The sequence below is a fragment of the Pan troglodytes genome, chromosome 13, assembly GCF_028858775.2.
Source record: "Pan troglodytes isolate AG18354 chromosome 13, NHGRI_mPanTro3-v2.0_pri, whole genome shotgun sequence".
Classification (NCBI taxonomy): Eukaryota; Metazoa; Chordata; class Mammalia; order Primates; family Hominidae; genus Pan; species Pan troglodytes.
The window spans coordinates 87,247,296-87,535,653 of NC_072411.2; positions in this window are offsets into that span (position 1 = coordinate 87,247,296).

The following is a 288,358-nucleotide window of genomic DNA, read 5'->3' on the forward strand; positions in this document are numbered from 1 at the left end:
AACAATAATTATTAGTCATTATTTTTATTATTGTAACACTTATAATTTATAATTACTAAAAGCTGAGACAACAGGATACTTCTGCTGAAAAAAAAATGCTATTTATCTGAACCTCAAGTTTAACTAGGTATTCTGTATTTTAATTAATACTGGCAACCCATATATTTTACCTACCAGGGAGATAGTACCACAGAATATCATTTTAACAATTTATCTGTTCTGCAGCAGTTGAAGTAGTTAAGACTGAACTGTGTATTAAAATCAATACAGAATTAGTCTCCATGTCTAGGATGGCATATATAGCATTTGAGAAGTGCGATAAAATGAAATGAATATTTTTAAAAATAGTCTAAGGAGAAGTAATTTGGGGGTACGCTTCTGAAGAACTGAAAAGACACCAACTTTATCTCCCAGTCTGCAAGAAAATGGTAGCTGAAGGATTTAGCATCCTCCATTCTTCTGATAAAGAAATTCAAGATTCATTTGTTGTCAGATTTCCTTTGACTGGTTTGATATTCTACATGACTATTGAACCAAGGAATACAGTTTACAGAGAACCCAGTGAAAAAATATTGAAGGAAGCTAGTGGGGAAATTTGATGAGCAAAATAGTCTCAGAATAACATGCATATGACAGTAGAAATCAATGGGGCTTTTATTTATTTGGGCTGTTACAAAAAAAATGACAGGAACATTAAACAAGAGATGTTGTATGGACTTAAATTCCAAACAGAACCTGATAGAGTATCCCTGTTGGTGATGATGTAAACTGAGATCAGAACAGTTAGTATCTGCAATCTGGTGAAACTAGAAATTTTTGTTCTGTTCTCCTGTTACTATAAATTAGTCACAGAACCACATGATTGCAGACTTTGTCTGAAGGTGCTGAGGTAAGTGCATGGAAAGTTTCCAAATTTGCAGAAGCCATATCTGCATGTACTGTAATCTAGCCAGACTCCAACTTCATTACTCTGTTGGCAAAATCAGTGTGCCACGTACTAAAATATTTACTGAATTATTTCCAGCATTCTCTTAATGAATCATTAAAACTATTATTCTGTTTGTATATAACCTTCTTTGACACTCATTTTCTCTTGTTTAGTGAATAGACAAATCTGTGTATTTTGGTGACCCACTATATAAACCATTCCCTGATCCTATAGTGTCCCGATATCCTAGAATCATAAAAATGGAAAAATCTGAGAAACTTAGAGAATATCTAAGTTTAATATATTTAAACCTATATCTGAGTTTAAATATATTTAAAGAATATGCAATATCCTTTAAATTTCCAGATTAAAAAAAAAACAGAAACCCAAAACGTTAAGTAATTTGTTCAAAGTCCAACAAAGCTCCTAGATAATCTGATCTCCTAAATGCTAGTTCACTGAATCTCCAAAATATGCTTCCTTTTCTACCTATTGAATTCTATTCCTCCATCCCTACTTAGTAGTAAGTGGCAGACAGATATGTGACTAAAACACACACTCTGGTGCAAGACTCTTGGGCTCTAATCCCAACCACACTTCATAGACTAAGAACCTTAGATGAATTACTTCAGTCTTCTGAGGGGAAAAAGCATTGCCACACAAATTAATCTCAATAAAGTACCTTGTAGGTGTTCATGAATTCTGAAGTACAGGAAGAAGAATAATAAATCTAATAGAAAAGTTAGAGAAGATTTACACAGTAACAATTTAAGTGATGATTAGAAAATTGCTTAAGTCAGGAGTTAGCAAACTACTTTTTTAATGGCTCACAAGCTAAGAGTACCTTTTACATATTTAAATGGTTGGGGAAAAATCAAAACAGTATTTTGTGACACGTGATCATTTATGATATTGAAATGCTAGTATTCATCAATAAAGTTTTAGTAGAACATAGTCATGTACATCCACTTACATAGGTGTTTTCATGCTAAATAGCAAACTATTGCAAAGAGAATCTACAATATTTAATATCTGGTCCTTTAAAGAAAATGTTTGCAGAACCCTGGTTTAGAGGAATGCTACTCAAAGTGCCAATGTGCAATGAGTTAATGAGCTTGTATCAGTATGTTAATTGATGTAAAACTTCTTACATCAAAAAGTCTTGCTATAAAAAGAAGTAGGGAGTTAGGGGAGCAAATTAACCCATGTGCTTTGTCATATGGTAGATGTACATTCTCTCTAAAGCTCCTTATCTTTTCACAGAGAGCTAACAGTTTGAGTGCCTCTTAGCAGTCCACAGGTGACTTATTGAATACCACTGTTTCAAAGCTTACCAATATAACAGCAGTGGATATCTGCCCCAGACAGATAGGATTGTATATAATAAAGATGTACATCTTAACCTTAGTTGAGAAATGATGATAATTTTGTTCTTTGGTTTTACATGTAAATGGTTTTGGGTTTAAAATGTAGGAACAAACTAGAATATTTGAAAAATATCATATGGAAATGTTAAGGTTTATAAGAAGCAGACTTATATAGAGGAAAATTTGGTAATATAATAAGTAAAAAAATCACCAAATGTCTATACACAATTTCCTACAGGGTGTCAGTTGAAGAAAAAGCTAACTTTGGAGGGAGAAAAAGCAAACACACTATGGGTTTCAAAATTAGCATAAAGGACTTGGTATAATCAATTATCTTCAGAGATTTAGCAGTTATGACCAGTAGCTTCAGCTTATTTTAACATGTCTTTTTAAATCATCTTTACAAGCTTTTGAAAATCAAAGATTGGCCCAGTTTGAAATAAGATACTGAATCTGTAAAATTTTGAATCTTTTGGCTTCAAAATTTCAGCAGCATTAATTCTATAAACACAATGATCTCTTTTTCTTTTGTTGATAGTACTTCTATTAACTCCTTATTTATTGAAAAGAGAAATAGAGTCAGCAAACATTTAATTTTAGCTAGATATATTGCTAGGAACAGTTTGATGAAATTGGAAAGCAATTTCTTCAAAAATTACCCTTACTGTCTATAGGGTTCTCTAATTTTGAACCCCAAAGTCAGCAACATTAAATACCAATTTTTATATACTTAATTATGATTCTCCAACCTTGCTATTTTTTGAAAAGTCTTCATTAATTTTAATAAGTCTTTAAATTAAATTATCGTGTTTCTCCTTTAAATATTAAAAAAGCCTTTTTCATTGTTGTTATTTTATTCTATCCTCTTGTAGACAAAATATGCAAAATGAATTCATTCATTTTCATGGTTTTTAATTGCCTGTCATTTTGGGGGGAATAAGATCCATATTATTTGCATCTTTTAAAGTAAAACATTCCCTGAAATGCACATTTTGAAATAATATTAGATACATTTCCATTATATTTTTGCCTGCTATTTCAGTATATCTGCTACTATTTTTTAAACAAAATACTTTAATCTTCTGTAGCAATAAGATGTCCTTAGAGCACAGAGGTCGTGTCGTGAGTAAGACAAATAGTCTGGGGTCAGGTTAACAAATGTATGTATAAATATAGGATAGATATCAAAGATGATAAGGTATTGCTCTTCTGTAAGATACTGCTGTTCTGTCTGAAAGACTGTTGTAGACCTAATTCAAAGGTGAAAGAGGGGGAGTGAGTCAGTAGAAGCACTGTCTGCCTCAGGAGATACTTCTATAATGTAACTCCTGAAAGATAGTTAAAAAACATGACCTTTCACTAATATATTTTTGCATATATTTTGTTAATAATGCAACTTTTAAAATTGCATGTTAAAATACATGTCTGAGTGACAGAATACAGATACAGAAGAACACATACAGCATGATTCCACTTATCTGTGGTTCTAGAACAGAAAAAAATGAATCTACCATGAAATATATATATAGATTTTTAATGGTTGCCTCTTGGGGGAATTGACTAGGGAACATGAGGAGATTTCTAAGGAGATAGAAATGGTCTATATATTAATGATTGTGTGGGTAAAAGGATGTATACATTTGTCAAAACACAACAAATTTGATTTTTAAGATCTGTTCATTTCACCACATGCACATTTTAGTTCAAAAATCAAACTGGAAATCAATATTGAACTCTAGTTAGAAGCTTTGCTTTCTTTGTTGTGATGTAATTTCATAACTCTTAAATTAGTATGTGCACATTGTAGACTTGAACAAATGAATCAATATATTAAGGAGAGTAAGAAACTGATTTCTCACTATGGTATAAGGTAGTTGCAAATATGGAAAGTGAAAAGTATAGGCTGTAGCACATGGTATTGGATCAGAATTGGATTAGAAGCAGTGACATACTGGTAGCAATGAGCACAAATAACACCAAGCTATTGGTTTCTAAGTACCATTCTCTAACAGAGACATTAGCTTTTGTGGTCAGGAAAAGACTCATTCCAGAGCTACAACAGAGTATATTCTTAAATTGAGTACCAAAGAGCTCAGTTAGGAGGGGACATTTAATCTGAGAAATTAAAGATGAAAAAGAATTAGTCATATAAATATATAATAAGAATAACATGTGCCAAGGCCACAGGCAGTCGCATTCAAGGAATTTTTTCCTGGATACTTACTTCCTATGAAATGAAGACTTCTGCTCTGGGATCCAGCTCTACTGAGTTAGAAGAGTGAGGTGGCGACCACTTTGTATCTAGAATACACTAAGATCAGAGTCTGATCCTTCTATCTTTTGAGTGGGTCATTTTATCATGTCTGTCTGAAGAAAAGTTTCAGCTGTTTACAGGTGTGTATTTTAATAAAACAAATATAATATTATTTATATTTATATAGTATTAACAATATACGAAGCACTGTTCTTAGCACGTTTTTTCTGTTAATGAATACTTGATTTTTACAATAACCCATAACTTAGGTACTATTATCCCCAATTTATTAATGAAAATTAGAGCACAGATAAATTAAATAGCTTATTCATAGTCACACAGTAAATGCTTTATTTAGGATTTGGATCCAGATGTTTAACAGAGAGGCTGTATTCTTAACCAATTCACTATATACTGCATCTATGTGCCATGTGAATTTACTCCACAGTATGGTCTTTGTTGCTATTGATTGGCAATTATAGAAAGATGTTGGTAGGTCATTAGTCCTCCTTTCTACTCTTATCTGCATTTCTCTACATATTCTGTACCTCCCAACTAGTTGAAACCCTCAATCAGCAGTGGTATCAACCAGTACCCCTGTTGTGATTGCTGCCACTAGAAAAAAAGTAAAAAGTGTGAGATTACATGGCACAACTTCTTTTCTCATCACAAAACTCTGTCTTTGTAGTACTATGAATGTGTAATTACTATTTTTGAAATATCAATAGACAAAAAATCCCAAATGTAAATATTTATCAATTTTTTTTCTTGTAAAAATGGAGCCACTTCCTGAATTATCTTTCTCTCCCTCTGCATGGCTCTTAATGATAAGTAAGATGCTACACATTTTCTTAATCTCTCTAGCACTGGTTTTAGAAATTGTTTTAAAAATAAGGTCCAAAAAATACTCATTCCAAAGATATATAATTGTTATTTTTCCTTTATATGAATTATATGTACATATATATCAAAGATTGGCCCAGTTTGAAATAAGATACTCAGTCTATAAAATTTTGGCTTCAAAATTTCAGCAGCATTAATTCTATAAATGCAATGATCTCTTTTTCTTTTGTTGATAGTACTTCTATTAACTCCTTTTTTATATACATATATGTGTGTGTGTTCATATATATATGTGTGTACATATATATGTGTGTGTGTTTGTGTATATGTATATACATATATATACATACTGTTTATTTTGAGAAGAATGTTTTTAGGTCTTTCCGTGAATGTAATACTGCAGCAACATGTCAATGTTAAGAAACTAATTTTTCAGCCTATTTCCCATATGCGGTTTTTTGAGGGTGGTTAACTGATCACTTCTCAGCTGTAATTTTGAGCTCCACTGAACTGTTATGATGTTCCATTTTAAAACAGAACATATGTGAACAAAACTGTTCCCATTATGCTTGACTGATGCTCCTGATTGTGTTCTAAATTCACAACTATGCCTCTAGTTATGAACTAATAACTTTGATTATTTAGATAAAGTCCAATCTCCAAAACCAGTTCTGTTTGTTTGTAGAAATGCAAGCAAAAATGCATTTGCCACGATACAATGTAGTTTCCTTCCCCCTTCAGTTTAAAGAGATGCTATAGTTGAAGTTGAATGAAGTTTTTTACATTAACTCAAACTGCATTATACCCAGCTTTCTTATGAACACAAACACATTTAACTAATTCTGTCATATTTTAATGTATTTCATTGCTCCTGTTAAAGTAATGATTTGTATATACTATACAGAGGGATAATAAAGTGTACATAATAAATACCTTAAATTCACCTTTTATCTTTATCAAAATATATATCCTGGCACAAACTAAAACTTTTTTCTTTAAATAAAAAATGTTTCCTCAATGAACAGAAACATATTTATGATACTGCATAAACATCCTTGTATTATTACACACATGGTTTTACTTTTTATTTTTTTTGCAAGGGAACACTGGTGTTAATGTAAGGTAAAGGTATTTATACATCCTTCTTTAAACGTTTAACTGATGCCTACTCTATAATTTAAATCAGCAGAGAGATATTAAAATTATGTTGTCCAGATATATAAATATTAACTTATCAACAAATTTGAATAATACTTTAAAAATTGTTAAGCTACTCAAAGATCTGAAAATGACAGTTTAAAGCTGACCTGTTACCTCTTTATGATTTGTAAGGTAGAAAGAATTTCAAAAGATTAAACTCCTGTAAAACATTTCCACTATTATAAATGTATTTGACTAAACATAATTTTACGTTTTTATATGTCTAAGCAATTTGTGTAATCAGTTACAACTTACCTACTCCTAAACTAATGTAAGAAATTTAGAAAGTTGATTGACAAAAAAACAAACCTTAGCAAACTAAGATATTATACTGCTATTATTTTTAGGCTCTGGTAAAATCGAGGAAGAGATATAAATGTTTCCTAAAAGCTAACTAAGACACTATAAGATGTACAAATATTCATTTTGACAGATATTTTACATTTGCAAGCCTCTATAATTAAAATCAAATTTTAAAGCATCTTTAAATAATATTTCAAAACTCTTGAGTGCCTTGCTTTCCCCCTAACCATGTAATATAGGAAACAAGATCAATGACATAGCAGCTTATTAATTTTTATTTTATAGAACTGTCTTCTTACAAAAACCAACAAATATAAGAATAAAAATCTATGTTTTTTTTCTGTTGGAATTTCTTGATATCTCTAATTTCAAATACATGTGAACCTTTAACATATAAAATTGTTTGTTAAAAAAAAACCTATTGAAGCAGTGGCTTATACTTAGGTCATAGGAAATGTTATTCTATAGTTTGTCCCCCTTTTGTGTTAGATCTATTTGTCTACAGTCAATAATCTTAGAATGTGTACATTTTTATGATGGACTGTTTACCAAAATGAAGGGAAAGAGAGAGGGAGAGGAAGAAAAGAAGTAGAAATTTGAGTGAGCCAGTTAGAGACAGACATGAAGATAATTAAAGTTCAATATTTGAGATTGATTTTTTCTTTCTTTGCATGATGACAAGAAGGCACATGTAAAGCAAAATTAATTTTGATGAGAGAGAAACAGAGAGAGAAGGAGAGAGAGACTCTGTAGCTGATTTAAACAATAATTTGGATCCTTCACAATTATGCAAAGATTTCATGTTAAAAGTTGGTGCTTATTCATCTTCCCAGTAAAGAAAAAGAAAGAGGGAGGTCTTCCCTATTAAATCAAGTAATTTTTCTTTTATGTTAACCAGACACATATGTCCCTATGGGTTTATTTTCTTCACATTTTGTTTTAAAGTATGTTTCAAATAAACAATTTTGGTTGTATCAAAAAGTTCCAAGAAGTGGCTACTGCAAATTTAAATGTTCTTGGTGCAGTCATGCTGATTAGAAAGAAAAGTTCAAGAATAATAACACAAAAGCAAGTGCTGGAAGGTAACACAAATTTATTAGCAGGTTATCCATTAGAGACTGGCTGACGACCAGTCAAAAGCAAAAGTATCTCTTGTGCCTATCTTTGATTCTCAATGTAAGGTCAAGCTGCCCCTGTCTGCTGACCTGAGAAATCAATGGTTCCCATGGCAAGTAGAATTTGTGGACAGAAAATATCTTTAAAAGCCAATCTCGTATACATAAACCAAACCAAGATAAGTGTTGATAACATGTTGATGAATAATACAACAAAATTTATCCTGAAAAGACAATGTGTAAGGAGAGCTTTCATTCTTCAGGCTCAGCTGGAAAGACATTTATTATAACTACATTTGTCTTGAACTTCCTCTAGTAAACAGGTCAGTACCAAAAAACAGAAACAAAAACAAAATACAGAGAGGATATTTAATGGCCAATCAATGACTTGTCAGTCAGGGAAAATTAATATAAACATATCATGTGGCTGAAGAGTCTTGGGTCCTCTATTCATAAGGCAGAAATAGAAGAATTTTGAAGGGCTCAATAAGATATTTCGAGCACAGATTTGTATTAACTTGCCTTATTATCATTGTCGAGTTTGCCTCTAGTATGTGTACACACAAGTGAAAGTATTACTTCTGTATTAAGAATATTAGTCTGTGGCAGCAAAAAAATGTCTCAACAGTATCTCAGTGGAAGCTCCAGGATTGTTAAAGTCCACCAGCAGAGACCAAGAACACACTTATATTTAGATAAAGAAAAAAGTTTGCATTTATTTAGCTTGCTGAACTAAGAAAGCACCCAAGGGGAACATCAGTGGCAGACGAGTCTGAGAGGTCTTCTCAAAAGTTTTGGGTGTGTACTAGAAGAATCTGAAACGGGATTAGGAAAGTAGGGGCAAGTTCTGGATTGATTGCTATCAAGAAGTGGTGGGAAATTTGGTGACTGAATATATCAATAATGTGATAGAGCTCCAATGCCCCTGGTATATCCCCATGTTTACCCTGTGTTTCATTATATCAGCATACCCCCCATGTTTTTATTTCAGTAACCTCCATAATATAAAGAAGCATCATATTACTTCTTTTTATTAACAAAGTAAATGAGCCTAACACTGAAATCAAATCATATAATTTGGTATTCACTTTCAAAATAAATGACTGAAAATAGAATTAAAAGTTCTTTATATTGTTGTTGCTTTTTTACAAGTTGCTTTTAATATGGACACAGCCACATCTTTGGGCCAAACCTTGCAGTTAGCAAGCCAGTGGTGGCCAACAAGTTGGGAAGTTTTCTCCCTGCAGGAATGGGGTTTGCTTCTGGAAAGTATTGCCCTCCATCAATGTATCACATGAAGTCAAAGACCCATCTGAAGCAGGCATAGAGGGGTAGAGAAAGGCCAGAAAAGTAACACAGTGGAGAAACACTTATAGAAGTCATTCTAAATTAGAAGGAAAAGCAAAAAGCATGGAGTGTTTTTCCCTCACCAATATCAAAGTGAGTTTCTTGAAAAATATGGCTGTAAAGAATAACATATATATATTTATATATATATATGACTTCTATAACTGAAGATGAAAATTCATCTACATGTCAACACAATATATTCCATCCTTTGAAAATCAGATTTTATATGATATAGCAATGTGGTATGTTTGTAACACATGAAATTTATATTAGACTGTTATGACTTCTAAAAAACTTCAGTAAATGTATACTGTGTAGATATGTTTGAAATATCTTATTTGAAGTTTATGTATTTAGGAACAGTCAAAATGTAAAATGGAGAAAAATAATCTGTTGAATTATGCTATTACAACCTTCTAATGTGGTTCCAGTGCTGATGTGAGAGAAAAAATAAAATTACCTACTGCATATGCTCAGCAATAAATTTTGATGTTTAAAAATATGAACAGATTTTAGAGGCACTTTTGCTTCAATATACCAACATTAAAAACTAAATACATACAAAATTGTGTTTTCCACAAACCAGTTCTTACCAAGAGGATACTAAAAAATCAACTAAAACCGTAAGATTTCACTTTACTGATCTTTAAATCAAAGTCAGATGTGTGAATTTAAATAATTTATAAATAAAATATGCATAAAAACTTAAGCCCTTGAGCCAAGTTTTACTCCGAAGCCATCTGAAACAAGCAAGATTACAGCCTCAAGGTTTCCTGTAAACAAAGTGTGGAAGAATATGTTACTTTAAACCCAAGATAACAATAGTGTACTATTGGTCTTAATAAAGATTTCCAAGTGATTTTGCATTAGCAGTTAATGGAATATATACACAATAAGAAATATTTACCTATCAGGAATATAACAGTTTTGAAATAAAATAATAAGATAATCTAATTTTCCCTTTATTTACTATCTTGGTCCAAAAGGTTTAAACACATTTTCTCTACATTAAGATGGTTATTTTCCATCACTTTGCTATGTGATGTTAAATAGAAAATATTAGAAATAAGTATATAATGATTTATATGTAATCTCTCCCATATAGATAATGTCACCTCCATATTACAAGAGTATATATGGTCAACCTAAATATGTAATGTGTCAATTGCTAAATCGAAAATAACCCTTATATTTAGGTTTATAATGCAATGCAACATGTGTTTACATCACAGTATTCGACATTACTGGATATATAAACAGTTGTAAATATATGTTGTTTTATCACAGACAAATAAATATGTGTACATATTAACATATGTGTTAATATGTACATATGCATGTTAATTTGTACATATAATATAAGTACATATTACAAATAAATGTATGTACATATTAACACATACATGTTATGTATAATATATACATATGATATGTACATATAATATATAATATGTGTGCATGTACATACTAGCATATATATTTGCATATCTATTTGGTGATATATGTACTATATATGTAGATATTAACATATATATATTTGTATACCTATATGAAGACAAACATATTTTATACAATCTAAAACACATAAAGAGATTCCCAAAGCATGTGTGATCAAACTTTTTGTTAGAGACAAAAAGGTGGAATATAGAAAGCATGTAGTATACTCTGAGGGACCATTAGAGGCAGATCTCAGCAAAGGCAGCAGGAGTTTAAAAACAATACAAATACCTTTTGCTCCCAAAAAGGGGTTTGGAAGTGATCTTAGAAGGGGTGGCAGGTATGCTTTCCCTAGATCTTGCCTAATTCAAAAAAGATGAACTATATTTGCATATTTGCATGAAGAAGTATACCTTTAAGTCAGTGGAGAGAAAGCTATTGGATGGTGAAATCAGGTGGTCTGGAAAACTATGACATCCCTCATGACTACCAGAAATTTTCTTTAAACATTAGGTCCTGAAAAATCCAGTTTATTTAAAAATAAATAAAAAGAAAAATGGGCATGGATCAAAAAAATAAGAAAAAATGTTGCCACAGAATAAGGAAGAATGGGTTCAAGCATTTTGTCATGAATTGAAATACTTAAAAAGATGATTGCCATCTTAATAGAAAACACACACACAGAAACTGTAAGAATTCAGAAGAAACACATAAAAACTAAACATGAGACGATATCGTAAATAAATACAAGAAAAAAAGAAAACAAAATTTAAAATCTGGGATTTCTATGGAGAACTAATTCTGTAGCATGTTATATATATATATATATAACATAATATATAAATATATATATGCATATATATAAACCTAAATTAATTTATTTTATATCACAAAATGCTATTTTCAAAAGTTAGCTACCCAAATAACATACTTCTAAATAAGCCTGGGATCAAAAAAGAAATCGAAAAGAAAATTAGGCCAGGAGTGATGGATCATGCTTGTAATCTCAGCACTTTGAGTTGCCCAAGTAGCAGGATTGCTTGAGGTCAGGAGTTTGAGACCAGCCTGGGTAACACAGCAAGACCATGTCTCTACAAAAACTCTGTAAAAGTTAGCTGGATGTGGTTGCATGCACTTGCATTCCTAGCCAATTGGGAGGCTTAGGCCTGAGGATAGCTTTTGCCCAGGAGGTCAAGACAGCAGTGAGCTATGGCAGAGCCATTGCACTCCAACCTGGGTGACACACTGAGACCCTGTCTCTAAAAAAAATAAGTAAATATAGCTGGGCATGGTGGCTCATGTGTGTACTCCTAAAAATTTGGGAGGCCAAGGTAGAAGAATTGCTTGAGGCCATGAGTTTGAGACCAGCATGGGCAACATAGTGAGACCTTGTCTCTACAATTTTTTTTTAATTAGTAGAGTATGGTGGTATGTGCCTGTAGTGCCAGCTACTCAGAAGGCAGAGGCAAGAGAATGACTTGAGCCTAGAAGTTCCAGGCTGCAGTGAGTTATGATCACACCACTGCACCACTACGGCAAGGGCGACAGAGAGAGACCATGTCTCTAGAAAACAAACAGCAAATGAAACCTAAACTAAGTATAAGTAAAAAAAAAAAAAAAAAGTTCAGTATAGAAACAAATGATGTATAAAACAGAAAACCTACAAAAAAAAAATCAGTGAAACAAAAGATGTCTTCACAAAGAATAATAAAATTGATAAACCACTAGTTAGCATTCAGAAAAAAAATTAGAGAATGTAAATTACATATGTCAGGTAAAAGGTGACATCTCTGAAGATTCTATGGATATTAAAATAATAATATAGAAATATCATGAACAACCTCCTACCTATTTATTGGACAACTTAGATGAAATGAACATATTTCTTTAATTACCAAACTATCAATGTTCACTCAAGAAATAGATTACCTGATTAAAACTGTATCTATTAAAGAATTTGTATTTGTACTGAAAAACCTGCCCACAAAGAAGATTCCAGGACTAGACTGGTAGGCTACCAAACGTTTGAAAAAGAAATAATACTAATAATCAAACCTTCAGTAAATGGAAAACGAGGGAATGGTTCCCAACTCATTGATGGAGCCAACATGATCTTGATAACAAAACAAAATACTGCTTATAGTGATGTCAGAACGATGGCAGAATAGGAGTTTTCATCATGGACACCCTCCTCAGCCAATGACTTCTCCCATGTGAGAGCTTATTAAGCACCAGCTTCCCCAAGCACGCAAAGTGCTGCCCAAGAACCACTTTTCTTTGCACCGCACTCAGAAGACTGAGGAAATCTGCAAGGCTGAATAGTCTGGGGACAATTAAGAAAAGGTAAAATGGGTTCATAACATGGAATTCAACAAAGAGCAATTGTTTCTAATAACTGCCTTTCAAATTCAACCAACAGGCCAGGCGCGGTGGCTCATGCCTGTAATCTCAGCACTTTGGGAGGCCGAGTTGGGTGGATCACCTGAGGTTAAGAGTTAGAGAACAGCCTGGCCAGCATAGTGAAACTCCGTCTCTACTGAAAATACAAAAACAACAACAACACCACCAACAAAAATTAGCCGACCCTGTAGTCCCAGCTACTCGAGAGGCTGAGGCAGGATAATAGCTTGAACCTGGGATGCAGAGGTTACAGTGAGCCTAGATCACACCACTGTACTCCAGCTGGGGCAACAGAGCAAGACTGTGTTTCAAAAAAGTAAATAAATAAAATAAAATAAAAAACAAATTCTACCAATAAAGCTGCACATGAACCTCATAGACCACATCACCTGCTGACCCGTCTTCACCCAATTTGCCCATGAGTGTCCCTAGCCCTCTGGCTACCATTCCTATGCACCATGAAAATAGGAGAACTTCTGAAAAATACAAAAATAAGTAGGAATTAAACAAAACATTTCTAAACAAACAATGGATCAAAATATAAATCAAAAGTAAAATAAAAAATACTTTGAGACAAATAAAAATGGAAACACATCATAACAAATCTTACGGGAGGCAGAAAAAGCCACTGTAAAAGGAAATTTATAGTGATAAGCATCTGCATTAAAATGAAAGAGTCCAAATAAACTTTCTGACTTTACACTTCAAGGAACTAGGCGAAAAAATTAACTAAACCTGAATTTAGCAGAAAAAGGAAATAATAAATATTAGAGCATAAATAAATAAAATAGAGATGATAACAATAAATAAGATAATCAAAATTGAGTGAGGTTTTTTGAAAGGATGATCAAAATTGACAGATCTTTAGAGAAGACTCAAATAAATAAAATTATAGATGAAAGATTATTACAACTAATACTACAGAAATACAAAGTATCATAAGAGACTACTATAAACAGCTATGCATCAACAAACTGGATAACCCAGAAGAAATAATTAAATTCCTTGAAATGGAAACTACCAAGATTGAATCATAAAAAATAGAAAATATGACATATCAATAATGATATGTCAGAGATGATTGAATCATTTATCCAAAACTTCCCAATTAACAGGACTTGACAGCTTCGCTAGAGAATTCTGCCAAACACTTTAAGAAGAATCAATGCCAATCCTCAAAGTCTTCTGAAAAATTGAAAAGGAAGGAACACTTTGAAACTAATTTTGAAGGGCAGTATTACTCTGATAACAAAGGCAGACAGGGAAACTACAAGAAAAGTAAATGCAGGACAATATCCCTGGTGAACATAGATGCAAAACTTCTCAGTAAAATACAAGCAAATTGAATTTAATAGCACATTAAAAAGACCATATGCCATGATTTATTCCTAGGATGCAAGCATAGAACAACATAAGCAAATTAATAAATGTGACACACCACCTTAACAGAATGAAACATAAAATTTATGTGATTATCTCAATAGATGCAGAAAAAGCATTTGACACAATTCAACATTCTTTCATGTTTAAAAGCTCTCAAAAATTAGGTGTATAAAGAATGTATCTTAACATAATAAAAGCCATATATGACAAGCCCACATCATTAAAAGCCTATATATGACAAGCTAACATCATACTCAATCATGAAAAGCTGAAGCCCTATGATCAGAGACGAGACCAAGATGGCCACTCTGACTACTTCTATTCAAATGATATTGAAAGTAGTAGCCATAGCAATTAGGCAAGAAAAAAAAAAGGCATACAAATTATAAAGAAAGAAGTAAAATTGTTGTTTTAAGATGACATAATTTTATATATAGAAAGTTCTAAAAACTCAACAAAAAACTATTAGAACTAATAAACAAATGTAGTAAAGTTGCAAGATACAAAACCAATATACAAAAAGTCAGTTACACATCTATATACTAATAACAAACTATGGAAAAAATTAGGAAAACAATTCCATTTACAATAGCATGAAAAAGAATAAAATATTTAAGAGTAAATTTAACCAAGGAAGTGAAAAATCACTACACTGAAAACTGCAAAACATTGCTGAAAGAAAATGAAAAATAAATGAAAAGATATCCTGTTCTCATGGGTTGGAAGAATTAATATTGTTAAAATATCCATGTTTCCTAAAGCAATCTACAAACTCAATGCAATTTCTATCAATATTCCAGTGGTACTTTTCACAGAGATAGAAAAAAACAATCCTAACGTTTATGTGGAACTATAAAAGACTCTTAATTGTGAAAGCATCTTGATCAAGAGAACAAAGCTGGAGACATACATCTGTTGATTTCAAAAAACATTACAAAGCCACAGTAATAAAAACAGTATGGTACTTAAAAAACAGACTAGTAGACAAATGGAACAGAATAGAGACCCTTGAAATAAACCCATGCATTTAAGGGCAGTTGGTTTTAATCGGGGTACCAGGAACATACAGCAGGGAAAGAGTCTCTTCAATAAATGGTGTTGGTAAAACTCAGTATCCATATACCAAAGAGTCCAATTAGACTTTATCTCACACAATATAGAAAAGTCAACACAAATGGATTAAAGACCTAAATGTAACACCTGAAACTATTAAATTCCTAAAAAGAAGAATAAAAACCTTATTGACATTGGTATGGGAAATTATTATTTTGCTTATAATCCCAAAAGTACAGTCAAAAAAAGCAAAAATAGACAAGTAGGGGTATGTCAAATGAAAGGGCTCCTGCACTGCAAAGAAAATAATCAACAGAATAAAAAGACAACCTACAAAATGGGAAAAAACATTTTCAAACCATTTGTCTGATAAGGGGTTAATATCCAAGATACATGAAGAACTCAAAAACTTAAGAGCAAAAAACCAAATTACCCAATTAAAAAATGGGCAGTGGACCTAAACAGACATTTCTACAAAGCAGAAATACAGATGGTCAATAGGTGTATGAAAAGGTGCTCAGCATTACTAATTATCACAGAAATGCAAATCAAAACAATGACATATCACTTCATGCCTTTTATATTGTCTATTATCATAAAAGACAAGATAATATGTTGATGAAGATGTGGAAAAAAGAGAGCCCTTGTACACTGTTAGTGGAAATGTAAATTAGTATAGCCATTATGGAAAACAGTATGAAGATTTTCAAACAATTAAAAATATCATATAACTCAGCAATCCTATCTCTAGGTACATAATCAAAGGAAACAAAATCAGTATCTCAAAACGGCATCTCTACTATGTTAATTTCAACATATGGAAACAAATGTCCATCAATACATGAATGTATGAAGAAAATCTGGTATATAAATACAATGGAATATTATTCAGCCTTAAGAAAGGAGAAAAATTCTTTCATTTGAACACGTGGGTGTACTTAAAGTTCATTTTTCTAAGTGAAATAAGCCAAAGAAAGACAAATACTGCAAGATCTCACTTATACGTAGAATCTAAAAAATTCAAACTCATAAAAACAAAGAATAGAACGGTAGTTTCTAGGGCTTAGGAGGTCAGGGAAATGGAGAGAGATGTTGATCAAAAGGTACAGAGTTTTAGTTATACAAGATTAGTAAGTTCTGGAGATTTAGTGTATAGCATGATTACTATAGCTAACAATACCGAATTGTATATAAAATTTTGCTAAGGGGGTAGAGCTTAAGTGTTTTACACACATACACACACACACACAGATGCACACACACAGAAATGGTAACTATGTGAGGTGATGGATATGTATATTAACTTGATCATAATAATAATTTTACAATGTACATGCATATCAAAAAATCATTTTGTACACCATAAGTAAATCCCTTATTTATTTGTCAAGTATACTTCAATGAAGTTAGAGAATTTCTTTTTTAAGTGGGTATTTTCAGAAGTGCTGGAAATGGTCTGTATCTGGGGTCCACAAGTTGCAGCTCATGATACAAATTAGAAACACCACCCACTGTTTTATTGGAACACAGAAATCCCATTCATTTACATATTGCCCATGGATACTTTTACACTACAACAGTGTTGAGTAGTTGCAACACAGATTGGTTGAACTAAAGAACAAACATATTTGGCCTTTGATAGAAAAAGTTTGTCAGTGCTTCATCAACATTTTTATCTGTGTTGTGAATATATGCATATGTGTATAGGGGTAAAAATTTATTGAGCTATACACATTTCTGCACCATATTGTGTGTAAGTTATAACCTGAAAAGGAGCAAATTAAAAAAATTCAAAAAGTAGGTAAATAAAACCAAATACTTCACAAGAAAATTAAACTATTGACCAATATCCTGCTTGAAGAGAGAAGCAAAATTTTTTTAAATATTGGCAAACTGAATCCCAAAATATATCCAAATGATCGTATATTGTGACCAATGATATTTCTACCAAGAGTGCAATTTGGTTTTATATTTGAAAATAAAGTAATGTAATTTACATTAACCAATAAAAAGAAAAACATAATTATCACAATAGATTTTTTAAAAAACCTTTTGTCAAACTTTAGCATACATCCTAGGGAAAAAAAAGAAAAAAGTGCTCAGCAAACCGCAGTTACTTTTGCGCCAATCTAATAGTGAAAAAGGAGCATCTTCAGCTTAATTATGATCATTTATGGAAAATCTACAGCTAAAATTATACTTAATTGTGAAAGACTGAATAATTTTTCCTAAATTCAAGAATAGACAAAGGCTTTGTGCTCTTTCCACTTAAATTTGACAATATGGTGAAGGTTCTAGAAAGTTCAATGAAAAAGGCAAACAAAACAAAACAAAAATGCCTAGTGTTTAAAAGGGAAAACTGTTCACTGATGACATCATTATGTACAAAATCAATACAATTTACTAAAAAGCTACTAGAATGATACAAGATCAATGTACAAAAACAATTTTATTAGTATTTACAGGCAAAGAACAAATGTAACATGAATTTTACAAAATAATGTTGTATTATTATCAATATATTTTTTTAATTAGAGGTAAATCTGGCTAAGTATGCAAAAGACCTGTGCATTGAAAATGATGAAACATTACTGAGTGTAATTAAATAAGACCTAATAAAGTGATGAGCTATATCATGCTCATGGGTTGAGATATTCAATATTGTTAAAATGCCAATTCTTCCCAATATATTTATAGTTTTAACATGATCTCTATCAAAATCCCATCAGGCTTCATTATAGAAGTAGAAAAATTGATTGTAAAACTCACATGGAAATGCAAAGGATCTAGACCAGCCAAAACAACTTTGAAAAATAGCAGACTTGGAGGAGTATCACTGGTTTCTAGAACCACTCTCAAGCTACAATAATCAAGAAAAAGAGATGGTAGCATAACGATATACACTTTGATCAATCAATACAGCAGAGAATCCAGGAATAGGTCAACAAAGAAATGAAAAAATGCATGTTTTAGCACCTTTGTTGAAGAAGATCCTCTCTTCCCAGATCCTTCGCATCTTTAGAAAGGTTATTCTACAACAAAGGATGATAAAACAATTGGATACCCATATGTGAAAAAAAATTTGTTGTATACCTTACAACATTAAACAATCTTCTGAAACTGGCTTGTGGACCAAAATGTAAGATATAACACTATTTAACTTCTAAAAGAAAACACAGGAGAAAAGCTTTGTGACCTTGGTCAGGTAGATATCTTAAATATTGTGCAAATATGCACCAAAAATATAGTCCATAAAAGACTAAGTTGTTAAATTAAATGTTAGCAGAATTAAAACCTTCTGCTCTTCAAAAGACACTCCTAAAAGAACAAAAAGATCAGCCACAGACTTGGAGAAAACACTTCAAAATAACATATCTGATAAAAGTCTTTTGTCCAGAACATATAAAAATATAATTTTCAAACTGAATAATTAAAAAAAAAGAAGTGGGAAAGGTTTTGAGCACTCACTTTACCAAAAAAGATATAAAGATGACAAATAGACATGATAATTCATTAGAAATACAAATTAAAACCACAATGCTATACTGCAACACATTTTAAGAATGGCTGAAATGAAAAAGACTAACTGTACCAAATGTTATAAGGATACGGAGGAAATGGATTTTTCAAATATTGTTGGTATGAATATAACATGGTATGACTAGAAGTGTTTGGCAGTTATTACAAAGTTAAACATGCACTTACCATATGGCCCAGCAATCCCATTTCTAGCAAAGTGTTAATTTATATTCACACAAAGGCCTATATATGAATGCTAGATAGCAGTTTTGTTGATGATCACCAAAGTACGTAAATAAGCAAGATGAATATAATTGTGACATATCTATTTAATGGAATACTTGTCAGTAACAATAAAAAATGACATTTTGATACATACTACCACATGAATGAATCATTAAAAATTATGCTGAATAAAAGAAGCCAGACAAAAGTGAATATTTACTTTGTGATTTCATTTATATAAAATGTGATAAATTCCAAACCAATCTGTACTGGCATAATGCTGATCAGTGGTTGTGTAGGTTAGGAGGTGAGTGGGCAGGGGTGAAAGGAAGGATTTACAAAGAAACATGAAATCACTTTTGAGGGGGATTGATATGGCCGTTACGTTGATTGTACATGGGTTTCACAGATTGTATGTATATCAACATGTTTCATACTGTATACTTTAAATATATGTGATCTAGAATATATAAATTATACCCCATTAAAGTTTTTAAGCTTTTAGAAAAGATTTACAAAATGCTATTGCTTCAGTGACAAAATATAACTTTTGATTTAATTGTTCAGATGATTTTAAAAGTGTCTACAGCCAGGATACATACAGAGATTATTGAATTTTTTTTTTTAACCAAAACTGTCTGATGCAGTCCTTGAATATATTCTCTTAAAAGACAATTGCGGCCGGGCGCCGTGGCTCACGCCTGTCATCCTAGCAATTTGGGAGGCCGAGACGAGCGGATCACAAGTTCAAGAGATCGAGACTATCCTAGCCAGCAGGGTGAAACCCTGTCTCTACTAAAATACAAAAAATTAGCTGAGCGTGGTGGCGAGCACCTGTAGTCCCAGCTACTTGGGAGACTGAGGCAGGGGTATAGCTTGAACCCGGGATGGGGAATGGGAGGCGGAGCTTGCAGTGAGCCAAGATTGCGCCACTGCACTCCAGCCTGGCAACAGAGTGAGAATCCATCACAAAAAAAAAAAAAAAAAAAAAAAAAAAAAGACAATTGCTAGGTTCTTACTGTATGTTAGTGGAGACTGACTACAGACATATGTCAGGTAAGCTCAGCCTAGAAATGACTATCATGTATTTGGTAACGCTAGAGAAACATTCACATATAAAAGGGGCTGCTAGGTAGCTAACTAAATAAACATAAATGATATAAACTGGAGGGAGCAGTGTGAGACGTTCAGATGAGTTCAGGGAGTTCAACCCATACATATGCAGTATATTTCTCTGCCTGTAGGTTTGGTGATAGATCCCTCCAATGGTCTTCCATGGCCATTGCCATATGCTTTGAATTACATAATTCTCTCCAAGCCAAAGAAAAACAAGAAGCATTTTTAAAAATTTTTGTTTCTTTGTTGTTGTTATTGTTTAAATTGAGGGTAGCTCTGTTGTTCGGAAATAGGATATAGAATACCCTTCAGATTATAAAACCCTAGGGAAAGAAGGCATGTTTCCTGATGGGAGAGGATGATGGTAAATCTATGCCATCAAAAGAGCTGAGACCACCACTAAGTGGTACAGTAGAAATTAGGCTTGTGATCTCAGAGGAAAGTTTGGATAATTGCAGATTCTTGTGCCATCACCAAGATGGTGATATGGTCATGTGAATGAGCCCTAGATGATTGTGCAATAAATGCATCCCCATGTGTGTATGCTCAATTCTGGACATAGTTGTGGGAATTCAGAGTGAAAATTAAGGTTAATGGTGAAGATTCACATGAGCAAAACTGGGTAGCTAGCTTGGAAATAGAATGGAATAACCGTTGCCTAAGTCAGATCCCCAGAATACGTTACCCAGGTTCTTGAAACAAGAGAATTTAAGCAATGCAAAAATGGGTCACATTATCACATATTTGCTTCTACATGTTGAAGTAACAAATGTAATAAGTGACTGTACTTCTTTGCTAGTAGGAAAGAAGTTGCCTGAAAATGGTATAAGGTATAATTCCCAGAGGAAATGTTTGTTAATAGTTGGCAGGTAAATTATATTGGATCTGTCAGTAGCCAGGGGGTGGCGGCAGGAGTAGGCACAAATGGGTATTGAATAAAATTGACAATTATTCCATTCTAGGCTTTTTATATTTTGTAGCGGAACCAGACATAATGAACATAAATAAAGGATTGAAGGTAGAAAAATAACTTTTCAATTTGCTCACATGGATTTATTTCCTGTGATCAAAGTATTCACTAGTGCACAAAGACAAGTAGTGTGCACAGGAAAGGTAACATACTATTACATAAACATATCACAGACCTTATCACCCTTGGAACATTGGTCCCATTGTTTTTGTTGAATATAAAATTGACAATTAAACGTTTTGATTTAAAATATGAGGTATGAAAAGGCTTGAAGGAATACTTAAATTGACTAAATATTTTCACAAAAGAAATTCAGTATAGGAGGGATTTAACTGTAAATATTTTTAAAATAAGAATTTGGAAATGAGGGGGTGGGGAATGTGAGATATGACATAACTACATAACTTTATAACTTTTCCACCTCCCACAATTTTTCTTTTATTTCACATATCAGGAGAGAGAGAGAGAGAGAGAGAGAGAGAGAGAGATATGCACAAGATATGGTATCCATACTAGAGAATTTGACTGAATGCATGTATTTCTGGAGTATCATCAGGGTGGATTATAACTTCCTCATAGTAGTTAAATTAGGACTAAATGTGAATATCTTCTTGTTACCAAGTGACAGGATCAGACCTGTAGTTATTTTCCAATCACATGCTGTAACATTTTCCTGAAGTCAGGCTGAGGAAGAAACCCTGATGAAACAGATGCAGCTGTCAGTTCTCTGGAAAATCAGTATAATACTTCCAACAGCCAATACTACCAGGGCAGAACAGGTACGAGTTGTAAAAAGTAATAAGTAGTCATAAGAAAATATTGTGGTGAGTGAGAAGAGGGCACAAAAAGTGAGTAAGGACCACCAGGCACATGGAAAGGATGTTTAAGTTATTACAGTGAGAGTATTTTAGGACATGAAAAAAATAGTCTTGGCTATTTCTCCCAGTCTGCTGCTATGGCCAGCTGATGCAGGTAGAAGGGAAATAGGGCTCCTGAAGATTGATGGGCTCTGCCTAAAGACTGTATCTGTTTAATTTGGACAAAAGGCTTGCAGAATCCCCTGAACACTGAACTAACAGGTAACAACTTTAACCTACTATTTGGTTCATAATTTCTGGGGTATATTTACTAATTTATTTCTTTTTCTGGTAACCAGAGAGAGAGAAAAAAATGATCACCTTTTATTTGCAAGGGTGGAAATTCCTAAACAGCCAGGCATCTACAGTTTGTGTGACTATGAATCAAGATGACACATTGCTAAGACAGGTGTCTGAGTGTGATGGGAAGTGGATTTCCACCACATATCTGAAATATAATTTGTTTTACCCTTTCATCTACACTGAATATAAATCAGATAAAATGTTTTTATGGCAAGTGGCAATGAAATCTGAATAGCTGAGGAGAGTAAACATAGTAGTGATATGGTTACCTCATTCTTGCAATGTCTGTCCTTTGACACATCAGAGAAAACACTTTGAGAGGACTTACGGCACACTTAAACTGAGCTGAATTTAGAATAGAAAATGCCCAATCAATAGTCTCATAGAGCACACAATTTTTGGTGCCTATTGGATACCTAACCTGTACACATGTGACAAATGCCCAATGGCAACAATATATAAAGTGGTTTGAATAGCACTGACACCACCATCTCAGATGTAAATTGGGAATTTTCTGAGCCAGTCTACAATTGCTCAGTTAAAAGAAATTACCATTTATATGGTTTCGATGTTTGTCCCTCTAAATCTCATGTTGAAATGTAATCCCGTGTTTGGAGGTGGGTCCTGCTGGGAGGTGTTTGGATCATGGTGGTGGGGAGCCTCATGGATGGCTTAGCACCATCCCCTTGGTGATTAGTGAATTCTCATTCCGGTATTAGTTGTTTAAAAGAGTCTGAGCCCTCCCATTTTTCTCTCTCTTGCTCCTTCTCTCACCACGTGATGTCACTGCACCTGCTTCAACTTCTGCCAAGAGTAAAAGCTCCCTGAGGCCTCACCAGAAGCCAAACAGATGCCAGCACCACACTTCCTGTACAGCCTGCAGGACTGTGAGCCAATAAAACCTCTCTTCTTTATAAATTACTCAGCCTCAGTTATCCCTTTATAGTAATGCAAGAATGGCCTTATACAACTATCATGATTTAAAAAAGATACTTGCTAACACTTATTTATGATACCATGTGAGAGACAATACCCTGAAAGATTAGCGTGCCAATTTAGCGTGCAGGCCATGGTGACTCATGCCTGTAATCCCAGCACTTTGAGAGGCTGGGGCAAGAGGATTGCCTGAGGCCTGGATTTCAAGACCGGCCTGACCAACATGGCATGACCCCTTCTCTAAAAAAAATAAACCTTTTACAATTAGCTGGGTGTGAAAAGATAAACAAATAAATTAGCCGAGCATGTTGGCTCCTCAGGAGGTTGAAGCAGGAGGATTGCTTGAGCCCAGGAGTTTGAGGCTGCAGTGAGCTATGCTTTTGCAATTGCACTCCCACCTGTGCAACAGAGCAAGACCCCATTTCTTTAAAAAACTTATAAATAAATAAATAATGTCCTATGCTTTGAACCAGTGGCTACTATATATGGGCCTCGTTTTCCTATAGTCATTGTAAATGGGCCTAGGAATCAAGGCATGGAAATGGTCCTTCTAGCTAATACACCTAAAGATCACTGAAATACATGTTTTATTTCTCTTCCAGAAACTTTGGGTCTGACTGAGAAGAAAGTTTCCATCAAAGGACAGAATATTCACATTGAATTGGAAAGTGAAATTTACCTCTTGGCTATTTTGAGTGTCTCGTACTAGTGAAACAGGAAAGAGAAAGGGGTTATGGTAATAGCTGTGGTGATTGATTCCAAGCACCAAGTGGAAATTGGCTTGCTGCCTGCCACACAATGGGAACAGGGAATGCTATGCCTGGAACTCAGAGGATTTACTGGATGGTTTCAAATATCTAGCTCCCAGTTATCTCCAGTTTGGATAGAGGTGAGCTACTGATAAAAGGAGACAGAGAATCTTGCAACAGTGGATGTTGGCATGGTAAATAAAAAGAAAAAAGAAACATTTTACTTCTATTTTTATCCCAAGGATAAGGATGGTTAAATGGGAGAAAACACATTCCTCATACTTAAATTTAAATTCTGAAGCACAATATGTCTTTAGAACAGAAGTAATGATTTCAGTACAGGGTAGTGTTTAAAGTCCTCGTCTTGAAATCAAACACAGATCTTTCAGATCTTGTACTTTTTATCTTATTGAACTCATTTCTTACATTTTCTTTCCAAAATTATCCAATTTGTATAATAGCTGATATAGTTGTTAAAAAGGTTGCATAGAATAATACAAAGTGTCTGGCAACTAAGTACTTAGTAAATAATAGCTTTTATGTATATTACTATAAAATATGATCAGGTGAGCATTAATTCAAATATGGAATCTGGAATGATAGATATAAAAGCTGACTTACTGACAATTCATTTCTACTCCTCAATTTTATAGGAGAGGAAATTGAGCAAGAAAAAGAAAAATAAAGAACTTTGTCTAAGATCACAGTATTGAATAGAGATACAAAAGTATGTAAAATCAATTACTGTATAAAAGAATAAATATCAGCTTTATAAAATTTGTAATGTGGAAACTAGTAGTCAGAAACTTTTAGGCCAAAAACAAATATGCTAAGACCACAGTAATAATTTTAATTCCTAGTCACAAGTTTAAAAATTTGGTAAATGCACATACTACAGTACATCATAAACCAGCTTAGTATGCAAAAATTAAGAATGAGATTATCTCTTGAACTAGAATCTATGAGTCTGAAGAATAGTCATTGGCTTGTTAGTTTGCATTATTATCATACTTTCCGTTAATGGGATCCTTAGGCAATAGTTGTTATGTGTACAGAAGTTTTGATACAGTATTTATCAAGAATTATTTATTTTAAATTGTGTTTTTATAAGCTTTTAAAGGTTTATAAATAACAGTGTGTGTGTGTGCTGGAGGGGGTGAAGGGTTTGTATTCTTCCTGAAAATGAGATGGAAAACTGCTTAGATATTTTTAAAGAATACAAGCATATAATCCTGAAATGTAAATCAGAAAAAGGGATTGTATTTCTTTCTTGAAACAGCTTGAATCACTGACATTTTATTGATTTCCATTGAGCCCCTATATCCTACACAATCCTATGGTAATCCCTAGCTGATTAGAATGTTTTATCATTTTATTTAGAAATTAATGTAAGATTTGGGGAGAAATATAATTGGAACTGAACAAGAGAAACAGTCCCTGGCTTTAGATCTAAAAAAGAAATTTCAGACTCAGAAAATACTGAAACAACATAATATTCTGTGAGAATAATATTAGAATAAATTAATTAAAATTAACATAAAAATAAGGTAGCACTTATAGGTATAGGATTCAGTGCTTATAGTTAAAATAATTCCAAATACAGTACGAAATTCACATAATCTTGATCCAGGTTAAGAAATAAAACTTAGAAGATTGAGACTTATTAAAGCTCAAGATAGATTTTTGTTTGATTTTTCTTGCCTCAAGGACTGTTTTATCCAGGAAGTTATTCAAGCTTTTTGGCGTATGAGTATTGTCTGTTATTCCTTTTAAAGGAAAATTGACTTCCTTCTCTTCTTCCTCTGGAAACATCTTCATAATAGGCTGTAAGACCCACATTTTAATTGAGTCTTTGTAATAGGACTATTATTATCACATGGGGAAAGTCACAGGGTGATTTACTAAAGACTGTGGACTCTCTCTTTTCTCTCAAAAATTCTTTAGCCCTTCAGTTTGAGTTTGAAAGTTTAAATATAATAGAACTGCTAATCTATGATTTTTGGTATTGGACTTCTGGAAATAGACTCTACTTCTCATTACCAGTTGAGTTATTGATCCATTAAAGGGCATGTCTACAAGCCCTCTCTACTGAATTCAAAAGCCCGGTGCTGTTGCTTCTCTTTTGAAGTCAGACAAATCTTTGTTCAAGGAAGAGTCAATAAGGAGTCTTATACTTGTTTTGACTTGAATAAAATTTCTTTTACATTCACACTGAGAGCTCTTTCCTACAGAATGGTGACATACATTTATTTTTGAAAGCTTCTTTTCTCCAACTTCCATATGTAGATTTTTGTTGCCTCTATTGCACACAGATAAAGTCCTGATTTAGCTCTAGGTAGAAGTAATTTCATGTGATAAAATGTCTAGAATTCTTCTGTGAAGGCTTAAATTTTAAAATGTTAATCTCTGATCTTTTCTACTGGCTCTAAATGTGATGCCCTTCCTATTGCCTGTAGAAAGAGGCAAAACAAAAGTCTTAATACTAAATTCACTGAAAACTTAATAAATTCTACAGTTAAAAACAGTAGTAAAAAATCAAATGTCATTGATAAGTGACATAGTAACAATAATCAATGCTTATTAAATGTAAAGATTTCACATTGAATTGTATATTTCTGAAGGCCACTGCAGTAAGGCAAGAGAGAAATGAATAAATCTTGATCAAACATCAAAGTAATGGACAATGAGTATAGAGTTGTGAGAAATATTTAGAAGGTGGTAAAGACAGCAGGACTTGCCCAGCATTTTGGAAGTCCAAGGTGGTGCATCTCTTGAGTCCAGGAGTTTGAGATCAGCCTGGGCAACATGACAAAACCCCATCTCTACAAAAAAAAAAAAAAAAAAAAAGAAAAGAAAAGAAAAGAGAGACAAAAAATTGAGCCAGGAATGGTGGTGTGCATCTGTGGTGTCAGCTACTCAGGAGGCTGAGGTGGGAGGATAATCTGAGCCTGGGGAGGTAGAGGTTACAGGGAGCCATGATCACACCACTGCACTCCAGCCTGGGTGACAGAGTGAGACCCTATCTCAAATAAATAAATAAATAATACAATAAAATAAAATGATGCCGTGCAAAGAGGTCACAGAGACACAGTCAGCACTAAGAAATGCTGATATAAAGTAGAGGTTATTAGAAAAACTTGCAATCAGATAACAGTAGAACATATGCAACCCTATAAACACTAATTATCCTACAGCATAGGTGGGTAGTTTGCATATAACATGGCCTAATTTTTTTTCTCTGTTTCTGAAATTGCTAAGATTTGGTATTGGACACCTGAAGTGTTTTTAAAATTTAATTATATTATCTGTTTTATTTCCTGTATTTGTCTTCCCTTAATCAGGAATATTTTCAACTTCACAAAAAATTATTAAGTAAAAATATCTACTCTTATATGTCTAATTTAAACAACTTCTGTTTTGTTCTCTGAGTGGTTTTTCATAGCACTATATCTTTTCTCATGTCTCTGAGGAAATTGTCTTTGGTCATCCAAGTTTGTTTTTCCTGCAGGCTTGTGTCAATATATGCCTTTCTTTTTCAGGGCTTTCTTCAAATATTTGGTAATCAATGCTTATGCACTCTTGTTTAAGAAGGCACCAAAAAATTGAGCAGAAGCTCAGAAGGCTTAACAGGTGAAGTTTTCACATGGATAATCTGAAAACATCTTTAGGGATTTAGTTTAGGCTGCTTATACTACTAAGATAAAAAATCTTTTTATTTTCTGCCCAGAGGACATCAGCCTGGCTGCCAATAATAAGCGATGAGGGCAGGAAGGGGCCTGGGTATTTTGTCGGTCACCATGTGGATTTTCAAGCCATCCTCTTGTTTTTAGTATTGCACTCCTACAGCTAGATGTTCCTGTTGGGCTCCATATATATGTCTCTGGAACACCTTTTAGGGAGACCAATTTTTAATTTTCTAATAGTATTAAAGTAGGACTCTAAATAATCTACCCATTTGGAAAAAAGGATTCAACAAATCCTTCTGTCTTCAAGCCAACTATGCCACAGAATTTAGAGTCATCAATTTTTTAAGGATTTTATGGTTTCTGCAGAGGAATCATGTTACTTTTGTGTTTCTCCTGCTGTATAGCTCAAATATGTTTCTCAAATTTGCTGAAGTGGTTTCCACTAATCCATAAGCTTCTAAACTTCCAAAATTGTGTTGCCATATATTTTTCAAGATTGTATCACTTATGTCAATATTTTACTGTCATTTTAGTAAAATTTTAGAAGAAAGTTGGAGAAAATGCATGTGCTTAACTTGCCATTTTTAACAGAAAGTCAATCCAATCATTTACTGGATTTTCAACCTCAACTTCAAAAAGTGACATTTGTACAAAATGAATATCTTCATGTCACCAAAACTTTGTCATGTTGCTTTTCTTTACCTGGTGAAATCCAGTGAATCATCTCTCAGAAGACATCTTAATAAATTACAGAAGTTATATGTTTGATGTTAGGCAGAATTTAATTTCAACTTTTATTATTAGTACATGATAGCTGTATGACATTGGAGGGAATGGTTTCCTATCTGATAACATTATTTCACATCTCTATAAAACAGGTATATTCTTAGAAACTTAATTATTCTTATATTTATTCTATATTCTTAGAAACTTAATTAGAGGTTTAAAAAATAACCCTTTAAACTGCACAGTTTCTTGGTGAGCTTCAGATGAGAAAATTTGTTTATGTAAATCAACTATTTAAAGCCATAATCTTTAATCTTATGTTACAGTGATATATCTCACCATGAGATATTCTTACCAATCAGCAAAATGCCTTACAAGCTACTGAGAGCAATTCTTTGAATATATGTCTATACTTACAGATATCTTTCTTTATCAGTGAAGCTAGAAATAATTGAAACATTTTGACTAAGGCTCTCTTTTTCTTCAAGAGTTTTAAGAAAATTGTCAAATTTGATTCTTCATATTTATCCAAGACAGGTTGAAAGTTACTCTATTAATATTTGATATCAGATTTGAATACAAATGTATTTAAATTTTAATCCTCTGTTCTTTCCAAAATAAAATGTTTTCTCTTATTTTTAGTTTATTTTGAAAAATTCAGTATCATCCTTTTCCTTTTGGAAATAATTCCTGAATATTCTTGTTACCATGTAATTTTTTTCTACGTAATTTTTTCTATATAGTTTTTTTCTATATAATTAAGAGTATATTTAAGTTATATATTAAAATGAACTCCATACACACTGATGTACTACCAAATAACTGTTTAGCTTAAGCATAGTAACTGGAATAATTTTGTGTAGCTATGTTTAGAAAAAATAGCACTCTTCACATCTACAAATAATGTTAGACAGATAAGTAATTCACTTAGGGTATGAAAGACTATTTTCAAATTCCAAGTATATAAAAATCAGTGAAGAAGAAATTGTTACATTTAGTTAACTATTACTTATTTGCAAAGATCTTTAAACTTATTAATAATAACAGTATAACTTTAAACATATAATTATTATAGATTCCAAAATGCAAATTAGACAGTGCAGGCACACAAGAAAAATAAGACTAAAAAGTGATACATAAAAATATTAAGAATGTTTATTTATATTAATTATTATTTGAAATCCCTGCTCAAATAAGTGCTATCAAACTGAACTCTGCTAATTCTCCTTTTACTTTCCTGAAATATTTTCTCTTTTTCTTTTATGAGAACCTCTTATTCTATCTACCTCGTAAATACAGAAAATTCACCAAAGTCTGTTATTAATGAGAACACATGATCTGATTTCTCATGCTTAAATTGAGTAAGTACTCAAGTTATTAATAACTTGTGATTGAAAAATATTATATGCAAACAGTTTGATAAACAAGTTATTATCCAATAGAAACTTTTTTTAATGTTTACCAAGTTTTTTTGGTAACCAATGCCTGTATGTAGTGCTTAATGTGTAGTATTTTATTCACATTTCCTTAGAATATGACCCACATACTAGATAATAAGTACCCAAACTAACTTATTTAAACTTGTAATCTGCCCTCACTACAATGATCAATACTCTCAATAGCTCCAGCCCTATGGGGCCATTTTTCCTACTCTCCACAATTCTCTGACCTGCCTTGTGCTCTGGAAGGCTAATCTTCATAGCGTCTTCTTCAGGCTCCCTGGCTCTGTGGCTTTAATTTGAAGTTTGTCGTCTCATGACACTCTCAGGAAATTAGAATATACAAGAGACAGGTCAGAATTTTTATTCCCATGGTTTATTCTTTGTTAAGCACTTAGTTTGGCCATGATGGATTTCTTTATTTAAGACTACAGCTTCTGTAGGCCAACTGTATTCCCATGGGTACAGTGCCCACCATGTGCTGCCTTACAGCTCCCTTCCCTTGGCACTTCACATCTAGATGCAGTAACAGCTTTCTAGTGTTGCTAGTCCTTACATGCTTCCATAGCCATGTCCACCTCTTTCAGTAGCAGTCCATTTACTAATTTGTATTTAGTCATTTTTTTCTGAGTGTGCCATTTTTTTTCCTTTTTAGGGGGGGCTGGAACCCTGGTAATATATCCTCCTCTGTGTTTTTTTAATATTTTTTTAATTTCCATTACTAGCTTCTTAGATTTACACATTTATTGTGTACAGCATTTATTGTTTATTTTTCCCCACTACAGTATGAGTGGTACATAAACAGTACCCCTACCACCCATAACAGTGTCTAGCATATAGACATCTAGACACCTAGACACCTAAAATATTTGTTAAATGGATAATTGGAAAATTGCATTCAGAATTCCAACTTGGTATGCTAAGAACACATCCTATTTCATAGCTGATTTGACAAAAAGACCAGTAAGTCTTGTACTCTGCTGTTAGACTGCTGAAGCAGATATTATTTTGTATTCAAAACAATACTACCTACTTTTTGGTCAACAGAAGCAGCTCCAGCAGAGCAGATTGTGTTCACTAAAGCTCTGAAAGAATCTACTGGAGTTGTGTTGAAGGGGACAATAGAGGTTTAGGATCCTCAGCTAGGGTAAATTCCCAGGTTGTCTTAACAATACTTTGAAAAGGGAAAGGATTTACATTTTTAATTGCCATACCTTCAGTTTTTAACTGTAACAACTTCAGTTTTAACCTAGCCCTTCATGTTTTACATCATAAGTATACCTCTTGTTTCTATCCCCACTACCACATACTTAATAAAGAAAAGAAAACTAAATTAATTCATCAATAAAACCTGTATTCCACTTAGAAAAGAAGTGATTTATTTGGAACAAATACTTTGATCAATTTATTAAGTTAGCAATATTCATCATATAATGTATTGATTGTAAAAGGGGGCACAGCTTTAATCCCAAACTCCACGGGGCAAAGAAAGACATGTGTTGTCATAGTAAGAAGGAACTTAGTTGCCAAGTGCCAACTGGGACACAGCAAAGAAAGAAAACACAATTGAAAGGAAGATAGAGAAGGAAACAAAAAAGACAACCTAATCGGTAAGTTTTTCTTTATGATCTTCATTGGGCACATCTTTTATAAACGTATGTCAAAACCCTTTTAGTAATGACAGCTTGCTTTAACTAACATGAGGCTATTTAATCATCAAATTTAGTTTAAATATTTATAAATTTCCATGCTTAAATGTGTTTAAAATGTAATAAAAGATGCAATCTATATATGCAACTTACTATGTCATGAACCACTCCTCAGAGTGAATGCTTAAACCTGTATGTCTGAAGGATTTAAGATTTGATATTACCATGTTATAGTTGCTATTTTTCATTACAAATTGTGATGGTTAATTTTATGTGTCAACTTGTCTAGGCTATGTTGCCGAGATGTTTAGCCAAACACCAGTCTAGAACTTGCTGTGAAGTAGTTTTTAGACATGATTTACAATTAAATCAGTAAAGCAGGTTGTCCTCCATAATGGCAGTGGGTTCCATTTAACCAGTTGAAAGCTTTAAGAGAAAAAGACTGGTGTCAACCAAGGAAGAAGAAATTATGGTCCAGACTGCGTGTAGCCTTAGGGCTGCAATACCTGCTCTTCCCTGCGTCTCTAGACTACCAGCCTACTCTGCAAAATTCAGAATTCCCAGCCCCCTAAATCGTATGAACCAAGACCTTAAAATCTCTCTCTCTGTGTATCTCTTCCTGTATCTCTCTCTCTCTCTCCCTCTCTCTCTGTTTTCTCTGGAGAACTGTGACAAATATGCTAACTTTTAAAACATAACTTACAAGTTTCTTTTAAAACCGGTTTCTCTGTATTTCCTGCAATTTCTTCTATTGTGCCTCTTGTTTTACATGCTGCAGCCAAGTTGTTTTTTTTTTTTTCCTTTCTATTTTCTAAAATGCATTGTACTTAATTCTACCTACAGGCTTTCTTAAAGCTCCTTTCTCTCTCAGGAGCATGCTTCACCTTACTGAACCCTGTTCCTGCTATATTCAATGTACCACATATTTTAGCCTAATGAAAATATTCTCAGTGAAGTCTCCCAATCCTCCATGAAGAAGACTCCTTCCTCTGTCATAGAGTTCCATGGATTCTTCATATTTTCTTTATTGTACATATCACAGATTGTAATTTTAACAGGTTCTTACCAAATTTGAAAAACTTACTTTAAAGAGTTCACTTACTGTGAAACCTTTAATTCAGAAACAAAATATTATAGTGTTGGGACTCAGAAAGTGACACCCCAAAGACTGGCACTTTGATATGCTGAGAGGCATTTGAAGATGCCTCAGAATCAAGGTTCCTCTAAATTTGTCTTGTCTCCCTCTCCCCAAGCACAAGAAGGGACTCTCTCTGGAATTTCCTTATCTGAGAAGCCTTTCCAAAAGAAATGCAATTGTCTTAAGAATCTCATCAAATAACCAGGAAGAATCAATTACCTGAGAAGAGAAGACACTAGGAGTTATTACCACATCCATATCGACTTTTCACCTGTTCTTCTGAGGGCGAGTCCAATAAATTACCTGGAGGTAATTATCTGCAGAATAAGGCAAGTTTTGCTTCTCTGCACTTCTGCACCTCAGCTTCCCAAGGATAATCATTTATTTGCTACTAGCCCTATCCGTACCCCAGTTTCCCTTTTCCCTATGAAGAGGGTATTTAAGCCTTGATAATCAATCCCTCTCTGAGTTGTCTCTGAGTTCTTATTTTGTGTGACTCCAATGCACACGTGTGCTTGTAACAAATTTATTATGCTTTTTCCTTGTTTACCTCTTTGTTTTTATTTAATGGTGTCAGATGTGACCCTTTACAATGGGGAGGAACAGAATCATCCCCTTTTTGCCGGTACAGTTCTGTGGGTGAAGATGGAAAGATTGAGACACCTATTCATTCTGGAGCGTACAGATGAGGTACTGGGACCACTGACAAAAAGCCAACAAAGAAAGATAGAAATTTTTACCAAGGTCTCTTCTCCTAGATCTCTGCATCTAGAACCTTGTAGAAAGTGAAAGATAAACATTTCTCCCTATCTCTTTCTTTCCAAATTCACGTTAGCAGGAGAAAATAATTTGTTTGGATTGTGACTCTGGTGTAAATTTGGTTTTAGGATGTCCATTTATTTTTGAAATGCTCCCTTCCATAAACAGCTATTATTTTTCTGTGTGTCTTGTTTTGTAACCAGAGAACATAGCTTAGCTTGCCACCTGTTGAGGGTGCAGAAGGCCAACTGAAAAAGTTGGGGATTCCCATAAAACAATATAGTATTCTGACTGTTGCTAGCTCTTAAGCTGTTGTCTAAATCTTTCTTTCTTTTAGCTATTTCTGAGTGCAGCTCTGGATCTTGTGAGTAGCGCTTGTTTGCACCTTTTTGGAGATGACTCATGCATTCTTGGTTAATCAATAAACAGCATATGGATTCTGAGTCACTTAGTAGCTGCCTTTGGTTTTTTTAAAAAAAAAAGGAGGAAAAAAGTTCAAAAGCCAGAAGTATTGGCTGCTTGTCTCTGTTGACATTTGATAATAAGAGGTTTGAAAATGTCTTTTAATTTTAAGAGCTCTGTGGTCAAAAGTCAGTTTAATATAGGCTGATATTCAGACTATATATATATATATATATATATATATATATATATATATATATGTTTTTCTGTTCTATTTTGGATCATATTCCTCCAACGAGAACTTTTCATTTGCTGAATCTCTTTTTCTTGAACCCCTGCTAACCAGAACTTCATCGATCTTTTTGGGAAACTTAAGATCTTCCCAAAATGGCTCCTCTAAATTTGTCCTTCCATTTATTTCTACCCCTCCTTGTGCCACATTCAATCTTCTACTCAGTTCCCTTCCGTCTTTGATCTCTTCCCCTTCGAGTCTCTACCTCCTCCATTTTGTGATCAGTGGATAAAAATTTACTGAGAGAAAAACATCAGAGTTCTGGTTATACATAAAGGGATCTAAAAGACACTTTATGCGACTTTCTGAGGAACACAGCTAAGAGACCACTGACCCCCTTTTGGGTTCCCTGTCTTCCTTAAAGAGCCCCAGGAGTTCTAAGTGAATTTAACCTATTTCTTGAGGGTCTTTGGTCTGAACTCAGTAATTCAGTTAAGAAATAGAAACAAAGTTAAAAAGCCACCTATCAAACTAAATTGGTTTCCAAAGTATAACTTTCTGATATTTAGCTGGCTATTTTTAAAGTCCTTGTAAAAGAAATTTACATCTATAAAGGAAATCTCCATTTGTAAGGACATATGTATGCACATATGTGTGCATATACATATTTTTATTTTGTATATATGTGTGCATATATATATACACACACACAGTCGTGTGCTGTATAATGATGTTCCAGTCAATGATGAACCACATATACAACAGTAGTCCCATAAGATTATAATACTATATTTTACTGTACCTTTTTAATGTTTAAGTGTTTAAATACACAAATACCATTGTGTTACAATTGCCTACAGTATTTAGTATGGCAAGATGTTGTACAGATTTGTAGTCTTTAACTTATGTTTAGATGTGTAGTAGGCTATACCATCTATATTTGTGTAAATACCCTCTATGTTGTTCACACAATGATGAAATCACCTGATACATTTCTCAGAATGTATGCCCATCTTTAAGCAAGGCATGAGTATATATTTGATTGCACACACCTATATCCTAAGAGTGAATTATGACAAAGGCATTGTAATAAAAAAATTATTTTCAGTAAGTAGAAAAGTGTCCTGATTCAACATATTTGTCTGGAACCTAATTTTCTAGTTTGAATACTGGGAAAATTTGAATGCAGTAAACCTGCTTCTAAATACGGCGATTGGCCAGGTGCAGTGGCTCACACCTGTAATCCCAGCACTTCGGGAGGCCGAGGTGGGTGGATCACCTGAGGTCAGGAGTTTGAGACCAGCCTGGCCAACATGGTGAAACCCCGTATCTATCAAACATACAAAAAATTAGCTTGGCATGGTTGCAGGCGCCTGCAATCCAAGCTACTCGGAGCTGAGGCAGGAGAATTGCTTGATCCCGGGAGGCGGAGGTTGCAGTTAGCCGAGATTGTGCCATTGCACTCCAGCTTGGAAAACAAGAGCAAAACTTCATGTTAAAATAAATAAATAAAGCGATTAACAATGAAACTTTTTAAAGTTTTACATTTATTGTTGAGGACAATAATTTTTAAGGAATAAAATAATTTTAATAGAAGAACTGAAAGAAAGACATAAATTATGTTACTCTGAAGGTAGATTTGTATAGTAATTTCTATTTCAGAGTTGTGGGAATATATGAATTAGAAGCCAATAACACTTGCTCTGGTTTGAATGTGTCATCTCAAAAGCACGTGTTGGAAATTTAATCCGCAATGCGATAGTATTGGAAAATGAGGTCTAATGGAACGTGTTTAGCCCATGAGAGTTCCACTTTTATGAACGGATAGATGCTGATATCAAAAGGCTTGAGGCTGCCCGTCAATCCCTCATGTTTTCTCTCACCCTCTCACATTTCACTGTAGGATGACACAGTGAGAAGCCAGCACCTCAATATTGGACTTACCAGCCTCCAGAACTGTGAGAAATACATCTCTTTATAAATTATCCAGTCTGTGTTATTTTATATAGTAACATAAAATGGACTAAGACAACACTATTCACTTGTTGATCTTTGCATCAGGCCCTCATTATATCCCTTTCAGGGGAAAAGAGTTAACAATTGAGAATGAATTGATTCACACGATTCAAAGATTAAAAACAGAAAGAGAAAGAACAACAGTTTTGAAGAGAGGAGATTATGAAAAATATAAACTTGATTACCAAGCTTAATAGGTACACACCTATCTTAAAAAATATCCTCATAATAATGCAAGTGATTTTAACAAAATTTTTTACACAATATTTTTTAAATAGGAAGAGCCCGGTGTATCTGTTTATCCGTTGTCCCTTCTTATATTTAAACATCTTTACATTCTGTATTCTTTAAGAGAATATTCTGACACTAGTAAAGGAAAAATAAAAGTAAATTTCTACTTTTGAGTATCAAATGGCTACATCTGAAGTGACATTTCAGGCTATTATCCTGAATCTGAACAATGACTGGAAGCAAGTACCTGATGAGAGAAAACAATGCTTCCTTCGCTGCCCATCCTAAACCCAAAATTAAATAATACTGCTTCTTTGGTGGGCTGGTGTAGGAAGACATTTTATGAGAGTTCAAATGTAAATACTTTCATGTTTTTTTTTTTTTTTTTAGAAAACAGCAAATCCCCTGTTTCCGGAATATTAAGCTCTGAGGTGTTTAGAAATGATAAAGAATTTGGAATTCTGAATGCATGGAAAATGTGTGTCTTATTACCTAGGCAGAATCCAGCAAGTTGGTATAGCTATAGTTTAGAAAAAAATAACACTATATTGGCCGGGCACGGTGGCTCACGCCTATAATCCCAGCACTTTGAAAGGCCAAGGCAGGCAGATCACAAGGTTAGGAGTTCAAGACCAGACTGGCCAAGATGGTGAAACCCCGTCTCTGCTAAAAATATAAAAAAATTAGCCCGGCGTGGTGGCAGGCACCTGTAGTCCTAGCCACTCGGGAGGCTGAGGCAGAGAATTGCTTGAACCCGGGAGGCAGAGGTTGCAGTGAGCAGTGAGCTGAGATGGCACCACAGCATTCCAGCCTGGATGACAGTGTGAGACTCCGTCTCAAAAAAAAAAAAAAAAAAAAAGAAGAAGAAAACTATGTCTATAAAGATTAGAGAATGATATAAATCCATGAGAAGAAAAACAATTAGAAAGGTAATGTATTGTTTCCTATTGCTGTTTTATAATCACCACCACAAATAACACAAACTTAGTGGCTTAAAATAATGCATTTATTATCTTATAATTCTCCAGATAAGAATCTAAAGTGGGTCTCACAGGGCTGAAATAAAGATGTTAACAAGGCTACATTGCTTTCTGGAGCCTGTAGTGGAAAACCCATCTTCTTGCCTCTTCCAGCATCTAGAGGCTCCCTTTATTCATTGGCTTTATAGCTCCTTTCCATTTTCAAAGCCAGCAGTGGCCAGACAAGTATTTGTTAGATTCCATCACTCTGATTCTGACTCTTGTTTCCTCTTTCACATATAAGGAAAGAGTGACTAAATTGGCCACACACAGATAATGCATGAGAATCTTCCCACCTGGAGACTTCTAACTTGATCACAGTTGTAAAGTCTCTTTTACCATGTAAGGTAGCATATTTACAGGTTCCAGGGATTCGTATGTGGACACCTTGTGTGTTTGAGGGAGAGGGGGCATTTTCCTGTGAACCACATGCAAAGATGAAATTTTGATTATCTTCACATATAATAATTTGAATTTTAGAAAAAAAATTTAAAAACTCCATCTATGTCTCCAGCAACATTTCCAGTGGAAAAAAAAGCATTATAAAATAAATAGCATTGCTCTTCTCTGAAAGTTAATAAACAGATGATCAGAAGGCACTTCACCATTTTTTCACACAAGAAAAAAAGTCAAAATAGAGAGATTGCTTATCATGCACAGAATCTCATTAAAGCATGTCAGGAGAAGGAAAACCACCTCAGATGGATGAGTGATCTGAAATGCAGATGAGCAAAGAAATTTATAAATATATGTGCAAATGTATTCGAACACTGTGGAACTACATGTGTAGAATGATTAAATAAATCTATAAAAAGAGACTTAAAATACTAAGGATAATATGTAATTGGGAAATAAAGGTAAATTGTATTTTAAAATTTCTTGTATTATCTGACAGGAAGATCAAAGATAATCAAATTTAAAACTTAGATGAGTTAATTTGATACATTTTGTAATTTCTAAGGTAACCATTAGGAATTTTAAAAGCGTATAATTTATAATATGGTAGAGAGAAATATAATTATAAAAATAGTCAATTTAAAAATAACAAAAAGGAAAAAGACAGAGATCTGATTGGACAAATAGTTTAAAATAAAATGTTTAAATAAAAAATAACTATTCATTAATAATTATATTAACTGCGAAATGATTAAAGTAAGAGAGTATCTTTTTCTGCATAAAAATAGAAAATCCAATCTTTGCTATTTTTAAGGGACATATTTTAAATACAAAACACATAATGTTTGACTTAACAGAGCAGAAAATAATATTCTAATAGACAATTAGAGAAAACTGAAGTTGCTCTCAGATTTAACAAATGAGAATAGAATGCACTACTACAGATAAAGAGGATTCAACATATTGATAATAGGTTCAATTAATTTTGATACTTGAATTTGACAGTACTATTAGGAGAATATTGACAAATACACAGCCAAGAGAGATCTGAACATGCATCTCTTGGTTATGTAGAGAGAACTTGAACAAAAGGTGAGAAAAGTTGAAAAAAAAGGTATAGTTAAAATATTTGAATGTGATTAACAAATATGATCCCTAGACATGCACAAAATATTGTTCTTAAAAGTTGCATAGTACAAATTATTTTAGCACTCAAAATATTTTCAAAAAGTGGTTGATATATTGGGTTATAACCAAAATCTACACATTTCAAAATATTTAAGTAACATTAGAATATTCCGTTTCCTTAATGTAAATAAGAATCGTTGATAAAAGCTAATTATAAAATTCTCACATAATTTAGAATTTAAAAGCACCCTTTTAAATATCTCATGTTGAAAATCTTAAGGAAAATTACGTAGCATTTTGGACATATATGGGGATTTTGAGACAATTGTGATAAAATTAATTGTTTAAAGTTATAGCTCACATGAAAACATTAGAAAAAAAGATTAAAAGTTAGTCAATTCAGTACTCTTTTCAAAAATGCAACCTATTCAGGTTTGCAGAGTAGGATATTAACCAAGATATAGCAACATAGATTATAAATAAACAGACAATTTCTGGAGCAAAATAACATACTAAAACATATAAGAAGAAAAAAATCTCAATTGCTCTGAAATGACTAAAGAAATTAAGAGAATTTTCATATAAAAAACTAAGAATATTATGAATAAATAAACAATTCATGGAAAGGTATAATTTTACAAAACTTGCATAGGAAGAAACAAATCATAATTTTAGATGTGGCTGTAGGACATGTTGCCAGTCCTAAAGATTTTGATGTACCAGCCTGTCTTCATCTCAAAATCCCTTTAAGTCTGTCTCTTTCACACACTGCATTGTCTATGAAGTAGTTATGAATGTCAAAGAGTGTGTGAAGTCTTACATTCCTCGAGAACCCCACACTCCAAAGGGAAATATGAAAACATTGAGAAGCAGTAAGGACCTAGGTGTTGCTACTTAGAAAAGTAGATTACCTGCCACAGTCCCCAACAGGAGGGACTTAACCTGGAATTTCTCCCCTCCTTTAATGCAGTCCCAATATCTTCAAGAAAATCTTCTTATTATTCTGTACTTCATTTTTCACTTTTTGAAAAATATCCTAGAGGATCTGCTGCACTACTTACATTTCCACATTTTTTTTAACCTCCTTTACTCATATCCTAAATGTCTTAACTTCATCTGTTAGTGCTCCCTGGCTGAAGACACTGCAGCTTATGTTCAACAGTGCTTTTTCCTCATAAATCAAAGGCAAAATACACAAAGAATAACAATTTCTTTTGATTATAATTGGACAAACACTTAATATTCATCTCTTTGCTTTTACCTAATACTTTTGTCACAACTGTCAGCGTTATTCTTTAACAAAATACTCAAAGAGAATTGGGATACTTCAAATTCTTATTAATTTTTAAATAAATTAATATAATGTTAATTTTTATTATTAGTTATAGAACTTATAAAATTTGCATAACAAAATTAATACTAAATTAATAATGAAAATAATAAAATTTACTAGTAATTGTGTTATTCTAATTTTATGCTCTAAATCTTCAAAGAACATATCAAATTCTATAGAACTGACAAAAAAGTGAATTTCTATTGATGTGTCAACTACTTTATGAAATATGCAAACGCTGTAAACAGCACTGAAGAGTATATATTTATTTATTTGAATGTTAATACATTGTGTGAAGGCAAAAAAGAAAGTTGTGTTTCAATAATGATTAGGTGAACTGATGATACATGTTAAAATGTAAGTTAAAATGAACTCTTAACTATATAATCTTTTACTTGGGGAACTCACCATTGACTATCATATGCTTAATTTTAGCACTTTGTTTAAAAGAGCTTGTTATCAAAATTTGCATGCCAATGGGTTCACAATATCCAAAGTATTTTATTACAGAATGAGTTTATTAATATGTTTTATTCTAAAATATTTATTATTTTAGCTTTAATCTTCAGGTTTATAAAACACTTTTCATTAATTTGGGGTGTATTCTGGTAGGACTCAAGGTTAATTCTTCCTTATACTTAATCAGTTGTTTCAGAACAAATTGTAGACTTTGTTCTTAATGTTGAAATTTCTGTGAGGGGTCTTTGTAAAAAATCAATTTGCTCTATGAGGGTAGATATATTTCTGAATTATCTACTGAGCTCTATTTATCAGTTTGCTGCTCCTCATGACAATTTTATAGTCAGTTTTGAAAAAGTTTAGTGTGAATCTTGAATATTTTATTTCTTAACAATAATATTTTGTCTCATAGGTCTTCTGCATTTCCATATAAAATTTAAAATTTTGATTTATTTTAACAAAAGATCTATTAGAATTTTGACTGGGATTTTTCTGACTCAAAATTGGAGAAAATATTGAATCTCACTTTTGTTTAATATGTTCTTCTAAAATCATTTCTTATATTGCACTATATTCATAACCCATTGTTAATATAAACACTTCCTTGTATGCAATGCATCATTTTTTTTTTGGCTAAGGTTTTCCCTTTATCTTGTCTTTTGCATTGTTCTTTGCAATTAAGCCTCCTTGTAATTTACTAGGATCTTGTAAGTTGATATCTTTTATAGATTTGAAAAATTCTCAAGCATTATTTCTTCAAATATTTTTCTGCCCCGTTATTTCTCTCCTATCCTTCTGAGGAACTCTAATCTTATGTGTATTAGGCCACTTGCTGTCTGTCTCACAGCCACTGAGACTCGTTTTATTATTTCCAATATCTTTTACCCTCTGTTGCTCAGTTAGGGTAATTTTTATTCAACTACCTTGAAGTTCACTGACTGTTCTGACATTTTTCCATCTTCTCTGAAGTGTATCGATCAAAGATGGTGTTTTTGTTGTTGGTTTGTTTTTATTTTTTCAACTTGGTCAAGGTATAATAAACTGTATCTATTTAACATTACAATGTGATAAGTTTTTACATAAGCGTAAAATTGTGTAATCATCACCAAAATGAAGATAAGCAACATTTCCATCTTCCTCAGAAGTTTTCTTATGTCATTGTATTAGTCTGTTCTCATACTGCTATGAAGGAATACCTGAGTGTGAGTAATTTATAAAGAAAAGAGGTTTAAGTGACTTGCAGGTCCAGATGGCTGGGGAGGCCTCAGAAAATTACAATCATGGCAAAAGGCACCTCTTCACAGAGTGGCAGAGGAGAGAATAAGAGTAAGTAGAGGAAATGCCAGATTCTTATAAAACCATCAGATTTTGTGAGACTGACTCATTATTACCAGAACAGCGTATGAGAAACTGCAGCTACGATTCAATTACCTCCACTTGGTCCCACCCTTGACACTTGGGGATTATGGGGATTACAATACAGGGTGAGATTTGGGTGGAGACACAGAATCAAATCATATCATTCTGCCCCTAGCCCCTCTAAAATCTCATGTCCTCAAATTTTAAAACATAATCATGCCCTTCCAACAGTTCCCCAAGTCTTGTATCATTCTAGCATTAACCCAAAAGTCCAAGTCCAAAGTCTTATCTGAGACAAGGCAAATCCCTTCCATCTATGAGCCTGTAAAATCAAAAGTAAGTTAATTACTTCCTAGATACAATGGGGTATGGGCATTGGGTAAATACACCCATTCCAAGTGGAAGAAATTGGCTAAAACAAAGGGACTACAGGCCCCATGCAAGTCCAAAATCCAATAGGGCAGTCATTAAACCTTAAAGTTTCAAAATGATCTCCTTTGATTCCATGTCTCACATCCATATCACACTGATGCAAGAGGTGGGTTCCCACAGACTTATGCACCTCCACCCCTGTGGCTTTGCAGGACAAAGACTCACTTCCAGCTACTTTCACAGGATGGAAATGAGTCTCTGCAGCTTTTCCAGAACACATGGTGCAAGCTGTCAGAGGATCTACAATTCTGGGGTCTGGAGAGTGGTGCCCCTCTTCACACAGCTCCACTAGGCAGTGCCCAGTGGGGACTCTTTGTTGAGGCTCCAACACCACATTTCCCTTCCACACTGCCCTAGCAGATGTTCTCCATAAGGGCTCCTCCCCTCTGCCTGGACATCCAGGCATTTCCATACATCCTCTGAAATCTAGGCGGATGTTCCCCAACCACAATTTTTGAATTATCTGTACCTGCAGGCCCAACACCACATAGAAGCTTCCAAGGCTTGGGACTGGAGTTGCACCCTCTGAAGCAATGGCCTGAGCTGTACCTTGGCCCAATTTAGCTTCAGCTGGGATGCAGGACACCAAGCCCTGATACTGCACAAAGCAGCAAGGCCCAGGGGCCCACCCACAAAACCATTTTTTCCTCCTAGGCCTCTGTGCCTGTGATGGGAGGAGCTCCTGTGAAGACTTCTGACCTGCCCTGGAGACATTTTCCCCATATTCTTGGTGATCAGCATTTGGCTCCTTGTTGCTTATGCAAATTTCTGCAGCCAGATTGAATTTCTCCTCAGAAAACTTTTTTCTATAGCATCATTAGACTGCAAATTTTCCAAACTTTTATGCTCTGCTTCCTTTTTAAACATAAGTTTCAATTCCGAATCATCTATTTGTGAATGAATAAAACTGAACACTTTTAAGAGCACCCAGGTAACCTCTTGAAAGCTTTACTGCTTAGAAATTTCTTCCGCCAGATATGCTAAATCATCTCTCTCAAGTTCAAAGTTCCACAGATCGCTAGAGCAGGTGCAAAATGCCACCAGTCTCTTTGTGAAAGCATAGCAAGAGTCACTTTTATTCCAGCTTCCAACAAGTTTCTCATCTCCATCTGCAACCACATCAGTCTGGACTTCATTGTTCATATCACTAGTAGCATTTGGGGCAAAGACATTCAAGTCTCTAGGAAATTCCAAACTTTCCCACATCTTTCTGTCTTTTTCTGAGCCCTTCAAACTGTTCCAGCCTCTGCCTCTTACCCAGTTCTAAAGTTGCTTGCACATTTTGGGGTACCTTTATGGTAGCACCCCACTCCTGGCACCAATTTACTGTATTAATCTGTTCTCACACGGCTATGAATAAATAGCCAATACTGGGTAATTTATAAAGAAAAGATGTTTAATTGAATCAAAGTTTCATATGGTTGGGGAAGCCTCAGGAAACTTACAATCATAGTGGAAGGCACCTTGTCACAGGATGTTAGGAGAGAGAATTAGCATAACCACGGGAAGTGCCAGACACTTATAAAACCATCAGATCTCCTGAGACTCACTCATTACCATGAGAACAGCATGGAGGAAACTACTCCCATGATTCAATTACCTCCACCTGGTCCTGCCCTTGACACATGGGGATTATGGGGATGACAAATCAAGGTGGGATTTCAATGGGGACATAGAGCCAAAACATTTCAGTCATGTTGTAACCCATTCTTCTCTCCACTCTTATTCAGGAAACCACTGATGTGATTTTGGTCACTCTAAATTAGTTTTCATTTGCAGGAGTTTTATATGAATGGAATCATGCAGTATGTATTTTTTGGGGGGAGGTCTGATTTATTTTACTCAACACAGTGATTTTTGAGAATCATACATTCTGTTGTCTGTATCAACAGATAATTTCTTTTAATTGCTGAAAATATTGCATCTTAATGATATAGCACAATTTGCTTATTCACTCACCTGCTAACGGATTTTAAATTTTTTCCGATTTAGGACTCTTTCAGATAAAGCATCTCTGAAGATTTGTTTACAAATCTGTATGTAAATGAACTTTAATTTCTCTTTATTATATATCTAGGAGTGGAAATGCTGAGTTGTATTTAACTTTTCAAAGAAAAACCTGACAAATTATTTTCTAAAAGTTGTACCAATTATTAACTTCTTATGAATATTAAATAAGAGTTTTAATTATTTCAAAACCTTGCGAACACTTAGCAGGATTAGTCTCTTTAATTTTCATTTCCGCTTTACAGTTTTTTTGTTTCAGGATTTGTATTTTATTTCTTTTCATAATTTTCATTTCTTTGCAAATATTACCATTTGTTCCACTCATTGTGTCAATATTTTTAAGTTCTTGAGCACATTTGAAATAGTTGTTTTAAAGTATTTATCTGCTAATCCCATCTAGTTCATTGTTAGTAACTTTTATTGTATAATCGATATTGTGAATGATTGCAAGGTGTCTGATACTGAGTTTTCTTCTGACAAACAGTCACATCGCTACTTTAACTTCTTGATCCCCCCCACCAAGAAGCTTGAATTCTTTGTTAAAGCTTTTGCCCTTTGTTGTAGATAATGGCAAAGTTTAGGAAGCACCTCAAATCGTGATCTGAGATATTAATTGAATGACTAAGTTGCTTAGTGAGAGATCTGTCCACTCTGACTGGACTACAATTCCAATGTCTTTCAACCTTGCACAACCTATGGAATCTCTGCTCAACTACTAGCCTCAAAGAAAACACTCTTTCCTAGGATTCTTGGAGCTTTTCTATGTGCATTTTCATCCCAGGCCTTGGCCCAGGATATGCAGGACCCAACATGAAGACTTCTGGAAACTTTTTGCTTTACATCTATCTCCTTTCTAGTATCCTGAGCAGCCGCTTCAACCTGAAGTTCTGGTTTGTGCTCGCCCATATCAGTGAGTCTGCCAAACACTGCTTGGGCTCCAACTCCCTGCTCTGTTTTCTGGAAAGTGCCCAGAAACCTGAGGTGAATATGGAGCTCATTTTTCTCTTTCTTTTTCTCAAGTATCACCTTCTTAACCTGCCTGAATATAAATGCTTAAAAATACTTGCTTCATATATGTTGTCCTGTGTTAAACTTGGTTATTTTGAGAGAACACATCCAATTACAGTTATTAATTACAGTTATTTCATTATGGCAGGACACAGAAATCCCTGAGCCATTGTCTTTCAAAGATTTCTCTACTGAATTATTTATATTTTCTCTCTGTGGAACTCCCATTACATATGTGATAGATGTTTACACTCTATCCTCTATGTCGCAAAGGCCTGCATATGTACACATACACATATATAAAAATTCAGGTATATATTCACATATGTATTCAATATTTGATGCCTCTGTTGCATTCCGCATAATTTCATCAAATCTATTTTCAAATCTTTGATACTATTTTTATCTACTCCTTAATTTATTAGAATTTTACTCCTTATATTTCCATGAGTATATCTTCTGTTTCTAAAATTACTATTTGACTCTTGTTTAAATAGGTTATAATTCTGTTCACTCACCTTAAAATACTGTTTCCTTTTATATTTTTGAGAATTTAAAATTATTTGTTGTTTATACCTTTCAAATTTCTCAGTTATCTATAGTTCCATGTTGCAAAAATTGAAATAGGTGTTTACATTTTTTGTCATATGATGCTGCACAACATCCACTTACAGATTTCCAGTAAAAAATAAGATAACAGTCTTTACTCTTAGTAATTCATGGACTATAGTTGTGTATTTGGAAATCATTACCCCATAAATAATAATTTAAATTATCAATTAGATGAGTTTGTCAGGAGTGACTTTAAAAATGTTTAGCTTTCATTTTATTCTTTCTTACTGTGAAGCAAAAATGGGGCTAAAATCAAACCCTAAAAGATATGATCATTCCAGGGATAGACTAATAATAAACAGCTTACAAAGAAGTTGAACAAAAAACGTTCAGAAGGAAAGAATAGATTTAAGTTAAATGAAATATGAAGGGCAATAAATTCAGATATTTCATTAAAGAAATTTGGCTACGAAATAGAGATATTGAGTTGTGGTATCAGGATAATAAAAATAACCCTGAAAAAATTAAATTAAGATTATAATTTTAATGCATATTTTTCAGTTATATTATCACAAAACTACATGAATAGCTACATTTGTATTCCCTTTTCAGCAAAAGTATCAGAGTCATGAAAATATTTGTGTTGTTCTTGAGTTGACACTCTCTAAAAAAAAACAGTTTTCTTTCTTCAAACCACATTATATTTCTTGTTCTAGGTTTCTTTCTTTGGTTTTTTCTTTCCATCCTTCCTCACTTCCTCCTACAGCTCCTGTTTTTCTCTCACCTTCCTTCTTCCCTTACTTCCTTCTTTCCTTCCTTCTTTCTTTCTTTCCTTCTTTCTCTTTTTTCTTCGTTCCTTCTTCCTTCCTTTTCTTTTTTCTTTCTCCTCTCTCCCTCCTTCCCTCCCTCCCTCCTTCCTTCCTTCTTTCTTCCTTCCTTCCTTGCTTCCTTCCTTCCTTCTCTCTCTCTTTCTTTTGACGTCTTCATTACTTCACATAGTTACCTTTACTTGTGTGTGCGATGAGAATATGTAAGATTTACTTTAAGTCTTTTTTTGAAAAAAAAAAAAGCCTATGGAAGTCCTTTGCTCATTTATTAATCAAGTTGTTTTCTTACTATTGAGTTGAATTCCCTGTACATTTTGAATTTTAACTCTATCGGACATATGGTTTACAATATTCTATTCTATTTTTGTAGGTTGCCTCTTTATTCAGTTGTTTCCTTATTGTGTAGAAGTTTTGTGTCTTTTTTTTTTAAGTGTAATTCAATTTGTCTATTTTTGCTTTTGTTGCTTATGCTTTTTGGACTATACCCCAAAACAATGATGAGACCAATGTCACAGAGATATTGCCTATATATTTCTAGTCATTTTATAATTTCAGATATTATGTCTTACATTTAAGGCATTAATCTACTTTCAGTTGATCTTCGTAAATTATATGATGTATTTGTCCAATGTTATTCTTCTGCATGTGCATATCCAGTTTGCCCAACATTATTTATTAAAGAAACTATTCTTTTCCTATTATGTACAAGTAAATATTGTATTCTATCAGAGAATGAGAATTTAACAACTTAAAAACTTAATACAGTAGATGCATTGAACTTTCAGAATTTGATTTAAACTTACTGAATTTGATTTAAAAGGAGAGTTGATAGTCCATTTCTCTTATCTGTTGGAATTATATTTTAAAGTTGATAAAGCATGGGTTTATAAAATACTCCACATGATCTTTTTAACTTGATAGTAAAATGTTAAAATTTTCTCAGATAGGGCAAATACTGCAAATTAAGCACAAGAAATGTGTTTAAAAGTGGCTAGATGAGTATATTTTCTACTCCAGAGAATAAATAAATTCATATAGAGCTATATTATTTCTGTAAATATATGTTACCATAACATTTAATTATTTTACATAAATTAAGAAGGAAATGTAATAAGCCTAATGTGCAAAATTTGCATTATGTTTCATTTTTCAAAATCAATTTTTGGTTTTGATTTCCTATGTTAATCATACATTGTCTGAGTTAAGATTTCTTCTTTTATTATTTTGATGAATTACCTTGGTTAGATTATCCATTCAAAGTTATATAGGATATTATTTGACAATGAAATTTATTGATTGGTAAAGTACTGAATGGCCTTTCAAAAATTATATTTTCTATTGTTTAACTGAATTATAAAAATATGAATGAATGTATAATAATAAAAATGTATATATGTATACCATTTGGAGGACAAATAATATTTTGTGAAATCATATTCTATATCTTTATTATAAGTAATAAAGAAGTGAAATTTTAATTCACAATTTTATTTCTCTCCTATGGCTGATAGGCATTTTATTTTACTTTCTTATTTATTAAATTTTATTCCCCAGTATGTGATTTTTAATATGAATTATACAGTGCAATATCACTTTTTGTTTTCCTTTTCCTTTTTTTTTTTTTTTTAAGATAGAATCTCACTGTGTCACCCAGGCTGTAGGGCAGTGGCATGATCTCAGCTGACCTGAGTTTATACCAAAACAAAGCAAAAGAAAATTAAAAAGTACTATTTGCTAAGTGAATAAAAGGTAAGTTTATCACCTTAGAGAACTAGAACAACATAACAATAAAATGTTTTAAGGAACCTTACTATATTTCATATTTATTTGCCAGAACTTTATTAAAGTATATCATATAACAGGTATGATAGAGTGTAGATCTATGAACAAATTAACACATTGGATTTAAAATCTAGTAAAGATTACTTCTGTGCAGTCTGATCCTGCTGTGTTCAACAGGATATTGATTTCTTATTTCTATCACAAGTTCAGTTGGGGCTGTTCACTGGCGAAATTTATAAAGAAACAACTGAAGAACGTTTAACAGGTCTTTTATCAGAAATATAATTGCTGTACAGAAGCGCTTTAGTTTAATTAGATCCCAATTAACAATTTTGGCTTTTGTTGCAGTTGCTTTTGGCAATTTCATCATGAAGTCTTTGCCCAGGCTTATGTCCTGAATGGTGTGTGATGGTTAATACTGAGTATTGATTGGATTGAGGGATACAAAGTATTAATCCTGGGTGTGTCTGTGTGAGTGTTGCCAAAAGAGATTAACATTTGAGTCAGTGGGCAGGGAAAGGCAGATCCACCCTCAGTCTGGTGGGCACAATCTAATCAGCTTCCTGTGACTATAAAGCAGGCAGAAAAACATGAAAATGGGAGGCGGACCTAGCCTCCCAGCCTACATCTTTCTCCCATGCTGGATGCTTCCTGCCCTCAACATCAGACTCCAAGTTCTTCAATTTTGCAACTCGTGTTGGCTCCCCTTGCTCCTCAGCTTGCAGACAGCATATTGTGAGACCTTGAGATCGTGTAAGTTAATACTTAATAAACTAATAGGATATATATATATATAACCTAATAGGTCTGTCCTTCTAAGAGAACCCTGACTAATACACCTATGTTTCCTTCTAGTTTTTTATGGTTTTGGATTTTACATTTAGGTCTTTAATCCATATTGAGTTAATTTTTGTATAAGGTGTAAGGAAGGGGTCCAGTTTCAGTTTTCTGCATATGACTAGCCAGTTTTTCCAGCACCATTTATTGAATAGGAGATCCTTTCCCCATTGCTTGTTTTGTCAGGTTTGTTGATCAGAAACTATCATCAGAGTGAGCAGGCAACCTACAGAATGGGAGAAAATTTTTGCAATCTACCCATCTGACAAAGGTCTAATATGCAGAATTTACGAGGACCTTAAACAAATTTACAAGAAAAAAACAAACAGCCCCATCAAAAAACGGGCAAATGATATAAACAGACACTTCTCTAAAGAAGACATTTACATGGCCAACAAACATATGAAAAAAACTCCACATCATTAATCATTAGAGAAATGCAAATCAAAACCATCTCATTCCAGTCAGGATGATGATTATTAAAAAGTCAAGAAACAACATATGCTGGCAAGGCTGTGGAAAAATAGGAAGGCTTTTACACTGTTGGTAGGAATGTAAATTAGTTCAACCATTGTGGAAGACAGTGTGGCAATTCCTCATGGATCTAGAACCAGAACTACCATTTGACCGAGCAATCCCATTACTGGGTATATACCCAAAGGAATATTTATCATTCCACTATAAAGACACATGCCCACATATGTTTATTGCAGCACTATTTACAATAACAAAGTCATGGAACCAACCTAAATGCCTATCAATGATAGACTGGATAAAGAAAAATGTAGTACATATACACCATGGAATACTATCAACCATAAAAATGAATGAGATCATGCCCTTTACAGAGACATGGATGAAGCTGGAAGCTGTCATCCTCAGCAAACTAACACAGGAGCAGAAAACCAAACACTACATGTTCTCACTTATAAGTAGGAGTTGACAATGAGAACACATGAGCACAGGGAGAGGAACAACACAGACCAGGGCCTGTTGTGGGGTGGAGGAGAGGAGAGAGAACTTAGAGGATGGATCAATAGGTGCAACCAACCACCATGGCACACGTATACCTATGTAACAAATGTGCATGTTCTGCATATGTATCCCAGAATTTAAGGAAAATTAAGAAAAATAAAAAGAAGCGTAATTGAAAGCAAGCATGGTCTCAGGAAGGAAGTGGTATACTGTGGAATTAGGGAATAGAGGACAACATGTAAAGAAAAAAGTAGATAATCATGAAAATCATGACAATAATCTGAAATATTTGGAGCCATTAGAGACTGGAAAGCTGAATTAAAAAAAAAATAAGGAAAGATAGAAATGGCAAGGAAAGAAAGTAGGTAGCAAGCTGTGGCTAGGCTAAAAATTGAGCCAAATATTGTATGTAATTCCTCTATTTTTTTCTTGCCATTGTTCATTTTTATTTTAGATTTACCATATATCATGGGTGGGTAAAAACAAATTTAACTCTGTCAAATTTCTATGTAACTGGGTAGCTATGACAATCAGTAGTGCTCACCAAATATTTTTTTTTTGGTGGGGGGGGGATTTGGATTTCTCAGACCACCACTTGATCAGGCAGAGACACTTGACTAGTTCTGACTAGTGTCCTGGAGTCTAAACCCTTCCAAATTGATGCAGAAAAAGCATCAAGTATGGTTTTTCAGCCACCTTTTTCTGCTGCAAATACTAAGGAAGTTGTATGTTCCAGTGTTCTAATGCAAAAATGTAATGTATATTGCAGTAATAAAATGGGTAAAGCCTATGTCACTCTGATCCCTGAGTAACTGTGGGTAGCAGAAGCCATGCAAACCATAAGAAGGAATTTTGTTTTTTGGTAACAAGTCATAGAAAGTTTTTGTAAAAAAATAACCGGCATCATTTAGCATATCATGACTAAACATCACACCTATCCTAATCATACTATCTCTTTAGGATAGTTTTATAACTATTCATCTTTTCATTTATTCTAATATAATTTCTCTCCTGTCCTTTAATTTAAACCTCTCTATCAAAGGTCATTGATTACTTCTTAATAGTCTTCTCTGTTTTATTTGAATTGTTGACTCCTCTTCTGGAAATTTTTTTCTGTTTACATTCATAATGTTTTAATTCCTAGTTCTTTCTTACTTGTTAAAAATCTATTGAGTACTCAAACCCTTGAAAGCCTTTCTGGGACATTATCGGCTAGTGAGAGAAATAGACATGTATGAAAATACAATTGTTTTTCAACTGTGAAACATCATCCCTTTTGGTTATATTACAGTGAAAGAGAAAAATATCAACATTGGATTTGAATATGATAATGAACCTGATAAATTTACATACATGTTTCTTCCCTCAACCTCACATAGGCAAATAAAAAGAATACACTCTAAATTTTTATTGGTCATTCGTTCTCTACACTTTCCAAATCATTCTTTTTGTATCAAAATGCTCATGGCTTGTTTTGGAAAATAGCAATTGCCTTTAATATGTCACCTTGTGCTGAAGCATTCATAATGTAAGCCTTATTTAAAATTAATAAGGACTTTTCCTTATTCTGTAAACATAGACATTCTAATCACTTTACAATGAAAAAGGCAAAGGAATTACACACAGCATTTGTGTCTGCACATAGACATGTGCATTCCACAGAGAAAGTAGGCCCAGATAAGAGGTTTAGTGCTCGGGTTAGTGTTAAGCATGTTGAGTGTATAGTCTATAGTGCCAATTGACTTACATGTGGAATTAAATAGGGCAAGCTTGGAGGTGCCACTTCAGCTCAATGCAATCCATAGGGCTTTCCATTGTTGGGAACTAAAATTTGCACAATGTAATGTAGCTGGGAAAATAGAGATATAACCTGTGGTTAATTAAACACATGTGGCAACAATACTTTTTTCTTTAGCCGTATACAGTCATATTAACATATGAAGAAACAGTTGTGAGTGAAACTATCCTGGTATCATTCTTCAGTTAAGTATGAGATACAACTCTTGCAGAATTCCAAGAAATACTAACACAAATAAAAGAAAGAAATAAAAACAATAAAATTGTGATACAAAATTTTATCAAAGAGGTTGAAAGAATACCTGAAGTTCCTAGGAAAGGGACAAATAAAGGAGAAAGTGATTAACATAATCACTTCTTTACAAGAAGTAAAGCAGAAGCACTGTAGTTTGTCCACTATAGTTATTATAAGGAGCCATTGATTGGCAACCTTACCAAAGAGATCAAGAAGAGAGAGAGCTAAGGCCAAATAGTATGAGTTAAAAAAATAAAAATAAACAAAGACACTGAATAATATGTAATCTTTCAAGAAAAGTGGCTATGAAACAGTAGGTAGAGATAGGCCTACACATGTCTGGCAGGGGTAGATACGAGGCATCATTTATTTCTGTATTTAAGATGGCAGATCCTTAATAATCTTAAAAGTTGTTAGAAATGAATCATAATAGGAGTGATTGAATACACAGGCGAGAGTGGGACAAATGAGAGAAAGTCCCCTGAAGTCACTTTATAGCTTTCCTTTCTTTCACTCTTATATATGCTTATTGTGAATTATAGTCTTCAGTCTTAACCCTCCCAAGAGAGTTCATAGAGCGTAGTGCTTAACAATCACCTCTCTGAGACTGATCCTAAAATCCCATCTCTAGCTGTAATCTCTCTACTTTAAATTTCAATCCTGGATCTCTAATTGCCTGCTGGGCATTTCCATTTTAAATTCAACATATCTAAAAACTAACTCTTCATTCTTCTGAAAAATCAACTTTGCCTCTTGACTCCTTTGTAATTTGTGGTCTGACAGCTTTTCTCTGACTATTCCCACTTCCTTATTCGTATATATTCAAATACTGTGTCTACCCTTAACCATGCAGTGTTTGATTAATCACAAACCTCACAGAATGTTTCCTTATCTGTTTGGACTACATGACCTTTAAGTTCTCTCCCAAAACTAATTTTGCTTCATTCTAGAAGCTGCCATAAATATGAAGCTCACTTGCACTGCAGTAAAGATTGTCTAACTTCATAGACCTACTTTATGAATGGAAAAAGGTAATTAAACTGACAATTGCTTTCTCCCCAAGAGAACTTAAAAAACAATTTTCATTTTTTAAAAAAATTTAGGTCTTCTACCTTCATCATGTATGGTAGTATACGTATATATTACATTTTATATAACTAAAATATCTATTTAAGAATTTGTTTTTTCAAAAAAAAAAATCACCAATAATTTAGCCAGGTTAGGTCAGAGAATATTCAGCAAATCATGAATGAGTTCCCTCAAGGATGATTTTCTGGTGGGAATAATTCATTTGATAAAATACTCAAAAGAGCAATTAAGTATCTGTAAGGAGACCCCCTGAAACTATTGCTATGGAATAAAAGATGAAAGGCTCCTGATTATTGTAAATACAAAATTGCATGCAGGATTGTGTAAAGACAATGCCAGGTTGGGCTGCCAGAATGAGCCAACAGCATGTGATGTGCTTCCCTCTGCAGAGAACCTATGAATGGACATGAAGTCAGGGAGGTTTCACATCACCAAGATTCCTATCCCAGAAAAGCAGATGGTCATAGCTCCGGGAATGGAATGTGACCCTTGTGGAGAACCTATAAAAGGATGCATGAGGGGCGCCTGTCCATATGGACAAGATAGGGCTATAAATGCCCTTATCTTGCCACGGCTCTTCTAGGCCTCTTTAGGGTTAAGGCATACTCCCTTCTGAGAATTTCTGGTCTAACCGGTTGTCCAGCTTCATGTCCTGTTTCTATTGATTGTTTGCAACCAAACAATCTATTGATTGTTTGCTGCAACTGTTACTGCTGATTAATATCTTACTAATCATAGGTTATGGAAAGACTGTGTTTCTGTTTTAAGGCTCTGTTAGAAATTGCTGATGCACACACTATATTGTAAATTCTTATCTCTGTATACTGTACTTCTGCATACCGATGTTATGTTAAAGAATTACTTCATCCCCATGTGACCATCTCACCTCATAATCAAATGACCCTAAATCCCTCACTAACCTACCCCCGCCCTCACTAAACTTAATAATAAATGCTGGTATATCCAGTGCATTGGCGGCATCGCAGGACCAGAAGGAGGTGACTCCCCTGGACCCAGCTTTCACTATCTTGTGTGTGTCTATTATTTCTCCACCTGCCAATCTGCCTGGAAACAAAGAAAGAGCCCCGTTGCATTGTGGGCTGCTGGCCAGATCCCGCAATAAATATCAATATATTGAAATTAAAAAGTTAGTTGAGATTATGACTAAAAATACTTCAAAGCTATTTTCATTTAATTAAAGAAAGACAGTATGTCTCATTATTGTGGTGATTGGGTAAGATGTACCTTGGCCTTCTCAGTTCATTCTAAAGATCTGTCAGTTACCTAAGACCCAGTGCTAAATATTCAGTTGCCAGCAATTTGAAAAAATGTATAACATACATGCTTTTCATGAACTCGTAATTAATTCTTTTTGGGAACGTCAGTCAAAAATTACTAATTTTTATTTATTCTTGCATTTATTCATCCATCTATTTACTGACCTAACTATACAGCAGATATTCTTATTCATAAAATATATTTAGGTAGAATGTTTGATATAATAAGCTATCAATATATTTTCTAAGTTTTCTTTGAGGAGCAAAATAATATACACAATGTTTTCTCAGAAGTTCTAAAAATAGTATACATTTACATAATTTTATGCATATATACTTTTTAATGAAATAAGGAAGCTTTTAATGAGTTTTTTATACTGCATCACACATTTCTCTAAGCAAGAGGGACCAAATTATAAAGAACTATTTTCTTGCCCTCATTGAGCTTATGTTTTGGTAACATGAGACAGAGCTATAAATATGTGAAATAATTCATATATAAATAAATAACATTCTGTAATATGTGAAGTGCATTTTACGTATGAACACACCATATATAATAATTGCATATAATAGTCTGTCCATACACAATACTATTTTTTACAGTATAGAGAGCAATAAAGAGACTTTGTTCTTTCCTCCAAAAGCCATTAAGTATTTGGAAGTATTAAATTATCTGGCTGAAAAACCACAAATAACAGTTTGTCTCACATAACAAGAACCATAGTTAGGTTGCTGCTTTTCTTGTATCAGTGGCCCAATAAAGTCAGGACCAGGATACTGAAAGTTTCTAGCTATAAAAGTGAGGAAAATGAGTATTTAGCTTTTATGAATTAAAAAAATAAAAGAGAGAGACAGAAGGAATTCGGAATTGAGCATTGTTTTAGATTGGGTTCCACAGAACCAGATCCTGAGATTTATTTTGAAAGTGACACGTTTTTAGGAAAATCTAGTAGAAATAGGGGGAAAATACAAAAAAAAAAAAAGAAGGTAGAAAACTAAGAAAAGGTGCATCATCAAGTCTGGTACCAGGTGACAGTTTTGATTCAATCTCACAATGGAGCTTTAGAGTCAGGGGCAAGGTCACACCATTGCCTTGTTTGGGGCAGAACAGAAATACACCCATGGTCATTGGATCAAGGCAGCTTCCTGGAGGGAGTAGTTCCTTAATCAATTCTGTTACTCCATATGTGAGCTCTGGAAAATGGGGGGAAGCCCTTGGAAATGCAACATGCATGTGCTGGCTATCGGGAATCAAAGTGCACCATGAAAATGGTAAATGGATCCAAGGACACATTGTCAGGGCACTTACATCATCTTCTACCTGTGTTGAGTGAGCTAACCTACATTCTGCTACAGAGGGTCAAAGTACAAAGATATAAAATGTCAAATAATAGTGAAAAGTAATAATGCTAGAGATAATATAACATTACTAAAATTGGGTCAATATATTACTCAGTCACACATATAGTGCAAAATTTCTGATAGGTTCATTAGGACAATTTTGATTATATATATATATATATATTTGCCCTATCACTTTTAAAAATACATAAGGAAGAATGCAGTAAAAATTCTGTACAATCATTCTGAGAAATGGTAATTTACCCAGAACTCTGAGATAGAATCATCTTAGCAGAATGAAAAGAAGGTCTTTTCCTAGTGAACAACTAAAACCAATGTTTGGACTTAAGAGCATTCATTAATTATTTTTAAATAGGCACAAGTCTTTACAAGTGCTTTGATTATGTTTTAGTGACTTTAGAAATTCCACCTGAGAAAATGAAAAATACATTTTTAGTTTAAAATGTCCCTTTATCACATATGTTTCTGCTTACGGAACTACAATGGAAGCAAAGCTGAAAATATATCAACAAGGAGATTATTAATAACAATTTTTCCTATACAAGTTTAAGTTTAATAAATGATTTATTCTAATCTACTTATAAAGATAATCCTCAAATATATGCCTGATAATTCAATAGACACCACTTAAGAGAAGAGAGTGGTTCTTATGATGGCAGAAATTAGCTGCTTTATATAATCAGTTAATTTGTTCTCACTATTGACTTTTAAAGCCCTTTGAACAATTTTTAGTGCTGTCTTTCATCGTGTTAATCATGTTCACTTGAGATGAAAGAAGCAGTCTAAAATAATCTATTCAAGCAGAAAATTGCTGTAGCTATCTGCTGCACTGTGATGTTGTATTACCCAGTCAACACTGGCTACCATTTTACTCCAAAGAAATGTTTGCCAATGAAGGTCTCTATTTGGAGGAGAAAATTCTACCGGTAATTCAGCTTTCCCTTTTGCATCATTGCCTTTCATCCTGAACTTAATATGAGCAAATCATAATAATTAGATTTGATAACTCCTTGGGTTTTTTTAAATGAGAAGGTTGTGTGTTTGGCATTGCTTCGAATATTGCTTTTTAAATGAAGTAAATAAGACTCAGTCTAAATCCTCATATGAAGAAGCTAACACATGGTAGACCCTTTGCTTCACTTGAAATAAATTCCCATTACTTTCCAAGAAGCATTAATCAACTTTATAAATCAGATTGGTATTTATATGTGGATTGAAGTAAATTTTTTTGGTTTTCTTTATTATACTGTTTATTAACATGCTTAGTACATTTTATGTTGATAATAGATTGAAATCTAATGAAAGGATTTTATCCTTAATCCTCTGTTAATAAGAATCTTATTTCTCACCATTCTCTTAACAAATATTATTGACCATAATGCATGGAGGCAGACATTGTGGGCAAACAAAATTAGATTTTCCCCAGTATCCTGGTTTCCAAATAATTCACAATCTATTAAAATATATTTTCAAAATAATTTCTCAGGAACTTTCACTAGAGAAAAAGTTGTTTTGTCTTTTTACTTCTTACTATTCAACAAGTATCATAGTTCCTTTTTAACTTTGCAGGAGCACCTAGCCTAAAGGCAGTTTCTTCAGTCAGTTATTTCCTTGACCATTATAAGTATGGCAATGCCCATGAAACAGAACTACTTTAAAAAATTCCATTTTGAAATATTTTATAAGTAAAATGTGAAATTGCAATTAAATTTCCATGATAATCGTTTACTAAACTTACTTAAGTGTATGCATTAGCATTATTTTACCTTATTCCTTGAATCAATTGTAAGACATATTCAGAAATCATGACAAAATGATTAGTGATTACAAGTTCCAATTTAAGCACTTTGTGTTTGAAATAATTTATACTTAAGAATTCAGCTATAATTCATGAAAACTAAATGCTTTGTATTGGCACTACAGTTATAATCAAATGCCATTTAATTAACTTTTGACCATTTTTTTCTGACTTGTAGTTGTCATTGAAGTAAATGTTAAAGTCTGATTAATTGCACTTTGAAAAATCTGTATTAGAAAATGGAGACACCTAGTGTGTCTCTGAAACATTGCAATAACAATTACCATGGGCTTGTTGAGTTTCTACTGTTTTAAATACTTTGTATATATTAGGTAAAATAATCTCACACCAACTCTCTAAATAGCCAGAGAAGTTAACTTTTATTTTCGGATGAGGAAATTGGATACACAGAGACACACAAAGATGGCAAAGTCATGGCTAGGTACTGAACACCTCTCTGGAACCTAGCAATTAAGTTGTTTTACATATATGCTTCATATTTTAAAAAGCAGAAACATCTCTCAATTGCTTCAGTGGCAGAAAGTAAGAGACTGGTCAACTCTGTTTCAGAGATGCTTAGGCCTTGAAAGATACATTGGTATTCATCAGTAGCAAGTGGATTGCAGTCATTCCAAGCAGGTGTAGTGATAGGAAATATCTCACAAAATGAAAATAATATGATATTTTTAGGGAATTCTGAAGAGTCCGATATAAAAGAAGTATGCCATATTATTTGAAATTAAGAATAAAAATAAGGCTCAAATATCTTCGGAAAGCTGACACACACAGGATTATCAATTATTTAGCTCACATAAATCTTCAATCAGATATCTTCTGAAAGCAAACAGTATCTAAAATATTTCATCTTCAATGGTGCTCAGAATCACTGGACGGTTTCTTTCAAAATTGTAGAAGAACCAATAATATTATGCTCCAACATATTACTTTCATAGAAATTACTCAAGATGGCAGACAACAAAACAAAGAAAAATTATCAATATTCAAAGGAGTAGTATTAAACTTAATTGAACTCAGTATCATTATTATTAACATGTTAAAAAGTATAAGATGTTTATTAATTTTTATTGCTTTTAAAATCAAGAAGTGGCTACCATAATTTTCTCACAAGCAATGCTAAGATACCTAGAAGTAATATGTATCATACTAATAGTATAATGTTACACTATTGCATGAGGATGCAAAAACGTGCTTACTAAAGAAAAAGTTAAATCACTTCAGTGTGTTGCACTAATGACTTATAAAGTTTTCCAGAATGAACATATTTAATTATCATTCTATTGATAATTGAAAAATACTATACTTACAAAATGTAACTGTTCTTCAATAGCTAATAATAACTAAAGATTATGGTTGGCCAATACTGAGGATCACAGTAAAAAATAAAATTATATTATTGAGATAGGTAACAAAATATTTTAGGAAACAGCTTCAATATTACTAAGCCAAGCACAGTGCTACAGGTACTAGAAGTTTTATTCATGGAAATTAATATGAAAACACTAAAAAGAAATATAGTATTCGCTGTTCATATGGCCAACTTTAGGCATTATTTTCTTTTTACCAGTCTAAACTTTTTTGTAAAACCTTAAACCTTGACAGATTATTGGAAGAAAGTTTTTTCAGAATTTGAAAAGTGAGCAGTGCAGGATTTTGATGCTTAAGAGAAGAACACAGTGGAATAGCATACTTAAAGTACTGAAATAAAAATATATCAAATTACGATTTATTATGAGGCGAAAGGAATTTGCTGGAAATAAAGACAAAGTAAAAGCCTTTAAAAATAAATAAAAACTTAGAGAATTTCACACTAGTATTTCTGGACTATAAAAATTTCTGAAGAATATTTTTCAAGCTAAATTAAGATGACACCAAAAGGAAATCAAAACTAGAGAGAACTAAAATACCCTGGAAATGCTAAGTATGTGAATAAATATTAAAAAAATATTTTATTATTTTTCTGATTTCTTTAAAAGATAACTAAAACTTTAAAACAAAAAATAGGCACAGTGTATTTAAGAATGTGTAATGTAAGCAAAAGTATAAGCAGCAAAAGTACAAAAAAGGTCAAAATAAATAGACATTCTATAATATTACTCTAAGTTAAATTGTGCAATAATAATTTGAGGAAAATTGTGTGAAATTAATAATATAAATTGCAATCCCTAAAGAAATCACTAAAGAAAGATACATATGTAAAAAGCCAATAAATGAGATAAAACTAGATATTTTAAAACTACTAAATTAACCAAAATGTGAAAGAGGAAAGGGGAAAAAAAGGAACAAAAATTACATGAGGTACATAGGAAGCAACTCTCAAATGGTAGACTTGAATTTGACTGCAATTAGATTACATATAAATGGAATTAACACACTTATGAAACAATTAGATACTGTCAAATTAGATAAAAAAGCAGGCACAGCTACTTATTGTTTATAGAAGATGCACTATAAATATAAAACAGGTAAATATTTTATAGTAGAATTCAGAGATAACCACATTTTATCAAAATTTCAAATCCTGATAATAAAGATACCATTAAGAAAATGAAAAGGGAAGTGGAAGTATAAATTGTGTAGTAAGTATTCATAGTTCATATATTTAATACAAACTTGTATCTGTCATATACAAAGAACTTCTACAACTCAATAATAAGTTTAAAATAGACATCCAATTAAAAATGGGCAAGGTCTTTGAAGAGATACTTTGCAAAGGAAGAAATGATCAGTGAAGACATGAAAACATACTCACTATCATTAGTCATGAGAGAAATGCAAATTAATACGGCAGTAAGCTATTACAGGAGGAGTCCAGCCCTTGATTGAAAACCTATCTGATTTTTCAGGTCTAAACATAGGCAATTACAAAGGCTTTATATGGCAAGCCTCATACCAGAAAATGCCTTTCTGACACCAGACTTAGTGCACGGCCAGTGCATTGCAATCTCTGAAGGGAGTCACAGTCAAGGACTCAGGAGGCCCTGGTCAGTCATGTTCTTCACATATTCGCATTCTTAGGCCAAGCACCTTCTTTCCTAGGGTCTCTTTATTGGAGATCTTGGGCAGAGGAATGTCTGCAGATACACTCTTTTGGTGGTGGCAGGAGGTTGAGGGAGAGAGGAAAGCTTGAAGATATTTTTCCCCTAACCCAGTACCCAGTATACTTTTCCACTCTTAGCCTTTCCTCCTCATTCTCCCATCAACACCTTCCCATTCTTAAAACTTCTGAAGAAGGGCAAAAAAGCAAAAGACCAACAACAGCAAAACCTGATGCGGATCTGTAGCAACAAGAACTCTTACAGGTTTTTGATGAATTGCAAAATGGTATCGCCAGTTTAGAAAATTGTTTAAAAAAATTTTTGGCAATGTTAAAGTTTTATTTTTAACAATTCTAATTTTTTATTATAGTAACAGACAAATTGCAGCTGGCAGCAATTGCTTTTGAAAGGGATTCAAGAACACATTATTTCAAATATGAATATACATAGTTGAGCAATGATTAAACAGCTACACCAGTCCATCCATTATAAAGATATTTACTGTAACCATCAAGCAAATAGAAATATACATATGCTAAATTTCTTAGGCTTACCTCTACTATTTATTAGGTTTTCCAGTGATTGATTCAGATCTTTATTAAAGTTAAAATTCATTAAAATTCAAACTCTCAAAATACTGCGCAGGCTTTTTTATGCAGAAATTGACAGTTGAATCTAAAACTTATCTCAAAAGGTCAAGAATATAGAGTAGCCAGAACAATTTTTAAAAAGAAGAAGAAAACTTAAGAATTCACACTAGTTTATTCCAAGATTACTCTAAAGCTACACTAATCAAGACAGGCTGATATTGCTGAAGGCATAGTTATGCAAATCAATGAAACAATATATAGAATCCAAAAATACTCCTACATTGATACATTTTTTAAATTAATTAATTTTATTTTAGAATTATTTAGATGTATAGAAAAATTAAGCAGATGGTGTACAGTTCAGATATGCCTTTTATCCCCCACCAGTTTCCCTATTATTTTGCATATGTATGCAATATCTTGCACACGTGTGTTATATTTGCTACCACCAGTTAATCAATAATGATACCTTAGTATTAAATAAAGTCCATGGTTTACATAAAGGCTACCCTTTGTATTGTACAGTTCTGTGGATTTTGACAAATATATAGTGTCTTGTGTCCACCATACAGTGCCATGCAGAACAGTTTCCCTGTTCTAAAAATCCCATATGCTTCACCTATTGCAGCCCTACTCTCCTTCAACCAACTCTTGGTATCCACTGATTATTGTACTATCTCCATAGCATTGCCTTTACCAGAATATCATATATTTGGAAACACAGTATGTAGCCCCTTCAGAAAGAAGTGTGTAACTTCTTTCACACAGCAATATGCCTTTATGTTTCCTACATGTCTTTCAAGGCTTGATGGCTTATTTCTTTTTATTACTATATAATATTCCACTGTATGATAAACAAGTTTGTTCCTCCATTGACTCTTAAAAGCACATCCTGGTTGCTTCCAGCTTTTGGCACTTATGAATAAAGCTGCTATAAATATTTATGTGCAGGTTTATGTAGATATACATTTTCAATTCAATCTGGCATATACCTATTTACATGATTGATGAATGTAATGGTAAGATTTATTTTCAGCTTTGTAAGAAATTACCAACTGTATTCAAAAGTAGCCATATCATTTTACATTATCACACCAGCAGTGGTTGAGAGTTCCTATTGTTCCACATCTCCACCAGCATTTGGTGTTGTCAGGATTTTAGATATTATCTATTGTAATATGTGTGTAGTGATATCTCACTTGTTTTAATTTGCAATTCCCGAGTGACATATGATCTTTAGCATATTTCCATGTGCATATTTGGCATCTGTATATCTTTTTGTGGTGAGGTGTTTTTTTAATATCCTTATCTATTGTTTTCACTGGGTTGCTTTCTTATTGTGGAATTTTAAGCACTCTTCCTATATTTTGGATACAACTCCCTTATCATATTGCCTTAACACTAAAATGAGATAAAAGCATTGCAAGAATGAAAAACTAGGATAACATTTACACATTCTTCTCAAATGCACATGGAATATTAACCAGAATTGACTATATATTAGGCCTTAAGACAAGTCTCAATGAAGTTAAAAAGTGAAATAATACGAAGTATACTCTTCAACCACAATTGTGTGAAATTAGAAATCATTAATAGTTGGAAATTTTGGGACTTAATAAATATGTGAAAAGTAAAACATACTATAAATCCCACTAAAAAATACACGCTGCTTTGACCATATGTCAAAGAAGAATTCAAAAGGGAAACTAGCAAATACTTGGAAATAAATGAAACTGAAAAATAGCTATTCACCAACTATTCACCAAAACTTGTGGAATTCACCAAAACAGCGTTGAGAGAAAATTTTGGGCCTTAAATGGCTATCTTTACAATGAAGGGAGATCCGCTAGGCACGGTGGCTCACACCTGTAATACTAGCACTTTGGGCAGCTGAAGCAGGCTGATAACTCGAGGTCAGGAATTAGAAACCAGTCTGGCCAACATGGTGAAATGCTGTCTCTACTAAAAATACAAAAGAATTAGCTGGGCATGGTGGCAGGTGCCTGTAATCCCAGCTACTTGGGAGGCCGAGGCAGGAGAATTGCTTGAACCCGGGAGGCAGGGTTGCATTGAGCCAAGATTGCGCCACTGCACTCCAGCCTGGGTGACAGAGTGAGACTCTGTCTCAAAAAATAAAATAAAGGGAGATATCAAATTAATAATCTAACCATCCACCTAATGATATTAAAAAGAAGCAAAATAAAGATAAAGCAAGCCGAACAAAGGAAATCATAAAGATTTAATCATAAATTAATAAATGTATAACAGAAAAACAATAGAGAAAAATCAACAAGGCCAAAACGTAGTTCTTTGTAAAGATCAACAAACTTGACAAAACTTTGGCTCGGCAAACAAAGAAAGAAGAAAACTCTTATTACTAAAGCCAGAAACAGAATATATTACTCGTGACTTTAGATATAAAACAAAAAGATTGTAAGGAATATGGAAACAATTTTAGGTCAACAAAACAGATTCCTAGATGAAACAGATACATATCTTGAAAGACACAAATAACTGAAACTAACTCAAGAAAATTAGATATATAAATAGATTTTTGACAAATAAGAAGATTGAATTAGTAATCAAAAACCTTCTCAGAAAGAAAAGCCTAGGTGCAGATAGCCTCATTATTGAATTATCTCAGATATTATAAAAAGCATTAACACCAATCGCTAAGACTCTTCAATAAAATAGCAGAAGGAACACCACAAAAATCTGACTATGAGGCCAGTGTTACCCTAATAACAAAAGCATACAAAGACATTAGCAACAACAAAAACTAAAACCAATATTTTTGTAAATATATACATAACAAACAAACATAAAACACAAAAAATCAATGAAATATTACCAAATCAAATTCAGCAATGTGTACAATGTGTAAAAGAATCATATAACGTGACTAAGTGAGATGTGGAGTATGGAATTCAAGGAGGCACAACCTGAGAAGATCAATTAATGTAATATTATAACAATGTAATATACAATAATAAAATAAAGGGAAAACAATGATCTCAATTGATGCAGAAAAAAAGCATTTCAGAAAATTCAAGAATCTTTTGTGATAAAAACACTAAAGCTAAAGAAACTAGAAATAGAAGGGAACTTCTTAAACCTGGCAAAAAACATTTCTGAAACATTTACAGCTAACATCATATTTAATGGTGAAAGCCTGAAAGATTTCTCACTAAAATCGAAACAAGACATCTATATTCACTCTTGCTCCTCCTATTCAACATTGCAGTGAAAGCTCTAGCCAGGGAAATTAGGTAATGACAACAAAAAAGGCATTTGATTAGATAGAAAAAAGTAAGTCTATATTTACAGATGATATCTTGTATATATTAATTTCTAAGGAACCCATCAGGAAAAAAAATTGAGATAATAAATACATTAAATAAGATTGAGAGATATAAGGTGAATATACCAAAATCAACTGTATTTCTCACACTAGCAATAAACAATCCAAAAATGAAATTCAGAAAATAGATCCATTTATAACAGCATCAAAAGCAGGACAATTCTTGTGTATAAACTGAGCAATAGAAATGCAAGATTTGTACACTGAAAGCTATACAAAATTATTGAAAGAAATTAATGACAAATAAATGGAAAGAAATATTGTCGTTGTAAACTGAAAGACTTATTAGTGTTAAGATGGCAATATACCCCATATTTTTCCACAGATTCACAAATGATATCAAAACCCCAGCTTCCTTTTCTGCTGAAATTGACAAGCTGTTCTTAAAATTCATGCAGAATTGCTGGGGCCAGTGTAAAGCCAAAACAATTTTTTTTCTTTCTTTGCTTTTTTTTTTTTTTTTTTTTTTTATGTGGTGGTGTCTCACAAAAAGAGACAGTGGCACGATCTTGGCTCACTGCAACTTCTACCTCCTGGGTTCAAGCGATTCTCCTGCTTTAGCCTGTCGAGTAGCTGGGATTACAGGCAACTGCCACCATGCCCAAATATTTTTTTATTTTTAGTAGAGATGGAGTTTCACCTTGTTGGCCAGGCTGGTCTCGAACTCCTGACTTCAAGTGATCCACTTGCCTCAGCCTCCCAAAGTGCTGGGATTACAGGCACGAGCCACCATGCCTGGTAAAACAATCTTGAAAAAGAACAAAATTGAAGGCGTCATACATCCTGCTTTTAAACCTTAATACAAATCTACCATAAACAAAAGTTTGTGTTGTTGTCATATGGATAGGCATATAAATCAACAGAATGCAGTTGATATTTCATAAATACACCCTTATATTTACCATCAATTGACTTTAACTATGATGGGAAAACTATTCAAGGGGAAGTACAGACTTCTCAGTAAAAGGTACTGTGCCAACTAGATAGTCACATGCAAAATAATCAATCTAGACCCATACTTCACAACATACGTTAAGAGAAAAAAATCTCAAAACAAATTAAAGACATAAAGGTAAGATATAAATCTATAAAATTTGTATAAGAAAAAATAGGTCTAAGTATTTGTGACCTTAATTAGGCAATGATTTCATGGATATAAAACCAAAAGCAGAACAACAAAAAAATAAATAAATTGGACTTAATAAAATTTGTCCTTTAAGGTATACTATCAAGAAAGCAAAATGTTAACCCATAGAATGAAAAAAATTCCAATCACATATCTGATAAAGGACTTTTATTAAGAATGTATAAATACTTCTCCTCAATAATAAAATGATAAATATTTCAATCAGAATACACAAAGGGTTTGAATGAACATTACTCTAGAGATATTAATAGAAATAGCCAATAAGCATATGAAAAGATGTTCAGTACCATTAGTCATAAGGACATTGAAAGTTAAAGTCACAAGGTACCACTATATACCTGGATGGTTCTAATTTTGAAAAGTCAGAAGATAATAAATATTTGCAGAAGATATGGAAAAATCAGGGCTCTCAAACATCCTTATAGAAACTTCAGATGGTACAGCCACTTTAGAACACAGTTTGTTCCTCAAGAATTTGTACTTAGAGTTGCCATACAAACTGACAATCGTACTCCTATGTATACACCAAAGATAACTGAAAATATACATCAGTATAAAAATATGCATGATATTCATAACAGCATTATTGATAATAACCAAAAAGTGGAAACTATTAAAATGTCTCTCAATTGATGAATGTATTGTATAAAGACATGTAGTATATCTAGACAATGGGAAATTATCTAGCCATTAAAAGGAATCAGGTACTAATCATGCTACAAAGTAGGTGAACCTTGAAAAAAAAATGCTAAGTAAAACAAGTCACACAAAAAAGACCACATATTGTATGTTTCTTCTTATATGAAATGTCCAGAGTAGACAAATCCATAAAGATACAAGTATACTAGTTTTTGACTGGGGCTTAAGGGAGGAGGGGACAATGAGTGATCATTAATTAGTTTGGGGTTTTATTTGAGTGATAAAAAATATTCTGAAATCAGATATTGGTGATGGTTGCACAATTTTGTGAATATACTAAAAACCACTGAGTTTGTACACTTTAAAAGAATGAATGTTATTGAATGTTATAGTACGTGAATTGTCTCCCAATTAACACATATATGCCTACACACTCACACAGTTCCATTGAAATATGGCTACACACCTATTAAAATGACTAACATTTTTAAAATATAAAAATGGACAATAAATATGACAGCAAAGAAGAAGAACAATGGAAATATTCATTTGTTGCTAGTTGGAAAATAACAAGATACGGCCATTCTTTAAATGCAGATTGGTGTTTCTTTTAAATCTAAATACAATCCCACTCCTAGGTATTTTCTCAAAAGAAATAAAAACTATGTTCATACAGAAAACTGTAAACAAATATGTATATAATCTTTATTCATAATCACCCCAGTTTGAAAGCAATCAAAATGCTGTTCAATTGGTGAATTGATAATCAAACAGTAATACAGCTATTTAATATTACTCAGCAATAAAAAAATGTGTTACTGACACACACCACAATGCAGCTAAATCTAAATGCAGTATGCTAAGGGAAAGAAATCAGACTCAAAAAACTGCTCTGTGATATTATTGAAATGATATTCTGGAATAGATCAGTGGGGATATGGTTTGACTAAAAGGACAAAAGATTTAAGGGGACATTGGAATTAGTCTATATCTTGACCTTGGTGATATTTAGACAAAAGTGTTTTTAACAACTCATAGAACTGACAAGGAGTTTGCATTTTACTGTGTATAAAATATTGGTTAAGGTTTCAGTCGCTTCCAAGATGGCCGAATAGGAACAGCTCCGGTCTGCAGCTCCCAGTGAGATTGATGCAGAAGACAGGTGATTTCTGCATTTCCAACTAAGGTACCTAGCTCATCTCACTGGGACTGGTTGGACAGTGGATGCAGCCCACAGAGGGTGAGCCGAAGCAGGACGTGGTGTCGCCTCACCTGGGAAGCACAAGGAGTTGGGGGATTTCCCTTTCCTAGCCAAGGGAAGCTGTGACAAACTGTACCTGGAGAAATGATACACTCTCACCCAAATACTGTGCTTTTCGACTGTCTTAGCAACTAGCAGACCAGGATATTCCCTCCCGTGCCTGGCTTGGTGGGTCCCACACCCACAAAGCCTTGCTCACTGCTAGTGCAGCAGTCTGAGATTGACCTGCAATGCTGCAGCCTGGCTGGGGGAGGGGCATCTGCCATTGCTGAAGCTTGAATAAGTAAACAAAGAGGAAGCTCAAACTGGGTGGAGCCCACCGCAACTCAGCAAGGCCTACTGCCTCTATAGACTCCACCTCTGTGAGCAGGGCATAGCTGAACAAAAGGCAGAAGACAACTTCTGCAGACTTAAACATCCCTGTCTGACAGCTCTGAAGACAGCAGTGGTTCTCTCAGCACAGTTTTTGAGCTCTGAGAATGGACAGACTGACTCCTCAACTGGGTCCCTGACCCACGTGTAGCCTGACTGGGAGACACCTCCCAGTAGAGGTCAACAGACACCTCATACAGATGGGTTCCCCACTGGGACAAAACTTGCAGAAGAAGGACCAGGTAGCAATATTTACTGTTCTGCAGTATTGGCTGTTTTGTAGCCTTCTCTGGTGATAGCCAGGCAAATAGGTTCTGGAGTGGACCTCCAGCACACTCCAACAGACTTGCAGCTGAGGGGCCTGACTGTTAGAAGGAAAACTAACAAACAAAAAGGAATAGCATCAACATCAACAAAAAGGACATCCACACCAAAACCCCATCTGTAGGTCACCAGCATCAAAGACTGATGTGGGCAGGAAGCCACCTAGGTGCCAAGGCAAGAGACTAAATTCACAAGCTGTTCCAGTATAATAAAGAGACTGAAGGCACAAGCTGTTCCAGTATAATAAAGTGACTGAAGACACAAGCTGTTCCAGTATAATAAAGAAAATACTTAAAATAAGAATAGTTATATTAGACATAGAATATAGAGATGATTATATATGAATATTATCAATCATTAATTTGTAGCATTACTCTTTATTCCAATGTTATAATAATCTCTGTTCTACAATTATAACCTAGGAAAATCCAGGCCATACACAGATAGGAGCTGAAGGGACATGGTGAGAAGTGACCAGAAGACAAGAGCGTAAGCCCTCTATCATGCCCGGACAGGGCCACTAGAGGTCTCCTTGGTCTAGCGGTAATGCCAGTGCCTGGGAAGGCACCCCTTACTTGGCAGACGTCGGTCTAGCAGTAGCACCAGTGTCTGGGAAGGTACCGGTTACTTAGCAGACCAGGAAAGGGAATCTCCCTTTCCCCAGGGGGAGTTGGAGAAGACTCTGCTCCATCACCTCTTGTGGAAGGCCTGATATCAGTCAAGCCCACCTGCAGCCATCCAGAGACCTAAACGTCTCCCTGTGATGCTGTGCTTCAGCGGTCACACTCCTGGTCCACTTTCACGTTCCGCCCTGTACACCTGGCTCTACCTTCTAGATAGTAGTAGCAGAATTAGCGAAAGCATTAAAGTCTTTGATCTCTCCAAGAAATGAATAGAAGAAATAATGACATAAGCTGTCCCCTCTCTCTCTCCACCTCAGCTACCAAACAGGGAAGGGACTCTGTCTGGTGGACACGTGACTCGTGTGACCTTACCTATCATTGGAGATGACTCACAATACTTACCCTGCCCCCTTGTCTTGTAACCAATAAATAACAACACAGCCAGGCATTCAGGGCCACTACTGGTCTCCGCATCTTGGTGGTAGTGGTCCCCCAGGCCCAGCTATCTTTTCTTCTATTTCTTTGTCTTGTGTCTTTATTTCTATGATCTCTCGTTGCCGCACATGAGGAGAAAAACCCACAGGCCCTGTAGGGCTGGTCCCTACAGATCAAAGGTAGATAAACACAAAGATAGGGAGAAATCAGAGCAGAAAAGCTGAAAATTCTAAAAACCAGAGCGCCTCTTCTCCTCCAAAGGATCGCAGCTCCTCGCCAGCAATGGAACAAAGCTGGACGGAGAAGGACTTTGATGAGTTGACAGAAATAGGCTTCAGAAGGTTGGTACTAACAAACTTCTCTGAGCTAAAACAGCATGTTCTAACCCATCACGAGGAAGCTAAAAACCTTAAAAAAAGGTTAGACAAATGGCTAAAACTAGAATAAACAGTGTAGAGAAGACCTTAAATGGCCTGATGGAGCTGAAAACCACAGCACAAGACCTTTGTGATGCATGGAAAGCTTCAATAGCCTATTCGATCAAGTGGAAGAAAGGGTATCTGTAATTGAAGATAAAATTAATGAAATAAAGCGAGAAGACAAGATTAGAGAAAAAAGAGTAAACAGAAATGACCAAAGCCTCCAGGAAATATGAGACTATGTGAAAAGATCAAATCTACGTCTGATTGGTGTATCTGAAAGTGATAGGGAGAATGGAACCAAGTTAGAAAACACTCTTCAGGATACTATCCAGGAGAACTTCCCCAACCTAGCAAGGCAGGCCAACATTCAAATTCAGGAAATACAGAAAACACCACAAAGATACTCCTCGAGAAGAACAACTCGAGGACACACAATTGTCAGATTCACCAAGGTTGAAAGGAAGGAAAAAATGTTAAGGGCAGCCAGAGAGAAAGGTTGAGCTACCCACACAGGGAAGCCCATCAGACTAACAGTGGATCTCTTGGCAGAAACCCTACAAGCCAGAAGAGAGTAGGGGCCAATATTCAACATTCTTAAAAAAAAGAATTTTCAACCCAGAATTTCATATCCGGCCAAACTAAACTTCATAAGTGAAAGAGAAATAAAATCCTTTACAGACAAGCAAATGCTGAGAGATTTTGTCACCGTGAAGCCTGCTTTACAAGAGCTCCTGAAGGAAGCGCTAAACATGCAAAGGAACAACCAGTACCAGCTACTACAAAAACATGCCAAATTGTAAAGACCATTGATGCTAGGAAGAAACTGCATCAATTAACGGACAAAATAACCAGCTGTCATCATAATGAAAGGATCAAAATCACACATAACAATATTAACCTTAAATGTAAATGGGCTAAATGCCTCAATTAAAAGACACAGACTGGCAAATTGGATAAAGAGTCAAGACCAATCAGTGTGCTGTATTCAGGAGACACATCTCACGTGCAGAGACACACATAGGCTCAAAATAAAGGGATGGAGGAAGATCTACCAAGCAAATGGAAAGCAAAGAAAAGCAGGGTTTGCAATCCTAGTCTCTGATAAAACAGGCTTTAAACCAACAAAGATCAAAAGAGACAAAGAAGGTCGTTACATAATGATAAAGGGACTGATTCAACCAGAAGAGCTAACTATCCTAAATATATATGACCAATATAGGAGCAACCAGATTCATAAAGCAAGTCCTTAGAGATCTACAAAGAGACTTAGACTCCCACACAATAATTATGGGAGACTTTAACACCCCACTGCCAATATTATACAGATCAAAGAGACAGAAAGTTAACAAGGATATCCAGGACTTGAACTCAGCTCTGGACCAAGTGGACCTAATAGACATCTGCAGCACTCTCCACCCCAAATCAACAGAATATACGTTCTTCTCAGCACCACATCACACTTATTATAAAATTGCCCACCTAATTGGAAGTAAAACACTCCTCAGCAAATGTAAAAGAACAGAAATCACAACAAACTGTCTCTCAGATCACAGTGGAATCAAATTAGAACTCAGGATTAAGAAGCTCACTCAAAACCACACAAGTACATGGAAACAGAACAATCTGCTCCTGAATGACTATTGGGTAAATAATGAAATTAAGGCAGATATAAAGATGTTCTTTGAAACCAATGAGAACAAAGACACAATGTACCAGAGTCTCTGGGACGCACTTAGAGCACTGTGTAGAGGGAAATTTATAGCACTAAATGCCCACAAGAGAAAGCAAGAAAGATCTAAAATTGACACTCTAACATCACAATTAAAAGAACTAGAGAAGCAAGAGCAAATAAATTCAAAAACTAGCAGAAGGCAAGAAATAACTAAGATGAGAGCAGAACTGAAGGAGATAGAGACACAAAAACCCTTCAAAAAAATCAATGAATCCAAGAGCTGGTTTTGTGAAAAGATGAACAAAATAGACTGCCAGCAAGACTAATAAAGAAGAAAAGAGAGAAGAATCAAATAGATGTAATAAAAATGATAAAGGGGATATCACCACCGATCCCACAAAAATACAAACTACCATCAGAGAATACTATAAACACCTCTACGCAAATAAACTAGAAAATCTAGAAGAAATGGATAAATTCCTGGACACATACACTCTCCCAAGACTAAACCAGGAAGAAGTTGAATCTCTGAATATACCAATAACAGGCTCTGACATTGCATCAATAATTAATGGCCTACCAACCAAAAAAAGTCCAGGATCAGAGGGATTCACAGCCGAATTCTACCAGTGATACAAAGAGGAGCTGGTACCATTCCTTCTGAAATGATTCCAATCAATAGAAAGAGAGTGAATCCTCTGCAACTCATTTTATGATCCCAGCTTCATCCTGATACCAAAGCCTGGCAGAGACACAACAAAAAAAAGAGAATTTTAGACCAATATCCCTGATGAACATCTATGTGATAATCCTCAGTAAAATACTGGCAAACCGAATCCAGCAACACATCAAAAAGCTTATCCACCACGATCAAGTTGGCTTCATCCCTGGGATGGCAGGCTGGTTTAACATACGCAAATCAATAAATGTAATCCATCACATAAAGAGAACCAATGACAAAAACAACATGATTATCTCAGTAGATGCAGAAAAGGCCTTTGACAAAATTCAACAGCCTGTCATGCAAAAAACTCTCAGTAAACTAGGTATTGATGGAACATATCTAAAAATAGTAAGAGCTATTTATGACAGACCCACAGCCAATATCATACTGAATGGGCAAAAACTGGAAGCATTCCCTTTGAAAACCGGCACAAGACAAGGATGCCCTCTCTCACCACTCCTATTCAACATAGTATTGGAAGTTCTGGCCAGGGCCATCAGGCAAGAGAAAGACATAAAATGTACTCAGTTAGGAAAAGAGGAAGTCAAATTGTCCTTGTTTGCAGATGACATGATTATATGTTTAGAAAACCCTGTTGTCTCAGCCCATAATGTCCTTAAGCTGATAAGCAACTTCAGCAAAGTCTCAGGATACAAAATCAATGTGCAAAAATCATATGCATTCCTATACACCAATAACAGACAAACAGACAGCCAAATCATGAGTGAACTCCCATTCACAATCACTACAAAGAGAATAAAATACCTAGGAATCCAACTTACATGGGCTGTGAAGGACTTCTTCAAGGAGAAATACAAACCACTGCTCAACGAAATAAAAGAGGACACAAACAAATGGAAGAACATTCCATGTTCATGCATAGGAAGAATCAATATCATGAAAATTGCCATAGTGCCCAAGGTAATTTATGGATTCAATGCCATCCCCATCAAGCTACCAAGGACTTTCTTCACAGAATTGGAAAAAACTACTCTAAAGTTCATATGGAAGAAAAAAGGAGCCAAAACAATCCTAAGCATAAAGAACAAAGCTGGAGGCATCATGCTACCTGACTTCAAACTACACTACAAGGCTACAGTAACCACAATAGCATGGTACTGGTACCAAAACAGATATATAAACCAACGGAACAGAACAGAGACCTCAGAAATAACATCACACATCTACAACCATCTGATTTTGACAAACCTGACAAAAACAAGAAATGGGGAAAGGATTCCCTATTTAATAAATTGTGCTGGGAAAACTGGCTAGCCATATGTAGAAAGCTGAAACTGGATCCCTTCCTTCTCAAAATGGATTAAAGACTTAAATGTAATACCTAAAACCATAAAAACTCTAGAAGAAAACATAGGAAATACCATTCAGGACATAGGCATGGGCAAAGACTTCATGATTAAAACACAAAAAGCAACGGCAAGAAAAGCCAAAATAGACAAATGGGCTCTAATTAAACTAATGAGCTTCTACACAGCAAAAGAAACTACCATCAGAGTGAACAGGCAACCTACAGAATGGGAGAAAATTTTTGCAATCTACCCATCTGACAAAGGGCTAATATGCAGAATATACAAAGAACTTAAACAAATTTACAAGAAAAAATCAAACAACCTCATCAAAAAGTGGGCAAAGGATATGAACAGACACTTCTCAAAAGAAGACATTTGTGCAGCCAACAGACATATGAGAAAAGGCTCATCATCACTGGTCATTAGAGAAATGCAAATCAAAACCACATTGAGATACCATCTCACACCTGTTATAATGGCAATCATTAAAAAGTCAGGAAACAACAGATGCTGGAAAGGATGTGGAGAAATAGGAACATTTTTACACTGTTGGGAGTGTAAATTAGTTCAACCATTGTGAAAGACAGTGTGGCAATTCCTCAAGGATCTAGAACATATTAAATATGTCCTCAATATTGTCCATGTCTTTTACATATGTCTTTTACATAAGTAAAAATGAAACACATTTTATAAGTTAATGACTGCATTGTAACAGGCTTGAAAGATAGAATAATATATGTCAAAACAGCTAACCTGAAAGATTTAGATTTACTCTCTTTGGTTAGAAAATATTACACTAAACAGACTTAATTAGGATTTGTTTCTATATTAATCCTTAAGAATATATGTTTTACTATAATTCTTTGGATTTTATTAGAATAAACTCTAATCATTCAGAATCTAAACTTAGAATTAATAATCTGAGTCATTTTTATTGTTTAAGATATTCTTCACACTCTGATACTTAAAACTTTTTCCTAAAATGTAAATTTATAGCCATATATGAGAAATAATAGATGAACAATAGACTTCTAAGTCATAAAATACTGTTCAAAATTGAATGATAATTTCTATTTTCAGTCAGATTTTTCCCTTTTAATATTGAGATTCTTAGGATTAAAGGGAGAAATATTAGTTTTCCTCAGTTTAGAAAATTTGCTGCATATTAGGCAGTAGGGAAATTATTAGTATACACATATTTTCTACCCATTGAACTGTAGCTTGAGGTCAGAAATATTTTATGAATAGTGTTAACACTGATAAAATAAATTTATATAATTAATTTATATGTTTACATATTCTCTCTAATATTTCTCCAGGTTTTAAGTTTTTCCAGCTCATGTAATATTTTGAAATATTCATTATCTTCAAAATTTTTTCTTTTCTATAAATTTAATTTACTTAACAACTGTACCATAATATCTAAGATTTATCCACATTGTCTACATCATTTTATAATATCCTTTTTGAATATACCTTGTGTTTTTAATTGATTTTATTTTAAAATCACAATAAAATTTGGAGGAAGGTACAGAAATTTCCTGTATACCCACTGCCCTCATACATAAATAGCCTCTCAATTATCAATATTCCCCACATTGTTATGTGGTACATTTGTTATGATACGTAAATTTACACAGACACATCATTATCACCAAGAGACTGCAGCTTACATTAGGATTCACTCTTGATGCTGAGTATTTTATGATTTGGGACAAATGTATGGCATCCATCCACCATTATGGTTTCACATAAAATAGTTTCACTGCTCTAAATATCATCTGTGCTCCACCTGTTCATTAATCTCTCCTCCTTAGCCCTGGATGGCACTGGCCTTTTTACTGTCTCAATAGTTTGCTTTTTTTCAGATTGTCATATAGTTGGAATGATATAGCATGTAGTCTTTTCAGATTGGCTCCTTTCTTGTAGTAATGCATTTAGGCTTTTCTCCTTTTCTTTTTATGGCTTGATAGCTCATTTCTTTTTAGCACTGTATATACCATTGGATGTATCATAGTTCATCCATTCACCTACTGAAGGATATCTTGGTTGCCTCCGAGTTTTGGCAATTATGAATTATAAGCATTCATGTGCAGGTGTTTGTGTAGACATATTTTCAACTCTTTTGGTAAATACCAAATAGTGTGATTTGTATAGTATTGGAATAATAATAAGTTAAGAAGTTGTGTAAGAAACTGCCAAACTGCCTTCCAAAGTGACTGTACCATTTTGAATCCCTACCACCAATGAATGAGAGTTTTTCTTGCTCCAAACCCTCATCAGCACTTAAAGTTGTCAGTGTTGTGCCAAGCTAATAAGTGTGTAGTCATATCTAATTGTTTTAATTTGCATTTCTTTGATGAGATACGGTGTGGAGCAACTTTTCATATGCTTATTTGCCATCTGCATGTCTTCTTTGGCAGGTGTTTTTTAAGGTCTTTGGCTCTTTTATTTTCCATTGGATTGTTTCCTAGTTGTTGTGTTTTAAGAATTCTTTGTGATTTTGAACAACAGTTATTTATTAAAGAATACAATATATTGTGATTATAATAGCCATTCAATCCATTTTGAGTTCAATTTTGAGAAGTGTGTAAAGTTTGTGTCTAGATTAATTTTTTTTTTTGGATGTGGATGTCCAGTTGTTTCAGTAGCATTATTTCATACATTGTATTGTCTTTGCCCTTTTGTTAGAGATCAGTTGACTGTATTTATGTGGAACTATTTTGGGATTCTCTATACTGTTCAACTGATCTATTTGTCCATTCTTTCACCAATATTACCTTGTCTTTATTACTGTAGTTTTATAGTCATTTTTGAAGTTGAGTGGCATGAGTCCCTAAACACTGTTCTTCTTCAATATTGTGTTGGCAACTGTGGGTCTCTTGTCTCTGTATAAACTCAGAATCAGTTTGTTGACATTTACAAAATAATTTGCTGAAATTTTTGACTGGGATTGCATTGAATCTATACATTAAGTTGAGAGGAAGGTCTTGGCAATATTAAGTCTGCCTATCCCTGAAAGTGGAATACCTCTTCATTTATTTCTAGCAAGATTGGAGAAACTTTTGTGGGTTATATATCCTCAGTTATGTTTTCCAAATTGTTTACTCTCTCTCCTCTCTCAGGAATGCCAATGAGTTGTAGGTTTCGTTTTTTACATAATTTCATATTTCTCAGAGCTTTTGTACATTTTTAAAATTCTTTTTGTCTTTTTTTATGGCTGTCTGAATTGATTTGAAGTACCAGCCTTCAAGCTCTAAGATTCTTTCCATCAGCTATTCTGATGTCAATACTTCCAGCTATATTTTAAAATTCCTGTAGCGAATGTTTTTCCAGAATTTCAATTGAGTTCTCTCTTAAAATGGCTATATTTTCTTTCAGCTCTTGGAGAGTTTTTCTAACTTCCTTGGATTGGGTTTTAACTTTCTTCTGAGTCTCGTTAAGTTTTCTTGACATCCCATTTCTGAATTCTATATCTGTTATTTTAGCAATTTCAATCTGATTAGGAACAATTGCTGGGTAGTTAGTGTAATTGTTTGGGGATATGGGGACCCTCTAACTTTTTGATTGCCAGAGATCTTGTTCTGATTTTTTCTCACCTGAGAAGGATGGTTTTCCTTTATATTTTTGAAGTTTCTATCAATAAGGTGGGACATTTTATTTTTATATTTTTTATTTCCCTTGAGAGTTTGACCGTGGTATAAGGTTAAGTATAATCTAATGGCTTTGTTTCTGAGTGTTTTCAGAGGGTCATATCTCTGTGTGGAATTTTTATTTGTGACCAGATTTCTGCATTAGGTTTCACCAGCAATCTATCCTGGAAGAATTTTTATTTGGTAGTGTCATTCAGGCTGTCATCCAGTAGACGATGCTTAAGAGTAAGGTCTGGCAGATATGCTCTTGCTCAGCTGTACTCATAACTCTTGTCTATTTTAGTGAGTTTGCAACTGTGTTCTGGGGTGGGTGATATGGACGGGTATAGCGACACTCCCCTCACCAAGTTTATTCCTGGGCCTTGGGCAGCCCCCTCCAATCACTGGTGCTATGCCTGTGTCACCTTAACCCTGAGGGAAGCCCTGACAGCCTGCGCCACTCCTTCCCTTAGAGGCTGCCTGAGCTGAAGGTGAGGTTGCCAGGTGCCCCACAGCTTCCCAGGGACCCGCGTGTCCTCATTGCTTGGCAGAGTCAGAGTGGGTTGTAGTGTATCTCTGCAGGTGGTTTGTTTATGCAATGGGTCAAGGGTGAGGGATCCTTGGACAGGGTGGTGTTGCTGTGGGTGAGCAGCTGGTGCAGTGCCTGTTGCCCAGGGCTTTTTGCTCAGCAGATGGCTGTGGGAACTTCCCAGCTCACACTCCTCTAACTGGGTCTCCTTCTGGGGTCTGTTCCAGTAGCTTTCCTGTCCAGCTAGTTTTGTTTCAAGTTCACAGCACTCATCACTGGCCTGTTAGTTTTTCCAGGCTGTGGGGCTCCCTCAGCAGAGGATGTAATTGGTACATAGGCTACACCCTTTTCAAACCCGTCTTGCCAAGTGAGGCACACCCACATCCTGCGTTGGTCCAAGAACTCACACCGTACTTTCTCAGTATTCTGAGAGTGGGGTCTTGTCAGCTTCTCAAGCTCCAGCCACAGGATATTTCAGCTCAATATTCTTGAGCTGTGTGCTCAAACCCTGGGAGGTTGGGTCCCAGCCCACGTCTTTGTCTTCTGGACCCTTGGGGTTGAACACTGGCTATGCCAGTGGGGCTGAGGTGCTCCTAGGCCACTGGCAACATTTTCAGGTGGGGCAGTGGAGGCTGTGGTGTGTGAATGCTTTTACAGGAGTGACCAGGCAGGGATCTTTGGAGGGTATGGCAGACGGGCTGGGAGGGTGCAGAGATGCAGATCAGATGTGCGCTGGTCCTGTGGGATAGGCAGCCCTCAGAGCAAGATGGAAAGCTTTGGGGAATTGTTGCCTATGATTGCATTTTGCTGCAGCTGCCCTCCATGCAAAATCTTGGGCTCCAAGCAAGGCTCAAGTTGTGTCTCTGCTTATTCTCTGGTCATTTCCCCTGCCAATTCAAAGTTTATGGGGTCATGGGACCCCATAGAGTTAGAGTTGGGATCCCAGAAGTTCACAGCAAAGCTGTGTTGCCCCAGTCTCTTCACTCACCCCTTTCTTAGGTCCTATTCATGGCCAGGAGCTGGTTCTGGCACTTGGCAACTCTTTGTAGGGTTCTCATCTTCTTCCCTCTTCCTTTTTGGTGTCTCCATTGCCTCTGTATTGACTTTCAGTGTTTTCTCTCAAAAGACCTGTTCAAAAGTTTGATGGCTTACTGAATATTTTGGTTTCTCATGGCAGGAGATGTGCTTCCGGAGCATCAATTTGGTCATCTTATCCCCCTTTATCCTGACTTTCTTTTGACTAAGGTTAACATCATATATTTTACTCCATTCATTTACTTTTAATCCATATATATATTTTTAATTTATAGTGGGTTTCCTGTAGGCAACAGGTAGCTGAATCTTATTTTTGATCCACTCACTCTTCATCTTTTAATGGGTGCATTTAGACTGTTGACATTGAAAATGATTATGATATATTTGGATTAAAACTATATTTGTTACTGTTTCTTATTTGCCATCCTTATTTTTATTTTTCTATTTTGTCTTGTACTCTTTTGCCTTTTGTGGTGTTAATTGAGCATTTTATGTGATTTCTCTTTCCCTGCTGCCATCTATCTGCATACATTTTTCATTTGTGTTTTCATGCTGTCTACTTTATCAGTTAACACCCTTAGTATATTAACCATAGTTGTTTTAAATTCCCAGTCTGATAATCCCAACAATTCTACCTATTTGAGTCTGTCTCTGATGCCCTTTCTTCCAATGGTATGTTTTGCTTTTTAGTATGCCTTGTAATTTTGTCTTGATAACCAGACATGACATACTGGGTGACAGGAACTGCTGCAAGTAAGAATTTAGTAGTGAGTGGTAAGGTGTGTGGAGAGAGAGATACCTTTTATAGTCTTATGATTGGTTCTTAGACTTTTAGTACTCTTCTGGACTGTGAACTTCACAAGTGCTTCTAAGTTTCTTCTCAACCTGTCTTGGCTAGAAGGCTGGAATTGGTTATTTCCCTTCTATGTTAAAGCTTCCTATGTGTAAGGTCTGAGGAGGCCAGAGTGGGTTATTTCTTTCCCTTCAAGTCAGTTAAGCTCCGATAAAACCAAACAGATTAGGCTCTGGTTAAATAGTTCCTCCTGAGGGCATACCTTGTTAAGAAAAATAAAATGATCTGTTGTATTTCAAAATGGTTTGTCTTTTCCTCCCCTTGCTAGAAGCACAAGGAGATTTTTCTCTGATATTCACTTTGAGGACCACGTCAAGATCCTGGAGGTACAACTCACAAAAGTGTGGGAGCCCTTCTATAACTGGGTAACCTTGGATTTTAAAATTTTGGTGTTGTCCCTTGAACCCGGGAGGCGAAGTTTACAATGAGCTTAGATTGCACCACTGCACTCCAGTCTGGGCGACAGAGTATGACTCCATCTCAACAACAACAACAACAACAAAAATTCAGTGTTGTCCACAGTGAGCCTCCAGGAATTCATCAATTAAAGTTCAGGTTTTCTGACCTTGTCCCTGATTCTTCTGAAAGTTCCTGCTTGTAGTTTTCTGATCTGTTAGTTATGATTCTCTATATTTGCCTGCCTAGCTCTCCAATTTTGGGGGCAGTGGTTTTTCCTGTGAAATCACTTTTCTTATGAATATGAGAAGAGTTGGTTTCTTCAGTTTGTTCAGTTTTATACTTGTTAGGATGGAGTGGTGGCTTCCAAACTTCTTACATGCCATATAGGAAACCAAACCTTGTTTTTAATTCCCTCTAGTGCTTGCTAATGATTTTACTTGGCACAGGTACTTGAAGAACTACCAACTGTTCTAACTGCAGAGATGTTTGTTGTTTTTATTTTTAAATGTGCAAGAAATTTCTCTCTTCAAAACAGCATGTGCACGCAAATTTCATACCATGAAAAACGTTAAATTTACGAAAGTCCACTATAGAAACAATGTTGTACAGTCCTCTGAAAATTCGGAAGCTGATATTACAATCTCACTATCTAAGCAAATATCATAAAAATAGCACCATGTGAGATCACCAGGTCATTACTCCCAAAAAATGATAAATCAGAACACAGTTTTAATAGTTTCCTTGCATAAAGAAAAATAGTCATATTGTGCCAGAAATAATTTTTTATTTGACTAGAAATACCTGTGGTTGTGTATATATGTACATGTATATAAGTATATGTATTTGTATATGTGTGTGCATATCTATGCCCACATACCCACGTGGTACATTTTGCATCTGTGGATTTTACTGTATGCCAATAATAACTCAATAAATATGTTTTTAAATCATTATAGGAAATTACTAAAGAACTAAGTGAAATTTAAAATAATGGCAAATAATTTTTTTAAAAAATACAGCATATGTAAACTTAGGAAGACCAGTGTCAGGTAGACATATTCAGAAAAGAAGTTATAAGACAGAGGAGCTTTGAACAAGACCTTAAAGCAAATGAAAGATAGGATTTTATCTATGTGTGGATGGGGAGTACACAATTTACAAAGGATAATGGAAATGCTTAGTTACATTTATATATTACCTAAAAAGGAGAAGTAAACCCATGTGTTTACTAGGTGCACATTATTATCAGTTGATGGCAGAAAAAAATAACAGTAACCTTGTAATTTCTGAAGGACCTTGATCAACTCACTCTACATAATGCAATGATTAAAAGCAAGGTGTCTGAAGTCTAGTGACTTGGTTTTAATTCATTGTCCCCAATTCCTTAGCTCTGTTATTTTGGAGAATATATTTAATATCTCAAAGCCTCAGTTTCTTATTTATAAAGTAGGAAAGACAGAAACATGTACTTTTGAAATCTGTGGTAAAGATTCAGTGACATAAAATGTAGAAGCTCCTTAGCACTGTGTTTGCTGCAGAATAAGTCCTCACATTTTTAATGTAAATTAGACACTATTATAATGAGAAAAATGTTTTCTGGGATAGTCTTTGTGGTACTAAGATGAAGCTGTATTTTTTAACAATTACTTCATAATACTTTGCCATGCTAACAAATGACAAATTTAGCACTGGGAGAGAAAAGGTAAATAATTTCCTCATTAAGTAAAGTTCACATCAATGAAGAAAAAAATTTTTAAATAGAAACTCTGATAATGTTTCTATGATATCTCAAATCTGTGTATGTGCTCAGTGGTGTGAAAGATTATTACTTGATTAATGATATCTAGGCCATGTTCATCAAAGTCCCTCTATTCATTAGCCCAGTCTTACAGTAATAAAAATAATTTCAACCTGTTATGAAAACTAAGAGTGATATGGTTTGACTCTGTGTCCCCACTCAAATCTCATGTTGAATTATGATCTTCACTTTTGGAGGAGAGGCCTCGTGGGATGTGACTGGATCACGGGGGCATATTTCCCCCTTGCTGTTCTCGTGACAGTGAGTGAGTTTTCATGAGACTTAGTTGTTTAAAAGTGTGTAACACTTCCTTCACTCTGTCTCCCCTGTCGCCATGTGAAAACTGGCTTGCTTCCCACTCACCCTTCTGCCATGATTGTAAGTTTCCTGAGACCTTTCCAGACATGCCGCCTATACAGCCTGTGGAAATGTGAGTCAATTAAAATGCTTCTCTTCATAAATTATCCAGTGTCAGATAGTTCTTTATAGCAGTGTGAGAATGAACTAAAACAGAGGGTGATCAAGAAAATCTGAATATTAGGTGCTCTAGGTTTTACTAAAAGGGCATATAGAAAATAATTTGACATTGACCTTTATATGTGGAAAACCAAAAGAGCCACATTATTAGCAGAAAATTCAGAGACAGGGCTATTAGATTTAAACAACATTTTGCTTAAGAAATAATAGCACCAAAAGGAGGTTAAATCAAAGCCGAAACTGGTTATTTTTAGAAAGGACAACAAATAGTACAAATAAAGCCCATGGCAGATTGATGCTTCCTATACAGTAATGCTATTTAGATGTACAGAGTATCAACATCTTTGACATTAAGTAAGAAAGATAATCATTGCTTTAACTAAATAAATCTTCAGTGAAATCTAGGGCAATTTAGAGCTATTTCTTGTCACAAATTATTTAGAGGCATAGTTTGTCCAAATGGAACTTGTGTTTCTTCCAACTATTTTCATGTGGCTTCTCAAAAACAGATTGTTGAATGGATTCACTCATTAACAGAAGTCTCAATAGGCCAACTCCAGAAAATAACAAATAGAGAGAGAAAAAATGGAAGAGTAAATTGAGTTTGAATTTTTAATGCTATGCATATCAAACTTAGGAGTAGTTAACCATATGCCAAAAAATCTGTGGTTTCTTGATAACATTAATAAAGTCACACTCAAATAACATTATCTCATCGAAATTATCACTTAAGCCTTTTTTTCTTTGCATCATTATATTTCAGTGCCCACTAGGGACAACCTGAATGCCCTCATTACCAGCCACATAGCACATTTTATAGTGATGGTGAACAGGTTATATAACCAGTAGAAGACAATGTACTGCATAACAGCATCCCTTTCCCTGCTTTATTAATAGATTGGACACTAGGCTATTTCTGATGTACTAGCAGGACCTCAGAAAAATCTAGGTTACTACACAAACTTCAGATCTAGAGACTCATAAAAATCCAGAGCTTCTTTTTATAGGCTTATTTATCCAAGTTCTTTCTCATAATCTATTTACGAAGCTCAACAGAAACGTTGATAAAAAATATAATGGTTGGGTTAGCTCTTTGACAGTATGAAAGTTAGGACGTGTGTGTGTGTATGTGTGTGTGTGCATGTGTGTGTAAAAATGCTCTGTCATATACATTTCCCTAAATACTTTCACAAGTTTCACTACTCTACCCACACTACAGATTTTATGATATAAGTACTGCTCCTCCTGCCTGAGGCAGAGATTCTACCACTAGCACCCCTACTAAATCACTCCATAAATATGTCATCCCTGAGAAGGCCTAAGACCCTCACCATTAAATTCCAGGTTATTTGGAAGGCACCACAGGATCCACATTATTTCTTGAGGATACACATCTTTTAAATAGTATGAGCAATGAATACCTTGTCTGAGTAAATGAGTGCCATTTGTGTCCATTGACATTAGACATTTAGGGGCAGGTATAGGTAAAGAAGAGTTCATCTTTGATATGAGAGCAACAAATGGCACATACATCTGTAGTAGACCACTATTCCATAGTCTTCCAATAAATCCTCATATTGGTTTTCTTTCTTAGCTTGTTATTTTCTTCCTGTGAGTTACTTTTATTTCAGTAGACAAAATTTATGTACTCTATCTCTGTGCTTCTTCTTGCTCTGTTGGTTAAGTGGCCTAGGTCACCGGATATCTCAATTCACCAAACTCAACTTATGACTATCTTATTTGCTTACTAGCAACTCTGACACATCAGTTTCATCCAATTTACTTAGCATCTATCTTCTACAAATGTGGCTCAGTGTATTAGTCTGTTCTCAAGCTGCTATGAAGAAATACCAGAGACTGGGTAATTTATAAAGAAAAAGGGTTTAATTGACTCACAGTTCTGCATTGCTGGGGAGACCTCAGGAAACTTACAGTCATGGCAGAAGGAGGAGAAGCAGGAACCTTCTTCACAGGGTGGCAGGATGAAGTAAGTGCCAGAAGGGGAAATGCCAGATGTTCATAAAACCATCAGATCTTGTGACAACTCACTCACTATCACAAGAACGCATGGGGGAAACTGCCCTCAAGATTCAATTACCTCCCCCTGGGTCCCACCCATAACACATAAAGATTATGGGGATTACAATTCAAGATGAGATGAGGGTGGGGATACAGCCAAACCATATCACTCAGTTTATCCATATTGTATCAGAAAGGTAGCAGATTATAATTCATGGGGGAAATATATGTGTAAAAGACTGTTCTCCTTCTAGCCCACTCAGGGATATTTGGAGTCTAAAAAGACTATGCTTCTGATCACACATTATTTATTTTCAACAAATGCCATGAAGCATACACTGGAGAAATTAAAAAATTTATGTTTATTCTTTCTCTGTGCAAGGATGCCTTGGAGGAACCAAAATTGTGCTTACTCTAGGTCTTAATTTTAAACAAAGTCAGAGTTTCATTAAGAGAGTCACTAAGTTTCATTAAGAGTGTCACTAATGCTTTTTACAAAGAGGTACAAAACAGGTATTACAGGCTGTCAGTTTTCCACCTCTCTATCCTTGGCTATGCCTGAGGTAATTTGCAAAGATATCTTATACATGCTGACAACTTCCTGCATCTCCACTCTAGGGATTTCTCTGGCCATGGGAGTCTGCTGGGCACAAGGCAAGTGCCAGTGCAATCAAGCCATTGCCCCTAGAGCCTCTAGGAATTGTAGATGAATTCTTCAATTCCCTGCTACTCACTGGAAAAATTCTGTGGCATGTTTTGTACAATGTTTCAGTGGATTCTGATGATATTAAGCCTAAGTTACCCATGGTGAGAACTTATTTATTAATATTCTTTATTGTCTTTACTTCTTTTCTTTTCTCAATTCTCAACTGTCTCAGAGTGCTTCCAGTGCTCAATTCACAAATAAATGTATTGTATCCAAATTCCTGTCATGGTATCTATTTACATCAGAACCCAAATTAAAGCAAAACGAATAGATTTGTTTCCAGATTTGATCATATGTCCAGTACACATAGCGCATTTGTTGCCTATTTACTTTATTATTTTGATCTCTGCTTCAGGACGTGGTTAGAAAAGTAGTCCAAATGTTTTTATTGTTAAGTTACCATGGATATTATATCCATTATTTATACACATTTTGTTCAAAGACATTTGGTATTTCTTCTTAGCAGCTTAAAAATTAAATTAGGATGGTGTCACATTTTATAAATCCTTGAATTTTAATTAGACACAAAGGATATGATTGTCAAGTAATCCCTACACAAATCAGATATCTGTTGTTAGGGGTTCAATTGTGTAACCCCAGAAAATATATCCAAGTCATAACCTCTAGTTCTTTAGAATGTGAACTTATTTGGAAATAGGGTCATTGCTCATGTAATTTGTTAATGTGAGGTCATACAGAAGTGTGGTGGACTGGTGTTTTCACGACAAAGTGGCCATATGAAGATAGACACTCACACAGGGAGAAGCCATATGACAAAGAAGGAAGAGACTGGCGTTATGCAGCTGCAAGCCAAGGAACACCCAAAATTGTCCACAAACCACTAGAAACTATGAAGAGGAAAGGAAAGAGTCTCATATGGTATTGCCTATGCCTTTATTTCAGACTTCAAGCCTCCAGAACTGTGAGACAATAAATTTCTTTTTTTCTAAGTCACCCAATTTGTAGCACTTTGTTATGGCAGACCCATAACTAATCCACTTGGTATCAAGCTTTATTAAAAATACATGGATACAAGTATTCAGAAGGAACAGGCAAACAGGGATAAATCCAGATCAGGAGTTGCAGCACCTCAGATCCTTCCTTCTTACATGAAATACACTTTGACCACATTAATATAAAAATATCTAAAAAATGTCAGTACCTACATTAATAATAGAGAAGGCAGCCACTCAGTCATCCCCATTTTATACTTAAATATTTAAGTAGTTAATAGTATATTTACCAGGGCCCCATGCCATACAAATTTGTAAATCCCAGGTGTCTTTACTACAATCATCTAGACAAATTAAGGTAAATCCTGCTAAAGCATTTCATAGATAAGAATTCTCCTACTGGCAACACTATTAAATACTTGACTTGGAGTTCTGTCATTAGCATGTTTTCAAGATTTGATAGGCTCTTTTTCCCAGGAAAGGGAGGGAATAGATTAAAGACCTAATGCTTAACCATTTTCTTCTTACCTAATAAAAGTATATTTATGACATCTCAAATGTATTGCCTAACTCTCCATAGATTTTAGGGATAAATCTTAATTGATTGAAGATAATTATGAGTTAGGTAATATCTGTTGTATTCACACTTTTTGTTATTGTTTTATTTTAAATGCTTTGTTTTTAGTCTTAGAAACACATATGTTAGAGATTTGCTGCTTCCTGGTTATGTTACCATGAGTGGGTCACTTAATCTTTCTCAAATCAAGTTACTCATTTTTTTTTTTTTTTTTTGAGATGAAGTCTCGCTCTGTTGCCCAGGCTGGAGTACAGTGGCGTGATCTGCGCTCACCAGAATCTCTGCCTCCCAGGTTCAAGTGATTCTCCTGCCTCAGCCTCGCAAGTAGCTAGGACTACAAGTGCGTGCCACCATTCCTGGCTAATTTTTGTATTTTTAGTAGAGACGGGGTTTCAATATGTTGGCCAGGCTGGTCTCGAACTCCTGACCTCGTGATCTGCCTGCCTCAGCCTCCCAAAGTGCTGGGATTACAGGCGTGAGCCACCACGCCTGGCCTCAAGTTACTCTTTTATAAAACTTAAATGAGAATACCTAGTTCAAAATTAAATTTTAATTATTGAGTGCTATGACTCTTATTGTATATGCTCCATATGTTAGTTTCTTTTTTCTCACCTTGGTCTCATCTTTTTGATAATTTCTAGCGTGTCCATTCCACTTTTTAACTTTTTTTATCTTCACGCTGTTGTCTCAAGGTATAATTGTCAGGTTATACACAGTATTCTCAGAGTAGATGCTTCAAATTTTGGTAAAAGCATGTTGTTTCATTTGCAAGAATTAAGTTTCATAGTGCTTTAGATTTCAACAGGTGATTTTCAATGTATTGTTTTATATTAGGTTAAAAAAGTGAGAAATGCTTGGGCAAATCTAGGTTTAAAATGATGTTTAATTCATGTTTAACTGTATATTACAAATATGCAAAACAATACATCTCTTTCTTAATCTTAAGGAATGACTAATGCCTATATGGTAGACATTTAATCCTGGGAAGAAGAAAGAAGGGCTTTCATTGTTAATATAAAAGCTATAATATATAGATATGTTGAAAAGTATCATGTACACTTAAAGTCTACAGTTTATAGTTCTATGTCAGAAGAGGGACATCAGTTCTTAACAAATGTTAACTCTTAGGAAAGAGTCTAAAATGTGAAAAATACATCTATGTCATATGATTAATATAACTTTTAAACTTTAAGTTACTGTCTACATATCATAGCATATGTATAAATATAATTTGTTTATATAATAACTATGTGATTCACAGAATTTTCACAAGCATATTATACCTGGACAGATCCCCCAGAAACCTTCCTTGGTCCCTTAGACCCCAGAAGCCTTTCTTTTACCATTACCCATCTCCACCCCTAAAAGTCCCCTTGGAGGCATGGAGGTCATCACTCTCCTGGCGTCTAACAGTGAAGATTAATATGTCTTCTTTGTACCTTACAAATAAAGAATCGTTCATCATTAGTCTTAGTACTTGGCTTTTTAAATCAAGGTTATATTTGTGAGGTCCTATCCATATTTTGGCAAATAGTCAATATTCTCAAGGTTCGAAATGCTTTTCAACAATCTTTTTATACCTGATTTTTTCTTATCATTCAAGTTTCTCATTTTAAAAAATGCCATTTCCACAAAGGAAATTTTTTTATGTTCCTTCTCCTTTTATTTAACTACTTTGATGTATCAGGTATACATATCAGGTATACTTACTTTCTATAAACAATTTGTTGGGGGTAAAATTGACATAAAATACACTTCATAGGTTTTAAGGTATAAGTTTTAACATAAATATATACCAAAATGACTCCATCCTCTTTGAGAGGAGCTAGGGACAGGAAGAGAACATGAGGGGAATTTCCACAATATGGGTAATCTATTTCTTCATCTGGATTCTGATCACACAGTTCAGTTGAACAATTTTGTTGAGCTATATACTGATGATTTGTGCAAATTATCAAACGTACGTTATATTCAATAATTTAAAAATCCTCCATTCTGATGAGCATCAAATCCCCTCTGATTTTCTGTACTTGAAATTTAATGCCTCCATTGTACAGTTCCTTTTCTCTACAAAAAACATTTTCTCAAATACATAAATAAAGACACAGATCTCTCAGGCATTATAACAGTCTATTGGCAATATATGTTCAACTAACTCAAGGCCCAGATTTTAATATTTGCATAACCATATTTGAGAGTATCAAGACATTTGAAAGATTTAAGCCTGACATAATCTGTAGATGCAATGTAAATAAAATTCACATAAAATTATCTAAATCTTAAAGAGTTTTTCTTTAAAGGACATACTAATTAGATCTCTAAAAAGAAGGAAAATACTGCTTATATTTTTCTCATAAAATTCCTTATGTCTTGTGAAAATTAGCTTATGTTTCAGAATCCACTGAGTTCATAAACACTCCCTGAATGTTTTCACACTATGTAATTGTGTTGTGTGAGGAAAAACAGTTTCTTTTTACCCTTAATTGTCTTCTAATGTATATTTCCCATATGGCAAGCTGCTGAGTGTAACAAAACAGTGATGCTAATGCTCTTTATGCTCTTTTATTTTATAGAAATTGCTTTGAAAGTAAAACAATAATCTAAAAAATTTTTAAAGTAATGGGGATGTCTACTACCATTTCTTCGGTAAGACTACCAAAATAACTCATTGATTAAATAAAGACAGGTTTATTGCTTACTGCAGTAAATTAGTGAACTACATTGACAGAGTCTTAGTGGTTTCTTGAAACAGGAAGATCAAGAATAAGATATTCACAAGATCTTGAGGGTTTGATTTCAGGTGATCCATTCAGTAAGAAGGCCAGTGTGAAACTGGGTCAAATTTGCCACTGGAGGATTCACTGAAGTGGGGTTTTTGCAATGAGATTTGGCAAGCCTGGTTGAGTAGTCTATGGTTGTGAGAAGTGGTAATTCTCCAGGAGAGATAGTTGAATATTCTATTCTTTGGATAACCGGGTTTTCATGAAGCTCCTGAAACAAAGTTATTTGTAACTTTATCTTCCTTGGTAAGCATTTTCTTGTAGAATAAGATGTTAGCACAGAATGTTGAACAGTAGAGTTATGTTAAAGCAGACATTAAGATTTCCGTTAGCAATAATTTTAAAGAACTTTACTATGAGAAATAACCTGATCAGTTATTATAAACACTTAAACTTATTATTAGTGATACATGAGTCTTTTCTGGAAATGCCATGTTTGCAATACTGAGGACTATATAAAATAGTAAGTTAGACAGTAATGTGGAAAAAATTCAATAACGTAATAGTTAAAAGTATAAAAGCAGTACAAAGTGAACGTAATTTTAAAAACCACGAAATGTTTTCACCAAAATGTTTCCTGTAATGATTTTTACAATTTTTTTCCAACATTTCAGAAATTTTGTTATATTTATTAATGTTTAAATCTAGATCAAGTCTACAGAAAGTCATTTCCCAAACCTACTTCTGATTACATATTATTCATGTTTATCACTTGTTGACACATAGTTTTTTCTCATTTATTTTCCCTAAAATAGCACCATTGCTATTTTACAAGTGATGGAAATATTAAAATTACCATAAACTCAGTGGCATGTATGAAACCTTCTATGTCCATCCAAGGTCATACCACCCTGAGGGTACCCAATCTCATCTGAAAATCTTTTATTCCAGCATCAGAGTCAATGATGTTAAATTTGTTAAAATATCAGTATAAAGGTATTTTCAATACTCAATAATTCAATAATCAACATTTTAGGTAAAATTTAAGATGATCAGTCAGGGAATATGAGACAAGTACTTTCAAATACAAGTTGGTAGTTATAATTTAAGTAGCATAAAATACATTTTATTAAAATAAAATAAAAATTTAAAGGGGGTGATATTTTATTTGGGTATGAATGATTAGCTTTTTTCGAGCAGAATATTTAGATCATAATCCCAAATGCCATAATCTCAAATATTGAAATCCAAAAAGGTCAATATCCCTAAAGTCTAAAATCTCTAAAATCTAAAACCCATAATGTCTAAAATCCTAAATCACAGTTCTGAAAGATTACAATCCTGAATGCTGAAATCCTGAAGGCCAAATTCTGGGGAAGACATTAGTGCACTGTCAGTTATACACAGGATAGTTGCATCATGTTAGGTGGATTTACTACCTTCTTAATGTCTTCATTTGGAAGTGAAGTATGGCTTAAAGAGATGTGTATGGCTACAAAGTTGACAAGAGGTAGATTTGTGGACTTAATATTAGGTGTCAATGTGACTGGATTAAGAAATACCTAGAAACTTGGTAAAGCATTATTTTGGGTGTGTCTCTGAGGATGTTTCCAGAGGAGATTAGTGTGTGAATATGAGTGGACTATGCGTTAAAGATCTGCCCTAAATGTTGGGGGATAGCATGGAATAGGCCAAGAGCCCAGTGAGAACAAATACGGAAGGCAAACTGGTCTCTCTCTGAGAGCTGGGACCAAGTTCTGTTGCCTGGGACATCAGAACTCCATGCTCATCAGCCTTTAGAATCCAGAATTTACACCAATAATTTTTTTTTTATTTTTTTCCTCAGAATTACAATTTGGGGATATTGATCTTTTGGGATTGTGATTTTCAGAATTTTAAATCTCAGGAATTTTGATCTTTTGGTATTTCAACATTTATTATATGATTATGTCTTTAAGAATTATGGCCCAGTATCCTTTAAAAAAAAATCTTATCTCTTGTGGCCAGATCTAGATTTCTGAAAAGCGAACCTAAATTGTAATCCTGTAGGTGGCTGAATTGCAACACAAATGAATTCCCAATTTCACAAGGCCTCTTTTAATCAAAATTAGCATATTGATTGGGAAGGAATGAAATCCTAAGAGTTGGATTGGGCATAAGGTTGATTCTAATGAAGGTGTGTCATTTAATCCCTAAATTCTTTCTTTGCCATTGGAAGCAGCTCTTTAGCCCTGCTTGAGCAGTTTAGTCTCCTTTTCAATAAAGACCTTAGTGGCCTCGCCTGAGGTAGCTGCCTTACAAAGGACCACTGATCCACCTCAGGACCTACCTCTGTCACCTCCCCTTCTTTCTTGGACCTATAACTAGAATCCAGACCTAGCGGATTTCAGGGGGTGAGATACAAAGTTCAATTCATGAGGAGGTGCTGTATATATATATATCAAAATGACTGTATGATTTTGCCAATTTACACATAGAAACTTTGGAAATATGGGTGACAGTGGATCACTTAATCACCAAAGACAAAGTGGACAGGGTTATTGTTATGGACAATAGAGCTTAAAGAGGAGTCAGGATGGTCTATCTCACAGTCATCTTCAGGGCTGGCTAGTTAATCATGGCATCTCTAGAGATGAAATAGTTGGATAGCTTAATAAAGTTTTCCCTGATCTGTATAATTGAAAAAGCTGTAGGTTTCATGAACAGAAATTTGACTTGAATCACAGAGAGTAAAAGTACATCAATCAATTTCCAGACTTGAATCAGTTCACTGACCCAGAGCTTTGCAAATGAAGGAGTGGCCAGGTTCCACTACACTGCAAAAATGTACACTATTAATCTTCCATCTAGCCTCCCCAAAGGGACCTACAACCATTTACTATTAAGATGCCAGCTATTAAAATATGCTATTGGTGACTATATTATTTCTTAAAGCTGATCTTAAGTTGCTTCACAAATTATGTATATTACTAATTTTACCAACCTAATTTGATATGCATAAAGATGATATCTTATAATTATTTATATTTCTTCATTATATATACTGTACTATTGAGAATGGCAGTAGAAAAATATCCTACTTATTAAGTAACTGAGAATTTACTTTTATATATGTTCACTATGCAATAATTATGAGGTAGATTGATAATATTTTATGATTTGGTACTTAATTTGTGGTATAAACACAGAAGCAGAAAATGAATTGGATTTGTTTTATGGAATAATTATACAAAAATACAACATATTTATACATATGCAATACATATGTTTGTATATAATGCATACTATGAAGTGTAACTTACAAACAAAATGTGCATTTCCTAAAATTTTCTAATCTCACCAATTGTGTCTTTCTTTTCTCTGGTGTTTGCATAAGAATGTACTGGGAGTGAGAGAGATGGAGACTTGTAAGTAAGAATCAGTGTCTCTTGTTTTTAGTTCTCCTTTTTCTGTTTGTTTTATTTTTTAAGTTAATTCCTACCTGCTATTCGAAAGCAGGTCAGATACCTAAATTATTGCTTTGTTATATGATTATCTGTAAAGTCCTAGTTTTTCTTCATAATATTCACATTAAATCTAACGGTAAGGAATGAGGTGGGTTTTCTCAATAGGTAAAAAACTCTCCAATAGTGAATTTACCTAAGACATAGCGAATTATTTTATTATTGCAATAATCATTTTTGTCAACTGTGAATAAATAATGTCTTTCCATTTTCCCATCATTTTCACTGCCCTGACAGAAATAGGCTAAAATCAAAAATAGAGAAAATTACATATAGAAGTATTAAGTAAATATTAGTATACACACTTCATTATATTTTGATAAACTATTTTAAAACAGCATTAAATCATTGAAGTATTGGCTTTTCAAAAATAAGAAGATAAAATATTGGAGTAGGGGACTGCAATGGTGCATACATAATCCAACTTACATATTCAAAATGACAATGAGCTGACTAGATTTTTTTTGTAGAAAAAAAATAACAATGAGCCAAACAGAACTGCTGTGAACAGATTGCCCTGCTGAAATTTCACTCTTCCATTATTTGAAGCCTTAGTATTTTAGTATTTTTTAGATATATATAATGTCTCTCATTGTCTATACTTGGGAAAGAAATCCACTTTCTAACTATTAATTGAATAAATACTATATAAAAATAGTTAAGTAGTCACATACGTCTTCCAAAGAAACACTATTTTCCCTAAAATCTACAAAGGAAACTAAATTGTATTAGATGTTCACTCTCAGTTGCAAAGTATTTATTTTTATAGATATAAAGGTAGTTATACTTTTCTCAATATTGACCTCTGAAATATTTTGTCTGTAGCTGGTAATCTCAGTTGGTTATCAAGTATTGTACTAATTGTATTAACACAACAGATACATTTTCACTTTCTGAGCATGGTGAAAATACCATTAATATTAACCAACTAACCATCAAAAACAACTAATAATGTGTCAAAAACTAACAACCTTGAGGTGGGTATTGGAGATATTGGTATGACCACAATGTGAGCACAAACTGAAGATACATCTATGTAATATAAAAAGTGATGAAAATATGCAGCCCTTCTAGAACATCTTGAAATATCTAGAAAACTTCTCTCTGTACCTTGCCAATGGCACTGGATTAAAGGAAGGCATCAGAGGTGTATTAGTCCATTTTCATGCTGCTGATAAAGACATACCCAAGGCTGGGCAATTTACAAAAGAAAGAGTTTTATTGTACTTATGGCTCCACATGGCTGAAGAGACTTCACAATCATGGCAGACAGCAAGGAGCAGCAAGTCACATCTTATATGGATGGCAGCTGGCAAAGAGAGAGCTTGTGCAGGAAAACTCCCCCTTATAATAACCATCACATCTTGTGAGACTTACTTTCTTGAGAACAGCACAGGAAAGAACTTCCCCTATGATTCAATTACCTCCCACAGGGTCCCTCCCACAACATGTGAGAATTCAAGATGAGATATGGGTGGGGACACAGCCAAACCACATCAAAGGGCTGGACCTTCTCTTCTACAGAAAGAGCAGGTTCATTGATAAGTGATAAGGATGAACCTAAAAAAGTACTCACAGTTTGGAGTAACAAGGTCCAACACTGTCATCAATTTCTTTGTGGTGAATTCACAGCATAATAAAGCAGTAAATTATTAATAGCCACTTGTGGGTAACAAGCATAAAATCTTTTCAGAGATTGAAAATTGTTTTTGAGGAACAGGACACTGGCCTAGCAAAGAAGGTAGAAATTTATGCAACTTGTAACTATCCTGAATGTTGCAAGAAAAACATAAGATTAGTTTACTTTAAAGTGGCTCAGAAAAAGCTCATTTCTCCTCTGTAGGTATTGCACATTCAATTGGCACTGTACCCCTCAGGTTATTCAGTGGCTGAGCTGGTAATGTTAATAACATTACCTACCTCCCATTTATTATCTGATGAGTCCAATAGAGGTGTAATTGATAATTAGGGTCACTTGAAACCACAATAGTCAAAACTTAATTTATTTCGTTAAGTAAAGGTTTTTTAATTTTAAATAATTTTGTGTGTGAGACATTAAAAGTCTTTGTAAAATGCCCTGTAGCTTTGCCTAGTGCAGCCTCTCTTTCAGTAGACAGTTCTGAATGGATATGATGCACTCACCTCTTTCAGCTCTTCGTGTGGTCTGAGTTATAAAATTCCTGTGAATATATGTCTGAAAATTAATACAGATGCAGATGCACATACCCATCCTTTTACATAATATGCACTAACATTCAGGCACTTGTACTCATCCTAAAATATTTTTATGCATGTTACTTTACAATCTAGGACTACAACAATGAGTACCTCTGCCTTTTGCATTTGCATCACTAAAAAGCCACTGTGATGGTTGTCTTGGTTGAAAGGCACAGCTCGGATAAATTCTGGTAGTCAGCTCAAATCCTGCAAATTGCTAAATGACATAAAGTTTTGAAATTATTGTTTTTTTAGACCTCAAATATAAATTGGTGATTTTCAAACCTGACTATTTTAGGGAGCTAGTGACCATCTGTGTGTTTGTATTTGTATGAGTGTGTTTGCGACTATTTCATGAGCATATATAATTTCCACCCCTCATTTTCTAGGCATGTACACACCAAAATATGTCCACTGTTTGAATAACATTCACAATATGAGGTGAAATTGGAACATCTCCCTACAAATATCACTTTTGTTGTCTTATGCCAGGAGTATATTTTGGAAGAGAATGTGGATTTTTGCCACTCAGAGCAAGATGTGTGTAGTTGGATTGAACAATATTGATCTCAAATGTGATTACAGCGTTCTTGTATAATGCAATTTCTCTTGATTCAAAATGCTAATTCTAAAAACATCTGTCTTCCTCTTAAAAGTTATCACAATATTATACTATTAAAGTAAATAATACAAAGTCTAATTAACTTTTCATTATGGTCTACAAAATATGTTTTCCAACTTTGAAACCTCTTATTAAATAAAGTTATACCTTCAAACCTTAAATACCTCAATGATTCATTGTAGAAAGAAAACTGAACCAGAGAGAACTAGAATAGCTGGAACAGAACAAATATTTTAAAATGTAATTTGACCAAGACTACTTCAGCTTTCACCTCAGCTTACTTTAGACAGCGCAGACTGCCTCTAGGCTCCTGAACCAGAACATTTACTTAGAGCATTTACTTTAGAAACCTTGTAATTGCACATTCTTTCTTTGCCTCTTTGAGATGTAAATGCTTTAGAAAGACTTTGTAACAGTTTTACAACCCAGGAATATACTTCTCTAAGACCTGGGAGTCATCCCTTTGGAATGTAATCATCATTGAGGATGGTACCCCTATCTCCCAGTTTCTCAGGGAAGGTAAAAGGCTAACTCCTGCCCGACACTTGCTGCAAGTTATAACATTACCTCCTGTCATGAAGATATGAGAAAGTTTACTTTTTCTTTGGGAAAAGCCAATTAGCAAACACAGATGACCTTCAATCATCAGATGCTAGCTCTTCAGAACTCTCCAATCCTTTTGTTTTAGTTGAATTGTGTTCCGATTGAGTTCTGACCTCTCTCCCCTATTGCAACTACCTTGAACAAAGTCTTCCTTATCTGTTTGCTTTTGACTGCTACAATGTTTGCTTTGATAAATTCAAGAACATTTTCCTGAAATCTCATAAATTATCTATGGAATATAAGAGTAAGTACTCCAGGGAAAGTTGACCCAGGTGGTCAATAAAATGACATATATTAATATAATTTTGCATTCTAAGGACAGAGAAATAATACTTTGATCAGAACACCTAAGATTGAGTGACTTCATCAGAAAAACAAAAACATGTTTTCATTGGACTTATTTACTCCACTGTTGTATATTTCAATATTGGCCCAATTCTTCCCCTTTTCTGGTATCCATAAACCATGTCATGCTGCTTTGTAGTGTCAATTGAAGAAAATGATGAGACAAGTCTCAATCATTTCAGAAAATTTATTTGCCAAAGTTAAGGCAAATTAACTTTTGCCCAGGAGGCAGATCTATGCCTTTCTTCAAATGTGATTTTGAAAGCTCCAAATTTAAAGTGGAAAGGGAAGGGATATTGAGAAGCACACAATTTTCACATAAACAAAAGGGGGCAGAGGAAAAATGTGGGGAATCTGCATTTTATATTAGACAACAGAGACAAGATGGGGTAGGGGAACAATGAGATATGCATTTGTGTCTGGCGGGCCATGTCTGGTGTTATCTTCTAGATAAACCACTTAATCATTGTATTAGTCAGTTTGAATGCCATAACAGAATATTATAGACTGAGTAGCTTAAACTGCAAAACTTTATTTTCTTAGAGTTCTAGAGTCTGGAAGTCCAAGGTTAAGGTGCCAGCAGGGTTGGTTTTTGTGAGATCTCTCTCCTTTTAGATGGCCAGCTCCTTGCTGTATCCTCACATGGCCTTTCCTCTGTGTGTGCACTGAAAGATCTCTTATGTCTCTTTCTCTTCTTATAAAGACACTGGTCCTATCAAATTAGGGCCCCACCTATATGATCTCGTTTAACCTTAATTACCATGTTAAAGGACCTATCTCCAAGTAAAATCACATTGAGGGTTAGGACTTTAAGATATAAATTTTGAGAAACATAATTTAGTCCATATTAACATATATACTCTGTAAACCTTATGTGCAAATTGAAGATGGTTTAGCCTTTTTCAAAATGTCATGAAGATCAAATGAAAGTAGGTGTTTAATAGGGTGTTATTATTTATGAAAGATATTTCATGTAAGTGCACTGAGATAAGGGTAGAAGAGAATTATTTTACTGGTGAGATGAGAAATCTTCACATGAAGCAAATGAGGACGGAATTTGTAGTAACTGAACAAGAAAGATGTGAATATATAACTCAGATTATAGACCAAGACCATGCTTCTGCCCTTCCTGCATTCAGAATCTCTCTCTCTCTCTCTCTTTATATCTCTCTCAGGAATTAGTACAATATTCAACGTAATAAATATCAAAATGTGTTTGTTACTGAGAGATGGTTAAATGTGGCTTAGGAGTGTTAACCAAGAGGGCTTAATTATATGAGCCCCACACATTGGAAAGACTTATATACCCAGTTACAGTCAAGTTCAGACAAAGAAAACTCTCCCAACTTCCCCAAGAAAGATTTAAAGTAGCCTAGAAAATGTCCCTGCTGGAAATAGATACCTTTCCCCCAAATAATGGGAGAAACTCAGTTCAGGCTAAGTTCTCTGACTATTTATCAATCAGAACAGTTGCTTTTTATCTCCTAAAAGTGATTCCATGAATAGAGCACTCTTCACATGGAAGGAAAATGCAGAAGTGGAGAATAAGTACATCGTCTATTAAAAGATAAAAATTTTCCTGTCACTTCACATCTGTAAGAGTCAATTTGGCATTACAAAAGGAAATAATACATACTGATACATATTAGATAGCAGAGTGAAACAGTAAACGAGACTGAAGAAAAAGGATTGGTAGGTCGCATGTGTCATAAGCCAAAATCAACACAAAGCACAAGGTCATTATGTCAATCCAGTCATAGAAGAAGAAGATAGGAAGATAGAAATTAAACTAAAGAAAGAGGTAAATTGTACAGATGGAGGATATGTGAACTCTTGGTATGATGGTGAGTTCCTTAATAAAAACATAAATATAACACAATAAAATAAAATAAAACATAAAATAGCTATGGAAATAGTGATATCATTGTAATCCCAGTTGGTCATTGATTTTAGAATGCAAGAGGAGTTAGAAAATTATTAGAAACCAAATGTAGAATCTGGGAAAGGCATATAGTGGATTAGGAATCCAGACATTAGACACAAATGTCACAAATCCAGCCTCTGTGAGTTTAAAATGAACAAGTCAGATGAGATGAGCCAAAAATCTGCGTGAATTCAGTCAGAAAAGTATGAAGAAAGTCTCTTTTTAATTCTATTTCAGGAGATAGAGTTTGAGCCAGATATTTGTGGAGCTGGGGTTTTGTGTAAGGGTTAAATTGCTATACTTTTAAAGATAGGTTGAATAGAAGAAAACAGGCAGCTCTGATACTCAGTAACACTACATATATATTTGAAAATCAAAGAGCTTCAGGGTTGGAAGTGTCTTTAAAGGGCATATTCAATTCCTGCATTATGCAGGATTGACTCCAAGTTAAAAGAAGATCATTGTGAATTGAAGTCCAGAAGGAAGGCAAGAAATGACTTTTTAAAAATGAAAACCTTTAGCCACATTAAATAGCTTTTGAGTTATTTTTATATTTTGCCTTAGCCAAAGAGTTTCTGAAGTCAATAAATGTGAAAGACTCAGGTTACCATCTAACTTTTTTTTAACAAATTGAATATGCTATGATACATTTTCTTTGGATAAAAAGTTAATTTCTTAGATGTACTCCATTTTTAATGAAGTATAATCTTACTGTTTACCTAAGTAGTACAACATTCTCATCAATCCATGCCATTTAAAAAATGAGTTATCTCAACTGCTCTCTGATAAAGGGACTTTAATTAAATTTGTATTTGTATTTATTTTTATTTTTTGAGACAGTCTCCGTCATGCAGTGGCATGATCATGGCTCATTGCAGCCTCAACCTCCTAGGCTCAAGCAATCCTGCCACCTGAGCCTCCTAAGTAACTGGGACTATAGGCATGCGAAACCATGCCTGGCTAATTTTTGTACTTTTTGTAGAGATGGGGTTTTTTCATGTTGCCCAGGCTGTAAATTGGTATTTTCACAAACAGGCAAAGTAAAATGAACAATCTTTAAATATAACATAATAAAATAAAATAAAACATTCAGATGAGTCTTGTGCATCTGAAAAATGTGTATATACAATTTAAAATAAGGTTTATTATAAAAACTTGTATTCAAAGTTATTTTTCTTGAACTTTTGGTTTATTTAATAATTATCTTTTTTATCTACTATTTTAGAGAGAAGATTGATGAAGTACAATTCTTAGTTTTTGTAGAATATGCATTTTTACTCTAGAACAGTTCTTTTTAAGTTAGAATTTTTAAGAATTATCAACATCACACACGGGGGACTGTTGTGGGGTGGGGGGAGGGGGGAGGGATAGCATTAGGAGATATACCTAATGCAAAATGACGAGTTAATGGGTGCAGCACACCAACATGGCACATGTATACACATGTAACAAACCTGCACGTTGTGCACATGTACAGGCTCATGCCTGTAATCCCATAACTTTGGGAGGCTGAGGCAGGAGGATCACTTGAGCCCAGGAGTTCAAGACCAGCCTGGGCAATATGGAGAAATGCCATCTCTACTAAATAGACAAAAATTAGCCAGGCCTGGTGGCACACGCCTGTAATTCCAGCTACTCGGGAGACTGAGGTGGAAGGATGGTTTGAGCCCAGGAGTCAGAGGTTGTAGTGAGTCGAGATCATGCCATTGGATTCCAACCTGGGTGACAGAGATAGACCCTGTCTCAAAAAAATAAATAAATAAATAAAAAGGATCTGAAAAGATAAATAGATAGTAATACAATAATAGTAGGATATGTCAAAAACCTCCTGTCCACAATGGATAGTTCATCCAGTCAGAAAAGTGAACAAGAAAACATTAGATTTGAACTGTCATGTAGAACATATGGACCTAACAGGCATATACAAAAACTTCTTTTCACAGCAGCAGAATACACATTCTTTTTAAGCACTCAGAGAAAATCCTCCAGGATAGATCATATGTTAGGCCAGAAAACAAGTCTTAACAAATTTAAGAAGATTAACATCATACCAAGTACCTTTTCCAACAATGGTATAAAACTAGAAATCAATAATAAGGACAACATAGGAAAATTCACAAATATGTGGAAATTAAACAACATATTTCTAAACAGCCAAGGTCAAAGAAGAAATCAAAAAGGAAATTTAAAAATATATTGAGACCAATGAAAATGGAAACATACCATGCAAAAACTTATGCGATACAGCATAAAGAGTACTAAAAATGACATTTCTAACAAAAAATGATTAATTACAGAAGAAAAACATTTCAAACACCTTAATTTTATACCTCAAAAACTAGAAAAAGAAAAACAAACACCAAAGTTAGCAAAAGAAAGAAAATAACAGAAATCAGAGCAGACGTGAATTAGAGACTAGAAAAATAGTAGAAAAAAACTGAAGAGTTTTTTGAAGACTTCAATAATGACAAAATTTAAACTAGAATAACTAAGGAAAAGAAGACTCAAATAAGTAAACTCAGAAACGAAAGAGGAGACATAAGAACGACTATTTCAGAAATACAAAGGATCGTAGGAGACTACTATGATCCATTATATGCCAACAAATTGGATATCCTAGAAGAAATAAATAAATTCCTAGAAACACACAACTTCCCAAGCCTGAATAAGGAAGAAATAAATATCTGAATAGGACAATAACAAACAAGAATATTGAATCAATAATCACAAATCTCCCAATAAATAAAAGTTCAGCACCTGATAGCTTTACTAGTAAATTCTATAAGTATATTTTTATTTTCACATTTTGGAAAAAAAATAGGCAAACATTGCTGTTGTTTTTATAGTTCTGCTAGGAGTTTCTAGTTGGTACTAATAATGTTCCTGTTTTATTGTCCATCAGGGCTATCCCTGAGCATAGCTATGGCATTGTCACACTTCCACATCTCTTCATATCTGAAGTATGCCATCATATTTACACAACTCTCTTCGAGCTAGGCTTCAATTTTTTTTTTCATCCAACAGATATTCATAGTGGGAATATTCCATGTGACTAGGGATAAATGTTGAAAAATTGGTAGTCATGTAACAGACTTGCCAATAGCTTATCGAAATGTTTGTATACCTTCTCTTGGCTTGGTCCTTTGTGCTGACATAATCTGCTTGTATAACTTACTTTGTAGCTTGGTATTAAGAATGCATTAGTTTATAACGAAAAGCTTGAAATGTGGTTACCTGAGGTTCCATAATCACATCTTTGTTGATCAAGTGGAGCCAGAAGCAAGAACTATCCCTCAGATGAGGAGCAGTAAATTGGTAAAGAGGGCATTATTTTGCCCCCAAACATAGGAGCTTCCGTTGGGATTATTTGGTGTTTGACACAGGCTGTATACAGTAGTCAGATCAACCACAACTAATTTCAACTTGCTTTCTGGCAATGTGACAGAAATATTTACAGTGCAGCCTGGAAACTAGGTAGCCTTCTCTTGTAACAAGCATCAGATAAAGCTGTTATCCTTTTGCGTTAACAACTGGGAAAGAAAAGCCCTCTCCATGTATGATGCCTACAAAAGCAGGAGAGACTACATAAAGCTGAGACAGGTGATACAGTAGAATCACTGGATTAGCTAGTTTCAATAACTATTTCTCACATTCTCAGATTTCAAAATACAAAAAAAGTGCATTGGCTAGATTGAACACCACTGAAAGACCAACTGAACATTAGCTATAATCACTGATAATATACTGTCATTCTCTAAGACTGATCTAATTTTTCTGCACTGGTAAAACTGGATTTTAAATAAGAAAGCTCTAGGAATCGTTACCCTTGAGGATTTGACATCTTTAACACTGATGGTAGTATTTGTGATTTGCCTCTGTCCCTCCCTGAGTCTCACTCCTAGAATATGATAAACTTTTGACTTAAATTTTGGTGAAGAGGAAGCTTCAGATTCTTCTACTTGGCTCTTCACATAATAGTCTCTAAGGGTGATCTTGAGAGTTAGTATATTTACTCTAACTTTCTTAATCCCGCCACTCTTTACATACAGCTTTCTTTTTTTCTGCTCTTTTGTGTAACAAAAACATTGGAAAATAATTTATTGATGCATAACAAATGTACATATTTTCACAGTATATGTGATAATGTAGCACACATTTATATAATATTTAAAGATCAAATCAGTGTTGTTGGGATTCCATCACTTTAATATTTGTCTTTTTTTTAAAGGCTAGGAACATTCTAATTATTATCTTCTAGCTATTTTGAAATATACAATAAATTATTGTAAACTATAGTCACCCTACTCATCTATCAAACACTCAGTCTTATTTTTTCTATCAAACTGTATTTTTTTTTTTTGAGACAGAGTCTCACTCTGTCACCCAGGCTGGAGCGTGGTGGCCCGATCCTGGCTCCCTACAACCTCCACCTTCCGGGTTCAAACAATTCTCCCGCTTCAGCCTCCCAAGTAGCTGGAACTACAGGTGCGTGCCACCACGCCCTGCTAATTTTTTGTATTTTTAGTAGAGATGGGGTTTCACCGTGTTCGCCAGAATGGTCTTGATCTCCTGACCTCTTGATCTGCCCGCCTTGGCCTCCCAAAGTGCTAGGATTAAAGGTGTGAGCCACCACGCCTGGCCTTATCAAACTGTATTTTTATACCCATTAATCAACTTCTCTTTATCCTCTCCTCTACCCTTTCCTGCCACTGGTAACCACCAATCTACTCTCTCCGTTCATAAGATCTACTTTTTTAGCTCTCACGTGAGTGAAAACATGTGGTATTTGTCTTTCCTGTAACAAAACTTGAAGGATTTGTTTATGTTCACTGTTCCTAGTACATCTTCTTCCATGTTTTTTTGTAAATTCATTCTAATTTTTAAAAAGTAAACGTTAGGATTAAGAAATAATTACCCACACCCATTTCAAAAATTTTAATCACTTAAATGTTAAAATACTGCAATGACCCCCATTAATTTAGGATTAAAACCAGACTTTTAAAAATGACTTTTCAGTGCCCTTGAAGTTTACTTTCAAAATATGTATCAAAATAAATTTTTGATCATTCTTTAATTGTTGTATGAATTTGCTGTAAACACCTGCCATGCTATCACCACTTAAAACTGAAATTTATTACATTATGTTCCAGAATCATTACATGCTTTCTTACCTCCATTCTTTATCTCTGTAACTCTTACATAAAGTTATAATTTGTATATTAAACTTATGGCATATGGATTCATAGAAGCCTATAGTAGCCCTAACAGGAAGCTTGTAATTCTGCATTAATTATAAATTCTTATTACCATTTTATCTTCCTCCATAGCAACAACAATAGCAACTACAATAATACATAGAATCTGTAAGGAATACATGTGAGGAGAATTTGACTAATTGACTCTTCTTTTGCAAATCTTTTCATACTGGTTTCTGGTAGCAGGCTATACAATATATACTAAAATAATAATTTATTAATACTGTAAAAATGAAATCTGTGTATATTTTGAAATGCCACCTTCTGGTGTGATATATGCATGTTTCTATGTATGCACATGTATATAATAATATAGAATGTGGTGACCCTCAAGGCAATGAAAGGCATTTTAAATCTGAATGAGAAATAGATGGTTTCTTCTTAATTCTGTTGCATCCTGTTTCTTGTTCTGGAGAATTGTTGTTGTCAAAACTGATTAAGAATCCAATAGCATGGACATCTTATATTCAATAGATTTATCATTTGCAAAGTTCCATTCATGCATGCTGGTAGATAGGCACCACTGTCTCTCATGCTTCTCCCATAGATGAGTTTTCTCTTAATATTTTTGTTGTGGTCAGCTTTGCTTTTAGTAGGGCAAATCAATAAGACCTAAAAAAACAAACTTACAAACTAAACAAGAAAAATGATAACTCTTAACAGCTATTACTAGTAGCCAGGCTCTGTGCTAAGCACTGAATATTAATGTTATGGTGAAAATAAAAGAGATAGTAAATGTGTTGTTTATATTTAGGTTTTAAAGGTAAGTAAATTGAGGCTTTAGAGAGGTTGAGAAATTTTCCACAGATTACCATTTTAGGAAGTAGTAGAGAAAAACTTTTTTAAGCCAACCATTCTACCTTCTAAGTCTGCAAACAATATTAGATTGCCTGCTGTAAGGAAAGACAGAGCATAGTTTAAGATGCTGGGAAGAAGCCTGGGCATCCTTAATGAACAGTGAGCATCTAACAGCATGAAAGTGGAGGCATTTTCAATGGTGTTTCCAATTGAATGAATGCCATACAACAATTTTCATGGCTCATTTGATAAGACATCCTAGCTAATTCAATTATCTCCTCCTTGATCATTTTTTCTTCAGTCAAGTTTTAACCAGAAGAGAATGTATTTGATATGGGGTGAATTAACTATTTTATCAGTAGGATGCACAAAAGATGTAGGTTTAGTTGATCTAGAAATAGTGCATTTATTAGAGTGTTCACTTTTATCCAAGCTTATCTTCATTCAAAAACATGCTGAATGGGATTCCCAGATACTCTACAATCATTTCATTTGTGAGTTAATCTATCCAAAACGCTTGTACATGCAATGTTTCTTCTTTCAATTATCATATTTTACCCAATTTTCTAGGATATACTAGTGGAAACAGGACAGCATCTTCTTCCACTCCATTTAAAGGAATTAGAAATATTAATACGTAATTATAATATAGTGTACTGAGAACCATAACAGAATAAACACAAACGAATGAAGAACTAAACACACCTGATGAAAAATAGAATTTGGGTCATTAGTCTATTTCACTCAATTGGTATACAATTTTTTTCCTTTAATTTTTAGTTTACACACAATAATCTTCCATATTCTGGGAGCATGGAGTAAAATTTCAATACATGTATACAATGTATAATAATAAAATAAGGATAATTACCATATCTAACACTTCAAATGTGTCATTTCTTTGTGCTGTGAACATTCAAAATCCTCTCTTCTAGCTTTTTAACAATATGAAATAATTTACTGTTAACCATATTTACTCTACAGTACTGCAGAACACCAGAAATCACTTCTGCTATTTGGCTGTAATTTTGTATCTCTCTCTCTCTCTCTTTTTAAAATTTTTATTATTTTTTAATTTTTGAGACAGAATCTTGCTCTGTCACCCAGGCTGGAGTGCAGTGGCACAGTCTCAGCTCACTACAACCTCTTCGTCTTGGGTTCAAGTGATTCTTATACCTCAGCCTCCCAAGTAGCTGGGACTACAGGCACATGCCACCATGCCCAGCTAAGTTTTGTATTTTTAGTAGAGATGGGGTTTCACCATATTGGCCAGGCTGGTCTCGAACTCCTGACCTTGTGATCCACCCATCTCGGCCTCCCAAAGTGCTGGTATTACAGGTGAGAGCTACCACGCCCAGCCAATTTTGTATCTCTTAACTAACCTCTCCCCATCTTCCTTCCACTCCACCCCTCCCAGCCTCTAATTTCCACAATTTTACTCTCTACTTCCATGAGATCAGAATTTTTTAAATACATAAAAATAAGAACATGCAGTATTTATCATTCAGTGCCTGTCTTATTGCACTTAATATAATGTCCTCCAGGCTCATCCATGTTGCCATGAATGACAGAATTGCGTTTTTTAATGGTTGAGTAGTATTCTATTGTGTATATTTGCCACATTTTCTTTATCCATTTATCTGTTGATGGTCATTTGGGTTGATTTGATATCTTAGCCATTGTGAATGGTAATGAAATAAACATGGGGTGCAGGTATCCCTTTGATATACTGATTTCCTTTCCTTTGGATAAATACCTATTAGTAGCATTGCTGGATCATATGGTAATTCTATTTTTTGGCTTTTAAGAAACTTCCACACTGTTTTCCACAGTGATTATACTAATTTACATTCCCATCAACAGTGTATAAGAGTTCTCTTTTATCCATATCTTTGCCAGCATTTGTTATTTTTGGTCTTTTATATAATAACTATCCCAACTGGGGTAAGATGATATGTCATTGTGGCTTTAATTTGAATTTTCCTGATGATTAGAAATGCTGAACATTTCTTCAAAGGTTTTTTGGCCATTTGTATGTCTTCATTCGAAAAATGTCTGTCTTTTGCCCATGTTTTACTGGGATTATTTGTCTTATTTTTCCTTTTACCATTAGACGCATGAATTCATGTATTTTCAGGTTAATAGTCCCTTCTCAGATGAATAGTTTGCAAATACTTTTTCTCATTCAACAGGCTGCTTTTCACTCTGCTAATTGTTTCTTCAACGTGCAGAAGCTTTTTAGTTTAATATAGTACCATTTGTCTATACATGCTTCACCTGTGCTTTTAAAGTCCTAGCTATACAATCTTTATCTAGACCAATGTCCTGAAGAATTTCTCCATTTTTTTCTAGCAGCTTTAGAGTTTCTAGTCTTATGTTTACGCCTTTAATCCTTTTTGAGTTGATTTTTGTAAATGGTGAAAAATAGTGGTCTACTTTTATACTTCTGCATATAAATATCCAATTTTCCCAGCACCATTTATTAAAGAGACTATTCCCTTTTGCAATATATGTTCTTGATGCCATTTAAAAAAATCAGTTGGATGTAAACTGTTGCTTTGTTTCTGGGTTCTCTCTTCTATTTTATTAGTCTGTGTGTCTTTACTTATACCAATACCATGCTGTTTTGTTTTGCAATATATTTTTTGTCAGGTAGTCTGCCTCCAGTTTTCTTCTTTTTGCTCAGAATTGCTTTGACTATCCAGGGTCTTTTCTGGTTTTACACACATTTTAGGATACTTTTTAAAAATTTATGCAAGGATTGTCATTGGGATGTTGATAGAGATTGCAAGGAATCTGTAGATTGCTTTGAGTAGTATAGTCATTTAAAAATATTAATTTCTCCAATCTATGAGCATGGGGTGTCTTTTAATTAGTTTGTGTCTTCTATTTCTTTCATCAATGTATTTTTAGTTTTCACTGTAGAAGTCTTTAGCCACTCTGGTTGAATTTATTTCTCATCATCTTATTTTATTCTTAGTAGAGATATTAAATGGGATTACTTTCTTGATTTCCCATTTTTTAATTTTAATGTTTAAAATTATTATGGATGTAAAATAATTTTACATATTTTTGGGGTCAAATAAAATTAAAGTAATTGAGGTATTCATCATCTCAAGCATTTATCATTTCTTTGTGTTAGGAACATTCCCATTCTTCTCTTTTATTATTTTAAGGTATACAATAAATTATTATTAATTATAGTAAACCTACTGTCCTACCAAATAGTAGATTTTATTCATTCTAATTTTTTGTACTCATTAACTATATCCACTTTAATCTCACCCTCCATCCTGCTACCCTACCTCACCTCTGATAACTATCATTCTACTCTATACTTCCATGAGTTCAATTTAAAAATTAACTCCCAATTATGAGGGAGAAAATGCAAAATTGTTTTTTGTGCCTGGCTTATATTATTTAATGTCTTCAAGTTCCATTCATGTTGTTGCAAATGACATGATTTTATTTTATTTTATGGCTGAATAACATTCCATTGTGATTTCTTTTTTCAGCTAGTTCATTATTAGTGTATATAACTTTTTGTGTTAATTTTGCATCCTGCAATTCCGTTAAATTTATTTATCAATTCCAAGTGTTTTTTTTGGTGGAATCTTTACATTTTTCTACATAAAACACAATGTTATCTTCAAAGAATGACAACTTCACTGCTTCTCTTCCAATTTGGATGCTTTTTATATTTTTCTCGTGTCTAATTGCTCTGTGTAGGACTTCCATTACTATATTGAATAAGAGTGCTGAGTGGGAGCATCCTTGTTTTTTCTATTTTTTAGAGCTTTCAGCTTTTCTCCATTAACTACGTTAGCTGTAGGTTTGTCATATGTGGCCTGTTTTATGCTGAGGTATTTTCCTTCTGTGTCTAATTTGTTGATAGTTCTTATCGTGAAGAGATATTAAATTGTGTTAAATGCTTTTTCAGCATCTATTGAGAAAATTATATGGTTTTTGTCCTCATTCTGTTTATGCGATGTGTCACATTTATTGAATATATATGTTGAAACATCCTTGCATCCTTGGGATTAATTTCACTTGATCATGGTGTATTATCTTTTTCATGTGTTCTTGTATTTCCTTTGTTAATATTTTGTTAGAGATTTTTGCTTCTATGTTCATCAGGAATATTTCCTCGTAGTTTTCTTTTCTCATTGTATCCTTGTCTGATTTTGATATCAGGGTAATTCTGGCCTCATTGAATTGGCTAGAAAACTTCCTTCCTCTTCAATTTTTTAGGGACTAGTTTGAGAAAAAGTGATACTAGTTCTTCTTTAAAAGTTTGGTAGAATTCAGCAGTAAGACTGTCAGGTCCTGGGTTTTTATTTGTTGGGAGACTTTATCACTGATTCACTCTGGTACTTAATATTGATCTGTTTAGATTTTTTATTTCTTCTTTAAATCTTGGTATGTGTGTTAGTCAGTTTTCATTGCTATAAAGGAGTATCAGGCACTGGGTAATTTATAAATAAGAGAGTTTTAATTGGCTCATGGTTCTGCAGGTTGTATAAGCATGACACTGGCATCTGCTTCTGATGAGGGCCTCAGGAATCTTCTGATCATGGTTGAAGGTGAAAAGGGAGCAGGTGCATCACATGGTGAGAGTAGGAGCAAGAGAGAGAGAAGGAGGACGTCCTACTTGCCTCCTCCCTCCATTCCTTTTTGTACTTTATTTATTAATTTTCTGGCTGGGTTCTTTCAAAAACTTTATCTTTGCATTCACAAATTTTTTCTTCTGCTTCATCTTATCTATTGTTGAAGTCTTTGAATATATTTTTATTTCATTTCATTGAGTTATTTACTTCCAGAATTTCCATTTGGTTATTTTTTAAGATATCTAACTCTTTGTTAAATTTCTCATTCAGGTTATGGATTTTTTTTCCCGCCGACACCTTTGTTTGTTTATTTGTGTTCTCTTGAATCTCAGTGTTTTCCTAAGATAATTATTTTGAATTTCTTCAGAAATTTAATAGATTTTCCTTTCCTTGGGAACTGTTATTGGAGAATTATTATTCCTTTGGAAGTGTCATGTTTTCTTGTTTTTAAATGTTTCTTGTGTCCTTATGTTCCTATCTGTGCAGCTGGTATAACAGTCACTTCTTACAATTTTTTGGATTAGTTTTCCTAGGAAAATATTTTTTTCTCTAGATGTACGTATAATGTTGGTGGTGTAAATTGCTTTGCCTTTGATTCTGGGTGGGTGCGTTAATGTAGTCTCCACATAATTTCTGTGGCTGTATTCAATGCTGGTGGTGTCTCTGAGTTCCTTAGTGGCCTAGGCTATGGCAGTGCTTCGCTTGGCATAAGGATAGCAGCCAGACCAGTCTTTGGACAACAGTGATGTCTACAGAGAGTGCTGTGTGCTGATTCTCAGGACTCAGGGTGTCATACAGTTGCACTAGCTGTGACTGTGGGAAACCAGAATGTGTCGTTTGGGCCTCCAGGTTGCATGGCAGTGGCAGCAGTGAACTGGTGAGACAGTTCTTAGGCTGCTGGATGGTATGCATAGCACTGCAAGTTGCAATAGCAGCAGCAGGCTGGACCTCAGGCCTCTGGATGTTAGGCATGTGCACAAGCAGTGGTAGCAGTAGGCTTTGCAGGCTGGAAAAAACAAATTCACAAATATGGTACACACCTATCAATATCCCAACTAACTCCCATTTGACCACAAATTCCTTGATAAAAATAAAATATCTGATAAATATAGAAATTATTCAAGAACATTTGAATAGGTAATATAGATTTATAAAGACTGCATTTGCTATCAACCCCGATTCATTTTCCCAAACTATTTATAAGACAGTGTTAGAAAACAATAAGTTAGTTAAATTTAAACCTTCTATTCATTAAATACAAGTGGAAAAGTAGACTGAAGAAGGAAGTATTCATTTTGAGTATTTTGAAGACCTAATTAGAATAATTTTTTTGTTTGATGTATGACTTAGAAAAATATGTGAATGTATAAGTTCAAAGAAAAATGGCGTTTTAAGAGGACTGGCAATTGTCATTTATCTATACAATGAGATGATCAGTGTACTGTTGTTGAAGTTAAAATAATGATTTGGCAGAAGCCAAGGGAAGTGAGTTACATAAGCTCTCTAATAAAATACTGAGTTTTTTGTGAAAGGAAATCCTTGACTTATATTTGAAAGCACTTGACTGAAAATAATGGACTATGCAATTTATCACTTATTACAGGGTCAGCATATATCAAATATAGAGGTTACTCCTGATTAATTTGCATTATAAATACAACTTTTGAATTGTATAGACTTTAAAAGGCCTTATAAGTCACTTTCTATTAAACACTCTGATATATACATGTTGCAGTTAAAATTACTTTGATGAGGTTTATGATATAATAACTAATAACATTAATATGACTATTACTAAATAATGACTGAATAATACTTCTTTGGAAGTCTAAGTTTACTAACACCACAACACACTTACTATTAAAATAGTGTTTTAATACAACAAACTAATAGTTTGAAGAATAAATCAATATTGGTTTATTTTATAATTTTGATCAGTAGCTTTTTTTTACTTTTATTGATCATTTGTTGTTCTTTTAAGACATGTCTGTTAATATATTTTGTATATGATTTTATTAAAATATTAAAAGGTATTTAAATATTCTTCTTTAGTATTCATTATAAATATTTCCATGCATTTAATTATTTTGCCACTTTACTATTTACCATTTCAACAATCTACATATGATGATTAATTCAGAAATGTTCTTACTTAATGTACTTAATCTATCATCATTTATTTGGTAGTATTTTTAAATCCTTAACAAGTAATTTCTCTTTCTATATTTATTTCTATTTTCACTGACATTATTTTCTTTCACAATTCTCAGTTTTAATTTTTATGGACACATAGTAGGTGTATATATTTGTGGGATACAGGATATATTTTGTTGCAGGAATACAATCAGTAATGATCACAGTAGAGTATATGGGTTATCTATCACTTCAAGCATTTATCTTATCACTGTTTTTAAGATCAAGTTGTTTTAAAATGTGTAATAAATTATTGTTGACTGTAGTCACCTGTTTTGTTACCAAATACTAGATCATATTCATTCTACCTAACTATATTTTTGTACCCACTAACAATCCCAATTCTACTCCCCTGACACACAGACACCACCCTTCCTAGCCTTGGTAACCATCATTTTATTATCTATCTCCATGAGTTCAAATATTTTAATTTTTTTTCTCCCACAGATGAGTGAGAACATGCGAAGTTTGTCTTTATATGCCTGCCTTATTTTACATAACATAAGGTCCCCCAGTTTCATCTCTGTTGTTGCAAATGATAAGATCTCATTCCTTTTTATGGCTGAGTAGTACTCCATTTTGTGTATATGTACTACATTTTCTTTGTTCATTCATCTGTTGATAGACATTTAGGCTGCTTCCAAATCTTGGCTATTTTAAATAGTGCTGCAACAAATGTGGAAATGCATAAACCTCCATACTGTTCTCCATAGCACCTTTACTAATTTACATTCTCACCAATAAGGTACCAGGGTTCCCTTTTCTTCACAGCTTCATGCACATTTGTTATGGCCTGTCTTTTGATAAAAGTCGTTTTTACTGGAGTGAGATGACACCTCATTGTAGTTTTGATTTGTATTTTCTGATGATCAATGATTTTTGAGCACCTTTTCATATACTACTTGCAATTTGTATGTCTTCTTTTGATAAATGTTTACTCAGATATTTGGCCTATTTTTTAATTGGTTTACTAGATTTTTTATATATAGTTGTTTGAGCTCCTTATATATTCAAGGGTTATTAATCCCTTGTCTGATGGTTAGTTAGCAAATATTTTCTCCCATTCTGAGTCGTCTCTTTATCTTGTTGATTGTATCCCTTGCTGTGCAGAAGCTTTTTAACTTGACATGATCCCATCTGTCCATTTTTGCTTTGGTACCTGTGCTCTTGGAGTATTGCTCAAGAAATCTTTACCCAGACCAATGTTCTGGAGACTTCCAGTGTTTTGTCTTAGTAACTTTATAGTTTGAAATTTTAGATTTAAGCATTTAATTCACATAGATTTGATTTTTGTATATGGTGAAAATCTTCTAGTTTCATTCTTCTGCATATGGATATCCAGTTTTCCCAACACTGTTCATTGCATGCCAGTACCATGCTGTTTTGGTTACTATAACTCTATAGTATAATTTGAAGTCAGGTAATATGATTCCTCTAGTTTTGTTCCTTTTGCTTAGGGTAACTGAGTATTCTGGTTCTTTTGTGGTTCCATATAATTTGAGGATTCTTTTTTCTATTTCTGTAATTGTCATTGATATTGTGATAGGGATTGCATTGAATCTGTAGATTGCTTTGGGTAGTAGGACATTTTAATAATATTGATTCTTTCAATCCATGAACGTGGAATATCTATCCGTTTCCCCTCCAATTTCTTGCATCAATGTTTCATAGTGTTTATTGTAGAGATCTTTCACTTTTTTGGTTAAGTTAGTTCTTGTGTATTTTATATTATTTGCGGCTCTTGTGAATGGGATTACTTTCTTGATTTCTTTTCCAGATTTTTCACTGTTGCTATATATAGACATGCTACTGATTTTTGTTTGTTGATTTTATATCCTGCAACTTTACTGAATTTGTTTTTCAGTTCTAATAGTTTTTTGGTAGAGATTTTCAGTTTTTCCAAATATAAAATTATATCATCTATATGCAAGAATAATTTGACCTCTTCCTTTCCAATTTGGAAGCCCTTTATTTTTTTTTTCTATTGTCTGATAACTCTACCTGGGACTTCCAGTACTATCTTTATTCACAGTGGTTAAAGTGGACATCCTTGACTTGTTCCAAATCTTACAGGAAATACTTTCTGTTTTTTCCGATACAGTATGATGCTAGCTAGGGTCTCTTTTATATGGCTTTTAGTGTGTTGATGTTTGTTTCTTCTCAGTTTCCTGAGGGTTTTTATCAGGAAAAGTCGTTGAATTGTATCGAGAGTTTTTCAGCATTAATTGAAATGATCATATGGTTTTGGAAATATTCCACCCTCTTCTATTTATAGTTCTTCTATAATGCTTGGTAAAATTCAGCAGTAAAACCATTGAGTCCTGGGCATTTCCTTGCTGGGAAACACTTTATTATGTTTTCTTTGCTGAGAGATATTTTATTAGAGCTTTGATCTCTCAGGATATGAGTAATTTATACATCACAATTACAGTGTTGTAATATTCGGTGTCTGTCTGCATATTTACCAGTGAGTTTTTTACCATTAGATTTTTTTAAAAATTGCTTGTTAATGTCATTTTCTTTCATATTGAAGAACTCCCTTTGGCATTTCCTATAGGACAGGCCTACTGTTGATGAAATTTCCCAGATTTGTTTAATTGGAAAATTATTTATTCCTCTTTCCTGTTTGAAAGGTTACAATGAATATACCATCCTAGGGTAATTTTTTTTTTCTTTCAGCACTTTAATTATGTTATGTCACTCTCTCCGGGCCTGTAAAATTTTCACTAAGAAGTCTGATGCCTGATGGGTTGGAGCTCCTTGGAATGTTATTTGTTTCTTTTCTCGTCTGGTTTTATGATCTTCTTTTTCCTTGGCCTTCTGGAGTTTATTAAATGCCTTGAGGTAGTTTTATTTCGGTTAAATCTGCTTGGTTTCTATAACCTTGTTATACTTGAATATTGATGTCTTTCTGCAGGTTTTGAGCATTTTCCGTTATCCCTTTGAATAAACTTGCTACCCCTATATCTCTCTACCTCCTCTTTGAGGCCAATAACTGTTGGATTTGCCCTTTTGAGGCTATTTTTTAGATCCTGTAAGTATGCTTTATTCTTTTTTATTTCTCTTCATTTTTCACCCTCCGACCATGTATTTTCAAATATCCTGTCTTCGAGCTCACTAACTCTTCTGCTTGATCAATTCTACCGTTAATAGACTTACGCATTCTTTAGTATGTCACTCACATTTTTCAGCTCTAGAATTACTGCTTGATTCTTTTTTCAATTATTTCATTCTCTTTGCTAAATTTATCTGATAGAATTCTAAATTCCTTCTTTGTGTTTGTCTGAAATTTCATTGATCTTCCTCAATACAGCTATTTCGAATTCTCTGTCTGAAAGGTCACTTGGTGAGGTCATATTTTCCTGGATGTTCTTGATGTTCGTGGATATTTGTTAATGTCTGGGCATTGAAGAGTTAGGTATTTATTATTGTCTTCACAGTCTCGGCTTCTTTGTACCCATCCTTCTCTGGAAGGTTTTCCGTGTATTCAAAGGGAATTGAGTATTTTTATCTACCTCTTTGGTCACTGCAGCTATATGGCCATTAGGGGGTATCCCCATCCCTGTAAAGCTGTGTTTCTTGCAGACTCTTAGAGGTACCATCTTGGTGGTATTGGATAAGATTCAGAATAATTGTCTGAATTATAGGCAGAGACTCTGGTTCTCTTATTTTATTTTCTCCCAAACAAACAAAGTCTCTATCTCTGTGTTGAGCTGCCTGGATCTGGTGGAGAGGTGACACAAGCACTTCTGTGACCACCACTACTAGGACTGTACTGGGTAAGACCCAAAGCCAGCACAGCACTAAGTGTTGTCCAAGGCTCACAGTGACCACTGCTTGTTTACAGCCAATGTTCACCTAAGGTACAAGAGCTCTTCAGTCAGCAGGTAGCGAACCCAGCCAGAATGTGTCCTTCCCTTCATGGTGGTGAACTCCCCTCAGGCCCACAGCAGGTCCAGAAATACCATCTGAGAGCTAAGGCCTTGAGTAAAAAACCTTAGGAATCTATCTGATGCTCTATACTACTGCAGCTGTTTTGTTCTGGCACTCAAGCTGCAAGACAGTTTTTCCCATTCTTTATTCTCCTTTCCTGAAGCAGAGGGAGTTTCTCCCCATGGCCATCACTGTCCCAGGCCCATGGTGAGTACTGCCTGGCTACCACCAATTTCACTCAAACCCCAAGGGCTCTTCAGTCAGCTTGTGGTGAATGGTGCCAGGCCTGCTTCTCTTCTTTTAGGGGAGTGGCTTCCCCTCTGGTCCAGGGCAGGTCCAGAAATGCCATCTAGGAGCTAAAGCCTGGAAGTGGGAACTCCAAGAGCCTGATTGGTGCTCTAACCTGCTGTGACTGAGTTGGTACCCAAGCTGCAAGACAAAGTCCCTTTTAGCCTATCTTCTCCTTTGCTCAAGCAGAAAGAGTCTCTCCCATGACCACAGCAGCTGAGAATGCACTCTGTCATACTTGAAGCTAGCACGGTACTAGGTCTCATTAAAGGCCAGCCATGAATATTGCCTGGTAACCACTGATGTTTATTTAAGGTCCAAGGGATCTTTAGTCAGCAGGTGATGAATCCTGCCAGGACTAGGCTTTTCCCTTTGAGGTAGAGGGTTCTCTTCTGGCCCAAGGTGTGTCTAGAAGAATCATCTGGGAGCTAAGGCCTGAAATGCATGACTCAAGACTTTGTCTTTCGCTCTCTTCTACTGTGGTTGAGCTGGTATTCAAGTTGCAAAACAGAGTCCTCTTTACTCTCCCTTTTCTTCTCCCCAAGTGGAAGGAAGGAGTCTCTCCTGGAGCTGCAAGCTCTGCTAGTTGGGGTTGTGGGAGGGGTGATAAAAGCACTCCCTTGAGCACCCCAGCTGTTTTCTCATGAGATCACATACACCCCAAGATCACTGGCTCCAAACAAGCATAGCACCAGAACTTGCCCAGGAGTTGCAGTCCTGTGGCCTAGACTGCCTTTCAAGTTTATTTAAGACACCGGAGTACGTTAGCTTGTGGTGGTGGGGCTAGCTGGAACTCAGATTCTGACTGCTAAGATAGAGGATTCTCCTCTGTCTGGGGCTGGTCTAAGTGGTCTCTCTGTGAGAACAACCAACTCTTCTCTGTGTTGCTTTCCACTGTGACAAGGGAGCACTGCATTTGAATGCAAAGTCCCACAGTCACTGTGCTCTCTCTACTACAAGCACATAGATTCTCTCTCTGTGCCATGTGGTCACTGCCAGTGGCTGGGGCAGGGGTGTTGTTGGAAATTCAAGATTATCTTTTCTACCATCTTCAGTGCCTTTTTCCTTGATATGATGTTCAAACCAGCTACTGTGATTGATCACTTGATTTTTGGTTCTTATGAAGGTGCTTCCTTGTTTGCATAGTTGTTCAATTCAATGGTCCTGCAGAAGTGATTATTGCTGGAGGGTTCCATTTAGCCATCTTGCTCTGTATTCTCCTAATATTATCTTCTTTTTTAAAATTTTACATTTATTTTAACTTTATGTTATACATTTCATCTTTAGTAACATTTTTAGTATATGGCATAGTGATATCAACATATAAGTTTTCAGTCTTTAAATTTAGTACCTTAGAACTATTTCCACTATTTCCTCTCTTCTTTCCAACCCACTAATCCTTATGTTAGCTCTTTCTCATATCATTTCCCATTGGTAACTTGCTGACTGCTCTTTTGCTACCAATCTGTTTACACACATGTCCATTTTTCACACTGTCAGGAGTGTTAACTTTTTACAAAAGCAAATTTGATCATTTATTCATTTTTCCCATTTCCTCTGTGTCCAATAATGCCACTACTGGCTTTCCATAGGTGAAAGGATAAATATAAAAGTGCAAATTCCTTAATATAAAATGTAAATTCTTTCAAAGTATAAACACTGAATATTTCTTTGGAATAATAGATTATTACATTTCTTGTACCATACACACATATATATATATATTATATATACATGTCATGGTATATATAACATCATTTTCAAAATGTATAATGCCATTTCATTTTTTTTTTACATTATACTTTAAGTTCTAGGGTACATGTGCACAATATGCAGGTTTGTTACATACATGTACATGTGCCATGTTGGTTTGCTGCACCCATCAGCTAGTCATTTACATTAGGTATTTCTCATAATGCTATCCCCCTCCAACCTCTCATCCCCTGACAGGCCCCAGTGTGTGACGTTTCCTGCCCTGTGTCCATGTGCTCTTGTTGTTCAACTCCCACTTATGAGTGTGAACATGCAGTGTTTTGTTTTCTGTCCTTGTGATAGTTTGCTGAGAATGATGGTTTCTAGCTTCATCCATGTCCCTGCAAAGGACATGAACTCATTCTTTTTTATGGCTGCATAGTATTCCATGATGTATATGTGCCACATTTTCTTATTCCAGTGTATCATTGATGGATATTTGGGTTGGTTCCAAGTCTTTGTAATTGTGAATAGTGCCACAATAAACATACGTGTGCATGTGTCTTTATGGTAGCATGATTTATAATCCTTTGGGTATATATCCAGTAATGGGATCACTGGGTCAAATGGTACTTCTAGTTCTAGATCCTTGAGGAATCACTGAGAGAACCACTGCTCTCTTCAGAGCTCAGTTGGAAATGCAGAAATCACCTGTCTTCTGTTTCGATCTCGCTGGGAGCTGCAGACTGGAGCTGTTCCTATTCGGCCATCTTGGAAGCAACTCCCCATTTCATGTTTTCAAATATGTTCTTCCCTCTGCCTAATTTGTCCACTTCACCCCACATATAGCTTTCTCTCTGATATGGATGATAATCCTAAAAGACACAATCCCAAATGCCATAATCATAAATATTGAAATTCTAGAAGCCCTTAATTTCAGAATCTCTGAGGTCCAAAATCTCTAACTTTTAAAATTCTGTAAGTCACAATTCTAAAAGATTGAAATCTCAAATGTTGAAACCCTTAAAGCTGGATTCTAAAAAAGGTATTAGTGTGTTTTTGGTTGTACGCAAGATGGTTGCATCATATTAGTTGCATTGTGTTAGATAGAACTTTTACCTTGTTATTGCCTTTATTTTGAAATTAAGTAAGGTTTAAGGAAGTACATATGGGTGCCAAGTTGACAAAGAATAGACTCGTGGACTGAATATTAGGTGTCAATTTGACTGGATTATAAAATACTGTATTAGTACATTTTCACACTGCTATAAAATAACTACCTGATACTGGGTAATTTTTAAAGAAAACAGGTTTAATTGACTCATTATGGCATGGCTGAGAAGGCCTCAGGAAACTTACAATCATGGCAAAAGGCAAAGGCGAAGCAAGGCACGTCTTACATGGTGCCAGGAGAAAGAAAGAGCAGGGGAGATAATGCCACACACTTTTAAACAATCAGATCTCATGAGAACTCACTCACTATCATGAGAACAGCATCGGGGAAATCTGTTTCCATGATTCAATCACCTTCCACCAGATCCCTCTCTTGAAATGTAGGGATTACAATTTGAGATGAGGTTTGGGTGGGGACACAGAGCCAAACCATATCAGATATCTGGAAACCTGGTAAAGCATTATTTTGAGCGAATCTCTGAGGGTGTTTCCAGATTAGTGTGAGTCTGAGTGGACTAGATGAGGAACATCTGTCCTCAATGGTGAGGAACAGTATCGGATCAGCCAGGGGCCCAGATACAATTAATACAGAAGGCAAATTAGTCTCTCTCCAAGTGTTGGGACAGACTTTACCTCTCCTACCTTGGACTGAAGAACTCCGTGATCCCCAGCCTTTGGACTCTAAGGCTTACACTAGTGGCTTCCTCAGTCCTGAAGCTTTCAGCCTTGGATTCAGAGTTATGCTATCAGCTTCCCTAGTTCTGTCACCTCTTTTGTTAAAACCAACACCAACTTTAATTTCTAAATTACTAAGTAGTGCCTATTTCCACTTTAAAATATCAACTAATAGTTGCTTAGCACACCTGATATGTATTCAGCATTTTGATTAAAAAATGTAACTTAAAAATAATATAATATTTAGCAATGACATATATAAAGTATATCTGATCATACTCTTTTCAAAAAATCTGTTGACCCATTTTTTATGAGGTATTATTTTTACAGTATCAGTGAACATAATATACCTCTAGCTTCTATTAAAATAACACATTTATTTGTGAATGTAGAAACTGGCTATATAAACAAATTTTATAGAAAAACTTGGGGTGCTATTAGTCAATATTTATTTATGTATTTTATAATTTCAATGAACAGCAATGTTAGGTTTTTTCATTTTTATGTATTATTTGTGGATCTTTTAGGAATTTTCTCTTTAGATACTTTATACACCATTTTATTAGAGTATCTGAAGGGTATTTAATTGACTAGTCAATGTGATTCACCATATGAACAGAATGAAGGTAAAAATGACATGATTATCTCAATAGATACAAAAAAAGTATTTGACAAAATATAATACAGTTTATGGCAAAACTCTAAAGAAACTAGGTGTAGAAGGAATTTATCTCAAAATAAGCAAGGCCATATATCACAAGGCCACAGCTAGCATCATATTCAAGGGTAAAAATGGAAAACTTTTTCTCTAATATCAGAAACAAGGCAGAGATGCATACTCTGGCCACTTTTCTCAAAATAGTATTGGAAGTCCTAGTCAGGGCAAATATACAAGAAAAAAAAATAAAAGGCATCTAAGTTGGAAAGGAAGATGTAAAGTTATCAGTGGTAGAAGATGATATGATGTCACATGTAGCAAACTCTAAAGATTCGAAAAAAAGCTTTTGGAACTAATGAATTAAACACAGTTACCGAATATAAGCATCAACATACAATAGTCAGTTGTTATTTTTATACTCAAACAGTGAACCATCAAAAAAGAAATTGATTAAACATTTCAATTTACCACAGCATTCAAACGAATAAATACTTATGAGTAAAGTTAACCAAGAACATGAAAAACTTGTACACTGAAGTCTATAAAACCTTGGTAAAAAATTAAGGACACAAATAAATAGGAATATATCCTGTGTTTATGTATTGGAAGACTTAACATTTTAAAGTGTCTGTATTACCCAAAGCCTATGCTGAAAGCCTGAGTTACTTAGAATCATAAATTTCAACTTCTCACAAAAATTCTAAATCTCAAGAATTCACTGAGACTAGTGATCCCACACAATTTTTCTTTATATGATGGCATGCAGGCAGTGTCCTCATAGACTTATCTTTTTCATAATGTTTTATTTTTGCCTGATAGTTCTGAAGACTGAAAATTCAGCAATCTCAAAACTGAATACAGTAATTTTAAATCTTGAACTATTTTTTTCTTCTTAGTATATTACCTCAGTGAATGATAAGATCATCTACCCTTGCAGATACTCAACCTTGAAATCTAGGGGTTATAGTTGATTCTTCATTTTCCCTTCCTTTCACCTTACAAAACATATTCAGTTAATAATTTCTTGACATTTCTCCTACTCAATTTTACCAGTGCTTTTCTTTCCCAGTGTGGATTTTTCCTCCTGTCTTCTAATTGTATCCTCCTAACTGGTTTTCCTGCTTTCAATCCCGCACCCTAACATAATTCTCCTCTGAATAACCAAGGTTACTTTTATAGATGACTTATTCTACCAGTTCTCATTAATCTTAGTTAGGACTAGTCATTTCTTTTCTCCCTGCGCACAGTACAGGACCTTCCCTTGAAATAGGAATAGTTTCAAAGGGACATTGGACACATATTTAGTTATTAGAAAAGTTCACCTTAGTAGTGCAGTTGGATAAGACAAACATTTTATGAAGATCAAGAACCAGCATGAAGATCAAGAACCAGCATGAACTCTCGGGACCTCTCAAAAATCTTGGCTGTTCGAAAGATAAAATTCACAGTAGGCAATCATCTATGTTTCCTTTCATTGTTAGATTTAGGGGGGATTTAGAATCACATTCCCAACTCTCTCCAAGGCCATAATATAACTGCAAATTAATCATTAAAAAAATTACGTATTTCTTTAATTGTGGATCTAAATTAATTTTTGTTTAGTGATGCCTTCGCTTCTTATCAAATATGGCATACAGTAGTTTACTTGGTGGATTGCTTTTATTTACAAATCATTAGTATAGTCTGCTTTACATATTTCCTTTTGCATAAAATAATACATTTTAAAATTTTGATGGATTTTTCTTTATTTTGTTTATTTAGCTATATTTATAGGCCAATGGCAAATAAAACTAAGTTAAATTTGAAGGTTTCTCAGAAAAAGCCTTTGAAAGTGCTACTGGGGGAATTAATTCAACCTGTCTTTTGTTTCTCACTCCAGTTCTTTTATGTTTAAAAATATGAGAATAGCTAATGGATAAAAATTGCAGCTTAGCTTATGATTCCCAGACACTCACTGTGAGCTCTTTCATCTCCCTTTGATCCTTAAGAAAGCCAAATTTACTTAAATTGCTCTTTTAAAAAATTCATTTCATCCTTTTGGCTTATCTTTTCTTCTTCAACATGTAAACCTTGTTTATAGACCTAATTATCTTCTAAAAATTAGACTCAAGGTCAAGCTTGCAGTATAGTATTTCAATTGTAATTATGAATGCATGCAATTTTAGAATCTGTGCTATAAGCATAATTACTTTAAAAGTTTTCTCTGAATTTATGTTATGGTTTGTATTGCTTTTCCCTTCACATTTAATAGATTATTGGCCAGGAACCACAAGCTTAGGAAAAAAAAAATATACTAAGCCGAAGTTCAGGTTCTATGATGAACCGTGTTTTTTTTTTTTTTTTTCTTTTTCCTCTACCCTATTTTGCTGTGAAGATATATCCATCAGAAGCAAAGCTGCCTTGTCAATGAGAAAATCCTTAATAGGCTGACCTTTAGCTTGTGGAGGGCCAAAACTGAAATCCAACAGGTTACTTTTAATTAGTTAAGATGTCACTTCAAGAAAAACACAGTGAAACAAAGTCATAATTCTGGTAGACATTTTGTTCAACTGGGATTTGGAAAAAGCTGACAGGAGGCAATGCTGTCAAGCTTTAATGACTTCTTGAGCCTGAGTGACAACACAACATTTCATTATAAGTAGGTCAAGGTTAGTTTGTCACTCAGTGGCTACACAGATATACATCATGATCCCTAGTGCACATATCAGAATAAAATCAGAAAAAAATGGAGAACAAATTCATGTTATCGATTTATTTCTCTCCTGTCAACAATTATAAATTTATCTGAAGTATAGGATTTGTATAGTAAAAAAAATTATAAAACAAAACAATAACATATTTATAACTTATGTATTTCTATATATACCATTTAAGCAAATGATTAAATTGACAAATTCAGATTAATCTATAGATTATTTTTTCAACTCTGGGAGAGAACTTAATAAGCTTACATTTATTGATAAATTTCATTACTTTCTGAATATATTAACTAATGAATAAAGTTTAATACGGAATTTTAATTGGTGATGCACAAATAAAGCTAGCTTGTTTTTATTGCTGTAGTAATTAAAGATATGTTTTTCTCTCCTGGAATTCACTTTCCACCTTTCTACTAACACTAAATCTCTCATCGACTGAAGACTGAGAAGGAAATAATCAAATGTGCCTTTATCTTGCTTTTACTCAAAATTATTCTTCAAGCTCATTCTTGTTCAGCTTTGTTTTCTATTACACAATTTTTTTCTAACAATTTAAAACAAATCAAGAAACAAAAAATAGAAAGAACTGGAATCAAAGATGTGTGTATATATATATATAAGCGTATATTGACATATATGCACATATACATATATGTATATAACTATCAAATAATGTAAAATGAAAATAAATCAACGTAAACTTCATTTCTTTTATTTTTGTACATCTAGTAGCATGGCTTCATTTTCAGCTCCTTGTGGTAGTTTTTAATTTAAAAAAAGCAAATATTAGCTGGGCACGCGGGCTCATGCCTGTAATCCCAGCACTTTGGGAGGCTGAGGCAGGAGGATCATGAGATCAAGAGATCAAGACCATCCTGGCCAACATGATGAAACCCCGTCTCTACCGAAAATACAAAAATTAGCTGGGTGTGGAGGTGTGCATCTTTAGTCTCAGCTACTCAGGAGTCTGAGGAGGGAGAATCACTTGAACCCGGGATGCAGGGGTTGCAGTTAGCCGAGATTGTGCCAGTGCACTCCAGACTGGGGGACAGAGTGAGACTCCATCCCCCAAAAGAAAACAAAGTAAATATTATGTGTAGTTTATGAAAAAATCACAGAAGTATAGGGGGAAATGTAATCAGCTACAATCAAATCATTGTAAATATTTTGTTGCTTTCTGTCCAGCATTTGTCACACAACTTTCCCTGGATTCTGTGAAAATCCCCCTGATGCCAGTTTCCCCATACCTGGGCCTTATGGGTAAATTCAGCTTATTTACATTTGAGGTACACTATAGACCAAAGAGTATTAAGATATGAACTATTCATTTTACATAGGTTTTAGATGTGTGCTATTAGAGTGCCCCCATTTATTTTACTTCTAAATTAAGGTTTGCATCATCTCTGCCCAATTGATATGGCATCTATGAAATTATTTAAATAGAGTATAGAAGAGATACTTTCCCAAATAAAATCTTTAAGTGTCTCCTTAGAGCAATCCCAGCTTCTTCCCAACTCCTTAGCCAGTAGAATGCTTACTTCATGCCCCAACTATGAGAGCCCAGTGGTTCCTAGAGCTTTACTAGCATAAACATAGCTACATCCAATTTATCTTCCCCTTTTTTTCCTCCTCTATGTCCACACAAATTGGTGGCCTACAGTTGGTGACAGTAGAATGTAACAAGCTATTTTATTGCAAAACGATTAGTATGTTAACGTTTTACCCAATATGATAGGATTTGGCTGTGTCCCCACCCAAATCTCATCTTGATTTGTAGCTCCCATAATCCCCATAGGTCATAGGGAGGGACCTAAATGGGAGGTAACTGAATCATGTGGGCAGGTTTTCCTCATGCTGTTCTCATGATAGTGAATAAATCTCACAAGATCTGATAGTTTTATAAAAGGCAGGTCCCTTGCACACACTCTCTTTCCTGCAGCCATGTAAGAAGTGACTTTGCTCCTCCTTCACATTTCACCATGATTGTGAGGCCTCCCCAGCCACGTGGAACTGTGATTCCATTAAATCTCTTTTCATTATAAATTATCCAGTCTCAGTTATGTCTTTATTAGCAGCATGAAAACAGACGAATACAGTAAATCGGTACTGATACATTGGGGTGCTGCTATAAGGATACCCAACGATGTGGAAGTGACTTTGGAACTGGGTAACAGGCAAAGGCTGGAATAGTTTGGAGGACTCAAAAGAAGATGGGAAAATTTGGAACTTCCTAGAGACTTGGAGGGCTCAGGAGACAGGAAGATGGGAGAAAGTTTGGAACTTCCTAGAGTCTTGTTAAATGGCTTTGACCAATATGCTGATAGTGATTTGCAAAAGGTAGTTCAGGTTGAGGTGTTCTCAGATGGAGATGAGGAACTTTTTGGGAATGAGACAGAGTAAAGGTGATTCTTGCTATGCTTTAGTAAAGAGACTGACAGCATTTTGCTCCTGTTCTAGAAATCTGTGGAACTTTGAACTTGAGAGAGAGAGATGATTTAGGGTATCTGGCAGAAGAAATTTCTAAGCAGCAAAGAGTTCAAGAAAAAGCAGAGCATGAACGTTTGAAAAAATTGTCATCTGATAATGTAGTAGAAAAGAAAAACCCATTTTCTGGGGAGAAATTCAAGCCAGCTGCAGAAATTTGCATAAATAATGAGGAGCCAAATGCTAATCACCAAGAAAATGGGGAAAATGACTGCGGGGCATGTCAGAGACCTTTGTGGCAGTCCCTCCCATCACAGGCCTGGAGGCCTAGAAGGAAAAAGTGGTTTTGTAGGCCATGTCCAGCCCCTACCACCCTGCTGTGTGCAATCTCAGGACTTGGTGCCCTGTGTCCCAGCCATAACTGAAAGGGGCCAGCAGACAGCTCGGGCCATGGCTTCAGAGGGTGCAAGCCCCAAGCCTTGGCAGCTTCCACATGGCACTGAGCCTGCAGGTGCACAGAAGTCAACAATTGAGGTTTAGGAACCCCTGCCTAGATATCAGAGGATATATGGAAATGCCTGGATGCCCATGCAGAAGTTTGCTGCAAGGGGTGTAGATCTCATGGAGAACCTCTGCTAGGGCAGTGCAGAAGGCGAATGTAGGGTGAGAGCCCTCACACAGAATTCCCCCTGGGGGACTGCCTAGTGGACTTCTGAGAAGAGGGCCACTGTCCTCCAGACCCCAGAATGGTAGATCCACTGATGGCTTGCACTATGCACCTGGAAAAGTCACAGGCACTCAATGCCATCCTGTGAAGGCAGCCAAGACGGGGACTGTACCCAGCAAACCCACAGAGGTGGAGCTGCCCACGGCTGTGGAACCCCACCTCTTGCATCAGTGTGACCTGGATGTGAGACACAGAGTCAAAGGCGATGATTTTGGAGCTTTAAGATTTGACTGCCCTTCTGCATTTTGAACTTGCATGGGACCTGCAGCTCCTTCATTTTGTCTAATTTCTCCCATTTGGAATGGGTGTATTTACCCAGTGCCTGTACCCCCATTGTATCTAGGAAGTAACTTGCTTTAGATTTTACAGGCTCATAGGAAGAAGGGACTTGCCTTGCCTCACATGAGACTTTGGACTGTGGGCTTTTGAGTTAATGTTGAAATGAGTTAAGACATTGAGGGACTGTTGGGAGGGCATGATTGGTTTTCAAATGTGAGGGCATGAGATTTAGGAGGGGCCAGAAGCAGGATGATATGGTTTGGTCCTGTGTCCCCACCCAAATTTCCTCTTAAACTGTAGCTCCCATAATCCCCATATGTCATGGGAGAGACCCGATGGGAGGTTATTGAATCATTAGGGTGGGTTTTTCCTGTGCTGTTCTCATGATAATGAATAAGTCTCAAAATGATGGTTTATGTAGGGCAGTTCCCCAGGTCTCTTGCCTGCTGCCTTGTAAGATGTGTCTTTGCTCCTCCTTCACCTTCTGCCATGATTGTGAGACCTCTCCAGCCATGTGGAAATGTAAGTTCATTAAATCTTTTTTTTTTAAATAAATTATGGAGTCTTGGGTATGTCTTTATTAGCAGCATGAGAACAGACTAATACACAATATTGATAGAGTAATTCTAATTTTTATAAAGGTAAATAAGTGAGGAAATGAGCTCACTGGTTCAGTTAGAAGCATACATACCTACCTAGAGAAAAATAGACACTACCTTTTAGATGGTTGTAACTGCATGATTACAGATAGAGGGAAGGGATTGATGGCTGCCCTCCTTAAAGACAACCTGCCACACATTCTTTTAAAGCGCATGTACTTATGCTATAGATATTGATTAATTTAATCTTCTTGAAAACACTAGGTGGCAATTATTTTATTCATGAGACAAGAATATATACACACAGTAAAAATGGAAGTAAAGTGGTAATTATGTATACCAGTCACTTTTCCACTCTCTCCCATCTTGAAATTGACTCCCCTATGTATAATTCCAGCACCATCCAAACATTAGTATTGGATATAGAGAAAGAAAGAGAAAGAAACATATGACAAAAGAGTCATGAAAGAAAAAATACATAGAGGCACTCACTTTTGAAATTTTATTTATAATTCTTCTCAAATAAAATATAATTTTATTTGAGACAGTCTCAAATAAAGCTTTTTATTCATAAGACAAAATACAATCTTGATTAATCTGATATTCATTAATTGAATGAATTGTTATTTCTTGTTTTATGATAAAATTTCTCATTTTTGTCATAGGATTCTTTAAAATTTCAAACCATGTGTTATCTATGTTACTAACTGTAGAGGTGCCAAGTACTAAATTTCCATGAAAGTTAACGATAATGTAATTTTAAATACATTCCTGTAATTTTTAAAGCTTTCCTTGTGTTGCCAACAATTAGAAAAAAAGCATTAAATAGGCTTAATTTGCAGCATATTCCCACTACTATAAACACTAGCATTCTACTAAGCAAGTACAAAAACATGATACAGTTATAATTATAGACATTTTATTTTGCTTTAGAAAAAATCCAGTTCATGTATTAAATATGTCATGTTTAAAGTTCCATGTTTCACTTTGTGAAATTTACCCAATCATCAATTAGAATATTCAGTTTTAAAGATGAAATTCATATATAATTTAATTTATATTCTTTATTTCAACTTGTAAAATTATAAAAAATAAACTCTAAACTAAAATTGATTAATTTTACCATGATTTTACTCTATGCTGTTTTATAAACTTTTGCTTTCAAATCTTTTAATAATGACTTTTAAAATTACATTATGCAGGACATCTATTAAAGTTCTAGAATTGGACTGCCTGGGTGAGAGCTCTGTCACAGCTTACAATTTGATAGACCTAGCAAAATTCTTAATCCTTTTTTTTAATCATATTTTTTCCAGTGGCTGATGCCATGCATTAATTCATCATACAAATTTTTCATTGAGTGCCTTCAAAGTGGTAGATAAGAATCTGGCCACTGTGGAAACAGAGGTGAGTAAAAACAAACATAGCTCTAGCATTCATACAACCTGTCTTTCTTCTTGAAATCAAATTCCTGACAACATGTAGCAAGAGACTTTTTTGGGAGGAATATGTATTTTTTATTAAGGTAAAATTTATATAATCAAAAACTAACCATTTGAAAACAATAAAATAAATGCTATTTAAAAAATAATAAATAAACGCTATTTCACATATTAATATTCACATTGTTTTTAGTACATTCACAAGTTGCACAATTGTCATCTCCGTCTAGTTTAAAAACATTTTCACTGCCCTCAAATCAAACTTCTTACCCATTAAGCAGCTGCTGTCAATTCCCCCTGTCCTCAGATTACCCAACCAAGCAGTCTCCTTCTGTTTCCATGGATTTATCTACTCTGGATATTTCACAGAAATGAAATGATATAATATAAAACGTATTGTAACTGTCTTCTTTCACCTAGCATTAAGTTTTCAAGTTCACTCACACTGTAGCAGATAATCTTTCATTCCTTTTTATGACTGAATAACATTCCATTCTATGGATATATCACATTCTGTTTATCCATTCATTTACTGAGGGACATTTGGGTTGTTTCCACATTTTGGCTATTATGAATAGGCTACTATGAACATTTGTGCCTAAGGATTTGCTTATTTTAAAAAAACATTGATAGATAATAATTGGGAGTCACGTGCTGTCCTGTAGTGGAGGAGCTGAACATACTCTTTTCTTTCCATCCGATCTCCTTCAAGACCTCCCCACTGACCAAACCCAATCAAAAGCCAAAGAGCACAGGAATACACTGGTATAGTTTATACATGTCAGCTTCCCCAGCAGAGAACAGAATGGAGTCAGAGGTTTCAGTGAGCAGAGAACATGCCACTGCATTTGGGAGACAGATTGAGACTTCATCTCAAATAAAATAAAACAAAATAATATAGATCAATGTCTAACTGTAATGTTTTTGGTGGTTGAACGAGTGTACCACTCCTGGCTTTGCACTGTTCTGCATTGTAACTGGTGATCCAGATAAGCTCACCTATGGTGGAAATCTACTGGAGTCTCCAGATCTATTAAAACAGAAAAATGCAGTTAATACGAAACATATAATGGTGAAAACTTCTCTACATTCCTCTACATTGATGCCTCTTTCTTCTGTTACTGCTTTCAAAGATATTGTCACTCTGTTTCCTTTATTATTCACTGAGTTGAAACAAAAACAAAAACAAAACATATACTTTTTGTGGTGGCGCTCTCCAGCTGGTCAGGAGTCTGAGGCACGAGAATCACTCAAACCCGGGAGTCAGAGTTGCTGTGAGCCGAGAACATGCCACTGCACTTTAGCCTGGGTGACAGACTGAGACTCCGTCTCAAATAAAATAAAATAAAATAAATAAATAACATAGTTATGACTTATGTTACCTAACACAAATTATTTATAATAATAGTAGCTATTCTTGACTGAACTTATGTAATTTGCACATCTCAGGGCTGATAAGGAGCTGTTCAGCTTGTCTATCTCAAGATCCCATGCTGTTAACTACTACATTATGCTACTTATGCTGCTAGAGAGAACTGCACATGTTCTCATCATCTCGATGTTCCATTTTTGCCTCATTTTCTTGAAGTGAACACCCTGCACCACTTTTTCTAGGACTACCAGAATCTGCAACCTCTCTAAAATGAAAACCTATACTCATTGAAAGTGTAAAACAACCACCTCATTCTTGACAGAATATTTCCAACTTTCACTCCACAGTTAAAGTCTATGTCTAACAAAGCTGAGCTTCTTTGTTGGTTACAGATAGGCTACATTTTGACATCCATGACAAATTTTATATTTGGAAGTAAGACCCACTTGAATTTGACTTCAAATTCAAGTTAACATTCATCATGTTATATATAACATGCTAGATAGATAGATAGATTAGATAGATAGATAGATAGATAGATAGATAGATAGATAGTAGATAGATAGATAGTGGAGCAGAATACAAAGACACCCAAGAACGGCTTCTTAGTTCTTCCTTTCAATTTGACAATATTGATGTTTAGACTTTTATTTTGTCTTCCTCTGATGGACGAGCATTTTTCCAGTCATGCCAAGCCAGAGAGAGTCTAATACTGGTCTTATATCACAGCTATATGATGTGGCTGTGAGTGTGAGTGAGAGAGAGAGCAAGTGTGTGTGTGTGAATGTGTTTTCCACTTTGTTGCAGTGACTTCTAAGTGCAGTGATATACAGAGACAAATGAAATCAAGAAAGATTAATATGATTCCATAATTTAATATATTCAAACAAAAAGAAATCTTTGAATTTTGTAGCATATTATAAACTCTTTTATATAGTTTTGGCACTGACAAAAGACATCCCTCAATAAACATGTAAACATTTGCACACATATATACCCACACATATACTGGATTATTTACTGAAAAAAGTATTTAAACATATATTCTTACAATGGACATATACTAGATATAAATTAAAAATAGCAAAAAATAAGGTTTACTAGATATCAACTGAACACACCAAAAAACATGTTTAGGAAATGATATATGAGCTCTGTCTTACTAACCATCCACCAGATTTTTAATTAGAGTTTTGGACTTCTATATTCAGTATAGAAATGTCATAAAATAACTACAATGAACTGGAAGAAAATTCATAAAAATAAACACAACACAAATGATTTCATTTACTCTCGAGAATATAGGCCTTTGAAGTTTAACAATAATTTTTATATTGTAACAAACCCCGCTTTTTAAAACATAACGGTGATAGATATTAATTGCCACAGGCATGTCAAAAATTTCTCTTTCCACATGCTATCTATTGTTATTTTTACATCATTCTATATAGTATAGTTTATTAAGTAACACATTTTTAATTTTATAGAAGTCAAATATCAGATCCAAACAGTCTGAAAAACCCAAAGTTGGTTAGATTCTGACCTCGTGAAAGGCCTTGCTTTTATTGTAACTTAATGAACTGTCTTCTTTACTAGGTAGCCAATTTAATAATCGAATGTACTCCAGCAGTAATAAGTACCTTTTATTCTCAAGTAAAATGGATTTTGTCTTCATCATGCTTAATCTTTTTTTTTTTTTTTTTTTTTTTGAGACAGAGTCTGGCTCTGTCGCCTAGGCTGGAGTGCAATGGTGCCATCTTGGCTCACTGCAAGCTCCACCTCCCGGGTTCACGCCATTCTCCTGCCTCAGCCTCCGAGTAGCTGGGACTACAGGTGCCCGCCACCACGCCCGGCTAATTTTTTGTATTTTTAGTAAAGATGGGGTTTCACCATGTTAGCCAGGATGGTCTCGATCTCTTGATCTCGTGATCAACCCGCCTCGGCCTCCAAAAATGCAAGGATTACAGGTGTGAGCCACCACACCCGGCCTATCATGCTTAATTTTATGTGCCATCTTGACTAGGCTGTGGTCAATTCTTTGATCAAATGCTAGTCTGGATGTTGCTGTGATGGTATTTTTTACATATGTTTAACATTTATTAGTAGGCTTTGAGTAAAGCAGATTAACCTCTACAATGTTGGTGGATCTCATCCCATCTATTGAAAGTCTTGAAAAAGATTGAGGTACTCTGAATCTCCAGCTTACTGTCCTGCCCTGCAGATTTGCAGATTTTGGACTTACCAGCCCCCACAGTCGTGTGAACCAATTCTTTCAATTAAATCTCTTTTTCTTTCTCTCTCTCTACTACAAACACACACAGATACACACACACACACTCTCTCTCTCTCTTTTATTGGTTCTCTTCCTCTTATGAATCCAAATACATTCTTTATAACTAAAAAGCATATAAAGCTGCTCAGGCTCAGAAAATAGGGGTTGGCACTTCTAATTGGACTTCAGGATATGTTTTTAAGTGGCTGCCCAAATATCAGGTTCCCAAATATCGGGTGAACAGGTTTTTAGTTCTGCCATGCTGCATACTAGCAAAAAAAAAAATTATATAAAATATTTTTACTTCTCTGAACCTTAACTTTATTAAATCCATAATGGCTATGTTGAAGAGTAGAATATGTAATAAAGATAAGAGACCAAAAATCTTAGTTTCCCACTAAACAACAAAGTATATAAAATTATTTTACATTATATTTGATATAGAAAGATGTCCTTTTTAAGTTAATAGGCATGCAAATAATTTACAAAGACTCACCATATATATGTATAACAAATTTTATTCACAACTCTTTTTGATCAACATGAGATCATAAAACTTATTGTAGCAAGGATTTTATAAGATAGAAAGTAATTATTTAGACATTGAAATCGGAGGATAAAGAAAAATGCAATGGAGATATACATATGTAATTTATTAATTTCAATGAAATGCGTATCCACTGTTTTTTAAATTTAGGCAGTGTTTCATATGTCATCTGGCTAGTAAGTTAGCCTCTGCTATAACTATAAACTGTATAATATATTATTATTACATTCTTCAATAAGATAAATAGGTCTCTATGATTTTTAATTTTCAAGTCAATTGTATCTAAATTTTTGACCACTATATGAAAGCTTCTAATTCATTTTTTATTATAGAATGCAAACACCTCTTTCCCTACTTTGACCTTGCTGCTTGAAGAGTATATTTGTACAGTTATTTTAAGAAGGATACAAATCTTTGGTAAATCAATGACTGAAATTTGTCTTCATAGAATAGTAATAAACACATTTTTAATAATGTTAAAAGTATATCACCATATGTTTCTCTAGAAGCCCTAATTTTGTCTTTTAATGTTGTACATTTATTTTGAGTTGTGAATGACAAGGAGTGATGGCTTGTCACCATAAGTTCTCAATTGCATCTGAAATATAAAATAAAATGAACAAAAGTCACATTTAATGAAAATTTCACTACAAGCAAGATAAGTTTTATTAGCTGTTTCTCAGTGAATAGTTTTTGTAATGTACTCCAGTTCATAGATTCTTATAATATTATCATAAAAAAATTTAAATATAACAAGGGATGAACTTTCTATTTCCTTTCAACATATTGGCAAATTAAAATCCTCTATATGCACTTGTGTTACTTTTATATTATTTTAAAAAAATGTTTGTTTAATTTTATTCTGTTAGCTACATCAGATTTTGAGCTTCATCTACTGTTAGGTCAAATGCTACTTATCATAAAGTTGTAGTCTGTATATTTGTATCTTTTATATACAATATTGATAAATTCAGCTTATAATTTCCATCTCTGGATATCATATGGATTCTTGTATATGCATCCCTTCTAGAATCTCATCATCTGAAAATGTGGTAACTATTACCTTGAAGTCTTCTCCAAGTTACTCATAATACTCTACTCTGTGGTAGTTTATATATATATATATGTATATATATATGTATATATATATATGTGTATATATATATGTATATATATGTATATATATATGTATATATATATATATGTATATATATATATTACCTTGAAGTCTTCTCCAAGTTACTCATAATACTCTACTCTGTGGTAGTTTATATATATATATATATGTGTATATATATATATATATGTATATATATATAATTTTTTTTTTTTTTTGAGACGGAGTCTCTCTCTGTCGCCCAGGCTGGTTGCAGTGGTGCGATCTCGGCTCACTGCAAGCTCCGCCTCCCAGGTTCACGCCATTCTCCTGCCTCAGCCTCCCGAGTAGCTGGGACTACAGGCGCCTGCCACCACACCTGGCTAATTTTTCTGTATTTTTAGTAGAGACGAGTTTTCACTGTGCTGGCCAGGATGGTCTCGATCTCCTGACCTCATGATCCGCCGGCCTCGGCCTCCCAAAGTGCTGGGATTACAGGCGTGAGCCACCACATCCAGCCGGTAGTTATATTTTTAAAACCATGCCTTCATATAGGTTGTCATCAACTACAATAAACTTAATATAGTTTGAATGTGTGTCCCTGCCCAAATCTCACATTGAAATGTGACCCCCAGTGTTGAAGGTGGAGACTGGTGGGAGGTGATTGGGTCATGACAGTGGATTTCTAATGCGTAGTTTAGTACATCCCCTTAGTACTGTCCTTGTGACAGTGAGTGAGTTCTCTTGAGATCTGGTAAATTTAAAATGTGTAGCGCCTGCCTCCCTCTCTTGCTCCTGCTCTAGCCATGTGATATGCTTGCTCCCCCTTTGCCTTCTGCCATGATTATAAATTTCCTGAGGCCTCCCCAAAAGCCATGCAGATGCAAGCATCATGCTTCCTGTATAGCCTGCAGAACCATGGGCCAATTAGATGGCTTTCCTTTATAAATTACCCAGTCTCAAGTATTTATTTATAGCTATATGAGAATGGACTAATACAAAACTTTAACATTTACTTAATGCTATTGCCATGTAACCCATGCATCCCATTTGTTGCATGGATAGTCTTGATAAAAAATTAAATACCATGTTTTTAACTTTCCCCACTAAACAGGCTTTTTGCCACAAAAAAAGGATCCCATATTATTATTTTTATCAAGACCATATGTCTAATGCTTGTGAAGTCTAGTTTTTCACATCTTTATCAATTTTGGAAGCATTTGGCCACTGCCATCTTTAACCTCTTCCCTAATATAATTTAATTTAATTAATATGATAGAATTTTTCAAAATTATTTCATATTAAACTTCACCTATATTTCTTATAAATAACAATCTTGCTCTGGAAATTGGTATTATTTAAAGAAATTAAAGCCTCATGCTTCTATATCCTTTCACACCCATAGACCAATTAGAAATTACAAAAGCAAACATATAATTGGATAAGGAATTAAAAGTGAGTATTTCTTTTTGACTGCTTGTGTGGTTACCACAGTCCAGGTTCCTCACCTGTCCCTAGCAGGATATCATTTAAAAATTGACAATATTAAAAAATTGCATAGGTACAATGCCTGTACTTAAATTTGGAAACGTGATTCTCGTTATTTGTGGATGTAAGCAACTAAGATTCCCCTGTCTCTCATACCTGTTACAGTATTCAACTTCCCTGTGCTAATTTTTTTTTTTTTTTTTGAGATCTCTTTTTTTTTTTTTTTTTTTTTTTGAGATTTCTTTTGACTCTCGCTCTGTCGCCCAGGCTGGAGTGCAGTGACACGATCTCTGCTCACCGGAAGCTCGGCTTCCCGGGTTCGCGCCATTCTCCTGCTTCAGCCTTCCCAGTAGCTGGGACTACAGGGGCCCACCACCATGCCCGGCTAATTTTTTGTATTTTTAGTAGAGACGGGGTTTCACCATGTTAGCCAGTATGATGTCGATCTCCTGACCTCGTGATCTGCCCGCCTCGGCCTCCCAAAGTGCTGGGATTAGAGGCGTGCCCAGCCCCCTGTGCTAAATTTTAATGTATGCTTTGCTTCCTGTGGCAAGTCAAAAACTCTTTGAGGTCAGAAAAGATGACACATTCATCTATAACCTGAGCATAATAGGAGAAAAAAGTAGTTGTTCTCACTTTACTGCCTACTTACATTTTATTTTGTTCTAAATAAGTAGAATGATTTCTTTCTATATTAACAGCAGTCTTCTTAATAAAAGTTCTAAAATAAAATATCATAAATTCTCAAATTTAAACTCTCTAGCATTAACATTAAATTACCTGTCCAAATCAGTAGCTTAATAGCTTTATTTTTCTTAAAGTAATTTTATAGTTAATACCATTTTTTAAAGTCAACAATAATTTTTTTAAATATAGTTTATATGATTACTTACCTCAAATTATCATTTCAGACAGATAGTTCTAAAGTTCTAGAACATCTAGGAGCATTCATGTAGGCATACAAATTGACCTATATGTTTTCTGCTTTCTATCTTACATATTATTATTATAATTATTTGCATAGTTACCATGTTTTATTTTCGAGATCCTACCTGGTCTGTTTAAAAGAGAGTAACAGATTTAAGTGGTTTACCAATATTAATATCTATAAATCACACACATTTAACTTTTGTAGATTTGAGGCTTCTATCATTTGTTTAAACCTAGTTTATAATAAGAAATATATTGGCCAGTTGAAAATGTGTGAAGGCAAAATACCTGGAAGTATTAAATAACAATGCCTACCACCTTATTATAGATCTTAACATTAAGTATTTTCCAGTCAGAGGCATCTATTGATGTAAAAATGTTTGAAATTATTATTGTGGCAACATGGAAATGTATACACAAAAGAAATCAGTCCTTGGTTTATATTTTGCTGTTTGTTCTTGGGATATTTATTAGGAAGGTAGGTTAGATGCGTTATACAAACATTTTGTGAATTTTATAATAATATATGAATGTGTGTGTATATAAATACATGTACATGCAAGTATACATATATAAACGTAAATCATATACTAGAACTCTACTTATTGGCTGTTATATACTGTATACCTTTCAGTTTGCTTGTATAGTAATATATATTCTTTTAATAAATCTTTTTGTCAAATAACAATAACTGAGTTACATTTCAAATAAACAAAGTATTTTTCAAAACAAGGAGTTTAGTGTCAATCTACGTAATCAATGTAAAAAAATATCCAACATTACTTTAGTGTTTTGGCCTACTGCATATGGTCAGAGGCATCCATTGACACGGGGAAGAGTGAGATTACTATTGAGAACACAAGAGTTTATTTTTATGATATAATAAATTTTGTTGTATGTAATATATGGTTTAATATTTTTTTTCTTTTGAGCCAGGGTCCAACTCTGGTACCCAAGCTGGAGTGCAGGGATGTAATCATAGCTCACTGCAGTCTCGATTTTACGGGATCAGTCAAACTTTCTACCTCAGCCTCCCAAATATCTGGGATTATGGGCATACGCCACCATGTCCTGCTAATTTAAAAAACTTTTTGTAGAGATTGGGTCCTTTACGTTGCCTGGGCTGGTCTCAAACTCCTGGCCTCAAGCAATCCTCCTGCCTCAGCATTCCAAAGTGCTAGGATTATAGACATGAGGCACTGCACTCAAACCTTTGTTATAATTTATTTGTACAGTTCCTATTTTGCAACCATTTTGATTGATAAAATAGGAAATGAAATTAATTATCTTAAAATTTTTCCTCTAAATTTAATCAAATTTGAAAGTCAACCTATATTTTAGGTTGTAACTGAGAAATACAGAAAAAAACAAACAATGAAAGAAAACTAATGAATCCGACCTATTTTATTAAAATGTAAATATATATTTGAAAACGACATTACAAAATGCACTTTATTTAATTGCAAGACAATCCATGAGCACTTACAGGAAATTTTCTCAAGTGAAAGAATGCAATATCACAATTGATTAAATTGTTGTAAATATACATGTGATTTTTCTGGAGCAACTGTGATAATTGAAACCTTTTAGCATTACACTAAATTAATTTGGAAAGAATGATTTTACAGATATGAAGATAATTTATTTCAAAGTGGGAATAAGCCATATTTACTTCAGCAAGTAAAATAATTTAGCTGAAATAACTAGATTGAGGCAGAAGCCAGTTTTGCTTTGATTAACCAAATAAATGCAGTGATTCCACCATTTATTTTCTATGTATTTTTATCTAGATGTGTATGCATGTATGTTTGTATACAAATGCACTAGCAATGAATTTCATTGTCATGCACGAATGTCACTGAGTCTTGATAAGAAAACAAAATTCAAGCAAATACTTTAATTTCTCCCCCACAGATTTACCAAGTCTTGAATGCAAATGAGTGATGCAAATTGTAAACAAATTATCTTTTGATGTTAGATGTTTATGATTTATATTGTCGTTGAAACCCATCTTGAGAAATCCTGTTTTAAATCATGAAATTATCCCTGCCTCTTCAACATATACTTTTTGATAATCTTGAACACGTTTATATATTCCTTCTTCCATCCATTTTTTTCATCAGCTTTTGAGTGCCTATCATGTTACAGGCTTCTGAGAAGTATTATAGATAGCCGGGCAGTGTGGCTCACTCCTGTAATCCCAGCACTTTGGGAAGCTGAGGCGGGTGGATCACGAAGTCAAGAGATCAAGACCACCCTGGCCAACATGGTGAAACCCCGTTTCTACTAAAAATAAAAAAAAATTAGCTGGGCATGGTGGTACGTGCCTGCTAATAGTCCCAGCTATTCAGGGGGCTGAGACATGAGAATCACTTGAACCCAGGAGGCAGAGGTTGCAGAATGAGCCAAGATTGTGCCACTGCACTCCAGCCTGGCGACAGAGCAAGACTCTGTCAAAAAAAAAAAAAGGGGGGGAGGGCAATACAAATGACATATTTTAGTTACCTGATGTTGTATAATAAATTCTTCCAAAACTCAGTGTCATTAGAAAACAAAAATTCTATTACGTTTAACAAATGTGTGGGCTGTCTGGACACAGTTGGATATTTCTTCTCTTTGATGCAATGTCAGTTGGTGCTGCAGTAATCTGCTTCAGGGCTTGAGTGGGCTGTTGTTTATATATATATATATATATATATATATATACATGGGAGTTTATTAAATATTAACTCAGACCATGCCTGCTTATAGTCTAGCCATGCTAGCAGTTGATTAGATTGTGCCCACCCAAATTAAGAGTGGGTCTGCCTTTCTCAGCCCACTGACTCAAATGTTACTCTCCTTTGGCAACACCCTCACAAATACACCCAGGATCAATACTTTGTATCCTTCAATCCAATCAAGTTGACACTCAGTATTAACTATCACAAGTCCACCTCTTGTCAACTTGAATCCATAAACTTGAGGTCATATATAATCTTCAAATAAGGACAATAATAAGGTCATAACTACCCCTAATATAATACAACTGTCTTTCATACAACTGGAAATGCACCAATCCGTAGCCCAAATATTATTATATAAAGTTAATAATACTTAAATGTTGATGTAGAGTCAATAAATCTTACGTCACATGATAAAGGAGAAAAGAAATAAATTGAAAATATTTTCTTAGTACAAGTGTATACATGCACATACATGTTTTTAACAAAAGAATGAGGAAATACGACAGTTACAGTCATTGTTTCTGCAGCTGCTCATGTAATTGCAGCTGGTGTCGATAACTACATTCTACTACCCATTCTGTATTCCCTTTGCCTTCAGCAAGCACCTCAACAGGTTGTGGTATTTTTCCTGGTGGAGTGACCCAAAACTTCATTCCAGAAGGGACTGGGTAACTTGTAGTCCTGCCTGGATTGGGCTGTTGTAGATTCCCATTGACCTTAATTACAGGGCATGGTAATACTAAGAGACACCCTAATGGATCTCCTGTATTCCATGCATACTCTTCCTTACCTCTGTTGGGGAGAGGTAGACTGATTTCATCTTGATAGTCCGGGTCAATAACCCCAACCAACACTGTAACTCCCTTCTTGGCCTATTGACTTAAAGGTAGGAGGAGGCCAAAGTGTCCAGGTGGCAATCTCAACTTCTAGTTTAATGGAATCGTTGTGTCTCCTGGTGGCAGCATTTCTCCCTCTGGAACTAAGACCCCTAGGCCGGCAGAACGTAATGTCACAGGAACAGGAAGCAAAAAGTTTGCTAATGGATAAATAGGGGTGACGGTGAGTGGTGTCACTTCCACTTCCACCCCTCGATTGCTGGACCTGTGAATCCTGGCTATGGGAGAAACAGTACTATGTGTTGGACACTGATTCAGAACATACATGGCTTCTGGAGAACTTTGCCCCAGGCCTGCAAAAAATTGTCACCTACTTGGCATTGTAATTCTGACCCCAAGAGGCCATTCCACTGTTCTATCAATTCAGCTGCTTCAGGGTGATGGGAAACATGGTAAGACCAGTGAATCCCATGAGCATGAGCCCACTGCTGCACTTCTTTAGCGTTAAAGTGAGGGCCTTTGTCAGACGCAATGCTGCGTGGAATACCATGATGGCGGATAAGGCATTCCATGAGTCCACGGATGGCAGACTTGGCAGAAGCACTGCATGCAGGATAGGCAAACCAATACCCGTAGTAAGTGTTTATTCCAATGAGGACAAACCTCTGCCCTTTCCATGATGAAAAGTGTCCAATATAATCAACCTGCCACTAGGTAGCTGGCTGATCACCCTGAGGAATGGTGACATATCAAGGGCTCAGTATTGTTCTCTGCTGCTGGCAAATTCCTTTCATGAAAAGTTCACAACCAGATGCACTGCTCAAAGTTCTGCCAACTGGGAAGATTTCTCTTCACTGCTGCCTTCAGGGATGTCCTAGAAAGGGGCTGTACTGCTATAGCTGTCCACTTTCGGGTGGTGCCTGCATATTGTGCAGAACCATCTGTGTACAAGGCCTTAGTCTTCTCTTCCTCTGTCAACTGCTCATAGGGAACTCCCCATGAAGCTATTGGTGCAGAATGGGGGAAAGAAGTGGCAGGAGTGGAGACCATGAGCATTTGAGCCACTTCCTCATGTAACTTACTTGTGCCTTCAGGACCTGCTCGAGCCCAACCATGTATATACCACTTCCATTCGATGATGGAATACTGCTGTGCATGACCTACTTTATGGTTAGATGGGTCAGAAAACACCCAGTTCGTGGTAGGCAGTTCAGGTCGCATGGTGACTTGATGACCCATAGTCAAATGTTCAGTTTCCACCAAAGCCCAGTAACAGGCCAAGAGTTGTCTCTCAAAAGGAGAGTAGTTATCTGCAGAAGATGGCAGGGCCTTGTTCCAAAATCCTAGAGGCCTCCCCTGTGATTCACCACTAGGGTCCTGACAAAGGCTCCTAACAGCGTCTCTGTCTGCCACTGACACCTCAAGCATAATTGGATCTGCTGGGTCATATGACTCAAGTGGCAGAGCAGCTTACACAGCAGCCTGGACCTGTTGCTGAGCCTTCTCCTGTTCTGGACCCCACTCAAAACCGACAGCAACTTATCCTTCACCTTAGAAGAAATATCTCAACAGGTCCCACACCCTGGATAAGTAGAAATTCCAGTGAGGTAGAAGGTCCCTGAATTTTAGTCAAATTTATTTCCCATCCTCTTGCACACAAATATCTCACCAATAAGTCCAGTGTGTTTGCTAATTCTTGCTCATGGGACCCAATCAGTATAATTTCATCAATATAATGAACCAGTGTGATATCCCGTGGATGCAAAAAGCAATCAAGGTGTCTTCAAATAAGATTATGACACAAAGCGTGAGAATTGATATGCTCCCAAAGTAGGACAGTAAAGATTTGTTGCTGGCCTTACCAGCTGAGGGCAAATTGCTTCTGGTGGGCCTTATGGATAAGAATGCAGAAAAAGGCATTTGCCAAGTCAATGGCTGCATACCAGATACCAGGAGATGTGTTAATTTGTCAAGCAATGAAACCATATCTGGTAGAGCAGCTGCAACGGCAGTCACCACTTGGTTAAGCTTAAAATAATCCACTGTCATTCTCCATAATACATCAGTCTTCTGACAGGTCAAATAGGAGGGTTGAATAGAGATGTGGTGGGAATCACCACCCCTGTGTCTTTCAAGTCCTTGATGGGTCCACAATATTGTGCAGAACCATCTGTGTACAAGGCCCTAGTCTTCTCTTCCTCTGTCAACTGTTGATAGGGAACTCCCCATGAAGCTATCGGTGCAGAATGGGGGAGAGAAGTAGCAGGAGTTGTCTCCAATTAGAGTGGCACTAATCTCTGCAACCCCTAAAGAGATACGATATGGTTTTTGATTTACTATTTTTCTGGGTAGATGCAGCTCTAATGACTTCCATTTGGCCTTTCCCACTGTAATAGCCCTCACCCTACCAGTCATGGAGCCAATGTGGGGATTCTGCCAGCTGCTAAGTATGTCTATGCCAATTACGCATTCTGGCATTGGGGAAATGACCACAGGATGAGTCTGGGACCCACTGGATGCACTGTAAGTCAGACCTGAGCTGAAACTCCATTAATTACCTGACCTCCAAAAGCTTCTACTTTAACTGGAGGACCACAATAACGTTTAGGGTCCCCTGGTATCAACGTCAGCTCAGAGCCTGTGTCCAGTAGTCCCCCAAATGTCTGATCATTTCCCTTTCCTCAGTACACAGTTACCCTGGTAAAAGGCTGGAGATCTCCTTGGGGGAGGATGGGAGAAAGATTCACTGCATAAATTGTCGGTAGTGTAGTGGGGTCCTTCCTCCAGGGGAGTTGGACTCCCCTTCATTCAAGGGGTTCTGGATCTGTAAATTAGCTCAAGTCTGGAAATTGATTGAATAGCCATGATTCTCTGTTTTTATAATTCAAATTAGTTTTTTGTCCATTCAACCTAGAAATTTTCTGCTTGTATAAATTAAGTAGGAATGCAGTAGATTTCCTATTAATTTCACACTTAAGAACACCGTGATTGATTAGCCAATGCCAGAGCTCTACAGGAATCAGACTATTCTGATTGCTGCTTTGCCTGTGCTGTTCATTATGATAGTTATGCTCACCTTGCCTTTGACTGTTCAGTGCCACCACTTGGCCCCTGCCACCTTGGGATCCAATTATTCCTATTGTATTTAAACTTTGTAGTTGGCTGACTGTGGTTCCCACCATCAGATCTGACATACAGAGAAGAGCAATTACAGGGCTCTTCAAAGATTCAGGTACTGCCCTCAAAAATCTATTTCACAAGGCATTGGTCAAGTGTATGTCTTCTGGACCCTCCCAGCTGGGATTATTAGGTCTAAAGTGACTAATCCACTCTACCTTCCCAATCTCCCTAAGCCTTTGGATCCCTTCCTCTATATTAAACCAAAGGAGATCGGGCATTTCTAGCTCACTCACAGTGGGCCATCTTTTAATTCATATTTCAGCTAACCAAGCAAATAAACTATTAGAATCTTTTTTAACTCCCTGAGCTGCAACATTAAATGCAGCGTCCCTACTTAGTGGGCCGAAATCAATAAATTCAGCCTGACCCAACTCTTTATTCCTTCCACCATTATCCCACACCCTTAATTTCCATCCCCATGCCTTTTCTCCAGATTTCTGTTTATATAAATTAAAAAACACAAGGAGTTCTTTTTGAGTGTAGCACACCACCTCATGGGTCACACTCTCAACCACACCTCTAGGGGTCTGCAGGAACTTTAGTCTAGTTATAGATCTAGAAGCAAACATGGGTGTTGGGGGTGGCTCCTGAGGAGAATCAACATTATCTTGCCTGGCAACTGCCTCAGGGGAGGCCATCACTGTTGCCTCAGGCAGCGCAGGGTTTATCTCCTCAGACAAAGGTGGAGAGGCTGATGGCAGCATGGGTCGGGGAGGGAATGTTGCCACTACCGGGGATGGAGAAGCTCTTTCTTCTGGTAAAAAAGTTTCATCAGGGTTTACAAACTCAATGTCCCAGCTTCATCAGTGTCCTCCCACATATCCCCATTACAAGTTGCAGGGTCCAATTCTTTTCCAATCTATGCCCTCACTTTAACAGTAGACACTTGGCGAGGCTGTGCATGCACCTTTTGTTGCAGGTCAGTCACTCGCATGATAAAAGATTTTGCAGTGGCTCATGACTGTAATCACAGAACTTTGGGAAGCCAAGGTGGGTGGATTACCTGAGGTCAGGAGTTCAAGAGCAGCCTGGCCAACATGGCAAAACCCCATCTCTACTAGAAATACAAAAATGAACCAGGTGTGGTGGCAGGCGCCTATAATCCCAGCTACTGGGGAGGCTGAGGCAGGAGGATCACTTGAGCCCGGGAGGCGGAGGTTGCCATGAGCCAAGATCACACCACTGCACTCCAGGCTGGGTGACACAGTGAGACTCTGTCTCAAACAAAAAAAAAAGAAAAAAAAATAGCTTGTGTGTGTTTTTTCACAATTTCAGCTCTTTCTTTACAGGAGTTAAGACTCTCACTCAGGACAATCTTAGATTTCAGGCTCAGTATCTACTTCTGAAGCCAGGAGATAGAATCTCTGAGTTCATCAATTTCTCTCATCACTTTGTCCACTGAACTTAGGAGCAACCAACCAGTTTCATAATGTTCCTTGGTTCTCCACATATGGTCAAAGTTATTATGTATAGAGTCATTAAAATCCTTGCCTTTCCTGAGTGATGAATCAGGAGTGTTAAATGCATTTATTTTGGATAACTCTCTAAACAGTTCACATGAAGGACTATTTTCCATACTATTTTCCAGTGTTTTCCATACTATTAAAAGTAGAGTACTTAGAATTTTTTAGTCTAGTCGTATTAAGCAACCAACTCCAGAAACCCCAAAACCAATGAAAGAACTCCATCCTTAATATTCTGTTCCTCTGGAACCACTCCTGGTACCAAAATCTGTATTAGTCAGGGTTCTCTAGAGGGACAGAACTAATGGAATGGATATATATATGTATATCATACCAGAGGAATTAACAGAAGACAACATAACGGAGATATGGAGATGAATGCTTCCAAACCAGTGCCAGATCATGAGCAAGAAGACATAGAAGGAGCAGTGTTAAAAAAAAAATTGACATTAGACAATCTGGCAAAAATATTCTAGTTACTCAAGATTGCTTTTGGCTTCTTTTATGACATGGGTCCTTCTATGATATGGGCACTGAAACCAAAGCAAATGATGGAAGAAGATTGGTACTGTATAGAAACATTTTTAGAGAAATTAAAAAGCAAAAACATCAGACAGAAACTACTATGTATTTCCATAAAGTCACAATAAATATGCTTGGCTTGCCAGCCTCCCCTTCCACTTCTTCCACCTGTGCCACCCTAAGAAAACAAGGTGACCCTTCCTCTTCCTTATCCTCCTCACCTACTCAATGTAAAGGTGATGAGGATAAAGACTTTTATGACACATTTCTTTTAATTAATAGTATATTCTCTTGTGCCTAATTAATTTATAAATTGAACTTTATCATAGGAATGTATGTATTTTCTTTGTGCCTAATTTATAAATTAAACTTTATCATAGGGATGTATGTATAAAATAAAACACAGTATATATAATGTTTGGTATTATCTGTGGTTGCAGGCATCCATTGGAGGTCTTGGAATGTATCCCCCACGGATAAGAAGGGACTACTCTATACTGCTTTTTATAGAGAATGTGCATCTTTAAAATATTTTAATGTTAATTCTTTTATTTATTTTTCTTGCCAAATTACTCTGGCTAGGACTCCCAGAGTATTCTCTATTGAATGGATATAGCAGGATTGGTCATTCTTGTCTTGTTGCTGATCTTAGAGGGAAAGCTGTTTGCTTATCAGTGTCCACTGTGGGCTCATCACATATGGCCTTTATTATGTTGTGATGGTTAATACTGAGTGTCAACTAGATTGTATTGAAGGATACAAAATATTGATCCATGGTGTGTCTGTGAGGGTGTTGCCAAAGGAGGTTAACATTTGAGTCAGTGGGCTGCGAAAGGCAGTCTCAACTTTAATCTGGGTCGGCACAATCTAAGCAGCTGTCAGCATAGCTAGAATATAAGCAGACAGAAAATTGTGAAAAGAGACTGGCCTAGCCTCCTAGCCTACATCTTTCTCTTGTGCTGGATGCTTTCTGCCCTCGAACATCAAATTCCAAGTTCTTCAGTTTTGGAACTCGGACTGGCTCTCCTTACTTCTCAGCTTGCAGATGGCCTATTGTGGGACCTTGTGATCATGTGAGTTAACACTTAATAAATTCTGCATGTATATATATATGTGTGTGTGTGATAAATTTGCATAAGAACCATGAGACATCACTTTTACTGTGATACACAATTTACTGAAAAGAGTAATTATTTTAAAGACATTTATTTACATTTTTAGAAGGGGATTTGAGAAACATAAAAACATGACAGAGCACTCCATAGGCCACTTTACACACTAAAATATATATAGTGAAACCCTTCACTATAAATATCTCTATTACCCACCCCCTCAACCCTTTTGCTGTATCCAAAATCTCTTTCGTGATTTCTTTGACTGGCTGTGTCATAAATCGTTTGAAGTCATACACAACATCTCGACACAGATTTTTCCAGCAGAAATTCATTGTTTCAGGCTTGATGAATATCACGGCTTGTTTTTTTTAAACAATGGTGGCATCTTCAATCATATAATCCATCAAGATTTTCATAATGCCCTCTCTATCAGGATTCTCTTCCATAACATTGACAATCTTATACATAGAATACTGTGCATAATGAGCCTGAAAAGTTCTTATGAGTCCTTGATCTACAGGCTGAATTAGACATGTTGTCTTTGGAGACAAGTAGACCACTTCAGTGCTTTCAGTGTTGAACTCATATGGGTTTCTTGGTAGCCAAGGGCATTGTCTGTTATCAAAATAACTTTAAAAGGAAGTCCCTTACTGGCAAGGTCCTTCCTGACTTCAGGGATAAACCATCAATGGAACTAAACCAGAAAATGAGTTCTCATTGTCCAAATCTTCTTTTTGTACAACTAAAAGACTGTAACCTGGTGTTTATCTTTTCCCTTCAATGCTCAGGTGTTTGAAGCTTTATAGATGAGGGTAGTCTTTATCATGAACCCCACTACATTTGCACAAAACAGCAGAGTTAGCCTATCTCTTCCTGCCTAAAATCCTAGTGCTTGCTTCACTTCCTTACTAAAAATGTCCCTTGTGTCATTATTTTTTTTTCAAGAATAGGGCACTTTCATCTACATTAAAAATCTATTCAGACAGATATTCTTTCTCCTCAATGATTTTTCTAACAGTGTCTGGGAACTCTTCTGCTGCCTCTTGGTGAGCAGAATATGCTTCTCCTGTTATCTTGATAATTTTAAAACTAAACTTCTTTTTAAAATTATCAAACCATTCTTTACCGGCATTAAATTCTCCAGCTTTAGCTAGTTCACCTTCCTTTTGCCTTAAGTTGTCAAATAATGACTTTGCTTTTTGTCAAATTATATTAGAGTCTATATGTATGCCTTTCCTATAACAATCCCGCACTCACACAAAAGCTATATTTTTAATACAAGATAAAAAGGTATTTAGCAAAAAGTGCAAGGTTTTTATGCCTGCTGGCATAGCTGTAGTGGTGGCTTCACGAATTTTCTTTTATTTCTTTACAATAGTCCTTATGCCAGATTCATTTATCTTGGAGTGGCGGGCAACCATAGTTGCAAAACTCAATCTAACGTCAACTCCTCCTTGTAATGTCATGAATCTTCTATTCTTCTTGGGAGCACTTCCATCCTTACTAGTGACACTTTGTGTAGGTCCTATGGTGTTATTCAAGGTTTACAGTATTGTGCTAAACATAATAAATTTGCATAAGTACCATGAGACATTACTTTTACTGTGATACACAATTTACTAAGGAGATAAATTATTTTAAAGACATTTATTTACATTTTTAGAAGGGGATTTGAGAAACATAAAAACATGACAGAGCACTTCATAGGCCACTTTACATACTAAAATAGGTAATAATAATATACATAATTTTGCAAGCATAAACACTCAGGTATACTAATAGTTACATGGGTGGAACAGTTATGAGCAGATGTAACCATATACATACAGAAATATGTCTAAAAGTAAAATGCTGACACAGAGATGATTAGCTTCACATGACATGTTCAGTGGATACTTGCAACACTTGAGCTCACCGTAATAGTGTGAGGAGGTGGCTACAAAATTATTGTAGTAGTACAGTATATGCTATAATTGTATGCAGTTATGATTTAATACTGCATCTGTACATTTGTTTAAATTTCTCTAGGCTGTGAATGGTAACATGCATGCTTTGTAAGTGTATAAGTTTTAGTTTAACTTTTTATAATAGATTTGTGTATTTATGGTAGTAAGTTGTAGACTAGCAACTACTTATAATTTATGCATTCATGATACATCTAATTTTTAATTTTTTAATATTTTTATGCTACATGGTTCTTCTGTGAGTTTCTTCAAATTGCTGCAAATCTTCCAAATTAATCCAATATATGCATTGCAAAAAGTCCACCTATAAGTGGACACACACAATTCAAACCCATGTTGTTCAAGAGTCAACTATATACAGTAATAAAAGTTATGTGAATATGGTCATTCTTGCTTTCTTTCTCAACATATCTTATTGGATTGTAATCACCTATTTTCAAACCCTGGTTGGTCACAGGTCACTAAGTTGCAGAAAGCAAATCTAAGGATAAGGAGGGAGTATTATATTGGAAAATTCCAAAGCCAAGAGGGAGCCAAAGACAAGTACGCTACAGAGATCTGAAGTCTGGTATTAACAGCTACAACAAGTATTAAACACAGCCAAACACATAGCCATACTAACAGAAATCTTGACACTAAAGGCCTGTTTGCCTCAATTCCTATTGCTTAATACACGTCCAACTTAAAAAAAAGTATAAAGCATGTAGAAGGGCAAGAAGAAACACAGATAAAAAGGTGAATCAATCATCTGAACCAGACTCAGACTTGATACAGATATTGGTCTTTAATGGAACAAGTAAACATACAGATGGTTAATGTAGACAGAGTGGTGGAAACACTAAGAAAGGGTCAATTAATATAAAGGACAGCTACATGAAATGAATGAAAAAATATCACGAGGAGCAGGAGGGATAAATTCAGAACACTCTCTTTAAAGATTCTTGTACTGACTGGTAAATGTGATTACAAAAAAACACACACATACATGTAACATTGGAAAAGGGGGACACAAAAAGCAAGAAAACTGTAAGAGACACCTGCAAAAAGGTATCTGCATTATATGAAATTGCATAGTGATACTTGAAGGTGAATTTAAATTATTAAAAATGGCATTGTAAACTCTGGGACAATTCCTGAAAAAAAGAGTAACAAGAAGTATAAATGAGACATATGCTTAGAAATGAAATAGAATAATATAAAATGCTCAATTAAAACTAGAGAAAGTCAAGAAAAGGGTGGACAGAAACAAATAACAGATGCAACAAGCAGAAAATGACAGATTTTATTCCAACTATACCAATAATCACTTAAGATGTGTATTCAGTGAAAATATCAATTAAAATAAAAAGATTAGTTAAAAAATCAAGACCCAATGTAATGGTTAATGTTATATCTCAGCTTGACTGGGCTTAGGGATGATCAGATCACTAGTAAAACATTATTCCAGGTTGTGTCTGTAGGGTGTTTCCAAAAGAGATCAGCATTTGAATCAGTAGACTGGGTAGACAAGATCACTGTTACCAATGTGCATGGCATCATTCAATTTATTGAGGTCCCAAATAGAAGAAAAGGCAAATAAAGACCAAATTTATGCTCTGTGTTTTGAGTTGGGACATTCATATTCCTCTGCTCTTGGACACTTGCACTCTTGGTTCTCAGGCCCTCAGATTAATAAATTACCTCACTGGCTTTGCTGGTTCTCCAGCTTGTACATGGCATATCACGGAACTTCTCAGCCTCCAAAATCATTGCATGAGACAGTTCTCATAATGAATCTTTTCATACACACACACATATATGTATATACACAATCATATATAGCATAGCAATGTTTTGGTAACGAAGTATGACCATATATTGTGATCCCATAAGATTATAATGCTGTATTTTTATTTACTTTTCTGTATTTAGATATATTTAGGTATACAAATACCATGTGTTACAATTGCCTACAGTATTTAGCACTGTAACTTGCTGTGCAGGTTTGCAGTGTAGAAGCAATAGGCTACACCATATAGCGGGGTTTAAAAACACAATCCTGAATGACATAATCCTGAATGTGAAAATTTGAAAAGATCAAAACACCTAAAAGTCTAAAATCCTAAATATCACAATCTATAGAGTTCAAAATCCCAAAAATATAATCATTTTTATATTTAAAAGTACATTTTAAAATTATTTCAAAGGCACTTATTTACATTTTTAGAAGGGGATTTGAGAAACATAAAAACATGACAGAGTACTTCATAGGCCACTTTATACAATAAAATTGGTAATAATATACATATATATTTGCAAGCATAAACACTCAGGTACGCTAATAGTCATATGGGTATGAGAATTATGAGCAGATGTAACCATATATACAGAAATAGGTCAAAAAGTGAAATGTATAAACACATTTTACTATGGTCAGTAATTGTGTGCATCCAACTTTATAACTGTGGCTATCTGAAATACCATGATAGAAAAACTTAGTCTTTTATAAAGATTAATCAAAAACCATGATTGATCTCCACTGCGTATGTATTTGTTCAAAGAGCCAAGATCTCAAAAAATTGTATCACTCACAAATGTGGAGGCACAAAAAGGACATATTTTTCATTTACTGAAGAAGTTCCAACAATTTTACATATAAACACAAATAAAGTCAACACTGTGACAATGCACTTTTTTGAAGTCAAATCTGTGGGGAAAAAAATGCATGAAATGAATTAGAACTCTCCAGAAGTCTTTACACGATTTATACCGCCAATATTGCAAATGATGCAACAATGAAATACATAACATAGCAGATTTTATTACAGGGAGATTGTAGGCAATCGCACTGAGAGCTGGCCAACTTTCACAATCATTAACTTTATTTTGCAGTCTTGCATCACAATGAGTAATTGCCTTTTGCTTTTTAAAGCATGGTTTTCCTCAGAGAATTTGTTAGCATTCATTTTCTAAGAATATGGTGCTGTTCTTTTTGAAACCCTTCTATCATTTGATATACACCGACATGAGCATTCCCTATTACATTTTCTAATCTTCTGTGCCATGTTTCTGTTGTTTGGGTATGTGGAATTCCATTCTACATGTACTCATACTGAGACTACAAATTTGGTGGAAAAAATACTGGTGATTGAACAGCAACACCATTTCATTAGTATCTTCTTATTCTATCAAGCACATAATTATTTTTGAACCAGTCAGTAATTTCCTGGATTTTTCAAGCAAATGTGGCTTTAATTCATTAAAATCTCCTGGAATGTCGTCATCTGGAAGGATGTCTGCCAATGCAGACAAATGACACATTTTTAAACTGAAGTTTTTGTCGTTGACTTATCCTGTGGCCATTTCATTCATCTAGATTTTCTGCCAGATGGAAATTAAGGCAGTAACAAGGTACTAGTTTCCTCTAACAGGATGCAACTAATATGAAGCAACTATGCTGCATACAACAAAAAAACACAGTAATCCCTTCTCTAGAATTTTGCTTTCAGGATTTCAACATTTGGGATTTAAATTTTTGGGATTATAATTTCTGGGATTTTAGACATTAGAAATTTTAGACTTTAGGGATTTTGATCTTTAGGAATTTTGATCTTTCAGGACATCAGCATTCAGGATTGTGGTGTTCATGACTGTGTTTTGCAGGACCATGATTGGCATCATGTATAGCCTATATGTGTAGTAGGCTACACACATAGCCTTCTACGCTTGTGAAAGTGCATTCTATGATGTTTGCACAACAATGAAATTTAATGATGCACTTCTCAGAACTTATCCCTGTCATTAACTGATGCATGACTGCATGACTGTATGACCGCATGATTGTATGACTGTATGACTGTGTGACTGCATGACTGCATGGCTGCATGACTGTATGACTGTGTGACTGCATGACTGTATGACTGTGTGACTGCATGACTGTATGACCGCATGATTGTATGACTGTATCACTGTATGACTGCATGACTGCATGACTGCATGACATGATGCATGACCCTGCCTAATACACTCAATTATATCCACCCACAAGAAAGTCACTTCAATATAAAGATATATAAGTTAAAAATAAGAGGATGGAAAAAGATACACCATGGTAACACTAATCAAAGTAAAGCTAGAGTAGCTATGATGATTTCAGACAAAGCAGAACAAATAAATTTATTAAGGATAAAATAAGCTATTAAATAATCTTAAAGGAGTCAATTCTCCAATAAATATAACAATCCTAGACACATATTTATCTAAAAACAGTGTCAAAATGAGGCAACATTGATACATCAGAAAGGGGGAACAGGCAAATCTAATTTTGGAGACTTCAATACCCAGATCAGTACTTCTCAAAACTGTCAAAGTCATCCAAAACAAGAAGAGTCTGAGAAACTGTCACAATCAAAAGTTACCTAATGAAAAATGATTATTAACATAATAGGGTATATTTATTGGGATCCTTGAACAGAAATAGGACATTAAACAAAAACCAATAAATTGAAGTAATAGACTTTAATTAATAACAATTTATCAATATTTGCTCATTAGTTATGACAAATGTACCACAGTAATGTAAGCTGTTAACAATAGGGGAAACTGTATGTAGAAACTGTCTGTGCAATTGTCACAACTTTTCTGCAAATCTAAAACGATTATAAAATTAAAAGTTTATTAAAAAATAAAGAGTGCAAATAAACATTTAGACATCTCTAACTTTGAAAAGAGAAAAGAGGGAGATCAAAGTTAAAGAGTTCAAATATTCTTACATTATTAAGAAGGCATTCAAATATTCTTGCATTATTAAGAAGGAAGCTGCAGGTAAAGATGGTAATTAAATGTATCTTTTGTTAAATTGAGTATGATACATTAGCCTCTATACTGACCTATTTTTTCACAATGGGCAAGGACATATATTGATGAAGATAGCAACTTCAGCAATTGTCTTCTGGAGTCCAGTGTTCCCTGTTCCCCTCAGTCATCCCTACTGACCTAAGAGCACTGTCCTTTATTGCCAACCCAAGCTGTCTATTTTGATAGGAAGACATAATTTTCACTCTTGCTTCCAGTAATAAAGAAATTTTGGTCAACGTTTGGAAATGAATTGCCTGAAAGCTCTATAGCAATTCCAAATCTCTCAATATATTGATTTTTCCTGCTTTGCTAACCATCACTTTGTGATACAGAACACACTTTGTAGGGCATCTACTTTCTACAGCAGTTCTCTTTCATACCCATACTTTTATAGCTTTGCTTCTTCAATAATATTTTATTGTTCATAGATTCTATAGTTTCTGTTCATCAAGAATCAATCATGCATATTATCTTAAAGTGCTATTCTCTCTCTTTTTCTCTCTTCCTCTCTTTCCTCTTTCCATTTCTCTCTTTACCTATCTCCCTAGCTATTTTATCCATATATTATATTATTGATAATTTCCCTATGGTCTGGAGACATTTGTTGTCAGAGGAAAAGGCTGGGAGGAGGGTGGTGTATGCATCAATCATTTGAAAGAGAAATCTCCTCCACACCGTTATTCATGTTTCAGTCATTCTGTGTAGTGCCTGTGAAACTTCTGCCCAATGAGGTATTTAGCTTAAATCAATATTTTTATAAGATGCCTTTGCAACACAAGTTGCATAAGCTTTAAAAGACAGAAAAATAGGAATCGACAGCTGGGCAATTTCACATAATAATGAGCATTACTAGTGCTCACCAAGTGACCTAGATAATATCACTATTTTGTTTTAGGGTTTTGATCTTTAACAGCAAATGACTCTATTAATGGATTGGAGTTGGTCATAGGCACCAAAAGGATACTTATTAAATTATTTATAAAATGCCTAGAAAATAGAAATAATATATGAATAACACATAAAAGCAAGATGTAATATTCTAGAAAGATTTTTAAATGACATTTATTTTTCTGTATTAGTAATTGTAAAAAAAGTATATATATGCTTAATATGTTAGCAGTAAAAACTCAGATTTAAAAATTGTTTAAATATATTCTATACTACATATTTTAAAAGATACAGTAAATAGTGTGTTTTATTCAAAAAAGTCACACTATGGTACTATGATATAGTATTGAAACTGTATGACTCACTAAGTATAACATTCTATGTACTGTATTTTCTAAATTAAGAAAATAGATAAGTAAATTATCCTTTTCTGGCAAATATCTATACTGTCTAGTGCTACAAAATGCTATAGAGCAATCAGTAGGATAGTTTATTTCAAAGTAAAAACTTTTCTTCTTTTGTTTTCACCAAGTAAATAAATTCATGTGGTTTATTCTTTATAACACCACAGTCGTGGCTGGGAATGCAAATATTTATTTGTTAATATGTCTCCTTTTTTAGTCAAAACTCTTATTTCTTTCTTCCATATATTTTAGGAGAAGTTGGTATCTTAATAAAATGCTGACGCTACTATTTCTTACTTGCCATTTTATTCATTTATTTAATCCAAAACCTTTACCTGTGTCTGCTTTTATAAGATTCTGATCGGAATCAATTCAAAATGCCTACTTGCTATCATATTAATCTTCAAGAAGAACAAATTTATCAATGACTATAAATTGATATAAATAACTTTAATTTTTAATCCTCACAATTTTTCAATTTGAATATTATTGTCGTCACAGTTTTCACATCTAAGACATGCCAGAATAAATGATTAAATAAAAATATAAACTTTTATGTTGACATTGTTGTTGCTGCTGTTTCTGTTTGTTAGTTTTTCTTCTAACAGCCAGGTCATACTTCTGCAGGTCTGCTGCAGTTTCCTGGTGGTCCACTCCAGACCCTGTTTGCCTGGGTATCACCAGTGGAGGCTGTAAAACAGCAAAGATTGCTGTTCACTCCTTCCTCTGGAAGCTTAGTCCCAGAGGGGCACCAGCCTGATGCCAGTAGGAGCTCTCCTGTATGAGGTGTCTGTCGACCCCTGTTGGGAGGTCTCTCCCAGTTACGAGGCACAGGGTCAGGGACCCACGTGAGGAGGCAGTCTGTCCCATAGCAGAGCTGGTGTGCTGTGCTGGGAGAATCTCCCTTGTGAAGATCCACTGCTCTCTTCAGAGCTGGCAGGCAGGAATGATTAAGTCTGCTGAAGCTGTGCCTGTGCCACCCCTCATCCCAGGTGCTCTGTCCCAGGGAAATGAGAGTTTTATCTGTAAGCCCCTGACTGGGGCTGCTGCATTTCCTTCAGAGATGCCCTGCCCAGTGAGGCAGAATCTAGAGAAGCAGTCTGGCCATAGCCTCTTTGCCGCCAAGTGGTGAATTCTGCTCAGTCCAAACCTCCCAGTCTCCTTAGCACTGTTAGGGGAAAACTGCCTACCAAAGCCTCAGTAATGGCGGATGTCCCTCCCCCAACCAAGCTTCATTATCCCAGGTCAACTCCAGACTGCTCTGCTGGTAGTGAGAATTTCAAGCCAAAATTTCTTAACTTGCTGGGCTCTGTGGGAGTGGGACCCACCGAGGGAGACCACTTGGCTCCCTGACTTCAGCCCCCTTTCCAGGGGATTGGACGTTTCTCCCAGTGTCTCACTGGGGTTCCAGGCGCCACTAGGGTATGAACAAAACTCCTGCAGATAGCTCACCGCATGCCCAAACAGCTGCCCAGTTTTGTGCTTGAAACGCAGGGCCCTGGTGGTGTAGGCCCAAGAGGGAATCTCCTGAACTGTGGATTGCAAAAATCCGTGGAAAAAGCATAGTACCCAGGACGGGTAGCGCAGTCTCTCACCACTTCCCTTGGCTGGGGGAGGGAGGTGCTCCCCGTCCCGCTCCTTGCACTTCCCGGGTAACCGACGCCCCACCCTGCTTCTGCTCACTCTCCATGGGTTGCACCCCCTGCCAAACCAGTCCCAAGGAGATGAACTGGGTACCTCAGTTGGAAATGCAGAAATCACGTGCCTTCTGCATTGGTCCCGCTGGGAACTGCAGACCGGAGCTGCTTCTATTGGGCCATCTTGGCCCCTCCATCCATACCAGAATCTCTGGGAAACATCTAAAGCAGTGTTAAGAGGGAAATTTATGGCACGAACTGTCCGTGTCAGAAAGCAGGAAAGATCTCAAATCAACACCTTAACATCACAATTAAAAGAACTAGAGAAGCAAGAGGAAACAAATAAAAGCCAGCAGACAAGAAATAACTAAGAGCATAGCAGAACTGAAGGAGATAGAGACAAAAAAGTCCCTTCAAAAATCAATGAATCAAGCAGCTGATTTTTTGAAAAATTTAACAAAATAGATAGACTGCTAGCTAGACTAATTAAAGAAGAAAAGAGAAAAGAATCAAATAGACACAATAAAAAATGATAAAGGGGATATCACCACTGATCGCACAGAAATACAAACTACCATCAGAAAATACTATAAAAACCTCTATGCAAATAAACTAGAAAATCTATAAGAAATGGATAAACTCCTGGACACATGTACCCTCCCAAAACTAAACCAGGAAGAAGTTGAATCCCTGAATAGACCGGTAACAAGTTCTGAAATTGAGGCAGTAATTAATAGCCTAACAACCACCCCCCAAAAAAAAAAAGCCCAGGGCCAGATGGATTCACAGCCAAATTCTAACAGAGGTGCAAAGAGGAGCTAGTCTCATTCCTTCTGAAACTATTCCAAACATTAGAAAAGGAGAGACTCCTCCCTAATGCATTCTCTGAGGCCAGCATCATCCTGATACCAAAACCCAGCAGAAACACAACAAAAAATAAAACTCCAGGCCAATACCCCTGATAACATTGATGCGAAAATCCTCAATAAAATATTGGCAAACCAAATCCAGCATCACATCCAAAAGTTTATCCACCACGATCAAGTTGGCTTCATCCCTAAGATGCAAATCAATAAATGTAATCCATCACATAAAAAGAACCAAAGACAAAAACCACATGATTATCTCAATAGATGTAGAAAAGGCCTTCGATAAAATTGAACATCCCTTCATGTTAAAAACTCTCAATAAACTAGGTGTTGATGGAATATACCTCAAAATAATAAGCTTTTTTGACAAACCCACAGCCAATATTATACTGAATGAGCAAAAGCTGGAAGCATTCCCTTTGAAAACTGGCACAAGACAAGCATGCCCTCTTCTCATCACTCCTATTGGACATAGTATTGGAAGTTCTAGTCAGGCAATCAGTCAAGAGAAAGAAATAAAAGACATTCAAATAGGAAGAGAGGAAGTCAAATTGTCTCTGTTTACAGATGACTTGATTGTATATATTTAGAAAACCCCACCGTCTCAGCCCAAAAACTCCTTTAGCTGATAAGCAACTTCAGCAAACTCTCAGGATAAAAAAATCAATCTGCAAAAATCACAAGCATTCCTTTATACCAGCAACAGACAAACAGAGAGCCAAATCATGAATGAACTCCTATTCACAATTGCTACAAAGAGAATAAAATACCTAGAATACAACTTACAAGGGACATGAAGGACTTCTTCAAGGAGAATTAGAAAGCACTGCCCAAGGAAATAAGAGAGAAATCAAACAAATGGAAAATTTTTCCATGCTCATGGATAAAAAGAGTCAATATTGTGAAAACGGCCATACTGTCCAAAGTAATTTATAGATTCAATGCTATTCCTATCAAGTTACCATTGTACTTTCTTCTTAGAATTAGAAGAAACTACTTTAAATTTCATATGGAACCAAAAAAGAGCCTGTATAGCCAAGATAATCCTAAACAAAAAGAAGAAAGCTGGAGGCATCATCCTACCTTACTTCAAACTATACTACAAGGGTATAGTATCGAAAACAGCATGGTATCGAAACATACATTTAGACCAATGTAACAGAATAGAGACTTCAGAAATCAGATCACACATCTACAACCATCTGATCTTTGACAAACCTGACAAAACCAAGCCATAGGGAAAGGATTCCCTACTTAATAAATGGTACTGGGAAAACTGGCTAGCCATAAGAAGAAAACTAAAACTGCACCTCTTCCTTATGCCTTATACAAAAATTAACTCAAGATGGTTTAAAGACTTAAATATAAAACCCAAAACCATAAGAACCCTAGAAAAAAAACCTAGGCAAAACCATTCAGGACATAGGCATGAGGAAAGACTTCATGACAAAAATGCCAAAAGCAATTACAATAAAAGCAAAATTGACAATTGGGATCTCATTAAACTAAAGAGCTTTTGCACAACAAAAGAAACTAGCATCAGAGTGAACAGGCAACTTATGGAATGGGAGAAAATTTTTGCAACCTACCCATCTGACAAAGGTCGAATATCCAGAGTCAATAAGGAGCTTACGCAAATTTACAAGAAGAAAACAAACAACCTCATCAAAAACTGGGCAAAGGATATGACTAGACACTTCTCAAGACATTTATGTGGCCAACAAAGATATGAAAAAAAACTTCATTATGACTGATCATTATAGAAATGCAAATCAAAACTGCAATGAGATACCATCTCACACCAGTCAGAATGGTGATTATTAAAAAGTCAGGAAACAATAGATGCTGGCAAGTTTATGGAGAAAGAGGAACACTATTACACTGCTGGTGGGAATGTAAATTAGTTCAACCATTGTGGAAGACGGTGTGCTGATTCCTCAAGAATCTACAACCAGAAATACCATTTGACCCAGCAATCCCATTATTGGGTGTATAACCAAAAGATTATAAATCATTCTACTATAAAGACACATGCACACGTATGTTTATTGCAGCACTATTTACAATAGTAAAGACTTGGAACCAACCCAAATACATATCAATGATAGGCCGGATAATGAATGTGCTACACATACAACATGGAATACCATGAAGCCATAAGAAAGAATGAGATCACGTCCTTTGCAGGAACATGGATGAAGCAGGAAGCCATCATTCTCAGCAAACTAACACAGGAACAGAAAACCAAACACCACATGTTCTTACTTATTAGTGGGAGTTGAACAATGTGAACACATGGACACAGGGAGCGAAACAACACACACCAGGGCCTGTCAGGGGGTCGGGGGCAAGGGGAGGGAGAGCATTAAGACAAATGCCTAATGCATGCGGGGCTTAAAACCTAGATGAGAAATTGATAGGTGCCCCAAACCATCATGGCACATGTATACCTATGAAACAAACCTGCATATTCTGCACATGTATCCCAGAATTAAAGTTATATACATATGTTTAATATCCTACTATTAATTCAATACACATATATAAGATTAGGTGTGAAAATTCACATCAGGTCATCTCCTTTTTCATCTAAAATGACCTAGTACTAATAATTATATTGCTTGAATCAATGAGATAATAAAGTCAAGGGTAAAATTTAACTCATAAATTAAATTTGGGAGCTAGTTTTCTGTTTATAGCCACAAATAATCCAAACAACCAACCACAGTATGTGGTAAAGTCTTTGTTTACATATCGACATCTATTTCAATAGCAGTCCATTTTCAGAAAAGGGTGTGTCAACATGTCAAGGATGATAGGAAGTGTTATATATTAACACAAACGCATCATCTCCACACAGAAAAAAAATCCACAAAAAAAAGAACACTTGCACTATGTCCTCTAAATATTGAGTTGGCAAACTTACACCCCTAAACTTTCATCATGTTTTAACATTTCATTTTATTTTTTTCTATTCTACTATCCTCATTTAAAGATAAGTATATCTTACCTAGACTATAATAATTTATTTCTTAAACTACAACTTTTATTTGTGTAATGTTCCTTCAGACTTTCTCTGAAAATCCAATAACTCATTGTTTAATTAAACAGATATTTCTATCAACAATAAGTTTTTAATTATGTTATATTCCTTGTAAAAAGTTTGTATTGTGGCTCGTTCCTGAAAGCAGTGGTTGAACAATCTGGTTGCACTTTGTAAAATTGTCTGGGGAGCTTAAAAGTAACAATGACAAAAATAAAACAATAATGCCTTAGCCTTAGCTTACAAATTTTGGTTTATTTGGCCTGAGATGGAGCCCATGTATTAGTATTTTCTAAAATCTCCCTCATAAGGGAATAGACTTGAGAATGACTTGATTATAAGTTGAAGTAAAAAATCCTTAGAAATAGAATGTTATTCCTAACTCTTCTTTATGGTTGAATTGCATATTACACACTACAAAACTCCAAACTCTCAAACACAACAGACTACTCATGATTCTGAAGTCTATTCTTATGTTTTCTTTGAACTGAACTGATCATTCTCTCAAATTTCTTCACTAACAACCCAAATCCTTCTAATTCCTAGCAGTCAAGTTTAAGACTCTTGGTGAAACATGAATGAATCACTTATAACTGCTTCTTTTAAAAATCCCTTATTGTTAATTTTATCTTGCTTTTGTTGTGCATGTATTTCTCAGTCAATTGCCAACTCTGTTGTGACTAACATAACAGCTTAAGTGATTCAGTAAAATTCTAGTACTTCATTTTAATTTACAATATTGATTGGGTTAGCACACACTTGTCAGTGGCACATAAATCAGTTCAGGCCTGAGTTTCTTTAATTCGTATCATACATACATATTGCCTTCTCAAGATATGCATTATGTGAGCAACAACTATAGTATAAAATATTTAATATTTGATTTATATTGATTTGTTTTTACTTAAACACATTTATTTTAAAAAAAAAAACTTTCTAATCCCACCATAAATGAAAACAAATTTTTTCCCGCTATAAAAGTAAGCACAACGAGAAATATTATTTAGCTCTGACCCAATATCAGTTTTCATCTTTTTTGGATTGAAATTATCAAGTTTCATAAAATTACATTTGATGTGCTAATAGAATCTTGTTTTTCCTTGATTTAATCAGAAAAATTAAGAAAGATTTAAAAAGAAAATAAGTTATTTGTAATTTATTATTATTATTTATTTATTTTTTTTATTTTTTTGAGAAGGAGTCACTCTTTTTGCCCAGGCTGGAGTACAATAGCATGATATCAGCTGACTGCAACCTCTGACTCCTGCCTTCAAGCGATTCTCCTGCCTCAGCCTCCCGTGTAGCTGGGATTACAGGCACGTGCCACCACATCCGGCTAATTTTGTATTTTTAGCAGAGACAAGGTTTCACCATGTTGGCCAGGCTGGTCTTAAACTCCTGACCTCAGGTGATCCACCCACCTTGGCCTCCCAAAATGCTGGGATTACAGGCGCGAGCCACCGCACCAGGCCCAATTCTTTGTAATTCTTTATAGTGTAACTTATATTTAACATTACTTAGTGATCTATCAATATGTTTTCTAAAATTACTTGATGTACCAAGAGGTCTACCATATGTTTTTAAACATTTACTTAAAAACTATTCAACTGATGGTAACTCAACCACATCTACACCCACCCTCTACACCCTCCCACCCCTTCCCACACACACAGTACATATTTTTAGATGGGAATTATTCTAGACTTGACTATATTTTGAACACCTGTGTTTATATAGAATGAATGTCTTTTAAAAAGACAAACTCAAGACTTCTTTCAGCAGCCCTGGATTATGCACTCAATTTTTTACCTTTTTATATCCTACCAAATCTGTGACTCATGCTTCCAGGGAGAAAAAGAAAAAGTAGTGAAATTTTAGAAATATGTTAGACTGAAATACATTTTATATTTGTTAAAAGTGTTCTCTGGGCACCTACAGATTTAAAGGAAATCTTTATTAAGGAAGCTGTTTGTCCACAATTGTTGAGTAATAGCATTTTATAGAATTTATGTATAAAGTCAACTCACTTTTTAAATAGCCAACATACAACATGTATTAGCTTCAGCTTGATGAGTTAATTAAAAGCAGTTGAGATAGTTTTAAAAATTCCAGGCTTTTAATGTAAAAGGAGAGGTTGAAAAATAATATTTGTAAAGAGCTCAAGAGATGATTTAAAATAGAACATGTTCAAAGAAATGATTGTTAATGCCATAGCTATGATCTTTTGGATATAAATATTTTGTCCTGTTTTCATAAATAGGTTTTTTTTTTTTTTTTTTTTGAGACAGAGTCTCGCTCTGTCACCCAGGCTGGAGTGCAGTGGCACAGGCTCGGTTCACTGCAAGATCCACCTCCCGAGTTCACACCATTCTCCTGCCTCAGCCTCCTGAGTAGCTGGGACTGCAGGCGCCCGCCACCATGCCTGGCTAATTTTTTGTATTTTTAGTAGAGACGGGGTTTCACCATGTTAGCCACGATGGTCTCGATCTCCTGACCTCGTGATCCGCCCACCTCGGCCTCCCAAAGTGCCGGGATTACAAGCGTGAGCCACCGCGCCTGGCCTCATAAACAGTTTTATCTTTGGACTAATTTTACAAAAACTTCTTTCCTGATCTAATCTCTTAGTATAACCAGTATTTTCTATTTGCTTAAAGGAAAAATATTTCATAAAACCTATGCATCTACATTCATTTTAATAGTCCTAGCTACCTAAAACCTTCCATACATAGAGAAATACACTTACATTATTATTGTCTGCTTCGAGAAATTGGAAGTTAAAAATGGAAGAATTTCTTCTTAGTGAAAAACTAAAATCAGTAGTTAATGGGTCAATATAATATTATGCAACACTTTAAAGGAAATGAAATAATTATTTACCTATATGACCTGAAGGCAAGTTATTTGAAATTATTTGAAAAAATTTGACACTAAAATAAGGTGTTCAACTGAAATGGAAAAAAAAAATTATAAAAGGAATCGATATTTCCTAGCTTTCCTTGGATAGTGGAAAGGGGCCCTAACTCAAGAATAGGAATATCAGTTAAGTGTAACAAGCATACCCCTAATGGAGAGATAACTAACAAAAAATTTTTGCTTTTTAAATTTAGGTGTTAAGATTATTCATTTAATACCTGACATATTTTACTTAGCCTAATGCCCTAAAGGTTAATTCCTATTGCCAAATATGACAGGATATGTAATTTTTATTTGTAACTTATACATCCATTTAAAAAAAGAATAAAATAAAATCTTTCTTATAAAAAACATAATAATGAAAAAAATCATTCATTCATTTAAATTTCCTATTCTTATTCCCCAATGTTTGGAAACTAAACTGTAATTAAAGCATGGCTCTTAATTTGTAGGTTGCTATATATTACCTACAGGAAGGTAGTGTGTGAGCTCTTATTTTATATTTTGCCAAATTCTTGCAATTTTAAGGCAATGGGTACTTGCAGTGGCAAATGCAGCATAACATCTTTAAAAATAGCCGTATATCTCAAGTTAAAAATAAGTCAGAAACTTACCCAAGACCATGTTATACTCTCTTCTGCCTCCAGGATCCTTGAACATGGCAATATTCTATAGGCTCTCAGAGTCAATATTAATGTTAATGGTGGAAAATTGGAAAATTAAACTAGTAAATACTATTGAGGATAAAAATATAAACAAGAACCTAAAGGACAAAAATTCAGGAAGTGAAGACAAATTCTGCATGGGAATAATCATTGCAATAATATCACTGGGTTACATCAGTGGAAAGACAAGACTGCACATGGCATACTCATGCAAGGAATGCCTTAATAAGCATAAAGGATATGGAACAACAAGGAAAAGAAAACACAAGCAATAGCACAGAAGTCCAAAATCATTCACATGTAGTCCTCTAACATGCTTTCTCCATCTCGCAGGAAATACTTTGGTTTTAGATTATGAACCACCAAGGTATGTGCAATAGTTTTCAGTGACGGGGGAGCCCATATACAAGTTTACTGAGGGGTCTTTTATCCCATTTGTCACTTGGCTAAAGCCAGGCTTTTTCTCTATTAAGCCAGGAGCAAATGATTAATGTCTGTTTCTCTAAACAAGACAGACAAGTTAGCACCATGTGTTCCATGAGAGTTTTGAATTTTAAACAACAGGTTATAAATCATTAGCTAGCACAGTTCATTCTTCCCTTTACTAATGGTCAGTAACAGGATTCTCAGCTTCCCTGGAGATAAATATAGTGCTGTGCCAGTGCAGATGTAAGATAACTCTACTCTTGCAAACTCATAAAAGGCTGAATGATGTGAAATTAAATGAATAACCTAAGTCTCAGGCTCAGTGTGCAAGTTATTTTATAGGCCCTATGGCCCCTGTCATGTCATGCTGAAGTATCTAAACAAATCAAAATCAAACTTTGTATTAGATATAATACAGCATGGCCAAGTAGTAATTATTCCAAAGTTAAAAAGAAACTTAGTATAACTAAATCTATTAAACTACTGACTAATGACCAAAGCAAGATATCAATAAATAATACCTACAATCCAGTACAAACCACCTCAAAACTCCTCAGACACATGTTTATAAAGCTACAGAATTAAATGGTGGTTTTATACCTTGACTAGGGGTCAGAGTCATGGCATTCCTACCAGAAAGATGTGAAATACCCAATTGTTCCACATCCACACCATTACTAGACATTCTTTTATCTTTTAGATATTCTGAGTGTGTAATGTTACACTAGGGGTTTGTTTGTTTTTGGCAGAGTTTTGCCTTGTCGCCCATGCTGGAATGCAGTGGCACAATCATGGCTCACTGCAGCCTCCACCTCCTGGGCTCAAGTGATCCTTCTGCCTCAGCCTTCTGAGTAGCAAGAACTACAGGTGTGTGTCACCACACCCAGCTATAGCTTTTAACGTTTTGTAGAAGTGGGGTCTTGCCATATTGCCCAGGCTGGTCTTGAACTCCTGGCCTCAAGTGATCCTCCTGCCTCAGCCTCCCAAATGTTGGGATTACAGGCATGAACCACTGTGCCTGCCTGTACATTAGTCTTAAGAATAAATTTCCAAGAAAGGTGACCCTATAAAGAGAGTTCATTTAGACTATATTTTACTTTGTTATTATGAATTTCACCAGTTTCTTAATCATTATGCCTATAAATTTTCTGGAGTAAAATGCATAAAACTACATGTATTAAGACTGTAAGATTAAGTAGTAAAAGTAAAGCATTAATTTATACTATTGACTTTGAAACAATGTTTAAAAGATAATAAATATGATTATATATGGGTTAAAGTTCCTCAGGAGAACTTTTGTGTGTGTGTGTGTGTGTGTGTGTGTGTGTGTGTTTATGGATGAGAGAGAGGGAGAAAGATAAAATATAAGTGAATATCAATATCATTGTTATTTTAGAAATACTTTAAGAAGTAATATATAGTCTGTTAAGTGATAGTCAAATAAGGAAATAAATTAAGCCTGAATTACTGTTGGTTTGTCAAAAAAAAAAAGGTTAAACATGAACATCAAAACGGTACTGAGTAATTTCCTATTGCCTATGATTATTTTTATTATTTGAGAAATATGTTCCAATATAACCAACTTATAGTACCCCACAGCTACATATTAAAAATTGAAAATATGCCAAGCAAAGTCTTAATTTAAGAGGATTAATGAGATTAGAAGTTGAATTGATTTTTTAAATATTAAATATATTTGTTTATTATAGAAAAATGAACATTTTATAAAATATTCTACCTATGGGCTGGGAGCAGTGGCTCACACCTGTAATCCCAGCACTTTGGGAGGCCGAGGAGGGCAGATCACCTGAGGTCAGGAGTTTGAGACCAGCCTGGCCAACATGGCGAAACCCCATCTCTACTAAAAATACAAAAATTAGCTGGGTGTGGTTGCAGGCACTGTAACCCCAAGCTACTCAAGAGGCTCAGTCAAGAGAATCACTTGAACTCAGGAGGCGGAGGTTGCAGTGAGCCGAGATTGAGCCACTGGACTCCAGCCTGGGTGAAAGAATGGGACTCCATCTCAAAAATTAAAAAAAATAAATAAATAAAATAAAGAATGAAAAATAAAAAAATTCTTCCTATGTTTTTATGAACACAAAAACTTCAGCATAGAGTGCACAAATATGTCTTTGCTTTCTCATGCTGTGGCCTCATTTTCAAATGCAATAGCTTTACATGGATCTACAGTGAAATATATTCTCAATCTATCATTTTGGGGGTTGGAGTGTTGGGAGGTGGGTATAAAGAATATCATACGCCTTCTTATACAACCAGATAAGTAAACGAGATGCGAAAGCAGGAAGACACAATTCATATTATATATAAATTTTAATTAATAGCTTTCCACAAAATTTGTTAATATAAAATATATTGAACTTACAATTATTTCCAGGTGATTTTGAGCTTATGTTATCATTGATCATCACCTCCTTTATTTGGCACCTTGCAATACATAAAATTAATTTAAAATAATTATATATTTGATATTTGGAGAGCCCTCTCTTTAAATCACACTTGGACGTCTTAGGAATCACTATTAGAAGAACTCATTTAAATTAAAAGCACTTATTAAGATGTATTTGCGAAAAAAAGGCTTAGTTACTTGGTGAAATAACACCTGCACATTTCAAAATTAGAAGGCAAAAACAATCCTAGTTAGCAATATACAAAAGATATGTTTTAAAAATAAAGTAATATTGGCAAAGTTTATTCCAACAGTTCTAGGCTTTATGATGTGACACATTTTTATTCCATTAATCTGACAATGTGGACTATCCAGACTCAGCCAACAAACTGGAAATAAATCTCAGATACTTTTAAAAGTTGAATTATATGTTTAAAAGCCCATGAGCAAGAATTGTACACTTGAATAAAGTTATCAGGTTTCATACACCACAGCATAATAAAAATAGTGTCTTATAAAGGGTAAGAAGAGGCATACCTGTTGACAACAGCAAAATTGACACTTGATGATTGAAAAATAATTTTCATTTTGTTTTGTTTTGTTTTAATGGAAAACATATTAGAATCCCATGGCTAGGATACTCAGTTTAGCGAATAACTGGGATAAATATGGCTATTGTCAGAGTAAACATTTTTCCTTAAAAGCTTTAGTTATATGGAAAGTGATGCATATAAAATATTACATTCACTGACCAGGTGTGCTGGCTCATGCTTGTAGTCCCAGCTACTCTGACGGTTGAGGTGGGAGGATTGCTTGAGCCCAGGAGGTTAAGGCTGCAGTGAGCTCTGACTACCACTGTGCTCCAGCCTGGGTGACAGAATGAGACCCTGCCAAAAAAATAAGAATAATAAAATAAAAGATTACATTCAGTATTACTGTTGTGTAACATTTTTCTAGAGTAATCATGTTATATTTTGTAATGCTTAAACTGTAATTACAATATAAGCATAAATTGTTTCTTCCCTTTAAGAATGAAATAATTCAATTTTTTTTTTTTACTCACCTAGGAACTAGCTGGCCATTCATGTAGGTAGAAGGATTTAATCTGCATAGATTTGCATTGTGAGTTTGGAAATAAGTTCTAAGAGATTTTAAGACATTGAGAATGCTCACTACTGGAAAATACTCATATGAAGAATGCTTTCTTTCCATGTAAAGTCCTGGGGCATGGTCTACTAGGGTAGGTGAGCCCACATAACTAAAAATATAAATATTTTAAATGAACAGATTTTTTTCCAGTGTGCAACAACTAGGACAACTAAGACATTGTTTCTTGCCTCATCTCATATCTACTATTTTCATTCCTGCTTCTAGTCTGATTATTTTGGGGCATTTAGAGAACATTTGGTATAATTGGCACATTTAAAAAATTATTTAATTCTCATAGCTCTACAAGGTAGATATTTTAATTATTTCCATATCAAATATATGAAAGCTGAGGCACGTAGGTAAGTGACTGGACCAAGGCAGTACAGTTAGAAAATTGACTGGTCAGGATTAAAATACAGGTATTTGCCTCCAGGGTTTGCACTCTTAACCTGAAAATATACGGATTCTATATTTAAAATATTTACAGACCATCTTAGAAATTTTACTCTTATTTACAAGGGAGATCGCCTTCAAGTACACAAACAAACAAATAAAAAATAATTTGAGGGAGAAAAAAAACCTCACACATTTAGGAATTTGGATCATATTGTATAAATATCACTTATTTTCATCATTGTTCTATGAACTTAATTTTACATTATACATTAGCACACAAAATTTTTCAAATATTTTTCCAGTTTTCAATACTCTTACAATATTTAAAGGCTTCTCTGTTGTTTTGTTTTGGTCTCAATATGCCAGATAATATAAACAATGAAACTCTATTAGACGGTAGCATGGCCTAGGAATCCAGAAATATGAAAATACTGACCAAAACCATAGCCTACTTTCTCCAGAAGGTCCTCAGTGGATTAAAAATCCACTTGAAAAGAATGGCAAGGAAAGTAAAAACACTACTGGGTTGTTGAGCTTGAACCTTATGTGCAAAAAAATGTGGCAAAACAGACTGAAGTGTAACAATAAGGGGTCACACCCCCTGCTTCCCATACTCAAACATGAATCATAAAATGTTACACTTCAGTGATCCATATAGAGAGGAAGTACCGATGACATGAAAAGAGGAAGAATACAAATGTCCTCCTTAGCTATTTTCTGGGAGCGCCTGCAAACATTCTGTATTCAGCATCCTGAGATATGATTGGTTGGATTGGTTATCTTAAATGCCTGGAGGAAAACACAACACAACACAACACAACACACTTCTTTCTCCATCTTTGAGCATCTGAGATGGATCTCTTTTCACCCCTGAGCGAAGCCACCTACAATTTTGTGTCAGCCTCCACCTCTTGCTTGCACAGGGCCCACAGATCCACCAAGTCCATCTTTTCTGAGGAAAAGTTGCACTTTGTTTTCTCCTATATGCGTAGTTGCTGTTCTGAACTCTTATTCTCCCAAGGAATTTCGTCTTTGGCCTCTGTTTTCCCAGGCTTTTGGATCTGTCTTCTTCTTGCCCTGTATCCTTTCCCTTGCCCTAGGCAGGCATAGGCAATAAATGTCTTTAATCTTGCAGCAGATACCCAGAAAGCCCCTTCAGCCTAAAGAGGGAGAAACAAAGGTCATCCTCTGCATGTCCTTCAGGGAACCACCAGACAGGTCAAAGGCATGAACTTATTTTTAAGACAAATCCATATTAGGGAGAGATAGCATTAGGAGATATACCTAATGTTAAATGAAGAGTTAATGGGTGCAGCCCACCAACATGGCACATGTATACATATGTAACAAACCTGCACATTGTGCACATGTACCCTAAAACTTAAAGTATATATATAAAAAAAACTCTGTTACCAATGAGCCACACCAGGAATGCCAACCCTGTCCCCACGGATATAGTTGCTTGCTGGGGAATGGAGGATGTTACGATCGTAGGTGCGTTTTTACCAAAATTCCGCTGCCCCTTTTCTCCTTAAACGGCCCCTTGGATACTGCAAAATTTGGAATAGATTCCAGAGTTTTGAAAGAGTTAATTCCACCAGTCTTTGCCAGCTGAGGTTTACTTTAATGAAGGGACTGATTATTTGCAGCTGAATGCCCTACTTCACCATTTACTGTATGTCACAGTCTGTGGTCTACATTTATTTTTTGCTACTTTTATTGTCCTGTGAATATAGGTTTGTTTTTTACTCCAAAAGAGAATCTGTTTATATGATTGTTGAATGGGAAATCAAAAGAAAATAACATTATACCTACAACTACACCTCCAAAATAAAATATATGTTTGCAAGTGTGTGTCCTCTGTTATTTTCATCATGATTCAAAAAGATTTTTTTAAATATTCACTGAGCATACAGTGGTGTGATTCCGTTTGAACTAATTATTTTCAATATACCACCTTGATATACAATTCAACACATTAATTTGTTTTTAATGTACTCTTTTAAAATATTGATTTAATTTTACTTTGATAAATCATTTTATTTTATTCCAATCAACAAAACCAATAAAACATGGGAGGTCTGTGGGATTTTTTTTCTTTTTCAGCTTTGAGAGATTGCCTGCATTATTTAGCTCCTGGCCCTTTGTCTTGCATCACTCTAACTTTTTGCTTGTGTTGTCACATCTCCTATTGTCACATCTGCAAAGTCCTTTTTAGCATATAAGGTAACATTTGTAGTTTCTGGGGATTAGGACATGAATATCTTTGGGAGACATTAGTCAACCTACCACAGAAACAATTCATAAAGAAATAAAATCCAAGAAAACAAGAATCATCAATAACAATAGAATATTTATCTTAAAAAAGTAATTATAAACCATACTATACATCTGTGGTGTTAGCAATTTTGTACTTATGTTTAAATCCATACACTTGCTACTCTAAGATGTGTCACTATTACAATAGATGTTCCTAAACACCCTCCAGATGAAAGCAAATGCCTGCATTGTTCTTCTGTTTATTTGATTACATAGTGACAGAATTGCTAGCACCAGAAAAATTAAATTGCCCTAATTCAGCAGAGTCAGCCAGTTACATATAGTAAAATAATTTATGGGCATTCCAAGCTAATTTATTTGAGAGAAACATGGTAACATACCTCAGGCAGATCCATTTAGTAAATGCACTCTGTGGCTAGGAGAAATGGAGTTTGATATTGACTAATCTGAGCCATTCAGTTGTCGGCTGAGAATAAATTGAAAAATTACTTTTATATTTGGAGTATTTTGATGGGAATATGAATGCCCCAGATGTGAGGCCAAAAGAATTTGAGGTATAGAAATGAAAAAGTTTGTCATTAACATCACCATCTCAAACTATGTCTCATGTGTGTACTGTTATGTTTTTCTTCCAATTTTCCTTTATTTCCCAGCTAGAATATAAACTCTATTAGAACAGGACACTTTTCTTTCTTCTTCATGACTTTAGTGCCTAACTAATATTAGGCATTCAATAAATAACCAGTTAATGCTTTCAATTGATTTTTGTTAAATGTCAGTCAGTTTTGAATTACCACAAACTTGCTCATGAAAGCCTCATCGAAGCAAATAAAATTATCAATATATATGTCTCAATTGGTTTTCCTCACCCCAGAAATATATTTAAGAATATTAGATTATGGCAAAGTTTTTGTTTACTGTATACTTGTTACCAACAGTGATATTTGCTTTAATAATATAGATATTTTACTTAATTATTACTAACAGATCTCTAATTTTGTTCATGACAGCAAAGTCTCCAGTTAAAATTTCTCATCTCCCTAGGTTTCCTTGCAACTAGATATAGCCATATGACATCATTCTGACCAGTGTTATAAACAGAAATATACTAGTTGCAGATTCCAGAACGTTACTATTTTTCTAACTTAAAAAAACCATAATTAACATGTGCATATCTTTTTGTTTTTTATCTTCCAATTTTATTTTTTACTAGAATTTGAACTCAGTGCCTAGGTGTGGAGAAGCCATTTTTAAACCAAAAGGCTAAAAGCTCCATCATAAAGAAAGTAAAGACAAAGCTAGTATGTGCCTGGGTCTTTGATGACTTTGTGGAGTAGCTGCAGTAGCCATGGGATGTATACCTCTGTACTCCTTGCCGCTTGAAGAAAACTATCACCTATTCACTAAAGCAAGATTTCTGTTACATGCAGCAACACAGTCTTTATTATTATAAAGCTATTGAAATAATGTTGTTTTCTTAACCTAGTCTTGTCAATTGAAATGACAGACAATAAGTCAAGAAAACATCCAATTCTCAAAATAATTCCTATAAAATGATTTTTACTCTGAAGTGTCCAGATGATGATGAAGAAGAAAATCTTACATGGTGGATAACCAGTTCACATAATTGTAAGAGTTAAAGAAAGAGGAAACAAACACGAAAAGTGGCTCAACAGTCAAAGACAGGCTTATTTTGGAGAATAAACCTGACAGGGGCTTCTGGCTGACTTTGGTCAGGAGTGATCTCTTTTACAGACTAAGGGCATTTATTGTTGTGACAGCTTGGAATGTTTCTGTGGGAGAAGTTTCTGTTACGGCTGGAATGTCTTTGGTCAGAGGGGAGGTTATCTTGGGGCTGACATCTCTCTGTCTGGAGGGGAGGTTATCTCGGGCCTGGGATGTGTCTGGTCAGGGAGGGCTTTGGACTATTTCTGGTCAGAGATGTTATTTGTGGTTTACGGTCATGCTGACCTTAGCCATTAGGCTGATGCCCTTTGGATTTAGGTGGTTTTTGATCAAGGTGAAATTTAAAATGACGGTACTTGTCCAAGACGGCGATGCTCCTACTCTGTTAATAATGAGGGACTCTGCCAATAATCTGCTCAAAAACCTGACTCTAGGCTCAGGTTGTTCATTTTATCAAAATGGCTTCAATTAGAAAACTAATATTTATTAGCCTGTTAAATTCTCAATTTTCTGTAATTCAAACATATAACTAAAATAGCTCCCTATAACACCCACATAAAGCAATGGGACTATGGTCTGGTTAGAATATTGTGTTATTTTTCAAAAAAAAATCTAGATTTATTAAATATTTAGACATGAGTGAATTATTAGAGTTGGGAGTAAAAATCTGACATGAAACATAATTTTTGTCCACATTACTGTATTTGTTTTGTTTATTCTGAAAGCAGTTGACTGGTTTGAATTTATAAATTTGAAGTTTTAATTCACTGATATATATTTAAATTTGAGTCTGGTTTGAATTTACAAATTTGAAGTTATAATTCACTGACAGATATTTAAATTTGAATTTTTTTTATTAATTATACATGATTCATGTGGTCCCTTATAAGCTGATAATTCTTCCCTTCGGGTATATATATGTATATTTTTTCATTAGTTCTTTTTCTTCTCTATGTGCTGTATTCTTTCTTTTAAAAGTAACATATGATCACCTGAATAATTTATCTAAATATTTTATCTTTTCTTTAGTAAAGTGTTTGCATTTTTGTTCCAGATTCTGGTAAGATTTTTCAGCTTGATCTTTCAGTTCCCCAGTTCAATATTTGGTGAAGTGCATTATGTGTGTCTCACATATTTTATTGTGTTACTGTATTCACAATTTTGTTAATTTTTAGGAATTATTTAGCCATCTTCAACTTTCCTTTCACAGTAGAATTCTAGTAATATTTTATTTATGCAATTTTTTTTTTTTTTTTTTTTTTTTTTTTTTTTTTTTTGAGACTGAGTTTTGCTCTATTGCCCAGGCTGGAGTGCAGTGATGCAATCTCGCTCACTGTAACCTCCACCTCCTGGCTTCAAGTGATACTACTGACTCAGCCTCCCGAGTAGCTGAGATTACAGGTGCTTGCCACCACGCCTGGCTAACTTTTGTATTTTTAGTAGAGGCGGAGTTTCATCATGTTTGCCAGACTGGTCTCGAACTCCTGACCTCAAGTGATCTGCCTGCCTCTGCCTCCCAAAGTGCTGGGATTACAGGCATGAGCCACTGCACCCAGCCTTATTTATTCAATATCTCCTTGAATAACTCTGAGATTTGGCTCCCCACATTAACTCATTCATTGAAATAATATGTTTGCATAATATGGTTTCTCTTTCAGGATCCATATTCTACTTATTCTACTATTATTTATTTTCTATATAGATTTATAAATTATCATGTAAATTGAAAACACCTAGAAGCTTGTTTGTATTTTCTTACTTACTTTGTATAATAATTGCTCAGCTCACTTTATAAGATTCTTTTGCATACATGTATCGACATGCTATACTCACATGCAGATAGATGATAGATATGTATATACTTTTTTCTGAAACATTTGCCCCATTACTTTGAAATAATTCAGTGTGTATGTGTAAAAACAAAGACATTCTTCTATAATCACAGTAATTTCAGACAAATGAAACTTTAACAAAATAGCACAAATATTTCTGTATACCTTTCTTTCAAATTCTCAAATGTTAACATTTTACCACACTTGCTTTAGAGCTTCTTTCTTTTTTGCATGAGACTTTTGCATGCAGGCTGCAGACTGGATGTCAGTTTATCTCTAAATACACACTCTTACATGTGTATCTGCAAAATAAATTAGAATATTGTTTTGAGTAGCCATGGAAAATTATCAAAATTATCAAAAAGTAACATAATAATGTTAATTAATATGAACATTATTAAAATATTATTATCTAATCTACACACCTAATTAATGAAGCCAATTGTGTCACAAGTATCATTTTTCTGGTCTAGAGTTTAATCCAGTATATGTGTGACTCCCTTCTTTCTGCTGATATTATGCAAGCAAAATTATGTTCCTGTGGGATTGGGAAGCTGTTCTCAATAGGGATTCCAATACGGATATTAAGATGAATACACAGAATGAAAAATGAGGTATGATAATTTGTAGGCTTACTTTAGGGTGAAGAAGCACTGAATCAGCCCTCTAGCTGTTGACACTCATATTAGGAAAAAAGAGAGAGAGAAAATGAAAGAACTAATAATTTGGGGGTACAACATTTATGCAAGAGAAAATATCCATTATTTCCACTGATTGTTTGCTTTATAGGTTCAAGTTTTCATGTCTTGCAGAGAAAAGGGGTGCTTACCAATACCTTCATACTGTTTTTGATTTAATCTAATTTAATTGCCTGATTTTGATCTATTTATTCCATCCATGTGACTGACATCTTATCGTGAAACTGAACCTAGGACTTCTACAAAATTCTACTGGAAAGAGTAGCTTCCACGGTATATATTCTTGGCTTTGTTTTCTTGCATACACTTCATCATGTACATTTTATTCCTCCAAGTAATTAATTCAAATATATTTTACTAGTTATAATAATCCTCCCTGTACCCTGCTGTCTTCTCACTATTAAGCCTTTCTTTTTCACAGAATTTCTGTACTTTTACTTCAATGAAGCCTTCATAACAATGGAAGGAAAGTGTATGTGTCATTTCTAACAACGTGAGAGTGAGAGTGAGTTTACTCTATTTTTAAATAAAACAAAATAATATCTTATTAATTTTCATTTGATAACGTTTAGTTTAAATACAGTGACTAAAATAGAAAATTGCTTTGATATCATCTTTCAAGTCCTACAAATGGTATCTAAAATTATAAAAGAAAAAATACCAGTTATATAATAATAACATCAGAGTATTGATTTATGGAAAACACATGAACCAAAAATGCTAAGCCACTTAGCATACAGGGTACATTCTGACTCATTTTCACTGCCATACTTTAATTTTAGTCAGAAATATCTCAACAGGTATACAGAGCTGCAATTAAATAACCTTTTTAAGCAGATCCTCAATTACATATCACACATGTTACATGATTCTTTTGGTGCTGCTTCGCCAGCTAGAAATCTCTGTGGCTGCCATGACCTCTGCCTGGGGACTTGTACAGACCTACTGGGGTCACTCTGCCCACTAGGTCCAGCTGATTGTACTCAGCTTGCACTACCAACCCAGATCCCATGCCCACCCTGGCTCCACACAGCCTGCAGCTGAACTGCGTGTGCCACAAGTGGCTTCTGCATTGGGCACGAGCATCTAGATAAGGGGAACATGGTGGTACTCCAAAATTAGGAGATGCCATCAATTGTGGAGCCCCAAGGGATGTTACAGCTCTTCTTCAGGGAGTCCTGAGGTCTGAGACCCCAAGAAATGTTGCACCTTTTGTAGTTCAGCAAGCAGGAGGGAATGCCATTCAGCGGCTTTTTCTCACCCATTGCTCAGCAAGCAGTAGGGAGTGGTATCCAGTGGCTTCACTTCTTCATGCTGGCAGCATGGCAAACACGGGTATGTTACAGCTCTCTTGTTTCTGCCACCCACAGCTCAGCAAGGTCTGGGCTCTTGTCCCCTGACCAAGAGGAATAAGGTTCATGTAAACCAGAAAGTGAGCAACGCAGATAATTTTATTGAGTGACATAGGGAAAGCTCTCAAATGCAAGAGGGGACCCTGAAAGTGGGTTGCCCTCAGCAGTAAGAGGGAGCCCAAAAGTGGGTAGCCATTGGCTGCAAGAGGGCCCTGAAAGTGGGTAGCCCCCTGAGGCTGAGTCCAGGGTTTTTATGGGCTCAGAATGGGGGAGTACATGCAGATTGGTCCATGGGTGGTCTTTGGAAAAAGAACCATTCAATTGGCTGAAAGGCATCATCCAAAAGGAACCAATTGAGAGAGAATGGGTAAGACATTGATAGAAGTTCTCACTCTGGTTGTGGACTCTGTATTTCTTATTGACTTCACAGATATATCATCATTTAATAATTTTAGGTATTATTGCATAAAATCAAAACAAAATAGTAAAACAGTATGCATCTATGCATGTTTCTGTATTTCAAAGTCACACATTTAGGGGAATTTTAACATTAAAATGGACACATAGTGGTAATGGCACCCAGAAACTATTGTGTACCTATATATAATACACACACATATGTGTTTTTTATTCATATAGATATATACACACACACACATAAATATATATTTATGCATATGTGCTAGAGAAAGAATTTGAAAAATTGATATTCAGAAAAAACACCTGTAGTAGGCTAAATTATACAGTTACAATCTAACCTCACATAATTAATAAGTCTATGACCATAGGAAAGTTACTCAATCTCCTTTTATCTCTTTTTTCTCACTGTTATTTAGGGAAAATGCTTATCCTATTGAATTAATATTTGAGGAGAAAAATGTTTGTAGACAGACTATGTATAAAAATGTACAATAATTTCATGTAATTTTGTGTCCCTTCTCTACCACAACTCCACTCTTTCCATCCTGCTCTGTACCCTGGGAAGCTCACCTGCATGGACTACATGAAGATTTCCTTGTCGTGTGGCTTCTAGTTAAGGTTAAGCAATGAGAGTACAAGCCCAACACTGAAATGTTAAGAGGGGAGAGATACTAGTGTGCTTTTTCTAGTCTTTCAGATTAACAAGGATCACCTGTGTTATTCTACTTAAAGACACAATTCCTGTCCTACAGCCATTCTCTCCATGAGTTTGAGTAATGACTCTCTCCCATTGACCTTAGTGTTCAACAGATGATAATGCCTCCCAAATTTTGCTCTGTGATACCACTACTCCATGTCTTGTTGATATTCTTAAGTTTGACTATATATGTACTAATAGTTCCTTTGTTGAATTTTTTAAATCACTAGAGTGATTGTGCACATTGGCTTAATTACAGTTCCAGTTTATGCCTCTTGTTCTGGTGTACTTATTAATTTCAGATTAGCAGGGATTGGACAGTAGGTGATATGTTCACCTTATGAGTAATCTCACTTGAGTAGGCTATCTTTCCTCATGTAACCCTGACAGACAGAGACCATTCTAAAAATATTAGTATATTTAATAATCATTCAGTAAATAGTATACAAACATAATTATTTTAGCTCTTAATAAACAGATTTTTAATAAAATATGCATCCAGAAATCATTGAGAAATTAAACCTAAATAAAGTTTTATATCCACAGGTAAAAATTGTTTGGTATTAAAATGATGAGAGCTCAAACTTTTTGTTGTTTAATTCAGACTTAGCTGCAGAAGTGGAAGTGTTCTCTAAATTACTTCATGTAGCTCATGAAGCAACCTTGTCACTACAGAGGATGCCTGATTAATGAGACTTTTTAATATACTTTCATAGGCAAATTTTCTCATAATATTCAGATATTATTAACATTTTCTATGTGGCTTATTTTATGTTTTTGTCATAAAGTGTAGAATGGCCGGAAAATCTCATGACAATGTACCTAATTTCATGGTAAGGGATTCAAAGGTATTTGTTTAAAACTTCAGAATTTTGAAAAACCGAATCAATAGGCTCACTGGTGTTTCCACGTTATTAATCCAATTGTGTAGATGATTTGCCTAGGAAGAGCTAATAACATACTCTGTTTATTTGTTCTAGCTGTTAGGAGGCTCTGAAAAACTGACCTCAGCTTATTTTTACTAATACTTTTTGCTGATTTAGGCTGCTTACTGTGAAGTGGTTCCCTGAAGTTAATCTTTTCATATATCAGCAATTCATAACCTGCTAATTTTTAAAATATGACTGTTTCTACAATGAATTCATAAATTTTATTGTACATTTTCTTTTATATTACATTTACTTCTTAACCAGTTAATTTTGTCCCCTCAAAAAGATATGTTGAAATCCTAATCCCCAGTACCTCAAAATGTTACTTTCTATGAAGACAGGATCTTTACAGAGGTAATCATGTCAAATTTAGGTCATAAAGGTGGGCCCTAGTTCAATATCACTGGTGTCCTTTTAAAAGTTGGAAATTTGGACAAATATAGACACACACAGAGAGAGAATGATGTGAAGAGATACAGAGAGAAAACAGCCATCTACAAGCCAAGGACCAAGTCCTGAAACAGATCTTTTCCTCACAGCCCTGAGAAGGAGCCAAGCACACAGTCCAGAACTGTGACACAATACATTTCTGTTGTTTAAGCAACCAAGTTTGTGGTACTTTGTTAAGCAGCCCTAGAAAACCAGATCAGCCTGACCAATATGGAGAAACCCTGTCTCTACTAAAAATACAAAAAATTAGGCTGGGTGCAGCGGCTCATGCCTGTAATCCCAGCACTTTGGGAGGCTGAGGCGGGCAGATCATGAGATCAGGAGATCGAGACCATCCTGGCTAACACAGTGAAACCCCATCTCTACTAAAAATACAAAAAATTAGCTGGGAGTGGTGGTGGACGCCTGTAGTCCCAGCTACTTGGGAGGCTGAGGCAGGAGAATGGCGTGAACCCGGGAGGTGGAGCTTGCATTGAGCCGACATTGGCCACTGCACTCCAGCCTGGGCGACAGAGCAAGACTCCGTCTCAAAAAAAAAAAAACAAAAATAAAAATTAGCCGGGCATGGTGGTGCATGCCTGTAATTCTAGCCACTTGGGAGGCTGAGGCAGGAGAATCGCTTCAACCCAGGAGGCAGAGGTTGCAGTGAGCCGAGATCGTGCCATTGCACTTCAGCCTGGGCAACAACAAACTCCATCTCAAAAAAAAAAAAAAAAAAAAAAAAAAACACACCAAAAAAACACAATACATTTCCAGAAAGGGATCAAATATTTTCACAAAGTCTGTGTATTCATCTGTTTTCATGCTGCAGATAAAGATATACCCAAGACTGGATAATGTATAAAGAAAAAGAGGTTTAATGGATTCACAGTTCCACATGGCTGGGGAGGCCTCACAATCACGGCAGAAGTCAAGGAGGAGCAAAGGCATGTCTCAATGGCAGCAGGCAAGAGAAGAATGAAAGCCAAGTGAAGAGGAAAACCCCTTATAAAACCATGAGATCTCATGAGACTTATTCACTATCACGAAAACAGTATGGGGGAAAACGCCCCCATGATTAATTATCTCCACTGGGTCTCTCAAAAAATACGTGGGAATTATGGGAGCTATAATTCAAGATGACATTTGAGTGGGGACACAGCCAAAGCATATCAGTCTGTCGGATCTTTCAAGTAAACTAGGAAAGAAAGGGGCAAAATAAGTTATGGATCTCACCTTTTGTTAGAAGATGGATATGAACATTACGGATTGTTTCCAGTCACTCTATTCTACACAGACTAATTTTCAATATGACTGTGAAAATAAGGAACAGGCAATGCATTGACAAAAATCATATTGAAAATATACAACAGTTAATGTATTGACAAAAATCTTCAAGTGAAAATTGCAGGAATGTTCTTATATAAACACTTTATTAATATCTAAGTTCATTTTTCTACATCTGCTAATAGAAAAATAGATTATTGTTGTTCATGCTTGTTCTCACCAAAATCACCTGAAAATTTGGATAGCATTCAAAATAAACATCTGTTTGAAGATAGAGTAATGTTACCATGGAATCCACAACTTCAGAATCAAAGATCCTCCTGTGAAGGAAAATAAACTGAAGCAAGCCTGATTTTGCACAACACCTTTCTCCTTGAGACATTTGCTGATTCATAAGAGGCAGAGGATAGAGAGACCAAGAAATCAAGCAGAAAAAAGAACGCACAGTGTTTGAATGACAAATAAATAAATACATAAGAAAAATAAAAATTGGATTTCATTGTCTGCAAAGGAGAAGAAGCCTCGGTAAACATTCCAAACTTGCAGTTAAAATTTCAGAAGGGCTATACTCTAGAATGAGGTAAAGAAACAGTCCTTAGGAATTATTAAATGTAGTCTCAAGCCAAGACAATTCCAGACTGACAGAAGAGACTTATTCCTACCAAAACTGCATCCCAGAGTCCATCCTTATTGGATAAACTCTTAAAGCACCATGCCCAAAGATTTACACGTGTGAATTCTATCAAGCTTTCAAAAACCAAATAATATCATGCCACATACTTTTCCCCAAACATAATAAATTTAGAATGTCTTTCAAATATTTTCTGCAGCAAGTATAATATTAATAACTAAAATGATTAAATAGCACAAAATAAAATTATAGCAACAAAAATTTTACATAACGATAATAAAGATGTGCAAAATCTATATAAAGAAAACTTAAATTCTACAAAGCATACCAAATGTCAACTTGAACAAAATGGAAAGCTATCTCCTGTTTTGAGGTAAAATGACTTAACATTGTAGGAGTTAATTATTCCTATGTTTATATAATCCCAATAAAAATATTAGTTAGGGTTTTTGTGTTGTTTTGTATTGATTTATTCCATGAAAGTACACGTTTATACTAAAGTTATGATGAAAAGTGAAATATGTATGAACATCTAGGAAATCACTGGATGGAAAAGGCTATGAGGATGAATAAGTCACTATCAAGTATTGAAACATACTTAAACATAGCTTCAATGTGATACTAGCTCAAAAATAAGCAAAGAGACGAGGGAACAGAATAGAAATTCAATAAATAGACTCAAATACAATGGAGTATTTAGTATATTACCAAAACTGACACCCCCAATCACTAGGAAATAAAATAATTTTCTGTTTGAATGAAAGGGGAAATAACTGTATAAGCCATTTTAAAAAGTGCACCTGTATCACATATAATATGGGTGTGCATTCATCATCACACGCAAGAGTGAACTCCAACCAGACTGGAGATCTAGATGTAAGAAATAAATCTTAAAAATATTAGAAAATAACATGGTGTGTTTCTCTATATCACCATAAGGAAAATTTTAAACAGATTATAACTTTAAAAATGTAATATAAACATAGGTAAAAAAAATCCCTCTAATATATAAGCATCTTTTAAGATGGAAAAAAATGAGGCCAAAATTTGATAGAAAAAATATACAAGCAGAAAATTCATAAAAAGAATGTTAAAAGATATATGAAAATGGCTTGTAAACATATAAAAGGGTCTTCATTTTCACTTAATACAAGAAAATAAAAGAAAGAAAACCAAAACTAGAATGAGATACAATATCTGATCTATCAGTTTGACAAAACAAAAAGTTGACAATATACTCTTTTGGCAAAACTGTAATAAAACATTGATATTCTCATACACTGATGCCAGGAATATAATGTTGTGCAACTCCTGAGGGAAATTAGTCAATATCTTTAAAAAATACATATGATTTTACCATTTGAACCAGCAATCCCACTGTCTAAGAATTTTCCCTGTGAGTAAATTTCCAGTAGTGTACAAATACATCAGCACGGGGGTTATTTACTGTAGAATTATTTATGATACAAAAAATTAGATATAATTTAAATGCCCCCACACATGTTGAATACACTGTGATCCATCCACACAACTGAGTACTAAGTAGCTATATAAAAGAATAAGTAGATATTTATAAATTTATATGTATTAATTTCTCAGATACCTTGTCAAGTGAAAAAACACGGTACAAAAGAGTATCCATATTATGTTATATTTTTTGTTAAAAGAGAGAACATAAAAAAATACACAGGTATTTGCTAAATTTTTGCAAAATGAAAATACAGAAAGGGCAAATCAGAAACTTAAGAAATTTGTTACCTGTAGGGGTGCGTAGCCATGAGAAGGATAGAAGAGGGAATAACAAACCTGAGTTGTCTTCTTGAGTTACAGGTCTAACTAAGTCCAGCAAACAACTTCCTTTCCTTGCTCCTTCTGGCTTAGGTGTGTAGTAATCATTACCAGCCCCAGGTGCTTTACTTTTCCTATTTGCACTTTTGCAAATGATCCCTTTATTAAACTTTCCTCAATCACTCCTTTCGAGTAGCCCATCAATTAATTGACAAAAACTAAATTGAACATAAATATCTTATCTTTAAAACACACACACTCACACCCACATACACATACCACACACATATAAGAGATGGAGTCTCACTCTGTAACCTAGACTGGAGTGTCGTAGTGAGATCATACCTCACAGCAGCCTTAAACTCCTGGGTTCAAGCAATCCTCCTGCCTCAGCCTCATGGGTAGCTGGGTCTATAGGCATGCAAAACCACATCCAAATAATTTTTAACATTTTCGTAGAGATGGGGTCCTTGCTATATTTCCCAGACTGGGTTCAACCTCCTGGCCTCAAGTGATCATCCTGTCTTGGTCTCCCAAGGTGCTGGGATTACAAGCGTGAGCCACTGTATCCAGCTTACAAAAACATATTTAATTTATCAATTATTTCTATGTAATTTTCATTTTTGAGTGTTTATAGTTTTGATCTTCCTATCACTCTGTGTAGGATTGGTTGAAAAAAAAAAGGCTGAAACTTATGTATCCCTTTTCTAGGATATTCCAGGCTTTGTGTAGTTACTTTGATTAGATTTCATGTCTAAGTTATTGAAGACTGAGGTAATGATATGACAGTGAGATTCTATTCTGCACTTAGAGTTAGTATTTTTTATTTTAATTTTAAAAAATTAAAGAAATCTAGGAATGCTAGGAAACACGGGAGGCATATGCATGGTAGAAAATACTCTTAATTAAGAGTTAACTTATAAATTAATTAACTTAAGCGTATTGGAACACAGAAACACAAAACAGCACTAACGAAAAATAGAAGAATAAAAGAAAATTTAAATAACCATATTTTCAATATTTATTATACCTTCTGATCCCTGTCTGAATATTTTACTTATACATTTAATGCTCTATAATAGTCACCACAATAAATTCACCAAATATATATATATATATTTAAATTCACATAGTTTACTTCACATTTTCTGCTAAGCCATTCATTTTGTTTGGTTTTGTTTTATTTTAGATGAAATATTTTTAGTTTAATTGCTCCTGTGCATTGGTAGGGAATACCTAATTTTCATACACAACCAATATAGAGTAAATGACCACATTAATCAGAAAACAGTATTCAAATCTATTTGGATATAAACCAATGTGATAAAAAATATAGATTTTCTAAAACTCGTTCCCATTCTCATTTCCATTCTAATTTTTTAACACAAAAGTGAATGAAATAATCTATATAATATCAGAATTGATGGCAAATGTCAGCTCAAATTTAATTATAAAATATGGTTAATAAATTGGTGCATAAGTACAATTTTAGTCTTCAAATAAAAATTCCAGGTTTTGAAGGTTATTCTGGAGAAGGAGTTTGGCACATTGGTAGGATAATATTATTACAACAGTCTTTGCAAACAGCCAGTACCCTCTAGTGTACATTATTAATAAAACACTCAACAAAAATGAACAATATTGCCTTTCTCTTTAACGATTACCATTTATCTACACTGTGTGTTTGTTTTAGTATTTTCAAGCATGTAATCAAGCAACAATTACCTAGTGAAATGATGAAACACACTGATTATAAATACTTCTTAACCATGGTGCAATCCATAGGAGTCCATTCCTTGGTACAGAGCTGTAATTCTTATTCGTGCTCATGTCAGTTGCAAATTTATATTGATGGAAGAATTAGGCCTCAAAGTAGTTCTTATTCTAAAACTCTGTCACTGATTATTGATTTAACTGACATTTAAATCATCATAGCATATCACAAACATACACAAATCCTTACATATTCTTGTCAAAGTCAATGAAAAATTAAGTACATAAAGCAATTTAAAAAATATGAAGTAGAATATTACATTAAAGCAGCTGCTTCCAGGAATCATCTGGATTAACCAACATTCCTATTATTTCTGACATAAAGTCTGGAAGCCTAATTGTGCACGTTGGGACATCCTCAACACTACCCAGATGCTATAGCTAGTGAATAATGAAATATTTTTCTGATTTCAATATTAAGCAATTGCTCTCAAGTTCACACTGGCTGTCCTATATAAACTAGCACAAGACGATCAAATAACATACAGGATTTGCACATTTGGGACTGGAAAAGAGGCACATGCAATCCAACAAGAAATATCAGTTTCTTAATTTATTGTAAGAGTCAAGGAGCATTGGTCTTGAGATCATTATTTTACAAAACAAAAATCCCAACGGTGTCAAAGTAGTTTACCAGTTAATATGCTCAGCTATTTGCACTTTACTGTAACAATTACATTTTCTGGTCATTATGTAGGAAGGGTAATATTTCAACAGCAAATTTGTTTTCAGAACAAATTAAGCAGTACTAAGAATGTAGATTTATCACCTGAAGGAAACGACTATTTTTTTTTTTGCATTTAAGCAGACAACTGTACAGTGGAGTACTTTCATAAAAGAATGTAGCATATGCCCACTTTACATTTTTAGTTAAATAACTACAATTATTTTTAAGAAAAACTTGATAAGTTAGAAGCCATTGTTTAAATGCTTCTAACTGAGAAATAGATTTGAGAAAATAGATTGAGTAAAGAAAAATAAGAAAACTTCTTTGATAATAAAACAGTATCAATGCAGATTTCTGAACTTAAAGAGCAAAAAAAAAAAAATGCTAAAATTAAATGTTAAGATTGTATTGTGGTCCTTTGTTAAGTAATTTTCCTAAGCAGCATAAGGACTTGGAAAAAAATATTAGATTTTAACAGTTGTTAGAGTGTGTGCTCAGAGCTGAAAGAAACACACACACACACACACAAAGGTACCCACTTCTCCAGCTCTTAATCCTTAGACTAGTCAGATAGGAATAATGCCTGTATGAAAAACAAACAGAAAAAGAGACAATTGGAGAATGAAAAATCTCAAAATAGTTTTCTGTGTAATTATGTCCTAGTAGTTTCTGGAAAGATGAGGGGAAAGGAAATCAAAATGAAATGAATCTTTAAGGTTAGATAAGACATTTTGGAGCTTGCTAAATAAATCAGAAAAATATTATAATATGAATAATCATATCACTTTATGTAATAAAGGGATATTTTCATTTCACTTTGCTTCTATTTTTACCTTCTTTTAATTTGTATTAAAAGTTACACATCTCTCAGAAATCATTGTAAAGAAATGACAAAATTATGTGAATATGAAATATATAATAGCAAATGTACAAGGGTAAATGTCCATTTCTGTCAGAAATGATTAGTAGCTTCCACTTTTTTTTATGATTGCAGACCTCTGTAAAATGAGTCATGCAATGGCTTGAGGAAATTTTATTTCTCACTTCATACTGAAGAAATGGAAAAAAATAAAACTTTTGAAAGAAAAAAAGCAATGATATCTTCAAATAGTTACATCTCTATATTGGAGAAGAGAAGATTTGAATTAATAACCTTTGGTTTTATGATTGTTAAAAAATAATACTTTTTTCATTCTTTTTTTGAGAGGGAGTCTCACTCTGTCGCCCAGGCTGGAGTGCAGTGGCGCCATCTTGGCTCACTGCAAGCTCCACCTCCCGGGTTCATGCCACTCTCCTGCCTCAGCCTCCCGAGTAGCTGGGACTACAGGCGCCCGCCACCACGCCCGGCTAATTTTTTGTGTTTTTAGTAGAGACGGGGTTTCACTGTGTTAGCCAGGATGGTCTCTATCTCCTGACCTTGTGATCCGCCCACCTTGGCCTTCCAAAGTGCTGGGATTACAGGCGTGAGCCACCGCGCCCAGCCAAAAAAAAAACAATACTTTTTTGTATTTTCCTACTTATCATTTGGCTCACTGTAGAAAAGGGGTAAGGGCAGAATATTCTCTAAAACAGTTCCTTCAAAAAACCCACCAGGTTCTCATTTCAGTCTGTGAAATCAACTTATGTTGATTTGAAATTGCTAATGTTCAATGTTTTTTTTTTTAAAGCATTGCTGAGATAGTTTTATTTGGTATTACAAAAGGTTCATTTTTCAATTTTATCATTCTTGCTACACTTGTCAGCTTTGATTCTTCTAAAACTAACTGACATTGTTTGGCTGTGTACCCACGGAAACCTCATCTTGAATTGTCTCTCCCATAATCCCCATGTCGTGGGAGGGACCTGATAGGAGGTAATTGAATCATGGGAGTGGATTTTTCCAGTGCGGTTTTTGTCATTGTAAATAAGTCTCACGAGAGATCTGATGGTTTCATAAAGGGCAGCTCCTCTGCCTACGCTCTCTTGCCTGAGGCCACATAAGATGTGCTGTTGCTCCTTTTTTAGCTTTTGCCATGATTCTGAGGCCTCCCAGCCATGTGGAACTGTGAGTACATTAAACCTGTTTTTCTTTCTTCTTCTTTTTTTTTTTTTTTTTTTTTTTTTTTGAGACGGAGTCTCGCTCTGTCACCCAGGCTGGAGTACAGTGGCAAGATCTCTGTTCACTGCAAGCTCCGCCTCCCGGGTTCATGCCTTTCTCCTGCCTCAGCATCCCGAGTAGCTGGGACTACAGACGCCTGCAACCACGCCTGGCTAATGTTTTTGTATTTTTAGTAGAGACGGGTTTTCACCGTGTTAGCCGAGTTGGTCTTGATCTCCTGACCTCGTGATCCGCCCGCCTCGGCCTCCCAAAATGCTGAGATTACAGGCATGAGCCACCGCGCCCGGCCAAACCTCTTTTTCTCTATAAATTATCCAATCTTGGGTATTTCTTCATAGCAGTATGAAAACAGGCTAATACACTATTTTTCCCTCATAAGCTATTTGCTTATCCTGAAATATGATCTTTAGATGGGAGGCAAAATAAATATTGTATTCTTTCTCTTTATGTATCAATTTTCAGGAAATGACCTTGTATTCTGGCAACCTCCAAAAGGGACTAGTAGTATCACTAGGAACTCATAGCTTTTTATACGTTGCTATATTTCAATCCATTGTATCTATTCTTCTTTTTTAAGTTTATTTTTTATTTTAGATTTAGAGGGTACACGTGCAGATTTGTTACATGGGTGTACTACATGATGCTGAGGTTTGGGCTTCTAATGATCCTGTCACCTAAGTAGTGAACATAGTACCCAACAGGTAGTTTTTCAACCTGTGTTCCCCTCTGTCTTTCTCCCTTTTAGAATCTCCAATGTCATTTCTTCCCATCTTTGTTTCTGTGTATACCCAATGTTTAGCTCCCATTTACAAGTGAGAACTAATGTTCAATATTTTGACCCTAAAATAATAGCAGTTATATGGCTCAATCTAATAATTAATATATCATGCAAATATATAATATGACTAGAAAGTTGGTTTGTGTAGTGTTTTTGTATTTAGCAACTAAACTAAAAATAATAACTATTTACTGGAGAAATTCTATGAATTTAGTGCTAAAATATTCACATATAGAAAAAAATCAATCTTAGACCTTCTCTGCTGGTAGATAAAACTGCATAGATGCCTGTGGATGCTTCTGCATCATAACCTTTTCACTTGCCCAGACACAGGTCTTTACAACTACAGCTTATTTTGGAAATGAATTGACCTCTGGGAGTCAAGAGGTGAAGCAATATTTTGTTAGGAGTATTATTCTTCCCAATGTCAGGCAAGATGACAATTTAAGAGCAAAAATAGATTATCTTTTAAAAAGATGTGTTATTTATAGCTATATCCTTTATCTTATTTTTTAAAGCTTTAAAAATGCCCTTTAAAATCTTCAACCATGTCTCATTGTAAATATTAAATGAGAAAATACTTAGTCTTATCATTTCAAATTACATTTTAACTGTTCTAATTCCAGATAATGACAAATGTGTTTCATCCTGAAGGAAGATTATGAGATCTTCCAAAAGACTATATGATGCTTTTTGACAGGCTTTAAATGGTTTATAATCTATTTCTTCAAAACATGGAAAGAATCATTATTCTAGAACATCACAGAACAAATAAAATGAAAATATAGGGTAGAGATAGTTAGACACAGTAAAACAAACAAATGTATTAAAAGTAAAAATTTGGATTAATATCTCTTAATATCATGATAAAAATTATAATATTTTTAATTCCCAAAACATTAAAACTATTATTAATGAAGGAGGTAAAAATTTTTGAATGATTATTATATTACTGTGAATAAAAATATTGACTCCATGAGTTACAAAAAAACAAACCTGAAGTGGTTTTTTGTATAAGAGAAGTTTTCATCCTACAATTTCACTTAAGTTGCTAGCTTTTTACCTAACAAAGACCTGTATAACATCTTACTGCAAATTAAATAACCTTAATCATTTTATGTGGGACATCCTAACACCATGTGAGATATGTTTTGTTATTACTATTGATTTACTATTAAGAAAATATTTTTATGGTTGATATATGTTATATGTAACCACATAAGTTAAAATTTATTTATTACCATCTATACATTAAACCAGGTTAAATAATAAGAGACATGTTTCAAAGAATTAGCATCATATAAAATAAAAAGCATAACATAGGTTTAGGGAAGGGGAAAAAAGCCATACCAATTAAATATCTATTTAGAGAAATATCCCATAGGTATGCAAAATACACACACAAGGGTATTTGTTGGTTTTGTAAATAACAGCAAAAATCATAAGTAAAATCATTGCCCACTAGTAGGCAAATAATACATAAAATATAATTTCATTAATACTATATAATATTATGGAGCCATTACATTGAATAGAATGTTGTCAGTAAAGAATCTTTAAGAATTAATGTCCAGTGAAAAGAACATGTAGCAAATAGTAGACATTCATCCAGCAAGTATTTATTGCACCTATATACTGCGTTCCAAGTGCTGTTCTGGCCTCTAGTGTCTCATTTATTTTAGAACTGAAACAAAAACAAAATTAGTTTCTGTGTTCTTTTCTATGTATATACATAGATTTTAAATTGACTGTAAAAGAGTCTGGAAGACAGCAAAAAGAAGTTATTTTTGAGAAGCAGAGAAAGTGAGATTGTGATGAGAGAGATCAAGTGAAATTTTGTACAGCGGTGCTCCATATCCAGCAGTCCACACTGAAGATTCAACCAAAAGTGAATCAAAAATATTCAAAAAATTAAAAATAATGATATAACAATAAAAATAATACAAACCAAAACACAATACAGTACAACATCTGCTAACCTAGTATTTACATTGTATTAGGAATTATAAGTAATGTAGAGACAATTCAAATTACATATGGGAGGCTATGCATAGATTATTTGCAAATACTTCACCATTTTATATAAGGTTCTTGAACATGCACAGAATTTGGTATTTGTGGGAGTTCTGGAACCAATCACCTGTGGATACAAAGGGATGACTATTTCTGTATTGCTTAACTTTTGATTTTCAAGTTTTCTAACTTGTGTGAGTAGTTGCATAAAGCATAAAGTTTACTGCTAGATTGTCAGTCCCCAAATCATTATGTGGCAAACAGATGCACGTCAGGGTCAGTAACTAATCATGGCACTTCTTTCAAAGTGTGCCAGTGAATGGCCACTGCATCGGTTATTCAGTTCAGGCATACCCAGCAAGACCTGTAGTTGTACTAACTCTTTGTCTGAAGTGATGAACCTGTATGGCAGTCACAAAAATGGATAATAGAATGAGACAACTGCCCCATAAAGATGAAAACACAGCAAATAAATGAAACTATAATGGTGTAAGAAACATGAATGAAATGTAAAGAAAGATATAGAAGAAAAAGCTGATCATGGGCATGTTGATGCTGCCACTGTTCTAGAGACTATATACATATCCAGCTAGAAGATCTTACTGAGAGCAAATTTAGAGACATAATAAGGAAAACGGTTGCAAAGAAAAGATAAAGATATTCCAGAGAAAGTAAAAATGCAAAGTAAAAATGTTCACGTTAAAGGAACCCTCAGAGATATGTTACAATATTAAAAAGGGCCAAATTCAACCCTGGGCCTGTTTTTGTATGATCTGTAAGCCAAGAATTAAGAAGAAAAAAACTTACATTTTTGATGGATTGCACAAGATGAAAGAGGAGGAAGAGAAAGAGAAGAGCTAGAGATACAAAGATTGCATGTGGTCTGCAAATCTTAAAACATTTGCTATTTGGCCTTTTACAGAAAAATTTGGGGGGCCCTGCTTCAGAATAATGGACATCAATAATAAAGTAAAAAGGAGAAAAACTTGTTAATTGACTTGAGAATCATGTCACAAAAGGACTTAGATGGCAATGTAAATAATTTTTACGCTTCTTAAGCAGCAAGAGATGGTTGAATTATATTTAATAGCCTCTTGAAGGAAAGTTATGGAGTGTCTCTACAGAGTCACTGCATGATGAGACTCCTAGGTTTGCATGCTTGTTGAGAGCATTTCAAACCCAGATATGTATGCCTATACTGTCCTTACAGATCTTCATGATCCATGTAGTGGCCAGAAACATCACTCAGAGGTTCACATTCTAACATATTTCTGCCTAAAGCTAGATGTCTTTCTTAACTTGAAAATCCTTGATTTTATAAGGTGAATTCATTGCATTCATTGCCAATGTGATATATTATTTTCAAGGAAATGGACACTATATTTGGCAGTGGTGATGCCAAAGGCCCAGACACATACAATTTAGCCTGGTAAATTTTCACTTCTCTAGGAGTATATGTAAGTTTCAAAGACAACCAAAACAAAATCTTAAGTGGACTATTAAGCCACACAGAAATGCGTTGGAGCTCGTAATATTTTATAAGATAAGTTTATCTTTACAGCAGTTTTAGAGAAATTACATCAATTACAGGGGAAATCCCTAAGCTAACTTGACAGAAGAGGCATTGTAGAATATTGGATGTAGATTTTCATAGCAAAGTCACTAATTGTAAGAGAAAATACAGAATAGTATTTACATATTCTAACACCTTATATTTTTAGCCTTAAGATAATTTTCATGTTTTATATGGACAGCCTTCTAAAACAGATGTTTTCAACCTCCTTCAGAAAAGATAAGAGACTTGAAATTTTGAAGATGGTTTGATGTGGACAAGGGAATAATTTCAATCTTGTCCTGAGCAGTAGACTTTAAACACTGACCGACTGCTGCTCTGATTAACCTCTAGAGTATGACTCCATTCTCATAGAAGTAAATGTGGAGAGTTTAGGGTTTGTAAATTGCCAACATTTTTTTTTCTGAAACAAAGAAATAAACCCCTGATTTTTTTATATTTTCTTACTGATTCCCCACATAAACCACTGTATTATGTGACTAAGGTTGCATTTTAAACATTTCAAACTGGTAGCAGATTAGGGGTTAAGAAAGGAAGGTACAATGGGAATAGCACTGAATCTATAAATTACTCTGGGCAGTATGGCCATTTTCACAATATTGATTCTTCCTATCTATGAGCATGGAATGTTTTTCCATTTGTTTGTGTCCCCTATTTCCTTGAGCAGTGGTTTGTAGTTCTCCTTGAAGAGATCCTTCACATCCCTTGTTAGCTGTATTCCCAGGTATTTTATTCTCTTTGTAGCAATTGTGAATGGGAGTTCAATCATGATTTGGCTCTCTTTACACCATTGCTGGTGTAAAGGAATGCTTGTGATTTTTGCACATCAGTTTTGAATCCTGAGACTTTGTTGAAGTTGCTTATCAGTTTAAGGAGTTTTTGGGCTCAGATGTTGGAGTTTCCTAAATATAGGATCATGTTGTCTGCAAACAGAGACAATTTGACGGCCTCTCTTCCTATTTGAATACGGTTTATTTCTTTCACTTGCCTAATTGCCCTGGCCAGAACTTCCAATACTATGTTGAATAGGAGTGGTGAGACAGGGCATCCTTCTCTTGTACCGGTTTTCAAAGAGAATGCTTCCAGCTTTTGCCCATTCAATATGATATTGGCTGTAGGCTTGTCATAAATACCTCTTACTATTTTGAGATATGTTCCATCAATATCTAGTTTATTCAGAGTTTTTAACATGAAAGGGTATTGAATTTTATCAAAGGTCTTGTCTGTGTCTATTGAGATAATTATGTGGTTTTTGTCTTTGGTTCTGTTTATGTGATGGATTATGTTTGTTGATTTGTGTATGTTAAACCAGCATTGCATCCCAGGGATGAAGCTGACTTGATCATGGTGGATAAGTTTTTTGATGTGCTGCTGGATTCAGTTTGCCAGTATTTTATTGAGGATTTTTGAATCAATGTTCATCAGGGATATTGGCTTGAAGTTTTCTTTTTTTGTTATATCTCTTCCTAGTTTTGGTATCACAATGATGCTGTCCTCATAAAATGAGTTAGGGAGGAGTCCTTCTTTTACTACTGTTCGGAATAGTTTCAGAAGGAATGGCATCAGCTCCTCTTTGTACCTCTGGTAGAATTCGGCTGTGAATCCATCTGGTCCCAGGTTATTTTTGGTTCGTAGGCTATTAATTACTGCCTCAATTTCAGAACTTGTTATTGGTATATTCAGGAAGTCGACTTCTTCCTGGTTTGGTCTGGGGAGGGTGTATGTATCTAGGAATTTATCCATTTCTTAAAGATTTTCTAGTTTATTACAGGCGTGAGCCACCGCACCTCCCCTTTTTTTTTAGAAGAAATAAAATTTAAAAGGAAAAAAAGAGGCCGGGTGCAGTGGCTCATGCCTGTAATTCCAGCACTTTGGGAGGCCAAGGTGGGCATAACACCTGCAGTCAGGAGTTCAAGACCAGCCAGGCCAATATGGTGAAACTGTGTCTCTACTAAAAATACAAAAAATTAGCTGAGCGTGGTGGCAGGTGCCTGTAGTTCTAGCTACTCAGGATGCTGTGGCAGGAGAATCACTTGAACCCGGGAGGCAGAGGTTGAAGTGCTTGAACCTGGGAGGCAGAGGCTGAAATAAGCCGAGATCACGCCATTGCACTCTAGTCTGGGCAACAAGAGCAAAACTCCGTCTCAAAAAAAAAAAAAAAAAGAAAAGAAAAAGAAAAAAGAAAGAAAGGTATGCAGGAGGCCATAACTCCAGAGATGAGGAGGCCTAAGCACTAATTATCTTGGAGGTATAAAGTCCCAAACTATTATAAAAGGGAGGGTGTGAACCATAATAACATCAACAGTAATAATTCTGCCATATAGTTTGACTGTTAAGTAGACAGAAATTTTAATCAACTGATGTGGAATACATATATACCTGCAAACACGTACACATAAAGGGACAGAAATATTTTTAAATACCGTACAATTGACACTGTTTTGTCAGATTTGGGCATTATATGGGGAATGCCACATTATAAAAATTAGTATACCTTATTTCTCAGAGTATTGAATCTTTTTTATAGATAAACAACTTCTGTCACCCAGGCTGGATGATCTTTCAAAACTTACTGCAGCCTCAAACTCCTTGGTTCAGGTGATCCTACTGCCTCAGCCTCCTGAGTAACTGAAACAACAGGGGCACGCCACTATATCCGGCTAATTTTTTATTTTTATTTTTCTGTAGAGACAGATTGGGCTTTCCTTCCCAGGCTGTCAGAGTATTTGTATCTCAAGTTTTTGTTGTTGTTGTTGTTGTTGTTGTTTATGTTTTGCAATTTTTGAGTTGAGTTTGTTTGCCTTTGAGATATCAAAACAGATAAAAATTTCCCCCTTTAAATAATTTAATCTTTGTAACATTTCACAAGCTGTAATAACTTCTCGTTACAATGGATATGATAGCATTTCTTTTGTGTTCCTGATATTGCTAAAGAGACACCTGATTGTTTCCAAAACTGAAGTGCTTTAAATGAGAAAATACTATAATAAAATGATCACTTTTCAACCCTAAAAGAAATAAAACTTCAGAAGATAATATGGGTTCAAAAAGAAAATATCAGAAGGAAATTAGTAAAATAACTATCAAGATATAGGAAAAATAATTCATCTGAAATTTTTATTCAAGCAAAATTAACACAAACATTTATATTCTAAAAATGTGTCCTGTCATTTAGGACAATCAAAGAAGATAAGAACCAGATATTCTTAGCTTGGTGGAGATTGTATGATTCAATGGAAACTCCTTTTGATTGCTAACCTAAACTGGAAATTTAGGGAGTGCCATATCAAAGTGATACAAAGGGATGACAACTTTTTGAGATAAGTGAGAAGTAATTCCTGAAAGGTTAGGCAAAGCAAAAGAAAATATACAAGTGGTAAATTAAAAGTTTTGTCAGTAAATGGATTAGAAAAGCCAGAAAAACTATAAATGTGAGAATGAAGGAAAGACACAGGTTCTATTGGGAAGAACATTGTATTCTGTGATTAGAGGAAGCAGTGTATCCAAATAACAAAATAGAATAAAGATCATAAGTGAGAAGCTAGTTGTCTCTTTTCCTAGACTCAGATATACAATTGTATATAAATAAATGCATAGCACACACAGTATATCAGGTACCTACTATAAACCAGATGATTATTTCATTGGTAGAATTCATGTTATCCACCACTAAATGATTCATTTAACATCAAATAGCCTAAATTCAGGCATCTCTTAAATCCCGTATTAGTTTCATTGCAAGCAACAAAGATCCAAACCAAAATAATTTGATCATAAAGAATTTCAGGTAATAAAAATAATAAAAGAGACAACTGCAGCTTGAAGTAGGTGGCCAATGAGGCTACTTATGTCTTGGCTTACAGACTCTCCCTTTGCAGAATGTTTGCAAGATCTCCAGCCCTTACTTGCCATCTAGTTCATATGTCATGGGGAAGAAGTTCTGACTCTGTTCCATAATTCCAAGCCAAATCTTGTAACTTTATGGCTCCAGTGAGAAACAGACCCTATACGGATATGATACACAGACGAGCTTAAGGTTGGGATGCACTCTTTCCACCTAAGCCAGGCCTCTCTCAGCTGAAATTCATTAACTTAGAGTTGAGCAGATAAAGATAAAAGGTCTCCAAATTAAACATACAGGTATTTTCCACATGAATAGGACAATACTATAGCTCACTGGTAGGCATGGGAATGGGAAATAAAAATTAACTCCAATTTTGCTTTTCAAAGTTGCCGTGTTTCTGTGGTTATTAGAGTTTACCTTAATGGAAGTATATATCAGTTAATTGTTCTGGTTGTAGCGCTAACCTCAACTACATTTGTCACTTTGTAATAATGGTTTAAATTTCAGCAGGTTGTTAACATCTAGATTTCCTTTCTGTAATATGAGGATCTTAAGAGTACCTATTTGATAAGGTTTTGTGATGCATAAATGAGGTATCATATGAAAACTCTTCACACGGAAACTAACATATAGCATTTTCTCAATAGGAGATGACATGGAGAAGGGATAATTTAAACTCAGATAACTGTAAAAACCTGGAAAGAGATAAAAAAAAGCGTAAGTAGTTTGAACAAGCATGAAAAATGAAAGCATCAGGCAAGAAATTCTGCTTATAAATGTCTTCATCACAAAATGATTAATAGTTAAAAAAAAAAACCTAAAAGAAAAACTAAGTGGTTTGTTCATGTAAAAGTCCAATAGCAAGAAAACAAATGTCAGTCAAACTTAGATAAACAAAAGAGTAAATTGTTTTTTTCTGTTTATACTTAGTTCTGTCATTTCATACAATATCTGCAAACGAACTAGATTCTAGTCATTTCATGATTAATTCATTATTTCAATAGTTTTTTTTTTGGTGATTTGGGGGATTTACTAAATTGATCTATGATTGAACCTTTATCTACTAAAGATTCATTTCCATCAACCTCTATGCTATAGGAATGATATCTATGTTCACTGGGGAGGGTTGATTACATATGTGATGGGAACATCCAATGCTTACTTGGAATTAGTCCATGTTGAATTTCTTCTACTGTGGTATATAATTCCCACTGGGCCTGAGCTGGCGTCAATTCTTGAAGTTGAGTTACTGGTCACGCTATAGCACCTTCTCAATACATCTTCAAACCTGAACTCCTCTTGCCAGAAGTTTAGAGCTCTTTTTGGTCTAACTGTTTTCTCTTAAACCTTTCAGAACTTCCTGAAAACAATGGAAAACTTGGTTGACCTCTCTACACAACCCTGTGGTGCACAGGCCTGTGAGTCGTCTCAGATCCTTTCTTCCCATACACTCTGGTAGCCATTGCTACTCTATTGCTTTTGTGCCACACTGAATGTCTCTACTAGGATTATAGCTTCCAAGCAGGTGACACTGGTAAGTGGTTGGATTCTGACCTATTTCAAGAATCTTCCTGTTACATGATAGAGCACTCCAACAAAATTCTAATCGATGCAAAAACAGATACACAGTGTTTGTTAAGGTTCTTTTGAGCTCTGATATTTTCTGTTTTTTCACATCTTTTCCCTCATCTATCTTTTTGTAATTCCAATGCTGTGTGATATAACTTTGTTCATTTAATTCATTGTCAACTAAGTGTGATTAAGTCTTAATTGTTACAACTTTTCAACCTAGAGTATTTGAACCATAAAACATATATTTTGGCAATTTGGATTCTTTCTTAACTAACTTCATTAAATATTTTCAGAGTTTTTCCTACGTTCTAAACACACAGAAATGGTAGTACACCAAAAGAAGACAGCAATACAATGATTACTATCAACAATTCAAAGCACACACATATATATATAAGCACATGCATATATATAAGCACATGTGTATATATATGCACATATATACATATATATGCATCTCAAGTTCAAGTAGAAAAGAGAAGTGCAACATTTTAAGATTAGATATTTATTACATGTAGCAGGTGCTATAAATCTAACCAGCCTAATAGAAGTCAGAAAATTATCAGGAAAGCTGTTTCCTCCTGCTTGTTGAAATTTAAGACCACTTTCAATTTCTCTTAAATCATTTTGGTTGTTCAGCAGGAATTTTTGTCTCCTAACACCTACAATTTTTCTCTTCTGCTGCTCCAGCTCATTTTACCTAACTGTAGATGCAATTCACAGTTTGATTATGGACTGGGAGCATCAGTATCACATGGGAACATTTTTCAAATGCAGAATCTCCAATCCCACCCCTCAGCTGCTGAATCAGAATCTTTAATTTTGGTATGATCCCAAAGTGATTCATATGCATGTTATATTTATATGAAGGTGATTTATATTCACATGCCAAGAACTGCATTAGATGTCCGAAGTGGAATGGATATTGCCAATGACTAGTTATCATGCCAGCAGGGCTAGTGCATGCCACTAATACCCCATGCACTGACTCCTGTCTATGTCCACACAGAAGCTGCTAATGTCCAGTGTCAATGGTGCTAATATTTGCTTCTAGGGCATTGTCCTGACATTGCTACAGCAACTGAACACCATCAGCTATCATATCTTAGAGGGTACTTTCAGCAATGCTGTTAATGCTGTATGTTAAAATCAAATGTCAGTCAAGTATAGTTAAAGTCGTGTTCGCTTATACTTTACCTTTCTATTCTAGGCCTGAAAACCATGAATCTAAAGTAGCTAGTTTCAACATAATCTGAGTGACAGACATTGTACTTTAATTTGAATTACTCACTCTCTCAGATATTGGCCAATTGTCTAATAAAACAAAAGTACTATCTTCTACAGATGATTTCTTTCTCTAGAAAGCTGTTGTTTAAAAAAACATTCCAAATAAATCTATGCCTACTACTGTGCCCAGTCATTTCTGAATCCTAAATTGACACATTTTACTCAAAATCTAAGGTCCTTAAGTATCTGAACTTTTTTGAAATAGGACTGAAAAAATCCCAATTCACCAAATTGGTTGTTTAGTCTCTATTTTGTTTTAAGGAGACAGATTATTTCGACAGATTGATGGAGCATTTCAAGTTTCAGGATGACAGTGTATAATTTTCCACAATTTGAGTAAATGGACTTTTCTCTTTTTGTTGAGATGGAGTGTCGCTCTCACCCAGGCTGGAGTGCAGCGGCGCGATCTCGGCTCACTGCAAGCTCTGCCTCCCAGGTTCACACCATTCTCCTGCCTCAGCCTCCGGAGTAACTGGGACTACAGGCACTTGCTACCATGCCTGGCTAATTTTTTTGTAGAGACGGGGTTTCGCCATGTTAGCCAGGATGGTCTGGATCTCCTGACCTCGTGATCCGCCCACCTCGGCCTCCCAAAGTGCTGGGATTACAGGCGTGAGCCACTGCGCCCGGCCAAATGGGCTTTTCTTTCTTTTTTTTTTTTTTTAATTAATTTTTTTTTTATTATACTTTAAGTTTTAAGGTACATGTGCCCATTGTGCAGGTTAGTTACATATGTATACATGTGCCATGCTGGTGCGCTGCATCCACTAACTTGTCATCTAGCATTAGGTATATCTCCCAATGCTATCCCTCCCCCCTCCCCCCACCCCACAACAGTCCCCAGAGTGTGATATTCCCCTTCCTGTGTCCATGTGATCTCATTGTTCAATTCCCACCTATGAGTGAGAATATGTGGTGTTTGGTTTTTTGTTCTTGCGATAGTTTACTGAGAATGATGATTTCCAATTTCATCCATGTCCCTACAAAGGACATGAACTCATCATTTTTTATGACTGCATAGTATTCCATGGCGTATATGTGCCACATTTTCTTAATCCAGTCTATCATTGTTGGACATTTGGGTTGGTTCCAAGTCTTTGCTATTGTGAATAATGCCGCAATAAACATACGTGTGCATGTGTCTTTATAGCAGCATGATTTATAGTCCTTTGGGTATATACCCAGTAATGGGATGGCTGGGTCAAATGGTATTTCCAGTTCTAGATCCCTGAGGAATCATCACACTGACTTCCACAATGGTTGAACTAGTTTACAGTCCCACCAACAGTGTAAAAGTGTTCCTATTTCTCCACATCCTCTCCAGCACCTGTTGTTTCCTGACTTTTTAATGCTTGCCATTCTAACTGGTGTGAGATGGTATCTCATTGTGGTTTTGAATTGCATTTCTCTGATGGCCAGTGATGATGAGCATTTTTTCATGTGTTTTTTGGCTGCATAAATGTCTTCTTTTGAGAAGTGTCTGTTCATGTCCTTTGCCCACTTTTTGATGGGGTTGTTTGTTTTTTTCTTGTAAATTTGTTTGAGTTCATTGTAGATTCTGGATATTAGCCCTTTGTCAGATGAGTAGGTTGCGAAAATTTTCTCCCATTTTGTAGGTTGCCTGTTCATTCTGATGGTAGTTTCTTTTTGCTGTGCAGAAGCTCTTTAGTTTAATTAGATCCCATTTGTCAATTTTGGCTTTTGTTGCCATTGCTTTTGGTGTTTTAGACATGAAGTCCTTGCCCGTGCCTATGTCCTGAATGGTAATGCCTAGGTTTTCTTCTAGGGTTTTTACGGTTTTAGGTCTAACGTTTAAGTCTTTAATCCATCTTGAATTGATTTTTGTATAAGGTGTAAGGAAGGGATCCAGTTTCAGCTTTCTACATATGGCTAGCCAGTTTTCCCAGCACCATTTATTAAATAGGGAATCCTTTCCCCATTGCTTGTTTTTCTCAGGTTTGTCAAAGATCAGATAGTTGTAGATATGTGGCGTTATTTCTGAGGGCTCTGTTCTGTTCCATTGGTCTATATCTCTGTTTTGGTACCAGTACCATGCTGTTTTGGTTACTGTAGCCTTGTAGTATAGTTTGAAGTCAGGTAGTGTGATGCCTCCAGCTTTGTTCTTTTGGCTTAGGATTGACTGGGCGATGCGGGCTCTTTTTTGGTTCCATATGAACTTTAAAGTAGTTTTTTCCAATTCTGTGAAGAAAGGCATTGGTAGCTTGATGGGGATGGCATTGAATCTGTAAATTACCTTGGGCAGTATGGCCATTTTCACGATATTGATTCTTCCTACCCATGAGCATGGAATGTTCTTCCATTTGTTTGTATCCTCTTTTATTTCCTTGAGCAGTGGTTTGTAGTTCTCCTTGAAGAGGTCCTTCACATCCCTTGTAAGTTGGCTTCCTAGGTATTTTATTCTCTTTGAAGCAATTGTGAATGGGAGTTCACTCATGATTTGGCTCTCTGTTTGTCTGTTGTTGGTGTATAAGAATGCCTGTGATTTTTGTACATTGATTTTGTATCCTGAGACTTTGCTGAAGTTGCTTATCAGCTTAAGGAGATTTTGGGCTGAGACAATGGGGTTTTCTAGATATACAATCATGTCGTCTGCAAAGAGGGACAATTTGACTTCCTCTTTTCCTAATTGAATACCATTTATGTCCTTCTCCTGCCTAATTGCCCTGGCCAGAACTTCCAACACTATATTGAATAGGAGTGGTGAGAGAGGGCATCCCTGTCTTGTGCCAGTTTTCAAAGAGAATGCTTCCAGTATTTGCCCATTCAGTATGATATTGGCTGTGGGTTTGTCATAGATAGCTCTTATTATTTTGAAATACGTCCCATCAATACCTAATTTATTGAGAGTTTTTAGCATGAAGGGTTGTTGAATTTTGTCAAAGGCTTTTTCTGCATCTATTGAGATAATCATGTGGTTTTTGTCTTTGGCTCTGTTTATATGCTGGATTACATTTATTGATTTGCATATATTGAAGCAGCCTTGCATCCCAGGGATGAAGCCCACTTGATCATGGTGGATAAGCTTTTTGATGTGCTGCTGGATTCGGTTTGCCAGTATTTTACTGAGGATTTCTGCATCGATCTTCATCAAGGATATTGGTCTAAAATTCTCTTTTTTGGTTGTGTCTCTGCCTAGCTTTGGTGTCAGAATGATGCTGGCCTCATAAAATGAGTTAGGGAGGATTCCCTCTTTTTCTATTGATTGGAATAGTTTCAGAAGGAATGGTACCAGTTCCTCCTTGTACCTCTGGTAGAATTAGGCTGTGAATCCATCTGGTCCTGGACTCTTTTTGGTTGGTAAGCTATTGATTATTGCCAGAATTTCAGCTCCTGTTATTGGTCTATTCAGAGATTCAACTTCTTCCTGGTTTAGTCTTGGGAGAGTGTATGTGTCCAGGAATTTATCCATTTCTTCTAGATTTTCTAGTTTATTTGTGTAGAGGTGTTTGTAGTATTCTCTGATGGTAGTTTGTATTTCTGTGGGATCGGTGGTGATATCCCCTTTATCATTTTTTATTGCGTCTATTTGATTCTTCTCTCTTTTTTCTTTATTAGTCTTGCTAGCGGTCTATCAATTTTGTTGATCCTTTCAAAAAACCAGCTCCTGGATTCATTAATTTTTTGAAGGGTTTTTTGTGTCTCTATTTCCTTCAGTTCTGCTCTGATTTTAGTTATTTCTTGCCTTCTGCTAGCTTTTGAATGTGTTTGCTCTTGCTTTTCTAGTTCTTTTAATTGTGATGTTAGGGTGTCAATTTTGGATCTTTCCTGCTTTCTCTTGTGGGCATTTAGTGCTATAAATTTCCGTCTACACACTGCTTTGAATGTGTCCCAGAGATTCTGGTATGTTGTGTCTTTGTTCTCGTTAGTTTCAAAGAACATCTTTATTTCTGCCTTCATTTTGTTATGTACCCAGTAGTCATTCAGGAGCAGGTTGTTCAGTTTCCATGTAGTTGAGCGGTTTTGAGTGTGATTCTTAATCCTGAGTTCTAGTTTGATTGCACTGTGGTCTGAGAGATAGTTTGTTATAATCTCTGTTCTTTTACATTTGCTGAGGAGAGCTTTACTTCCAAGTATGTGGTCAATTTTGGAATAGGTGTGGTGCGGTGCTGAAAAAAATGTATATTGTGTTGATTTGGGGTGGAGAGTTCTGTAGATGTCTATTAGGTCTGCTTGGTGCAGAGCTGAGTTCAATTCCTGGGTATCCTTGTTGACTTTCTGTCTCATTGATCTGTCTAATGTTGACAGTGGGGTGTTAAAGTCTCCCATTATTAATGTGTGGGAGTCTAAGTCTCTTTGTAGGTCACTCAGGACTTGCATTATGAATCTGGGTGCTCCTGTATTGGGTGCATATATATTTAGGATAGTTAGCTCTTCTTGCTGAATTGATCCCATTATGTAATGGCCTTCTTTGTCTCTTTTGATCTTTGTTGGTTTAAAGTCTGTTTTATCAGAGACTAGGATTGCAACCCCTGCCTTTTTTTGTTTTCCATTGGCTTGGTAGATCTTCCTCCATCCTTTTATTTTGAGCCTATGTGTGTCTCTGCACGTGAGATGGGTTTCCCGAATACAGCACACTGATGGGTCTTGACTCTTTATCCAATTTGCCAGTCTGTGTCTTTTAATTGGAGCATTTAGTCCATTTACATTTAAAGTTAATATTGTTACATGTGAATTGGATCCTGTCATTATGATGTTAGCTGGTTATTTTGCTCATTAGTTGATGCAGTTTCGTCCTAGTCTCAATGGTCTTTACATTTTGGCATGATTTTGCAGCGGCTGGTACCGGTTGTTCCTTTCCATGTTTAGTGCTTCCTTCAGGAGCTCTTGTAAGGCAGGCCTGGTGGTGACAAAATCTCTCAGCATTTGCTTGTCTGTAAAGTATTTTATTTCTCCTTCACTTATGAAGCTTAGTTTGGCTGGATATGAAATTCTGGGTTGAAAATTCTTTTCTTTAAGAATGTTGAATATTGGCCCCCACTCTCTTCTGGCTTGTAGGGTTTCTGCCGAGAGATCCGCTGTTAGTCTGATGGGCTTCCCTTTGAGGGTAACCCGACCTTTCTCTCTGGCTGCCCTTAACATTTTTTCCTTCATTTCAACTTTGGTGAATCTGACAATTATGTGTCTTGGAGTTGCTCTTCTCGAGGAGTATCTTTGTGGCGTTCTCTGTATTTCCTGAATCTGAACGTTGGCCTGCCTTGCTAGATTGGGGAAGTTCTCCTGGATAATATCCTGCAGAGTGTTTTCCAACTTGGTTCCATTCTCCCCATCACTTTCAGGTACACCAATCAGACGTAGATTTGGTCTTTTCACATAGTCCCCTATTTCTTGGAGGCTTTGCTCATTTCTTTTTATTCTTTTTTCTCTAAACTTCCCTTCTCACTTCATTTCATTCATTTCATCTTCCATTGCTGATACCCTTTCTTCCAGTTGATCGCAGCGGCTCCTGAGGCTTCTGCATTCTTCAGGTAGTTCTCGAGCCTTGGTTTTCAGCTCCATCAGCTCCTTTAAGCACTTCTCTGTATTGGTTATTCTAGTTATACATTCTTCTAAATTTTTTTCAAAGTTTTCAACTTCTTTGCCTTTGGTTTGAATGTCCTCCCGTAGCTCAGAGTAATTTGATCGTCTGAAGCCTTCTTCTCTCAGCTCATCAAAGTCATTCTCCATCCAGCTTTGTTCCGTTGCTGGTGAGGAACTGCGTTCCTTTGGAGGAGGAGAGGTGCTCTGCTTTTTAGAGTTTCCAGTTTTTCTGTTCTGTTTTTTCCCCATCTTTGTGGTTTTATCTACTTTTGGTCTTTGATGATGGTGATGTACAGATGGGTTTTTGGTGTGGATGTCCTTTCTGTTTGTTAGTTTTCCTTCTAACAGAGAGGACCCTCAGCTGCAGGTCTGTTGGAGTACCCTGCTGTGTGAGGTGTCAGTGTGCCCCTTCTGGGGGGTGCCTCCCAGTTAGGCTGCTCGGGGGTCAGGGGTCAGGGACCCACTTGAGGAGGCAGTCTGCCCGTTCTCAGATCTCCAGCTGCGTGCTGGGAGAACCACTGCTCTCTTCAAAGCTGTCAGACAGGGACATTTAAGTCTGCAGAGGTTACTGCTGTCTTTTTGTTTGTCTGTGCCCTGCCCCCAGAGGTGGAGCCTACAGAGGCAGGCAGGCCTCCTTGAGCTGTGGTGGGCTCCACCCAGTTCGAGCTTCCCAGCTGCTTTGTTTACCTAATCAAGCCTGGGCAATGGTGGGCGCCCCTCCCCAAGCCTCGCTGCCGCCTTGCAGTTTGATCTCAGACTGCTGTGCTAGCAATCAGCGAGGCTCCGTGGGCGTAGGACCCTCCGAGCCAGGTGGGGGATATAATCTGGTGGTGCACCATTTTTTAAGCCCGTCGGAAAAGCGCAGTATTCGGGTGGGAGTGACCCGATTTTCCAGGTGCCGTCCGTTACCCCTTTCTTTGACTCAGAAAGGGAACTCCCTGACCCCTTGCGCTTCCCAAGTGAGGCAGTGCCTCGCCCTGCTTCGGCTCGCGCACGGTGCGCACACCCACTGACCTGTGCCCACTGTCTGGCACTCCCTAGTGAGATGAAGCCGGTACCTCAGATGGAAATGCAGAAATCACCTGTCTTCTGCGTCGCTCACGCTGGGAGCTGTAGGCCGGAGCTGTTCCTATTCAGCCATCTTGGCTCCTCTCTGCCGGACTTTTCTTTAAGAAAATCTTCTGCCACTGTTATAAAAGGTAAATTTAAGTGGAAATCTTAACACTGTTATGTTGGCAATTATGTCAAAATAATGTAATAGATATTTCATATCTCAGCGCAAAGAAAAGGCTTATTACATTCTTTCAGTCAATTAATATGCACATTTAGATTTTGTAAAGAATGATGTGCCTTATGTATTTACAGTGACTGAAATATTGAAAAAGAAGTATGTGCAATAAATTATTAGGCGATTATTGATCAGTTTTTAAATAGGGGCTTCAGTATCATTATTAGGGAAATGCAACGACCTTTGCAGTACAAAGAAGCTTTACATTTTTATTTTGGTGTTAGGCTTGTAAGGCCTTGGATTATACAAAGCCTTGATTTCTTCTTCATTGTTTCATCCCTTTTAGATCCTCTCTTTGTCAACACACTGCTACAGCAGCAACTAATGATAGTTATTAAAATGTGTCCAAATTGTAGAATATCTGCTATAGTAATATGGTTCTAAAGGATTTTTAATAATTGAAGAGGCAACAACTTTCTCTGGCTCTTGGGATGATCTGGCTAAATTTCAAAGGGAAAATTACATTCTGTCTGTTGCATTCCCTAGTATTTTCATGTGTTTGGCAGGCTCTTTAAAAACAAAATAAAAACAAATGAAATAAAAATAAAACAGAAACCACAGATTCACCATGTAATAGAGATTCACAAGAATGCTTTTGTACGGTATTATATTTGGCTTCACAAAAGATGTGTACACCTCTGCTGAACATGTGCATCTTAATGAAGGATTAAGAGGAGATTTCTTCGAGAATTTGGAAAAATTTTTTTATGTTATCTAAATAGTGCAATTGGGGTTCTATGAGTAAATGTACGAACAGCTATCTGTGTATATCCTTTTACTAAGACTTGAGAAAAAAAACAAACACTGAGTGAGTTAGGTATGCCGTAAAATCATCAGTTCTGTACATAGGAAAAATTGGTAACTTGGATCCAGGAAACACACCCATCATCACCAATATCATTATCTCATCTTCCAACCTGCATTGCTCATATTATGCATTTTAGCATACGCATTATGAACAGAAAAAAAGCAAAGGTTACTTTCACTGAGCAACATTGAGATAGAGTTTCTTTTGGACACTTAATTTTGTATCTGTTTTTCTTTTTTTGAGCAGGCTCTATAATAACAAAACTGAAATCACAGACAAATCCAAGCTTTTAATAGGAAGTAAAAAAGATATTTATTCTATATCTATATCAACATTCTATAGAATTCAAAAGTATTGTTTCTCTGTGTTCACCTCTAGCAAGAAATTTTCTTAAAACACTAAGGACAGTTAAAAAGATTCTATGTATAATATAACCATGAATATGAAAAGCTTTAAAGAAATCTAACCTCATTTGTTAATGCTTTCATGCTTTTATAAGTAATGGAATATCAGAAGATTGTAAAGAATTATTTGGGAAGCCCTAAGGCATGGTGAGGGAATATTTCTCTATTAGGGAATATTAGCTCTAATGGGTCACATGTCATGTGGAAAAAGCAGGATGTAAAACTGCTTTTCCTTTATGACAATACCTTAGGGCATCTCTCCCATACTACTTTAGGAATACTTTTAAGAGATATTTCACTGGGCTTTGAGAAGTAAGCTATATTACCTCCCTGTTGAAAAGATGAGGGATAGTGAGATTGGAAGGTTAAATGGTTTGCTTACCATCTCATGCTGTTATTGGCAGACGAAATATAGGGGAATTGCCTCTGGACTTGAAATCTGTTGCTTAGCTACTGATCCACAATAGCTCCCAATTGACTTGAACTACAGAGTACTAGAGAATTTGAAGATTTGAAAAAGATCACACCTCAACAGAAATAAAAAGTGAAAAGTTCTATCAACAGATTGTTCTATACATAAATCACTTCATCACTCTCATCGAATAGATTCATGTATTAGTATATTCATTTTTTAAATTTTCATGTCATCATAAATACATTGCCAGGTGATACTGTATTGTAAATATATATTAGAAAATACCTGCATAAGCTCTTCTCAATCTTTTTCACGTATATATAGAGAGGAAAATTCTTAAGTAACCTTCATATTTACTTATCCTCAGTTGTGACAACAAAAGCTATGTCAACTGTCAGGTGATATATATTGTCATGCACCCCAATCTACCATATTAAAAAATTAAAGTGGAATTCGTACTTTTTTTATTTTTCAAAAAGAAAGTGTATCTTAATTTAAAATAGTATATTTTAATTTAAAATATGCAACATCAGGTAAAATTTGGTTTGGGTTAAAACAGTCTGATCAGAAAAACATTTTGATTTCTATTATTTTCCCTGCCCCCCCAAAATACAGGTGGTTTTAATGAATTCATGAATGTTTGCTTAATTATTTCACTGACCACATCTTAAAAATAAAGTCTCTACCCTTCTCATTTTGTTTTGATGAGTAAGAGTTGGTGGTAGAGAAGAGAGCAAAGATCTCTCCCACCTGCAAGTGTACATCTTGATTATACAGATGATATTTTGATCTCCACTATGACCTGTTTGACTTCCTTTAATTGCCCTATATTCTATTTCTCCACATGGAAAAACACAAACCTCCTTGGTGATGGTATGGAAAAGAGCCTTGTAAGATGCAGGCTGTTGGATTGCTCAGCTCCAAGACCAAGTTACACTGAGTACCAGAGGAGAGAGCTATGCTTTTCTGAGATCATGATCAGAAATAGCAGTCCCAGAACATTCAAGATTACTTGAATATGCAACTTTGCTGAATTGACTGTAGTCAGTGACTGAAGAATTCATTAGTACTCGGAAGCACTCTGGTGCTTGCAGACTTCAAGAACTATTTTTATACCCAAGCTACAATAATTTGTTTAGACCCTCAGTCTCCTCCCTAATACTATCTCTAGGGTCACAATGTATTTACTTTATTTGCAAGTGTGTTTCACAGTTGCACCTGAAAGCCCCGCTTCTAGAGCATTCCCTCCTTAAAAAGAACCTACACTTTGTTTAAGCTCCTCCTGAGTTTCTCTCATCTTAAAGCAGTGTTTGCAAACATATAAATTATGTAATTTCTCCTTCTTCATGTATGTACATTTTTCATTAGGTCTTCATGAACTCTCTACATTTCATGAATTTGATGGCTTTTATTCATGTGTTTCTCCTAACTTAGCCTGATGATTTCCAGTGTTATATCCTCCACCCCTCATTTTTTTCTAGATTAAGTGGTGCCCTGTCGACATACCCCATAAGAATCATCATCAACAACATAACTAGAAATAAGACACTAATATTATACCCATACACAGTCAAAGCAATCGTAAAGAAATAAAATCTGTTGTAAACATCTTGTACTTTGGGGACAGGAGTTTAAGATTAAATATACTGATTTGTGACATTTATCTGATTTTAGTCTACAATAAGTTGTGCTCATTCTATTTTTAAAGTATCTATGTTATTTCACTTAATGAAAACATAAAGATGGGTATGATAGTTCATAGTGAGTGTCATCTTGATTGGATTGAAGGATACAAAGTATTGATCCTGGGTGTGTCTGTGAGGGTGTTGCCAAAGGAGATTACCATGTGAGTCAGTGGGCTGGGGAAGGCAGACCCACCCTTAATCTGGGTGGGCACCATCTAATCAGCTGCCAGCTCAGCTAGAAGATAAAGCAGGCAGAAAAATGAAAAGAGATGAGACAGGCCTAGCCTCCCAGCCTACATCTTTCCCCTGTGCTGGATGCTTTCTGCCCTCAAACATTAGACTCAAAGTTTTTCAGTTTTGGTACTTGAACTGGCTGTTCCTGCTCTTCAGCCTGAAGACTGTCTATTATGGGACCTTGTGATCATATAAGTTAATACTTAATAAACTGTCCTTTATATATATATATTCCATTAGTTATGTCCCTCTACAGAACCCTGACTAATACAATGGGTTAGGTAAAATTATGTCTTAACTTAGCTGAAGAAGCAATTCTCATATAATCGAGACAGACATCTCTCTAAGTAATATAATTTTTGAAATTATAGTAAAATGATACACTGTTGAATTTTAAGAGTATACTGAAATAAATGACATTAGTATAATGAGTAAAATGACATCTATGATAAGTTTAGCAAAACACACTGCAAATTAGCACACTATTAAATTGTAATATTATCAAAATTCAAATAATTCAGAAATAATATAGTTACAAAATTAGATAAATTTATCCAATCTCCGCATTTACATTTTTTATTTTTTAAATTTCTTATAATTGGATACAAGTAGATCTTATTCATGTATTTCTGTACATTTATTTTAAAAGTATAAATATCTGAAATAAATGAGAGGGTCAAAGCAGGTTGCCAAGATTATAATAGCACATGTAGGGAGCTAAAAACTCATTAAAATATGCCATTAACTTGCTGTTTCATCAATCAAAGGGTAAAATAGGCAAAAGGAAAATAAAACATATATGTGCCACTTTTTAAAATAAACAATCACATTTACTTTCATTAACAATTAGAGAAACACTATCATTCTATACCTCTCTCTCCTGTACTGTTTATGACTGGAGTTGGTAGGGCTTCATACAATATGGAGACACTCTCCTTTTTTGTTAAATTGGTTTTAGTTCCGAAGAATTGACACTTCTTAAACTCTCTCTAGTAATACATTTTTTTCTCCCTAGTGATCCGTCTTTCTCTTTTCCAGGGCTTACTTGCTGTCTAATATACTATAACCCCTGAGGATGAAATGGCCTAAAGACAAACAGTTTATTTTTATAGAACTGGGAGTCCTGGTGTGTTCATCCAAAAATTCTTGAGAAATAAAAACACAGTATAATTTATAGCCCCTACTTTAAGAGCAAATTAAGTTATCAAAAATATGTAACTTAGATAGCTTATATGTAAATAAAATTTTTATATTATATTATGGTTTTATTTGTAAAAACCTGTAGGCATAGAGTATTTCTAATTGTGGTAGAAAATAAAGAAGTGCTAAAACAACACTTAGTGTGTTTAAATATCTTGGTACACAAAGTCATCAATGTTTTATTTCTTTTTTTTTTCAAAAACTACCAATTTATTTCAGAGAATGTCCTGATAATGCTAGAATGTAAAAATTTTTGAGAAACAGTATTACAGCAGCTTAAATATCTTATAGTCAAAGATTATACTATGATTACCTAAATCACATATTTGCCTCACTAGAATGGAAAAAAGAGAAAACAACCAAAATTAATCAAGTCATATGTAATAGGGGCTCATATCACCTAATACACACCAGTATGGATATTCTGGTTGAACGATTATTAAAATAAGTCTGAACAGTTTGGTAAATAACTGTGGCTCTGAGCAAGCTGTGTGTCCCTCTTTCCCCAGATATCTGTCTCTAATATTCCCCCATTTGATCCAGCAAAAGTTGGGTTAATGACTGGCACAGTATGTGGTTCCTAGAACCAGGGCTCCCAGTGCAAGGCCAGTATCATTCTCTTTGGCATTTTGCCGTACCACTTGATAGATATTGTCACTCTGTAATCAAGCAATGTAAAATCTGTCACAACGTAACTCTGTATAATTAGTACGATAAATCATTCTTTTGTTCATAATGAAGTTTACTTCATCTCACAACAATATCCCTACGTCCAAGTCTCATCCAAATTGTTACCAATCAACTTGGAGAAGCATGTCATGCAACAATGAATTAGGGGAGATGTTAGAGAGAAGTGAGAGTCTTTCTGAAAAACATTGTTGGAAGCTTTTTATAGGTAGTACATGGAGTACTGGGCACCGCTCAACTGGATTCCCTTAGAGCAGGAGTCCCCGAACTCCCAGCTGCGGACTGGTACCAGTCCATAGCCTGTTAGGAACCCATCCACAGAGCAGGAGGTGAGCTGCAAGTGAGCGAGCACTACTGCCTGAGGTCAGGCGAGGGATGTAGGTGGCCTACTCCTTATGAGAATCTATTGTCTGATGATCTGAGGTGGAACAGTTTCATCCCGAAAACATCCCCTTATACCACCACCTCCCCTTCTGTGGAAAAATTGTCTTCCACAAAACTGGTTCCTGGTGCCAAAAAGATTGGGGACTGCTGCCTTAAAGTCACATCTTAAATGAATATAGTATAGTATCGAACCAGGAACATGACATTGTAAATGGCATTGTGTTTTAATTTGTTTCCACATATTCATGGCTAGTATAAAAATATGATGTCATTTTTGTTTTGGACCTTGTATCTTGTGAACTTGAAAACTCACTTTTTATTTCTAGGTGTTTTCTTCCAGATTCCTTGGGATTTTCTATATATATCATCTATCTATCTATCTATCTCACTTTAAAGTTGAGACAGATTTATTCCTTCCTTTCTAGTAGGTTTGTCTTTTTTTCTTGCCTTATTATGCTGGGTAAGAATTCCTCTACTGTGTTAAATAAAGTGGTGAGAGTGGACACCCTTGCCTTGTTTCCTATCTTAGGAGAAAATAATTCAGTCTTTCTCCAGTAAGTATGATGTTAAAGTGAATAAGGTGAATGAGCATAAGTGAGCTCTAAGTTTTTTTATAGATATTATTTATCAAATTGAAGAAATTTTACTCTGTTTCTAGTTTGCTGAGAAGTTTTATAATTAACAGCTGTTGGATTTTATCAAATTTTGTTTCTGCAACAATTGATATGATCTTGTGCTTTTTCATTTATTATTTCATTGATATTATGGGTTACACTGATTAGTTTTCCAATATTGAAACAGCTTTGCATTCTTGGAATAAACTGCACTTGATAATGGTGTATAATTACATGCATATCCTGCTAATTTTGATTTGCTAGTATTTTGTTGAGAATTTTTGCATCTAAGTACATGAGAGGTATTGGTCTGTAGTTTTCTTTGTCCTGTGATGCCTTTGTCTGGTTCTGTCATCAGGGTAATAGGGTTCTCATAAAATGAGCTAGAAATGTTCCTTGTATTTTATTTTCTGGAATAGATTGTTTGGAATTGGTGACAATTCATCTCTAAAAGTTTTGTTCAATTCTCTAGTGAAATCATATGGGCCTGTTTGTTTCCAATGATACTTTCTTGGCTTTTTAAAAGCTTTTTAATTGTGAGTTAAATTTCTATTTCATATGTATGAGTTTGATAGTTTGTAATTTTCAAAAAATTGGTTCATTTCACCTAAATTGCCAAATTCATAAGTGTAGAATTGTTCATTGCTTTTCATTATTACTTTTTTAGTGGCTGTAGAATTTGTAGCTATACCTTCTGTTTTTATTCCCGATATTAATAATTTGTATTTTTTAATCTTAGTCTCTCTAGAAATTTATTAATTGTATTGTCCTTTTCTGGAAGCCATTTTTGTTGTTTCAGTGAGTGTATGGTTTTTCTCTTGAGGCATATTTTAAAATACAATGTGTCTATTGATTACTTATGTATTGAGGAGATGGTGTTCTTTAACTTTTTTTCCATTATTTTGCCAGGTTATTGAATAGCTAACTCATTTTTTGTGTTTTTTTTTTTTTTCTAATTTTGACTTTTATCTTAGAATCAGGGAGTACATATGCAGGTTTGTTACATAGGTTTATCATGTGATGTTGAGGTTTGGGGTACAAATGATCCCATCACCCAGGTAGTGAGCATAATATCTACCACGTAGCTTTTCAGCTCTTGTCCTGCTCTCTCTCTCCCACCTCTAGTGGTCCCCAGTGTCTATTGTCCCCATCTGTTTTTTTGTTGTTGTTTTTTTGTTTTTGTTTTTTGAGACACAGTTTCCCTCTGTCACCCAGGCTGAAGTGCAGTGGCACAATCTTGGCTCACTGCAACTTCCACCTCCCAGGTTAAAGCAATTCTCCTGCCTCAGCCTCCCAAGTAGCTGGGATTACAGGCATGTGCCACAATTCCCACCCAATTTTTTTTGTATTTTTCGTAGAGATGGAGTTTCACCAGTTGGCTAGGCTGGTCTCAAACTCCTGACCTCAAGTGATTCACCCGCCTCGGCCTCCCAAAGTGCTAAGATTACAGACATGAGCCACTGCGCTCAGCCAAATGTTCCCATCTTTATGTCCATGTGCACCCAATGTTCACTTTCCATTTGTAAGTGAGAACATGTGGTATCTGGTTTTATGTTTCTTCATTAATTCACTTAGGATAATGTCCTCCAGCAGCATCCATGTTGCCACAAAGGACACGATTTTGTTCCTTTTTACGGAACATAGTATTCCACAATGTATATGAACCACTTTTTCTTTAATCCACTGTCAATGGGTACCTAAATTGATGCCATGTCTTTGCTATTGTGAATAGTGCTGCGATGAACACACAATTGCATGTGTCTTTTTTGTAGAATGATTTATTTTCTTTGGGTATATACCCAGTAATGGGATTGCTGGGTCAAATGGCAGTTCTGTTTTAAATTCTTGGTAAAATCTTCAAACTACTTTACACAATGGCTGAAATAATTTGCATTCCTTCCAAAAATGTATGTGTTCCCTTTTCTCTGCAGCCCTGTCAGGGCCTGTTATCTTTTGTCTTTTTAATAACAGCCATTGTGACTGATATAAAGTGGTATGTAATTGTGGTTTTCATTTGCATTTCTCTGATGGTTAGTATACATGAATTTCCTCCTGCCTCTATCACCCCTCAGACAGCAAGATCAATCACTCCTCTTCCACATCCTCTTACTGTGAAGATAATAAGGTTGAAGACCTTGATGATGATCTACTTTCACTTGATGAACAGCAAGTATATTTTCTCTTTCTTATGATTTTCTCAATAACATTTTATTTTCTCTAGCTTAGTTTATTGTAAGAATATGGCATAGAAATAAATGTACCATACAAAATATGTGTTAGTTGACTGTTTATATTATTGGTAAGGCTTACCATGAACAGTAGGCTATAAGTAGTTAAGTTTTGGGGGAGTCAAAAGTTATACTTGGATTTTTGACTACATTAGTTTTACGTGCCCATAACCTCTACATTGTTTAAGAGTGAACTGTATTTCATTTTATGGGTTCTCTGAAATTATTTATATGATTAGGTTTACTTATTTGAGCTGATAGGAATCTCAGAGTCAAAATTGTGCCCCATATTTAATAAAGTGTGCAAGATCTATGGCATGCATCTTGGAGATAACTTTATCCCTGCTTTATCTTTTCCCCATCTTCATTTCATGATTTTATCATAATTTTTTAATACTTGTATGAGAGTTCTCCAGAGAAACAGCCATTAAGGTGTCTATATTTGCCTGTCTGTCCATCTATATCTATCTATATCTATATTATCTATCTATCTATCTATCTATCTAATCTATCATCTATTTATTTTAAAGAATTGGCTCATATAATTGTGGAGGCTTATAAGTCCAAAATCTGTAGGGTAGGCTGGCAGGCAGGAGACCCAGGAAACATTGGTGTTGTAGTTGGAGTCTGAATGCTGCCTGCTGGCAGAATTCCTTCTTCTTTGAGGGAAGTCAGTCTTTTCTTTTTGAAAAGGAAACCTTTTATTTTAGGTTCATAGGTACATGTGCAGGTTAGTTATATAGGTAAATTCGTGCCATGGGGCTTTGTTGTACTGATTATTTCATCATCCAGGTACTAAGCCTAGCACCCAATTGTTATTTTTTCTGATCCCCTTCCTCCTTTCTCCCTCCACCCTCAACTAAGCCCCAGTGTCTGTTGTTCCCTTCTCTGTGTCCATGTGTTCTCACTGTTTAGCTCCCACTTATAAGGGAAAACATGCACTATTTAGTTTTTTTGTTTCTGTGTTAGTTTGCTAAGGATAATGGCCTCCAGCTCTATCTATGTTCATGCAAAGAACATGATCTCATTTTTATGGCTACATAGTATTCCCAGTGTATCTCTTTCTATGGCTGCATAGTATTCCAGTGAATATGTAACACATTTTGTTTATTCAGATTACCATTAATGAACATTTAGGTTGAATCAATGTTTTGCTATTGTGAATAATGCTGCAATGAACATACATGTGCATGTGTCCTTATGATAGAATGATTTGTATTCCTTGGGTTATAGATCCATAATGGGATTGCTGGGTCAAATGGTATTTCTGTGTTCAGCTCTTTGAAAAATCGCCACATTGCTTTCCACAATGGTTGAACTAATTTACACTACAACCAACAGTGTATAAGCATTCTTTTTTTCTCGACAACCTTGACAGCATCTGTTATTTTTAACTTTTAATTATAGCCATTCTGACTGGTTTGAGATGGTATCTCATTGTAGTTTTGAGTTGCATTTCTCTAATGATCAGTGATGTTGAGTTATTTTTCATATGCTTGGTAACCACATGTAGGTCTTCTTTTGAAAAGTTTCTATACATGTCTTTTGCCCACTTTTTAATGAGATTTTTTTCTTGTATTTTTTATGGTGTTTTGTTTTGTTTTTGAGACAGAGTCTTGCCCTGTCTCCCAGGCTTGAGCGCAGTTGCACAATCTCAGCTCACTGCAACATCTGCCTCCCGGGTTCAAGCGATTCTCCTAGCTCAGCCTCCTGGGGAGCTGGCATTATAGGTGCCCATCACTGCATCTGGCTAATTTTTGTATTTTTAGTAGAGACTGGGTTTCACAATGTTGGCCAGGCTGATCTTGAACTCCTCACCTCGTGATCTACCTGCTTCAGCCTCTCAAAATGCTGGGATTACAGGTGTGAGCCACCATGCCTGGCCTTATGTTTCTTATGGATACTGGATATTAGACCATTGTCAGATGCATATATCGCAAATATTTTCTCTCATTTCGTGGCTAATTCCTAATGGCCTAAGTTAATTTAGCCACATGCTATCAAGCTGTATAGAAGTTTAAAATGCTGACACTTAATAGAATATTTTTAATTAAAGGGTTGCAGTTTTCAATTCTGGCTTTTAATTCATGGACAATTTGATGTTATTGAGATGAAGGATAACCATTATAGAAGGGAGATGAAGCCCAACATATTAAAATTTCCAATGGAGAAGATATTCTATTTTTTAATTAGTCAACAAACTCTGTCACTGATAATCTTCTATTATACTCAAGCAGACCAATGTTTGTCACATATATAAACGTGATTATTCCAATACAGAGTCACATGAGAAAAAAAACTACTCACATTAATTTTCAGGCTGATTAAAGAAATATAAGCGGCATTAATTCATTTAAAAATATTGATTGTTTACTATATGCCAGGCTTTTTGACAGTTATATGGTACCATTAGAAAATGATTTGTTTGAGTCAATAAGCTAACTGTTCCAAATGTACTATTAGTTTATAATAATTTTTACAAGTGCAAGATCGATGGAGTATGGGGTTTGTAGTTTCTTGGAGAAAATTTGTATTTCTTGGAGGGTTCAGAAGAGTCCTAAACCCTCTTCAAACTGTTAATAATATCTAAGAAAACTATTATTGGGTTATGTGTATATATAGAGAGAGCAAGAGTAAAAACAAGAGTGAGAGACAAAGAGACAAAGAGAGAGAGAGAGACAGAGAGAGAGATGTTACAAATAATTGTCTTGTGCAACTATGGAGCCTGGTTAAGCAAGTCTGAAATTCAGAGGGAAGGTAGTCAGGAAGAGAAAATCAGAAGCAGCCTGTAACCCCATGTGTACAAACTATATAAAGTCTTTGAATACAGGAAAATCAAATCCTCTTTAAAAGGACCCACCCAAGATAATCTTCCTAAGATTAATTTAAAGTCAGATGATTCAGAGACTTTAATCACATCTGTAAAATCATTTCACGGCAGAACCTAGATTACTGTTTGTTTGAATTACCTGGCACTATAGTGGAGCTGAATCATGTTGACATGCCACAAAGCTGTGACACTATCAAAGGCTTCCCTTGCCATTTTTAAGAATGTGGGATTGGTTTAGAAAATGTAGTTATTCTAAACCAGGATGGACACCTGAGAAAATGTGTTATTTATTTTGATGGCTTATTTGGTAATTTTAAAAATTAATGTTTATGGACTAATTAATGTATTCGGCAATTTCCAAAGGATTTTACATATATTATTTAATGCTAAACAACTTTTTGAGGTAGATATTATTATCTCCATTTGGGGAAGTCATGATTTAGAGAGATTAAATAAATTGCTTATTTTGAAATAGCATAGCCATGTTTTGTAATCAGTGTCCTATACAGTGACATATGAAGTAGATAGACGTGGGGAAAGAAAATGATATCAGTTAGCAGGTGTCAGGTGACTTAGGTCTCAAATAGCATTCAGATGGTGACACAAACAGAATTAAATAGTATAAATGTGAGAAAATTACATTTAAATAAATACAATGAATAAATGAGAGTAATTAAAAGTCACTTCAAAATCAAGAGATTAGGAAACTATGAATACTATATGAGTATTGATATAAGTAAGAGAACTTCAAAAGGAGACAGAATGATGTGGGTTTGCAGTTAGTTGAAGCTTAAATCTTTCTACAAAGTAAATTATGAAATATAACAAGGAGTGCTGGTGATTGTCTACTTAAAGACAGAGGAGTGATGCAAACAGGCAAGTAAACCACGGAACTAAGATAGGAGATTAGGAAGATAAAATTCATAGTACAATAAATGAAGAATGATTAATCATATCAAATGAATCTGAGATTTTAAGGATTTTCTTTGAATTGAGCTAGTAGAAGAACATTAATAATATCTAAGGAGAAGCTCAATAAAATAGATTAGAATGGTAGTTATGGAAAACAAGGTGCTAGGAATGAGAATATTAGATAAATTAATTATTCATGTGAGGATGATTGCTATAAGAACAGAGATACGATTGTGTTACATCCAGAGGACTGCTGGGTCAATTGAGTGCTTTGTCTGTTGTGTCATTTAAGGAAGGCAGATGAAAGGGTTGGTTAAAAAAAAAAAAAAGTGTGGGAGAGATACATGTGAGAAAAAACACACAGTGTTAAATACATTAACTGATTATATCTCTAAACACTAGTCAGATGTCAGACTCATAGCAAGGTCTTAAATATTTATTAAATCAGATATCATCAGATTTAATGTGGCACATGTAAATTTCAAAATAAATTAAGAATCAAGATCTTCTTAAGAAATTATTTTGAGACACAAAAGGATTTAAAGAAAATAAGTCATTTGAAGGAAGTCCCAGAATAATAAAAACACATTTCCAAGCAGTGCTGAAAGTGTTTGAAGTTGAGAAAAGCTCACAATTCATTTTATATTAGGTTGGTAGAAAAGTAATTGCTGTTTTTGTCATGACTCTTAATGGCAAAACTGCAATTACTTTTGCACCAACCTAATAAATGCAAAGAAAATTGAGAAAATGAATTCTTCAGATTTCTCCTTAATCTGATTCCTCTTGTTTCCAAGTGATTGGGTCATTGGAGTTTGCATACAACACAGAAATGGCGGGCTTATGCTGATAAAAGTCTTATTGAGTGATAGTTTTTCTTCATCAATTACTAAGTTGCAGCTTTGAGGATATTGTTACAGCCTTTAATTATTCCAGCTTCTTGAGTTCAGACTCCAATCCCCAATAATAAGAAAAAGGATTGCAAAATACATTTTATATTTCACAAATCTTCCCAGGCATCTAAATGTCTATAGCCCCAATTTGCACTAAGAAAATGTCGTTCACGTGGAAATATAGTTAGTTCATGGTATAAAAGCCTCAAAAGATGCATTTTCCACAGACAAATTATTTTTGGGACACAATCTTACATTTTTCTCTAGCCTTGTATTCAGTGACACTTCTCTTGATTTAGTGATAGGTTATTTGCCAAACAGCTGTATTTTTTATTCAGGTTATTTTAACATGGAATTCTACATCAATGGACATCGCTGCATATGCACTGGATCAAAGACAAAGCTGAAAAAATAATACATTCAATAAGATATTAACAATGATGTAATATAAGTTCATGTGAAGTTGTGGGACTTTATCTGAGATTAAAAGATAGAAAATTTAGTGATGCTAGTATTTCATAAATGAATAATCTCAACTGTAAATTATAATATTTACTTGTAGTTTGTTTTTGAAAAACAAAATCATAAAAAATGTTACATTTAAAAAAGTAATCAGCATTATTGCTTCCCATGAAACAATGCCAACTCCTACAAACTAGATGATGTAAATTTCTTAAATAATAGAATGCTAATTAATCACTCTTCCTTTAATGTGATATAGTCACTAGAGTGCTAATATTATGGTGCAATTTTCAGATCTTTCATCCTGAGACTTAGTTGTGAATCATAACACAGACTATGCATGTCAATAACAATTTTTAAAGAAATAAAAACAGTAGAGATAAGAATATGTTTAGAATATTCAAAGTAATTTTTGTGCAATATAGCAAATAACCCTATGATGTAGATGAATATTTTAGTTCTAGGTCAAAATAGGATATGTTTAGGAAGTGGGAATCTGGTAATTTTTTACTAATTAAATAATGTAGAATTCTGTTTATGCACATACAACTAACTATACCTACTAACTGTTTTCATTTTACTGGAACTGAGGTCTAACGACATGACAGAAATCATACTCTTGGCTTTTTTTATGTTGTTAATGCTCATATGTAGTTAGTTTTCTATTCTTCCACATTTCTTCAGTTCCTCTATGAAGGTAATTTTTTCTATGCTATTGAAGATGCCTGTATAAAAACCTGACACACATGTGAATACTATTTGAGACAAAATCTTGCTTTTCTATGTTTATTATTACTAGAGTGGAATTTGAGAATGGAATTTGATAAAAATCGATGACCATCTCAGTGTAACTGGCTACTTGGTAATTAAATCTTGTATTAGAGTAAAACTTTTAGCGGCATCAATCAGGTGCCAATGTTATAAAAAGGACTGACAGCCATCCAGTACAGTCTTAACTGCATATTACTGTGGAGTTAATCTCACTTATTCCCTGATAATGTTCTCTCTTCTGGTTGCAGCTTATTTCTAATTTCTCATTAACCTCTCTATATTACTCCAGTGTTCTGTAGAAAAAACATGTTTCCCAGGCTGCATTATATAATTTGATTGGAAATGAACCCATACCTGTCACACTTGGAAATAAATGACAATCCCAAACCACAAGCAACCAATGCAATTTTTAAAAGTCTACTCTATTATAAATATACTCTTTCTTAACCTCACAAGAGCAACACTCTGGTAAATCCCATTTTTCCTGCCTCAGCTTCATGTAGTCATCAAATGTGTGCTCATATAGTACTAGCAGTCTTACACTAATATATTTTTTCATAAAATTCAGTTTTATATAGTGGTAAGCTAAAATAATATGGGAAAATGTCCTTTATGTGTTACTTTTGTGAGAAATAATATGCTACTCGATAATTATAGAGGCATTTATGTCACATAAGTCACTTAGAAAGTACAGGTAAAGGCATTATACCCAACGTCTATTCATAATAAAATCTTCTGACTAAAATTCCTTGAAATAAATTTATGTTAACTCCTCACTTGCTGATTTGCTCATAAATGGCATAATACTTTTATAACTTAATTGTTCATTAGCTAATACATTTTTACTGTAGGGAAAACCAAGGAAGTACCAAAATGGGAGAGATAATTAAACATAAACAGTTAGTTTAGCTATTAAAAGAAAAGTTGACATTGATTTCTTAAAGTGAAGATTGATATTTTCTAATTGAACTGAACTTAAATGTTCAATAATAGAAAAATTTTAACGTAAAATATTCTATATTCATAGAATACTATGCAGAAATTAACCATAATATGTTTCACATTTATTGACATAAAAAATGAACAAAACATCATTAAATGAAAATTAAAACTATAACTATGTTACAGAAAAAAAATACGTGTGTATGTGCACATATGTGTATTTTTTTTAAACAGTGATTTCACTCAGGTATTGGTTTAAAGGATATTTTCCTGTTACCTTTTTTGTATTTCCTAAATTTCCAATTTGAATATCATTCATGAGCATAAGAGTATAATACAAATTAAATTAAATTGACTTAAATATTTTTGTCAGTCTACTATGATGTATATTTAACCTTTGGCTTTTATTACTTAGCAATTGATGTGATTGCTCAGTACACAAATGAAGTGACATTTTATGACAATATGTATCTACTATGCACAACAATTTACAAATAAGTTTATAAGCCATAAATTTAACAGTGAAAAACTTGTTTTAATAGGCAGAGGCATTTTTTAGGACCCAACAAGGCATATCCTGTTTCACTTCAGTAGGAACAGAGAAACTGAGCAAGCTTTAGGCTTGGACAGAAACACTTAGAAGACAGAGTGTTGCCAACACACCTGCAGGTCTTGGAAGGAAGAGCAGCCTGACAGTGACAATGCATTATACTCAAAATGTGCTAACAGATAATATTAGTATTAGTCTATAGAAATGGACAGTGCTGCAGATTTGGGAAGAGGGTTTAAAAACTGATGCCAACAAGAAGTGATCAAGATGGCTGATATGTATAAGGAAAAAAAATGTTCCTCTAAGAGGCATCAATCTTTAAAAACATAATTAAGCTAGTTTTTGGCATTTTGGAAGTTTGTGTGGAAAGAAGAATCTTGCAAACAAGGTTTGACACAAGAAATTGGACTGCACTTTTTGGATGGAAGAGTTTATAAGACTGAAACAGCTATCAAGCAAGTTAACTAGAGAATGCTCAGATGCAGAAATAGGATGGATGCTAGAATGACAGAAAGCTGGATGCTAGGATAAAGCTTTTTTAGAAGAGCAGGGTAAAGTTAAAGTCAGATCAGAAGCAATGAGAACAAAGTTAATCAGTATAAATAATACTATACAGAAACCAAAAAGCAAGGGATTGGGAGTTTTAAATTGATTAATGCATTTTTGGAAGTACAGATAAAATTTATGCCTGCATAGTACTCTGTTACAGTAATAAAAATCAAAGTACAACATCTGTTTTGAGGCTTGATGTCTGCAATGTTTAAATTTTACATTTTTAAAAGAACTTCAAATGATCACACAAAAGGACAAAATTGAAGAGACATAGTGCTAATATTGGTAAATTCAAATTTACTGTTTAATTGCAAGAATAAATAGTGCCATAGGGGTTGGAGAAGCGAATTTTGTCCAAAGTGAACTCAAATTGTTCCAAACTGTTAGAAATTTTCTGTTTAAATGAATATGTGTAGCTGAGTTGATGTGTATTTGCTGAATATTGGGAGTTCTTCAAATGATCTTCCATGTAAAGTACAATGTTACAAAAGATTGTAACCTTCCTAAATGGGTAACTAACTCTAGATATTAAGATTGTTAATGTTTGGCCCTTGCAAGAATTACATTTTCCAATAATTTGAGCAGGAAGTTGTGACAAAATGTAATTAAGGAAAATGCATGGAGAAAGGCCTACCTAGAAAAGATTAAGTCCAAATAGATAAATGAAAAAGCATTTTTTTAAGAAAAAGATTAATGAATAAGATCTCTAATTTGATGATTTTGGTATAATAAAGGCTCTCCTTCATGTGGTAGTCCAGAGAGTAAGAATAACCTTACAAGCTGAAATCAGGAAAAGTGATTGAAATATCAGTTGGAAAAGTTACAATTGTTCCATTGACCATTACAATTTTTTGTCAAGGAATGCTCTTGCTGTTGATTGTAAATGTATAGGAAGATAAAAATAATAGTAAAAGTAATATGTACCCATATTTTGAAAATGTTGAAATTAAAGTATTTTATTTTTTAGTAAAAACAATAGACAGACTTGCCTTCTTGTTGTATAATTTATGACAGAGTGAGTGTCTTTTCTATGTATTGGGTATTTTCATATTCCATTCTAAATTTGGTTGCGCTTCCAGTATTTTTATCTTTGTGCTTTCAATATCAGGATATATCGATGAGGGTTCCTTCAATGTGGTGGTTTTGCTGATGCTACTTTCTCTAGGAATTTTTATCTTCATCCTTGCAACCATTTTTCCTCATTATGTCTCTAAATTTGCTTTCACTAAGATCCTCTGGCTGCATATCTAAAGTCTCTAGTATAGTGGCAGCATTAACATTCCCATAATCAGCTCTTTCTTCTATATTTCTATTTATATGTCTTTGATATTTTACTTTTTTATTTTTACCATTATCACATTTCATGTATTTACATCTTCGTTAGGCAACTGCCTCATTCTGTTATCCATTTTTGTAACTGCCATGTGGGTTCATCACTTCATGACAAGGAGTTAGTACAACTACAGGCCTTGCTGTGTGTTCATGAACTGAAAAGCAGGTGCAGTGGTCAGTCATTGGCAGACTTGAAAGAAGTGGCATGACTGGTCACTGACTATGATATGCATGTATTATTCACATAATAATTTTTGGATGAAAGAGCTAGGGATAAACTTTATAGTTCACACAACTACTCATATTTAGTATAGTGTAATAGCTAAAATTTGAACTGTGTTGTTTGGACACCGGTATTATTTTACTAAACTATGATAACTAATATGTGGATATAAGAAACATACAAAACAAGAACACCTTGTATTAAAAATCAGTAATTACAACAATTGTTTAGAATTTAGGTCACCAATTATTTTTCAGGAAGGGACATTTTAATCACTGACATTATTTAGAATTGTGAATACTTGCACTTTATTCACTTTATTAGGACTTTTAAAAGTTATTTTAAAATTCTTCACAGAAAATGCATTCCTTTATTGACGGCAGCCAATGCAGACTATTCTCACCTCCCTACTGATAGTAAGCCATTTAGACAGGGAACAATATCATGACTGGGAGACCTTTGGAAACTAGAGCAGTCGCTCTCAACACAATGTGCAGAAAGAAACGGCCGGACACTGAGATTAAGCAGCAAGGTTGTAAATTCTATTAAAGATCCTCATATTAACTATGGAAAGGAGCACAAAAGAACTATTGGAGTTGTGGGAACAATTAGAAGCAATGGATGTCTCAGTGTGAACTTTTTTTCACATAGCTAAATATCTAACAGAAAACTCTGTAGAAGCATGTAAGAAAACTGCATTTGTACCCTCTAAATATATAAAAATTAAAAAATTTTAAAGGAGAAAACTCTGGAAAAAATTCACAGTTCTTTATTTTCTTTGCATGCATTGAAAAGCAACCTCAACTAAATTAAATTTTGCAACATAGTATGTTGCTGTTATTACTAAGACGTATCCAGAATTTTAAACTATGCTTTCTCTAGCTAGAGTGAGCTCTGCTGTTAATACCTTATTTAATGAGAAATTCATTCAATTTTTTTCAAAGATCCTATTAAGTCTGTAATTGGTACACTTATTATTGAATCAGTTTTGCTCCAAGGCCATGTCCATGTATTTTCATTACTATATATTTAATGTTTCCCCTCATCTTGGGGAAAAAAAATGCTCAATTTAAAATCTATACTTTTCAAATGTTCTTCCTTTTCTTTCCACAGAAATTTTTTTCCTTATATAATGGCCCTGCCTCTTCCCTCAATACTTTATTTTCTCTTTATATATAAGCTATGTGCTGTCTGCTTACTCTGAATCTCTGGAAAATGGTCTATTTTTTCACCGTGCTTATGCCTATAATTTCAGATTTCCTTCCTTAAATCTCAGACGTTGAAAAAAATCTAAATAGTCACTTTCTCTGTTTTATAATAGAACCCATGGATATTTTGGACAAAATCGTCCAGATGGTGGTAGTGACGCTACACAAAATCCATTGTCTCAAATCTCATGTAATGGCTAGACAATGTTCAGAAATCCCACTAGAGCATTTTACCATTTTCATAATAATCATTTAAAATAATTCCCTTTCTGAAAACTTCCACAAACTTCTAACATTCCCAATGGGTTTTAGCAAATGACCTTGCATTTTACTTCATAGTGAAAATATGCCATCAAATATTTCTAACACAGCTTCCATATACCAAATCTGAAAAAAAATTATATCTGCACCTATACACATAAACACACATACACATTATATACACTGTTTCTTGTTTTCTCATGTTATAAGAAAAATTCTATTACATTCTGAATGCTAATCTTCTAACTATTCACTCAATTCCAGCCTCTATTTATTTCCAGAAGAGATTTAATATCAATTATCTTCTCTCATTTATATCTCAAACATTTCCTCATATTAGCCTTTAAATATGGTCAAGTTTATTTTATAACCTCAAGCATTTTCTTATCGTTTTCCCTTTTATTTACTGCTGTACCTTTTTCTTTTCTTTTTGATAATAATGTCATGTATGAATTGTCAATACACATTATCTATTTGTCCACCTCCAATTATTTCTCAAATGATTGTAATCTGGGATTTGCCTAAATCAGCCAATCGATATGATGACAAAGGAACAACATGTATCCAAAATCTGTAAGCATTTCTCTAAACACTTTGTTTGAAACTGATGGCGGCTATCTTTTCAAAGCACACAGTGGTCTCAAAATCTTTTTTTATGACAGAATATCATGGCCATACGCTGAGAAATAATCATATGCATATATATGTGTGTGTATTATATATGTATATGACAGAATATCATGGCCATATCCTGAGAAATATTCATATACAGAAATATATATATACACACACACATATATATGTGTGTGTATATATATGAAGCTGAGAAAAACAAGATAAATTCAAAGAAAACCACAATAGTTACATTATAGTCAAATTATTGAGAATAAAGTAACATCAAATAAGTATATAAAAGTGTCCATAATGAAAAGATAAAGGGCTATAAACTATTAGCATTGGGAGCTGATTGGTTTTCATGTTTTCAAAAGAGATAATCAAAGCCAAAAGTCAATAGAATGACAAAATTTGACATAAGGAAAGAAACAAACAGGTAACAGAAAAACAACTTTCAATCTAGAATTTATATGTACAATTACTGTATTTCAATACAACAATAATAATTAAGCTAAGAACAAATTAAAGGAGGCAATTCTATTCACAATAGCTACAAAAAATATACCTAGGAATATATTTAACCAAGGAGGTGAAAGATCTCTACAAGGAAAACCATAAAACACTAATGAAAGAAATTGTCAATGACACAAACAAATGGAAAAGCATCTATGGAAAAATTAATATAGTTAATATGACTATACTGCCCAAAGCAATCTACATATTCAATGCAATCTTTATCAAAATACCAATGTTATCTTTCGTGGAATTAGAAAATAAAAAAAAAAACAGTCCTAAATTTCATATGGAACAAAAAAAGAGCCCAACTAGTCAAAGCAATCCTATGCAAAATGAACAAAGTTGGAGGTCACATTATCTGACGTTAAATTATGCTACAGGACTATCATAACCAAAACAGCATAGTACTAGCACAGAAATAGATTAAAGGAACAGATTAGAGAACCCAGAAATAAAGCCACATATCTATAACCAAATGATTTTTTAAAAAGCCAGCAAAAGCATACACTGTGGAAAGGACACCCTTTTCAACAAATGTTGCTGGAATTGGATTGGCATATGCAGAAGAATGAAACTGGACCCATATCTCTCACCCTATAAAGAAATAAACTAAAATGGATTAAAATCTCAAATTATTACCTAAAGCTATAAAAATCCTAGGATAAAACCTGGGAAATCTCTCTTGAAAATTGGTGTAGGTGAAGAATTTATGACTAAGACTTCAAAAGCAAGTGCAACAAAACCAAAAACAGACAAATAAGATTTAATTAAACTAAGAAGCTTCTGCACTGCCAAAGAAGTTGTCAACAGAGTGAACAGACAATCTAGAGAATAGGAAAAAATATTTGCAAACTATGCATTTGACATGGGACTAATATCAGAAGTTACAAGGAATTCAAACAACTCAACAACAACAAAAAAATCAAATAACCTAATTAAAAATTGGACAAAGTATATAAATAGGTATTTTTCAAAGAAGATATACAAATGACTAATAAGCATGCCAAGAAAATGCTCATCACTAATCATCAGAGAAATGCAAATTAAAATCACAATTGGATATCATCTTACACCAATCCGAATGGCTATTACAAAAAAACAAAAAAACCCATATTAGAAGGATGCAGAGAAAAGGGAATGCTTATATACAGTGGTAGAAATATAAATTAGTACAACCTCTACAGAAAATATTATGGGTATTTCTCAAATAACTACAAATGGAACTACCATTCAATTCAGCAACCCCACTACTGGGTATCTAGCTAAAGGAAAATAAATTATGATATCAGAAAGATTCCTGCACTTGTATGTTTATTGCAGCACTATTCACAATAGCAAATCTATGGAATCACCAGTGTCCATCAATGGATAATCAAGAAAATGTGATATATATATATATATATATATGCAGGTGTATATATATATATTTATGCAGGTGTATATATATATATGCAGGTATATATGTATATGCATGTGTATATATACACATATATGCAGGTATATATATAAATACACACATATATATGTATATGTATACATATATACATGTATGTACATATGTGTGTGTATCTATTGATATATATACCTGCATACATATATACACACCTGCATATATATATATCCACCTGCATATATATATATATCCACCTGCATATATATATTATATATATATATGTCACATTTTCTTGATCTATTATCCATTGATGGACACTGGACTACTGGAAATACACTGGAATACAATTCAGACAAAAGGAATATAATTATGTCTTCTGCAGCAACATGGATGGAACTGGAGGTCATTATCTTAAATGAAACAACTCAGAAACAGAGAATCAAATACCTAGGCTCTCAGTTGTAAAGTAGAAGCTAAATAATGTGTACATATGGGGACACAGAGAGTGAAATAACAGAAAATAAAGACTTAGAGGGTAGAAGGGTGGGAGGTAGATGAGAGATGGGAAATTATTTAATGAGTACAATGTATATTATTTGGGCAATGATTACACTAAAAGCCCAGACTCCACTATGTAATATATTCATGTAACAAACATGCACATATACCTATTAAATTTATATAACTATATACATTATAATAAAATACGTAGTCAATAACAATATAAGTAAATGGTCGCAATCTTGCACTAAAAGAAATTCCAAAGTGAATTTTTCATGGAGAAGAAAAATATTTTTAGGTGAAAACAAATTGAAGAGGGAAAGAAAAGCGCCAAAAAAAGAGGATGAGAAAAATAAGTTAATATTGAATGTACAAATAAGTAATTTTATTATCTTCTGGAGTTTAAAATGTGTAAAACTAAATTGCATGAAAAATTACTAAAAAGGAAAATCATTATTAATACCAAAAATTTTGTTAGAATATATTGACAAACATCTGTTACAAATACTGAAAAAATACAAATAATTACATGGAACTAACAACTATTAGAGAAAAATAGAAAAAATATTAATACCTCTCAAAATAGAAAAAGGAAACATGATACAGGTGGGCTATGTAGAATTAAAATAGATGATAGATTTAAAGTCATATATGTTATTAATTATATTATATGCAAATGAATAAAATGCTCCAAGCAAAAGAGTAAGAGCAATAATAGATATGTTAATCTACTGTATTACAGTAACTATTTTATTATGTATATTAATCCTATATCATTATACTGTAAACTTCAAATATTCACAATACAATTTATTGTTTTTAGCTGTAAGATTTGCTTCCTTGTGAAAAAAAAAGCAAAAACATTGTTTGAAATGAAAATGAATATTTCACAATGTTACATATATGCTCAGCAATTTATCATTCTCCTAAATCATAAACCCAAATGATCTAGCTATAAAATATATAAAGTTGTAACAGTCTAAAGGAGAATTATACATATCCAAAATAATAAATTTAGATAGTGCAGGCTGGGCTCGGTGGCTCATGCCTGTAATCCCAGCACTTTGGAAGGCCTAGGCAGGCAGATCACGAGATCAAGAAATCAAGACCATCCTGGCCAACATGGTGAAACCCCATCTCTACTAAAAATACAAAAATTAGCTGGACATGGTGGCACCTGCCTGTAGTCCCAGCTACTCACAAGGCTGAAGCAGGAGAATTGCTTGAAGCCGGGAGGTGGAGGTTGCAGTGAGCTGAGATCTTGCCATTGCACTCCAGCCTGGTGACAGAGCGAGACTCCATCTCAAAAAAAATAAAATAAAATAAAACTAACTAACTAAATAAATAAATAAACATAGTGCATTTGGCAATATAGAAATAGAATTTCTCAATAATCTATCAGGAAAAATAAAGAACAATAAAAAATATAAATTTCACCTGATATATATAGACTTCTGCATCTCAAAGAAAGTGCATTCACATTTTTTTCAAATGAATTTAGAACATTTACCAAAATATGTTCAGCTATGGAGAAATCCTTATCAATTTCAAGGAAACTGAAATTATGTATAGTGCAGTTTCCAAACAAAATGGAATTTGGCTAACAATCAATAAGAAGAAGAGAATTATCAACCTCATATTATTAGACAGTATATTTCTAAATGATCCAAAGCTGAAAGAATAAAAATGAATGTATGAATTAGAATATATTTTGAATGAAAAAATAAAAATGTGTTGTCCATTTTCTTTCTTTCTTTTTTTAATTTTTAAATTTTTTTAATCTTTTTATATTTTTTTTAGGCAGAGTCTCGCTCTGTCACCAGGCTGGAGTGCAGTGGCGCAATCTCGGCTCATTGCATTCTCTGCCTCCCAGATTCAAGTGATTCTCCTGCCTCAGCCTCCGGAGCAGCTGTGACTACAGGCCACACCACCACGCCCAGCTAGTTGTTGTATTTTCAGTAAAGACAGGGTATCACCATGTTGGCCAAGATAGTTTTGATCTCTTGACCTCGTGATCTGCCTGCCTTGGCCTCCCAAAGTGCTGGATTACAGGTGTGAGCCACCACGCCCAGCCGTATTAGAATATTTTCATGCACCTGATAAAGACATACCTGAGATGGGGTAATTTACAAAAAAAGAAGTTTACTGGACTTACAGTTCCATGTGGCTGGGGAGGTCTCACAATCATGGCAGAAGATGAAAGACATGTCTCACATGGTGGCAAAGAAGTAAAGCTTGTGCAGGGATACTCCCATTTTTAAAACCATCAGATCTCATGAGATTTATTCATTTTCAGGAGAACAGCATGGGAAAGACTCACCCTATGATTCAATTATCTCCTACCAGGTCCCTCCCACAACTCAAGGGAATTATGGAGCTAAAAAATGAGATTTGGGTGGGGACACAGAGCCAAACCATATTATCCTGCTCCTAAGCCCTCCCAAATCTCATGTCTTCACATTTCAAAACAATCACGCCTTCCCAACAGTCCCCCAAACTCTTAACTCATTTCAGCATTAACTCAAAAGTCCACCATCCAATATCTCATCTGAGACAAGCCAAGTCCCTTCTGCCTATTAGCCTGTAAAATCAAAAGCAAGTTAGTTACTTCCTAGATACAATCGGGGTACAGGCATTGGGTAAATACAGCTTTTCCAAATGGGAGAAATTGGCCAATACAAAGAGGCTACAGGCCCCATGGAAGTCCAAAATCCAGTGGGCAGTCATATCTTAAAGCTCCAAAATGATCTCCTTTGATTCCATGGCTCCCATCCAGGTCACACTGATGCAAGAGATAAGTTCCCATGGTCTTGGGCAGCTCTGCCCCTGTGGCTTTGCAGGGTATAGTCTCCCTCCTGGATGCTTTCACCAGCTGGAATTGAGTGTCTGCAGCTTTTCCAGGTGCATAGTGCAAGCTGTCAGTGGACCTACCATCCTGGGGTCTGGAGGATGATGGCCCTCTTCACACAGATACACTAAGCAGTGTCCCAGTAGAGACTGTGTGGGAGCTAAATCATACATTTCCCTTCTGCACTGCTCTAGCAGAGGTTCTGCATGAGAGCCTCGCCCCTGCAGCAAAGTTCTGCCTGGGCATCCAGGCATTTCCATGTATCTTCTGAAATCCAAGCAGAGTTTCCCAAACCCCAATTCTTGACTTCTGTGTACTCGCAGGCTCAACACCACATGGAAGCTGTCAAGGCTTGAAGCTTACACCCTCTGAAGCCATGGCCAAAACTCTACACTGACCTCTTTCCACCACAACTGGAGCTGCTGGAACACAGGACACCAAGTCCCTAGGCTGCACAAAGCACAGGGACCCTGGGCCTAGCCCACAAAATCACTTTTTTCTCCTACTCCTCTGGGCCTGTAATGGGAGGGGCAGCCTTGAAGATCTCTGACATACCCTGGAGACATTTTCCACATTGTCTTGGGGATTAACATTGGGCTCCTCATTACTTATGCAAATTTCAGTAGCCAGCTTGAATTTCTTCTCAGAAAATGGGTTTTTCTTTTCTATCACATTGTAAGGCTACAAATTTTCTGAACTTTTATGCTCTGCCTTCCCTATAAAACAATGCCTTTGACAGCACCCAAGTCACATCTTGAATGTTTTGCTGCTTAGAAATATCTTCTACCTGATACCCTAAATCATCTCTCTCAAGTTCAAAGTTCCACAAATCTCTAGGGCAGTGGCAAAATGCAGCCAGTCTCTTTGCTAAAACATAATAAGAGTCACCTTTGCTCCAGTTCCCAACAAGTTCCTCTTCTTCGTCTGAGACCACCTCAGCCTAGATTTCATTGGTCCATATCATTATCAGCATTTTGGTCAAAGCCATTCAACATGTCTCTAGGGAGTTTCAAACTTTTCCACATTTTTCTGTGTTATTCTGAGCCCTCCAAACTGTTCCAACCTCTGCCTGTTACCCAGTTCCAAATTTATTTCCACATTTTCAGGTATCTTTTCAGCAGCACCACACTCTACCTCTACCAATGTACTGTATTAGTCCATTTTCACAGTGCTGATAAAGACATACCTGAGACTGGGTAATTTACAAAAGAAAGAGGTTTACTGGACTCACAGTTCCATGTGGCTGGGGAGGCCTCACAATCACTGCAGAAGGTGAAAGTCACATCTCACATGATGGCAGACAAGCAAAAGCTTGTGCAGGGAGACTCTCATTTTTAAAACTATCAGATCTCGTGAGATTTATTCACTATCAGGAAAACAGCATGGGAAAGACTCACCCCCATGATTCAATTATCTCCCACCAGGTTCCTCCCACAGAATGAGGGAACTATGGGAGCTACAAGATGAGAACTGGGTGGGAAGATAGAGCCAACCTATATCACATATTTATACAATACTTACAAAGAAAAGTATACATATAAATACTAATGTTACAGAGAATAATAACTAAATGTCATTTACTTTTCCATCTTGTATCCTCTCATCTGTAGTTTTTGTGGAGAAACTATTTTAAAAAAATCAATCCTAAGGATAATCAAAGAATAAAAACAATGTAGAAAAGAGCAGAATTTAATGAAATAGAAAATAAATGAGATAAAGAAATGCAACAAAGTCAAATTTGGTTATCTGAAATGATTTAAAAAGTTAAGAAGCTTGTAACAAATTAAACAATAAAAAAAAAAAAAACCCCACAAACACATGTTTATTGCCAGGTAAGTAAATGAAAGTGATACATTAATATATTACTAGATCATGCAGACAATAACAAGAAAAAAGATGACAAAAATAACTTCATGTTTATGTAAGTAAAAAATTGAATGACTTTCTTAATAAATACAATACTAAAGTTCACAAGAGAAAGTATAATTAGATATAAACTTTAAAATTTCTTATTTAAAAACCAATTAAATACCCACACACAAACACACACACAAATATCAAAATGGATTTTTAAAGGAAATGGAGACCAAAAATCAATACAAAAAAATCAACAAAGCTGTAAAAAAAAAAAAAAAAAGATTAAAAACTGTACAAACTTTTAGCTAAACCATGAAGAGAAAAGCCTCAAACAAGTAAAATCTCATATAAAAAGGAAGATATTACAACTGGTACCACAGAAATATAAAACATCTTGAGACTATTACAAAAACTATACACCAAGAAACGGAAAAAGTAAGAAGAAATGAATAAATTCCTGGACATGTACAATTTACCAAGATTGAATAATGAAAAAATAAAACACCTAAACAGATCAATAATGAGTAAAGATTGAAGCAGTTATAAATAGTCTGATCATTAAAGAAAATCCCATGACCCGAGGGCTTCACTGCTCAGTTCTAGAAATTTTAAAAACTAATACTAATTGTACTCCAATACTTGCAAAAAATTAAGGAGGAGGGGGATACATCCAAACTCATTCTATGAGGCTGACATTACCTTGATACCAAAACCAGATAGAAATGTAACAATTAGAAAAATACAGGGAAATATACCTGATAAACACAGGCAAAAATGCTCAACAAAATTTAACAACACATATGAAAGATCTTTCACCATGACCAAGTGAAATTCATCTCAGACATTCAAGGATGGTTCAACATACGCAAGCAAAGAAATGTGATACATTAAATTAGCAGAATCAAGGACAACAACCATATGATCATTTCAATAGATGCTGAAAACCATGATAAAATAAGACATCATTTCATGATAAAAACTCTCAACATGCTGGGCATAAAAGGATCATATCTCAACATACTAAAGGCCATATATAACAAACCCATAGCTAACATTATACTATGAGGGGAAAAGTTGGAAGCTTTTCCTCTAAGCTCTGGAACAAGCCAAGAATGTCCAATTTCATCATTTTTTATTCAATAGAGTGCTGGAAATTCTAGCCAGAGTTATTAGGTAAAAGAATGATGGGAATCCAAATTGGAAAGGAGAAAGTCAAATAGTCCTTGTTTGCATATGACATGATTGCATTTCTAGAAAACTCTAAAGACTTTACCAAACTACTGTTAGTACTAATAAATGAATTCAGTACAGTTGAAAGACATAAAAGCAATGTGTAAAAATCAGCAGTGTTTCTATACACCAATAGTGAACTATCTGAAAAAAAATCAAGAAAGCAATTCAATTTACAATAGCTACAAAAAAAAAAAAAAAAAAAAAAAAACCTAGGAATAACCTTAACCAAGAAGGTGAAAGATCTCTACAATATAAACTGTAAAACATTGATGAAAGAAATAGAAGAGGATACAAATAAAATTAAAGATATCTCATGTTTATAGATTGGAAGAATTAATAGTGTTGAAATGTTGACATTACCCAAAGCAATTTACACATTCAATGCAGTCTCTGTTAAAATACTAATGACATTCCTCACAAAAATAGAAAAAAGAAATTCTAAGATTTGTATGGAAATGCAAAAAAAAAAAAAAAAAAAAAAAAAAAAAAAAAAAAACCCCAGATGGCCAAAGCAATATTGAGCAAAAAGGACAAAGTTTGGGATCATCACACTACTTGACTTTAAAATATACTACAAAGCTGTAGCAACCAAAACAGCATGGTATCGGCATAAAAATCAGACAAATAGACCAATGAAACAGAAAAGAGAATTCAGAAATAAATCTATTTATTTATAGTTAACTGATTTTTTACAAAGGTACCAAAAATTTACATTGAAGAAAGGACAGTCTCTTTGACAAATGGTGCCAGGAAAACTCGATATCCACATTCAGAAGATTGAAAGTAGACCCCTGTCTCTCATCATATACAAAAATAAACTCTAAGTTCATTAAAGACTTAAATGTAAGACCCCAAACTATGAAAGCATATTTGGCAACACAGAAAGAAAAACTCTTAAAGAAAGCTATCAGAAAATGTAAAACAATTAAAAAATACAAATTTGACCTGATTTTTAAAAAATGAAAATATTTCATCATATTGTACTGTTAAGAATCTTACATAATCTTTTCCAGATAATGGAAGAATAAAAAATTAGCTCCTAAAGCTTCTCATATTCTAGCAGAAAATAAGAAGAGTACCGGAAGAAAAAAAGAAACAATTTTCTCAGAAATATGAATGAAAGATGTTATATTTCCTTAAATTTTGATTACATTAGTTTTTTAAAAAATTTATTCCGTTTTTTTCTGAGCCCCCAAAATTCAAGGATAAAGTTTTGCATATATTTGTTTTGCTAATTTTTTTAACAATGTATACAATTTTTAACAAATCTATGCAAAACTTTCTGCTGTTTTAGGCTTGAAGGTGGGATTTTGCCAAGGACCCTTGGCTGTCTACTCTCTCTATCACAACTTTATTATTTGTTTCTAACATTGACTTTGGTAGTCAACACTTTTGAAGGCTGAAAAACCAGACTGCTGGTCCCGATGAAACCCAGGATCCAGAGGGAGAACTGCTCCTGTTTGTCTGCCCTTTCTCAACTGATTCTTTCTGAATAATCCCCACATGCACACTGGGAGAATGGGGTGGAGCCATGGGAGGTTTGCACCTTGTGCAGAGGGGAGGAGCCTGACCTCTTAAGTTCATGTGTGTGGTGGTCTGGTATTCAATATGTGAGGTGGGAGCCTGTTAGCAGAACCTCTTCTTTTTTGGCTGAGAGCTTTCTTTTAATAAATTCCTCTCTCCTCAAATTACAATGTGTCTGTGTGCCTAATCTCTCCTGGTCGTGTGACAGGAACCCAATTTTAACTGAACTAAGGAGCAAAAATTCTGCATCAATTGGAGGAATTACTTTCTGGATATCAGTACCTATTATTAATTATATCAATCAAGACATGGCAGTACTATTTGAAGGAAACTCAGATAAACCAATGGAGCAGAATATCAAATCCAGAAAACAGTTCTCAAAAACACTGCCTCCTATACCATGACAGATGTGACATGCAGGACAGTAAGAAAAAATAATATTTTCAATAAGTTTGATGCTTTTCCTTTTGAGGAGTTTAATCTATTTCCCTTGCCTTGGTCAGGGAAGACCTTGCAACTTGTTTTTACCAATAGAAAGTAACATATGTAGACCTCAATAGTTTTGAAACTTCTACCATGTGGAAGTGTTTCAATGTTGGGGGTATTTTGAGACCACCATATAAAAAAACAATCAAGCTTATCAGTGAATAAAGTGCCAAGTGGAGAAGAACTGAGGAACCTCAGGTGATAGGGAAGCCATCTAGGACATTCTCATATACTGAGTGATGCTGTATGAATGAGCCCAGCTGAAAACAGCCAAAATGCTACCCAAACAACCTACAGAATTATGAGACATAATAAATATTTTTAGAATACATGTAAGTTTTGTAGTGACTTATAGTGCAGCAATAGACAACTGATAGAATTATTAACTAGGGGAAGAAAATAAAGTCACGAAGCAGTGCAAGCACACCAAAAGTAGAATGAATAAAATAAAGAAAAAAAGATGGAAAGTACAAAGTGTTGGTTGGCAGGAGTGTGAATTGTTGCAATCACTTTGGAAAAGTCTTTGGCAGATCTAGTAAAGTTTTCCGTATGTGTATCCTGTGACTCATCCATTCCACTCTTAGGTTTAGACCTGCCAAAAAGGCATACATGTGTTTTCCAAAATGTGTGTAGTAGACTATTCATACAAACACTATTCACAATAAGAAAAAATTTAGGCCAGGCGTGGTGGCTCATGCCTGTAATCCCAGAACTTTGGGAGGCTGAGGCATGCAGGTCCCTTGAGCCCAGGAGTTCAAGACCAGCCTGGGCAAGATGGTAAAACCCAATCTTTACAAAAAATTAGCCAGGTGTGGTGGCACATGTCTGTAGTCCCAGCCACTTGGGAGACTGAGGCGGGGGGATTGCTTGAGCCCTAGAGACAGGTTGCAGTGAGCCCAGATCACACCACTGTGCTCCAGCCTGGGCAGCAGAGTGAGACTCTGTCCCAATAAAAATAAAATAAAATAAAATAAAATAAAATAAAATAAAATAAAATAAAATAAAATGTAAAACCCTAATTTATATCAACAGTATATAAATAACTATGTTGTACTTATACAAGGCATATGGAAATAAAAAAGAGTAACTGCTATGCTAAACAGAACAGATGAATCAATGTAATGTTAATGAAGCCGGATACAAAAGAGTGTATACTGTATGACAGACACTATTCATCAAAAGTACAAATACAAAATTAATGTATGCTATTGTAAGTTAGAATAGCTGTTAACTGGAGGATGGAATGGATAAAAAATGGATAAGAAAAGGGGGATTCTAGGTTACAGACATTTTTACCATTAGTTCTTGTTACTTTCTGAAATTGTAAAGATTCTAACAAGTGTGTAGTTTTAATGGACAGTTTCATGTTGACTCATGATGTTCACTATTTTTCATGTGCCTATTTTCCATAAATCTCTTTAGGTCTGTTCAAAGCTCATGCTCACTTCCAGTGGATGATTAGGTTCCTTATTGTTTATATTTAAGATTTTATTATATATTTTGGATATAAGTCCTTTATTAGATAAAATTCCTTAGCAGGTATTGTTTCTTAATCATTCTCTAGTTTGGTTTTTTTTTTTTCAAAAAGAAGTTCTTAAATCCTCCTCCTATGTGTTTTCAAAAATAAGGTTTTAATAGAACAAAGGCATACTTAAGTTACATATTATCTATGGCTGTTTGTGTGACACAGTAGCAGAGTTAAGTAGTTGCAACAAAGGCAATAGGATTAAAATATTTACTAGCTGGCTTGCTAGTTTACAACTCCTTGACAAGATACATTGTTATTATTTTTGCTTTATACAATTAATTATATTTTAGAATAATTAAAAATTTAAAAATTAATATATTTATTTCCTTTTGAAATATTAATTATTGCACTGTAAAGATATGAAAAAGTATATACACATATGTGTACATGTGTGCGCGTATCTCTCATTTGCCTAAAGAACTTCTTTAACATTGTAGATTAGGTCTGCTGGCAATTAATTACTGTTTCTGTTTGTCTGAGAGTCATTAATTATTCTTTACTTTTGAGGACTTTGTTTGCTGCTATTGATATCTTGGTTGGCAGATATGTTTTCTTCCAGCCATATAAAAATATCATCCTTATTATCCATTTTATTCTTGTTTCATTGTTTCTGAGGAAAAATATACTTTCATACTGATCTTTACTCTACATAATGTGTCATTTTTCTCTGGCTTCCTTTAAGAATTTCTTTCCATCTTTGGTTTCTCAAGTGTGAATACAGTAATCCCAGATGTGTGTGTCTATGCATGTGTGTACATGTGAATATGTGAATCTGTACATACATGCTCACACACACACACACTTTGGTTTGCTGTGCATTCTGACTGGTGTTCACAGAAATGTATTTGAATTTGTGGAAAACCATCTATTTTTGCCCATTCTTCTTTTAAATGTAAATATTTAATGTAGTATTTTTTCTTAAATCTCTGTTTGCATTTCATTCCACCTATTTTTATATGTGATATTTTAATATAATCAAGTTGTAAATGTCATTAAAGTTCCATTATTTTTCATTTTTCCATTTTTTAATCTTTTATTAGTGAGATCATTTTGGGAGCATCACATCTGAAATAGTCTTCTACATTTATTATCAAACACAAGCATCAAGACATCAACATTATTTTTGTTATCATGAATAATAATCTCCAGTTACTGGTTTTTGTCATTTGTGAAACATTCTGTTTGTTTTATCCCCAATATTCATGTATGTTTCATGAAGGCAGGAATGTGGCTGTCTTGTTGTCTGTTCTGTAACCCTCCCAGAAAAACCAACTCAGTACAGAATTCATTCTCAGTAATATTTTTTGAATGAATGACTATAATACTAACACTTTTAATAATATTTGTATTTCTGGTCACATTAAATTTTATGAGCTCTCATTTTGTTTTCAGAAAAAGTAAACTGACTTGATCTGATATTAAATTTTATATCAATCTATAGACCTTTGAAAATTTTCCAAATTTACCATTCAACTTTCGTTATTTATTTCTATTCCATTTTGAATGTTGTTTCTGAGGTCAGGAATTATTATTTCCTAAATCCTGAGTATTTTTAGAAATAGACTTTATATTTTTAAATAATTTGAAATAATTATAAATGGATTATTGCTTACTTCTAAATTTGTGACATATTGTTTTAAACATACTGAGCTAAATATTTTATTCAAAGACAAATTAAACTTATTATAAGCTCATCTTATTCTGTAATAACCTAAAATGTAGTAACAATACAAATAAGGAAACAAATTTCTACCCTATCCAATTATTATTAGCTATGCCTTCAGAATACTTTTTTTGTTGCTTATTAGTTTTTCATTCTATTAAAAACTATATGTCATAAATTATTTTTCTCTCCTTATGTAATTCAGGCTGAAATTAGAAACATATAAGTTCTTATCATGATATGTACATAATATATGAGTTTTTAAAAATCCATTTAGCCCAAATTTCAGTCATAACAAAAGCATCATGTGTTTTTTATATTTTTGCTTACCAATTAAATATAACTAAATACATGTTTTATATATAATAAAACTTAATACACTGAAAAATACCCAAGATACATACTATTTACATAAATGATTATAAAACAAAGTCTTGAAAGCCTAAATATTTAAAGAGCTTCAATATGATTAATTAGGGTATTGAGCAACTTGTTCAGAATATTTTTGAAAACAATTAGATTACTCTGTGAGCATTATAGTATTAATAAAATGCTATCTTGAATGATGAATAAGTTTAGCAAAAAATATTGACTTTAATTAAGTAGTAGAATAACTCACTATGTAGCTATTAGAGAAATTCAATAATGATACTGAGTAATTTTTGTTACTCTATGATACACTTCAATAGAAACAAGCTCTAAATAGATTTCCATACAATTAATAGCTTATTTTAATTTGAAACACAGTACTGAAAATTCTTTTCTGATTTTATACTTTTGCCAAGGATTCTGAGATATATGTACATACAACTACATATCTTAAGGAACGTAGGTGAGCGATATTCATTATTGGCACCAAAATAACAAAATGGAGCCTAGTAGTACAGAATTTAATTAAAAAATATTTAATGTTGATAGTAATAGAAATTTGGTATATTAAAATATAAGTAAGTAAATTTTAACTTAAACAGTGAATATTGCATATGGAGTCTTAAGAGCAGATCTGAACTCTTACCCAAGGAACACTTGTAGCATGAACGCGCAGGTACTTAAGTGGAACACCATTCACACGAAATTATTTTACTAATGTTATTTATTGACTTTATTAATAAGTCCTTTCAAATCATTCAATTCACTTTTTATCTGAAACTTTTTTCGCATTAATATAATTATTGCCTTAAAATAAGTTTAAATAAATTATGTGCATATAACAGTCAGTCAACTGGCATAAACAGCTTTGGGAAAAAATCCTGAATCTTGGCAACTCAGAAAGTGGAGGCAGAATTGATCAGGTGTTAGCATTACTCATTCATTGGTCTCGTAAACTTTGTTTAAGTTAGGTTGGGTTGTAATTTCAGTGTAAGTAGTTTATATTGTCTCATGAAATGTTGGAAAGAGATTATTGAAGGGAAAAGGAAAGTAGCCACTAATGGATATACATTACCAAGGAAGTTACCAATGTAGGTTACTAGAATAGAATCCCACTGGAGCCTCAGAAGTGCAATGTAAAACATTCCTCTCAGAGCTATATCACCTGAGTAGTAAGAGGGTTGGGGTATTTTTTAATCATCTTCTGTCACTCATTGATTGTAGACTAATCACTATGAGTGCTAATTACAGTGCTTCAAACTTGGTTTGGTGGGACAATGTGAGACCTGAGAGAATGAGAAAGTCCTCCACAAAGGAATGCAGGTGATGGGAATTGGATGTCAGCACAGTGTTTATGGAAGTGCTAAGAGAAAAACATATGAGTAATTGCCCAACCTTTTCACTCATTTGTATTTTATTATTTCAAAATTACTTTAAACTTAAAAATATTGCAAGAATAATATAAAGAATAGTCATATACCCTTTCTTCAGATTCACATATTAACCAATAAAATAAAGAGACTAAATTGTACCAAATTACAAGAAATTAAAGGTATCATAGATTATATAGCAGAGTCTAGATGATTTTTACTATGTATTACTCATAGAATTGGTTTAGAAAAACAATTATGACATGATAATTATATTTTCTGAATTAGAACACATAAACATCCATACATGAGAATAATGCAAATAAAATATTTCATCACCATCTTTATTGTATTTCATTCTCTGAATCTTATCCGGCTTTATGTCCTAAGGTTGAACTGGTTAGAGAACTAGGGAGAAAATGACTTTAATAAGAGATCCATTTTATAAGGCTGCCAAAATTACAGCCCATCCATATGCTATCCAATTATAGTTATCAGCTATTAAATCTTACTGCCAATCAGAGAATATTTAACACTTCAAGAAGTAATGAACATTGAATTCATGCTAAAGGGAAAAATGTGGAATTTTGGATGATAATAAAGTTTCCCAGTTAAAGTTATATAAAGGAGCCAGAACAAAATGAAACACAACAAAAACAACCTTGGTAGCAGTGAAAGCTGGGTTTCTATATAACATACCTGATTAAAGATGATACATGAAATGCATTTTTATTTAAAATAAACAGAATTGCATTAGATAAATATCTACTTAGCAGAATTCAAGCTAAGGCCCTCACAAACCTGCCACATGTTTACAAAATACAAAAAGAAAGGATAGCGCAAAGTGGTGACTACACTCAACAATAATTTATAGTATATTTAAAAGTAACTGAAAGAGTATAATTGGAATGTTTGTAACACAAAGAAATGGTAAATGCTTGAGGTGATGGATACCCCCATTTATTCTGATGTGATTATCACACATTGTACCTCATGTATCTCATAAATATATACACCTGCTATGTACCCATAAAAATTAAAAATTAAAAAATTATAAAAAATAAAAAAAGAAGGAAGAAAAGAAAGAAATAAAGGAAGAAAAGAAAGAAATAAAGGAAGGAAAGATGAAGGAAGGAAGGAAGGAAGGGAACTGTATCTATAGAAATATATCCTCAGGAAGCCGGGCACGGTGGCTCACACCTGTAATCCCAGAACTTTGGGAGGTTGAGGCTGGATCAGCACCTGAGGTCGGGAGTTTGAGACCGGCCTGACCAACATGGAGAAACCTCGTCTCTACCAAAAATACAAAATTAGCTGGGCGTGGTAGTGGGCACCTGTAATCCCAGCTACTTGGGAGGCTGAGGCAGGAGAATTGTTTAAACCTGGGAGGTGGAGGTTGCAGTGAGCTGAGATCACACCATTGCACTACAACCTAGGCAACAAAAGCAAAACTCCATTTCAAATATATATATACACACACACACACACACACATATATACACATATATATACACATATATACATATATATACACACACACTCATATTTTATATATATATATATATATATATATCCTCAGGCAAGAATAAATGAATATTGAATTCAGAAGTGAAATAAACTTTTATTTAAATCAAACATTCTGTTCTACTCTTGGAAATTTTAGAAAAGATAATTGTTTTCAGAACCATAAAATTTAGCAGATTTCCAAAATAGAAAAGAATGAATGAATAAACTGAGAACAAATCAAAACAAACAAATAGGTCTTTGAAAAAATTTTGTCACACAATGAAAGAGAAGAGTATTAAGCAGAGTATCACATGGGTTTTGCTTAGGAGTGAGGCAAAATTAGTCCTAAACTAAATGCTGTTGTGCTTCAGCCAAACAAAGTTTAGAGGCAAGAACTGATAGAATAAAACCAATTCCAAGTAACTTACAAGTTTTGAAAAGTTCAAGAATATTTTTAGAAATATAAAATATCTAGCACACAACAATGAAAACTTAAAATGTCTAAAATCTGATAAGAATTACCAGACATAAAAATGGCAAGGGACCTGGTAGAGACATGGTGGTAGGGGGTGGGGGAAATATGTATACACACACAAATACAAACACACAATATCTAGGGATGAAAAACTACATTGTCTAAAATGATAACGCATGGGATGGACAAAAAGCAAGGGTAATATATGGAAAGCAGTTAAAAATGTGGTATTTATTCATCCAACCATATTAACAATCGCTTTTAATATGAAGGGTCTAAATATACTAGTTAAAAGAGAGACTGTCAATGGGATTAAAAAACACAAGACCAAACTGTGGGTTGTCTATATGAAACTTTAAATATAATGTCATAAAGTAAAAGGTTAGAGAAAATTATATCATATTAACAGAAATCAAAAGAAAACTGGAATAGCTATATTAATCTCAAACAAAGCAGACTTCAGAGCAAAGAAAATTATCAGGGAGTGGCATTATATAATGATAAAAGGTTAAATTATTCAGAATGACACGAAAATCCTTAACGTGAGGTGATTAACAATGGAACATCAAAATATGTGATGCAATAACTAATAGAGCTGCAAGGAGAAATAGAAATAGGCTGAGGCAGGAGAATGGCGTGAACCCGGGAGGCGGAGCTTGCAGTGAGCCGAGATCGCGCCACTGCACTCCAGCCTGGGCGACAGAGCGAGACTCCGTCTCAAAAAAAAAAAAAAAAAAAGAAATATCTACTATTATAGTTGGATATTTCAGCACTCAACTATCAGTAACTGACAGATTCAGCAGGCAGAAAATCAGTAAGAACATAATTGATTTGAACAGAAACATGAGTTGGTCAGGCACAGTAGCTCACGCCTATAATCCTAGCACTTTGGGAGGCCAAGGCAGATAGATCACCTGAAGTCAGGAGTTCCAGACCAGCCTGGCCAACATGGTGACACCCTGTCCCTACTAAAAATACAAAAATTAGCTGGGCATCCTGGCAGGTGCCTGTAATCTCAGCTACTCGGGAGGCTGAGGCATGAGAATCTCTTGAACCCAGCAGGTGGAGGTTGCAATGAGCAGAGACCACGCCACTGCACTCCAGCCTGGGTGACAGAGAAAGACTCCATCACAGAAAAAAAAGAAAAAGAAAAGAAAAGAAAAAAAAGAAACATAAGTCAACTAGATCTCACTGACTTCAGCCAAAAACAGCAGAATATTAATTTCTCTTAAATTCACATGAGACATCACTAAAATAGAGCACATTGTAATCATTAAAACACACTTTAAACCATTTAATAGATATCATACACAGTATGCTGTCAGACCACAGTAGAATTCAAATAGAAATCAATAACAGAAATAGAAACACACTTTAACCAATTTAATAGATGTCATACACAGTATGCTGTCAGACCACAGTAGAATTCAAATAGAAATCAATAACAGAACTAGAGCTGAAAAATCCCCAATATGTGGAGATTAAACAAAATAATTAAGTAACACATGGTTCAAACAATAAGGCTCAAAAAATTAATAAATATTTTGAAATAATGAAAATTATAACACAACTTTGTGTGGGATGTATTGTACAAAAATGCTTAGAGAAAATTTTGTGCCACTGAATGCATCTGCTAGAAAAAAAAGAGATATAAAATTTGAAAACTTAAGTTTCCATGATAATAAATTAGAACAAGAGAGAAAATTAAATAAAAAATAAGCAAAAGAAAATATATAATAAAAATTAGGGCAGAAATCAATGAAATTGAGACTATGAAACAATAGAGAAAATAAACAACATCAAGCTGTTTTTTCTGAAAAGATCAGTAAAATTCAAAGCTCTAACAAGGCTACCAAACAAACAAACAAAAAGACACAAATTTCTAATATCAGAAATGAAAGAAGGGTCATCACTACTGATTCCGTGAACATTAAAAGAATAATAAAAGAATTTTATGAAAACTATATGCCTACAAATTGATAACTTGTATGAAATAGCTTAATTTCTTGAAAAATACCAAACTACCGAAACTCACACAAAGAGAAGCAATCTAAATAGTCCTGTATCTATTAAACAAGTTAAATAAATAATTTATATCTTTTAAAAACAGAAAGAACCAGGCCCAGATGAGCTCATTGGTGAGTTCTACCAAACATTTAAGGAACTGTCTTAACTCATTCTAAAATCCTAATACCAAACTAAGCAAATAAATTACAAGAAAGAGAAAGTGTAGGCAAATATCTATCTCTCTTGAACAGATGCAAAAATCCTCAACAAAACGTCATCAAATCAAATACAGCAATGTATAAAAAAATTATCCACCATATCTAAGTGAGATTTATTCTAGGTTGGCAAGGCTAGTTCAACACTCAAAAATTAATACAAGCAAACAGCAATAATGTGAGTTTAGTTCCAGGCTACCAAAATAAAGCAAACATCACAATATACCAAGTAACATATTTCTAAAAATTTTCCAGTCCATGTAAAAGTTTTGTTTATGCTATACCATAGACTGTTAAGTGTGTAATAGCATTATGTCTAAACAATGTAATATCTTAATTAAAAATTACATCATTGCAAAAATTGTGATTGATCATTTGAGCCTTCAGTGAGTCATAATATTTTGCTGGTGAAGGGTCTTGCCTCTGTGTTGATGGCTGTTAACTGATTAGGGTGGTGATTGCTGAAGGCTAGAGTAGCTGTGGCAATTTCTTAAAGAAAGACAGCGATAAAGTGTGCCACATCAATTGATTCTTTCTTCCATGAAAGATTTATCTGTAGCATGCAATGCTGTTTGATAGCATATCCACGGTAGAACTTATTTTAAAATTAAAGTCGATCCTTTCAAACCCTACTACAGCTCTATCAACTAAGTTTATTGAATATTTGGAATCCTTTGTTGGTATTTCAACAATGTTCACATTATCTTCACTGGGGTAGATTCAATCTCAAGAAATCACTTTCTTTGCCCATGTATAAAAGCAACTCCTCATCCATTCAAGTTTTCTTATGAGAGTGCAGCAATTCAGTCCCTTCTTCCGGATCCTCTTTAATTCTAGTTGTCTGGCTATTTGCAACAGATCTGAAGTTACTTCCTGCAGTGAAGTCTTGAATCACTGAAAGTCATCCATGAGGGTTGGAATCAACTTCCTCCAAACTCTAATTCATGTTGATATTTTTACCTCCTCCCATTAATCACAAGTGTTCTTAATGGCATCTAAAATGATTATTTCTTTCCAGAATGTTTTTAATTTACTTTGCCCAGTTTCATCAGAAGAGTCACTATCTATGGCAACTACAGCTTTACAAAATATATTTCTCAAGTAATAACACTTGAAACTCAAAATTATTTTTTGGTCCACGGACTGTAGAATGGATGTTTTGTTAGCAGGTATGAAAACAACATGAATCTCTTTGTACCTCTCCACTGGTGCTTTTGGGTGACCAGGTGCATTGTCAGTGAGTAGTAATATTTTGAAGCGAATTTTTTTTTTTTCTGAGCAGTAGGTCTTGACAGTGGGCTTAAAATATTTAGTAAACCATGCTGCAAACAGATGTGCTTTGTTTGTTTTTCCATTTATAGCACACAGGCAAAGTAGATTTAGCATCATTGCTAAGGGTCTTAGGATTTTCAGAATGGTAAGTAAGCTTTGAATTCAACTTAAAGTCACCAGTTGCTTTAGGTACTAGAAAAAAAGTCAGCCTGTCCTTTGAAACTCTGAAGTCAGACATTGACTTATCCTCTCTAGCTATGCAAGTCTTAGATCATATCTTCTTCCAATATAAAGCTGTTTTGTCTACATGGAAAATATGTTGTTTAGTATAACCATCTTCATTAATGATCTCAGCTACATCTTCTGGATAACTTGCTGCAGTTTCTGCATCAGCACTTGCTGGTTCACCTTGCACTTTTTGTTTTATGAAAATAGCTTCTTTTTTCCAAACTCATTAACTAATCTCTGCTAGCTTTCAACTTTTTCTCTTCAGCTTCCTCACTCTATAAGCCTTCATTGAAAAGAGTTAGGCTTTTGTTCTGAATTAGGCTTTGGCTTAAGGGAGTGTTGTGGCTGGTTTTATCTTTTATTCAGACCACTAATACTGTCTCCAAATCAACAATAAAGCTGTTTCAGTTTCCTTTCATCATGTGCCCACTGGAGTAGCACTTTTAGTTTCCTTCAAGAACTTTTCATTTTCCTTCACAAGTTAGCTATTTGGCAAAAGAAGCCTAGCTTTCAGTTTGTCTTAACTTTCAACATGTCTTTCTCTTTATGCTTAATTATTTCTAGCTTTCAATTTAAAATGAGAGATATGCATCCCCTTCCTTCACTTGTGTACTTAGAGTTCATTATAGGGCAATTAATTGACCTAATTTAACATTGTTGTCCTTCAAAGAATAGGAAGGCCTGTGAAGAGGGACAGAGACAGGGGAATGGCTGGTGAGTTGACCAGTCAGAACACACACTCTTATCAATTAAGTTTGCTGTCTTAAAGGGGCATAGTTCATGGTGTCCCAAAACAATTAAAATGTTAACATCAAAGTTCAATGATCACAGATCACTGTAACAGATATACAGATAATAATAATGAGAAGGTTTGAAACATTGCAAGAATTACCAAAATGTTATACAGAGACACAAAATAAGCACATTTTTTTGAGGGGGAGGGTGGCAGGAAATTGGTATTGACAGACTTGCTTGACACCAGAATGCCACAAACCTTCAATTTGTTTAAAAAAAAAAAAGTAATATCTATGAAGTAAAATAAAGGTAAGTACAATAAACTGAGGTATACCTATAAATATAATTCATCACATCAACAGGGTAAAAAGAAAAGATTATGTTGTCATATCAATAGATACACAGAAAGCATTTTCTAAAACCCAACACTCATTAATGATTTTTAAAAATGTATACAAATTGCAAATAGATGAATACTTCCTCAACTTGAAAAGAACATCAACAAAAATATTACCACTAACACCATACTGATGGTGAGAAGTTTAATGGTTTCTTTCTAATAATGGGAACAAGGAAATGATGTCTCCTTTCACAACTCCTGATGTACATCATACTGGAAGTCTAGCTAATGCAATAAGAAAATAAAAATAAATACAATATGTATCGATTGTGAAGGAAGAAATAAAACTGTATTTGATTACAGATGTTATGTTTGTCTATGTAGAATGTCCCAGAGAATCAACAACAACAAAACCTACTAGAACCAATAAACAATTTTAGAAACATTGCAGGATACCTGTTAACATACAACAGTTTACCATTTTTCTATATACCTGCTATGACCACTTGAAATTTTCAGTTGAAAATACAATACCATGTACATTAACACCAAAATATGATGAGTATTTAGATATAAATATAACTAAATATATACCTGAACTGTATGAGGAAATCTACAAACCTCTGATAAAAGAAATTTTAAAAATCTAAGTAAATGGATAGATATTCTATGTTCACAGATAAGGAGACTAAACATTGTTAAGAAGTGTCTATTCTTTTCAAAGTGGTATACAGATGCAACACAACCTAATCAGTCATATTGTGGTAGCTGAAAACCTGATTTTAGAGTTTATACAGAAAGATATAAAACTTAGAATAGCCAGCACAATATTGAAGAAGAAGAACAAACTCAGAGGAGTAACACTAACTTAAGACTCTCTATAAAGATACGGTAATCCAAACAGTGTGACTTTGATAAAATAAATAGATTATTATAACAGAATAGAGTGCCTAGAAATAGCCACACACAAATAGCCAACTGACTTTGACAAAGGAGCAAAAACATTTTAATGGAGAAAGAATATTGTTTTCAACAAATGCTAATAGGACATTTAGATGGCCATATGCAAAAAATGAATCTAGACACAGATCTTACATCTTTCACAATAATTAACTCTCAATCGGGATCATATACCTAAATATTAAACTTGAAACTATACAATTTCTAGAAGATAACATAGGAGAAAATCTAGGTGTCCTTAGGTTTAATGATGACCTTTTAAAATCTATTAAAATAGATTTTAATTTTAGAGCAGTTTTAGAGTTACAGTAAAATTAAGTGAAAAATACAGAGATTTCCCTTACCCCCTCTGATCCCCCACATGTACAGCCTCTACCACTATCAATATCCTACATAGAAGAAGTTCTTTTGTTACAGTCAATGAATCTATAATGACATACTCACATCACTCAAAGTTTATTGTGTACATTAAGGATCACTCTTGGTACAGTATATTATATGGGTTTTGACAAATGTAAGGCAACATATATCCACCATTATAGTATTATACAGGATAGTTTCACTGCCCTAAATATCTTCTGAGATCAAACTATTTATCCCTTCCTCTACATCAACCCCTGGCAACTACTAATCTCCATAGTTCTGCCTTTTCTAGCATGCCATATGGTAGGAATCATACAGTATGTAGCCTTTTCAGATTGTCTGTTTTCATTTAGTAATATGCATTTAAGTTTTTTGCATGTCTTTTCATGGCTTAATAGCTCATCTCTTTTTGTTGTCTAGTACTATTCCATTGTCTGGAAGTACAATTTATTTGCCCATTCACCTACTAAAGGGCATCTTTGTCGCTTCCAAATGTTGGCAATTATGAGCAATAATATAAACATTTGTGTGTAGATTTCTGTGTATATGGAAATTTTCCACTCATTTAGGTAAATACCAAGTAGCATATACATAGTTACATAGATACATAGGCGCGCGCGCGCACACACACACACACACACACACAAGTAATACAAATTATAAAATTGAGATTAAAAAATAACTTCACCATAGCATCAAATAATCACAAATAATTAAGGATAAACCTGACAAAACATGTATAATACCTGTACATTGACTACTAAAAAACATTGCTGAAAGAAATTAAGGAAGAATTAAGTTAATTGAGTGATAACACTGTTCTCATGCATGAGAAGCTTCAATATCATTAAATGTCAGTTATTAATTAACTTATCTATAGATTCAACAAATTACATATACAATCCCAACAGATATTTTTGTACTAATTATAAGCTTTAATTATCTAAATAAACATCATGTGGAATAATTGGGGTATATTTTAAGGTAATTCAATTTGTTTCTTTACCATCCTTCTTTCTAATACCAAGTTACTATTTTTTTAAGAACAATGTACTAAAAAGATGATATTCTTTTTTTTTCTTTTTAAAAATTGCTTGCAGTTCTTCAAAGGTAAATTTTGTAACTCATTTATTTAAAATTGCAAACAACTTTCAATCTCTCTTAACCATGCTATTATGTTTTAATTCTGTAAAATGTTATTACTTTCCAATTATTTTATTTTTCTCTTCATTTTCTGGGGTTGAAAATATTCATAGAAAAATAAGATTTTTTTTACAGTGGTCTTAGTTCCACTTCCCAAAGATTGCTCTCCTATTCTCTTATTTACTTCCAATTGTCTTACCTTCATCTTAGTTCCTTGCCCTTCACTTTTAACCTAGAAAAGAGGCTGGGAATAAAAGGGGATTGAATTCAGCAAAAAGATATTATGTTGTTTATTTTTCTAACACTCAAACTATATCTAAAAAATGTATTACTCTTGTGCTATATCCATGTTCCCTTTTCTCATCTCCAAATTACTCTCTCTAAATCGAATACAGAAAGGGAATGTAAGCAAATAGCCTGTTTGGTCAGTATTAATTTGATATTACTAGTATTCAGAAAAATGGACAAAGTTTTTTTTTTAATCTTATGACTAAAATTTTCCAGACTGAAAAAAAATTAACTGTTTCATCTCCAAATCAGAATACTCCAAATCAGAATAGTAAAATTTAGCAGTAGAATTTTTGACAATTTTTTTCACTTGAAAAAAACAATTACAATAAAATGTTCATATGATATAAGTCAATTATATTTTAGTCTTGATTTATTAATCTGCATTGGGCAGCTCAACTTTTACACATGTAGTATTGCCTCAGATAAAATACATTGATATCATAAATAAGACATGAAATTATTATAATGCTAATCTCATAATTGTGAGATTAAAAATTAAATTATTCTGAAATTAAATTAATTTATTTGAGAGATGTCTTTCAAAGATTTAAACAGATTGTTTCCAGCATTTTTGTCTCTAAAAGTGAGGTGAATTAGATGAGCCTTATAATTATTACCAGATATTTCAGAATATTAAATATAAAACACTCTTCCTGACTTAAGATCAAGTGCAATGTGAAGAGATAACTGAAACTAGAAGACAGTGAAAATCTGGATAAATAAATACAAAGCTTACCGAATACATCTTTGTAGTAACCATTTATTTATTTGTCATGTGATACCTGTTACTGAAATTTGTATTAAGTACATATAATGTATAGGATACCACTGGATGCTGAAATCAATTTATTCTAGATTAAAAATACAATTTTTCAAACACGGCCAATTTTAGTAAGAAGACATTTATATTCACCCCCTTAGGAGAGATGACAGGAAAGCAACTACAGAGGTGTATAATATGGTAATTTATGCAAATATATTGAATATGTGAAGAGCAAATAATTAAGTTTAGGCAACAAAAAGACAGGTAAAACTTAGACTTCTCAGTGATTTGTGCATTGGGAATTGTACACCTTCCTGATTACATTAATTGAGGACTAGATGAGTAGCAATTGTGCAGATGTCATGATGAATGCTGCACAGATATGCACAGCTGTCAGCATCAGGTATGCCACTATTGTGTTTAATTTCAATGTTATATCCATGTGACAGCTACAGTAATGAGATGCTAGTGTAAGGTGGACAAGTACCAAAATTTACTCTTATCCTAGAAAATGTAAAGGGATTCTAAATCACCTATCAGAAGCCCATAGAATCAATCCTACATTTGCAGCATGGGACGATCACCAAAGAAAAGAATTTTCCAGAATAAAAAAACAATAGATTATTTCTCATATTTTATTTTAAATTTTTTTATGCTAAAGAAACTAGCTGGTATTTACATGTCACATTATATTTATCAATAGATAATTTATTATATTGATAAACTAATGGATAATATGGTGGCTTGAAACATTTTATTGCAGTAGAGAATTTTGTCAGAAACTCTAATTTAAAAACTAGTAGAGTGGATTATTTTCTTTCAAGAGGTTGAAATTATTCAATGACAAATATTTCCTTTGTGTGTGTTTCTGTTATTTTCTGCTATCTCTTAGAAGGTCAGTAGGGAAAAAATTATATTTAAACGTGATATAAATATGATATAACTCCTGAGTGTTATTTAAATACCAATTTTCAATGGTGATAACAAAAGTGGATATTGAAATGTTAGCGTTTTGTTAACGAGAAATATTGTTAAATAACATAAATAAAACTCGACATCGTAATTGTGAAATATTTCTGACTTTGTAACCAAATGTTTATTATTTGAAATTACGTCTTTTTTTCTTGCAATAAAAATATGAATTTTACCCACTCAAAAATCATATATTGTATAATTGTTTTGCAAAGATAACAGCAGACTTCCACTGATCAATTTTTATCATCTTTTTCAGTTTTTATTGTCCAGGTTGTTTCACACTTGTAGATGTTGTGGGGGTTTTAGTGACGTTCTTGTTGATATAGATAAAAAGAAAATTCCCTAACACAATCCTCAAACCTCAAGTTTACTACTTATTGTTTAAATCATAAAAATTAAACAATTCGTGGTGGCAGCAGTGGCCTTTCCAGTTCGGCCGCTGTGGGGACGGCAGCTGCTGTGGGGGAGGCGCAGCTGGGGCTGTGCAGTCAAGGGAGCAGGTGAGGGCTGGAAACAGGTGATCCCAGTAGAAGCTCAATGCCCCACTGAGTTGGTGTGTGGGAGGCTGCGCTTCTGGGTGCAGCTACAGCCACCCTGCAACAGCTTCAGACCTGGTCATCCCTTTGTTCTCAGGGGGCTGAGGAGCACCCTGCCCCCACAGGCTTGGAAGTGTGTGCTCCTGTTCCCTGGCTTCTCCTGGCTCCCAGCACCCGGTCTGGTGGAGCAAAAGTGTGGATGTGCCCCAGTAGCTGAGCCCAGGTGCTGTCATGACCTGACTGAGTGTGCGCATGCTTTGGGCCACGCTGACATGCCAGCCCCCTGTTGCCTCAGGCCCCTCTGGAAACTGTTTCTGAGGAGGAAACTTTGGGGATGAAGGACCACGGGAGGGAGGCCAGGGGGCTGAGGGAGGGCGGGCACAAGCCTGTGGCTGTCCCTTGGTGCACAGAGGCCTGTGGCTGCCTCTTGGTGCAGACATCGTGGATGCCGTGGAAGGCATGTTGACGGCAGCTGGAGGCAGACAGGTTCCTAGGCAGGAAGGGGCAGGTCCCTGGTGAAACCCCACCTTCAAACCAGGGATGACCTGAAGCCTGGGTGTGAGACTGCCAGTTTGGGTGAAGTCATGACCCAGAGTGAGAACTTCTTTGACGCCTTTCAGCCAGTCAAGTGATGCTTTTTCCGTGCCTATCCAAGGACCAATCAGCATGCAGTTCCTCCTGCCCATGGATCAATCAGCACACACTGACTCCATTCTGAGCCCATAAAACCCCCCAGACTGAGCCAGACTCAGACACTCCTTGGGACTTCCTGCTTGTAAATAGGAGCTACCTGTTTTGGGTCTCCTCTCCACTGAGAGCTGTTCAGTTGCCCAATAAAGCTCTTCTCTGACCTGCTCACACTTCAATGTCCGTGTAACTTATTCTTCCTGGACGCAGGACAAAAACTAAGGGTCTGCTGAATGGCAGGCTGGAAAGGAGCCGAAACAGCTTCCTGACTGGTACATCACTGAAACACTTTCCTAGCTGGCTTCTCAAGCTGCAAACGGGAGCTAAAGAGGCTGTAACACTCCTGGTGGGCTCTCCTATCTGCAGACAGTGACATGCTCTCAGACTGTGGAAGTGAAGCCTGGTGACCCTTCTGAGGGCCCAGACCTCAGGATTCCCTGAGCCAGAGCTGTAACATTACAGCCCTCCTGCCCTCCTCAGCACTGGGTGGCTGCCCCACAAGACAAGAAGCACTGATAGGGTCAGGCCAGCCCACGAGCCACAGGCCGTAGCAGGGTGGCAGGACTGAGAGTTGTAACACAAACAGACTAAAACACATCTCCACGAAACACTCCCACCCACCGCTGCTCACCACACTGCTGGCGATGAGAGGGAGAGAAGAGCCCAGACCCCGGGGCTCCCCGATCTAGGGCTGTGACACACTCTAACACCCACTTTGGGAGTCTGCAGCTCCTGGCATCTTCGTGTTTTTGGACACCCCTTGTCCAGACGCTGGTGCTGGCAGCGGAAGCCGCTTGTGGTACCTCTGATCCAGCACAGTCTTACATGCAACCAGAGCCTGTGCTGGCACCTGGAGCTGCCCACCCCGCCACACAGCAGCTGGTGTGCCTGGCTATGTGTAGTGGCCAGACCCCATACTGACTTGCTTGCTTACACATCACTCCCTGATCAGTGCCTGGCTCAACCTTGGCAGGTGTGGGAGCTGGGCAATAGCGTGAGCTGAGCACAGCCTGCCTGGTTGAGTGGGTAGGACAAGCCCACCAGGCAAGAGCAAAACTCAAACAGAGCCACTGCCAACCAGAGGTTTCCTGTGACACCATCACTAGTTCTGAGCAAGAACATGTATCTAACATAAAACAAATTGTTGTCTACAAATCTATAGAATTTTTGACAAGCATTATGACAGGATGAATAGATTATTTTGATGGTATTATGAGATGATTTTGATATTGTTATGAAAATTTTCCATAAGAGGACACCAAATACTAATTTATTACAATTGTAATCTTTAATTTTATTTTTATTTTTTATAGTTTGTAACCTTTTTTTGTAGACACAGTGTCTTGCTTTTTTCCCAGGCTGGTTCTTGAACTCTTGTTCTCAAGCATTTCTCCTGCCTCAGTCTCCCAAAGTTAAGATTGCAGCATAAGCCACTGCACCCAGCCTTCTGCTCTTTTAAATTTTAATCGACTAAATAGACACAGTGAAACTAATATATTCAATCATTGTTTTGTCTAATTCAGCCAGTTATGCTGCTTGAAAGCTCTAAATAGATAATTAGATTGATCAATACATAATTCAAGAAATAGACTTTCAATTAATAAATAAGGCCAGGGTGGCAGCTCATGGCTGTTATCTCAGCACTTTGGAAGGCCAAGGTGAGGACTGTTTGAGCCCAGGAGTTTGAACCGGACTGGGCAACATAGTGACACCTCATCTCTACAAAAAATCAGAAAATTAGCTGGGCATGGTGCTCACACCTGTGGCCCCAGCTACTTAGGAGTCTGAGGCAGGAGGATTGCTTGAGCCAAGGATGTTGAGGCCGTAGTGAGCAGAGAACACAGTACTGTATTCCAGCCTGGGCAACAAAGCAAGATTCTGTCTCAAAATAAATACATAAAAAAAAAATTGTAAGAAAAATGAATTTATATGTGAATTCAATCCTTGATAACAATGAGAACTCCAATATATACATGCACGTTATAGTTTATTTAGGAAGTATTATCATTTCACTTGAATTTATGGAATGACTGCAGAACTTCATATAATGAACTCTGAACTAGTAGAAAAATCAAAAAAGAGCCCACATCGCCAAGGCAATCCTAAGCCAAAAGAACAAAGCTGGAGGCATCACACTACCTGACTTCAAACTATACTACAAGGCTACAGTAACCAAAACAGCATGGTACTGGTACCAAAACAGAGATATAGATCAATGGAACAGAACAGAGCCCTCAGAAATAACGCCGCATACCTACAACTATCTGATCTTTGACAAACCTGAGAAAAACAAGCAATGGGGAAAGGATTCCCTATTTAATAAATGGTGCTGGGAAAACTGGCTAGCCATATGTAGAAAGCTGAAACTGGATCCCTTCCTTACACCTTATACAAAAATCAATTCAAGATGGATTAAAGATTTAAACATTAGACCTAAAACCATAAAAACCCTAGAAGAAAACCTAGGCATTACCATTCAGGACATAGGCATGGGCAAGGACTTCATGTCCAAAACACCAAAAGCAATGGCAACAAAAGCCAAAATTGACAAATGGGATCTAATTAAACTAAAGAGCTTCTGCACAGCAAAAGAAACTACCATCAGAGTGAACAGGCAACCTACAACATGGGAGAAAATTTTCGCAACCTACTCATCTGACAAAGGGCTAATATCCAGAATCTACAATGAACTCAAACAAATTTACAAGAAAAAAACAAACAACCCCATCAAAAAGTGGGCGAAGGACATGAACAGACACTTCTCAAAAGAAGACATTTATGCAGCCAAAAAATACATGAAAAAATGCTCATCATCACTGGCCATCAGAGAAATGAAAATCAAAACCACAATGAGATACCATCTCACACCAGTTAGAATGGCAATCATTAAAAAGTCAGGAAACAACGGGTGCTGGAGAGGATGTGGAGAAATAGGAACACTCTTACACTGTTGGTGGGACTGTAAACTAGTTCAACCATTGTGGAAATCAGTGTGGCGATTCCTCAGGGATCTAGAACTAGAAACACCATTTGACCCAGCCATCCCATTACTGGGTATATACCCAAATGACTATAAATCATGCTGCTATAAAGACACATGCACACGTATGTTTATTGCAGCATTATTCACAATAGCAAAGACTTGGAACCAACCCAAATGTCCAACAATGATAGACTGGATTAAGAAAATGTGGCACATATACACCATGGAATACTATGCAGCCATAAAAAGTGATGAGTTCATGTCCTTTGTAGGGACATGGATGAAATTGGAAACCATCATTCTCAGTAAACTACTGCAAGAACAAAAAACCAAACACCGCATATTCTCACTCATAGGTGGGAATTGAACAATGAGATCACATGGACACAGGAAGGGGAATATCACACTCTGGGGACTGTGGTGGGGTGGGGGGAGTGGGGAGGGATAGCATTGGGAGATATACCTAATGCTAGATGACGAGTTAGTGGGTGCAGTGCACCAGCATGGCACATGTATACATATGTAACTAACCTGCACAATGTGCACATGTCCCCTAAAACTTAAAGTATAATAAAAAAAAAAAAAAAAAAAGAAAAATCATCTGGGAAAATAGTCCTGAGTCCACCACTCAAAGACTAAACAAGAATTAATGAACTAAGTAAGTAAAATTATTTTTCCTCACAGATTAGCTGAATGTAATTATACCTGTGCATCCACTTCATCTGCTCGTCATACCAATAATGCAAAAGTGGTATATTTGTCATAACTGTGCAAAATACAAATTTGTAACACATGAACTATTAACATTTTTTCTTATAATTTATAAATATAAAACTTTAAAAATATAACTTCACATCTTACCACAAATATAGATTACCAGTGATATCTGCAATCATTTAATATATTGCTAAAAAGGTAAAAGTTTTTAATGGCAAAATTTTGATTTTACTTTTTCATATTAATTCAGTTTAAATGGGTGTAAGCAGAAAATAAAAGTCATCTAAATTCTGTACCAACTTAAAGCAGGGAGCATCTGTCAGCATAATAGGCCCTTTAGCCTCCTGCTGGGCAAACTCAGCTAGCAGACATTTTTTAATTGAGTTCTAGAAGAAGCAATTTTCATACAAAAGCTGGCAGTTAAGGAGGAAAAGTGTTTTTATCCTAATTGGATTGGATTTGGCCACTGGGATTTTTTCTATTCACCATCATAAATTTAGAAACCTTTTGTAAATTTATACCACTCAGGATGTTCATAGTTACCTGATAGGTTGCCTCATTCAGTTGCTGGTGTCCAGTCTGCTCTTTGCTTCTTGAATAGTTTGTTGCAGTCCTTCCCCAGTGGGTTCCTGAAGAATATAAGGAGGCATTTGGGTTTATTTAGCAGCTGGTTATCTCCTGCTAATGGCTGACAAATGGACATCCCTTGAAGATACTATTTGCTTTGCTTTCTTCTTAACTTATCCTGCCTATTTGAGGGTTTGGTTTGTTGTTCAAGCCTGTCAGGAAAATAACATATGGTCAGACAGTTACAATTAACATCCATTATAACATTATGTCAATTGCTTATTCATTTTTTAAAGCAATTGCAGTAATGGGTTGCAAACGTTGATTGTGTTTTAGCAATCGAACATTATATTGTGATTAAATTAGTACTAGTAACTAAATTAATATTTCTTTTTAAGCCTGCAGTAAAAATGATGATACTTGAATACATGCATAGCTCAATCATTATGATGAACTGATTTTCCGTAAGTACAAACACACTTTCTCTTTCTCACACACACACACACACACAATCACATACATAAAAAATGATTATTTTCATTGGCTTTTCTTTTTTTCTTTTAATACTAAGCCCATCCTTTTGCAGAACAATGTTCTAATTTAAATAATTAGCATAAGAATTAATTGAATATATTTAATGCTGATTTTCCATTGTTACTAATTATATTTTAAAACTTCAATTCATTATATATTCTCAAAAATAGTACTAAAATAATTTGAAAAATTCATTCTCTAACAATTATATTTCCACATAATTTTGAATCGTATTTTTCTATTAACATGGGTAGAAAACTAGCATTTAAATGTTATATATATCAAAAAGAGGTTAAAGAAATTGACAGCCAGACCTCCTGAATGGATAAGAAGCAGTTAGGCCAACTCTGTTATCCAGAAATGCTCTCTCCATCTTCATACATCCTTCTACCATTGTATGCATAGAATTCTAGAGAAAGAAGGAGAGGAGAACATTTGGAGTTCTTCAAACGAGTAGGGTGCCAAATAAGCAAACAAACAAAAAACTCTCAAAGACACACAAACACACACACACACAAAATTGGAGGAATTGATGATAAGGGTGAATAATTTTGCTGTTCTTGAGTTACATGTGTGCCTACTTATGAAGCAAAATTACTGTCCAGCCATGTTCGTGTTAGATCAGGGAAAGGACGATTTGAGCGGAAATGGCAGGTTGGAGTTCAAGGGCTTCAGTGAGTCTGAGTTTATTTCCAGAATCTGCTTTGGCAAGATTGTATGTTTCCTTTGAATCAAGTAGGCAGAGTAGTTGGTAGCCAGGCATGAGCAACCTTGCTAAATCTCGGATAAATATGTAATATGTTGTCCTAAATGAGTCAATGTTATGAGTAAAATGGACTATTTATAATTACTTCAGACAAAGGTCATAAAGTGGTAGAGAGCTAACCAAACCACTAGTTCCATGTGCCTCACCACAATCTCACCTGACCAAGTGCTCAAAGTCACTCATTTCCTACCCTCTGATTTCTCTTAACCAAACTTTAGAATCAGGCTTCTCTGTCCCTACAGAACTCCTAACTCCGCTTGCCCCAAACTTGAACATGCACTAAAAAGCAGAACATATCACCTTATCAGCTGTCCTGAGAACTGACTGATGACAGCTGGAGACTTTTCCTGTCAGATGCCACTCATCATTTCCCCTCCTTTGCCTGACTTCTTATTTATTGCTTATGCTTTCCTATAAAGAAAGTATTTTTCTGTTTGATTTTGAGATACTTCCCCTTCCCCTGAGTTCAAATGGTTCTCCCTATTGTAATGGTCTTTCTGATTAAACTCTGTTTATCTAAGTCCACATATATTTTTATTTTACACACCCAAAAATTGCTGTTGGCAAAGCTGCCTTCCTTGCAGTGGAGTGAAACCCCCTAAGGCACCCTGAAAAAAACATTCTTCCTCCCTAAAGGTTATTAACAGAGAGATGGTAGCATAAATGAATGCAGGGTCACATTTACAAACCCAGCTAAGGAAAAATATCTTTGCTCATTTAATAAAGTTCCTCTTCCAGGCCCCACCTCCAAACTGTTGGAAAGAGAAAAAGAGTGAAAGATCAGTCTATTTCACCGAACTCCCCATCACTAGTACTTCTCAAAGTCTGAACTGTATTTGGACTGGTGGATGAGGGAGATGAGGGTAGAATGAGATGAGTAGGTGTAAAGTAAATAGAAAATGGAAGTTTTATGCTGAACTCAACTGAACTTTGTAACTACTCTAAGTGACAGCAGAACTATCAATCTGCCTTAGATACTTCTAAAGGATATTAAATAGAGATTCAACACATTAGGGTTGAATGTAACATTTAGAAATCATTAATTTTTTTTTTTATTTATACTACACTGAGTTAAGGCTCCTTGGTGTTATGTTTACTTGCTGTATCAACTAGAATACTTTCAGCAAAAAGTTGAAAGAATGCCTGATTTGCGATGGCTTAACCAAGGATGACCTTGAGTTAGCCTATGTCTGCAGGAAGCCTACAAGTCTGCAGGAAGCATTTAAGGGGTTAGATTAGAGGCTCAATGATACTCTCAAGGACAGAGTTCTCTTCTTTTTGTTTTGCCACCTATATAATAGTGTTCATATCTTTACTCATGAACTGTAAGGGGCTACAAAAGCTAGAAAATAATGTCCTTATATAATAATGTACAAAGGAGTAAAAGAAGGGTATAGCAAACTGTTGAGAGAGTTCTTAGGTGTCTGTTTTTATCTGAGAGGAAAATCTTTACCAGTAGTCTCCCTTACCCAACTCAGAGGATCATTACTTTTCATTGCCCAAAATCTCATGACTAAATTTGAAGAAAGAGATAATTAGAGAGTGAGTAGCTGGAAATTTTAGCTTCTGATTTTGGAGACGTGCTTTGCCAACCTAGAAAAGGCTGATAGGTAGTACTGTTAAGTAATGAACTGAGAGAATTTGCCCCACAAGTCTTTCTATTTTGCTAAAATCATTCTAACCTATTTGTAAACAAAGTGAGACACATAATGGCATCAATTTCTAGTAGATTTCATATGAAACAAGTTGTGTGTGTGTCTGTGATTATTAATTTAAATGAATAATTCATTTAACTGAATAAAGTACTTTTAAAATTATGATTGGTTATGTTTTCCTTACCATCTTGTGACCATGCAGTAGACATTACTATTACCAGTGTCTTCAAATTTCCCTAACAATAGCAATAGCATCATTCAGTCACCCAAGCTAAGAATGCAGACATCATTAATGTCACATCTTTTACTGTCTTTGCATGTAATAAGATATTTCTGAAAAATGTTATGCTCCAACTAGTTCTCTAATTTATTTGCCTTGTCCATATATCATTTATTGTTATCTTGATTTGAGACCTTATCTTCTATTTCCAGAGTTTCTGGAAATAATGCTTACTATATGCTTCTGCCTTCAGTCAGACAACCTCCGTTCTATACGTCTTGCAATCACAAGCAATTCATTCTTATGCCCAAAATTTTGATGTCTCTTAATTGACTGTTAAGATAAAACCCAAGCTCTCTGCCATGACAACCCGTTTATACTAACCCCAGCAATTTTAGCTTTTGACTTCATACTACACACTACCTTGCAAGAATAAACTGCTGTGCCTTTAATCGTTTTTCATTTAATCATAATATTTTTCACTGAAATGAATGCTTTCCACTATTTCCTTTACTCAGTTAATTTCTTCTGGAAGTTTGTCTACAGTTTAGATTGAATTAATTGTCCTTACATATTTCTATTATTGTGTTTACTACATTTTATTGTAAAAGTGAGTTAATGTTTCCTATTTAGCTGTGGGATTATTAAAATAAGTGACCACATTACCTGTATTGAATGAAGAATCAATGCATGGTTTAATAAATACTGTCCCAATGAACGAATGAGTAAATTACCAAAACTATGCAGAATTGCCTTTGCATTTGCAGCTAGTATAGTAGTATTGTAGAGATGATTCATTTAACCCAAAATAATTTGCAGGCAAAAGCTACAAAATAGTAAAAATGTAAATAAAGAAATTTAATCATATCTTTTCCTTTGCTATCTTCTCTCTCTTTTTGTTAAAATAAGAAAGCTTTTGTAATGTAACACTCTGCTGGTGTTACCAGCTGCTCCTTTAAAGTTACCTTTTTTGAATCAACCTCCTCTACTCTGACTTCTAAATATTGCGGTGCTCCAGAGATTGTACTATCTTGGACTTTCTTATCCATTCAATGTTATCCCTAGGTAATCACAAACTATCCAATGCCATTCCATCATTACATGCCACATATGCATGTATGTGTGTGTGTGTATATAAATGAATCGTCAATATTTAAACCTTGACCAGAACTCTATTTTGAGTCTATTTGCATCTATTTACTACCTGCAGTTCATATAACATCAAACTTACCCATGTAAAATAATATTGTCATTCTCACACTGAACTTAAAAATGTTCTTTATCCAGTTTGCCCCACCTCAGTAAAAAAATACTGGCATCACTTGAATTAAATAAGACAAAAATCTTATCCATAGCCTTGATTCTTCCATTTTTCTCAAGTAAATCACTTCTGCTTTTCTCAGTAAATCACTGTATCATGTCAATTCTATCTTCAAAGTCCATTTTAGTCTTTCTACTTCAGTTTGTTTTCATGTCAGTTGCTATCACCCTAATAAAAGTTACCTTTTCTCTTTAATGCAAGAGTTCATCTCCTTGCTTCTTATTCCACCCCTAGTGAAATTCCATTCTACCCACAATCATAAAGGATTCTTTTTTAACCATAAATCAAGACACATAATTGCCTTGCTTAGAACATTTTACTAGTTTCTCAATGCACGTTGAATAAAATTTAATTTCTTTATCATAGCTTTTATGCCCTACATTATTGTTTCTACTGTCTACATATTTGACATCGAACCCTGGGATCTTTGTTCTCATGCACTCAGTGTACTGGTTTTCTTTGGATTCCTCAAACCAGCTAAGTCAGTTCCTTCTTCATAACCACTGTTTAGAACTCAGTCCAGTCAAAAATCACCTCTTCAAATAGAGTCTCTCTTGACTATCATAACTTATCTCACTCCAATCATTTTCACACTACAGGTTTTTTTTTAATTTTTTATTTATTATTTTGTACCTGTCTTATCTATCTGGAATTGTCTTTTTAAATATTATTAATTATTTCTAAATTTTTCTTCTAATATGTAGGTTCCATGCCAATATGAGCACTGTCTATCATATTTACCACTGAATGTCTAGTGTTTAGATATGCCCTCTCCATTTTAAAACAGTAATACGTAGCAGAATAACCATTGAAAATGGGTTTATGTACATAAAACTCCTGACTATATCCACACTCTAGTATTTATAATGAAAATGACCTTTAAAATGCATTTATTTATCTAGATCAATTAACACATTTGTAAACTAGTAGTTTACATGTGTTTACTTGAAATGATTGCAGTGAAAATTTAATAAAGTATGTATACAAGAATAACTCTCTCCAAATCTTAAAGTGCTATACAATTCCAAGTTTTATCCTGTGATATATATATATATATATATATATATATATCTTTGAAGCTACAAAGCCAGAAGACAGATTTCTATAATTCATATACGAATTCTATCTTTTCTAACAAACCGAACTTGGATAGAAGCTTGGTCATCCAGAATCTGCATGTTCAAAAGTTGTATAGTAAATGACATGTGTTCTATGTTTTAAGAGTAACTTGTTTCTAAAAATGCATTTTTAAAAATGTTTCTAAAAATAAAAGACACTGATTGTCAGGAGGATTATTTAAACAAATGAATTTTAAAAAGCAGTGCCTTTAAATGTTGGCAACCATTTGAGCAACTATACACTGGTAGGTATTTATAAGGTTAATTTGCAGGCTGGGAAAAAGTGACAATATATTAGAAATCAGTGGCCACTGAAAATAACTGGAAAATGAAAATAAAGTGATTTTAAAATTAGAATATACATCAATGTGAACATATGAGTCAACTGATAGAAATTGAATTTTTAGAAGGCATCTGTTCCTGAGAGTATGCTGCAGTTGTGGATGTTTGGCTAATGAACCAGAATACTAAAAAATATGTTGTAGCCAAATTCAGAAATGTTTAATTCTGCCCACAGAACTTATGGGGTGCGTGTGTGTGTGTGTGTGTGTGTGTTTATGTATGTGTAAATGTGCATGCTTATTTAGTTGCAGGCAAAAATAAATGATGATTTTAGAAGATGACAAAGGGAAAGAAAAATGCAATTAAAATAGTTTATTCACTTATCAAATAAAGGTTCTCTTTTAAATTATTTATTTTGTTGGGCATTCAGCCATTCAGAGACTCAATAGTTCAACAATAGTTGAGCAAGGGCCTTATGTGCTGAGAGTCATAACAGTGAATTGGTAGAAATAATCTCTGCCTTCTTGGGTCTTAAAATCTGTTGGAAGGGAGTGTAAGGATACAAAGAAATGAGGCAAATACAGTAAATAATAATAGGTGTTATGTTAGAAAAGTTGAAGGTAGGGGTCCTCAACCCCCAGGCCAGGGACCAGTACTTCATCTGTATTTAACGCCACTCCCCATCACTCACATTACTGCTTGAGCTCCACCTCCTGTCAGATCAGAGGCAGCATTATATTCTCATAGGAGTGTAAACTGTACTGTGAACTACACATGTGAAAGATCTAGGCTGCACAATCCTTATGAGAATCTAATGGCTGATGATCTGTCACTGTCTCCTTTCATCCCCAGACTGGACCATCTAGTTGCAGGAAAACAAGTTCAGGGCTCCCACTGATTCTACATTATGGTGAGTTGTATAATTACTTCCTTGTATATGACAATGTAATAATAATAGAAATAGAGTGTGCAATAAATGTAATGAGCTTTAATCATACTGGAACAATCCCTCCGCTCCCCTCCACCCAGTCCATGGAAAAATTGTCTTCCATAAAACCAGTCCCTGCCAGGCTCAGTGGCTCATGTCTGTAATCCCAGGACTTTGGGAGGCCGAGGTGGGCGGATCAAGAGGTCAAGAGATCAAGACCATCCTGGCCAACATGGTGAAACCCCGTCTCTACTAAAAATACAAAAATTAGCTGGGCCTGGTGGTGCATGCCTGTAGTTTCAGCTACTCGGGAAGCTGAGGCAGGAGAATTGATTGAACCTGGGAGGAGGAAGTTGCAGTGAGCCGAGATTGCGCCACTGCACTCCAGCCTGGTGACAGAGCGAGACTCCATCTCAAACAAACAAATAAACAAACAAACAAAAAAAAAACAGTCCCTGGTGCCCAAAAGGTTGGGAACTGCTGGTTTAAGGTATAAATGGATACCATGGGTGGGGCATTTAACTGAAACTTGAAACAATGGGAAGAGTAAGACAATAAAAGGTAGGTGGTGTACGATAAGGCAGTGAGTAGATCTGGAAAGACTTTGACAGCAGGACTTAAGGATTTCGGCTTTATCCTAAGGCATGTGAAGCATGAGAAAAACGTAAGCCAGAGAAGGTCATAATTGGATTTTTGTCTTGTAATCTAATATGGTTTGGCTTTGTGTCCCCATCAAAATCTCATGTCAAATTGTAATCCTCACTTATCAAGGCGGGATCGGGTGGGAGTGATTGTATCATGGGGGTGGTTTCCTCCATGCTATTCTCATGACTGTGAGCAAGTTCTCATGAGATCTGATGTTGAAAGTGTTTGGCACTTCCCCTGCTCTCACTGTCTCTCCTGCCACCATGTAAGATGTGCCTTGCTTCCCTTTCACCTTCCACCATGATTATAAGTTTCCCCAGCCATACAAAACTATGAGTCAATTAAATCTCTTTTCTTCATAAATTACACCAGGTAGTTCTTTATAGCAGTGTGAGAAAAATGGACTAATAAAGAAAATTGGCACCAAGAATGAGATACTTCTATAAAGATACTTGAAAATTTGGAAGTGACTTCAGAACTGGGTAGCAGATTGGAAGAGTTTGGAGAGCTCAGAAGAAGACAGGAAGATGCAGGAAAGTTTGAAACTTCCTAGAGTCTTGTTTAATAATTTTGACCAAAATGCTGATAATGATATGAACAATGAAGTCCAGGCTGAGGAGGTCTTAGATGGAGATGAGGAACTTACTGGGAACTGGAGTAAACGTGACTCTTGCTATCCTGTGGCAAAGAGACTGGTGGCATTTTGCTCCTGCCCTAGAGATCTGTGGAACTTTGAATTTGAGGAGATGATTTAGGGTATGTGGCAAAATAAATTTCTAAGCAGTAAAGCTTTCAAGAGATGACCTGGCTTTTTCTGAAAGCATATACATTCACAGAGAGATGATCTGAAATTGGAACTTAGGTTTAAAAGAAAAGTGAAGCTTAAAAGTTTGAAAAATTTGCAGCCTGACCATGAGGTAGAAAAGAAAAACCCATTTTCTGGGGAGAAATTCAAGCCAGCTGCAGAAATTTGCATAAGTAAAGAGGAGTGGAAAGTTTACTGCCAAGACAATGGGGAAAGTGTCTCCAGGGAATGTCAGAGGGTTTCACAGCAGCCCCTCCCATCACAGGCCAGGAAACCTAGAGAGTAAATGGTTTCAAGCTTGTCTTCTGTGCACCCACAGAGTTTTGGAAAAGCCTGGATGTCTGGCAGAAGTCTGCTGCAGGGACAGAGCTATCATACAGAACCTGTAGTAGGGCAGTGTGGAGGGGGAATGTGGGATTGAAGCTCCCCCGCTGAGTCCCCACTGAGGCACTCTCTAGTGAAGCTGTGAGAAGAGGGTACTCTCCTCCAGACTTCAGAAAGGCAGATCCATCAACAGCTTGCACCATGCACCTGGAAAAGCCATAGGCACTCAACCCCAGCCCATGAAAGCAGCTGTTGGGGCTGTACCTGCAGAGCCACAGGGACAGAGCAGCCCAAGGGCTAGGGAGCCCACCTCTTGCATAAGCATGACCTGGACATGAGACATGAAGTCAAAAGAGATTATTTAAGTGCTTTAAGATTTATTGAGTGCCTTGTGGAGTTTCGAACTTGCATGGTGCCTGTGGCGCCTTTGTTTTGGCCAATTTCTCCCAGTTGGAATAGGAGTACTTACCCACCTTTTCTACTCCTATTGTATCTTGGAAGTAAGTAACTTGTTTTTGATTTTACAGGCTCATAGGTATAAGGGACTTGCCTGGTCTCAGATGAGACTTTGGACTTGGACTTTTGGGTTAATGCTGGAATGAGTTAAGAATTTGGGGGTCTGTTGGGAAGCCATGATTGTGTTTTGAGATGTGAAAAGGGCATGAGATTTGGGAGGGGCCAAGAGTGGAATGATATGGTTTGGCTCTGTGTCCCCACTCAAATCTCATGTCAAATTGTAATAATCCCGTGTCAATGGAGGGATCTGAGGGGAGTGACTGGATCATGGGGGTTGTTTTCCTGATCCTATTTTCATGATAGCAAGTGATTTCTCATGAGATCTGAGATCTCTTGCTTTCTCTTCTGTCTCTCCTGTCTTCCACCATGATTGTAAGTTTCCTGAGGCCTCCTCGGCCATGTGGCCCTGTGAGTCAATAATTAAATATATTTTATTCATAAATTACCTAGTCTCAGATAGTTCTTTATAGCATTGTGAAAATAAACTAATACAGAAACAAATGTTGATAATAGGGTGGACAATGTACTGAAGAATAGAAATACTTGATGAGTTGAGGTTTTTTGTTGTTATTGTTTATGTATTATTTGGAGTATTTTTGCAGTAATCTAAGCAAGGAATACACTACTTGAGCTGGAGTATAAATTGTTGCTGGAGATAAGTAAAGAATTAAATAGGTATTTATGAAGGAAGCCTTGGAGAATGATTGAGAATTAACTGTGATAGAGATGTCAGAAATATGCCTCTGGATTCTGACTTACGATATTGAAAGCACTGAAAAAAGTTCCAATATCAGAGAAAAGGGAAAAAATTCAGCTTTAACATCATTAATTTATGGGTGGTATAATATTCTGAAGGTGATTTCTATAGGTATATTTTTAAAAATAATTCAAAATGCATTTTTACTTTTTGGAATACAATAAAAAATTCTCAGAAGTTCACAGAGAGCGGTTCACAGTGTGGTAGGTTCTGAATCCTCTATTTGTATAAAACGGTCAACAGCCTATTTCCCAGTTTACTAGTAGAGAAAATAAAATTTTAAAATACCTATTGATTAACTGATTAGGTATAACTGAGTGTTAATTTGCTTGAATTATTCCAAGAAATATGGTTGAACAAATACTTTTCTAATACAGAAAAAGGGCACTTCTGAACAGTCTTTTTAGAGTAGTATAGTCAAACAGTATTTTTAGAGTAGTATAGTCAAATAGCTAGGGATTAAAACAAGAAGTTAGAAACCTTGTTCTCTAGCTCCACCTTTTCGTTAGTGGAGTGATCTTGCACAGGATACTTTTACTCTGGGTTTTGTTCCCTTTATTCTTATAACTTGTAGAAAATAGTTACATGGCTTCTAATTAAAACTGATTTCTAATTTTAAAGCCAGTTTTAAACAAACACCTCTTAGACATAGGAAAGAAAAATATATAGATATGAATATGAATATTTAGAAACTAATAGAAACATTTACCAGAGACTTATGAGGAAACAACAGGAAACAGAAATAATTTATTAAAAATTTTCCCCCTTGCTGAACATCTCATACTTCTGAAATCCCTTTCTGCTTTTTATAAATTGCCCCTCAATTCTCTATAGTCTACAATTTTAGTCAATTCATTATCTAATCACCCAACTCTCTTTTCTGTGGAATGTATTCTTTTCTTCTTGAAATATCTTATCCTTCTTTTGTAGTATAAATTTTTATTATTTTTTAAATTATTTTGTTTACCTTTATGGATTTCGTTATCTATATAGAAAGCCCCATAAAACGTTGGGGTAAAAAGAAAATCAAAAACAAAAACACAACTCCTGGATTCTCATATGATTTATGGTCTATGTCAGCATTGGGGGTAGGGGAACTGTGGGAGTAAGGAAGTCAGAGGAAACAGAGACTGGTAGTCACATTGAGTGGGGGTGGACAGAGGCCCTAAATCTAAATTTTTATGGTAGCAAAAATGAACTCCAAGAATTCCTACAAGTCTGCCATATTAAACAATTTTATTTCCTACTACTATGCTAAATAATATATATGTATGGCAAATATTAATTAAATTACATATTCTGTCCAAACATAGGTAATTGATTTTATGCATTGACATTTTATCTCAAGTGTAGTTTCAGTGTGTTCATTGTGTCAGATTTATTTAAAAACTATCAAATATATTTAAAGACTGTCTTGATTTCTTCCAGTTATTAAGATATTCGACAGATATTCTGTGAGTTCTCAAAATATAAAATCTAAGATATATTTTTCTTTTATTTGGCAATAGAAAAATAAAATATGCATGTATGCTGATGTTTGAAATATTAAACATCCAGTATAAATAAAATTGAACCCCTGTGATTTTTTTGTTAAATATATATTTATAATGTATTATTTTTACACACTATCATATCAAAAAGCTAAAAATACCTTGAAGTGTGCCCAAAATTTGAAGATGTAGTTAAGTTAAAAATATAAAGATGTATCTAAATTGAAAATAATAGGCTATAATATCCATTATGGTTGACAATGACTAGATCAAAATTAAATATGCCTGAAAATAGTATTAGAATATTTTAGTAATATTATTGAATATTAGAATAATATTTTAATATAATTTAATAATATTTTGTGACCATACCTTAACATAAATTACCTACAATAGGTATATCAGGACCAAAATGTTGTTAGAAGAGAAATCAATAAAATGAAAACTTTATAAGGTATTCTAAAAGCAAGGAAATTAGAATCAAATGAAAATTATAAGTAGATAGACTTAACTACACGTTTATGTGCTCACATATAAATATACTAAATCATGTGATTTATTCACTATACTGTTAATATGATCAATTACTATGATTGATTTTCAGTTGGTAACAAACATTGTATTCCTGACATAACACAATATTAGTCGTTATGTATTATCCTTTTCTATTACCTGATTCTGTACAGAAATATTTTGTTAAGGACTTTCACATGCATTTCATAGTTTGTATAGGTCTATGGTTTTACTTATTTCTTGTAATATATTAGTCTATTTTTGGTAACAGGTGAATGTTGACTTTATAAAATGAATTAGGAAGGGTTTCATGTTCAGGATTTTTATTTCATTTTGTTCTAATTAGGTAATGTATGTCTTTCCTGGAATGCATTTTTTTTGTCAAAGCCTTTATATTTATTGATGCAAACTTATTCCTCTTTATTATCTTTTAATGTTCATAGGATCTGTTGGGATCTCCTATCTTATATTCCTGATATTGGCACTTTGTATATTTTCTCTGTGCTTCTTAGTCTGGCTAGAAGGTTGTCAAATTCATTATTTATTTCAAAGAACTAACTATTGATTTCATAATTCCCTTTGTCTGTTTTTTATTTCTTTAGTCTCTGTTCTTGCTTTTATGATATATGTTTTCTTTCTAATTTGAGTTAGACTTGCTTTTTGTTTTCCAGCTTCTTAAATTGGAACGCTCTATATTATTGCTTTTTGTTTCCTAACATAAACGCTTAAAGCTATAAAATCTAACATGTTGATATGCTGAATTTTTAGTATAAATCATTTCAAAGTATTCTTAAGTTTCTCTGTTTATTTTCTTGTTTGATGAATAACTTGTTTAGAAGTAAGCAGTTTAATTTTTAAATATCTATGGATTTTTCTTAAGTGTTTTTGTCATTGGTTTCTAGTTGAAATACATTATGGTCAGAGAAAACACTTTGCATAGTTTCAATTCATCCATATTTTTTGGTTATTTGTTTTGTGGCCCAGTGTTTCTTCTTCCCATGTGTATTCTATTTCTGGTGAAAAGAATGTAATCGCAGCACTTTGAGAGGTCGAGGCCGGCAGATCACGAGGTCAGGAGTTCAAGACCAGCCTGGCCAACATAGTGAAACCTCGTCTCTATTAAAAATACAAAAATTAGCAGGGCATGGTGGCGCGTGCCTGTAGTCCCAGCAACTCTGGAGGCTGAGGGAGGAGAATCGTTCGAACCTGGGAGGTGGAGGTTGTGGTGAGCCGAGATGTGCCACTGCACTCCAGCCTGAGCAACAAAACGAGACTGTCTCAAAATATATATATATATATAATATATACGTATATATATTCTACTGTTATCAGTTGATATAAAAAATAAATATTAGTATTCCATATATTTTTTTTTTCTTTTTTTTTTTTTTTTTTGAGACGGAGTCTTGCTTTGTCACCCAGGCTGGAGTGCAGTGGCGCGATCTCGGCTCACTGCAAGCTCCGCCTCCCGGGTTCACGCCATTCTCCTGCCTCAGCCTGTCGAGTAGTGGGACTACAGGAGCTCGCCACCCCGCCCGGCTAATTTTGTTTTTGTATTTTTAGTAGAGACAGGGTTTCACCGTGTTAGCTAGGATGGTCTCCATCTCCTGACCTTGTGATCCGCCCGCCTCGGCCTCCCAAAGTGCTGGGATTACAGGCGTGAGCCACCGCGCCTGAATAGTCTTCTACAAATTTTAATATGTACAAGGTAGTTAATAGTGTCATTTATATCTCTGATACATTTACTAATTTGGGGGCCTTTCATAACTCAGAGTAGAGTAGTGAACAGTCTAAATCATATTGTGTAATTGTGTATTTATTTTTTAGTTCTGTCCATTTTTTTCATGTAATCTGAAACCTAACATATGGTTAGGTCCGCATATAGTTAGGTCTTGTTTTTATCCAGTCTGACAATCGCTACTTTTGCATTGAAATATTTAGAGCATTTTTAATAAAACTTTTAATATAGCTGGGCTTAATTTTACTACTATATATTTTCTATTTTCCTATCTACATTTTTTCCTATTTTTCCCTGGCTTCTTTTGAAGTGTAAAATGAAAAAAAAATACTTTAAAAAATATGTTTATATATGTTTTACATATTTTTATAAATATCCATAGAAAAAGTATATGTATATCATTTATATGTGTTATATGTATTATATATATATATGTATGAAGAGGTAATAAAGATGGGTTTTCATTATATTTTATTCATTTTTTTCTGTATAATGCATTTTTTTTATAAAGGAGAAAAAAGTTTTAAAAAACTGTTGCTATAAATGTATTACAGGTACGTAGGTAAATAGGCAAATGGATATATATGATTTTCGGAGAATAGAGAAAGTTGTGGGGGAACAGAAAAACCATTATATCGTATTAGCTGCGTTTGTTACCTTACCAGTGTGCCAGTGGAGGAGGAACAAGGAGAAGCTGATAATATCCTTATCGTGTGCCACTGCATGTTTCTTTATTTACTTAGACACAGGGTCTCACTCTGTCGCCCAGGCTGGAGAGCAGTGGCACGATCTCTGCTCACTACAACCTCCACCTCCCAGTTTCAAGCGATTCTTGTGCCTCAGCCTCCCACATAGCTGGGACTACAGGCGCATGCCACCACACCCGGCTAATTTTTTTAATGTATTTTTTGGTATAGATGGAGTTTCACCATGTTGGCCCGGCTGGTCTCAAACTCCTGACCTCAAGTGATCCGCCAGCCTTGGCATCCCAAATTGTTAGGATTACAGGCATGATTCACTGTGCCCGGCCTGCCATTGCATCTTTAAAAAATCATGTTTTCATTTAATTTTAAAGATAATAAAGATTTTTAACAGATACATCATTTTAAATTTTTAAAATTTAATATGAGTTTCTTAATTAGCTGTCATTTGTAAATATACTTAAATTGATTTATTTTTCTGTAGTACTAAAATTTATATTAGTCAAGTTGCAATTCAATTCATTTATATTGCTACTTTTATATTCACTCATTTGGTTTTTTGCTACAGAGAAACTAACAATTAGTAAATTATAATTCTTATTGCATAACACTACAGAATCTACTTATGTAGAACTTAATGTAAAAAAAATTGCTAGTAATTTATGGAAAATAGTTTCACTAGGTATCTTAGATATGCATTATTAAAACAATTAGGTTATTAATATATCCTTTCCATATAAGAGAAATCTTGAGTGTATATCTAATATATCAATATATTCTCTTCTCACTATCAGTTTTCTAGCTAGTTGCCTAATACGTTCAATTATTATTTTGAAATTTAATTTTAAGCATAAATTTATTTTGTTTTATGGCAAAATCAAACAACATTAAAAATCAACATAATAAACTTTAGCTGTTTTTGCTTTACATTATTAGAACCTGTGTTAGAAGCATAATGTCCTCAAATTTCAAAACAAACATCACACAAATTCTGATTTAACTGAAATTTTATGTGCTATTTATACATTCAATATATGCCTTTTGGTGAGAGCAAATGAAGAAACTTTTTGAAAGTAGCATCCTTATCGTGTAGTTTTGTTCCTCTGCAACTTACTTTTGACTCTATGTAAATTTTGTTGCATCAGACAGAGAAAAAAGCTAATGAAAAAGAGATGCAAAAAATTTGATTTTCTATAAACCTTTTTATCTTTACAAATTATAAATCCTATTCTGGGGAATCTTTCAGTACAAATAACCTTAAGGGCAGATAAATTGACTGTAGTTAAAGTCACTCTCTGTAAATACTCATCAGTTACAGCCTTTCCCTCAAAGTCTTGTGAGGCTTGTCTTTTCCTTCAGTGAAAATTTTGCCTGCTCATCTGTTTTATCAGTCTGAAATACTAACCTCATGCCAAAATTGTTATTGCTGCATAAACTAATGAGTTCAAGTTATTGTACAAAGTTCTCAAAACTTTGTAATTGGACACATTGTGGAAAATAATCACAAAATATGTTTTAGAATGCTTGCTTTTCACACAAAACCTGAAAGTTGTTTAATATATTTCTGAAAATAACTAGATCTTATATTAAGCTTTATTTATTATGCTATTGTTTATTTTTTGTCAGTGGATCAGAATAGCTGTGTGTTAGTAACACTGGAGGAATTATGAATCAACTCTTAGTATACCTATACCACAGATACATAGAGTAATAGATAAAATATCACCTATTGGCCTTTTTTTTTTTTTGAGATGGAGTTTTGCTCTGTCACCCAGGTGCTGGAGTGCACTGGTGTGATCTTGGCTCACTGCAGCCTCTGCCTTCCATGTTCAAGCAATTCTCCTGCCTCAGCCTCCCAAGTAGCTGGGACTACAGGCACGTGGCGCCACACCCAGCTAATTTTTGTTCTTTTAGAAGATACGGGGTTTCACCATGTTGGCCAGGATGGTCTTGATCTCCTGACCTTGTGATCTGCCCACCTCATCCTCCCAAAGTACTGGGATTACAGGCGTGAGCCACCGCTCCTGGCCTAGCCTTCATATTTTAAGAATATTAAAAAGGAAATAAGACACATATCATATGCATTATCATAATTATATATTAACATATTAGATAAATTTGATATGATTCTAATTTCTGAAGCCCATCAAGATATTCTCAGGGTACTAACTGATCAATCTTAAACATTTACAAAACGATAGTAAACTCATGAGTATCGACATATTCTCAGACCAACTCAAGAGCTACCCATAACTTCAGAATCCACTGACTTCCATATTCAAGATGACTCCACTGATTTTCCTATTCAAGATCATAAAATAAGTACTCACTGAGCTTCAGATTGAAAGTATTTGCACTCTCTTGTTTATCACAACAAAGATATTTATTCTAAAAAAATTAAGTGTAAAAAAAAGCTGTCTCTCCTCCTTGGCCATGAAATGTACTCTTATGTTTGAAATAGGACAACTGCAATTATCTTCATAAATTTAGTCAGGGGTGCCAATTCATGACAAATCAGTGATCACCAGCTCTCTCTCAATTTTCTCTCTGGAATTTTTAATCAGGGATTAGAACTTCACGCTCTGTGTTTGGTGTCTCTTTTCATGTCTTTTGTTTATTCTACCTCTTTATTTCCTTGTGGTCCATTTTATTCAGCTTCTTAATATCTACTTTCAATTCACCGATTCTCAATTCAGTGTGCTATTAAATATAGAATTTTTAATATCTGCTATGTTTTCCTTTTACAGATATCCTAATTAATTTTTTACAGATTATACTTAATATACAAATATATATTTATTTATTTAGCCATTTCTCAGAATTGCTGCTTAATTTACTGTATTCTCTTAATTCTGAGTAATTGGAAATTATTTTTATGTTTAGTCTTTATTTTTCAAGATATTGAATGCACTATCTTCTACATCTGAGAATTTAACATATAAAATATTTGTAGAGCTGTAATTAATAATATTTCTGATGGTTCTTGCTCATATGCCTCATTTTCTTGTGCTGCTTTTATTTTAGTCCTATGAGCTTCTCATTTTCCTTAGAAAATTATTTGAAGAAATTATTTTAAGTTATCATGATGTTTATTTTGATGTTTCTCCAGAATAAATTTTGCTTGCTTCTCCAAAAACTTGAGGACTCTACCAATCTTTGCCGACATTAAACAAATTCAGTAAGGGAGAGGCAGGAGCCATGAAGAATGGGGCCAGACAAGGAAGGTCCTCCTGCAGATGCCCCGATGGCAGGCATAGCACCAGTGCCAAGGGTTTATTCATTGGGTGGCCACCAGTCACCCAGTAGTGAACCTAGGCATTGAGCTGGGAAACCTTGCCTCCAACTTCTTTGCACAGGAATGAAGAACAACCTAAGTTTCTATTCCAGCAGAGTGGGTGCTTCAGATCCCTGGAGGTCTGCCTGGTTGTGGAGCAGAAATGGTCCCCTTGCACAAAGATCTCTGCACAGGAAGAGTGAGACAGGTCAGGCTGCTGATACCATTAGGCAGGTATTCCAAAAGCCTGGAGATCTTCTGGGCGTGAAGCAGAGAGAGTCCTACTACACCAAGATCTATGTCCAGGAATGTTGGGGCAACTCAGGCTGCTGTACCAGCAAATGAGTGCTTAAAATGCCTGGACATCTACCTGGGCATGGAGCAGAGAGAGCCTCACTGCACCATCATATATGTCCAGAAAAAGCAGGGCAGCTCAAGCTGTTGGTTCAGGCAAGCAGGTGCCCCAAACGCCTGGATTTCTAACTAGGGGGTGAGCAGAGAGGGCCCAACCGATCTCAGGGGAGCAGAGTGCAATGCCCAGAAATGGCACCAACCAGTCAGTTCCAGGTCGCCAAGCTAAATCCGACTTCAAGTCTTGCCTCCCATAGAAAACTACAGCTGTAGCAACTCTCCTCCCAGGCTTATGACAGAGGAGAGCACAATTCCAGCACATACTGCTGAGGTGATTTCCACAGTTTTAGCTGTGGAAACCCCTACCCTACATCAGAGCATACACTTCAATCCCTGGCCCGAGAGTAAAATGCCTGCACAGCCACACTGCCAGGTCTCCACAAATGATTGACTTTGTATGTACTTGGACTAAAAATGGCACCTTGCTTTCACTCCTGGGTCTGAGAAAATGTCTGCAGTTTTTCCTGGTCTCTTTTCATCATAGCACCTTCAAGTCTCTCTCCAAATTAACTCCAGGGTTTAAGAGAATCAAAGTGCTCTCCATCAGCCTGGGTTGCTATGATCCCAAGTCAAAAGTTGAATTACGAGGGAAGCTCTCTGCCTTTCTCTCTCATACTGGGGCTCTACTCACTTTTATCAGCTGGATGCCATCACAGGGTTGTTTGCCGGTGTTCTCTCTGAGATATGGGGTGTCGTTCACAATTCTGGTGGATTCCCATTTTCCTTCTTGAATTAAAGCTCACACTGTTGATATTTATGTAGTATCTTTCTATTTCTGAGTGGCTGAGGCACTCTGAAAATCTTTAATCCTCCATCTTGGAAAAAAAAGGTTTAGTATTTTTAAAGTTGTATCTGTTGAAATAGACATTTTAATTTTGATAAAGTTCAATATATTTATTTATTTTTCTCTTGTTCATCTTTTTCTGTCATATCTAAAAACTATTTCCCAATCTTAGATCATGAAGAGTCAACCATATTTTTTTTCTAAGAATTTTACACTTTATACTTTTTTTTTTTTTTTTTTGACACGGACTCTCACTCTGTCACCCGGGCTGGAGTGCAGTGGTGTGATCTCGGCTCACTGCAACCTCCGCCTCCCGGGTTCAAGCGATTCTCCTGCCTCAGTCTCCCAAGTAGCTGGGATTACAGGCCTGCCACCACGCCTGGTTAATTTTTGTATTTTTAGTAGAGACGGTGTTTCACCATGTTGGCCAGGCTGGTCTCGAACTACTAGTCTCAAGTGATCCTCCCACCTCAGCCTCCCAAAGTGCTGGGATTACAGGCGTGAGCCACCATGCCTGGCAACTTTTTACTCTTATATTTAGGTCTTTAATCCATTTTGAGGTTTTATTGGTACATACATGATTTGAAGAAAGTGTTAACAGTGGAAGAGATCCCAGTTACCATGAGTTGACAGTGGTGTATGTGTGCAGGTTTGCAGCAACTTCAGTCCTTGCCTCCTCAGAAGAAAGAATTAGACTGAGAGGAATAAACTAGAAAAAGACACCAATGCAAGTTTCAGAGCAGGAGTGGAAGTTCATTCAAAAAGGCTTTAGAACAGGAAAGAAAGGAAAATTCACTTGAAAGAGATCCAAGAGGGCACCTGAAGGTCAAAGAGAAGAGAGCCTTTAACCTTGATGCTAGGGCTTTATAGGCTCACCTCTTTCCCATTATTCTTCCCTTAGGGTGGGCCCCCCATTCGCAGTGCCCCCTTATCCTTAGGAATTGAGCACATGCAGTGTGTTTAGGAAGTTGTACTCACACCCATCTGAGACTTTCTTCCTTTTCTGGTGGAGTGCACCCCGAAGGTCATACTTTGCCATTTTGTCTCTTAGCATGCATGCCCAGGAAGTTTTTTCTCCCTGGCATCTGGATTCAATTAACACTTTAATGTTAATAGCTGTGGATCATCAGGAAATGGCCCCTCCATGGCATCCTGGGTAGGCTGCCAAATTATCATTTTTAGAGAAGCAGTGTGATAACTGTCAAACCATCACCTGAGAATTCTAGTGAGCAGGGGAGACCCCTCTCCTGGCCCGCTCATGCCCATCTTACTATTTGTTAACAGAAGGGATCCCACTTATTTACTTTGCAGGTGGTTATCCAGTTGCCTCGGATCTATCTGTGAAAAAGATTATTCTTTTCCCAATTTATGGTGTTCAGGATGAAGAAGGAAGTCCCCAACTTCAACTGAAGTTCCCTGGACTTATCCCAACCCACAAGCAGCTAGAAACTGTAAGAGAAATCCTAAAGTCTTGTTTCTTCTGGGAAGAAAGCTCTCCAGCAAGAATCCTGAGGAGAGAGGTCCCTGTGTTCCTTGTTGTAGCAATCTAGAGAGGAATTTCCTACTTACTGAGCTGGTAGAAGGAAGGGATAAAACTGACTTAATTCGCATTCCACAGACTCTGGCCTTTCTCAAGATATTTTCATAGATTTTCTTAAATTGTCATGTCTTCATTTGCTGTTTGCTCTTAGGGCTATTTCCAGAGGCTTTTAATAGAAGTGCACATGTGTGTTTAATAGTTTTCACCAGTTTCACTGAGGAATGGGTCAATAGAACTCCTCACATGGTTACACAGAAAGTTGATCTTTCTCCTCTATTCGAAGAAGTGTTTTATGAGTATATTGAACAAGATGTTTCTAAAATTTTATATTGATTTAAATAACTTACAATGGCCAAATATTGTAGATGAAAATCAAGGCTGTAGATACCAAGATTTATTATGCAGTAAAACAATTAAAACAGATGCTATTAAGACAGATGCATACAATTAACCAACAAAACAACAAAATCCAGAAAAATCCCATATATAATTCATGACAAAAGAAAGAATTATTCTTTCTTTCAGTAGTGAAAGAAACTATGGGGAAAGAATAATTATCTTGGTAAATGATGGCGTGTCAGTTGGGTACCCATATCCAAAATAAATAAATAACTTGAATTCTGTATTATACCATGCAGAAAATAAATTCCATATGGACTACAAACCTAAACAAAAATTATAAAGCAATAATTTTTTAGAATGTGCTAGCCAAAAATGAAAATATATTTTTCGTATTGTATTAAATTTGAATTTCTATTTCTTAAAAACTTAATATTGTGAAAAAACAAGCTACAGAATGGGAAAAAATATCTGCAATACATACACAAGAGAGAACACTCAATGAGAATGTATAAATGACTCGTACAAATCTCTAATAAAATAAAAGACAGCCCAATAATATGTGAGTAAAAGGTTTGAACAGGCACTTTACCAAAGAAGATACTCAAATGAGCAATAACGTATGAAAAGTTGCTAATTATTTTTTAACAAATAAATCCATATTTTACATCACAATGTGATATGTTTATGACTCCACCAGAATAGCTAAATTTAATAGTAGGACAATATCAGATTTTGAAAAGAATGAAGAAGCAAAATTTTATATGTTGTTTGTGGAGTCGTTATTATTTATATCCATTTTGCAAGAATGTCTGGCTATAAGTATTTAAGCAAAAATATATACACTCTCTAACCCAGGAGTTCAACTCTGAATATACTGGTGGTATCCTGGTATATACTACCTCTTTAGGGTTGGGGATAGGGTGTTGCTTGATAACTCTGATGGGTTGTATAATATGGTGTAAATACTATTACAATAGCTGATTTCAAGCTATCCCCATGAGGCCACTAAACTTAGAGTTGAAAGGCAATGCCCGTGATCAACTCCCACAAGTGAAAATGAGCTTCCCTTATCCACATAAGATGCTATATCATCATTAAAGAGTGAGAATTAACTGAATACATTTGTCTTAAACAACAATGGAGTTTCCCACTAATACAGGTCCCCTTCAATGCAATATTGAAGGGGATATTTTACAAAGAAATCCTCCTAAATCTTAACATCTCAGAAATAGACCTGTTAATTGTGATCTACAGAGTCTATCATTACAGCTATGAAGTCCCAAACTCTTGGTAGGTTACTTACACAATAATGCCATTCTAATTGTCTCTATACAACTTACTAGTCAGTCTGAAGGACAAAAAAGTCAATCAAATTGTATATTTATTAAATTAATTAAATTTGTAGAAAAATGTCTACATGTCATGTTACATGTAGATTATATCTACAAGAAATATTTACATGTCATATAGGCACGTGTAATGTTTCTATATCTACTGGGAAAAAATTGTGCTGTGTAGACAAAGCCCCAATTTCTTTATCTTATTCTAGGGACAAGTTTGTTCCTGTGTCTTCAATATTGATTATTATTAATTCTATGGAAAAACAAATTATACACATTCTTTGAACTGTAAAACTCATTACACACTAGTTTTTTAAATTTTATTTTGTGATTTTGATCAAGGAGATCTATTAAAAATTATAGATAATAATTATAAATACATATATTATATTTAAGAAAACATGAAGCTATGACCAACCGAATTTTTTTTAAGATCACACTAAACTTGATTAGTCCTTTATAATAGAAGATCATATAGAATTTATAGTTACTAAGACGATACCTGCTGGGAATATGAATTTTAGATTCAGGTATTGGTGTTAAACGGTATCACATAATTCAAGATATTGCAGAGCTGATAACCCTAGTTACTAAATAATAAAGTTTAAACCACATCAACCAGGATTGAATTTATTTATTCATAAACCTCATCCTTCATAATAACATTTAATTGCATGGATTCTGCAGTGAGAAGGGGTACCATCCAATGTGTCAGAAACCAAAAATGTGTGACATAATTTTTATATTTAAAAAATCCAATGCATGGCACAGATACCAAGACAATAATGCCTTCATAATATCTTTTTAGTATTTTTTCTTGAAAATATGAACTACTGACTTTTAAATTTTGTGCTTTTACATATCAAAACATTTATTTTACAAGTTAATAAATTTAATTATGTTAATTTTGTTATAATCTCTAAAGACAGCAAATCCCACTCTTTTATTCTCTTTACTTTTATTCATTTATAAATTATTTTCTTAATAAATCAGAAAGGGCAGAGGAAAGTCACAAAGGTACAAAACGTACACATTTTTGTACCTTTTCCTTTTTTTAGGTAAGCAACATTATCTGGTAGGAAACACATATTCCTTTTATTTTCTCAAGGTCTTGAGATTATTTTAATCTTTTATATTTTCCCATTAAAATTTTTGAAATGGTAAAATGATTAATAGTGATTTTATTCATTTTGAGTAAATAAACAATTAATAATAATGGGAATGGTGCCATAACAGAAACTGATATAGAGCTATACGGATATAGATGTGCAAAAAGAGAATAATTTTAAATTCACCTTTCATGTATTAATTTAAAAGAAAATACAACTTAAAATTTTTATATTTTAATTTTTACAATAATGTAATTATGAATATAAACTAAAGTTTTCTGAACTGGGTAATGTGGGAGGTGATTCAGTCAGAAGTGTAGAATTATGAAGTGGTGATGACGCCATTGCTTAAACTGTGGAAGTTGATTACTCACTTCAGTCACATCAGTGTTGTTGGAAATTGACCCAGAAAGCTCACTTTGCATTGCCTGGACAATGAGCTAACTAGTAGAGAAGTCTTCTAACTTCTCCTTGTGAAGGAATTTTATTTAAATTCAGCTTTTCTTATGCATCGAATCTTTAAGTGCAGGGTCCCTGATGTTTTTAAGACAAATACCATAAATTGTTGGCATCTAAACCCAGATTGCCTGGTACCTGTGTAATGTTTTCTCTTCCCACTGGGAAGGTTGGGAAGGGACTGCAGGGCCCACCACTGGGACACATGTGTTCTCACTGCGTGCATCCAGCACACTTCTCTGTGGGACATAGTGAGGATTGGGTGACTTCTGTGGTTGTATGCTGACTTTTGAATTTCAACTTTACCAATTAAAGACTATTTGTCAGTATTCTTAATGCTAAATGTGATATTGTGAAATTGACCCATGCCCACTTTGCATGGCAAGTGTCACAAGGTAGCAATGATTAGATTACTATATCTGATTTGTGACTAATAGCCACCTACTATGTATATCCTATTTATTACTTCTGTGCCACATTCTAGACCTACTCTGAACAAATCATACCATAATTTCTTAAAATAGTCAAAGGGGAAGACAGATCAATTAAAGTATTTTAAATGTTTATATTAGAGAATGCTATGCTATTCTCCTAAACTTTGTCTTTCGTATCTCAGATGCCACATAATGACAGGCAACTACTTTGTAAAAAAGATAAATTCTATTTCTCCACAACCTCATCAGCTTCTATTATTTCTTGACTTTTTAATAATCACTATTCTGAATGGCATGAAATGGTATCTCATTGTGGTTCTCATTTGCATTTCTCTAATGATCAGTGATGATGAGCTTTTTTTCATATTTGTTGGCCAAATAAAGATCTTCTTTTGAGAAGTGTCTGTTCCTAAACTTTACCCATTTTTTCATGGGGTTGTTTATTTTTTTTCTTGTAAATTTGTTTAAGTCCTCGTAGATTCTGGATATTAGACCTTTGTTAGATGGGTAGATTTCAAAAATTTTCTTTTGACCCCGAAATCCAATTACTGAGTAATATACCCAAAGGAAGATAAATCATTCTACTATAAAGACACAAGAACATGTGTGTTTATTGCAGCATTATTTACAATAGCAAAGACTTGGAACAAACACAAATGCCCATCAATGATAGACTGAATAAAGAAAATGTGATACATATACACCATGAAATACTATGCAGTCATAAAAAGCAAAGAGATCATGTACCTTGCAGGGACATGGATGAAGCTTGAAGCCATCATCCTCAGCAAACTAACACAGGAACAGAAAACCAAACAACGCATGTTCTTACTCATAAGTGGTAGTTGAACAATGAGAAAACAGGGAAACAGGGAGGGGAACAACACATACTGGGGACAGTCGGGGGGTGGGGAGCACAGGGAAGGGAGAGCACTAGGACAAATACCTAATGCATGCGGTTTGACAGGTTGATGGGTGCAGCAAACCACCATGGCACATGTATACCTATGTAACAAACCTGCACATTCTGCACTTGTATCCAGAACTTAAAAATAAAAACAAAATTTTTTAAAAAAGATAAATTCTGTGTAGCCACCACTGATTGTGCCTATAATGATATCAAGAATTCCGTTTTGCTTGATTTTGGTTTTTAATTTTCTACTGAACGTCAAATTGGTTTGACATTGTGTACGTAAAACTTCAGTTATCACAAATATGTCAGATGTATAGTAAGTCTATATATCTTTTAAATTATGTTTACTATATATAATCAATAGTAAATCTATTATTAAATTTATTGTAGTAAATCTATTACAGTAAATGTATAGTAAATTGTAAATCTATTATTAAAAGATATATAGTAAGTCTATATATCTTTTCTGGGTCAATTCCCAACAATACTGACATGACTGAAGTGAGTAATGAACTTATACATTTTAAGCAATGGCATCATCGCCAGTTCATAATTCTACACTTCTGATTGAACCATCTCCAACATTACCCAGTTTAGAAAACTTTAGTTTATGTTCATAACTACATTATTGTAAAAATTAAAATATGAAAAATTTACATTTTATTTTTTTAAAATTAAAACATAAAAGTTGAAATTAAAATGATTCTCTTTTTGCACATCTATATTTACTATCTACAATAGTAAACATATCTACTATCTACAACAGTAAATATAATTGAAAAGATATATAAATTATATACGATAGATTATATATATAAATGGATAACAAATATAATTTAAAAGATGAAGAGAGGTTTGAGTTGTTCCAAACTATGAAACAGTTCTCCATATTTCACTTTTTTATCACAGAAATGTATAATCACTCCTGAGTTCCAAACTGCTAACTATATACTACTCTTTCATTCTCATATTATAATAGCAACACACCCATTCCACTGTTTTTAAGAATTACCATTTACCAAGATTGGAGGCACTATAGGTAAAAATAGAAAGCTAGAAGAAGGAAATCTACTTCAAGATATAATATAGGTGTAACAGCTATAGAAAATATTTTCATGTGGCATTCTACTGTAGATTATCCAACTTTTTTTAAACAATTGTCATAATTTTCAGGTAAATGGCTAGAGGTTAAAAATCTGAGGATATATATTAATTAGTTGAACTCATATGACTTATAGCTATTTAAGGTGTGCATTATCCCTCTGCCTTCTCAGAGGCTATTATTGCTTTAAGGGCTGAAGCCTACACAAGGCAGCCAAGAATGGGACAGAGACAGCAGGGACCCACTCTAAAGCTGCTGAGTCCATCTGTCATAGCAAGGATGTTAGCATTTACTTTAAAATCGAATTTCCATTCCAAAATGTAATTTCACCAACCACTAACTCTTGCAACATTATATATTTTTACCCAGTTGCTATTTCTGGAGCTATTAGTCATGACTAGCTCTGCATTAAAATTTGACTGAAGCTGCATGTATGTATTAAATCAGTGAGTACCTTGAACTTTATGTTATTTAAGAAGATTGGGAAATATGATATTTCAGGGAATAATGTTAATATATAATTGACACACACATTCCAAATAATATGAAGGATATAGTTTTCTATAGAAATTTATACCAGTAACTTTGAATTTTCAGAGAGAGTGTCTAGTATGGATTGTATGATGCTTAAACATTATTAATAGCAATATTTTTATATTAAAATGATAGTAATTTTCAGTTGATCAGAAATTAAAATCTAGTTAATTCTATTATTGAATGTGTTTGTATTTGTCTATGTGTAATAGCATGTGTGTACAGTACATGCATGCACATATACACACATTAACACATACACTATATATATTTACACACAGATGTATGTGGTGTACATATAAGAGGGGACTTCAAAAATTTCATAGAAAAATTGAATTAAAAGATAAAAATAGAAAAAATCTCTCAACATAAAGAAACATCTGATTAAAAAACTTAATGTTAAGAAAACATTCATGAAGAAAAGGAATTAAAAGATAAAAATTCAAAAAACATTTCTCAACATAAAGCTCCGTCAAGTTCAAAACACTTTTGTAGCAATGAAACCAGCCATTTAGTCTATCACTAAAGAACTGAGTTTCCTAGAAATTTAACCATGTAAATGCAATCTTTTTTACATTATCAACTGAAGAACAAGGGCTTCCTTTATGAATTTTTAAGATTAGGAAACAGAAAGAATTCAGAAATAGCCAAATCATGATTGCAAGGTAGGTACGTAATGATATCCCATCAAAATTCTTTCAAAATGGCCCTTGTTTGATGAAAGAATTGAGCAGAAGAATTGACATGGTGGAGAAGGACTCTCTAGTGAATGTTTCTCAGCCATTTTTCTGCTAAAGTTTTGGTTAACTTTCTTGAAGCACTCTCATAATAAGCATGTTATGATTGTTTGGCACTCCAGAAAGACCCAATGCATTTAGCATCCCCACAAAACTGTTGTTGCTAGGATCATTGCTCTTGACCAGTCCACTTGTACTTTGACTGGACCACTTCCACCACTTGGTAGCCATTGCTTTGATTGTGCTTTGTCTTTAGGATTGTACTGGTAAAGCTGTGTTACATCTCTCAATATAATTCTTTGAAGAAATACTTCAGGATCTTGATCCCACTTGTTTAAAATTTCTTTGAAATTCTGCTTTTGTCCTCAGCTGATCTGGGTGCAATGGTCTGACACTCATTGAATGGAAAGTTTGCTTAACTTTAAATTTCACTCAGAATTATGTAAGCTGAACAAATTGAAATGCCTATGGTGTTGACTATTGCTTCTGGTGTTATCAGTTCTTTTCAATTAGGGCATGAACAAGATGAACTTTTCCTTACAAATTGATGTGGATGATCTGTCGCTGCAGGCTTCATCTTCAACATTGTCTTGTCCCTTCTTAGAATGGATTATTCATTTGTATACTGCTAATTTGGGATAGAGGAGCATTTTCCCCATAAAGCATTTCATAAAGTATCAATGATTTTACCATTTCTTCCACCCAATTACACCATAATTTGATATTTGTTCTTGGTCAATTTTAGCAGAATTGATGTTGCTCTGACAAGGGCTTTTGTCAAACTGATGTCTTACCCATCTTAGTGACTCAGACTAGATCTTGTTTATACATGTTTTAACAAGGTGTATGACTTTATTTTGGTGCAAAATCTTTTTGAAATCCATGAATAGTTTTTGTATAATATGCATTTTTATGATATCTTTGAAAACCCTCGTGTGTGTGTGTTTGTGTCTATGGCATGCACTATATATGTGGAAGGATAAATCTGTAAATGCATGCACTAATATGGACTACAGATGTGAACTATATCTCCATGTACATATGTATCTCTATATACATGTGCATTTATGGATGAAATATTTATTGCCTACTGTGTGTTAAGTGACTGTGCTCTTAGCTATGCAAATGATTTCAACTGATGTTTTTTCCCTATCCCATCTATTTACTATCCTCTAACTTGTTCCAAAAAATAGGATACAGGATAAATAACTGAAATTGTTTTTTGAATGAGATTGCAGTCGATATATGATTTAGAGGACCAAGCAGGCAAAGAATTTATATATTCAATCAATGCCTCTTAGTTGGTGATAGTTGTTTTTGAGAATTTTTTCCCCTTATCACAAGACTGAAATGAAAATTGATGCAATCACATGATGGAATATTTGTTCAATCTGACAGATTAATGGTCTAGGAAGAGAAAATTAATTTTGATTTCACCAAAGAAAAACAGTTTGTTGAAAATCAATCAGCTCTCATACATAGCTAAGAAAATATTCACTGCTTTTCAAGCCATCAAATGCTTTTAATAAATATCTAAAACAAGGTGGTTAAAATGTCAACTAGCACTTTTATTAAGTATTTTTCTGGATTTAAAAAGAGAAATGTCATAGCATATCCTGTCTTCTAGATTTGTATTCTCTTGGTCAAGAGCAAGCATGAGCAAGCCTCTGAAGAGCTGCATCTCTAACTGCAAGCATCCCCACGTACTTATATATATATGAGCAGGCACTGGCCCTCTCTTTTCTGACATTCCCTGAAGTGTTCAATATTAACAAGCTGTTTCATTGAACTAGGAACAAATTGGTCGGAATCATATTTGCTATGTTTTATTAAAGCATAGGCAAAATTACAATTTCAAAACTACAAGGGATCTGATTCCAAATGTTATTTTTGTATATGATGAATTTTAAAAAGTGTTAAAGGGTGATCCAAAGTTGCCTATCTATTCATTAGCATGTCTTGCTTTATGAAATCCAGAGGTTTTTTCTATTGTGATATATGTTGCATACTGAATCTTAGGGTGTACATACCTGGCCTAGACATAAAGATCTGTTGTTACGTTATTTTCAAGTTGAGGTAGAGTTAATGTAAAGTAATATGCAACAATATTCTTTTCAATGAGATTTACAATTATACCCACCATCTTTGTACCTGCAGCAAATAGAAATGCTATTGTCAAGGTAGTCTGTATGAAATGCTGAATTTGGCAAATTCCTCAAAATACTTATAAAATATATTATAATAAATAATATTTATATTTTTTCTGGTAGTAATAACTAATTAATGCTAAATATATTTTTGAACTTCTACTATGTGCCAGAAAAACATTGGAAAAACAAAGCTGAATGAACAGGCTATTTTCTCAAACCTATAAGTAAAGGTTGGAGATAAATCCACATTTACATTTTTTTTTTAATTTGCTGCGAAAACACTTAAAAGAACAACCTGAAGCATTTTGGCTAACCAGAGAAGCTGATGCTTCTATCCAGTATTGAAGAGTAGATCACATTTTGTTTGATAAAGATTTTAAAAGTCTCATGTTTCTACAGGCTTCTATGAATTTTCTTCTCTTAATTGGTTTAAGTGATTAATCAGTGATTACTAGATGGATCATTGATTGGTGTGACCAAGATTTAGGCAGAGGGTGTTAAAAGAGTGACTAGTATGGAGGATAAAAATTTTAACAAGTCTAAATCATGAAGCGCCTTGAATACCATTCTGATTTGTTTGATTTTCTATTAGCTATGTCAGGTCACCAAAAGATATTTTTATGAAAATAACATGGTCCTTTTGATTATTTCAGAAGACCATTTTGAAAATAACATAGAAACCCCATTGATAGGAGATTAGATTGAATTTAGAAAGAAAGACCGTTGTGAAGTGTCTGAGAAAAAGAACTGTTGCTTAGAATGTAGTCATTAGCAACAATTTACAAACGTTACTAAAATAATTGATATACGTAAGAATAAGAAATATAACTGCAGAAAATATGGGATCTCAGGCAAAAGAAGTAAAATAGCTATCCTATGCTCAAAGCAAGAGAATATTTATCTCTTCTCACAAATGTTAATTCACACTGATTCACTCTCCTGGCAATGAAGAAGAATGGATAGAAAAAGTACCAATAAATTTGCTGTATTTTGTTTTACACACACACCATATTATACACCTCTGTAGTTGCTTTCCTGTCATCTCTCCTAAGGGGGTGAATTCTTTAGTAAGAATGTCTTCTTACTAAAATTGGCCATAAGTGTTTGTAAAAAATATTTTTTTGGTCCAGAATAAATTGATTTCAGCATCCAATGGTATCCTACACATTATATATACTTAATAAAATATTTCAGTAACAGGTATCACATGACAAACAAATAAATGGTTACTACAAAGATGTATTCTGTAAGCTTTGTATTTATTCATCCAGGTTTTCACTGTCTTCTAGTTTCAGTTATCTCTTCATATTGCACTTGATCTTAAATCAGGAAGAGTGTTTTATATTTAATATTCTGAAATATCTGGTAATAATTATAAGGCTCATCTAATTCACCTCACTTTTAGAGACAAAAATGCTGGAAACAATCTGTTTAAATCTTTGAAAAATATCTCCAATAAATTAATTTAATTTTAAGAATAACTTTAAATCTCACAATCATGAGATTAGCATTATAATGATTTTAAGTCTTATTTATGATATTAATGTATTTTATTTGAAACAATACTACATGTGTAAAAGTTGAGCTGCCCAATGCAGATTAATAAGTCAAAACTAAAATATAATTGACTTTGCATTCCCTAGTACAAACAGCACAGAAGAGTTTCTGATAGGTCTCCTCTGATTGTGAAGACAGCACATTCTACAGGAGAAATACTGCTTTAGCTCCTACATCAGCTGTCACAGAAGGCTAACAGCTTTGAATGAAGCTCAGAGGAGGAAACTGCCCTAGGGCAGTTGTATCCAGACTTGCTACTTGAGTCATATACACTGGCTGGCCCTATTATTTAGAACATATCAGTGGTGGAAAAAGTGGGAGGTTTCTGTCAAGCTTCACTGGACAAATCACAATACAGTCCCCTGAGATTCTAGACGAAGACCACGCTGTCTACAATAGAGAATTATGTGTGTTTAACAAGCAGCATTAGCTGTGCTACACGGAGCTGGTATGGTTTATTATCAACAGGCAGAAGAGCCTGCCAGTGGAATGAGCTACAGGAGAAGTACTGAAGGTAATTTCAAAGTAATAGGCAGGGACAACGAGTAACCTAGTTCACAAACACTATTTTACTGTCTTCCCTTCTATAGCATTCCTAATATTGTTAATAATACTCACAGAAAGAAAACACTGAGACAGAGCTACACTGAAGCCAAGCAGAAAGGGTAAAGCTGCATACAGTGGTAAAAGTGGTTGACATCTCCAAAAGATTTTTCGGTAAGAAGAATAGAGGATTAAACTCATTCCAAATTATATATTTAATCACAGATTAAGTATAACAACAAAAATAAAAGAAAATACATAAAGAAATATATGTAATTTCAAAAAAACTTAGTTCATCATAGTAACTTGCTGATTTTCACATTTAATCTGATTATCAATGCTTTGGAAAAATTTAATGTATCATGGGGAATGACAAAGAGGTGCTTTTGATTATTTTATTTATTGC